The 268080-nt window shown below is 54.0% G+C and overlaps 5 protein-coding genes and 1 long non-coding RNA gene across 16 annotated transcripts; 3 read left to right on the top strand and 3 right to left on the bottom strand.

The window, feature by feature from the left end:
* Positions 1–27398: 27398 nt before the first annotated feature.
* CYP11A1 (cytochrome P450 family 11 subfamily A member 1) lies at positions 27399–45347 on the top strand. The gene is made up of 9 exons (XM_003944160.4): positions 27399–27667; positions 34683–34838; positions 38015–38214; positions 39236–39439; positions 40080–40240; positions 43409–43575; positions 43817–43895; positions 44365–44562; positions 45007–45347. The coding sequence occupies exons 1-9, from the start codon at positions 27399–27401 to the stop codon at positions 45136–45138; spliced, it is 1566 nt and encodes a 521-aa protein (XP_003944209.1). The 3' UTR covers positions 45139–45347.
* Positions 41995–165512, bottom strand: CCDC33 (coiled-coil domain containing 33). Of its 5 annotated transcripts, none has more exons than XM_074392676.1 (20): positions 163850–164142; positions 141162–141325; positions 123202–123335; positions 118938–119047; positions 117258–117374; positions 113359–113450; positions 111892–112012; positions 104641–104770; positions 103935–104068; positions 102563–102634; positions 87346–87540; positions 53055–53220; positions 52655–52743; positions 52322–52453; positions 52138–52231; positions 50641–50771; positions 50160–50261; positions 49550–49636; positions 47959–48072; positions 41995–42048 (listed from the first exon to the last, which is right to left on the bottom strand). In XM_074392676.1, exons 1-20 carry the CDS (start codon positions 164075–164077, stop codon positions 42034–42036), a joined length of 2427 nt encoding a protein of 808 aa, XP_074248777.1. In that variant the 5' UTR covers positions 164078–164142; the 3' UTR covers positions 41995–42033. The 5 variants fall into 5 exon arrangements, with proteins under 5 accessions (XP_074248777.1, XP_010330351.3, XP_074248775.1 ...); XM_010332049.3 differs by lacking the exons at positions 41995–42048; positions 50160–50261 and adding exons at positions 46925–47135; positions 165165–165512 and having other exon boundaries at positions 163850–164214; XM_074392674.1 differs by lacking the exon at positions 41995–42048 and adding an exon at positions 46925–47135 and having other exon boundaries at positions 53073–53220.
* LOC104650273 (uncharacterized) lies at positions 57291–60468 on the top strand. 3 transcript variants are annotated; one of them, XR_012515405.1, is made up of 4 exons: positions 57291–57538; positions 59394–59621; positions 59830–60006; positions 60381–60468. It is a non-coding gene; the product is annotated as an uncharacterized LOC104650273 (long non-coding RNA). The 3 variants fall into 3 exon arrangements; XR_012515404.1 differs by having other exon boundaries at positions 57291–57417; XR_743939.3 differs by having other exon boundaries at positions 57291–57417; positions 59912–60006.
* Positions 165513–173394: 7882 nt separating the features above from the next.
* Positions 173395–208467, top strand: STRA6 (signaling receptor and transporter of retinol STRA6). Of its 3 annotated transcripts, none has more exons than XM_010332039.3 (19): positions 173395–173484; positions 183268–183408; positions 188171–188237; positions 188563–188648; positions 190155–190294; positions 190632–190655; positions 191795–191961; positions 193673–193795; positions 196403–196467; positions 196650–196726; positions 196990–197051; positions 198866–199028; positions 202941–203016; positions 203985–204118; positions 205532–205649; positions 205733–205834; positions 206491–206654; positions 207009–207164; positions 207707–208467. In XM_010332039.3, the coding sequence occupies exons 2-19, from the start codon at positions 183296–183298 to the stop codon at positions 207868–207870; spliced, it is 2001 nt and encodes a 666-aa protein (XP_010330341.1). In that variant the 5' UTR covers positions 173395–173484; positions 183268–183295; the 3' UTR covers positions 207871–208467. The 3 variants fall into 3 exon arrangements, with proteins under 3 accessions (XP_010330341.1, XP_010330342.1, XP_010330340.1); XM_010332040.3 differs by lacking the exon at positions 173395–173484 and adding an exon at positions 182593–182650; XM_010332038.3 differs by lacking the exon at positions 173395–173484 and adding an exon at positions 182888–182938.
* A 3215-nt stretch (positions 208468–211682) lies between these two features.
* ISLR (immunoglobulin superfamily containing leucine rich repeat) lies at positions 211683–215283 on the bottom strand. 2 transcript variants are annotated; one of them, XM_003944154.3, is made up of 2 exons: positions 214974–215283; positions 211683–213821 (listed from the first exon to the last, which is right to left on the bottom strand). In XM_003944154.3, the coding sequence occupies exon 2, from the start codon at positions 213811–213813 to the stop codon at positions 212530–212532; it is 1284 nt and encodes a 427-aa protein (XP_003944203.1). In that variant the 5' UTR covers positions 213814–213821; positions 214974–215283; the 3' UTR covers positions 211683–212529. The 2 variants fall into 2 exon arrangements, with proteins under 2 accessions (XP_003944203.1, XP_010330339.1); XM_010332037.2 differs by lacking the exon at positions 214974–215283 and adding an exon at positions 214748–214864.
* Positions 215284–249570: 34287 nt separating this feature from the next.
* Positions 249571–256091, bottom strand: ISLR2 (immunoglobulin superfamily containing leucine rich repeat 2). 2 transcript variants are annotated; one of them, XM_003944153.4, is made up of 3 exons: positions 255818–256091; positions 255119–255228; positions 249571–253687 (listed from the first exon to the last, which is right to left on the bottom strand). In XM_003944153.4, exon 3 carries the CDS (start codon positions 253677–253679, stop codon positions 251442–251444), a length of 2238 nt encoding a protein of 745 aa, XP_003944202.2. In that variant the 5' UTR covers positions 253680–253687; positions 255119–255228; positions 255818–256091; the 3' UTR covers positions 249571–251441. The 2 variants fall into 2 exon arrangements, with proteins under 2 accessions (XP_003944202.2, XP_010330338.2); XM_010332036.3 differs by lacking the exon at positions 255818–256091 and adding an exon at positions 255774–255802.
* Between the last annotated feature and the right edge of the window lie 11989 nt (positions 256092–268080).

Genomic DNA, 268080 nt, shown 5'->3' on the forward strand with positions numbered 1-268080 from the left:
TGGGAACACCTGGGGGCAGGAGTGAAAAGGTGGGAGCAGGGAGACCAATTAGGAGGCTTCTGCAATGAGCCAGATGAGAAATGACGGGGGCCTGGCACAGGGTGGGGGCGGCAGTCAGACTCTGGGTCTCCACTGAGATACGAGCTGCAAGATGTGCCCATGGACAGGAGAGGGAGAGGGGTCTGGGATGCCTCCAAGGCTTTTGATCTGAGCAGCAGGAAGGAGAAAGCTGCCAGCCGGGGGTGGGGAGAGTGCGGTGGTGGGGGAAGTGGGTTGGGGTGCTGTGGGGAGCGGGAGCTGGAACGGCTGAGATGCTTGTTAGACATTCAAGTGGAGTGTTGTGTGGGCAGCCGGGGAGAGGGCTGGACAGGGAAGGGAGGACGACCGGGCATCTGTTTGGGTGTGGACAGTACAGACAGCAACTAATGCCTTGAGACCCGATGAGATCAGGAGGGGTGAAAGCTGATGCCTCTTTCAGCATCTGGGCTGAGGACAAGGGAGAGAGAAGGGAGGGCATCTTGAGGGACATTCTGGAGGTGGTGTCCAGCAGGTATGTGGATTATCTAGTTTGGACCTCAAGAGAGAAGCCAGAGGGTGGGGGGCTTGAGAATGCAGTAGGAGGGGCAGGCTAGGGGTAGGAGAGGTCTGTCTCTCCGGGTGGAGGCGAGGTGGGGGATAAAGGCCAAGGAGAGAGCCCTGGGCGGGGCTTGAGGGTGGCCTCAGAAGGAGGAAGTAGAACCTCAAAGGGGCCAGTGATGGAGTGGGCAGGGAGATGGGAGGAAATCTGGGTGGGCGTCTCAGGAGCCAGGAGCATGGGCACATGTTTCAAGAAGAGACACAGAGTTGGCCGGGTGAGGTGGCTCACGCCTGTAATCCCAGCATTTTGGGAGGCTGAGGCGGGTGGATCATGAGGTCAGGAGTTTGAGGTCATCCTGGCCAACATGGTGAAACCCCATCTCTACCAAAAATACAAAAAATTAGCCGGGCATGGAGGCGCGCGCCTGTGATCCCAGCTACTCCGGAGGCTGAGGCAGGGGAATTGCTTGAATTTAGGAGGCAGAGGTCGCAGTGAGCCGAGATCTCACTACTGCATTCTAGGTTGGCGACAGAGCAAAACTCTGTCTCAGAGAGAGAGAGAGAGAGAGAGAGAGAGAGAGAGAGAGAGAGAAGGGTCTATGCTTGGGAATGGCGTTGAGGAATCCAGGCAGGATGGCATTGAAGTGCCCCAGGCATAATCGCAAACAGGTGGTCAGTGGCCGTGGTGGGGTGTTGGGGCAGGAGTTAGATCCCAGGAGTTCAGGGGACAGGGAGGAGGGGGTTAATGAGGCAGTGAGTGGAGCCCGTGCTTTCCAGAGCTGAGGGCAGAGGCTGGAGTGCGGGGTGCAGGGCTGTGGAGAGAGGGGCCCTCTGGAATGGGAAATAGGCAACTGATTTGATGCCTAGAGGCAGCAGCCGGCAGTTGGGGGCAGGCTGAGAAGCCAGGGAGACCAGGCAGAATGTCAGCAGGTGCCCCACAGCCTCAATGGCTCCTGAGGAAGGAGAGCCAGGCTAAGGTGGTGATGGGAGGGGGCCACAGGCAGAGTCAAGGAGGGGCAGAGGCAGGGCAGAGGGAGCTCTAGCCACTCTTACAGATAACTGAGGCAGCCATGTGGTGAGAAGCCCAGAGAACACAGAGGCCTCCAGGCGGGGCAGCCCTGCAGGCACAGAGGCAGAAGCAGGAGTGTATGGGGCAGGTGGGGGGCCTTAGCAAAGCCACAGAGGCAAGGAAGCCTGTGGGGCTTTGGGAAACAGGACGGGAGGGACCCAGGGGAGAGACGCTGGAGCCTGAGAGTCGCTCATCAGGCCTTGGGTGCTGCTGGCATCTTGGCTGAGCCCTGCCTGATGGAAGAGGCCCACTGTCCCCCCACCCCGTCTACCTCCTGCTTGGGCTTGGGAGGGCCTCCTCCAGGCTCACGTCCTCTCCAGGCCTGGCCTTGAGGTCCCAGGAGGGGGCAGGTGTCCAGAGGCAGGCTTGGGCTGGATGAAAATTCCTGTGAGAGGACCTGGCTTTGGTAGCTTACGCCTGCTGGGCACACCTGGAAGTTACCTACTGAATCATCAGAGCCACTCTGCCTGGGAGTGGACCTGTTTCTGAAGGATCCACCCACTTCTCTTTTCTGAAAGTCGGAACTACCTTTCATCACCTCAGGGAAAAGGAACTCTTTGTTGTCTTTTCTGGCAAACCACCCCCTACACACACACACACACACACACACACACACACACACACACACACACACGAGCAGGTCATGATTTGCCTGGTGTGGTGCTCACGATGGCCTCAGGGGGAGGTCACTGATCCTCTCCATCTGACAGTTGGGAAGCTGAGGCTGGGCTGGTGCTGTGACCTACCCTGTGTCACACTGTGGACTGAGTCTGTGGCGGCTACAAACACGGCAGGGAGCGTGGGAGGCCTGGCCACAGTGTTATCTGGCTCCTGCACGTGGCTGCCAAGCAGCCTCTGTGGCCTGGTACATTCCTGATCTCTTCATCTCTCGTGGGTGCCTGTTTGGTTTCTTGAATGCCTGGGGTTCCTGTCACTCTCCCGGACATACGAGAGAGCTCCTCCGTCTCCTGTCACAGGCAGTTCGTGCAGGGCCCCACGCTGCCACCACTGGCTTCCTCATTCTAGCTTCGAAGGTCATGGCCTTCTCCCTCCTGGAGGCCCAGGAAGAGACCTGAGCCCTAATCCCCCTGGCTGGACCATCGGCTCCCTGAAGGCAGGGGCCACGTCCCAAAGCTTCATTCTCCATTTCTTTTCAGAGCTGACTCACTCCTGGTGCCTAGGGGCAGATGGTGGGGGTCATCCTAGGAGCCACTGGTCCTGGGAGAAAGGAAGTAGCACTAACTGAGAACTGTTTGTTTTTTTTTTTTTTTTTTTTTCTGAATCTTGCTCTGTTGCCCAGCCTGGAGTGCAGTGGCGCGATCTCAGCTCGCTGCAACCTCTGCTCCAGGGTGAAAGCGATTCTCCTTCCTCAGGCTCCTGAGTAGCTGGGATTACAGGTACATGCCACCATATCCAGCTAATGTTTTCTATTTTTAGTAGAGATAGGGTTCCACCTTGTTGGCCAGGCTGGTCTTGAGCTCCCGACCTCAGGCAGTCTGCCCACCTTGGCGTCCTAAAGTGCTGGGATTGCAGCGTAAGCCACCTTGCCCGGCCTTTACCGAGCACTCTGGGTGAGCCGGGCTCTAGCCCCATCTCCCCTATTCCTTCCAGGAACCCTCTGAGGATGATGTCACTGTCCCCATTGTACAGGTGAGAGAACGAAGGTGACATAGCTGGCTTCTAGCCCTCATCTCTGTACGCCGAGCATTCAGGCAGGCAGAGAGACGTCAGGGCCATTCCTGGCTGGGCATTTGTGGGGGGCTGGGACAAGCAGAGAGCAGGCCCCTGTGGGTCACGACAGGGGAGCCAGGTCAGCCCCGTCACGCAGGGGTCCTTTCCTTCTCCCCGACATGATGAAGGGTAGTTAGTTCCCCAGCACTGGCCAGCCCCCTCAGGGGCCCATCCCGGGTCCCCGCCCTCAGCAGCGGGTGCTCTGTGGTGCCCTGGTGACTGAGCGGGGGGCCTGTGAGGCAGCCCGTGACCCAAGTGTTCCCTGCACCCCCTATCTCAGGCCACTCACGGAAAAAGAAAGAAAATACCTTCTGGCCTTATCAGCCCCACACAGAGGCCCCACTGTGGTGTGGTAACAGGGTCAGATAACCATTTCTTAGAACCTGAAAGGCGCAGTTCTGAGCTCCCAGGCTCCAGAACATTCTTCCTCCACAAGCAGCACAACCTGTTCGTTTAGGGCCTCAGGGCGCATTCTCAGAGGGGCCCTCCCTGGACAGTCTTCTCCGCACTGGCCTCCCCACCGGCCGGTGGCCTCCAGCTTTGTCCTCCCCACCGGCCGGCCGCCTCCAGCTTTGTCCCCCTCCAGCTTTGTCCCCCTCCAGCTTTGTCCCCCTCCAGGGCCTCCCTCTCTTCCCGGAGCCTCTGGCCCCGGTTCCTGGCTGGCGTCGGGTTTTCCAGAATGAGGCCTCGGGTTCCTGGTGCTGCTCAGGAATGTCCACGGCCTGAGTGAGGCGGGGAAGGAGGTCTCATGCTCCTGGCATGGGGCCTGCCTGTGCGTGTATTTTATCTAACCCCTCTAACGACTTTATCAGGCAAAATTTGTTATCTTCATTTCATCCACGAAGAAGCTCAGAACATAGAGCAGCTTGTGGGAAATGGCAGAGCGCGTGGTAGTGGGACTTTGAACCAGGGGGGTCTGTGAGGCTCTGATGAGACGGGCGATGCCCCCTGAGCTGAAGGGGTGCGGCAGGAGACCCATCGTAGCCTGAGCTCAGCCGCAGCCTGGGTCTGGGACTGTTGGCCTCTGGCTTCTCTCTGTGGACCAGGGGCTGGGGTCGAGCTAAGATCCTGGCTCCAGCTGAAGAACGGTGATTTGCGGCGAGCAGGGCGAGGGGGCTTGGAGCCCCGGGGGAAGGAGCCAAGGCTGGGTAGGGAAGAAGGGGCAGGACCCTCCTGGGGAGCCGGCACGGGGAACCATGGGGGAAGGGCTTGGCCACAGGAATGAACTCAAAAAAGGGATGGAAGCACCCCAAGCTGGATGCACAGGAGGGTGGGCCGTGGAGGCAGGAGGGAGCTCCGCTGGGGGACGTCCAGGGGCGGGCACTGCAGCCCATCCAGGCTGTGCGTCCCTGTGCCACATGCTCAGCCTCTCTGTGACTTTCCCAGCTTCAGGCAGAAGCCCAACCCTAGGAGCAGCTCTGATCTCTGGGGTTCCCCTGCTCCCAGCCCCAAGGACCCGGCCTGCTGGGTCCCACCAGCTCTGGGGTTAGGCCCACAGCTGCATCGGACTCTACCCCCCGTTCACGTGTTCCTCATGCGGCAGGGGCGGGGGTGCCTCCTGTCCCCCACCTCTCTGGGACCCTGGTCTCCACCAGTCCGTGTGCTGAGCCTGGCCTGGCTCAGTGGACCGCTCCGAGCTGAGCCCTTCTGCCCCACGCCAGGGCTCTGCGGGCAGTGGGCAGCCCCCCCTCGCTTGTGTCTGGAAAGTGGGGTACCACCTCCACTTTAGCTAATGTTTCTCCTCACTCAGCTGAAAAGCCACCGCTTCCCCGAGGCCAGCCCTCAGCCCACCGGTGCTGGCAGCTCCTTCCCTGATGCTGTGTGACAGGCCCAACGTCAGGGCTCCCGCACCTGGCCAGCTGCCCTGCTTCTGGGTGCCTCCCCCACAGCCACAAGCCAATCAGGGCACTGCAGCCCCCGTGGACCGGAGCTGTCCGCCTTTGGGCCCAGCATGGCCCCTCCCACCCTGATGGGGAACATGGCAGAAAGGGTGGGGGTGGCGGGCGGACCCTGCTGTTGGGGTTGAAAGGTGGTCCAGAGGCCTTTGCTACCGGGAGAGCAGGGGGTGGGGCCCTGGGGAGAGGTGATAGAGATCTTTGTACGGAGCTGTGCCCGGAGGACCTTGACCAGCTTTGCCCTGAGTATCTTATCAGGAACATGCTGGACTGAATGCCTGGGGAGAGGCCGTCTTGTGCCTCCGCCCTGAGCCTGGAGCGCACGGTGCTGGCCGCCACCGCAGGAACGACTCCTACAGATGCGGCCCCTTCCCAGGTTTCTTTGTTCACAGCTGGCCTGGTTCTTGCTGTGTCAGCATCAGCACCATCCCCTGCCAGGCATGGCCGCAGTCCCGCGGCCAGCATGGCTCCCCAGGGAGGATAATGCTGGGTGGGAGGCTCCTGTTGTGGGGACCAGGTCTGGGCCTGGGCAAGGAGCGTGCCCATCTCATCCTGCCATATAACGAGTGGAGGGAGAGGCACCCACTGTCCCCCGGCAGCTGTGGGTTCCCCTGGACAGCCTCGTGCCTGCCACCCTGGGGAGGCCCCTCCTCCTCTTTCCTCATCGGGGTGGCCTGGCCTGTCTCCCTCCTCCTACGCCGCCCCTCCCTGCTGGCCTGTCAGGGTCCAGGAGCGTGAGCTATTGGGACATACCCAACTTAAGCCCAGATCTTCCCCTGCGAGCCAGCTGACGCCGGAGGGGAGACAGGCCAGGACGGTCACCTGAGGAGGATCGCTGGGCGCCTCCTCCGCTCCGCCCTTTGCACCTGCTGAGCAGATCTCAATGTCTTCCTCCCGTTTGCTGCCCTTGAGCTCCCCACAGCACCCCTCTCTGAGAAGCTCCCCTCACTGCAGAATTCCCCAGCCTGAGTCTGAATGAAGGACCCATCACCATAGGTCCCTCTCCTGGGAGTCAGGGCTCCTGGGAGCCGGCCCAGGTATCCTTTTGGCCTTAGCCTGACCCCCTCCTTGGCTCATCCTAGGCCCTTGGGCTCAGAACCTTTCACAAGGGGTGAGGGCTCGTGGTGGTCACAGCATGCTGGGTTATGGCTTGTGACTCAGTTGCCCATCTGGGAAATGGGGGCACTGTCATATCCTCTGCCAGCAATGATCTCCATCCCTTCCCGACTCCCCGATTTCCTTTATGAAGCACTTCAGCTGCTTCCCGTTTGGGAAGCACCCCGATCCTCTGGGAAGGGCTCAGGAAGCAATTGAGAGCTGACCTCATGTTCGCGTCCATCCGGCCCTGTCTGGTGCTGCCAGATGTCTGAGGAGCTTCTGTGGGGGAGCAGGAAGGGGTAGAAGATGGGGCTTCAGGACTAGGGGCTGGATCTGACCCCAGTCCCTCTTGGAATGAGGCTGTTGTCCCTTCTGATGGAGAACTGAGGTCCCAGGTGAGGGGAGCCCAGGCTGCAGAGCTGGCCACCCGTGCCTTCCTGCTCAGAGCTACCCCTGGCATGTGCTAAGGAATTTGCAGGAGAAAAAACACAGCTGGATGCCAGGCCTTGAGGCCACCTGTGGCCCACAGGCTGTGAGAAGGCAGGTTTGGGCTGGAGCTGGCACAGCAGCAGGGTTTGCCAGGGGCTGGGGGAGGCAGGAGGCTGACCTCAGCTTGGGGATGGGGTGGGAGGGCTGAGAGGACAGGAGGCTGGGGAGGCAGGGGCTGGTCTGAGTGCCCCGAGGAGGAGGCTGCCCAGATGCGAGACTGGCAGCCAGGTCATGAGGAGGGACCTCTGGGGCACTGCTTCCTTCTGGGAGGAACACCGAGCAGGGCGGGCAGGAAGAGTGGGCTTACTGCGTTTCAGGACCAGTCACTTCCTCTCTCTGACCACACCTTTCAGATGAGCTCGCCACCTACTTCAGTGCCCAGCCCACCTTGATGCTGCAGGAGCAAATAAGGTGATGAATACTCTGAAAAGCAGAAATGTGGTATTATTAGCAGAAGTCACATTTGACTTGCTAATTCACTTCCTAAAAATAGCCACATTTATTATACAATGGGGAGAACCCTATGCTGGAGCTGGCGCCCTGGATTCTTGGCGCGGCTCTGTGACAGCTATGCTGTGTGACCTTGGGCTCAGCCCCGACCATCTCTGGGCATCTGATTTCTAGATGGAGGCGGGATAGACCCTGAGATTGGAATGGCAGCCAGATGCAAAATCATCAAGGAGGATGTGAACTGGACGTGCGCTCTGGAGGACTGGCTTCCTCTGAGTCACTGGGTCCGAGCAATTGGTGTCACTGAGGCTACCCCTGTAACCTGTTGCAGGGGTATTGAGTCTTGCCTTGATCTTGAGGCCCCGGGGGCAGGTTGCCTGGTCCCCAGCACAGAGCCCAAACATTAGAAGGCTCTGAGGACTTCAGATGACAAGAGTCACAGAGAGGAGCTGGGGCCAGATAGATGGGGTGGGGTGGCAGGGACCATGGGACATCCAGTCGGCTGGGCTGGGGAACCTACTCATTCACAGCACATTTACTGAGGGCCTACTATGTGCCTAGCACTGGCTGTGCCACATGCTGCAGGGACAACGGAGGGCAAACTAGACCGGGCCCCAGTCCCTGCCCTCCTGGAGCTTCAGCTCTAGTACAGGAGGCAGGCACTCATCACTCACCACACAACTGAACTCTGCAAAGGGCTCAGAGAGGGATGCATGGTGCCAGGAGCACATGTAATGGGGGATCTGACTTAGGGGAGAGGTCAGGGAAGGCTCCCTGGAGGAGGTGACATGGGTTGAAACCCAAAGGATGAGTCAGTACCCACTAGGCAAAGCAGGGGTGGGAGAGGAATGCTAGGCATGAGAAGAGCAGGAGCACAGGTCAGGTGGTGAGAAGGGGGAGCAGAGGGCCCAAGGCAAAGCCAGAGTGGCTGCAGTGGACTCGGGGGCCCAGGAGTCCTACCTTTACCATCAGCGTGGTGAAAAGCCCCTGAAGAGGAGCTCTTCCGTCTGAAACAGCTGTTATGTGACTCTGATGGCGGTTGAACCCGGGTGTCGGGGTTTAGATGGGCCTGGGCCAGACTCAGATGTCAGCCTGAGGCAGCGGGAGGGCCCAGGTGGTGGTGTCTAGAGACGCTGACTCACAGAAACGCTGGCCCGGAAGTGCATCTGTCAGAGGACAAAGGTTACAGTGGGTGCCCCTCCTTCCTATGCTTTCCTGTCTGGTTTCAGCTCTTCTGTCAGCCCTGAGTCACCGGCTCCTCCAGGTGACACAGGCCCGGGACCTGCCAGGATGCTGCCCCCACCTCCTGCACGTGCCACGTCTCCATTTTCCTTGCCCTTCTGTCTCAGGTGCCTGCTGTGACTCCCCAACCCCCTGCCCACCCTGTGTGCTCTCTGTGCGCTGGAACCATCAGCTTGGGAGAACTGAAGGGTTAACTGTAGGACAGCTGGGCCTGACAGGGGCTTTCCAGTACACAGCGCCTGAACTTCGGTGCACGGTGCATTGATGGGAAACCGAGGGGCGTGCTGCTAAAAGGGGCTCCTTTGAGACCTTCCGTCCATGCTGCACAGGGCACAGTGGGCTTGGGGCTGAGGACCACAGTGAAGTCTAGTAGCACGAGATGGGAACCCCCAGCCCCCTGGGCATTTTAAATCTTGGGAGGGGCAGGTGTGTGGAGCCTTTCTGACCTGGGACCTCAAGAGCTCCTGCCTCCTAGATCTTGCAGTGCTGTGGGACTTTTGGCCTGAGAAGCTGGACTTCTGGGATTTGGAAGGGAGGCTTTGGGAGCGCTTATTACAGCAGGGCTTCCCACTGGGACCGGATCCAGAGGTTTGGTTAGGAATACAGGCCCTTCCCATTGGGAAGGGTCCCAGGGCTGATGGGGGTGACACAGAGCCCCCTGCACCCTGGCCATCTCTCCTGGGGGCCGGAGTGGCTCATCTTCTTGACCCCTGCGGCCCCCCTCACTCCCCCATGCCCCTGCTCTTCTTCGGCTGTCCTAGGAAAATTCTCCCTCATCCCACCTAAGGGGGACCCTGAAACAGCAATAGGACGTGTAGACTCTGTCTCCCCAGCACCACAGTTGGCCATCCTTTCTCCACCTTCTCCTAGAGCATGATTCTGGGAAAGGGACAATCCTGGAATCCACGGTGGATACTCCGTGTGGGGGCCTCTACAGCTTCCTCTTTAGGTCTAGCCTCCTTTGCAGGCCAACTTGCCGTGCAAGCCTGTGTTCTGGGACACAGTTTCTCTCCAGCCCCTTCCCCTCTCAAAAGAGCAGACTTTGGATGGAGTTGGTTGCGTTTCTAGAATGTTCTCTCAACTGGTGGATGTGCAAGGAGAAAGGAAGGGCTTATTCCCTCCCTCGCTCAGGTTAGAAGGACCTGGCATCAGAATGGGCCTGGGAGTCTCATGTTCAGTTCTGCGTGCTGCTCTTCCCACTCCTAGGAACCCTGCCCCCTACCTGTGCCTTCTGTGTCCCCAGTCCCAGTTCTGCTCTGGGACCTTGGGATGGGCCTGAGGGCAGTGGCTGGGAGCCCGGGAGCTGCCACTCCTGGAGCAGTACCACCCCCTGCTGGCCACCAGAGAGCCCCGGGGACTGGAAGTTCCATTCAGTGCCTGCTGAATTGGCCCCACGGGGCTGGTTCCTGGGTTCTCCAGGAACAGTCTGGGTTTGCTCTGGCACAGATCCTGGTTTGATCTCTGGCAGGCTGAGTGGCCTTAGATGAATTTCTGTTCCTGCCTGGGCCTCAATTTCCTGATCTGTACGATGAGTAGGGTGACCCATGGAGGTTCCTCCCAGGTCTCAAATGTGGAGCCTGCTCCTACGGCCTGCCTCTGCATTCCTACCCTGCTCTCCAGCCCTCAAGGCCTCCCAGCCCCTCCAGGTCTCTCTCTCTATTTGGCAGGTCCCCCTGCTGGCAGCCTCCAGCTGCCCTCCGCTTCCCTGGGCTCCCCTCCCTCCGTCACAGGCCGCCTCCCCTCCCACTTGGCCCCTCTCTCAGCGCCGGGCCTGGCTGGCTGAGGTGGGGGAAGGAGCACCCCCAGTCCTCCTCCCACTTAGGCATGAACCTCTGTGAGCGGGCTCCTGGCAGGGTAGGTAATGGGACCAGATATTATCCAGTTTGCCCACTGTAAAATGGGATAACACCCAACTCCCAGAGCTGTTATGAGGATTAAACAAAATAATGACACGTTTGCGAAAGAGCTTTGTAGATGTTGAGTCTGTGTCGGAGGAGGGGCCGAGAGTAACTCAGGCAGGCTGCCTCAATGGTCCCTGAGGCCGTGGCGGAAGCCTGGACTACCTAGACAAGCCCTCCTGGCCCCCACCCACTCTCCCGGGGTTGGAGGTCAGGTCAGACCCCTGGATTCAGTTCTGATCTCCAGTGGTGAGAGCTGGAATCTGGCTAGAGAACTCTGCCAGGCGTGGTTCCATGACTTACCGGTCCCAGCAGAGACACGGGGATGGCAGGGGAGCCAGAGACAGACCTCTCAGCACTCCTGGGGGAAGACGGGCTCTCAGTCTCTGCAGGAAAGAAAGCAAGACATTCTCTAGGCACCATCTAAGGCACAACACTGATCAGAGACTGAAGACTTTATCCTGAAGGCTCTCCACTCGTCTCAGGAGAAAGTTCCCAGGACTTAGTTGAGCACTGAAGGTCTAAGACAGGTGTCCCCAAACTACGGCCCGCGGGCTGCATGCGGCCCCCTGAGGCCATTTTTCCGGTCCCCCGCCGCACTTCAGGAAGGGGCACCTCTTTCATTGGTGGTCAGTGAGAGGAGCACAGTATGTGGCGGCCCTCCAACGGTCTGAGGGACAGTGAACTGGCTCCCTGTGTAAAAAGTTTGGGGACGCCTGGTTTAAGGACTTATGGATCTGGCTCCTGTGCCCTTTCTGTTTGGTTTTTTTTTTTGAGACGGAGTTTCGCTCTCGTTACCCAATCTGGAGTGCAATGGCGCAATCTCGGCTCACCGCAACCTCCGCCTCCTGGGTTCAGGCAATTCTCCTGCCTCAGCCTCCTGAGGAGCTGGGATTACAGGCACGCGCCACCATGCCCCGCTGATTTTTTGTATTTGTAGTAGAGACGGGGTTTCACCATGTTGACCAGGATGGTCTCGATCTCTTGACCTCGTGATCCACCCGCCTCGGCCTCCCAAAGTGCTGGGATTACAGGCTTGAGCCACCGCGCCCGGCCCTCTGTTTGGTTTGATCCCCTCCCTCCCATCCCCTGTCAGCCACTCTGAATTCCCTGGCAACCAGACTATTTACAGGCAAGTCTAGGAGAGAGGTACTCCTAAGACAACGAAGCACAGAGAGGTCGAGCAGCTTACTTAAGGCCACACAGCCAGCGAGGGGAGGAGCAGGGGGTGGAAGGCACTGGAGCGGTGTCCCTAATCTCCATGCTATGCTGCTTCTAGGACACACGGGAGGGGGCAGGTTCAGGTGGGGAGAGCAGGGAGGCGCCTTTGCAGAATTCTAGGGGACAGAGGATGGTGGCCTGATGTGGGGCAGGGCCCGGGGTCTGGGAAGAGAGGGATGGGGTTTGGAGACACTTGGAAGAAGGAGCAGAAGAGCAGGGGTTTGAAGCTTTGAAGACTGGATGAAAGCGGCCTGGGGTGAGAGGCAGGGGCAGAGGAAGCTGATGGGGTCAGATTTGGGCATGGTGTAGGCGTGGGCCTGGGACCACCCAGATGGCTGGGTTGTGGGAAGTAGGAAGCTGGGGCTCAGGAGTGCAGCCACTTGGGAGTGCCAGCTCTGTGCCTAGGACTGAGTGTGGGCATCTGGGGGTGGGGGTATGTACAGTGAGAAGCCCCAGGGAGCCTCCACATCAGGGCTCTCTCAGAAACTGGTGGGGCTAAGGAACCAGGCAAGGTTTGTGGGAGCCAAATGCCTGACTAGGAGAGGACCAGAAGTGGAGCAATATCCACTGGCACACCCAGGGCAGAGGGAGCAGTAGCCCCAAAGACTTGAGATGGGACCTGTGGGTAGAAATTGCACAGAGGAAGCTGAGTGTGGTGGCTCACACCTGTAATCCCAGCACTTTGGGAGGCTGAGGCGGGCGGTGGTGGCGGGGGGGTAGATCACCTGAGGTCAGGAGTTCGAGACCAGCCTGGCCAACATGGTGAAACCCTGTCTCTACTGAAAAAACAAAAATTAGCCGGGTGTGGTGGTGAGTGCCTGCAGCTACTCAGGAAACTGAGGTGGGAGAGTCTCTTGGACCTGGAAAGCAGAGGCTGAAGTGAGCCGAGATTGTGCCACTGCACTCCAGCCTGGGCGACAGAGCCAGACTCTGTCTCAAGAACCCAAACCAAACCAAAACAACAACAAAACCCTTGAAAAACAACAAAAAAGAAATTGCACAGAGTGAAGCTTATCTTGATGGGGGAAGAGCTTTCTCATTCATGGAGCACGCAAAGGTCACAGAGGCTTACTCTTGGGGTACTGACTCCCAATCACAGGAGGTGTCAGGGGCAAGGCTCGTGGGCTGCTCTGCGGGTAGGGGCTGTTGCTAAGGGGTCTTCAGTGGTGGTGATGGACATGAGGCCAGAGAACTTGTCTATAGTCGAAGGGTCATTGCTTTCTCAACTTAAACAGCGCCTTTCCTGGGGAACAAGCTCTAACTGATGCTGTGAAACCACCATCCCGGCATTCTAAGACTCTCCTGCTGTGTAGACGGAGGCCTTCTGCATGACCAGAAGGAACTCCTCACCCCTTCCCCATGTCTCAAGTTCATCATCTTGGGGGGCTTTTCTGCCCCTTTTCCTCCCACACCCACCCCAGGGCAGGCCTTTGAAGCAAGGTTTCCTTCCTGGTCTGGCACTACAGGAAGCCAGGAGGGAGGTATCAGCAGCAGCCGCAGGCACTCCCACTCCATTCTGGCCAGCCTAGGGGCTGCCGTTGCCAGGGTGGCCCCAGGGAGGGGTTCCTGAGATGTTTCCTTAGACATGTAATTGGAATTGCACAGCTTGGTAATTAGGAGAGGCAGCAAAGTGTTCTATAAATGACTGTAATTATGGCCAACATGGCGAAACTCCGTCTCTACTAAAACATGCAAAAAAATCAGCCAGGCAAAGTGGTGGCGCGGGGTCGGGGGTAGGGGATGCCTGTTATCTCAGCTACTTGGGAGGCTGTGTCGGGAGAAGAGCTTGAACCTGGGAGGTGGAGGTTGCAGTGAGCCAAGATCTCACCACTGCACTCCAGCCTGGGCAATAAGAGTGAAACTCCATCTCAGAAAAAAAAAAAAAAAAAAAATTAAATAAAGACTGTAATTATAGTTACTTTCTGTAGCCAAACCAGGAGTTTCAGGGATCACCTGGGGGAATGGGGTGAAGCGGGGAGGAGGAGGGAAGGGAAGATGTGGTTTTGCATGTCAGTTGTGGGCCAGATCCCCTCCATGAGCCACGTGCATATTCACAACGCCCCTCCGCGGACGCGGGGGGTTCTAGACCACTAGCAAGCCTGGAACCCATCTGGTTCAGGGCCCCGATTTGACAGAGGTGAGAAACCTGGAGTGTTTAACAGTGTTGTTAAACACTGTTCAGCTTGTCCCTGAATATGCCTCTGACGTTCTGGCCCTCACGTGGCACCCGGCAGCCCCGTCAGGTGCTCAGTGAGGGAAGGGCCACCGCTCAGGAGGAGAGAGGATGCAGGCTTTGCTGTGGGAGGAGGGACTGCCTGCTTCTGCCCCCGGTGCTAGCTCTGGCCTCTGCCCCATTTTCCGACCTGCACCCAGGGCATCTCACAGGGGTACAGGGAAGGCCTGTGGCAGGGGCCTGCATCTTGGATTTAGGTGAAGCCAATTTCCCAGGCCAGGGGTGAGGGTCCCCGGAGACTCAGACAGGTGTAGGCGGCCTTGGGCAGGGCTCACAGAGAGCTGAGCCTGGAGGGCTTCCTGCCTCTTCTAAACTGTCCATGGCAGCGTGCCACCTTCCTGCAACTTTCCCAGCCTGGCCACAGCAGGTGGGGTGGGTGGAAAGGCCGTGGGGCTGGGAGGCTTCAGAGAGGCATTTAGTGGGTTATGGCATTCCACAATGCACAGGGCAGGTTTTGAGCTAAGGACGTTTGCAGAAATGTGTTGGGGTTAAAGATCAGCACACCTGTAAAAACTGAAAATGGTCGATTACCATCAACGTCAAGCAGAAAAATTGTCCCTTTGTTGCTCTTTCACTATAGCAGAGTGCTGCTTCAAACAAACCTGATCCCACCTGCCTGATGACCCAATACGCAAATGCCAGCCCAGAGGTGTGTTCTATCTAATGGAGGGCTCTATCTGAGGATTGTCTGGCCCTAAGTATCAGTAGTGCTGGGGTGGAGAAACCCTGCCCTGGATAATTGGGTGTGTGGAGACACACACCCCAATTTCAGGGCACCTTTCAGTCCCAAGTAAAGAACCCCTGGTCTCTGCAACCTTTTCGTTTACAGAAGAGGAACTAACGAAGGGCTGAGGTGGGGGTGGTGAATAGTGCACTCAAGATCACCCAGCAAGTCCCCTTGTGCAATCGGCACAGTGCCTGCACACAGTAGCAGCTCAGTAAATGTTAAATTGAGAAGAGGATTAGGAAGGAGGCCGGGCGTGGTGGCTCATGCCTGTAATCCCAGCACTTTGGGAGGCCGAGGCAGGTGGATCACGAGGTCAAGAGATCGAGACCATCCTGGCCAACATGGTGAAACCCCGTCTCTACCAAAAAAAAAAAAAAAAAAAAAAGCTGCGTGTGGTGGCATGTGTCTGTAGTCTTAGCTACTGGAGAGGCTGAGGCAGAATTGCTTGAACCCGGGAGGCAGAGGATGCAGTGACCTGAGATTGCGCCATTGCCCTCCAGCCTGGCAACAGAGAGAGACTTTGTCTCAAAAAAAAAAAAAAAAAAAAAAAAAAAAAAAGCAAAGAAAGAAAATCAGGAAAGGATTAGGCTCTGGCCTGAAACTTCTCAAGGTTGCCCCGAAAAGGACCCCACCAGCATCCCCTCCATCCTGTCTGGACTCCAGCTTCTTGGCAGCAGTCGCTGCTGCTGAGTGGCCTCTTCTTGACTGCCATGAGGAGACCCGAGCCCGGCTGACGGTGGAGGCAGGCGATGCTGCCTAAAGGATAAGGAAGAGTGGGTCAAGGTCAATTTCACACATCTAAGCCAGAGAGGACACAGTGGTTACAAGGGTTAACCATGGTGGCAGGCACCCAGGGTACTGGAGAGCTGGGTCACCCATGGTGATGGGTGGGCTAGGCCAGGTTCCTGCAAGGTGTGTGGGGTGTATGTGAAGGTGAGCTCAGATTTTCTGACCCTACCTGCCTGATGACCCAAGGTCCTTAATTAGCTAGACGCCCTGTCTGGTGCCTGCTTCTGGAACTGGGCTTAAAGGGCCCACAAGGGTAATATCTGTGGGGGCCTCAGCTGTCACCTCTGCTCTCCATCCTTCCCTCCCTCTTCAGTGGAAGCAAAATTGCATAGCTTTACCAATGTCGGATTTACAGCTCTACTGTTAGGTTCATATTCCAGATTTGCTGCTTGCTGGCTGTGTGACCTTAGGCAAGTGATTCAACCCGAGTCTGTTCTCAGCTGTAGAATGGGGTTAACACAATTGTATCCACCTTGATAGGGTTAATGGGAGGATCAGATCAGTTAAATTTTTTTTTTTTGAGACAGAGTTTCACTCTTGTTGCCCAGGCTGGAGTGCAGCAGTGCGATCTTGGCTCACTGCAACCTCTGTGAGGTTCAAGCGATTCTCCTTCCTCAGTCTCCCAAGTTGCTGGGGTTACAGGTATGCACCACCATGCCTGGCTAATTCTGTATTTTTAGTAGAGATGGGGTTTCACCATGTTGGCCAGGCTGGTCTCAAACTCCTGACCTCAGGTGATCCACCAGCCTTGGCATCTTGAAGTGCTGGGAATACAGACATGAGCCACCACGATCGGTCCAAATTACTTAATTTTTTAGCAGATCAGTTGGAGGGATGGCTAGCCTAGAGTAACCAGTCAATAAATGTGAACAAATACCAGTGTGATTTTTACTGGGCCCCTCACACCCTCCAGGGATGGTGAGAACTAACTTAAGGCTCCTTTTCTCGTGAGGATTTCCATCTTTCTGCTGCCTTCTAGTGGAGCCCGGCTGTATGTTCTGAGAGGATGCAAGGTGAACTTGGTGTGTCGGGAAAGGTAATTCCCTGCTTCAGATTTCAAAGAAAGTGTGCCATTGAAGGAAACCGTGTGACTGGTTCTTGTACAGAGTCAAACAACTAGTTTCTCCCGCGTCCTCCCAAGCAGAATGCACCTGTGGTTGGCATTTGTGTACTGGTTTGTTTGAAGCAGCGCTCTACTGTAGTGAAAGGGCAACAAGGGCGATTTTTCTTGACGTTGATGATAATTGGCCATTTTCACTTTTTACAGGTGCAGTGACCTTTGACCCCAACACTTTTCCGTGAACTTCCTTACCCGAGCTCTTACAGCAACCAGGTGGGGCCACATGTTGTCCCAGCCTGGTCCCCCACTCCCATGGACCCTGCGAGAGGCGAAAGGATACCACAGAGAGTGGGGGCTCTGTGCTGGGCACTGGGTGTGCAAAGCTGTGTGTGATGTAACCGTGGACCCTGGAGAGAGATTTCGTTAAGGGAAAGATAAGGGTGGGGCAGGGCAGGGGGCGGGATAGGAAGGGGTCTGGATACCTACCTGGTTTGGCTGGCGGGAGGTCAGTGAGAGCAAGGGAAGGGGCAGGCTAGAGTCCTGGATTGGGATGGGCCCCGGGGCCCCAGCTGCGGAAAATGAGTTCTGGGAGGGACAAAGCTGTGCCGAAGGATGCACATCTGGCTACCTGAGGGACCCTGGAGCTTGGTCTCTCGCAGTACGCCTGTGTCTGGGGGCAACGCGGCCGATGGCCACCCGATATGCATCAATTCTGCAGCTCAGGCCCCTGCCTCAGAAGGCCCCGCAATACCTGTGCCAGGTCTCTGCGCCTTCCTCAAGCGTTCACGCTCCAGGACCTCGCGCCTCTCAGCCCCGCCCTTGGTCCCGCCCCCTCACGGCCAGCCAATCCGAGAACCCCAGCAACCCCCTCGTCCAATGCGGCTTCTCCGGGTCCGCGCCCGCCCCGCCCCCTCCACCGTAGCTGCGGGAGGTGGAGGCTTTTCGCCGCCCGGGTCGCCGGCGTTTGTTCCCCGAAGCCCGCATCCCAGCTGCGGCCCGCAACGGCAGCTGCTGGAGGAAACTGCGGCCCGGGCCCCGGAGCCAGTCGTAGGCTCCGGGGACAAGCGTGTCCCCGGGCCTCGCTCTCAGGATCGCCCTTTTGGAAGCCGCACATTCCTGTCGTGCGCCCTCCGCACGGGCAGGGTATGGATCCCGGAAGCAGTGCGGGGAAAGGAGCTGTGGACGGGGGCGCGGACTCTGGCTCCAGCCCTGTTGTGGCTCTTCTGGGTCCTTCTCAGGCTCTCAGCCTCGTCATGTGACAGATGGGTATTTGCGGCTGCCGGGGTTGGCTCTGGGACCATTTAGTCTTTAGAGCGAGTTCAGACGGAACAGACCATGTCAATCATGTAAGCCACTGTGGGCTGTGGCGGGCTCTCCCACTCCTTTTCTGCGCCCCCGGTAGGGCCCAGACTCAGCCCGGGGTCCCCTGCCTCGGGAGCCCACCTCCCTCCTGCACGCGGCTGGGTGTCCGATCCCGGCGCTGTTGCTGCGGGCTTTGGCTCCACCTAGTGGCACGAGGTTTGATCTGAGAGGCGCCGGCTGAGGCTCTGGAGTGACGGAAGCGGCAATCTGGAGCAAGGACAAAGTGGCATTCCGGCCTTAGCCTCTGCCACAGACCTGGCTGAGGGTGGCCTCAGGCCACCCCGCCCTCTGGTTCCGAGGGGAGGCTGGGGTACTGTGCACTTGCCTCTGCCCCTGTCAGCTTTTTCATGTTCTCCTTGTGGGGCGCTGTCCTTGTGCCAGGTGGAAGCATCTCATAGCCTGCTGGCCCCATGCCCACCTGCCTGGAACACCGAGGCTATAGTCCTCTAATAAGTTTGGGCCACTGCTCTGTGGCCGACTGTAAACCAGGCAGGTGGCCCTTCCCCTTCTGCCCCCAGTACCCACCGTCCCCAGGAGGGAAGAGGTGCCCATGCCAACCTCTGTGGCTCACTGATCTTGGGTCTCGGTGCCCTTAGCAGCCCCAGCCACTGGTTGCAGTAAGAAACTTCTTGCTTACATGGCATGGCATGGCATGGCTTCTGTGCCCTGGTCTGCCTGGCCTGGAACTGGACTCTGTCTCCATGTCCGGCCAAGATGGATGTTTTTCCTTATGTGCCTGTCTAAAGGGGTGTGAGGTGGGTCAGGCAGAGGACAGGGAAGAGCTGCTGACCTGGTTGCTTATATACTGCCCACTAGAGAAGCCCACAGCGGGGGCCTCCCAGGAGCCCATGTGAATATTTGACAGCTAAAGAAAAAACGATTAGCTCTGAAATAAGAACACTGTAAAATTGAAATCAATAAATTCTTAATCAGGTGTCCAACTGTAACGTTCTATCAGCCTCATTAATTGTTAAATTTAGTATTCATAAAAATTTCATTACATCTGAAAGAATGTGTGGGCTAGGTTTTTCTCATTTCACAAGAATTCCCAATTGTAATTTAAATCAGTTACTCCTAGCCAAATGGTTTCAAGAGCAAAATTATAAATATCCTTTCAAAAACTTTACAGCAGAATTTTAATATTTTAACATGTTTGCACTGAGAAAGTGAAGTGAAGCTGTCAAAAATAAAAATGAAGCTGGACGTGGTGGCACGTGCCTGTATTCCCAGCTACTCCGGAGGCTAAGCCAGGTGAATTGCTTGAGCCCAAAGGTTCAAGGACAGCCTGAGCAATGTGTAGAGAGGGACAGGGGGCTTCAGTGTGTCCTGCACCCAGGCAGGGAGTGCTCTGGGGGTACTCATTCACCCTTTAAGTTGGTGTGTGAGGGCTCCTCTGGACTTACAGGGCTGATAGGGTCTTAGTGGAGAAGGGAGAGGCAGCACTGGGGAGCTAAGTGAAGATTAGGGCTCAGGTTCGAGCTCACCATGTGGAGTAAGTTCCCATAGGACGGCTGCAATGGGTGGGCCCCGAGGACTAACCCTCAGATGCCCTTTGCAGGGGCCCCCAATCTGGCAACACTCCTCTGCTGAGGGATTTGGGCCTTTGACTTCTGGGTCCAGTCTTCTCTCCTCCTTCACTCCAATTACTCCTGTCCCTAAAGTTATGTCAACTCTGTCCCTTTTGGTTTTTTTTTTGAGAGAGTTTCACTCTTGTTGCTCAGGCTGGAATGCAATGGCGTGATCGTGGCTCACTCCAATCTCCACCTCCCAGGTTCAGGTGATTCTCTTGCCTCAGCCTCCTGAGTAGCTGGGATGACAGGCATGTGCCACCACTCTTGGCTCATTTTTTGTATTTTTAGTAAAGGTGGGGTTTTTCCATGTTGGTCAGGCTAGTCTCGAACTCCTGACCTCAGGTGATCCGCCTGCCTCGGCCTCCCAAAGTGCTGGGATTACAGGTGTGAGACACTGCACCCAGCAACTCTGTCCTGTATTTCCCTTCATTTCAGGATCCATAAAAGAAATCGTCCCCCAAAGCAGAGTCCCCTTTCCTCCAGGACACGGCACATTCAGTCTTCATAATCTCTGGCTACATAAGCCCTAGCCCGGGCAGGAACAATGTGTTTCATTTCTTCCTCTCTCTACCATATGGCCACAGGATACCTCCCGAGGCCAACAAAACAAAAAACCCCAAACAGCAAATGGAATCCATTTAATAATAAAATAGGTTTTAACAGCCACATCTGACACTTAAGATGAGAAATGCCACAACCTTGAGACCCTTGGCTGGTTTGTCTCCAAACATCTTAGGTCCTTGACCCCCCCTCCTCCCTTTACACGGTTAGAGTGGGCTGGCACAGAAGCAGATGAAGTGCCCTCAGAGGAAGGCATAGGGCAGAGTGGTGGGGGAGCATCTGACTTAGTGAAATACCCTGAGCCGTGCATGTGGCTGCCATGAGGACCACACGTTCTTCCATGCCACATCAGTTAGGGCTCCTTCTGAGGGAGGAATGTGGGGCTACACAGAACAACAGGATTGACTTTAAGTCAGAAATTTATACATGTTATCTCTGTGCTGGGATCGTTGGAGGAAAAGCCGGTCCTTGGAGGACCGGCTTTTCTTTGTGGAAGCTCATTGCCCTGCTGCTGCTCCTCACAAGACACTGCCTTCTCCAACTGATGTCATTCCAGGCTCAAGGTCATCGGTGAGGCAAAACAGGCTCTCTCCAAACTCTCTTTATCAGAAGGTCCCTGACTGATGAGGCAGTGGTCACTCCAGCAGGAAGAGCAACAAGCACTCTTGATAAGTGCTTTTTTTTTTTTTTTTTTTTTCCTACTAAAAACTGTGGCTCTAAATTTGTTGAAAGTGGTTGAACAGTACTGGAGTCTGGGGTCAAGTGGCTGTGTAAGGACAACTTTCACCATCATGGGTGATGTATGAGCTGACACATACAACAGAGGAGGCCAGGAGGATATCACTCGTGTGTATGTGTGTGTGTGTGTGTGTGTATCTGTGTGTTTGTTAACAGCTCTATTGAGATATAATTCACACACCACACCATACAATTCATCCATTTAAAGTATGCAGTTCAATGGCTTTTAGTGTATTCAGAGACTTGTACAATAATTACCAGCAGACACTTTAGAATATTTTCACTTTTGCCGTCCTAAGAATCCTACACCTTTACGTCTCATCCTTTAATCCCTCCATCCTCCCAGCTCTAAGCAACCACCAACCTATTTTCTGTCTCTTAGATGTGTGTTTTAAATGCCTTATTTGCCAGAAAATAAGATTATAGGGAAAAAAGGAGGGAAGTTGTACTCTCCAATGACAAGTATAAGGTATAGTGTAGACTGCTGTCGCGAAATGCTCTACCTGGCACGTGTGTGTTTTCTGACCGACACATTTTTACCAAGTGGGCTGTAGTTTTCTTGAAATGACTTGAAAACTCTACAGGTGACTGACCTTGTTGTTTAGGAAAGTGGTAGGTGCAGGTGATGGGGGGTGGGTGCAGGGGCTGACCTGGGCTGGGAGGATGAGTCTGGGGGTATGATATGATGGAGGGGGTATGGGAGCAGCTCTGAGAGGAAAGCAACACAGATCCAGTGTGTGGACAGGAAAGAGTTGACATCCTGAGTTCCATGGAGACCAGATTTGCCAAGGTCTTAGAGTGTGTCCAGAGTGGAGCCTGACCGCAGACCTCAGTTCAAGGGACCCAGAGGCCCTCTGAGTCAGCTGTGCTGAGTTACAGCCCCAGATCTGGGTCAGCTGGGGAGAGATGACGAAGATCAGGGTTCCAAGGTGAAATTCCTTTGCTTCTTCGTGTTTCTCCAAGGCCTGGGGGACAAAGACTTTCTTCTCCAGCCTTGCCCTCCACCATCAGCCAGGAACTTCCTCTGTAGAAATCTGCGGTGATTTTTGAGTTGGCCTCACACAGGGCAGGCTGTGGCGAACAGCCACTCTTGACTCGGGCCCGTGGGGCTGCTCTGAGGCTTGCCTCTGCCCTTGCCTCACTCTAGGAACCCACGGTAGGTCTCTGCCCCTCCCTGGACCTCAGTCTTCTCATCTGTACAACGGCAGCTCAGAGACAGGACCCCCTCAGGGCCCTTCCAGGTCTGTTGGCCTGTGAGACCTAGTGAGGGGCAGAGCAATCTGGGCATGGATCTGGGGATGGGTCTGCAGGACGCTGGGTGTTGGGTCACATTGCTCACTGCCCTGCACCTGTGCCCAGGTCTGCTTCTCAGCAGCATGGCCAGGGCCTGAGAGCCCAGGCCCAGGAGACGTGCAGCTCAAGTTTGAATTCCAGTCACAGTAAGGCAAGTGAAGATCTAGAAGATTCTTCCATAGAGGAGATGACCAGCCCTACTGATAAGTTGAGGCACTGAAATTGGCATCTATCTGAGTCCTCCCTGATCACCCTGCCCTGAAGCCACAGTTAGGTGAGCCCTGCCCACCTGTTCCAAACTCCAGCCAGTCACTTGGGTCCTGACTCTTTAAATTTGGAATCCAGGTAGGACTTTGAGTGGACTGCCAAAAATCATCAGACATTTAAGGGATCTTCTAATATGAAAGGCAAGGATCAAAACAAACAGAAAAAGGAATCCAGAGGAAACAGACTATGCAGAGAGTAAAAGAAAACTAAACAACAAACAAAAAACGGTGACTAATATCTTCAGAGAGTTAAGAGACGCTGTTACGTTCATACTGTGTCCACATCCAGACATAAGAAAGGGCTGTAGGAAATTAAAGAACAGATTGAGGAAATAAAAACTGCAGTGGAAAGGTTGGAAGTAGCCTGGTACGGTAGCCTATGCCTGTAATCCCAGCACTTTGGGAGGCTGAGGAGGGTAGATCTCCTGAGGTTAGAAGTTTGAGACCAGCCTGGCCAACATGGTGAATCCCCGTCTACTAAAAATACAGAAACTAGCTGGGCATGGTGGTACACACCTGTAGTCCCAGCTACTCAGGAGGCTGAGGCAGGAGAATAGCTTGAACCCAGGAGGCGGAGGCTGCAGTGAGCCGAAATTGTATGACTACACTCCAGTCTGGGCAACAGAGCGAGACTCCATCTGAAAAAAAAAAAAAAAAAAAAAAAAAAAGTAAGTTTGAAAGCTAAAGTAGAAAATTATTTGGTGGGACAAAGAACTGGAACATGGGAGAGAAAATAAAAAGATAAAATCAAGAGGTTCACATATGAATCATAGGAATTCCAGAAGTAGATAAGAAAGTAGAGGGGAGAGATAAATATAAATTATTTAAAAACATTTCTAGGGATTTGAGAACTTGCATTTCCAGACTGACTCACCAAGTCTCTTGCCCAAGGACTGATGTGGCCAAGGTGCATTGTGAGAAGATCCTGGGAGCTTCCAGATGGGATAAAAAGGACAAATGCAAGAATACAGGACTCAGAACAGCCTCGGACTTCCCAATGGCAGTTCTAGAAAGTGGAAGACAATAGTATACTTTCAAAAATTACTTTGAAAGATTTAACATTATTTCCAACTTAGAATTCTATATCTAGCTAAACTCTCTATCAAGTGTGAGGGCAGAATAAAGACACTGTCAGATAAGCAAAGGTTTCAAAACCAAGCCTTTTATGTACTCTTTCTAAGCAAGGTACTGAGAGATGCATTCAAGCAAAACAGGAGAGACATGGGATGTAGGAGCAGGGGCAAGACAAAGGAAATCTCCAAGACATGGTGAAGGAAGGTCCCTGGAGAAAAGCTGTGCACAGGCTTAGAGATAAGCAGCATGGATTGGGGGGATGATGGCTAGGAGATGCTTCTAAGAAGAAACAAATGGATGGGAACCTGATTAGTTGATTGTGTAGAAGAGATTTCCATTCCCCTCTGGGAACGGGCATCAGGAGTAGGGAGGGCTGGGATTGGAGCAGGGGGTTGCCCTCGTTCAAGTTTAGTAATCCTGTTGATGGTTTTATGTGCAGTTTTATGTATAGTCAGTAGCACTGACTGATAGTTTTATGTGCCAACTAGACTATGGCCCCCAGTTATTCAATCAAACACTAATCCAGGGGTTGCTGTGAAGGTATTTTGTAGATGTAATTAAAATCCAAAATCAGTTAACTTTAAGTAACAGAGCTTATCCTAAATGATCTGGGTCAGCCTGGTTCAATCAGTTGAAAGGCCTTCAGAGTGGGGCTGCAGCTTCCCTGAAGGAGAAGAAGTTCTGCCTGTGGCATGTGGCTTCAGCCCATCCCTGAGAGTCCCAGCCTGCCCTTCCTGATGGGCTGCCCTACAGATTTTGGACTTGCTTAGACAGTCTTATGATTTTATAAACCAATACATCTCTTGATACATACCTTCTATTGGTCTGCTTTTCTGGTAGAATCCAGACTGATACAAGAACTACCTGAATTTTTCAACCACCTACATGGATTATTTTGATAAAACTATACAATGAAGTAAAAATGAGTAAATATATATATATATATATATATATTTTGAGATGGAGTTTCACTCTTGTTGCCCAGGCTGGAGTGCAGTGGTGTGATCACGGTTCACTGCAACCTCCGCCTTCCGGGTTCAGCCGAACCTCCTGCTTCAGCCTCCTGAGTAGCTGGGATTACAGGGGCCCGCCACCATGCCTGGCTAATTTTGTTGTTGTTGTTGTTGTTGTATTTTGAGGAAAGATGGGGTTTTACCATGTTGGCCAGGCTGGTCTTGAAGTTCTGACTTTAGGTGATCCACTTGTTTCGGCCTTCCAAAGTGCTGGGATTACAGGTGTGAGCCATCATGCCCAGCCAGAGTAAATAAAATTTTAATCTCTTATAAAAAGAAGGAAAAAAAAAAGAATTAGAAAAAGGACTAGAAGGAACCATACCAAAATGTTTTTAACAGTTACCTAAGGGTGGTAAAACTACGGGGAATACAGTAGCAGTCCCCATAACAAACCTCTTGCTCTCCTTTCCCTCAAGTGACAGTTTGCCATGAGACTTTTTTACTTTGGTTCCCAGACTGTCCCCTTAATGAGTTAAAGCCTGTAAATAAATTACAAGTAGGATTATCTACAATATAAGCTTGGAATACAAGAGTATAACAAACTCAGCGATGTAGTTTGTTGTTGACTAGGGTATCGCTCACAGTTGTTGGTTGTTAACAGCAGAATTCACTCTAACCAACATGTAGTGGGAAAGGAATGTGTTGAGGGAGCTGTGTTACTCACCACATCTCTAGGAGGGTCAAGAAGCACTCCTGGATGCCAGGGTTTCAGGAGTATCACTCAACTCACACCCCACAGTGGCCCTGGTGGCCATCTGCTGAGCCCCACAGGGCTCAGATGCTGCAGCTGTCCCAGGGTGGAGGTTCCTGCCACCCCATTTATCAGACTAGGTTTCACACAGTACCTGCTTCATCATGTTGCTACCTTTTCAACCAAGATTTCATGAGGGTGCATCTAATTGGTGGAGCCCAAGTCATGTGCCTGCATTCCAGTTGCAAAGGACGCCGGGAAAGACAGTTTCTGGCTTTTTGCCTTGAGATGAGGTGTAGAGTCCTTAGCCAGAGATTGCCAAAAACTCTTTGGGAATTTGCGCCTGGACAACCCAGCCCCGATGCCCAGCTGTTTTGATAAAAGCCAGGACCACATTCATTGGCCTCATAACAAGAGAGAGTCCAATGGCCATCACCTGGGTCACCAGGACAACTGTTAGGTGTGGCGATGCTGCCACTCTTGCTGGGACCCACTGAGTGAACTGCTGCCCCTGCCTTGCCAGATGGCAGTAAGCGCAGAGCTTCTCAGGGCCACTGGCTTCCAGTACCTCTCTCCTTGTTCTCTTCAGGGTGTGACGTGTCAGAGTGGCCTGTGCTCTGCCTGCAGTGACAATTTGATCTCCTGTGAGCCAGGACCTTCTCCTTCCCACAGAATCAGAGGAGGAGGAAACCTGTCCCAAAGCTTATTTGGGTTTTTTTCCTACTCAGTGGATCAGTCATTGTTTTTAATACAGGAGAAAAGATGACCTAGGCAAAGATGCAGATTTTTTGTTTACATCTTTATTAACGTAACATTTAATAAAATGAAACAAATCACAAATGTATACTTCAGTGAATTTTTACATATGTAAACACTCAGCTTAAGAAAGAATATTTCCAACACTCCAGAAAATTCTGTTGTACCCCCTCCCAGTCATTACCCCACAAGAGAACCACTTTTAACACCATAAATTGATTTTGCCAATTCTTGAACTTCATCAAAACGGAATCCAACAGTGAGTGCTCTTTTGTGAGTACTCGAACATTAACGATGCACAGGATTTTAATGTTCTTGTTTGTCCTTTTCCTCAGCGTTCTAAAATGAACAAATACAACTGTAATTTTCAAAATAATAATAGCGGCTGGGCGCAGTGACTCATGCCTGTAATCCCAGCACTTCAGGAGGCTGAGGCAGGTGGATCACCCGAGGTCAGGAGTTTGAGAGCAGCCTGCACAACCTGGTGAAACCCTGTCTCTACTAAAAATAATGAAAATTAGCTGGGCATGGTGGCGGGCACCCGTAATCCCAGCGACTTGGGGGCTGAGGCAGGAGAATCGCTTAAATCCAGGACACAGAGGTTGAAGTGAGCTGAGATCACGCCATTGCACTCCAGTCAGGGCAACAAGAGTGAAACTCCATCTCAAAATAATAATAATAAAAAATAATAGCAACACTTGCCATTTACACAATATCTTCAGAAAATATATGGTATTTTAAAATCAGGGAACTATATAAAATAGTTTATAATCACATATATATATAATCATGTGGTGCTGTATAATGACATTTTGGTCAACAATGAAACACATATAAACTGTGGTCCCATAAGATTATAATACTGTATTTTTATGGTACCATTTCTGTGTTTAGCTATGTTTAAAAAAATACTTGTGTTTGTGTTATAATTGCCCACAGTATTCAGCACAGTACATGCTGTACAGGTTTGTAGCCTAGAAGTAATAGGCTATCCCGTGTAGCCTAGGTGTATGGTGGGCTGTGACATCCAGGCTTGTGTCAGTGAACTCTGTGATGTTCACACCGCAATGAAATAGCCGAAGGATGCATTTCTCAGAACGTATCCCAGTTGTTTAATGATGTGTGTCTATACAGTGGGGCCATAACTAAGATGTATGTTGCCCCAAGCTGGCAAGATGGCTCTGACCTTCTCTTGGGCCCCCCAAACACAGGTTGTCTGCAATCTTGACCAAAGGCTGCCAGGGCATGCACCCCGCTGCAGGGGCCAGTAGGAGGCCCCAGCTCAGGCAAAGGCACAGGCAGGTATTTCAGGAGTCTGCTAGGGCTGGCACTGAGGGCAGGGACAGAGGGGTTTCCCTGTCCTTTGGGGAGCTGCCCTGGCTGCAGAAATTCCAGACTGAACCTTCGTACTGAGTAAGGGAGGAGCTGTGTGTGGGCTGGAGCCTGCAGGATGAGGAAGGACGTGAATGTTTTATCAGCCTCTGGCGTGGCCTTGAGATGATAGTTATAATCTTGGCCCTGGTGCCCCAGGCCCACAGTCATCCTGGGAGTCCCCGTTAGAGTGGAGCAGGTACAGTCACAGCTGTGGGGACAGCATGCTGGCCAAAGGTCTTCCCCCACGCTCAGTCCTGGTCAAAGGCTGCCAGACCTTTCTGAGTGCCCCCAGGGAGGGGCTGGGGCGTCCCAGGGTGCCCGCCGGCCAGGGAGCTGGAATCTCCACTCGCAGTCCTCGCCCCTTCAATGAGATCCCCTCTCCTGGTGACAATGGCTGGCTAAACCTGTACCATTTCTGGAGAGAGTCGGGCACACACAAAATCCACCTTCACCAAGTCCAGAATTTCCAGAAGTATGGCCCCATTTACAGGTAAGTCTGGCAGAGGGTGGGAGTCGATGGGACAGGGAGGAGGAGGGGCCGGGCAGCTCCGCGGTGCTCCCCACTCCCCGAACAGGCTGTTCTCCGCTTCCAGACTCCTGTCCAACCTCGTCTTCTTTTTCTTCTTTTTGTAATTCAAATACAGAAATATATCGGGGATATTTCAATCTGTGAATGTCTTAATCACGTACCCTAAACCAGGCATCCACTTTTCAAACAACTGGTGGCAAGATCACCAGCCATCTGCAGGGAAGATCTTTAATGGGTCCAAACCCTAGATCTGGCACGGCGCGGTGGCTCACACCCGTAATCCCGGCACGTTGGGAGGCCGAGGCAGGCGGATCACTTGAGGTTAGGAGTTCGAGACCAGCCTGGCCAACGTGGCGAAACCCCGTCTTAATTAAAAATATAAAAATTAGCCGGGCGTGGTGGCGGACGCCTGTCATCCCAGCTACTCAGGAGGCTGAGGCAGGAGAATCGCTCGAACCCGGGAGGCGGAGGCTGCAGTGACCAAGACCGCGCCATTGCACTCCAGCCTGGGCGACAGAGGGAGGCCCCCGTCCCAAACAAAACCAAACCACACCTTGGTCTGAGGAAGGGCAACTGGGGCGAAGTTTCGAACTCCTGGCCCTGGAGGTGTCAGCCCAGGCAGCGAGTTTTAAAAACGGGGGGAGGGCGAGTGATTTGCAGTTCAGAGCACAGAGTGAAAAGGTCGCCGCGTGGTCCAGTGCGGCGCTAGCGACAACCCCAGCTTTCCTCCCAGCGCGCGCCGCCGCCGCCGCCGCCGCCGCCGCCGCCCGGGCCGCGCGCTTCCGGCCTCGGGTCCGCCCTGGCGGCGCCCCCCGCCCGCTCCCGCGCTCTGCGCTAGCCGCGCACCCCCGCCTCACCTCGGCGGCCGCCCCAGCCCATCCTCGCCCGGAAGGGCCAGCGTTGACCGCAGGGCGAGGTCGAGGCGCTCCGTCCCTGCCGGTTCCTAGGTCCCCGTCACTCTGCCGCCAAGTTCCCCTGCACGGACTCTGTGCGCTCTCAGGTGTTACGGGGGCGCTGGGACGCTAGCTCCGCGGGTCCTGCCAGGAGGCAGCGGCGAAGCAGGGAGCGTTTCTCCGCCCTGCGTGCGCGGGCGCTGCATCCCCGGCGCACCTCGGCTGGCTTCGGCGGGCCTCGGCCCTTGCTCGCGGCGCTCACTCGAGCTCATCCGAGCCTACCCGAGCTCACCCGAGCCCACTCGAGCTGACCCAAGCCCACCCGAGCTCACCCGATACCACTCGAGCTGACCCGAGCCCACTCGAGCTCACCCGAGCCTACCCGAGCTGACTCAAGCCCACCCGAGCTCACCCGAGCCTACCCGAGCTCACTCGAGCCCACTCGAGCTGACCCAAGCCCACCCGAGCTGACCCGAGCCCACCCGCGCCAACAGTGGGGCACTACGGTGACGACCGCGGCGGCCAGCCCTCTCCTGTCCAACTTCTGATCTTCCTTCTCAGGCCTGGGATGGTGGCGGGTAAAAGGGAAAGCGTCCCCGGTTCCCTGGCCTGAGGCAGGCCCGCTCCCTCTGAAACTCTGAGAGAGGTGGGTGCTGAGTGCCTGCCTGCATCCGTTATCCTCCGCACACCTTGCAAGCGTTTGTTATCCCCAAGGTCAGGGGAGACTGAGGCTCAGAGAGGTCACCCAGCGAGATTCCCGTCCTGCTGGGGAGCTGAGCTTGCCCTCGGCCCTGGGGCGCTGGAGCCCCTGAGTTTGTCCCTGCCCTTTCCCAAGAATCGGCCTGGCTTCCTGCTAGGAGGAAAGGCCTTTTTTTGGTCTTTGGGTCTCTAAGCCCCCAGGGCCTGTGGCGGTTTTGTTTTTTTTTTTTTTTTAATGGAGTCTTGCTGTGTTGCCCAGGCTGGGGTGCAGTGGCGCGATCTCGGCTCACAGCAACCTCCGCCTCCCGGGTTCAAGCGATTCTCCTGCCTCAGTCTCGTGACTAGCCGGGTCTACAGGCGAGCACCACCACGCCCAGCTAATTTTTTTTTTTTTTTTTTTTTTTTTTTTTTTTTGGTATTTTTAATAGAGACGGGGTTTCACCATGTTGGCCAGGCTGGTCTTGAACGCCTGACCTCCTGATCCACCCGCCTTGGCCTCCCAAAGTGCTGGGATTACAGGCGTGAGCCACTGCGCCCCGCCGGCCTGTGGCTTTTTCCTGGAAGAACTGCTAAAGCGGGTTTCCACGGTGGGGAGCCTTCCAGCCACCCCTGAGCTCTTTGCTAAGAGTCTGGTTGAGAGGGAAGGGAGGTGGTGCAGTGGGTGGTCTGGGGCTGGGAGGGGAGACCGGGAGGGACAGTATGTTTTCGTTTAAATGAAAGATCTTTACAACTCAGAGCATTCTAGTGGGTCAGTCACGAAGGGGACGGGGACGGGTATAATGAGTTGGCAGGTTGGATGGCTGGGTTGGGGGTGGGAGGGAGGACAGGCTAGTTTGTGCTGGGGCTTCAGCTGCTCCCTCCCTCCCTCTCTCATAACTCCTCTAAAGTCCAAACTGCCCCTTTTGATAGCTGGTTGGTGGCAAGGGCTTCCCTACCCCGCGCCCCACCTCATTCCGGGTGGAAGCGCTGGGTTTGGAAGGTTGCTCCCCTCCAGATCTCCCCTTCCTCCCGCTCTCCTAGGCCTGTTGGTGCCTCTGTCCGGTGCTCACTTCACATAGATCTCTAGCTACCCCTGCTTCCTCCTCTCTTCCCTTTGCACCATTTCCTAGACCCCCAGTAGCAACTCCTTCTTTTATGCAGCCCCTTCGTTACCGGTGGAGGGCGTCCAGGTTCTTGGCACCTTCAACAAAGAATTGGACAAAATGCACAAACAAAGCAAGGAAAGAATGAAGGGGTTTATTGAAAATAAAGTACAGTCCACAGCGTGAGGGGTGAGCCAAGCGCAGGGGCTCAAGGGTCCCATTAGAATTGTGGGGAATTTACCCCCTAGAGAATTCCACTGGTTGCTTCAGGTATGCCTTATGTAAATAGAGAGGATGAAGTATTCAAGTTACAAAATGATACGCCCTATGGAGAGGATGTTTCCTGTTAGAACTGGAGTGTGAATCGGCCTTATTATGTTCCCTGCCTCCAGACCCTATTTTCCTGCCTCACCTTTCTGTTTTCGGAGTCACTTCCATCTGACTCTTGTAACATGTCCCTGTAGTTGGTGTTATTACTTCCCCATTTTACAGATGGGGAAACTGAGGCCTAGTGAGAAAAAGGGTCTTGTCAATGTCACACAACTCATGAGAGCAAAGCCGGGGCGGGAACCGGAATTGTCTGACTTCCAACTCGAACTTACAGCTAATAAACAATAGACTTCGGAATAAATGTGAGGAATTTAAAATATAACTTTTGTGGGGTTTTTCCTAATACAAAAGCTGTTCTTGTTTTATATAGAGCAATTTAGAAAATTTAGAAAAATGAAAAATTGAAGTCAGGTACAATCAATTCCAATAACATTGAAGTATCATTAAAAATGTGAATATACGACCGGGCTCAGTGGGTCACGCCTGTAATCCCAGCACTTTGGGAGGCCGAGGTGGGTGGATCACCTGAGGTCGGGAGTTCAAGACCAGCCTGACGAACAGGGAGAAACCCCGTCTCTACTAAAAATACACAATTAGCTGGGCGTGGTGGCTCATGCCTGTTATCCCAGCTACTCGGGAGGCTGCGGCAGGAGAATTGCTTGAACTCGGGAGGCTGAGGTTTCGGTGAGCCGAGATCGTGCCATTGCGCTCCAGCCTGGGCGATAAGAGCAAAACTCTGTCTCAAAAAAAACAAAAAAAAAAAAAAAAGAAAAGAAAAGAATGTGAATATACTGTATATGCTACTTGCGTTGTCCCACAATAATATATCAAGGACTACTTTCCTCACTTCTCTCTCTAATATAAAATTATTTTTCTTAATTTAAGAGGAAGTGCTGTTTAGTGGTCCTCAGACTTTTCTGGGGCTAGATCCCATTTTGTTTGTTTGTATCTTCTTCCTTTTTCTTGATCTATCTTATTAATATTTATTTATTTTTTGAAACAAGGTCTTGCTCTGTCTCCCAGGCTGGAGTACAGCAGAGCCATCATGGCTCACTGTAGCCTTGAACTCCAGGGTTCAAACGATCCTCCCCCTCTTTTCTCAGCTTCCCAAAGCACTGGGATTGCAGGTGTGAGCCACTATGCCCGGCCTCTAATATAATTATAAAAGACAACATGGTAGTCCCAGTATAGATTTTTTTCCCCACCAGTTCTTTAAAGTGAATGTACAGCCTACTTTTGACTTTTTTTCTGTTAGACGTGATGCTACAATGGGCATCCTCATCCATCAGGCATCGTTGTTGATGTCAGATCATTGCCTTGGCCTAGATTCCCAGAAGTGGAAATTGATAATGATAATAGCAGTCAGTTCAAGGGCTTGGCTGAGCTGGGGTAGGGTTATGGAGCTAGTTAGTGCAAAGACACGTGGTAGCTGGAAAAACACTGAGGGGATTTTTTTTTTGGGAGGGCACAGAACAAGTGAAGGCCTGAGACTCATCAAAGCAGGTCCAGGCTTTCTGGCTCAGTGGTTAAGGCTGCACTACTGAGAGAAGAGAGAGAGAGAGAGAATGCGCGCACCCACGAGCGCCCTTGGCTTGTATCTGTATGTTTTTATACTTTGCCTAAAAATATATCTTAAATTAACTTTCTTAGACAGAAGGGAGAGGCAAGCAAGAAGTTATTGACAAGACCAGATCCCAATACATCGACGTGGGTTTAAGATCTCTCAAAGTGATTGAGTGGTCGGTGAGAAAGAAAGAGAGACAAGGAAAAAGTTTTCCTTATAGCCGGGCCCAGGGAAGATACCAGATAATGCTGCTCCATGGATGCCTGACATTCCCCTGAAAACCTCAGTTTTTAATTGTGCTCTTTCAATAGGGGAGGGGGAGCGAGGTTATGGAAAGTTTCAGTGATAATTATACAAAAAGAATACATCTGCAAAAACATGTGCACAAAAATCACAACGTGGTATCATAAAAGCAGAACAATGTAAAGATAACTTTCTGTGTGTCAGCACAGAAATCATATACCTTAGCAAGAATAGAGGTTAAACATAAACTTATGATTATCAGCAAGAACATATTGGGCTCACAGCTGCAGGGGAGCAGGATCTGACACAGGACAACCAGCCTGACCACAAAACTGCAAGAAGAGGGGCCTCCATGCAGGCCCGGAGGAGCAGTGGGCGAAGAAAGACTTTTACATCCTTATCTCCACCACAGAGACAGACGCCCCTCATGCATCCATTTATAGGCTCTCCATAAGGGTCGTATTCCCTTTCCAGGGCTATAATCAATATTCCTTTCCTGGGAAAGGAATCCAGGTAATAAGCCTCTGCATTACACGTCCGTTGATAGGCTCTCTGCTACGAGAAGCCCAGGACACGCCCTCGTCTCTCTCCGGCAGTCAAGCTACTTGCTTAGTCCCTTTCACAGAGTTCCTGTTTTTACCAGAACAGTTCAGCAGAGCCAAAGTCACAAGCTGCAGCTCAGCAGAGCCAAAGGTACAAGTCACATCTCAGCATTTCACATTGTCCTTCATTTTCTCAAATATAATTGATACAGCAAGTAACACAAAGCAAATAACTTATTTCGGGGAAACCAAATTCTAAGATAATTTACAGGTTAAAAATCACCAACAATTTATTCTTCTTATTTCAGAAAGCTTGGGTTTTGCCAATTCTTCCAGAAGCTTGGAGTTGCTCAGTCACCACAGAGGGGTTCAGAGTATTCCCAACAAGAAGTGAAATTTCCTGTTGTTTTGTGGTAGTTGTATTTTTATTTCTCATTTTTTGCTTAAACAATAGAATTAATTTCTGGCAGTTCTGGAAACTAGAAGTCAGAGATCAAGGTTTTGGGTGAGTTGCTTGCTCTCTTCCGAGGTCTCTCGCCTTGGAGTTAGATGCCGTCTTCTCCCCGTGTGTTGACGTGGTCTTTCCTCCGTGTGTATCCATCTCCTCTTCTCTTCATGTAAGAACACCAGTCATATCTAACAGCTGTATTTGGCCAGGCACGGTGGCTCACACCCGCTTTCCCAGCACTTTGGGAGGCTGAGGTGGGAGGATCTCTTGAGCCCAGGAGTTGGAGACCGGCCTGGGAAACATGGCAAAACCTCATCTCTACAAAAAATACAAAAATTAGCAAGGCATGCTGGTGGGTGCTTGTAGTCCCAGTTACTTGGGGGAGCTGAGGTGAGAGGATCGCTGGAGCCTGGGAGGTCAGGGCTGCAGTGAGCCGTGATCACACCACTGCACTCTCGCCTGGGTAACAGAGACTCTGCCTCAAAACAATAACAAAAACCCAGTTGTATTTAATAGAGACTGTCTGCAAAGCGATTTGCAAACCCTTCCTCCCTGCCTGTAGGCTGGGGCCTGATGTTTTACTGAAGTTTTATTTTAATAGAGACAAAGTGTGTTGTCGGGGGGCCTCTGACTCTTAGGGGCAGGGTGGCCACTCCCAGAATTTCCGTTGTAGAGTCTGGCAGGGATTTGGCCTGGAATATGACCTACCTTGCAAGCTATAGTGACTCACTCTAGCCGTGACACGAAAGTGTGCCGTGGTTCTGAGTTCTGTGGACCGGTGAGAAGCAGCGGCTGTTGTGGAATGAACACAGGAAGAGTGTGCGTGGAGCAGAGGACTCGCTGGGCCATGGAAGGCTCTGGGGTGGGCTTTGGGCTGGCCCTGGGGATGTTCTGTGGGACAGCAGCAACAGTGATCATAAAGCTGTCACTTGTAGAATGTTTCACAAAGGTCACATCCATATTCTTGCTATCATCTTGTCCTTCAGCAACGCTGTGAGACAGGTACTGTGTTTGTCTTTGTTTTACAGAAAAGGAAACTGAGACTCAGAGGGGTTAAGGGCCTTGACTCAGGTCCCACAGTCAGCAAGTTGTGGAACTGTGAGGCAGCTGTGCTGAGCCTGTATCCACAGCTCTGCTTGGATCCATCCATCACCCTCTCTCCCCCACCCCTCCAGGGAGAAGCTTGGCAATGTGGAGTCGGTTTACGTCATCGACCCTGAAGATGTGGCCCTTCTCTTTAAGTCGGAGGGCCCCAGCCCGGAACGATTCCTCATCCCACCCTGGGTCGCCTATCACCAGTATTACCAGAGACCAGTAGGAGTCCTGTTGAAGTGAGTCCTGGGCCATCTCCCAGGGTCTGGAGGGAGGTGGTAGGGAGCTGTGGAGACGACAGAGGCTAGGGGTGAGGGGCTGAGGCCAGTGCCTGTGCCTCCTAGCGGGGCCTCTAGGTGAATATCCGCCATTTACCTGCCTTCCTAAAACGATGATGACGATGATGATGATGATGAATTGCTCCGCCAGCCTTCAGGGAAATGGTCATACTGAAGGTCCTAAGAATAATTAAAGATCTGGCAGAGTTCTCAATGATTGGTTTGCTTACTGAGTCCCACCTTACTGAGCACCCTTGATGAGTCAGGACTTGTGCCACGAGCTGGGGATACAGTGACAAATAGAGCAGGGACCTGCCACTGTGAGTCCCATACAGGCTAAAGGGGCAGTGAGCCATTTGCCCTACATGGGGACAGATCAGTGTTTTTAAGTATAGCGGATACCGTTTTCTACCAAATTGTTCATCAATTTTTTTCTTTGTTTGAGACAGAGTTTCACTCTTGTTGCCCAGGCTAGAGTGCAATGATGCAATGTTGGCTCACTGCAACCTCCGCCTCCGGGGTTCAAGTGATTCTCCTGCCTCAGCCTCCCGAGTAGCTGGGATTACAGGCATGTGCCACTACGCCCGTCTAATTTTCTGTATTTTTAGTAGAGACAGGATTTCTCCATGTTGGTCAGGCTGGCCTTGAACTCTCGACCTTAGGTGATCCGCCTGCCTCGGCCTCCCTGGGAGTCCAGGCATGAGCCCCTGTGTCTGACCCATCAATTTATTTTTATTTTTTTATTTTGAGATGGGGCTCACTTGGTCACCCAGGCTAGAGTACAGTGGTTCAATCATGGCTCACTGCAGCCTCTGCCTCCCCGGCTCAGGTGATCCTCCCACCTCAGCCTCCTGAGTAGCTGGGATTACAGGTGCATCTCACCACACCCAGCCAGGTTTTACATTTTTAGTACAGATGGGATTTCGCCATTTGCCCAGGCTGGTCTTGAACTCCTGGGCTCAAGTGATCCTCCTACTTTGGCCTCCCAAAGCGCTAAGATTGTAGGCATGAGCCACCACAATCAGTCCATCAAAAATGTAAAATGTGGGTGGGCTGCAGTAACTCATGCCTGTAATCCCAGCACTTTGGGAGGCCAAGGAGGACAGATTACTTGAGCTCAGGAGTTCAAGACCACCCTGGGCCACACAGTAAGAGCCCATCTCTACAAAAAATAACAAATTAGCTGGGTGTGTTGGCATGTGCCTGTGGTCCCAGCTTTTGCGAGGCTGAGGCCAGAGACTTGCTGGAGCCCAGGAAGTGGAGGTTGCTGTAGGCAGAGATCACATCACTGCACTTTGACACCGATCCTGTCTCAAAAGAAAAAAGGTAAAATGCAGCCGTATCAAGTGTTGGTGAGGCTACAGAACACCTGGAGCTCTCATCTTCTGCTGGTGGGAGTGTAAACTGGAGCCACCACTTTGGAAAATGACTGGACATTTTCTCCTGAAATGGAGTATTTTCATACCCGTGACATAGCAGTTTGACTTCAGGGATATATTCCAAAGAATATCCCTGCTTTGGGGGATGTGTAGTAGAATGTTTGCAGTAGTACTGTTCATGATATCAAAAACCAGAAAGCTACTTAAATGCCCAGTCGGTTTGTGAGTGAATTGTAGTACACACCAGTCAAAATAAAGGGTCTCAGTGTCCCACAGCAATATGGATGATACTTAGAACGATACAACTAAGTGAAAAAAGCAAGTCTGAAAAAGCGTGACAGTTTTTTATTTTATTTATTTATTTAGTTTTGAGACGGAGTCTCGCTCTGTCAGGTGTGCTGGAGTGCAATGGCATGGTCTCAGCTCACTGCAACCTCCACCTCCCTGGTCCAAGTGATTCTCCTGGCTCAACCTCCTGAGTAGCTGGGATAACAGGTGCCCACCACCACACCCAGCTAAATTTTGTATTTTTTGTAGAGACAGCGTTTCATCAGGTTAGCCAGGCTGGTCTCAAACTCCTGACCTCAGGTGATCCACCTGCCTTGACCTCCCCAAGTCTGGGATTATAGGCGTGAGCCACTGTCCCTGGCCAACAGCTTTTTAAAAGAAGTTAAAAACAAGTATATATTTTATAATAGTACCTTTTAGGAATAAATAGAGATCAGATAAAATTAGATACAGACAAGAGTAAGGGATTATGGTGGGTGGTCTCCTTAGAAGCGAACCAAGAATGTGGAAGGACCAGTGTAAGTTACTGTCAAGCTCCTAGTTTCTGGGGTGAGTGGTAAGTTTACGATAACATTCTTACCAAGTCACGAAGAGGATTTTGCATGGATTGATTTTCAAGAGTGTGCCATGGCCTGGTGCGGTGGCTCATCCCTATAATCCCAGCACTTTGGGACGCCGAGGTGGGCAGATCACAAGGTGAGGAGATTGAGATCATCCTGGCTAACGTGGCGAAAGCCCGTCTCTACTAAAAATAAAAAATAAAAAATTAGCCAGGCATGTAGTCTCAGCTACTCGGGAGGCTGAGGCAGGAGAATCGCTTGAACCTGAAAGGTGGAGGTGGCACTGAGCTGAGATAACGTCACTGCACTCCGGCGACAGAGTGAGACTCTGTCTTAAAAAAAAAAAAAAAAAAAAAAAAAAAAAGGAATGTACCGTGAATTGAGGTTTATTAGGACCCACCCAGTTTTGGGCACCTGAGGTCCTCCAACAGAAGTGAATAATGGGATGTGGGTGGGGGGTGCAGAAGAGGAGAGGCTGGTCAATTTCGTTTGTGCAAGAGTCAAAAAATGTTATACAGAGGGGACCCGGAGTGTCAAAGGTGAGCGTCCAGGAGAAAGTGGGGGGTGGGAGGGTGGCATGAAAGGCGTGCCTGCAGCTGAGGCAAAGAGCCTGAAAGTTACGCAGAGAGTTCTGAGAATATCAGTTCCCGGCTCTCAGTAGAGCCGGTGGAGGGGAGTTGGGTTTTGTTCCCCTCACTTTATTTTTTCCTTTCTCTTCTCCCAGCCAGGCAGAGCAGGGAGGAGGTGAGAGGCAGAGGGCACTGGGAGAGGTGAGGGCAGGGGCCCTGGTGGGAATGCTGGCTGCTGTGAGCTGTGACTCAGCTTCCTGGGAAATCTGAGTCAGCCCCCTCTCTGTTTGCCAGGCCTGGGGTCTGTGACCATGAGGGCTTGCGGGCCCATGTTTTCTCAGGAAGTCGGCAGCCTGGAAGAGAGACCGACTGGCCCTGAACCAGGAGGTGATGGTTCCAGAGACCACCAAGAACTTTGTGCCCCTGTTGGATGCAGTGTCTCGGGACTTTGTTAGTGTCCTGCACAGACGCATCAAGAAGGCGGGCTCTGGAAATTTCTCGGGGGACATCAGTGATGACCTGTTCCGCTTTGCCTTTGAGTGTAAGGGGCTTGCACCTGGCTTGCAGTGGGCATGGGGATGGGTGTTCACTCTCTTACCTTCAGGTTCAGCACAGACCTTGTAGAGGCATTGAGATGGGCTTCTGGGATGAGCTTCTGATCATATCCTCCATTGCCAGCTATCCAGAGGCAATTTAAGATCACCCTCGGCAACAGAGTGAGACCCCTCGCTCTGGGGTTCCCTCACCTGGCATTCTCTCTCATCTGGCATTTGTGCTATAGGAGCAATGGTCCCCAACATACAAGTCGCTATTGCCACTATCCTCCAAATCCAGAGCTTGGCTTGGCCCTTCATTCTGCAAGTCTCCACCTCCCGGGACATAGACCTTTGAAGTCGGGTAGGGGAGAGTTCAGTGGTTCATCTGAGGTGGGCATTGAAGAATCTGTAGAAGTTATCTAGATGGGGTAAGGAAGTCAGGCAGTTGAGGTAGAGGGAACAGCACATGTAAAGGCCCCATGGCTTGATGAAGATCGTGTGGTCATAGCCAGAAACTGGGGGGCCCAGAGCTTTGTGTGAAAACAGTATTCAAATTCCTCACCTGATTGAGGCTGTTGTAACTTCTTAGATCCAGCCAGACTAGGTCCTGGATGGTTAATTGTCCAGGGACTTACGACTCTCAGCCTCCTTTCTGATCTGTTTCAGGAAGTATTTAGCCAATTCAGCCAATTACAGATGAGGAATTTCTCCTGGTGGAAGTATGGTCAGAGCACTTGCATCCTGGGCTAGGCCCTCTCCTAGCTGTGCCAGAGACCTTGCTTCCCACCTTTCATGTCATCCACATGCCCTTCTGCGGAACCTATGTGGTTTCCAGAGGCCAGCTTTCTCAGCCTGGCATCTTATCCCTTTGGGACTCAGGCCTCTGTTTCTTTACTGAAGGAGGCTAAGGGTAGGGGCAAGAGATGCTTCGTGCTGAGGGAGGTGAGGGTGGAGGAGTCCCTGGGGGCTGTGGCTTTCAGATGGCCCTGCTGGAAGTGGCTTCTCAGCCTCTGCTTCTCCCTGCAGCCATCACTAATGTCATTTTTGGGGAGCGCCAGGGCATGCTGGAGGAGGTAGTGGACCCTGAGGCCCAGCGGTTCATTGACGCCATCTACCAGATGTTCCACACCAGCGCCCCCATGCTCAACCTCCCCCCAGACCTGTTCCGTCTGTTCAGGACCAAGATCTGGAAGGACCATGTGGCCGCGTGGGACACGATTTTCAATAAAGGTGAGGGCTCCTCCAGCTGCATTCTCCTTCTGGGAGCCCCAGGCCTCAGGCAGCCCCTTTGTTCTAAGCTATGTCAATGAGCACTGACTTGACATGCAGGAAACGTACACTGTGGTGGGCAGGTGTGGGTGTCAGGAAGGCCCTGGGACCCCTGGAAATGGCAGGCGGAAGGCTGGCTAGCTGTTGGGGATTATTAGATTTTTCTGGAAAAAGAGGAGCAAAGACGGCTGTGATCTTCTTCAAAGGAGCTCATGCTCCCCAGAGGGTAAAGGGCCAGTGTTTGAGCCATGGCTGTGCTGGATGACAGGGACTTGGGGAAGGGTGGGTGGAGAAGGCTGGTCAGGATATGGCAGTCAGATCCCACCTCTGCCCTTTACGCCCACGTGACCTTGGGCAAGTGACTATCTCTCTGTGCCTCTGTTATCTGTCAAATGGGGATGATGTCACATACCCCAAGAATTCAACGACAAAACAGATATGAAGGGCTTAGTACAGAGTAAGTGCTCAGTAAAACGGCAGCCTAAGAAGCACAGAGCTCCAGACTCCCCAGGCCCCTGGTGCCACCTCTCACCACAGACTGCCCTCCTGCCTGCCCACCGGCGGGGACCCTCACTCTTTTTTCTTTCCTCCTGACCCACAGCTGAGACATACACCCAGAACTTCACCTGGGAATTGAGACAGAGAGGAAATGTTGACCACAATTACCGTGGCATCCTCTACAGACTCCTGGGAGATAGCAGGCTGCCCTTCGAGGACATCAAGGCCAACGTCACGGAGATGCTGGCAGGAGGTGTGGACACGGTGAGGTGGCTGTAGGGGCAGCACCTTGTTCCCCCCGTGCCCACGTGCCCCTCTTTGTCTAAAACCGTGTTGTCAAGGGGGCCCTACCCATGTAGAATATGTCTCCCTCCCCACTGCTATTTCTTAAGCGCTAATCTCCTAGGAAGGTGAGGTCAAAGTCAAGTCACCCTGGGCATGATTTGAAGCTGATCAGCCATTTTTCTTTGCCTGTGAGAGAGGAGGGGCCAGGCATGGTGGCAAGGCCCAGGCTCCAAGTGGTGTCTCAGATCCCCTCTGGATGCTCGCTCCGTCAGAGCTCTGCTGATGGAGGACAACGCCCCCAGCCCCTGGGGTGGGGACACGCTCACTCGGATCCGAGGAAGCAGGCAGGAGCCTGGAAACACGGGGGCCGGGGCATTTGTGTGGGCTCTGCCGTCCAGGCTCTGCCGTCCAGGGTCTGCTGTCCAGGCTCTGCCGTCCAGGCTCGTCTTTTGCTGTCCTCCCTCCTCCCCCTGCCAGCCCTCAGTACCCTACGCTGCCCCCAAGGCCCAGAGGCATTCCTTGTGCTCCCTCCATAGCAGCATGGCACCCCAGAAACTTCTTTTTCTGGATGTTAAGAACGTTTCGTCCTGTGTGATATCCCATTTTCCAATTTTTAAGTTTTTTATTATACTTTTAAGTTCTGGGGCACATGTGCAGAACGTGCAGGATTGTTACATAGGTACACACATGCCATGGTGGTTTGCTGCCTCCATCCCCCTGTCACCTACATTAGATATTTCTCCTAATGTCATCCCTCCCCAGTTCCCTCCCCAATCCTCCCACCTCCTGCTATCCCTCCCCTAGACCCCCACCCCCACCCCCATCCCCGACAGGCCTCGGTGTGTGATGTTCCCCTCCCTGTGTCCGTGTGTTCCCATTGTTCAACACCCACTTACGACATTTTTAAAACTTCCCCGTGCTCATGTGGTAGTGGAGTTGTTTAGTATTTACTGACTAGCTAAGGCTCAGGCACTGGGCTGTAAAAGGGAAGAATACAATGGACCTCAAACGTCCTCGCGGGGCTCAGAGGAGAGGGGTGTACCGGTTTGCTAGGGCCGCTGTCACCAAATCCCACCGACTGGGGGGCTTAAGCGACAGACATTTATTCTCTCACAGTTCTGGAGGCTGGATATCCAAGGTCGAGGTGTCGGTAGGGTTGGTGCATTCTAAGGCGCCTCTCCTTGGCTTATAGGTGGCCGGCTTCTCCCTCTCTCTTGCATGGGCTTCCCTCTGTGTCTGTCAGAATCATCTCAGCTCACGAAGACACTAGTCAGGATTGGATGAGGATCCTCCTCAAGGACTCCGTTTTACTTTAAAATCTTTAAGAGGTTCTCTCTCCAATACAGTCACATCCTGAGGTTCTGAGGTTAGGACTTCAACAGATGAATTTTGGGAGGGGCTATACAGTTCAGCTTGTGACAGGGAGGCCGCGATGCCAACGGAGGGATGGCACACTGCAATGACGGAGGCAAGTGCCCTCCACTGGCCAAGCCGAGATGTGGAGACTGACTCACGTAGCCCTGAAGGACGCAGAGCAGCCTCCACAGAGGGCCTAAAATTCTTGCAGGCTGCTGCCAGGAGGAGAGAGCAGAAAGAACGTTTCAGGAGCAGGGAGAAGCACATGTCAAGCCCCTGAGTGAATCACTTTCATCCCAGGTATTAGATGTGTGTAACACTCTGATAAAGGGGTTTTGGTCCCTGGGACAGGCTGCAGATGGAGCCTCTGAGCATACCTGAAACATAGTTCACTGTTTATTATGTAGAAGAGGTCTTCAAAAATCACTCACCTGCACCAAAGAAATGATTACTGTGAGGTAACATTTATTAAGCACATGCTGTACTGCAGGCAGGGTTCTAAGCTGTTTACATAGGCTACCTCATTTAATACTCACAGACAACCCTCTAAGGTATGTTACCATCACGCCCCTTTTTCAGATGAGGAAGCTGGAGCACAGAGAGGTTAAATAACTTGGTCAAGGTCACACGGCTAGTAACACAGCTGATTAAATTCCAAGTACCTCTCTACAGAAGGCCTTGGCAGTACTGAGATGAAAACACACATATGGTTGGAGTCTGGCGGAGGGAGCACATCCTTGCTTGTTAGGCGGGGAAGGGAATTCCAGGAAGAGGAGTGAGCATGGGGAAGACTTCAGGGCTTTGGGGGCTGTGTGCCACTCCATGTAGCTGGAGCATTAGGTGTGTGTTGGAGAGAAGTGGGGAGTGAGGGATGGGGGAGCAGAAGGCAGGTATTGAGGGGCCCTGTGGCTCAGGCCTGAGCCTCTGCATTTCATCTGGAGGCTCTGGGGAGCCAGGCAAGGATTTTAAGCTGAGAAAGAGCTGTGTGACAGCTTGTCCTTGTTGCCCCTGCCAGGAGGAGAGAGGAGGGTGTCTAAGTCCCTTGGACAAAATATGATCCTTGGTAAGATAATGTGTCAGCAACCCACGTCCTAGTCCCCAGGAGGGAGGGCTGCTCCAGGCTAGGGACCCAAATGGGCCTGGTTTGTCATCCTTGAGGAATTTGATGAGGGTCACTCAGATCTCTGGCGAAGGGCTAGTGGTCATAACCTCTGGCTTATATTGAGATTAGCTGATTAATTTCAACACACACCACACACCAGTTGCAACACTGATAGGAAACATCTGGTTGGTCCGGTTTCAGCATCTTTGAGCCTTACTTGAAGCCATGCTGCTATAGGCGAATGCTAAGGCCTTGAGAAGTTCTGTTGGAGAGAGGGGTGGCTGTTTGACAAGGCATTTCAAAAGGAATGACATTCATTCTGAAGTGCAATCATGACAGAAGGATTTGGCCTCTAAGGGCCTCTGGAATTCTTTGGAAGAAGGTGTTGGCTGTGTAGCTGACACTCTACTGGCTGGGGAGATGGGTGGGTTTTTGGCAACAGGAGGGATGAGGGCAGGGACAAGTGCTGCCCCAAACATTCCTGCCTGGCCAGCAAGAAAGGCTTTTTGGACATTTCTCGTTTAAACAATGGAATGTGTTTTGCTTTTGCAGAGGATGGTCTTGGAGACTGGAATGGGGTGGGGGAAAGAGAGGTTCCTGGAAATGAAAATTTAGCATGAGGTCAAGGACCTCAAGGAGCCCTGGAGTGACAGGCCCTCTGGTCTTCTGTATGCCCTACTCCCCACCAGACATCCATGACCCTGCAGTGGCACTTGTACGAGATGGCACGCAACCTGAAGGTGCAGGATATGCTACGGACAGAGGTTTTGGCCGCCCGGCGCCAGGCCCAGGGAGACACGGCCGCAATGCTGCAGCTGGTGCCACTCCTGAAAGCCAGCATCAAGGAGACTCTGAGGCAAGCCCACAACCACCCATGCCACCCCCAACTGCAGTCCCTGGGCAGGGCCGGGGATGTGACCGGGGCAAGGGTTAGGAAGATGAGCTGGTGGAGGAGGTTGGAAGCAGGAAGGGAAAAGTCTGGAGGAGAAAGGAAATAGAGCCAGGGCCCTGCTCTGGCATGAGTGCCATGCAGGGTGTGGGGCTCGGGGGCTGCGACCAGCCTTCGGGGCAATCAGCTTCTGAGTGCTCTCCTGCAGACTCCACCCCATCTCCGTGACCCTGCAGAGGTATCTTGTAAATGATCTGGTTCTTCGAGATTACATGATTCCTGCCAAGGTAGGTGCAGCCAGCAGGCTGCAGGCTCTGCCAGTCAGAGAGGGCTGGAGCAGGCTGCAATTGCAGACAGAGGGTGGCACTTGGGCCCTGGTGGGGCCCTTGATGGCAGCAGTCTCAGTCTGAGTGAAGGGCAGAGGTGGTGGGCGTGGTGGGCGGTGACCTCTAGGATGTTATTGGAAACCAGGGTTAAGAGGAAGACTTCACGGTTTGCCTGGGTCTGAGGAAAGGGTGGAACCATCACCCTAGCCTTATGTCTTCCGCCGTCCCCATTTGGTGGGTAAGGATCACAGAGGGACGGGGCCTTGTTCAGGGTTGCACAGTGGGCAGAATGTCCTGCCCTGGAGAGCCGGGCAGCCATTCTGGGGAGTGGGAGTGGTGGTGAGAGGGCAGGGGACTGGGGAAGGGGGGCGTTGTGCTCAGGGCTGTGGGGAGGCAGGGCTTACTCAGGCCTCTGATCACCTTGCCCCAGACGCTGGTGCAGGTGTCCCTCTATGCTCTGGGCCGAGAGCCCACCTTCTTCTTCCACCCGGAAAATTTTGACCCAACTCGATGGCTGAGCAAAGATAAGAACGTCACTCACTTCCGGAACTTGGGCTTTGGCTGGGGTGTGCGGCAGTGTCTGGGACGGCGGATCGCCGAGCTGGAGATGACCATCTTCCTCATCAATGTGAGTCAAGCCGGGGACATCTGGGCACCCTGGGCTGGCCCTGGCCCCAGTGACGGCACCAACCTTCCTGCTCCCATCTCTGTCCGGAGCCCAAGGAGGTCAGGGCTGGAGCACGTCTACCTCCAGTTAATGCTCTGACTCTCCCCTCATTCCCTGCTGCCCCTCTTTGAGGCTCAACCACTCAGCACCCACTGTTCCCCATGGTGGTGATGGGATGGGGCAGGGCTCAGGTGTGTAGAGGAGTTAAGGTCTAGGCCTAAATCGAGGGAACGGAGCACTAGGGTGCATTGTGAGGCACTGTGCAGGGCTGCACGAGGAGCCGGTGGTTAAGTCCTGGAGCCCCTCAGATCACACTTCACAGGCACTGTCTGCGGGTGAATGGGCCTGGCCAGGGAGACAGATCCTCCTCTGCCCTTCCCTAAACCTACCATCGGCCTTTCTCAGATGCTGGAGAACTTCAGAGTTGAAATCCAACATCTCAGTGATGTAGGCACCACATTCAACCTCATCCTGATGCCTGAAAAGCCCATCTCCCTCACCTTCCGGCCCCTTAACCAGGAAGCAACCCAGGAGTGATCAGAAAGGATGGCCTGCAGCCGTGTGGGAGGAAACCCCGGGGGTGGGGCCCACAGGTCTCAGCATCTTCAGTCCTCTGTCCCCAGCGCTGCTCCTTTCTGCCCAGCCTGCTGAGCAGGTAGGGTGGGATCTCAGTGGTCACCTTCCTCAGCTCAGTTGGGCCACTCCTCTTCACCCACCCCGTGGAGACAATAAACAGCTGAACCGTGTGGTGCTTTCGTTCCTTCAGACTCATTAGGTGCTCATCACTCCCGTGGAGGTGCTCCCTGGGTTAAAGCGGGATCTGGGGTGTGCTCAGGGGACCCAGGCAGCCACACTGGAAGCCACCTCTGCTGGTACCCTCTCACCCAGCAGGACCAACTCCAGGCTCCCCAGGGCAAGGGGTGAGGCGGAGTGAGGTGGAGGAGGGGAGGGACTGCCACTGTGCCAGGAGCTACAGAAGCATCAGGGAGAGGGATGAAGGAGAACTGGGGAGTTCTGTGGAGAGAACAGGGTGGCCCCAAGAGTTGTGGCCCAGTCCTGCCGTTTTAGGTGGACCTGCCCCGCAGGGGTAAGGCTGGCACAGGGCTCTGGTTGGGTGAACCCTGGGTGGGAGTTCCCTGTGGGGCATAAGGACTTCCTGCCAAGGCCCAGCCAGAGTCCTGGGCATGGCTAAGGCCGAGACCTGTGGGCGAGACCCCCTGCTACTGAAGGTCACTGACCGGGCACAAGAGACCAGCCTGCTTCCTCTGCCCGTCCTGGGCCTCCTCTGGGCTTGCTCCAGGCCTCATCTTCTTGCTCTGGGGGTTTGTGCCCCTTGTCCAGGGGCAGGAGTGGGAAGACGACTCTGCCCCAGATCCGTTGGTTGTTATTTGGACGGAATGACACTGGTCTGGATTTCCACCCCTTAATCACTCGGGGTCCCACAGCTTCTGACCTGACTCCTCTCAGCCCTCAGGTATCCAGGTCCAAGTCCTGCAGGCAGGTGGGGGAGCTCGTCCAGCGGAGGCCAGCGGTGCAGCTGGCCTGGCCTCTCCTGCCGGGAGCTGCAGCATCTGGGTCCGCCCTTGGAGCCCTTCTGCTTTCCCCACCACACAATCCTCTTCCCTGTTGTCTTTCTCTCTCCTTCCTGTGCCCCTTTTCTTCTACGGTTCCGAGTCAACTTTGACTCAGAAATATTACAGCCAAAGAGATCAAGCTCTGTATGGAACAGATGGGGACACTGAAGCCCAGAGAGGTTGCTTGGGTTCCTTGAGGTCACACAGTATGCTTGCTCCCAGAACCCAGGCCTCCTAATTCCCAGTGGGTACCTCCTTCCCCCGGCCCCATCAGCTCCCCTGCCCTGGCTACATTTGGACACATCATTGCCAGCTCAGCCTAGTGGCTAAATGGGGTATTTCACAATGATACGTAACTGCCACAGGAAGGCTTCAAGCCCTCAAGTCTTCCCCTTTCCAAGAGACAGACAAACCAAACTTGAAAGAAGGAACGTCAGACACGATAGATGTTTTGGAGCAGATGAAAAGCACAAGCCTCCCTCCTCTCTTCCAACAGAGCTGGTCTCTGGTGGCCTTGCAGCTTCTGGGGGTCGGGAAGAGGCCTGTCTCCCGGGCCCTGCTTTGGAAGGTCTCTTCTTCCCACCCTCCTGGGTCCACTGTGACCTTTGGTTTTCCAAAGATGCTGGCTCCGGGGCCAGGCAGGAGGATGTAAGGCTGCAGCCGAAGGCCCAGGCCCAGGGTGGGGGTCTAGAGGCAGGAAGCAGGGCCCCCAGGCTGCCCTGCTTCAGGAAAGACACAAATGCTCACAGAGCTACAGCGTTTAATCAGGTCATTTTTAGGGGGCGGGGATGAGACTCCCCAGCACACAGGGAAGGAGGGCTGCTCCGGGGCTCAGGTCTGCTGAGAGTCAGTGGTCTCCTCCTGGGGGTTTGAGGGCCTGTTGAGCTTAGTGTCTGAGCTGGGCAGCAGGGGCTCCAGCTTTGAGGGCTGCTTGAGGTCCTTGGAGTGGGTGGGGGCATTCTGCGGTGTGCAAAGTAGGGTGCATGAGTACCCCCCGTTCCCAGGGGGTGACCTGCTCAAGGGCATATTGCCGGACAAACCGGGTCTCAGAGGATCCAGAGCCCAGTGGGTCATGCCCGCAAAGTTTTCTAAACCCATTTCGCCATATTGACACCTAATTTCTCCAGGAGCCCCTGGGGCTCAGGTGAGTGTGTAAAGGTAGCCTTTGCTCCTTGCCTATTTCTTCGCCCTTTCCAGGCCTTTCCCAGGAGCCGCTGCTGAGCTCTGGCCATGGATAAAGCACAGCTGGCTCAAGAGCAGGAGAAGTCAGGGTCTTTGCTTTGCGGGGCTGGGCGGTCCTGGGGTTGAACTCGAGGGGCCCTTGTGAGCAGGCCTGTTTGTTCTTAGGAAGTCGGCAAAGTGGAGTCTACATGGTGGCCACCTAAGAAGGGTGTGCTAATTTCTGAGGCTCTATGGAGTCGGAGGTACGGCTGCAAGCTGCTCTGCCTGTGCGTGCAGCCAGTCCTAAAGCACATTCAGAGCCAGGGCATCCCAGAGATGCCCGCGTGGCCCCTCATCCACCGTCATCTCCTTGAGTTTCACAGCAGCCCACGGGGGAAGGGGTGGTCTTGGCAGGGGTTTTCTGTTCTACTCAGACAGGTGGGGGACTGGAGACCAAGCCTTTGGTTGGTAACAGAGCAGGAATAGGAGCCCAGGACTTCTGACTCCCAACCCCGGAGTTGGCCCCACAGTGGTTTTCTGAGGGCCCAGTGACTTTGGGGGTGGGGTGGCTTCCTGCTCCACCACCTGAACCCCCAGGAGCTCCTCCAGGGGCGTCACTCACAGGCTGTCCTATGAAGATGGAGTTCGAGGGATGCCTGAAACCGTTTTCTTGTTCCTGCAGCCGTGTGGCTAGATCCTGCTTCTCTCGTCCCCAACGTCGCGCTGAGTCCTCTAACTGCAGGCATAGAGAGGAATAATTGGAGGATCATGGGCAGCAGGGCTACTCCCTGATGGCCAGGACAACCAGGGCCTGAGCCTGCTGTCCAGGCAGAACGCAAAGCTCTGGGTCATGAGGGCTTGACACCTTCCCAAGAGACTTTGGGGTGGCAGGGGTAGGGGTGAGGGGGCCAGATAGTCAGGCAGCCTGACCAAGACACAGATGGACATTTCAACAACATACTGAGCCCTGATCCTGAGTCCACACTGATCCCTGATTTTGATCATAGACAGCCTGACCCTGGTCACACACTGAACCCTAACCCTGATCACACCCTGAGCCCTGACCCTGGACACACACTGAGCCCTGACCCTGATCACACACTGAGCCCTGACCCTGGTCACACACTCAGCCCTGACCCTCGTCACACACTCAGCCCTGACCCTCGTCACACACTCAGCCCTGATCCTGGACACACACTAACCCTGATCCTGGTCACACACTAACCCTGATCCTGGTCACACACTGAGCCCTGACCCTGGTCACACACTGAGTCCTGACCCTGGACACACACTGAGCCCTGACCCTGGTCACACACTGAGCCCTGACCCTGGTCACGCACTGGGTCCTGACCCTGGACAGACACTGAGCCCTGACCCTGATCACACACTGAGCCCTGACCCTCGTCACACACTCAGCCCTGACCCTCGTCACACACTCAGCCCTGATCCTGGACACACACTAACCCTGATCCTGGTCACACACTAACCCTGATCCTGGTCACACACTGAGTCCTGACCCTGGACACACACTGAGCCCTGACCCTCATCACACATTAACCCTGATCCTGGTCACACACTGAGTCCTGATCCTGGTCACACACTGAGCCCTGATCCTGGTCACACACTGGGTCCTGACCCTGGACACACACTGAGCCCTGACCCTGATCACACACTGAGCCTTGACCCTCGTCACACACTCAGCCCTGATCCTGGACACACACTCAGCCCTGATCCTGGACACACACTAACCCTGATCCTGGTCACACACTAACCCTGATCCTGGTCACACACTGAGCCCTGACCCTGGTCACAAACTGAGTCCTGACCCTGGACACACACTGAGCCCTGACCCTGGTCACACACTGAGCCCTGACCCTTATCACACATTAACCCTGATCCTGGTCACACCCTGAGCCCTGATCCTGGTCACACACTGAGCCCTGATCCTGGTCACACACTGAACCCTGACCCTGGTCACACACTGAGCCCTGATCCTGGTCACACACTGAGCCCGACCCTGGACGCACACTGAGCACTGACCCTGGTCACACACTAACCCTGACCCCATTGCACATTGAGCCCTGACCCTGCTCACACACTAAGCCTTGATCCTGGTCATAGACTGAGCTTAGACCCTGCTCACATACTGAGCCCTGGTCATAGGCTGTGTGGTGAGCCTCGTCCAGCCTCATCAACCCCTGCATCTCACCCACCTGGCTTTCCAGGGACAGGATCCGGCTCTGAGCTCGTTCCAGCTTGGCCAGGAGGTTGAACTTGTCTGAAGTATCAGAGAGGAGATCCTGTGGGCAAAGCAGAAACTCAAATTGGGCCCTGGCTGAGGGCTGCGGCTGGTGTGAGGTCGGGAAACTGTAAGGTATTGGAGGAGAAACCAGTCAGTTCTGAGTTCAGACTGAGCTCCCAAGGCAGAGCCTCAGACCTGGGCCAAACCCTCTTCTGGAAGTTCAGAGCAGGGTCTGGCATGTGCTTTTTTCACAGCTGTTTCCTGCACACATTTTGGGAATATGAAGTTTTGACACAACAATGTTTTAATGTAAAATGCATCTGGGTGAGGTGAAAAGCTGTGAAGCAGCTGACCTCATCCCTCACACTTTACCTGGATGTCCATATGGCAGGTGGGCTTTCACACAGAACTCACCTCCAGCGAGTCTTGGGATGGAGAGAAAATTCTCCTGTGCCCCTGCCCTGCTCAATCTTCTGTGATTCCAAATGTTCTGCCTTTGGGTTTATGTAAAGCAGGGGGCACCTGAGGCAGCCTTAGAGGTGGAGCAGGGCCTGGGCGTTTCTGGGCCCTGGGCCACCCACCTGTGCGGGCCGCGTCTGCGTGCACTTGGAGTGGCCTGGGCCATGCGTCTCTCGCAGCCTCTCTGCCAAGTCTCCTCCTGCTCCCAACTCCCCGGGGTCCACCTGGGATGGAAAAGGGCTCTCCAAGGCTGCACCAAGACCAGGGAATTTCTGCTCCAGAAGGGAGTTTTGAGAGGCTTGTGTAGGGCCCAGGTGGAGGCCAGCCGGGTGGCAAAGGGGTCAAGGTTCAGGGGCCAAGGGTCAACAATTGGCTTGCTTTATCCTGGGATGCTAGATGAGGGTCAAAGTGAAGAGTTCGGGTACACACATTTCTCAGAAGAAAAAGAGCAAGGCCCAAGAGCTGATTCCAGGAGCCTCCAGGCAGACTGGAGACCCTGGGAGACCCAGCTCCTGGTCTTGATCTTCAGCTTGGGTTGTACTGTGCGTGATTGCTGGGCACCCGGCGGCCAGCACCGGCAGGCCCAGGCCAAGGGCTTCTTACCGGCAGGGCCTGCTGCTGCAAAATGATGGGGGCTGGCTGGTGGCGGTTCTTATCCAGCTCCGCCCGCAGCTTCGCATTTTCTGCCAGCAGCGCGGAGTATATTTCAAGCGGCAGGTTCTCCCTCGTAGAACCTAGGGGCAGGCCAGAGGCTGAGAGCCCAGGGAAGCCTAGAGATACAGCCACAGATGTTGGGGAGATGGGCTCTCCTGCCTCCCACATCCCTGTGCTGATCTGCCTCAGCATTTTACTTCAATCTGCCACCCTTCCCCTCAGCCCCCAAGCCTTCAATGGCTCCCTACTGCCAGCTGGATCAGGTGCACACAGGCTTTAGACTCTGACCCCAGCCTTCTTGTTAACCCCTCATTTGTCTTTGGTGTGTTTCAGCTCCTCACTTCTCTCTTCCTCCCTTCTCTGTTCCCGGCATTCTTCTCACTCCATGGGCCTTTGATCTAGCTGTTTCCCCTCCCTAGGTTGCCTCCTCAGTTTCATCCAGACTCCTGGATGACCTCAGGTTTCCCAAAAGGCCAGCCCAACTTTCAAGGCTTTCTAGAGGTCCCTAGAAACACCCTCCCGCCCCTGAAACCCTCAGCAGTGAAGGCTAGGCACAGGGCTGGGCACACAGGGGCCCTGGTGAGGTTGCACAGGCAGGCTCAGGGAAATCCCTTGCTTTGGGCTGGCCTGATAGGTGTCACCTGGTCCTTTCTGCTCATCAGAGCCTGACTGGCACTTTTAGGTGGCTTTTGGTTAATATCAATGGGGGAGAAAACCCCCAAATCATTTATTTATTTATTTTGAGACAGAGTCTCTCTCTGTTACCCAGGCCGGAGTGCAGTGGTGCAGTCTTGGCTCACTGCAACCTCTGCCTCCCAGGCTCAAGCGATTCTCATGCCTCAGCCTCTCAAGTAGCTGAGACTACAGGCGCATACCATGCCCAGCTAATTTTTGCATTTTTAGTAGAGATGGGGATTCACCGTGTTGGTCAGGCTGGTCTCAAACTCCTGACCTCAAGTGATCCGCCCACCTCGGCCTCCCAAAGTGCTGGGATTATAGTTGTGAACCACTATGCCTGGCCCTGCTTGTTTGCTTTGCAGAGGCAGAATCTTTGGAGATAGGGGGAGATGAAATAATTAGACGGATTCTGCGGTTAGGAGCTGGGAAGTGCTGCCCCAGGTGGCCCTTCTGGGGAAGCCCCTCTCTGCTGTGCTGGTCTGCAGGGCCCTCCTCTGGAGGTCCAGCCTCCTTCTAGCCTGGCTCACACTGTATCCCAACTGTGTTCTGAGGGGCTTCTAGGGAAGGAGGGAGCTCAGGGGATCTCTGGATGAGGCTCCTGAATGAGGAGGGGAGCAGTGCAGTCCCGGGTCTCCCAGGCCCGCAGACGAAACTGAGTACAGGGACCCTCTTTGCAGGTTTTCCTGAAGCTGAGAGGCTCCAGGAAAGCAAAGCCTCCAGGGGTGGGGCAGAAGCTGGGGAGCCGATCACATCAGCGTGTGGACCCACCAGTGTTGGGCTTTCCCGCCTGCCTGTTTGGAGGAGGGGGCTTGCTCCTGTCCCGAAGCCTGTCTTCCAGCACCTGCTCCATCTTCTCGATCACCTGGAGGGCACAGCAGAGCCTGGGCTGGCCCGGAAGCTCCCCACCCTGCCGACATCGGTGGGCCTCAGGGACAGCCCCTCTGGCACCTGCCTTCTCCTGGTGCCGCACCGTCTCCTCCAGCGCCTTCATCTTCTGCAGCTTGCCCTGGTACTGCTTCAGCAGTGCGGCCTGTGGCTGCTGAGCCTGATACAGGAGGAGCAGCTCCTTCTCCTGATCATTTTTCTGTGAGATGGGGGAGGAGGGGAGGGGAGAGAATGGGTGCCTGGGAACCCAGCTTGGCCCCTCTGCTAAGTCCTCCATCGGGCTGGCCCCCCTTTCTTCTGTGCCTCCATTCCCTCTGTGCCTTCTCCTCCCAGACTCTTCTCATCCCGATGCCCCCCACCATAACTCCCTCCCCTCTGCCCCCCACAAGCCCTGGCTCACTCGAATCAGCTCATTCTGCAAATGCTGCACCCTGTCCCTCAGTTTCTTCATATCCAGCTCACTCAGCAGCAGTTTCTGCTTCACGGACACTGTTGGGTGAGTAGGGGAGCCAGCTCGGGGAGGAAGCAGCCTCTCCCAGCTCAAATCAGCATGGTCAGTAGCAGGAAGGCACATGGTCCTCAGGCCCAGGGCTTGGGACGGGACTGGATTCTGCGTTTGCCATCCCTGAGAGGACCCAGCTGGGCAGGAGCTGTGTGAGTGTCTGTGGGCGTGGGGCTCCTATTTGCCAGAGTCCAGTAGCATGCGTGTCTGGGAAAAGCACCCCACCTCCCTGTGGCACCGCCCGGAGTCTGCGCCCAAGCAGATGCCCCGGTGCCCGTGGTGGCCTGCACACCCTCACCCACGTGCCGGGCCTCACTGGCTTTTTCCCGCCCATCTTCCTCCTCCTGCTGGGCCAGGTGGCTCCTCAGTATGCGGTTCTCTCTTTCCAGGATGCTGGCCTGTCTCCGCAGCGAGAGGATGTCCTCTGCCATCTTCTGCATGGCCCGCCGGTAGTAGTCCATATCCTGTGGATCCCAGAGCCCAGAGCTGAGCCCACTGCCCCATAGCAACCCTGGTCCCACATCCACACCCACACTTGAAAGTCAGCAGGTCTCCACCAAGGCCAGTGGACAGCAGGAGCCCCACGCCACGGCCCTGTCTTAGCAACTCCCTGGAGGGGTGGTTATGACTTGATCCTCACCCATCCTGGCCATGTGAGGGCAGCCACATTAATGTTCTCTCCTGGGGCGGGGGGCACATCACGTCCTGTGATACCAACGCAGGGGGAAACCCCGGGTGTGGACACAGGGGAGGAAGCCGGTGGGCAACGGAAACTGGAGAAGATCCAGGGCCAGGTTTGCCGGGTCTGGCTCAATCATAGCCGTTTCTTCACCTTTTCCCTCCTCCCTCCCCACCTTCTTATTTATTTACTTATTTATTTATCGAGACTCTTGCTCTGTCACCCAGGCTGGAGTGCAGTGGCACGATCTCGGCTCACTGAACCTCTGTCCCCTGTTCAAGCAATTCTCCTGCCTCAGCCTCCTGAGTAGCTGGGATTGCAGGCACCCGCCATCACACCCAGCTAATTTTTTGTATTTTTAGTAGAGACAGGGTTTCATCATGTTGGCCAGACTGGTCTCGAACTCCTGGCCTCGTGATCCACCCTCCTCGGCCTCCCAAAGTGCTGGGATTACAAGCGTGAGCCACCGCGCCCGGCCCTCCATCCCCACCCTTCTAATTCCTCTCAGTCCTCACGTCACTGAGAAGCCAGGGAAGAACCTCTCAGAAATCCCACTGATGCCACTTGGAAAGTGACTGGGTGCCAGCTCCCCAACCAGCCCAGTAGACAGAAGATGACCCAAGGTCGCCTCAGGAGACCCAGGCTAGAACTCAGGGTGGAGGCTGGGATCCAGCTCCAGGATGTGGGGTATCAGGTGGGGAGAGGGGGACTGGAGTCAGCCACGAGGTCAGGAACAGCAGCAATCCTGAGGTCTGACGCTGACTGAGCGTTTGCTGTGTTCCGGGCTTTCTTCGAAGCATTTTATGCGCCCTCCCTCAGTCAGTCCTCTCATCAGCCCTGCAAGGATAGGTCCAATTATCCCTGTTCTACTAATGCAGAAACCAAGGCCCAGAGAGGCCTTGAGTCACTTGCTCAGTTATGAAACTGATGAGTGATGGAGCCAGGGTGTGAAACCCAGGCCTGCAGGGACTCAAGCCTGTGTTCTGAAGAGCCGTGCCATCCTGCCATAAGACCTCCAGACATGGACGCTTCACAATATGTTGAGAAGTGATAAAAGCAGGCTACGAACAGGAATTATCAGTACAATCCCCAAATGAGAGAAAAATTCATGCCTACCCGTGTATAAACATATAGGAAAATTAATAGGCTATATTTATATGCATTTGTTTGATAATCAGAAATTCCCTACTGTTATTTATGAAAAGTTTCGTAAAGGGAGTTTCTTTTTTTTGAGACAGAGTCTTGCTCTGTCACCCGGGCTGGAGTGTAGCTGCGTGATCTCAGCTCACTGCAGCCTTCACCTCCGGGTTTCAAGCAATTCTCTGCCTCAGCCTGCTGAGTAGCTGGGATTGCAGGCACCTGCCATCACGCCCAGCTAATTTTTGTATTTTTAGTAGAGACGGGGTTTCACCATGTTGGCCAAGCTGGTCTGGAACTCCTGACTTCAGGTGATCCGCCCGCCTCAGCCTCCCAAAGTGCTGGGATTACAGGCGTGAGCCACTGCACCCGGCCAAAGGCAGTTTCTTAAATCTGAACCATACAAAATAGAAAAGGAGGTCCCAAATGTGAAGCCAGATGGGCCTGGATGGAGGAGCAGCAGGCCGGAGCTGGGATGGGGGAGGAAATGGGCATGAGGAAGTGAGTTTGCTGAGGAGTTTGCTAAGCCCTGGTGGCTTGTAGACTTCCTGAAGCTGTGGTAGGCCGCGTACAAACGGGTGGGTGCTCACGCCTCCAGGAAGCAGGGCTCTGCCTCCAGCTCCCACCTGGGCCTCCTGCTGACTGCGGAGATGGCCCGCGTTCTCAGCCACTGCCTCCCACCTGCTGCATGGCAGGCCGTGGTTTCTAGAGCAGGGGCTCCCCCGGCAGCAGGGGCCCACCAGACACCACTTGTCACCTGCCCCTGTCCAGCCTCCTGGCTGGGCTCCCTCTAATTGCACCAGTGCCAGGTCCCTCTCCCCAGCACCTGCTCCTGTCGAATTCCAGGTCTTGGCTCCTCCAGATCTGCTCATCTGGTGTCCTCAGACAGCATTGTTAACGGAGAGACTCTGTCTAGAGACCACACACACACACACACACACACACACACACACAGCTTTGCAGTCAGCCCCATGTCAGCAGGCCAGCTTGGCCACTCACATGCAGTGTGAGCTCAGCCAGGCCCCTTCACCTTTCTGAGCCTGAGTCCTCGTACAGAGACACCTGGCATCGCTGTGAGGCTGAGTTGGTGCGTGAAGCCCCGGCCCAGGCAGGTATAATTTGGAGGACGCTGTTCTCCTGCACACCTGTTTCTAGTCTAATCACTGCCTTAATCAACAGATCGGACCCGTTCCTCTTCCTCCTTGCTGCCCCGTGAGCTCCTAGGCGCCTGCTTTGCTCTGCGTTGCTCTGCTCTAAATCTTCCATTTATGGCAGCCCATGACGGACGGGGGACCGACTGCAGGAAGCACATGATATTTTGGCAAAGGAAATTTGGCCCCTTCTTTCTTTGCCCAGCCTGGTTCAAGCTCTTAGCATGTCTGCCCTGGACAATTATAGCAGCATCCAAATGGGTTTTCTGGGGTTCCAGGGTTATCTCCTAGAGAAACACGCACACACACATCCAGGAAAACACGTGCAGGGATGCTCGCTTCCACACAGCTTGTGGCCTTCTACAAGGGCGTGCTCAGTCTCTGGGCCACAGGCTGTGGTCACAAAGGATGACCTAGATTTAATCGTACTGACACACGGAGATGGTCATGCTCTATTGTGAAAGGAACGTGCACGTGGCAGATGAATATGATCCTGTCTGTAACTGGGCTGTGTGCGTGCTCATGGAGGGAGTCCAGGGGGAAGGGGCTGCCAGCTCCTCAGCCCACCCCATGGGTCTGATCACCCCCTCTTCTCATTCAGAGGGTCATCTTTCTAAGACCTTCCTGTTCTCCAACTCAGCTGTTCTGAGGCATGAGCAGAGCTCTGTTATTTTTCTTGTTGTTTTGTGACGGAGTCTCACTCTGTCACCCAGGCTGGAGTGCAATGTCGTGATCTCAGCTCACTACAACCTTCGCTTTCCTGGTTCAAGCCATTCTCTGGCCTCAGCCTCCCAAGTAGCTGGGACTACAGATGTGCACTACAGTGCCCAGCTAATTTTTCTATTTTTAGTAGTGATGGGTTTTCACTATGTTGGTCAGGCTGGTTTTGAACTCCTGACCTCAGGTGATCCGCCCTCCTCAGCCTCCCAAAGTGCTGGGATTACAGGCGTGAGCCACCGCACCTGGCCCAGAGCTCTGTTCTTAACAACCTGCCTTGACTGACAAAGAAAGCTGGGGCCCAGAGTGAGGCAGGAGATGGAGGGAGAGCACAGCTTCGTCCCTGCCTCCGCCCGATGGTCCCTGCTGGACTCCACGCCTCGGACACTAGTCCTAGAGGCCTCCACAGGTGCCTATCCCCGTCCTCCATCCAGCCTAGCTGCTCTGAGAGTGAGGACTCCCCCAGGGCATGGAGAGGGCCCCCCCCCCCCCGGCCCTGGCTCACCGCTCAGTCTCTCTCCTCCCTCAGTGCTCTACATCTGTGGGAACCTGAAGGACATGCATTCCCTCCTCGGCTTCCCGAACCCACACAGCAGGGACCTTGGGCGGCTCAGCTGGGCTGGGAGGTTACTGACTGAAGCTGGGCAGCCCTGACCCTCCCCACGGCCTGGAGCTGGGCCTCGCCAGCCCCCAGGGCCATGCCTTGCATCACAACCCAGCCTTGAGAACACAAAGACACCATGGCCCAGATTCCTGCTGCAGTCTTGCTGCCTCCCCTCCTCCAGCCCCTCCCCACTTGCCAGGCGGCTGGGGGAGGGGCAGGCACCAGCCGCTTCCCTGTCCTGTCTCTGGGCTGAGCCTCCTCTAGAAGGGCTGACTCCAAAGCCATTGCGCCCGACCCTAGTGCCCACGGGATTCTCCTCACCCACCGACACTGCCCTTCCCCAGCTGAGACCCAGCGCTCAGAGCCTGCCCAGGTGGGAAATGTGAGGTGGCCCTGGGTCTGAACTGCCTAAGCTGGAGGGGGCTTGTGGCAAGACCCCTCTTGCTCCTCAAGATGGATGGGGAAATGAATGGAGGCCTAGAGCAGGGAGCCAGGTGAGACCCAAAGGGACCCTTGCTGCAGGCAGACCAGGGAGGACTCAGCATGGCAGAGTGAAGTGAGCAAGGAAGAGGGTCGGGGATGAGGAGGGTAGCCTGGGGTCTTCAGGGGGAAGAGGTGCAGGCCTGCAGCGGGGAGGAGGAGGTGGGGGAGGATTGGGAGAAGGAATGGGAGGGGCCTGGGACCTTTTGGTGGAGGTGCAGGCCTGGAGTGGGAAGGAGGAATGGGCGAGGTGGGGAGGAGGGGAGGAAGAGCCTGGGGTCTTTGCGTAGAGGCGGTGCAGGTCTGGAGTGGGAAGGAGGGGGAGCTGGGCTGTGGGGAGGATGGTATTAGGGGTCAGGTACATGCAGGGCCTCAGGTCAGGTGGCCAGCAGTGGCCGATGGTAATCTAACCTGGAGTGAACCCTGGCAGGAGACAGGGTGGGTGGCAGGACAGGCCTGGTTCCCCTGGAGCCTTGGGAAGGGAGAGATTTTCAGAGTCTGGGCAGTGTGGAGTGAGAAGGGGGTTCAAGGACAAGCGGTGGTAGGAGACGGGCTCTCCAGACTAGGGCAACTGCCAGAGAGGTAGGAGGAACAGCGGAGAGAGCAGGCTGGGAAGGCCAAGGCTGCAGAGGGCTTCAAAGGAAGGGCGACCCACTTCCGCCTGAGTCTTGCGGCTTGGGCAATGCAGGTGAACCTGCTGCTAGAGATGGTCTGAATGGGACACAAAGCCAAACTCACCTTCATGTGAACATTAAAGAGTTGGCGGGCGAGTGAAGAATTATGGGGCAGAGATAGGGGCAGGGGAAACTCATACAGCTCGGTACTTCAGAGCAATGAGAAGAAACCATGATGGGGGCAAGCCTCACATACCTCAAGGTGAGCAGAAGAACCATGTGCAAAGCAATGCATGTGGCGTGGCGCCCTCTCCACGAAGGTAAAAATAGAAAAATCAGGCCACAGTGATTCGAGAGGCATGCTCAGATAGCGACAGTATAAAGAAGCAAAGCTGGACGGTCGCCGTGGCTCACGCCTGTAATCCCAGCACTTTGGGAGGCCGAGGCGGGTGGATCACGAGGTCAAGAGATCGAGACCATCCTGGTCAACATGGTGAAACCCCGTCTCTACTAAAAATACAAAAATGAGCTGGGCATGGTGGCGCGTGCCTGTAATCCCAGCTACTCGGGAAGCTGAGGCAGGAGAATTGCTTGAACCCAGGAGATGGAGGTTGCGGTGAGTCGAGATCGCGCCATTGCACTCCAGCCGGGGTAACAAGAGTGAAACTCCGTCTCAGAAAAAAAAAAAAAAAAAAAAAAAAAAAAAAAAAAGAAAGGAAGCAAAGCAGGCCAGGCGCAGTGTCTCACACCTTTAATCCTAGCACTTTGGGAGGCCGGGGTGGGCAGCTCACTTGAGGTCAGAAGTTTGAGACCAGCCTGGCCAACGTGATGGAACCCTGTTTCTACACAAAACCCCCAAAATTAGCCGGGTGTGGTGGTACGTGCCTGTAATCCCAGCTACTTGGGAGCCTGAGACCTGAGAATCACTTGAACCTGGGAGTCAGAGGTTGCAGTGAGCCAAGATCATGCCACTGCATTCCAGTTTGGGCAACAGAGCGAGACTTTGTCTCAAAATAAATAAATGAATGAATGAAGATAAAGAAGCAAAGCGAGGGCAGAAAGCTGGTAGAGTGATCACATTCAGGAGCGGAGGGATGTGGCTGGGAGGGGCGTGGGGGCGTGCGGACGCTGATGATACTGACGATACTGTTTCCTGTCCCGGGGGGTGGTTTCACGGACATCTGCTACCTAACAATTTATAACAACGATATTCTATATGTTCAATGCAATTTTTCACACGGGTTACATTTCACAGTTTAAAAGATATTCGGAAAAAGGCGAGAAGGCTCAACAGCTTCCAGATCTACAGAGGGCGCCTCTAGGTGTGGCCTGGAGGAGGTGACCTTGGTCTCTGCTTTGAACGCCGGGTGCCGTGGACGAAGCCTGAGGGGACGGTGAGGTTGAGAAGGGTCAAAGGTAGCTCGGAACACAGGATCAAGGAGAGGCATGGGTGGAGAGAGAGGATTTCCTGGAGAATCCGAAGGTAAGAGGGAGGGGTGCATAGGGGAGGCCTGGGTTGGAGCAGGGGTAGGTGTGGGAAGGGGCTTCACTCTCCCACGGAAGGAGGCCTGAGACAGCTTGCTGGGTCTGAGGCAGTGTGGGTGGCAGTCTGACCAGTGTTGGAGTGGGTGCAGAAGATGGGTCTGCTGGACCAGGCGCACACTCTCTCCTTTGTCGCCTTCCCTGGGCAGCCACCCAATCTCAGGGTTACCTGGACCCTCAGGTTCCATAGCTGGCAGGCCGAGGCCACCTGCACGTGGTTTGCCTTTGCAGCCGGCAGAGGGCAGCAGCTGCCCACAGACGCGCAGCTTCAACCGGTGGTTGAAGGATGAGGACAGCCTGAGCCCCGGAGACTCATCGTGGGGAAGGTATGTTCGGGGCTGTCTCGCTCCCCAATTCCAGGAGCACATGCCCTTCCTCCGGGCGGTCTGGCCAGCCTTCCAAGACCTCTAGCCCTGGAGTCCCCATCTCAGAAGTTCTGATATTGGGGCCAGAGAGGTGCAGAGATTTGCCCGAAGGCACTCAGTGAATCTTGAACCTAGGCTGGGGCCTCTGTCCTGGGCCAGCTCCAGTGCTGGGGCTGAGACAGGGGCTGGGGACGAGACCCATCTTGCAGTAACCTCAATTATTCCCTGATAGCTGCTGATTTCTTGCTGCCCTGAGGCTGTGAGGAAGCCCAAACTAAGTGTATAGGAGAGATGGAGGCCCGCCCAGCCTCAGCTGCTCCTGCTCTTGCCCGTAGGTCGTCCCAGCTGAGGACTTGGACCTGCCGTGCGGTGGCTGAGTTCCTGACCCACAGAGCTCTGAGGCGTGATAATAAAACACTGCGTTTTAAACGATAGCATTTCAGGGTCGTTTGCTGTCACAGTGGGTAACTGCAACATCCTCCCTGGCTCCAGACCCCTCCAGTGGCTCCCACTGGCCCTCATGGTAAATTTTCAGCTTTGAATTTCCATCTCTCCCAGCACAGCTAGACCCCCTTTCAGAATTTAGCCATGGCCACTCCACACATGGACCCAGCCTCCTGGGCCCCTTTCTGTCTTCAAAGCCTTCTCTGCCTCTGCCCAGAAGCTGTCCCTGGCCCACATCAGCCTGGCACCCCCCGTCTGCTAAGGGCTACCCACATGCTCCTCCTTCAGCTCCCGAAGACCTTTATGGCAGGGAAGGGCCTTCTTGCCTCCCTGACTTACTTGGACAAATCCTTTGACCCAGACCCTGCTCCTGCCAGATTTGCCATCATTTGCCAGAACAGAAGTCCCGCGGGTTTCCTTGGAACGTCAGAGAGGCCTCTCTTGGCTAATCTAAATTTTCCAATACTTTTAAAGGGAATTAACCACATTTCTTGGCTGAGTGTGGTGGCTCGTGCCTGTAACCCCAGCACTTCGGGAGCTAAGGCCAGCAGATCACTTGGGGTCAGGAGTTCAAGACCAGGCTGGCTAACGTGATGAAACCCTCTCTGTGCTAAAAATACAAAGATTAGGCTGGGCATGATGGCTCATGCCTGTAATCCCAGCACTTTGGGGGGCCAAGACAGGCGGATTACCTGAGGTCAGGTGTTCAAGACCAGCCTGGCCAACATGGTGAAACCCTGTCTCTACTAAGAATGCAAAAATTAGCCGGGCATGGTGGTGGGTGCCTGTAGTCCCAGCTACTTGGGCGGATGAGGAGGGAGAATTGCTTGAACTGGGGAGGCAGAGGGGCAGAGGTTGCACTGAGCCAAGATCATGCCACTGCACTCCAGCCTGGGCAACACAGCAAGACTCCATCTCAAAAACAAATAAATAAATAAATAAAATAAAACAAAGGGAAATAACCACATTTCTTTAAAATACAGTGGAAAATTCAGCTTGCAAATTGGTGCTGGCCTCCTCCAGTTCCAGAGACCAGAGAGCAAGGGCCTAGTTCTGAGGAGCTGTCTCAGGGACGAGTCCGGGAGGATGGAGGTTGTATCTGCAAAGCTGCTGAAAGAGACTAGTGTTTTCCCGGGGGTCAGGGCTCACCATGGCGAAGGAGTCCCCTTACTTCTAGAAACACACGGGTCAATGCCCCTGGGTCCCTGGCCTCTCAGTTCTTTGCCACTGCCCACCCAGCCAAGCTCCCTTCCCGCCCACTGAGGGACCATAGAGCCCACTGGCCATGAGAAAAGCCTCTTTCTTACCCTCCATTCACTTTGGAACTTCACCACCAGAGGGCAGGCGAGGGAGGACTGAGCCTCATTGGCTGGGCGGGGATATCGAGGTGGCCAGGGTATAGCACAGCGGGAGAGGCTGAGCTCCCGAGACACAGAGGGCAGGGTTAGGGAGGCGGGGGCAGGGTGGTCTGTGCGATGGGGCATCGCTCTGTGGGAGGGAGCCTGGAGGAGGCAGTGGCCCTGTGGGTCCCCTTCTTCATCTGCCACCGCTCCAGGGTGGCCCCAGCTTCCCGAGCCCCATTCTGGGCTCTGTTTGGCATACATCTTCCTTCCACCTGCTCCCCAGCAGGGCCTGGCAGCTGCTGTTTGCACCCGTAAGCTCAGCTCTGTTGGGGGTGGGGAGACCCCTGCACTCAGAGAGTTCCCAGTGGGAGGGAGGCCTTGCGTGGGCCAAGGCTCACACCCTAGGAGTGCAAGTCAAGGCCAGGGATGGGGTTGGGGAGGGAGGGGATCCTGCGGGGGAGAGTAGAGCTGGGCCTTTGAGGTGCAGGTGACATTTGACCGGATTGGGTGGGATCTGAGGGGTGGGAACCACTGAGGGAAGGTGTGCAGGCCCATGTGGGCTGGGCTCTGTGGAGGCAGTCAAGTACCCAGGTCTGTCTGGCTAGAGAGCTAGAGCGGGCTCACCCGTTTGCGTCAGCCAGCCCCAGGAGCTCTGCTTCTGAACAGAGGGCAGTGGGGAGTCATGGAAGGTTCTAGAACCAGAGCCCTGCTCACCCAGGTTTCTGCTCCTGGTTCCCCTCGAATGTCATCTGGACCCCTCAACCACAACAAATCTGTGCAAAGTGCTGTTTAAAACAGATTCCCTGCTCCACGGAAGTTGCCCTCCGGGGGAGGGGAGGCGGTGGCTTCTTTGTTCAGGCCAAGGTTATAGCAAAGAAACAAAAGGAGGGAATTTTCCCTTTCTTCTGTTCTTTCTTTCACTTCCTGCTGCAGCAGAGATGGTGCCTAGAAAGCTTTTGTGCTTGGCTTGGGGAAGCTTGGAGGGGTGGCAGGGCCTCTGTGGGCAGCTGACCTCAGCCCCTGTCTAATTGGCCCCTGTAGGAGCCGGGTGCTAATTGGGCTTGGCCGGGACAATGGAGCCTGGCTAGGCTGGGGTGGGGGCGGGGCTTCCTGGAAGATGCTGGCTTCCCCTCCCAGGCTTTCCTGAACCCTGCCAGACCCTCCAGATTCCATTCTGGGCCCTCCTCCTCCAGGAAGACCCCCAGGCTATCCCAAGACAGGCCATCAATCACTACTCCTTGGGTACTGGGCCAGAGTCCAGCCTCTGCTGACGCCAGACTGAGGCCAGCCCTTGCTCTCAGCCCAGGGAGGTACAGGGCTGGGCATTCAGGGGGTGGTGAGGGGCAGACCCCAGCCCTGGCCTCACAGGCCCTGCTCACGCTTCCACAAAGAGCCCCTCCCCACTGGTCACCTCCTGCCAGAATCCTGCTTCTGAACAGAGGGCAGTGGTTAGGGCTTGGCTGCCTCAGAGTGGGGAGGGGAAAGGGCCCTGGCTGGAACCCAGACCTTGGGTTCTAATCCAGCCTCCATCCACAGCTGTTGAATGACCCGAAGCAAGGCCCCTGCCCACTCTGCGCCTGCTCATCTGTACCCTGCGGGGAATGATCCTTGCTGGGGTTGTCCTCTGGGATTCTTACCATAGGGGAAGAAGAAATGCTTTGGCAACTGGGTCCCAAGCCAGAAAGGTTAGCAGTCACCCAGGCGGCCCCAGCCCCCTGGCCTGGGCCTCTGCTTCCACTGCATGCCCATCTGCCACACCCACTCTTCCTCGCAGCCCTGCACTGTACATGTACTACCAGCAAGGCTTCCCAGGCTAGCCCAGGCTCAGCTACTTTCTAGGATCCGGGGCTGGACCTCCAAGACACCAGAGGTAGGCCCCGGGCTAGCAGGAGACAATGGTCACTTTAAGGCAGGGGTCCCCAAACTATGGCCTGCAGGCTGCATGCGGCTCCCTGAGGCCATTTATCCGGCCCCTGCTGCACTTCAGGAAGGGGCACCTCCTTCATTGGTGGTCAGTGAGAGGAGCACAGTATGTGGTGGCGCCGCAAAGCGTGACATCGCTCATGTACAGTACTACTTCCGGTGACGCGGGACGCACGCGTCTCGGCTCCGGAAGCGCGTCATATGACGCACATCCGGTCTGTGGCTGCGGCCCCCCACATCACCGGAAGCAGTGTGAAATAACAGCAGAAGTAGGAAGAAAGGCAAAGCACTAGAACCATTACTACACAGTACAATGGCCCCCATACTCCCCCAAATGTACAACAACATAATGGCCCCTATAACCTCCCTTTACTCAAAAGTCTCCCCCGACATTACTACACACTGTGTTTCCCCTATTATAAGACCCTGTCTTATATTAATTTTACCCCCAAAAGACGGGGGCTGTCTTATTTTTGGGAGGTGTCTTATAATAGGGGAAACATGCAGCAGTGGGCTTCCCACAGACGAGGCCCACCGCTGCTGCAGATGTCCAGGATGCTGCATACACAGCGTCACAGGCTGATCACCGCCATCCCTGTATACAGCACTGGAGGCGGTGCTGGGCCTGTGACACTGTATACCGCTGTCTGGGATAGTGGAGGCAGCAGCGCTGGCTGTGAAGGGTGTCACACCTTGCATAGTCCAGCCCTCCAACGGTCTGAGGGACAGTGAACTGGCTCCCGGTGTACAAAGTTTGGGGACCCCTGCTTTAAGGGATTTTCCCAAAAGCCCTTCTCTCCTCCGTCTCTGGGTGACTGTATGGGCTCAGGTGGCCTAGGCTGGAGCTGGGGGCCCTGCAAAAGATTCCTGTGACCATGGGCATCTAAGGGCCAATGCTCTGGTCCTCTCCGCCCTGCCTCTCACTTGTAGACGCTCTGGGAACACCTCTACTGGTTGCCGGGCAACACACCCCAACACACCTGCTGCTAGGGAGCCAACCCATCCTCCCAGAACCAGGGGCTGTGGGGGCGACTTACAGACAGGCTGTCACCGAGGCCTGCGGCAGCCGTTGGGGCTGGCGGCGGTGGGGGCCCGGGCTCCCCCATCTTTACTGCTCCAAGTCCTGTTCCCCAGGATGGGTCCCCAGGGACTGTTACTACAACAAATGCCTGCCGGGTGACGGAGCCCGGCCCTGAGTTGGAAGCAGGCAGGCCCATGGGGCCACTTCCCTTTGGTTCCGGGGAGGAGGGGTGCCTGGTAGGGGTAGCTGAAATCAGGCAAGTTTCACTCCTTGGCCGTAGAACTGTAGGGAGACAGCAGGGCCACGGAGGGCTGTGGGGCCCTTCAGGGCTCCAGCCTTCTGACTCCCGTGGCCCAGCCTCGGTACCCCTCCTCCCTCACCTGCCCTTGGCGACAGCTTGTTCCCTGCCTCCCCTTTCAACTCCCCCATCTCTCCACTTTCTCTGCCTCCTGGTTACTCCCATACCCTGTCTCTCCTTTTTCTCCCACTGAGCCCCACCCTCTGTCCCTGATCTCCTCCTCCCACTCCTGCTTACTCTCTCTGCCCCATGATTCCCCCTTGTCCCCTGAGGAGCGCCACCCCCTCCACACACACACTGAAGCAGCCCAGGTTGGGCTCTCTCTTGTCCCCGAAGCTGCAGTGTGGCTTAGGGCCCCACGCCTGGCCCCTGGGGCCTTCCCCTGTCTGCTTTCCTGATGCTCTGGACACATTCCTTTCTTTTTAGTTCAGCGGAGACATGGGTGGATGTTTTTGAAAGAAACTCACTGGGAAGCAAAGAAAAAACAAACCCAAACAAGCCCGCCCGCCACCTAGAAACGGCCTTGGTCACGAAGGCAGAACGTCTGAGAACTGGCTTCAGCCTGGGTTGCAGAGACACCCTCCTTGGGCATGGAGCGCCTGCCTGCCTTTCCCCAGCTGAACTGGGTTCAGCCTGTCTGTCCCAGACGAGCTTGGTCCCAAAGACTTTCACGATAGGGCCCTCCATCTGGACCTAGCAAGACGCTGACCAGCACTGGGACTTCATAAAAATTTGTTTACTTGTTTAATGGATGAATGAATGAATGAAAGTATTCTTTGGGGCCTCGGTGGTGGCAGCATAATAATCCCTGACTGGACAGGCCGAGACAGGCACCTCTACCCGTTTCAAGATCTCCACCCCTCCTGCTGGGCACCTAGCCCAGCACTCTGCACGGGGTGGGGGCCTCTGGCCTCTGTCAGTGCTGCAGGCCTCAAGTTTCATTTAATCCTCTTTTTCTGAATGGAGTCTCTTCCTCGGAACAATAGGGACAGCCAGGGGAGTTGTACAAGACAATCCCGTACTCCTATTAGTTCTTATTTCAGTGGGCCTGGTGAAGTGGAAAGACAGTGGGCTCTGTTACTAAGCAGCTGTGTGACTTTGGACAGGTCACTTAACCTCTCTGAGCCTGTTTCCTCCTCTGTAAAATGGAGTGCATCACTGTGCCCACCTCATCCCTGTTGGGGATTAAATGAGGTTGTGAGCGTACAGCTCCAAGCACAGTGCCTGGCATATAAGAGTGGCTCCAGAAATATTACCCCCTCCTCTGTGTGAATCTTATGAGGGGCTCTGGAGGGTCTAGCACCCCTCCAGGGAAATGAAAGGGAGGCTGGTGGCGGAGTCATCATGCTCCCTGGATGGCACCAGTCACCCACCGGCTGGCACCCAGATGTGGGCCTTAGATCTTCCCGCTCCTGCCCCTCAGCCTCCCCACCAGGGAAATGGGTGTGTGCCCCCGGCTATCCCAAAGATCCTGGGGCAAGAAGCCTCCCAGACCAGGCTTCACCACCCCTCCCTGCGAGGGGCCCCATCCTCCCCCGCCTGCTATGCACCGATCGATTGAGTCCGCTCCCATCCTCGGGCGTGCCATGAATTTTTCATCAAAGGCCTGTAGACTTTGGGAAACGTACAATTAGAAGCCCCATCAATAATGCACTATGCAGACGCAGGCACTGAGCTCAGCCAGGCCCCAGACATGGCCGTCTTCCAGCCCTGCTCTGGCGGGAGGCCGGAGGGGCGCCCCAGCAGACCCTCAGGGACCCATCACCGGACCCGGAACAAGTGTGGGCTGCTGAGAAGTAGGGGAGCTGAACCCTTGAGGGGCTTGAGCCTGCCCCTTGAAGCCAGACAGGCCCCAGGGTCTCCTGCCTGGCCTCAGGCATTTCATCTATAAAATGGGTGCTAAAGGGCCTCCACCTCCTGTCCCTTCCCGCTCCTTATCACTGGGTGAAACACACAAGACAATTACTATGTGAATTGTCTAATTACTAAGCTTCGAACTCTCCCCACCCGAGTTTGAAGCTCGCCTAGCCAGAAAATGCAGACGCCTCCCTGGTCCCCTGCAACGACCTCCATTGAGCCCACACCCCATCTCTGGCGTCCCACAGCTGCTCTGCTCCCCCTACCCCTGCGGGCTCCAGGTCTGGCTTATACATTCTGAGGCTAAGCAGGGCTCTTTGTGGGGCTAGGTGATGTCCTCCTTCAGGGGGTCCCAGGAAACAGGGCAAGCACCAGGCTGGGGTGGGGACGGAGGGGAGGCCAGTACCAAGATGCCTGGTGGCACCGGGGCTTTATCCGCACTTCCTTCAGCCAGCTTGGCAGTCAAGGTCCCTGCAGTCTTGCTCCCGTCCCCCTCCCCCTCCACACTTAATAGTGCGGCTCCCCAGCGACCAGACCAGTCGCTTCAGCCACTTCCTGCAGCCTCAGAACCTCTGGGGGAACAAACCGGTTGGGTGCATCTGGCCTCTGTGCCTTTGCTCACGCGGTGCCCCCACCTACAGGACGGGGCCGCCTTCCTCCGTCTCTGCAGATCCATTCTGCAAAGCCACCTCCTAACAAAAGGCTTTCCCGTCTTTCTGAATTCCTAGAGCCTGAACCAGGCAAGTAACAAGAGCTCACCACAGGCTGGGCACTGTTCTAACTGCCTTAAATAGATCGGTCTGACTTCACCTCCAGTCACTATGGAGTAGCTCCATTCCACAGAGGAGGCCAGGGAGGCACGTGGCGGCTAGGGAGGTTGTTGGAATGGGTGAGCTGCTTCCAAAATCTTTTTTTTTTTTTTTTTGAGATGGAGTTTCACTCTTGTTGCCCAGGCTGGAGTACAGTCACATGATCTCGGCTCACCGCAACTTCTGCTTCCTGGGTTCAAGCGATTCTCCTGCCTCATCCTCCAGAGTAACTGGGATTACAGGCATGAGCTACCACGCCCAGCTAATTTTGTATTTTTAGTAGAGACGGGGTTTCTCCATGTTGGTCAGGCTGGTCTTGAACTCCCGACTTAAGTGATCCGCCCGCCTCGGCCTCCTAAAGTGCTGAGATTACAGGTGTGAGCCACTGCGCCCGGCCAGTTCCAGGATCGTAACCACCACCCTGAACCCTGGGGATGGCTCTCCTGTCCTCAACTGGCCCTAGCCTCGGAGCCCACAAGTGCAGGGCTCATGCTTCATCACTCACCAGGGCTGGCACCTCCCCACTGCTGGGCCAGAGGCTCAGCTGAACTCAGGGTGGGGCACGCAGGATGCTGATAGCCAGGCTCAGCTGCTGGCAGGAGTGGCCTCCCCCCACCCGACTTTGAAGCTGGCCTAACCAGAAGGTGCAGATGCCTCCCTCGTCCCCTGCAACGACCTCCATTGAGCCCACACCTCATCTCCTGGAGCCCCACGGCTGCTCTGCTCGCCCCACCCCTGCGGGCTCCAGGTCTGGCTCCTACGTTCTGAGGCTGTCCTGAATGCCCTCACTCCCCGAGATAAGACAACTGCATCAGACACATGAGGGCGGGGAGGCTGGGGCTGGGGCTGGGGCTGGGGAGGGGAGGCTCCTGGGGCTGAGGTGGTTTTTGCCATTGCTTTGGCATGCTGACAGACTGCTCTGGGCCCTGCCTAGCTGTGGGCCTCTGCCACCGCCTAAGAGGAGGCCTGTGGGCACCTGGGGCTTTGTGCCCTGCACATGGGCCGAGTGAAGCCAGAGATACCAGCCCCCGGAGGTGGGACCTGTGCTGCGGGGACACAGCCCTCCATTTCCATTTCTAAAACTCTCTCCTGGCGGGAATGCCGCTGGGCCTGAAATACACGCGGAGCCTGGGAACTGTGCCCTTCCCACACCCCAAATCGCCAGGCCAGGTGCTCCACCACAGCTTGGAGCTGTGTGCAGGAAAGGACTCACCATGATGCCAGTGATGCCCACAGAGGGGCTCTGGGATGGGTCTGGGCTCTGGGATGGGTCTGGGCTCTGGGATGGGTCTGGGCTCTGGGATGGGTCTGGGCTCTGGGATGGGTGGGTGGGAAGCTTGGTTAAAGCCCCTCCTCCATGCCCTCCACACCCGCGGTGTGTGTTTGCATTTGGCTCTAACTGAATCCACTCTTTGCCTTAAGGTTGCCATGATCCTATTAGTGGGCAGCCAGGGTGGCAAGAGGAGTGTCTCCTCCCATCTATAGGGGACAAGTGAGCCCTGCCTCTCCCCCACCCAGGCCAGGGACCGAGGTCCTTCTGGTTCAGGAGACACTCTTTGGCAGGCCCACTTGGCCAGGCCCTGTGCTGGGCACTGGAGATACAGATGTGACCAAGGCTCGGGGTCTCTGTCTCCAAGGAGCCTGTATTCTGGTTGATGTGACAGCAGGCAGTGTGGCATAATAAATCAGTATGGCAAATGCAGCAGCGGGGGAGCCCCTCAGCTAGCCCCCTCCTCACCCCGGGATATAGGCAGGGGTGTACTGGAGATGGGTTTTGAAGGATGAGTAGGAGTTCATCAGGTGATACAGGCATAAGGAGGGGACACAGTCCCAGTAGAGGGAAGAGCAGGAGCACAGGTGTGGAGGGCACAGCAGCCTGGCACACTGTGGGGGTGCAGACAGTCAGGACATGTGGGGAGGAGGGGCTGGTAGGAGGTGAGACTCGAGCGGCTGCAGGGCTCAGTTATGGGACCTGGGATGCAAGTCTAAGGCCCAGCTGTTGAGCCTGTTATAGGCAGGCAAAATGGACCGGGCTGGGCCTGGATGCTGGCACCAGACATGCGTGTGAATTTCCAAAGACCCTCCCAGAATAAGGTCTGGTTGCCTTCTAAACAAATCCGACATGCTACGCAGGACCCAGGGCCCAGAGAGCGGAAGAAGTTGTCTAGGATTTCTGCAGCAGAGCCAGCTCAGCGCTCACAGCCCTCAGGGTTAGAAATCTGTGCTGGGCTGGAAGGGCTGAGAGAGCGTCTGGAGGAAAGAATGGCCCTGAGAAGAGAAGGCTGGGATGTTGGCTGCCCCGAACCGTGGGGTGAGGAGACAGCCGAGGGAAGGCAGCCACCTGCCCTGGCATCCTGGAGCCACTAGGCCATGACCCACCCCCACTCTAGGGGCTGTCCAAGCCTTGCCCCGTACCACCCTTGACCAATGCTGCTCAAGGGATACAGAGACTTCCAAGTGGCTTCTCAGCCCCTTCCCACCCTGTGACACAAAGGTGCCACTGCTGTCAGAGCAGGAACCTGCCCCAGCTCGGGCGATGGGAGTCGGAGCTGGGACCAGAACCAATGCCCTGCCTCCCAGCACCCAGAGGTAGCCAGCCTTCCAGGGCCTGGTTTGGTTTGGGGTCTGGAAGCTTCCTCTGGAGGGCTGAGGCCCTGCCTGGTGGAGTCGGACTCAGAAGGGTCGGTAAGGGTCCCAGGCCAAGCTTGGCTCAGCAGGGAGAGAGGCTGTGGGTGTTGGGTGGGGGAGATGAAGATGAAGGCTTGGCCTTGCCTTCAGGGGTCCTAGACTGAGGGGGGAGGCAGTGTCCCACCCTGAGGAGCCCCGTCTGAGAGGGGAGATGTGAGCCTGCCCAGGAAGCTCCTATATGACGAGGAGGGTTGCACTGTCACATCTGAGCAGGAGGCAGGACACACACACTCCCGATAAGGACACATGAAAAGAACAGATGGTGCCAACAAGTGCAAATTAATTGAGCGAAGCCTGTGTACATAGACGCCGTGAACAGGCAGGCCGGTGGCTGACGAGAGGCGGGGGCCGCAGGGTAGGGAGCAGGCAGACACTGTAACGAGCACTTATCCATGTCTCGCTGGATCTGCAGCCGGTAGCACAATTATTGACAAAGCCTGTCTATAAATCTCCCAGCCATGTCTTCAGAAACCTTAATTACGGGGCCTCATTACCCTTCACACCTCTAGGCACGGCACGGGGGACCCTCCTGGGCTGGGGAGGCTGCTGACGCTGCGCCTGGCCTGCCACGGGCGGGGTGAACCCCTGCAGGGAGATGTGCCCAGCTGGGATGTCCAGGGGACACAATTCAGGACCACAGGGCCCCGAGGAGCGTGCCGAGGCTCAGCCTCCAGGCAAGGGCAAGCGGGTGAAAGGGACTTTGGAGCCAGAGGGAACATGAACTGGGTTTCCATTCCAGTTTTGACAGTCGCTCTGGACTCTGATGAGCACCTTGCCTCTCAGAACCTCAGTTTCCTCATCTGTACAGTGAGGAGAGGGCTGGAGTGAAGATTCCGTAAGCAAAGTCTCTCCAGTGCTGCATCCGTCCCTTTCATCTCTTCTGAGTCACTGAAGCTCTCAAGAAAGAGAAGCTGCCCTTGGTGGCTGGGAGCTGGCGCCATGGCCCGGCCCTGGTGTCCTTATGTTGAACGAAGTTCACATCATACCAACCCACTCTGATCACTCCGTAACGTGCGTGAACACAGATAAAGCAGGGTCATGGTCCAAACCACAGAAATGCCCACACTGCCTTTCTTGGCTAATCTGAGTGACTGCTGCTGCTTTACTAGTGACCGTCATTCCCGCCTTCTAGATAAGAACTCCTATGCACTCTTAGAATGCTGATTCTTTTTTGTTTGTTTGTTTTTTGAGATGGAGTCTTGCTCTTGTCACCCAGGCTGGAGTGCAATGGTGCCATCTTGACTCACTGCAACCTCCACCTCCCAGGTTCAAGTGATTGTCTTGCCTCAGCCTCCCGAGTAGCGGGGACTGCAGCCGCCTGCCACCACACCCGGCTACTTTTTGTATTTTTAGTAGAGGTGGGGATTTCACCATGTGGGCCAGGCTGGTCTCGAGCTCCTGACCGCTGTTGATCTGCCTGCCTCGGCCTCCCAAAGTGCTGGGATTACGGGCGTGAGCCACCGCGCGTGGCCTAGAATGCTGACTCTAAGCCCGCCTCCTGACAGCATCTAACCCAGAGCAAAGCCCTGTTTCCTCAGTTAGGGGGAACACCAGCCCGAAGCTGCTAGGTCCGTTCCAGCACACTCTTTGAGGGATGCCTCACAACTCCCCGTGCTTGCAGCCCCTTACTACACCGAGTCAATAAACCCACAGTAACTGCAATTTTGTTAAACTGCGTGCGTGTTCCTGGTCATCTTCAGCTGGTGAGCTGAGATCCTGTCATTTGGAGCATCGTCTCTTTAGAGGACTGTGCTCTCCACGTCTGAATTCCAGGCGCTCGTTTTTACGTGTCTCCGCCTCATCATTCGTTTGTGAAGCGTGTGCCCACCGTGTCCCTATGGTTGTCCCACCTGGGCCAAGAGAGAGCACGCTGGGGTAGGGGTGTGGAGAGAGAGATACTGAGGGCACCTGCCAGGTCTCTGCCTCGGGGAAGGGGCCCTGTCTGGGCATCTGGGCCTCTTGGGGGATCCGAGGAGCCCTAGACCATCTTGAGCCTTGGGAGGAACCGTGGATGGCGGAAGGGATCAGGGTGAGGGGACCTCAGTGTCGCCAGGGAGCAGGAAGTGAGTGGGGCGAGACCGCCTGCCCTGCCTCCGGGCCTGTGCTACCGCCCGTGCGCCCTGCCCAGGCGGACCACAGTTCTGCCTCCAGCCCAGGCTACAGGCCTCCTCCCCAGCCTTGTGCTGTGGAAAACCACCTCGCTGCTGCCAGGCTCAAGCCATCAGGACCCCGGTAACCCCTGTGTTCAGCTTTGCGTCTTCAAGCTGGAGCCTCAAGGCAGTCGGTCCCCTCAGAGACCCCGCTTCCCCCACCTGTCACGCGGCCTTTTTTGTCCACGGCTCCTCTCATGCCTCACCCTCCTCACTCCTGAGAGTCCCCCATGGGAACCTTCTCCACAGCCTCCTCAGCCTTGCCCACTGCCCAGGTCATAGCAATCCAGGGCCCAGACCTCACAGACGCAGGTGGCAATGAAAGGAGGGACTTCCTGGGGGCGGCACGCCCCCTGCCTGCGGGCACCCTCCCACTGGGTCTCTCGGGATGCCTCCCTCAACGTCAGACATCTCAGAGTCAACCTCGGAATTAAAAAAAAAACATTTTTTTTTTTGAGATAGAGGCTTGCTCTGTCGATAGGGTGGAGCGCAGTGGTGCGATTTCAGCTCCCTGCAACCTCCGCCTCCCCAGTTCCGGCAATTCTCCTGCCTCTGCCTGCTGAGTAGCTGGGACTACAGGTGCACACCACCAGGTCCAGCTAATTTTTGTATTTTTAGTAGAGACGGGGTTTCACCATGTTGGCCAGGATGGTCTCGATCTGTTGACCTCGTGATCCACCCGCCTCGGCCTCCCAAAGGGCTGCGATTACAGGCTTGAGCCACCGCACGTGGTCTCAGAATTCAAATTCTGACTCGCCAGGCCTTCTGCACCAAGCCTGTTTCCAATTCCGCCTCCCAGAGTTGCTTTTGTTTTTATTTTGTTTGACTCAGGGTCTCACTCTGTCACCCAGGCTGGAGTGCAGTGGCGGCAACATGACTCACGGCAGCCTTGACCTCTTAGGCTCAAGCAAGTTTCCCGCCTCGGCCTCCTGAGTTGTTAGGATTACAGGCACACGCCACCATGCTCGGTTAATTTTTAAAAAATTTTCGTGGAGATGACGTCTCGCTATGTTACCTAGGCTGGTCTCAAGCTCCTGGTCTCAAGTGATCCTCCTGCCTCGGCCTCCCAAAGTGCTGGGTTTACAGAGGCAAGTCACTGTGCTGGCTTCTCCCAGAGTTTTTAAGTTCCCCTCATTCTTACGGTCCAGGCTGTCCTGCTGAGACGGCAGGTGGGGGACTTGGCGGGTCTGGAATGGAATGGGTGGAGCACAGAGCCCTCCACAGTGGATGAATAGATTCCCTGAGGGAATGGCCAATAGTGGTATATGATGAGGATCCTGGAGGGGCTGAGAGAGATGGAATCTGGTTCCCGGACCGTCTCCACTCTCCTATACCATGCTCTTTATCCCCCACTGTGAGCAGCAAGGCGCCAGAAGCTTTTCATGGCTCCCAGAGCCTCTGCAGGCACTGCGGGGTTTTCACAGCCAGCCTGGGGGTAAGGGCTAGCACTGTCCCCATTTCCCAGCTAAAGAGACTGAGGTTCCTGTAGGTGCTGGCTGGGAGCTGAGCACAAGGCAAACACCTCTGTGATCCAGACCACCCCTGGTCCACCAAGCTGCTCAGGAAGGGGCATTCTGTGCATTCAGTGGGCACACACTTACTGAGCACCCAGGGCGCGGCAGGCACCGGGGGATATGAGGTGGGGTGAGCCAGGAGCACGAGCCTGGAGCTAGGAGTAGGCACCACTGCCGTTGAGCATGAATAGAACATTCGGGGTTCAGGTAAAGGCTTGAGGCACAGGCTTCAGAGGCTCCAGGGCCCATCAGGCTGAGGAGGTCCTGCTGCAGGCGAGGGAACCATGCCCGGGTTCAAGGCGGGGGGCAGCATGTCTAGATTTGGGCTTGGGACAGGTCACCTGGTGGCTATGTCCTAGGAGGAGGGAGGCTGCGGTAGGCAGGAGGGTCCCATCTGGACAGTCAGCTCCCAGAGCCTGAGCCAGCTCCCCTAGCAAGCCCTCTGGCCCTCCGCAGGAGCCCCCCACCCACATACAGGAGAAGGTGGGAGGGAGGGGCCTTCATCTTGGCCTCCACGGGACCCTCTCTAGAAGCTTAAGGAGGAAGAGCGAGATGCCTCCAGCCTTCCAACCTAGCCCTCTGAGAGGGTCCAGCTGCCCTTGCCCTTCCTGGCCCTTCCAAATCCCTGAGCCCCTATGCAGACACCCCCAGGGTCTGCCCGGTGGAGGTGGATTTGCATATCTGAGAGTGAAAAAGATTCTGCTGCAGAGGCTCAGCACCACCAGAGCTGCTCAGCCCCCTTTTGTCTGTTTGAGTAAGAGCTGGCTAAAGGCTGAAGGATAATTAGTCCCCCGTGGGCAACGCTGTCCCCCCTCTTTGAAGATTTAAAGGCGCAGCCCACATGCTCAAGCCACTCGAGTCTCAGCCCCTTCCCCCACAGGGCCCCCCCACCTCTACTCCGCCCTAAGGAGGGCACGGCAGCCGCTGGCAGGAGCCGATGAATGAGCGTTTTATCTGATTAAACTGGGAGTGAACTGGCTGGTCTCTATTATCTGTGGACTTGATTGTATATTTAGCACCAAACGTGTGTGTGTGTGTGTGTGTGTGTGTGTGTGTCTGCGCACATGGATTGGGCTTTTCTAGTCCCTGTGTCTGGAGGAAATTGGATTGTACTGAAAAACATTTAATCTGAACTCAGGAGTGCACCCTGATAGAGTTGCCGAGCTAGGTGGGGAGGGACGGTTCTGCCTTTAGCCCTGGAAAAGAGGGGCTCCAGCCCTGGGCCGCGTGTGTTGGCGGGTCCTGCTCTGGCCCTCCTCCAGGCACAACCCTTCCCATGGGGTGAGGAGGTGGTGGTGCCAAGGGGACATGCCTACCCAGAGCATGTGCCAGCTTCAGACCTCGCCCTGGGTAACTGGGATCCTGGCACTCTCCTGCTTCCAGGACCTGTCCTCCTGAAGGTGGCGGTATGTCCTTGTGCACACGAAGCCTCATAGGTGGGGCTGAGACTGAGCTGGGCGAGAAGAAAAGGGGACAGGTGGGTTGTGGGGTGGGGGCCTGGGAGTGGTGTTCCCCACACTGCCAGGGGCCAATGCGGAATCTGAGAATTCTTTGAGGTTGTTGATAAGGTGTATTTATGGAGGTAGAGGAATGGAACATATTTAGGAGTTTGCTAGCTTCTGCTTGATTTATAACTTTCAATTACCTGGGATTTGGACATATGGTATGCAGGCCTTGCTTGTACTCTTAAATGTTCCAGGTGGGCCTCGGGCGTGGGGTGGGGGCGGGGCCCTGCAGTCACAGAGCTTGTCTTGGTGTTTACTAGGAAACTGAGGCAGCTCTTCCTCCCGGATGGGCTGGGAAGATGGCGAGTCAAGCTCACCAGGCTCCTGACTTCTGAGTCCCCAGGCTTGGCCAAGGCTGAGGCGCTGGGCTGGAGACCCCAGATGTGTTTGGCCAAGACTCCCCCTCAGTCTTGTCTGGTAGCCCTGGGAGGGTTATTGGGCGATCCCTAGCCTCCTCTCCTATAAATTGGGGATGATAATTGTATGCTCCTTTTCAGGCTGGAGCGGGGATTACATGAGATTATGGCTAAAGTTCTGGGTGCAGAGTAAGAGCTCAGTGAATCTCGACGGGAACACTTAGTGTGATTAAAATGAGTGCTGAGGTCGGGGTGGGTTTGCAGTGTGCAGAAGGGACCAGCCCCACCTCCCAAGTTAGCAACTCTTTCATTCCTGGTTCTACAGCTCACCTCACCCTCACCAATCGATGATTCAAGCCCTCAGCAATTTATGGCCTCATCATCTTGGCTTTAGTTACCGAGACCTCTCCACTCCTGCCTCAACCGCCCACCATTAATTAAGGATGGACAGCAAGACCCGGCAGCACAGGCCATCTCACTAAGGAGCAGTGCCAGGAGGCTGCCCTGCTTCCACCTGCCTTGTTTGCTGGGATGGGAGAGGAAATTGTCAAGACCAGGCTCCTCATTCCACGGAAGGGGAGACCGAGACCCAGGAGGAGCAGGGTCAGCCAGGCTGACTCCCCAAGTCAGAATTGACTCCAGGTCTCCTGATGCTCCTCCTGCCCAACACTCTTTCTGCTGTTAATTTCCTCTCTCCCTGGGTGGCCTCTGCCCGGAGTGACCTCATCCTCATCCCTCTGAGCCCGATCTTCTGGGTACGTAGGGTCAGGCCCTGATTTGACCAGTCCACTACTCCACCCATCCCATCCGTTCTTTCCTCCACACCGCTAAGGCTTTCTCATCCCTCACTGGAGGGAGGCATTCACTCCATTATACAGATAAGGAAACTGAGGTGCAGACAGGGAAGGGACTAGCCCTGGGGCCTCACAGTGCCTTTTGGGGAGACCCCAGGCCAGGCATGTAGAGAGACAGGCACACACAGACTAACTCGTAATTTCCACTCCACAGACCAGCAGATTCCTCTTGCACGAACAAGAGGAATTTCATTTCTCTTCCACCAACAAAGCAAAGATCTGCTATGGTTTCGTACTAACCCACGGTAGCGCCTGGCTGGCTTTTCTCTCTTACTTATCAGTGACATCTGCCGACTTACCCTGGGTACTTAGGGTCAGGCCCTGATTTGGCCAGTCTGTAGAGAGTGTGCTCTACCTGGGGCAGCGGTGGATGGGGGTAAGGATTAGGTCCACCCCACCCCCTCTGTGTCCCCACAATCTGAGTAGCCTGAGCCCCAGCCTTGACCATACTCTCCTCCACCCATTCCTGATGTGTCTCCTTGCTGAATTGGGACTTCTTGAGGACAGGGACCCTGGTAAGGAATTATCTTTATGTGACTGTCACACATCTTGTGGGTGAACTTCTGGAGAGGGGGTGAGGAGAGGCCTGGGTCAGCTGCCTCCCTTCACCCTCCTTAGTCTCAAGGGATCCCGGGAACACAATGACTATTAATCAGCCTCCTGCAAAGTGCCAAAGTGGACGGCCCTTTGCAGTTTCCAGTGCGTTCACCCACTCTGCTGTCAGTCCTCTCAAAAGCCTCAGGGGGCAGGGAGAATATTTCCTCCACTTAACAATGAAGGGACAGGATCAGAGAGGCAGAGTGATTTATTCAACGCCACACAGCTCTTGGGTGGTGGAAATGGGACTCATACCTGCTGGGGCTGCACAAATGAGTGGAGGAATCTGTGTGGTGGATAACCAGACTTGGCACAGAGTAGATGCTCAAAATACCTGGTCGAATGAATGCATGCATGAATGAATGAATGAATGACTAGGTGCGTATGCCAGACTACAAAGTCAGCAGGGAAGGGAGAGACAGCTGGGGATCTGAGAAGGTGGGGGGCCGCCAGACACTTGCTCCCTGTGCTCACGTGCCCCCTTCTTGGCTCCCGAAGTACTGCTCATCCTTGGGGTTTGAGTCCTTTCCTCTCAGCCCCTGGGGTGACGCTCTTTCCCTGCTGTCTCATTTCCCTTGGTCAACTGCCTCCCCGGGCTGTCACTTCTTTTGGCTTCTGCAGGCTTGTCCCCAGTTAGGCTGGGGGGCTGTCTCTATGGAAGCCTCCCCTCTCCAAGCCCACCCCTACGGTCTGTAGTGCCCAGTACAAGAGCAGAAATGGAGGCTCCTAGCATGTGCCCTCTGCAAACAGCCATTGCTCCTTGGGCCTCGGGGTGCACCCCCACAAAAGTATTCAACCCTTAGAAGTGTGGACTTCAGAAAGAAGCTTGCATGGCCCTCAAAAGCAGGTTCAGGTCCAGCGCGGTGGTTCACGCCTATAATCCCAGCACTGTGGGAGGCTGAGACCAGAGGATTACCTGAGGTCAGGAGTTTGAGACCAGCCTGGCCAACATGGTGAAACCCTATCTGTACTAAAAATACAAAAATTAGCCAGGTGCGGTGATGGGCGCCAGTAATCCCAGCTACTTGGGAGGCTGAGGCAGGAGAATCGCTGGAACCGGGGAGGCAGAGGGTGCGGTGAGCCGAGATCGCGCCACTGCACTCCAGCCTGGGTGACAGAGCAAGACTCTGCCAAAAAAAAAAAAAAAAAAAAAAAAAAGCAGGTTCAGGCCCATTTGGGCAGGGAGGGGTCTTGGGAACTGAGGGGGTGTTCTAGAAGGGTGGAGCTTGGGATCCAGGGCACATATACCAGGTGGGGAGAGACAAGGCGGGAGGAGGGTGAGTGGGCTCTCTAATCAGCTTAGGGACCTGGCCAGGTTGGTCAGGAAGACGGGACCACCGAGTGCCCTGTAGTTTTGCCTGGCAGGACAGCACCGGGCTCCCTACCAGCTCCAGGGCCGGGGGCTAGGAGTGGAAATCGAGGAGCCCACACATGTGTGGGGCATGTGGAGTGGGGGAGGGGACTGGCCGGCAGGGGGCCTTGCTCAGCCGCTTGCACACACCAAGAGACAATAAATCGACAAACACTTAATCTCGCTGCAAATTGAAACGGAGCCGTAAATATCTGCTGCATCCCAGCAGCTGAGTTATGAGTCCCGTTTATTAATCTCTTTAGTCTCAGGTGATGGATGGGGGCGGAGAATGGCCCGCTGAGACTGGGAGGCTTGGGGGCAGGAGGGAGGAGAAGTGGGTCAGGGGTCTGGGAACAGCCCTGCCGGAGAAAGGGTCTGAGGGAAAGACCCGGGGGAGTTTTGCTTCCTCTTTTTGTTCACAGTCTTGATGGCAGGGCCCCATGAACACAGTGACTATTAAGTCTTCTGCAAAGTGGACGGCCCTTCACAGTTTCCAACACACTGCCCCTCATTCTCTTGTTTCCAACACACTGCCCCTCAATCCTCCCCATAGTCTCAAGAGGTGGACAGGGTGACAGTATTCCCTCCACTTAACGAGGAGGAGACAGGATCAGAGAGGCGGGGTGATTCATCCAAGGCCACACAGCTCTGGAGTGGTGGAGACGGAACTCAAGCCTGCAAGAGCTACGCAGATGAGAGGAGGGGTCTGCAGAGGGAGCTGACGGAGGCCTGTGGGATGTGATCCTATTTCTTCCTCTCCACCCTCCCCCTCCCCCGCTCCCCCTCCCTCTCTTACTAAAATGCTCGGTAAGCGCTGTGTGCGATTGTGTTTAGGAACTGGAAGAATCAAAGGTCAGAGCTGGGGGAGGGAGAGGAAGGGGAGAAGAGGTGGAGTGTTCTCAGCCCTGGCTCAGGTCTGATGCCCCGTCTTTAGTATTTATTTGTCAGACCCCCTCCAGCCCCTGTCCACACGCGCACGGGGTGCTCCCAGCTCAGGGCCTGCAGGAAGGAGCCGCAGGGGAGGAGCTGAGGAGGGTGGGGCCCTGAGAAGCCTTCCTGCCTGTGGGGAGCTGGGCCTGGGAGCTCGTGGGTGTGTGCTGCATAGAACAGGGGTGCTTGGAGAGATGACTGAGAGAGAGGACAAACCCGGCAGGTGGGGCAGTCACACTGGGCAGCAGAGTCAGGGGCTACGGAGACTGAGGGGTGGCCAGCGTTTTGGGAATGTGTCTTGTGGCTGGCGTGGGATGGCCTGAAGAGCGCTGAGTTGGGGCATCTGTTTGGAGGCCCTGGCTGGGTCTGGTCTCTTGCAGTTCCTCTGCCTCTCTTGATTCCAACGGAGCTGGGGCCCTGGGTCCTCTTGGACTCCCAGGCCCTAGGTGACCCTGCTCCCAGGGTGGGCTTGGTGCCTGAACTAGTGGCCCTGGGAGGCCTGCTTATTCCTGCTCCTGGGGACCAATTCCAGACTCCTGGGGCTTTGCGATGCCACCACCCCGGGCTGATGTTCCTGCTGCTTGTTGCCACTGACGTGGGCAGTGTGCAGGGGTGCTCCAAGTCCCTTCCCTGGTGACTGCTGCTGGCAGCCTCAGAAGGCTCCTGCTCAGAGGGCACCTGCCAGCAGGTGGTGCTGAGGAGTGGAGGCTGGGTCAGACCTCTGCCAGCCTCACCAGGCTGCAGCCCCCATCCTGGGCGTGGGCGTGGGGGCAGAACCAAGCCTCCTGCCACAGTGCAGGAGCCACAGGGTACTTGGGAACATCTGCTCCCACCTCCTGAGCTGTCGAAGGCAGGAACTGGGGCCCAGAGAGGGGAAGGAATTTCAAGGTCACTTCCAGGAGCAGTGGTAGCAGTGTGAGTGCAAGGACAGCGTGGAGCTGGGCCAGGCTGCGCAGGTGGGGTGCACCCTCCAGTGGGGCAGACCTGGGGCAGGGGAGATTTCTGTGCCATGTAGGGTGGCGTCCATCCAGGTTTTCCTGAGACTGCCTTGGTTTAAGCACTGAACACCCCATAGCCTGGAAACCCCTCAGTTCTGGGCAGTAGGGATGGGTGGTCACCCCAGGGCCATGCCAGCTGGACAGAAAGGGCCAGGCTAGGGGGTGTCTTTGCTACATGGCCGGCCTCCCTTTCTGTGGGGTCTCACTCTCCCATCTGAGTCTGAGGGGCAGGTAGGGTAGGGTGAGCAACTCTCCCGTGCTATAGATGGAGACACCAGGGCACACGGACACCCGGCGTCCCCAGAGCACCTCTCCGCCTGTCTTCGAGGAAAGGGGTCCCTGTGCTGGAAGGCCTGCCTTCCTGAGGACCGAGCCCCCACCTCTGCCACTGCGGGACCTGGGAGAGGCCACAGCTGCTGTGGTCCTCCTTCTCGGCACTCACGATATGACACTGTCTCCGCTGAAGTCGACCGACGCCCTCAGAGGCAGGGTAAGTGGGGTGGGGGAAGCCGGGGAAGGGAGGTAGAGAAACTGAGAGATTAAGGCTGAATTGTTCTAGGGTCCAGCAGACTCAAGAAAGGAAGAGAAACAAAAGCGACATGCTTGGAGGGGGCGGGGATGTGAGGAGACCAGTGGAGGGAGGGAAAAGGCTTTCAAAGACAGAATGAAAAAAATGAGTTATTCCAGCGTGCGGAGGTTGGAAAAACTCCACTGAATCTTTTAACAACCCTTGTCAATTATTCATCTCCTGGTATGAGGGCCCTCTGGTCTGCCACACATCTCCTCTGAGCAAGGCAGAAGGAGGGAGGGAAACAGGAGACAGAGAGAGAGAGAGAAAAGGAGAGGGAGGGAGGAGGAGGAGGAGCAGGGAGAGAGAGAGAGAGAGGGAGAGAGAGAGAGAGAGAGGGAGAGAGAAAGGGCAGGAGAGGCAGGGAGAGGAGAGAGGCAACCCTGTGCTTGAATTTCTGCACTAGAAACAGCGCTAAATATACACTTCCTGCATAGCAAATGACCACATCTGCCTCTCTATCCAAAGCATAGCCTGCCTCCTCCAGGAAGCCTTCCTTGTCTGCCTCTCCCCCAGCTCCTCTCTCATTCACTGAGGACTCACTAGGTGTGTCCAGCAGTCCTGGGTAAGTGTGGCAGTTAAAAAGCTACATTGTCCCAACCACGCCTCTCCTTTGTCTGTTCATCCCCACCAAATATTTACTGTGTACCTACCCCACGCCACTAATCATCTCCCTGGGTATGGCTCGCTCCTGTCTGCTGGGGAATTCCCAGAGCTGGGGTCCTGGGCCTCTTTGTCCCCACGTCCCTGGCCAGCTGGACACAGGGCTGGACACATGGCCGGGTGGAGAGTTCTGATTTTCTGACTGGCTGGAGGAATGGGGAGCCCAGGCGCACGGCAGGAGTTTCAGAAGCCCTTTGTGGTGGAAGTCGGTCCATCTAGAGGTGACCTGGAGGCCCCTCGGCTTACCTGCCCCCCTCCTGGTGTTGGGAGACATGGCCTGGCCTCACGTGAGGTGGGCGCAGGGTGCCCAGAGAGTGGAAGGCGGATGCTTGCAGGTTGTTGACTGTTTGGAGAGTTGCCATGTTCAGGTTGAACCTGAACATCTCACTCTTCATGCTCACTTCAAGGCTCACCTCTTCCCAATGGCTTCCCGAGCTGCTCAGGAGGGGGAGAAGGTTTCCTCTGCCTCTGCCTCAGGCCCTACACTTGACCCAAGACCATACCCATGGGACCTTGACCTTCAGCGGGCCCGCCCGAGACCAGAGCTTTGTACCATGTTGACAAAACGGAACCCGAGAGGCCTGGGTCAAAGCCAAGTATTCCAAGGTGGGAAGTGGCTGGGCTGCAGCTGGGGAAGGAGGTGAATCAAGGGCACATCCAGGGGCAGGGAGCCGCCGTGGCCTCAGCAGGCTGTCGGGGTGCGATGGGCAGGCCCGAGGGCAGGAGGCAGCAACGCAGGGAGAGGCACAGACCTCCTCCTCTCCACCCCCTTCCGCTCCCAAGGTGCTTTTCTCTGCAGAAAGTGTGCAATTTCTTATTAAGCTGAAGTAGGATCTGAAGGGAATCAGAAATCAAATTGTTTTTCGGCCCCTGGGGAACGCACGATGAGACTGGATATAGACAAACGCACTTCAGACATTAGGGGATGCCAAGAGGCTCAGCCAGAGGCCACGGCCCAGCGGGAGGGAGGCGGTTCTTCTACACAGCCACTGCCATGTCGCGGGCGCCCGCTGCTCCAGCCCGGGGCCCTGCTACCGGCCACCGCATGTCCAGGAGCCACACACACTGTGAACGTGCCACTGCTTCTCAGTTGTGTCCCAGTGCTACCGAAGGATCCTCTACTGCTCTGTACCTCCGCCCACAGCTTCCACACTGCACTCGGGACTCATTCCTGTGATTGCGCCCTCCTGCAGTGCGGGGCTGTGTGACATGCTACGGCTTGGGTCTATTGCTATGCAACTCCACTCCACCACTCCACGGCCACCTTCGATTGCTTGTCACTGTGCCTCTTGGTCGCTGAGTTCATCCATTGCTATGTAATTTTGTTCGGTTGCTATGGAACAGTGACCCACTGCCACACAGCTGCGCTACCTGGGCTTGTCGCAGAGCTGTACGCTGTTGCTACCCACCCACGTTCTATTGCCTGTAACTGGGATCTACCAGCATGTGTGTGTTGGGGTCCTGTCGTGATCCCTCTGGGCTCTGGCCAGTGGGGAGGAGCTGGGGCTGGGGGCTGGGTCTCTAGGCTCCAACTAGGGCAAAGGGTCAGAGGTAGAAATAGCCAGCCTGGTAAAGCTGAGGAGAGTGAGAGAGAGCGAGGAGAGTGAGAGAGGGAGTGAGACAGAGAGATGATGAGTTGGGGAACCGAACCAGGGGTGAGAGGATAAACAAGGACGTAGTTAAGAGTCAGAAACAAGGAGGGACGAGGCGCCTGGAGCAGAGTGGGATGGGTAAGGGAGAGAAGCATGGCCGCTGCCCCTCCGTGAGTCTTTGGGGGACCCGATGGTGCCAGGTTGGCTGAGCAGGCAGGCCTCTGTACAGTCTAGTGTTTCCTTGGCTGGATGCAAGGCAGCATGAGACTGCCATGTCAGGAAGCCTTGGGCAGGCCCATTCCTGCCCATCCCTGGGCCATCTCACTGCCACCCTTTGCAAAATGAGAGGATCTAGTTACTTTCTGAGCTTCTTTCTGGTTCTCTTGCTGCCCAGCCAGGGGTGCTATTCCATTGCCCAATAAACATTTACCAACATCTGTCTTGGGCCAGGCCTGGGCAGGGCCCTGGAGCCCAGAGGCATGGAAGTCAGTGGGCTCTTTCGTTCAAGGGCTGGATGGTGGTGGCTGAGCGGCCCTAACCCGGGAGCAAACCAGGGCTAGCAGCCAGCCCTTAAGGCCTCACCAGGTGTCCAGCAAGACAGAGGGTAGAGGGACCAGGAGCACTCTTTCTGGGTGAATGAGCCACTGAAGGGAGTGCTGGGGGTGATGCCCAGGGTGGGCATGCTTGAGTGAGTTCTCCATCAGACCCAGCTCACAACACCTCTGCAGTATGTGGGTAAGGGGCAGCCCTGACCCTTTGTTATCACTCAGAACCTCCCAGAATCCCACCTTAGCGCTCCCAGGCCCCTTCTCCTCCCCTTCTCTGTCACTCACAATGGTTGCTATTGCTCAAAAACACTTCCTCCTGGCAGGGCGCGGTGGCTCACGCCTGTAGTCCCAGAGCTTTGAGAGACCAAGGCGGGCGGATCACCTGAGGTCAGGAGTTTGAGACCATACTGACCAACATGGAGAAACCCCGTCTCTACTAAAAATACAAAATTAACTGGCCATGGTGGTGGGCACCTATAATCCCAGCTACTCGGGGGCTGAGGCAGGAGAATTGCTTGTACTTGGGAGGCGGAGGTTGCGGTGAGCTGAGATTGTGCCATTGCACTCCAGCCTCGGCAACAAGAGCCAAACTCCATCTTAAAACAAACAAAACAACAACAACAACAAAAACAACAAAAAACACTTCCTCCTTATTGTTAACTTTGACTTCTCAAGCTGCAGTCTGATCCCATCTCTTCTGGTTTAATCCTTAAGAGAAAATCAAGACTGGCCACTGCACACGTTGTTCTAATATTCTTTCAGATGTTGAAACACTGTTTATATTGCCCCCCTCTCAGATCCATTCTATGTTTAAAGGCCATTTCTTCATACACTCCGTTTTTTCCTCTCTGCTCCTCCTCCTTCATCATCACCATCATCATCATCATCACCACCATCATCATCACCATCACCATCATCACCATTACCATCATCATCATTACCATCACCATCATGATCACCATCATCACCATCATCATCATCACCATCACCATCACCATCATCACATCACCATCATCATCATCACCATCACCATCATCACCATCAACATCATCATCATCATCACCATCACCATCATCATCACCATCATCATCACCACCATCATCATCACCATCATCAATCACCATCACCATCACCATCATCATCATCACCATCATCATCACCATCACCATCATCATCACCATCATCATCACCACCATCATCATCACCATCATCAATCACCATCATCACCATCATCACCATCATCACCATCATCATCATCATCATCATCACCACCATCGTCACCATCATCATCATCACCATCATCGTCGCATTTTGTAAGCACAGTGCAGACTCCAACCCAACCCGCTCCCGCCATTTGTGTCTCACTTCCCACAAAAAAAAATCCGTGGTATTAAAACATCTGTATCTGGTTTCTCTCAAATAATCCAGACTCTCAAACCTGTTGACCTCAGTTCAGACCTTGGATGCTTTACCCAGCAGACTCTGAATGAAGGAGTCCCTCCCATGCCCAATACCAGGAGTGGGGCTGGGTACTTCCCCCTCCTTGGTTGTGCTGTGTCAGTGCCCAGCTGGCTGATGTGAGAGGCTTGCCCAGCCAGGAGGTGCTTGAGGCTCCTGCTCCCAGAAGTAGTGTGATTCAGGGGCTGAGGTCGGCATCCTTGGGAGAAGGCATGGGCTTAACTTGGGAAGGGTGGAGGCTTGGCTGGTTGCCCCCCCCCGGGCAGCCGAGCAGGAGAGGTTGCTCTCAGCCCTCCGAAGAGCTGAGATCAGGGAGGGACGCCTTCATCTTTGTCCTCCCCTCCCATATTCCTTTCCCCGTGGTGGCACCTTCCCTTTTCTTTCTTTCCTGGCCTGTTTTTTCTTTTGTTTTGTTTTTCTCCTGAGACAGGGTCTTGTTCTGTCACTCAAACTGGAGTACAGGGGCGCAATCATAGCTCACTGCAACCTCGACTTCCCAAGTTCGAGTGATCTTCCTGCCTCAGGCTCCTAAGTAGCTGAGACTACACACATGCACCACCATGTCTGGCTAATTTTTTGAATTTTTTACAGAGACAGGATCTCTATGTTGCCAGGGCTGGTCTTGAACTTCTGGGCTCAAGTGATCCTCCCACCTCGGCCTGCCCAAGTGGTGAGATTACAGATGTGGGCATGTGCCGGGCCTCTCTTTCCTTTACTATCTCTGCTTAGAGGCACAAGAAGGGGGAACCACGTGGCCAGAATGTGGGGAGGGCAGAAGGAAGTGGGTTATTTATGCTGCCCCAAATTTCCAAAGACATGGTTTCTTTATTTCAATGCCGTTTATGGCTGAGCTGGATGTTGATCCCAAGGGCTGTTTCCCCAAGGGCCCGAGGTGAGAGGAGGAAATATAAAGATGGCCCGTGAGTGCTGTGGCACCTGACAGGGACAACTCTGCTCCAGGGTGGGCAGGGCTGCTCATGTGGAAGCACCTGGCCATGCCCAGCAACCAGCCAGCCTTCCTAGTTGTCTGATGGGACATGTTCCAGAAAGGTGCAGAAGTGCCAGGGGAAGATGAGGAGGCTGTCGGTGGAGGAGGTCAGGTCCTGGAAGGAGGATGCCTTGGGCTTCCCTATGGACTGGTGGCCTTGTCTGGGGCCTTTTCTCAAGATCCTCCAGAGCAGCGTTCCTCATGGGACCCGCTGTGGAAGATGGGAGGAAGCCACACAAGAATTCAGCCACGGTTACTGGCAGCACCTCCCTGGACTGTCTCTTTGGTGGCCCATTCTTTAGCACTCTGCAACAAGGGTTGAGACCCAGCACTGACCCCTCAGCAAATTAGGACGTCACTTTGGCCACCTCCACCAGCCCTTCCTGAGCATCTGCTCAACCGGCAACAGGAAGACACAGCAGCTCCCATGAAGGAGGACACAGACTCTGTCACCAAAATTGGTGTCCTCTTTCTGAGCTCCAATTTCTCCTGTTATAAGTTAAAACGAATCTCTTAAGGGTGCTTCCCACTACCCAGTGGTCATGTACCTCAGGAAGTTCTGAGTTGATGCCTACACACGTAAATGGAACCCTGGCTTACAAGCGTCACATGGGTTTGCTTTGAATGAAATAACACAAGAGTCTTCCACTCAAAAGGTGAAGGGACTCTGCAAATGAAGCCACAGCTCTCAGCAGTTTGACTTTGGGGTAACTCACATGCAGAGTGCCTAACGGGAGGTCTGCTGGCCACCTGAGGCATGAACCAGTCCTGCAGATGGCAGCCAAGTCCCCTTCCCATGGCCTCGTCCCTGCCCCGGCCCTTCCCACCTGGGGAGAGACACTCACTGTGTCACGGGACATCTCAGGCACCGGAGGCTCCTCCTCTACTTCCTGTGGAGTGGGAGTGCTCAAGTCCATTGTGGAGCTCACTGTGGCCTTGGACCAGGACTCTCGGATGGTTCCCAGCTTCTCATCTAGGATCTTGGGGTCCAAGGTAGGAAGAGCCTTGCTGTTGTTCGGTGTCAAGAAGTTTTCTGGTCTCTGAGAAGAGAAGGTACAGAGAAACTTCGGGACAGGCCCCTTCTCTGCGACCATCCACCATAAACACACCTTCTATACCTCAAGCCTCTTCTCCTCTTGGTTCAGGAGGCCCTGTATGTCTGGCTTGTGTACACCTCCTACCATCTGGCCCTTTGCCCACCGGGCCCCAACAACAAGTCTCTTGCTGTTCCTCCGCAAGCCAAGCTCTCTCCTGCCTCAGGGCCTTTGCATTTGCTGTCCTCCTCCCAGAGGTCCTCGGGATCTTTATGCGCTGTCTCCTTATCATGCAGGTCTCAGCCCGGAATTGGTCTTCTCAGAGGGTCCCTGCCTTTTGCGATAGAGGCCCACTCTGTCTAAAGTAATCCCATTTCCAATAAACTCTCTATTCACTTACCCCATTTTACTGTGTTCATAGCACTTACTCTATCAAAAAATTTGAAAATTCATCGACTTTTTCACTGCCTCCCTCCTGCAATGCCCATGCTAGGATGGGCGTCCCATTAAGCAAGAAACTTTGTCTGTCCCTAGTGTCTGGCTCACTGTAGGTGCTCAAGACATGTTTGGCGGAAGAATAAATGAACGATGCCATCTCTGACACCCACACCTGGTACAGTAACAACAGCTTCTACAATCCTAGATTTTGTTTACACCCTTTGCTATGCAGACCCATGTTGCATCTTATCTCCTCTATCACCCTTCGATAGTACTACCCGTTAAGCACAGAGTCTCTCCTCTCCGTATATTCTGATGAACCTTTGGCTCCTTCCGTGTTCCTTTTCCTGTTCTCCTCCTTCTCTCTTGGCGTGACCATCACTCTCATGCGTCTAAAATCTGACGCCACTCAAATACCGGCCTCCCTGCCCAAGGATGCCTTGATGTCTCAGCTCACACTGGCTTGTAGGTGTTCTGGGTTCTTCTGGTCTAGCAGTTGGCTGGCTGTGTTTTCACTGCTCTCTAATTCCAGACTTGCCTGCTATTCTTGTTTTTCTAATAAAACTTCAAGTTCCTTGGGCTTAGGGACATGTCTGTGCTTCCTTTGGGGAGGGGTTACTTTAAAGCTCTGTTGGAAATCCATGGCTATCTCTAAAACATACTCATTGTTCAAAGAATCATGCAGTCCTAGGGTTTGCAGGGACCTCAAAGGTGAGCCAGCTCCACCCTGCACCAGCTGTTGGAATCCTCTCTTGGCTGCATAGCAGACAAATTATTCCACTGTCTGGAGTCTTGTGCTAGAAATAAATAGAGCAGTAGGCACACTGCCAACCAGTACAGATGTGCTCAGAGTTAGAGGTGCCCGGGTGTTTGACCCTGAACAACCAGAGAGAGAATGAGTGCAGGTGGGCCTCTCTTTAAGTGGTTCCTCTAGGAAAGTCCATGCATACTAACTCAATGAATCGGGACAAGGACCCTTCACTTTACCACTGAAATTCTTTTAAGTAATTATGCCTTTGTGTCCCTTTCAAATAAAATTTGCTGTGCAGAAATTCATTAATGCGAAGCCTTTTCAGGCTGTGTTTATAGAGTAAGGGACAGTCACACAAGTACACAGGGGCATTTGGTTAAGTCTGGGCTCTGTATCCCCAACTCCCCATCAAATGGGTGCAAAATAGACAATGCCAAAGAGAAAGCAGCTATAACAAGACTCTTGGAATGGGAAGAGTGGGACACTGGGGGACCCCGAGGCTGACTTTGGCAGTCTGCCTACTGCACTTCACGACCAAGACTCCTGTGCCTGTTTTGTCTGTGGGCATCAGGCCTGGCTGTCTCTCCCACCTGGTCCTCCTGCTAGCTATCACTCACAGAAGGCAGGATTCACTTGGAGGCTCCCCACTGATATGAAGGCACCCAGGGTAGCATCTGAGTCAGATGGTTTAGGGTTTTCTGGCCATGTGTTTTAGATGGGGAAAAGTACCACATCTGTCTCCTTCTCAGAACAGTTGAACACTAGATTGGCAGCAGAGGGAGAGCTACAAAATGCATATTGGGTGGATGAATGAATGAGTGGGTGGATGAATGGATGGAAGGGCGGATGCAGGGGAGAATGAAGGAAAGCATAACTAGAAGGCAAAGACCACCTTCCCGTTGACCAGGTGGCCCCTGGGGCTGGGGTGAGATGCTAATTCAGGAACCTATAATGACATTTCTCCTCATTTCCAGGCAGAAAGCCAATCTCCATGCCCTGGATTTCATAGACTGCCATCTAATCCAGTTAGGGGAGGAAGTAGAAGTAATGAAATCAAGGGAGAGGTCTCCAGAGGTGCCCCCATCAGTACTGAAAGCAGAGACAATTGAAAGGGAGTTCCCTCCCCCACAGCCTGTCTCCCTGACATCTACTTGGTGTGGCCCTAACACCAGATGGGTCAATGCAATAACCGAGAGCTCACATTTACTGAGCCCTTGTTCAGAGCTGGGCACTCACCAGGTACTTTTATGTGGATTCTGAAATTTACTACGTGTAGTTCATTTGATTTCATCCCAAAGCTAAAATAAAGGTGAGACCAACCCCTCAGTCCAGACCAGTGCCTTTACTCCGTCAGTCTCTTATGGGGTGAGGTGGGAGTGGTGGTGGGTTCTGAGAAGGAAGGCAGGGAAGGCAGAGTACTTATGGACTTTTTTTTTTTTTTTTGAGACAGAGTTTCACTCTTGTGACCCAGGCTGGAGTGCAATGGCGCGATCTCGGCTCACCGCAACCTCCGCCTCCTGGGTTCAGGCAATTCTCCTGCCTCAGCCTCCTGAGTAGCTGGGATTACAGGCACACGCCACCATGCCCAGCTAATGTTTTGTATTTTTAGTAGAGACGGGGTTTCACCATGTTGACCAGGATGGTCTCGATCTCTCGACCTCGTGATCCACCCGCCTCGGCCTCCCAAAGTGCTGGGATTACAGGCTTGAGCCACCGCGCCCGGCCTACTTATGGACTTTAAATGCACCCTGCCCATCTCTGCTACAGCTACCTTTCCTGTAGTGCCTGCCAGACTCAGTGGTTCTGTCCTGTCCTATTCTGGGGCTGGCCCTGGCCAGGATCTGCTCCCATGGCTGTACCTCCCCACCCTGCAGGTTTCTGCCCACCTTCCCATTCTTCTGTCCCATTCAACTTTGCCAGGATCCATCCTGGCCTGGGTTTTGAAGGCAAAATGGAGAGGTGACTTTTACAGTGAAATCTTTAGACCTCTAAATGGCACAGATCTTGCAGAGCATATCCAAGGCGGTTGATTTTGTCATGTGAAGTGAGGGGCACCAAGAGGCCCATTGTGTCTAAATTCTCCCCAATAGTTCTCCTTCTTTAGGGTCAGCTTTGCCTCTCCAGACTCCAAAGCTTCAATCAGCTCACATTTGGGGGAGGAAATTATGCCCTTGGCCCTTTGCTTCTTAAGGAAGGGAGCTTGTCTGAGACCACAGAGAGGGCCAGGCTGCCTGAAACCATAGAGAAAGCTAACCCATTGGAGGTAGTGAGTCAGGGTGGAGGATGGGGAGGGCCTTGGAGACTAACTCCTCCCTATTCAAGCCCAGCCTTATCTCACTCTCCTCCTTTCCTCCAGGTAGAGTGGGGGCTGCTGGCCCACCCCCACGATCCTGCTTATTTGCCTCTGTATTTGACAAGCCTTGCCCCACCTGCTGGAGGAGCTTGGGGCTGACAAGTGGCCCCTGGCCCTGTGGCTTCGTGGCTGCAGCACATCCTGCTTCATTAAGGCTGTAATTGGAGATTGACTTTGAAAGCTCAAAGAGATGCATGGCCACGCACTAGCTCAGACCCAGGATTCAGCCCACTGCTCTCTGTGTTGTTGCAGCGGCCCACACCACATGTGAGTGCCAGGGTGGGGGAGAAGACACCCCTTCCTCACTTGTCCCAGCACTCACTGTTGCTAGCAGAATGGGGTCTGTTGAGACAGACCAGACCAATGGCATCACAGGCTTGAGGCTTCTTAGGTCACCTGTCTCCCCTCTCCCCACAACATCCTCTGCCTTCCTCCTACCCACTCCTTCCCCTAGATCCCCAATCATGCAAAATGTAACAGTTCCAGCCTGCCCGGCAATTACGGACTAGCCAGGCTGCAGCTGCTGTCCTTGGTGCTGAAAGTGCCCTCCTTCCGGCCTGCCTGCCTCTCGCCCCGCCCTGAGCCTTCTCGTTGGACCGCACAGGCTCTTAATTCAATTAGCTGGCCCTGAACACTCCCCAGGGAGCCTGGAGCGGAAACTGACAAATTCTGTTTAACAAAGACATTTGTCCCTCGCCCCGCCGGCTTTGGGCTCTGCCGGCCTGTATCCCGCTCATTAGGTATCTAACAAAGTGAGTCCCAAGAAATCTGCTTCCAATCGCTAGTAATTCAGGAGGCCTGATGCAATTTTCTCCCTGATAAGGGTGTCTCGCCCACTGGCAAGCGCCGTAATGAGCCCTGTGCAGCAGCTCCCTGATCAGTCACTGCTTTGTCATTTCCTGTGGCTGCAGTTGTAGATTCTTATCTCTTCAGCTGCAGGCGAGGCTCAGACAACAGGCCCCTCCAACAGGGCTTGCAGCGTCCCCTGCATACAGCTAGCCTCATTTATGGCATCCTACGTGCCCCTGCAGCTGCAGTGGGGTTTGAAGCTCTGTGTCTGTCTCCCAGCCAAGAAGGGTCCCAATGTTAATCCTTGGTGGGGCCATGATTTATTTGCCAGAAAATGGTGTCAGAGGGTTAATCCCAAAGCAACTTGTGAGGTCAAGGAAGGCAAACCACTGATTTTTTTTAAAAAATCTGTTGGAGATTTTAGTATGAAAGTCTGGCCTGTGGCTCAGTGGTTTGACTGCGGGCTCACTCTTGGTTGCCTGAAACCTGCTCTTACTGCATTTAATTTTTTCCCTTGAGTTTCTCCTATTTTCATGCAGAGACCTTTCCAACACAGATGAGATCACACCCTACTGCTGCTCCAAGACCCTTCTTAGTTTCCTACCACTTTATGAGAAAGCTCTCACCCTGCATCCCAGCACCCAGGTCTTCCACAGTCCAGACTCCCATCTTGCTTTCTAGTCTGTAATGGGTGGTGACCCATTATAGTTCCCATATGTCATGGGCTCCAGACACTGTCATGCCTCCATGCCTTTGCATATGGGGGTCCCTTTGCCTGAAGCATCCTTGCTTTGCCAATTTCTAACCCACTATTTGGCACAGAGCTCAAACCATGCCTTTCTGTGATGCTTCCCCTGACCTCTGTATGCTGAATGCACCAATGTCAACCAGGCCCCTTATTAGTAAGATGGGTGGTGGTGATCTGTTGGGGTGCTTTACCACTTGGCACAGGTTAGAAATCTAATAAGTGGTTAATGAATGAATGACCTTTGCTGGGCCAGAGGTACATCTGGTTTGGCTGAAGGGACTGCAGGGAGGTTTATGCTAAGGTGTTTGGGCTTTACAAAGCGGGGAATCCCAAGACCAACTCCCATTTTCTGAGAAGTTTTGTCTAGAAGCTTCTGCCATGTCTCTCTCTATTTCTTCCCTCCACCTTCAATCTACCAGTTATGCACTGGGCTCACATGGAGAGCGGAGCAAGGGAAGGGAGTGGCCAATGTCTAGTTTCATCAGTCATCTCTGCATCCTGACTTGGGACACTCCGTCTGCAGCTGGGAGTTGCAGGCTCACATTCTCAAGGCAACACAGGGTTATGTGTTTGGTGGGTCATTTTAAAAAATAAATAAATTGAGTCAGAGTCTTACTCTGTTGCCCAGGCTGGAGTGTAGTGGCACCATCTCAGCTCATTGCAGCCTCAACCTTCTAGATTTAAGTAATCCTCCTGCCTCAGCCCCCCAAGTAGCTATGACTACAGGTGTGCACCACCATGTCCGGCTAATTTTTGTATTTTTCGTGGAGATGGGGTTTTGCCATGTTGCCCAGGCTGGTTTCGAACTCCTGAACTTAAGTGATCTGCCGTCTTGGCCTCCCAAAGTGTTGGGTGGATTACAGGCGTGAGCCGCTACGCCCAGCCTGGTGAGGCATTTGAGATGAGCTAAAGCAGGTCTTCCGAATTATTAGCAATTGGAAGCAGTATGTCTCTCGGTCCAGCCCTTCCCACTCTGGCCTGGGAGCTTCTAGGCCCCACAGCCCCCAACTCAAGGCAGGGTACATTGAGGGCTTCAGCAAATCTGGCCTCTGGAGAGATGATTGTCTGTCTCTTCCCCCATTTCTTTATTCTTGGAAAATTGCAGCGAGACCAAATGTGGTGCTGGCGATGTTTATCTTCAGCACTTGACAAGGCCTCCTGATGTCCTTATGGATGCAAAGCTGGTGGAGCAGCTGTCATGAGGGGCGGGTGCCGAGTGATGGGTTTGCAGGCTCTACCATCTCCCCTCCCCCAGGAGACCTGTCCTCATCCCTGATGAGTTCAGCATGTTTGTCAGCAACTTGGGTGAATGACACTAAGAGATCCCTTTAGCAAGGATCTACAGGACACTGTGCTAGGCACTGGCACATGCTTCCTCATTCAATCTTCACTATGTTCCTGGCTGGTAGGGATTACAATTCACACCCCCCCACACACACTTTTTTAAGATGGAGTTGCACTCTTGTTGCCCAGGCTGGAGTGCAATGGTGCGATCTCAGCTCACTACAACCTCCATCTCCCGGGTTCAAGTGATTCTCCTGCCTCAGCCTCCCAAGTAGCTTGGGATTACAGGCATTTGCCACCACGCCTGGCTGATTTTGTATATTTAGTAGAGACAGGGTTTCTCATGTTGGTCAGTCTGGTCTTGAACTCCTGATCTCAGGTTATCCACCCACCTCAGTCTCCCAAAGTGCTGGAATTACAGGCGTGAGCCACCACGCCTGGCACAATCCCCTTTTAGGGAAGAGAAGTGAAATTCAGGATGTCTAAGATCAAATGGAAGATCCAGATTCAAGCCCATGTCTATGGGCTTACGAGGTGGACACTGCAGCACTTAAAGCATCCTGGCCACCTCCACAGGTGACCTGGAGCTTGGGGTTGTGGGTACAGGTGGGACTGTCATTGTATTGCATGATAAAACCAGGGTCCAGAGTGATCTGAAGCTTAGAAGATGGGCTGAGATGAAAAAGGTGAAATACCACAAGGGAGAGAAACCCTGTCTAAGTTCAGAATAGAACAGCAGGGAGGCAAAACGTTGGCAGGCTGCCTGCTGATGTACCAGAGTCGGACTCTGGCTCTAAACCGACCCTCACTGCTTTGATAAGTACTAAAACAGAGCCAGAGCTAGGCTTCAGCTGCACCAAAGGGGAGAAGGTATTCAGAGAGAGGGAGTGAGGGTCCTACTCTACCTCTAATGCTGATTGTCCCCCCCACAGTTTTGGAGGACACTTTAAGAGGAGTGTTTTCAAGAGAAGACAACCAGCAGGACGAGAATCAGAAACCAAGTGCTACAAAGAGGAAGAGGAAGGAGACTGGCTTCAGGCTGGAGATGCCATAAGTAGTTGCCAAATGTCAGCAGGGCTGACATGGTCCTGGGCCCTGTCTTCTCTGGAGCTGGCCTCTGGGAGGAAAAGGGAGGGCCAGAGGGAGGAAACTGAAGAGAAACAGAAGGATGTTTACAAGGGAGCCAGCAGAGAGGATGGAGAGGGCTTCCTGGGTGGTAATGAGCTCCCTGTCATGGGAAGTGACCAAGTAGAGTCTGTCAAATCCTCTGTGTGTGTTCTGGAGGGACTGTTCAGCTCCTTCTCTCTAAAGTGGGGAGCATGGGAGTCACATGATCGCCAAGGGAAAACAATATTGTCCCCAAGGCATGGAGCACTTTGGGGGCATTCGAGCATTGTGGAGAGCAGGTAGCCTTCTAAGGTGGGATGGCCAGCCCTGCCCCAAGACTGAGAGTCTGTGACCTTGGGGCCAGGTTGGTCTTGTGAAAGCCCAGACTCTCATGTCTCTCCCGCCCCATCCTAAGCTTCCTTTGCTTTTTTTTTTTTTTTTTTCCCTGAGACAGAGTCTCCCTCTGTCGCCCAGGCTGGAGTGCAGTGGCTCGATCTTGGCTCACTGCAAACTCCGCCTCTCAGTAGCTGGGATTATAGGCTCCCAAGACCATGCCCTGCTAATTTTTGTATTTTTTTTTTTGTAGAGACAGAGTTTTCTCCACGTTGGTCAGGCTAGTCTCAAACTCCTACCTTCAGGTGATTGGCCCACCTTGGCCTCTCAAACTGCTGGGATTATAGATGTGAGCCACCGCACCCAGGTCTAAGCTTCCTTTGGATGGGATGAGAAGAGCTGTATAGTGGACTTAGAATCTGAGCAGGTGAGGGAAAGCGCACCTGTGGGAAAGAGGTGGCTCTGTCTCCTCTACCTCCTGCAGCAGTCAGAGAACAAGCGGGCAGAGGCTCTGGGTCTGGGAGGGAGTGCAGTCAGGGATGGTGTGGCATGGTGGCAGGGAAAGGGTCTCTCTCTCTGCATCCATCCTTATGGTAGTGTTTTCAGAGATGGAGTCTTGGGGGTGGGAACAGAGGCTTCCAGAGGGCAGAACCAGTGGAGGAGACTGCTGTGCTGTCCTGGGCACTGGCCCATCCAGGCCACCGTGCTTGGGGAGGAAATAGAGGCAGGTTTGTGCTGGGGTTTCTCTAAGGACCAGCCCAGGGGTGTCATGTGTGGCTTACAAAAAAATCCATAAAAATTTTTCAAAAGCCAGCATGATGCTGCCTGTCCCCCTGCCTGCTCTTCTGTATTTGCTAAGTGGCCACTTGTCCCCACTCTGGGCTGGTCTCCAGAGAGATCTTTGTAACTGGTTTGAAAAGAAACCACCAGAGTAGGTGGCATCAAAGACTTGCCCCACCCCCTCCCTGTGAGGGGAAGAGGGAGGAGGAAGGTCAGATGGGACCATGGCAGCTGCCCCTGCCCTCAGTGATGGCAGCAGGTGCCACTGCCACCTCTCCTCAAATGCACCCTCTCTATAGTCCCAGGAATCCAGTGGGTTTCAGGACCTCCCAGCATCTCTGGGGGCTGTGGGCTGAGGAGGGTGTGGCCACCCATCTGGGAGGCCCTACTTCTGCCTGGTGCCCCATCTGGGCAAGGTGATGAATCCCAAATCTTAAACTCAAGAGGGGAGATGTTGCTGTGCACCCAGATGACGGTATGAACTTGTCCCACCTCGTGGGGAGGTGCATTTGCAGGCAGAGGTAGGAACTGATGCAATGAGCACCTACTGTGTGCACGCGAGGCTCCAATCCACACGATCAGCCTAGAAAATCTGCTCAGTGTGGGCCTCACTTCAAAGAGGCTGGCTGCAAACTGGAGGGCACCCAGGATGCAGTGGGATCTCGAAACTAGTTCATTAAGACAGCCAAGCTGCTTTGCCTGGGGAAGTGTAGGCTCCCCGGGGACCGCATTGCGCTCTTCAAAGAGAAGAGGCTGAGATCAGAGGGGCAATGGAGGAGGCCAAAGGTTTATGTGTCTGTGTATGCGGAGTAGCCATAGGCTTATGCATTTTTGTTTGTTTGTTTTGAGACGGAGTCTTGCTCTGTTGTCCAGGCTGGAGTGTAGTGGCTCACTGCAACCTCCACCTCCTGGGTTCAAGTGATTATCCTGCCTCAGCCTCCCAAGTAGCTGGGATTATGGGTGCCCTCCACTAGGCCCAGCTAATGTTTGTATTTTTTGGGAGAGACAGGTTTTCACCATGTTGGCCAGGCTGGTCTCAAACTCCTGACCTCGTGATCCACCTGCCTCGGCCTCCTAAAGTGTTGGGATTACAGGCTGGAGCCACCGTGCCCGGCCAGGCTCATGAATTTTTAGAGCCTAATGGACCTCAAAGGCTAACCCCCACTGAATGTGCAATAAAGGGAAGTTTTCTGTGTAGATGGTTTTGTATATGAGTGTACATGTTTTTCTCTAGTTTTTATGTAATCTGTGTGTGTGTTCATATATGTACTCACCTACATACACAAACCATCTTAAGGCAGACCACTCTGGGCAGCAAATGACTATAGAGAAGTCCCACCAGAGGGTAAAAAATGAACCCATCTGGCTGGGTGTGGTGGTGCACACCTGTAATCCCAGCAATTTGGGAGGCTGAGGTGGGCAGATCACCTGAGGTTGGGAGTTCAAGACCAACCTGACCAACATAGAGAAACCCCGTCTCTATTAAAAATACAAAATTAGCCAGGTATGGTGGCTTATGCCTGTAATCCCAGCTATTTGGGAGGCTGAGGCAGGAGAATCGCTTGAACCTAGGAGGCAGAGGTTGCGGTGAGCCGAGATCGCACCATTGCACTCCAGCCTGGGCAACAAGAGTGAAACTCTGTCTCAAAAAAAGAAAAAAAAAAAGTACCCATCACCAACAAACCATCTTCAAGTGCAATATCCCAAACCAGAGACCACCATCTCTTGCCATTCACTGAGACTGCAGGCTTTGTTATCTAGTCTGCCCACCGAAGTGCTGGTTGACTATGTGATCTATGTAGGAGGCTGGCTGGGGATGCCCTGCAGCCTCGGGGGCAGAGCCAGAAGCCTGGGGCAGAAGCAGGGCCCAAGGAGGCAGGCTGAGCTCAATGTAGGGTGGGCATTTCTATCAGTCAGCCATGGGAAGACCTGCTTCTGGAGCTAGCCAGCTCTCCGTCATGGCTGTGCAGGAGGAGAGGCTGGCATGACCACGTGCTGCCGAGGAGACTGCTGTCCAGGGTGGGTTGTTGAGAGAGACCTCTGCTGTCTCTGCCTGTTTGCAGATTTCTCCACTCTGGTTCTGAGAGCTCTGAGAATGGGTGATGTGGAAGTGGTGGGTGCTGGGAGGCTGTGTTCACCAAAATGTCCAATTATCCAGGACAGCCTGTGCCCGACACTCCAGGACATGGAGGCTCACGGCAAAGAGCCTGTGTCCTCAGGCTGGGGCTGTGCTCAAATAGGGCATGCACGTTCATTTCTCCTGAGGCATTTCTGCTCTGTGAGAGCACTGACCACGTCTGACCATGTGCAAGGAGCTGCCCCAGGGATGGAGTTGTTGACCACACGGACGAGGGGCCTGAGAGCCCCTATCACAAGCCTCTGCAGCTGGAGTGTCCACAGGACTCTAAGACCACCAGGTGTCAGGTGGTGGCTTCTGGACCCATTATGCAATATTTGATTTATTTTTTTTTTTTTTTTTTTTTTTTTTTTTTTTGAGACGGAGTTTCGCTCTTGTTACCCAGGCTGGAGTGCAATGGCGCGATCTCGGCTCACCGCAACCTCCGCCTCCTGGGTTCAAGCAATTCTCCTGCCTCAGCCTCCTGAGTAGCTGGGATTACAGGCACACGCCACCATGCCCAGCTAATTTTTTGTATTTTTAGTAGAGACGGGGTTTCACCATGTTGACCAGGATGGTCTCGATCTCTCGACCTCGTGATCCACCCGCCTCGGCCTCCCAAAGTGCTGGGATTACAGGCTTGAGCCACCGCGCCCGGCCGCAATATTTGATTTAAACAGTGGAGGAGTTGATGGCCCCAGCCCTGCTGCTGCCTTCCCAGAAGCTAGGACGCAGAGATGAACGCCAGGTGCCTTCCATGATGAAGTCACAGGCAACACCTTAGGTGAAAAATAAGGTGGCAGGAACCTGATCTCTGTTACAGCAGCTAGCTCATAACTGTACTCAGCTACCAGGCAGAGTCCAAACAGCCCCTCCAAGGACTCCCTATCATGTCACCTTGTTTGAGTGTCCTCGGGCCTCTTCTCATTAGCTGATGTCTGCTTATGAATTGTTTGTTTATTGTCTGTTCCCATACTCCCTGCTAAGAGTGCAAGCTTTATGAAGACAGGGCCATCGTAAAGATATTTTTGTTCTTTTTCTTCAATGTAAGATTCCTAAAATCCAGAACAGCAATTGCTTCATAGGGGGTGCTTCATAAACGTGTGCAGTTGCGTAGAGAACAATGATGGGATTGCAGTGAAGGTGGTGATGAGGGACGGAGAAGGGGATGGGCCCCTTTAGACTTAGCTACAACGCCATCTGACCTGTTCACGAATTCTCAACACTATCCTGCCATCCCTTAGGGAGAAGCTTGCCAAAAGGGCTCAGACACTAGAGAGCCATGTCCAAGCCCAATGAAGGTATGAGCGCAAAGCAGAATGAGGTCCATGGCTGCCCACCCCTCCTTCTCCCCCTTTCAATCCACAGTGGCTGCCAAAATTCTGCCTCTTGCCTTGTATAGTACCTGACCTGCGGTGACTCCGCATCAAATAAACATAGAATAAAAGAATAACTGCATGCGAGCTGTGGCTGCAAGCACTTCATGGTGATTCGGCCACATTAGCACTTTACACTCAGGCTCCTAAATTGGTCTTCAAGATTCTAGAATCAAAGGGAGTCAGTTATCGGCCAATTCTCTAAGAGTTCACCAAGAAATAGTTCCACTATAAGGAGATGGAGCTTCTGTGCATGCCACTGCGGGTGTGAACATGTCTGTGTCAGTTTGCATCGCATGTGTAAGAGCATGCATATATGCATTAAGTGTGTGCCTCCTTCTTGCCAAGGTATGAGCATCACATCTGTGTGTCTGTGACGGTGTGTGTGTAGATATTCACATGGGATTGGTGAGAGCGTATATGAAGAGAGAGAGAGAGAGAGAGAGAGAGAGAGAGAGAGAGAGAGAGAGAGAGTGTGTGAGAGAGAGAGAGAGAGAATTATTCTTGGCTGCAGAATCTGAATTTCTGCTCGTACTATTTTCCTGGTACACACCCAATCTGGATCCCCTTTCTTTTCCTTTCTTCTCAGAAATCCATTACTAAAAGGTTTTTTACCCGCCTCCAGGGGGAGGGGGTTGGGGGAAGGAGATGCTAAAGTCACAAGGCCCAGATCAAAACACTCAGTAGCTAAATGAATTCGGCAGCATTTTCCCGCATGACTTGGAGGGATAATTTAGTGAGGCCGCCAGCTGGAAGGGAAGGGATTAATTCTGCACTTAGCACAGCTCCCGTGAATAATTCATTACTGGAGACCTTTGTGCCCAGCCCCTGGGCAATTGGGGAACTGTCCTGCCCACCTGCCTGTTGCCTGCCTGGGCCCACTAGGCCGTCAGTCCCCTGACCAGGGGCACCTGACACTCCTTTTAGTCCTGGGATGCACATGGTGGTATTGCATCGAAGGTGGTGATGAGGGACGGAGAAGGGGACGAGCCTCTTTAGACTTAGCTGCAACGCCATCTGACCTGTTCACGAATTCTCAACACTATCCTGCCGTCCCTTAGGGAGAAGGTTGCCAAAAGGGCTCAGACACTAGAGAGCCATGTCCAAGCCCAATGAAGGTATGAGCGCAAAGCACAATGAAGTCCATGGCTGCCCACCCCTCCTTCTCCCCAGTGGAAGGGGCAGGAGGCAGAGGGAGGTGGGGAGGGGCTGGCAGTGGCCACAGGCAGATGCTAGACCCTGGGAAGAGGCCCTGGAGGGTTGGGCTTCAAACTGGGAAGTTTGTGACCTTTTTCTCCAAGATTCTGCTCCCTCTTTCTTGGGGTTTTTGGCTTCTACCCTTCAGAGCGCAATTCTGAACACCTACAGCAGGGAGTGCCAATGGGGGTCTCAGCCCCATTCCAGAGGCCTTGTAAGGACACTTTTGGCATGGTACTAGCCCAGGTAGACTCCTTATACCCCACACCGTAGGACTCCCTGTGTTCTTCATGAGTGAGGTCACAGAGCCAAGTCCTACCCCAGAGCCAGTGGATGTTTTTCCTGCATGGGAAGAAGGCAGGAGTGGGCTGGCGTGGACATTAGTCCTTGCAAGCATATTCTGGGTTCATAGTTCTAAAGCACCCACGTCCCAGCACCACTGAGAGGAAGGGGGAAAGTCCAGCGGGTGTCTGGCACGCGCTTTGCAGCCAGATGAGCAGAGCTGGGCTCAGAGACCAGGAGTAGCTAGCTAGAGGGATCGAGGCCCGTCCAGCAGGCAGGGCTCAGCCCTGGGTGTCTTCCCATTTGGACCAAGCCAGATGTGGTAAACAGAATTCCAAAAACTGGCCTCCAAGATTTCACAACCTCACTCTTGGAACCCGTGAATATGATGATCGATCACTCCTGGGATTATGTTTGTTATACGGCACGGTTGACTTTAAGATAGGGAGATGATTAGAGTGGGCGGACCTCATCACCCCAGCCCCTCTAAAAGCACCTCTAAAAGTTTTCTCTGGCTACTGACAGGAGAGGAAGTCAGAGCTTTGAAGCGTGGGTTGGGCATGGTAAATCCCAGCACTTTGGGAGCCTGAGGCAAGTGGATCACCTGAGGTCAGGAGTTCGAGACCAGCCTGACCAATATGGTGAAACCCCATCTCTACTAAAAATACACAAAATTAGCCTGGTGTGGTGGCAGGCGCTTGTAATCCCAACTACTCAGGAGGCTGAGGCAGGACAATCATTTGAACCCAGGAGGCGGAGGTTGTGGTGAGCTGAGATTGCAGCACTGTACTCCAGCTTGGTGAAAAGCGCAAAACCCTGTTTCAAAAAAAAAAAAAAAAAAAAGGGGGAGTTTTGAAGCATGAAGGGGACTGGACGTGCCTGCTGGCTTAAGATGAACAGCGCCATTGTGAAGGGGCATGTGGGCATCCTTCAGGAGCTGCCCAAGCTGATGGCCTGCAAGGACACCAGGATGGGAGCCCGGCACTGCAGGGAGCTGGATTATGGCAGCAACCTGAATGAACTTGGACGCAGATTCCTCCCCAGACCCCCAAGAAAGGAAGGCGACCCTGCCAACATCGTGATTCCAGCCACCTCGTGTCACGGGACCTACCTATAGACGTGTCAGCTAATAAATGGGCATTGCTTTAAGCGGCTTAGCTGCTTCTAAAGCAATAGAAAACGGATAGCCTAGTTCAGCAGGCTTGCAGAACCTTGATCCCAGTGAGCCAGACTTGGTTTGGACTGGGTCAGAGGCTGACTCCCCGGTCCGGGTGGCCCTCTGCTCACAACTCTCTTCTTCCTAATCTCAGCTCTGTGTCTTTCTGGAGTCTCAAATCACCCTAAGACGTTTCCATCCAAAGCAGTAGTCCCATTCTCCCTGAAGTCCCTGAACAAGGCCCGCAGTTGTGAAGGACCTTGGGCCTCACTGACATGTGTCTGCTGGCCCTGACCCTCCCCCGGCCCACAGCCTTACCTCGGAGGAAAACAGCTGGAAGGAAAGATCCACTGCGGGGGCCTCGCCACGGATAGTTTTCAGGCTGGTGTCCTGGGGAGAAGGGAGCACTCAGACCACGCTGCCTAGGACAGCTTCCACCTCTGTGCCACCTACTGTTCCGGATTTCTCCGGAAGGTGTCACCTGGGGGCTCACCCAGGAGGGTGAGAGGGAGGTGGGAGCTGGCCTCCTGCTTCTGCCCTCGCAAACCACCTCCACATCTCCCCTTCTAAACCCCTCTAGAGACCCGTTAGGCACCAGCAGGCACATCTGACAGAGAGATTCTCATTTGCTGAGGTCTATCATATCAGGATGGCCAGAGTATTTTAGGGGAAAAGGTGGCATAGGAGTAGACAGTGACGACGGTAACAATATATATCTATTTTTTTTTGTGACGGAGTTTCGCTCTTGTTACCCAGGCTGGAGTGCAATGGCGCGATCTCAGCTCACCGCAACCTCCGCCTCCCGGGTTCAGGCAATTCTCCTGCCTCGGCCTCCTGAGTAGCTGGGATTACAGGCACGCGCCACCATGCCCAGCTAATTTTTTGTATTTTTAGTAGAGACGGGGTTTCACCATGTTGACCAGGATGGTCTCTATCTCTTGACCTCGTGATCCACCGGCCTCGGCCTCCCAAAGTGCTGGGATTACAGGCTTGAGCCACTGCGCCCGGCGACGGTAACAATATTATTAACTCTTATTGAAAACTTATTCTAAGTGCTTTCCATCGGTTTTCTCACAAAATCTCACAGCAACCTTATGAGAGAAGTACTATTACCATGTACCCATTTTACAGGCAGGGAAACTGAGGCATTGAAACTTTAAGTAGTTTTCCCATGGCCATGTTAGCTGGTATGTGCCGGAACCAGAATTTGGGCCCAGACAGTCTGGCTCTAGAGCCTGAGCTCTGAACTCTCTTGTTATACACAGAGATTATGGAATTGGCATGCTGTTCCTGTTTTAGATGAGGACTCTGAGGTTCAGAGTGGTTAAGTTATGTGCCTGAATTTCCACAGTGAGGATGGGACCAAGACAGGATTTGAATGTGGGTCTGGCGGCTGGAAACCTGAACTCTTACACTGTCCCGCAGGGTGTCCCTGGACTTCTCTCTCAAGCTGCTCAGAGACAATCTCTCTGGCTTGGTTCATGACAGCCCCAGAGGCAAGACAAGACCGGCTTCTGGGGTTCCAGGGAGCTCCTCATTCCTAGACTGGGTGACTTCCCTGGTGGGTGCCTTGATAGAAACTTTTGGAGAAGCCAAAATCTCCTGTGGAGGTGTGGCGAGGTGGAGCCGGGTGAGGCGGGGTGGGGGCAGGTGGGCGTGCCGGGGGCCCAGTCCAGGGCAGGGAGCTCACCATGATGGGGAGCCGCTCCACGCGAAGCCCATCCATGCCTTTCCCTGTCAGCATCTTCCGGTACAGACGGCTTCTTAGCGGCAACACGGAGATACCCAGGGGCTGCGCGAGGGTCCACGGCTGGCTGCCTTTCACTGCGGGGGAGGGATCAGCTGGGGTTCCTGCCACAGCCCCCACCTGGGCCCCATCCTTTACTACCTGACATCCGGTCCTCCTGCCTCCCGCCACTGCTGCCGCCTGCTTTCCTGTCTCCTGGCCTTTCTCTGCACATACATCCTCTTCTCGTCTTCGGGGCTTTGTGAACTCAAAGCCAACTCTAAACATATTCTGCGTGTCTGGGAAGTTACATGCATCACCCTCGTCTCTGGCTTTTGGGGGCCTTAATCCCACAGTGCAGAAGACTGTGGATCAGCACGTCTCTGAATCCCATCTCCCTCACCCTTCTCTGTGAGTTCTGACAGCTCGACTGCCCCCATCCCGATGGCTGCAATAAAACAAAGCATGGGGCTAAGACCTAGGATGGGCCAGGCCCACGTGTCCTGGCCTGTGGACAGGTCATGTAGCCAGGCTCTGCTCTGCCTGCACTAAGAAGCTGCCTCGGCATCTGGGAACCATCCATCCCTGTGGGAGAGTGGTCTGAACACCCTTTCATAATACAAGTCTCCTGAGGCATGGCTGCCCTGGCAAGGCAGCAGGGGGCACATACTTGAAGCTGAGGGGTAGTACTCCAACACCAGGGCTGTGTCTTCTGAGAAGCTGGTAGCTCCATCTCGGCCTTGGAAGAGGAAGGACTGATTCCACAGGGGCTGCTCCGGGGGTCCCCCAGGCTTGGACAGCTGGAGGGAGAGGGCAAGAGCAGGTGGTGGGGCCACAGGTTCTCCCAAATCAAGACATAGTCAGATACTTGGTTGTGTGTATCTACATTTGTCACAAATGTTTCTCCCAGTTACAAAAGCAAGTTGTCTGGGCATGGTGGCTCATGCCTGTAATCCCAGCACTTTGGGAGGCCAAGGCAAGCAGATCAATTGAGGTCAGGAGTTCAAGACCAGTGGGGCCAACATGGTGAAACACCGTCTCTACTGAAAATACAAAAATTAGCAAGGCATGGTGGCACGCCCCTCTAGTTCCAGCTACTCAGGAGGTTGAGGCACAAGAATCACTTGAACCCAGGAGGCGGAGGCTGCAATGAGCCAAGATCATGCCACGGCGCTCCAGCCTGGGTGACAGAATGAGATCTGTCTCAATAAATAAATAAATAGGCTGGGCGCAGTGGCTCACTCCTGTAATCCTAGCACTTTGGGAGGCCAAGGTGGGTGGATCACCTGGGGTCAGGAGTTTGAGACCAGCCTGGCCAACACGGTGAAACCCCATCTCTACTAAAAATATATATAAATTAGCCAGGCGTGGTGGTGGGCTCCGGTAATTCCGTCTACTCAGGAGGTTGAGACAGGAGAATTGCTTGAACCCAGGGGGTGGAGTTTGCAGTGGGCTGAGATACCGCCACTACGCTCCAGCCTGCCTCTGTCTCTAAATAAATAAATAAAGGCAACACATACATAATAAATACATTTTGGAAAATACAGAAAAATAGAAAGAAGGAAAACAACTTCTGTGTTTCCATGATAAACACGACAATTCACAGAACCGTGTTTCTTCCTAGATGTTTTTGTGTATGTTTTGTACGTAATTGCCTCTCTTCATTTATTATTGGCAAACTGTTTGGACTCTGCCCGCCCCCCGCCCCCCCGTAGCTCATCGATTTCCAAGAGGATAGGAGACAGACACGCACACACGCACACACAGACACACGCATGCACACACACACGCACATGCACACACAGACACACAAGCACACGCATACACGCACACACATGCACACACACACACATACATACACGCGCGCACACACATATATGCACACACATACACACATGCAATACATGCAGCGTTGAGTCTAGCATCCTGCCTTTTTCATTCACCAGTAAAACCTAAGCATATCCAAAGTCACAAAAAACTCTCGTTACCCGTGACTTTAGTAACTTCAGAATATTCTGTCGGGTCCAAGTGCCCTGATTTCTCCCTTCCCATTTTCCCCTATAGTAACACTGAATTGAATGTTCTCTACTATGTATCTTCACATTGCAAGTTACTTTCTTACTGCAACTACCTACAATGGAATCCCTGAGTTCAAAGACGTGTATTTTAGGACACCTCATTCATTATTGGTGAACTGTTTTCCTAAAGAGTTGCGCCAATGTTCACACCCATGGCTGGTGGTGTCACCGATGCCAAATTAGACATGACCTCTGTCTGTGTCATGAGCCCCTCTCTGCCTCACACAGCTTCCCCAGCCCCTTGCAGAGGCCGAGACAGCTCTGCAGACTACAGAGCCTCCGTGTGCCCGCAGTGTGGACCAGAGGACACGTGGGAGAGAGACATGATGGCACCCCAGGCCAGCAGTTGGAGCACACACCTGGGTATGATTTAAACAATGAAACAAGACAGTATGAACTACAGCACTGCCCAAGAAGACAGCTATAGGAAATATTCCCGCGGGTGGTCAGAAAAGCCTCCTTGAAGGAAGCAGAACCAGAAAAAGGTTCTGAAGGAAGGTCTGGCCGGGGGAAGAGAGGGATAAAAGTCTTCAGCGTGGGAACACAGCACAAGGAAATATGTGGAGTGGCACTGAGCTCAGCCTGTGCAGAGGACGCCTGGAACGACAGACGCCGGGGGGAGGCCCAGCATCTGCCAAGGCCAGAAGGTGGGAGATGGGAGATGGCCATCAGCCTGTACCTCCCAGTGGGCAGCCCTGCGGGGTCCCAGCACAGGGCTGTGGCTCATTGGCACAGACGCACCAAGTGGCTGCCTTGCCTCTGTTCCCCAGCCAGGGGCTGTCAGCAACAGTAGCAGCCATTCCCACCTCCTGCTCCCCCACAGGATTCAGTCACTGCAAAAGGTCAGCACGAATGCACCGCGGCTCTAGGAGTTATTGATGAGGGATCATGAAATATCGGCATAGGTCCACTCTCCCCACAGTGGCAGGGGCCTGATGACGGTCACACTAATGGGCCTGGTTTGCCCAGGCCCAGCCCGAGGCTCAGCCGTGTCTGCCCCTGCCCGTGGAGAGATAGGTTGCAATCACTGCAGGGCTAGCGTGCCCTGGACACCTGAACACAGACTGCAGTGATGGGAGCGTCCCACTCCTGGTGGGAGCTTGGCCACCAGGTCCGGTGAGAGAAGTTGGCTCCGAATTCTGTGGGGCTTGGGAGTGATCTTTCAAGAGTGATCCCCAAACCACATCCCTCCCAGAGCCACCCCATTCTCCTGGGTGCAGGAGGGTCCCCATGGCTGCCACTGTCTGCCAGGCATTGGGGCATCTGCTGCCCATGCCTTGCTCCTATCCTGGAAGAGGGTTATTTAGTAGATGTAGCTGCCCTCTCTGGGATCTATTCATGTGTCTAAATGGAGCCTATAAACCCAGGGGTGGTGCCCAATAAGGAACAGCCCTTTCCCAGGGCAAGGCACCTAGGAAAGATCCCTTCAGACCTAGGACTGAGGAGGGAGGGTCAGCCTCTCTTGTGTATGTGCAGGCGGGAGTGGCGGGGACTGGAAGTCAGACCTGCGGAGTCTGACGCCAGAGCCCTGGTGAGGGCGCGGTGGCTGGTGTGTGTGCAGGGTGGGGGCTGGGAGAGGCAGGCACTGCCTGCAGATGCTAATGGGAAGGGCCACAGCCGCAGTGGAATTACGGAATGTCATTAACCCTCAGCTGTGATCTTCAGAAAAGCCATTAACCCCCAGCCATGGAGGCAGACCTGCTTCCCCTGGGGACAGAGCCTTCATTCCACGGCCCCCCCTCATTTCCCCTGGGCCCACCCACACCCACTTCTGCCCGCTCTGCCCAGGCGTAGTGGTCGCCATCTGGAGGAGTTGCTGCCGGGCAGCAGATGCTGGGCTGGGGTCTCCAGGGAGCTAGGACCCCTTGGCTCTGGGCCTGGGTCTGCCTTGACCTTGCCGTGTGACCTTCAACAAGTCCCTTCTCCTCTTCGGGACCTAGTTTTCCCATCATCCAGGGGGAATAGGCCTCAAACTCATTTTGAAAGCCTGTTGTGAGGTTAAAGGAGACAATGGATGTTTTGCTATTAAGATGAAAGTTCTACTGCACTAAGCAAATGTGGACCCTCCATACCAGAGGCCCACGGGGTGCCACTCGAGCCAGACTCTGCCCACCACCCTGTAGCTCACCATCTTCCAAGAGGATGGGGGACACGGACACACACACACACACACACACACACACACACACACACAATACATGTAGAGTCCTAAGCAGGCTGTGGTTGTGGGAGCTGGAGTGTGCGAGGAGAAATGATTTCTTACCCGACTGCTCAGGGAGGGCCTGAAGGAGAAGGGTGGCAGGTAGGGAGGAGGAAGGCCATTCCAGGCTGAATGCAGCAGAGACAGAGGCTGCAGGTGGGAGGGGGCAGCATGGCAAGCCGTCCGGAGGTGGAGGGGGCTGCAGAACGCCTCTATGAGCTGGAGCCGTAAGCCAGGAGGCTGGAGGGCACTGGGCCTCGTGAACCTGGCTGAGCGGGGCTTTGCCTTGTCGTGATAGGGACGAGGGGCCCAGGGGAAGGGCTAGGCAGGGGAGGCCCTAGCTGCTCCTCAGAGAATGAATGGCAGGGGCCTGAGGGGAGACCAGCACTAGGGCAGGGTCTGTGACGATGGAAGGGCCCCCAGGAGAGCTTGGGACAGACCAGCTGCGGGGCTGAGAGAGTAGGAGATGGTGGTGGGTACACATGACTTCCCGGAGCTCCACCCCGGCTCTGCAGGAGACAGGAACAACAGGAGCAGCTTGCTGGGCAATGGGCCCCTTCCAAGGCGTTGGTGTAGGAGTAACTTACACAGCCCACCCTGTGTTGGTTCCAGCAGGCTGGACCAGATGAAGTCTGACCGGCCACCTATCCCAGTTCAGGCTTTGCCATCATCACCACGCTCCACTGAGGGCCGCCTAGCCCACCACCATTCACCTCCCTGCCTCATCACCAGCAGATGGCCTTTGGGTTCAGGTGACCCATAACCTTCCACATTAATACCAGCAAGGCAGAACCACACCCCTCCTCAGTGATTGGCTCAGGGAGGTGCCTGTAACTCAATCCTGGCCAATGAGACAGGAAGGAAGTCTGCTGAGGGATGTCTGGGTGAGGTGGATTTCCAGTTGCTCCTTTTTTGTTGTTTGTTTTTTGAGACAGAGCTTTGCTCTTGTCACCCAGGCTGGAGTGCAGAGGCACGATCTCAGCTCACTGCCACCTCCGCCTACCAGGTTCAAGGGATTCTCCTGCCTCAGCCTCCTGAGTACCTGGGATTACAGGCACGCGCCACCACGCCCGGCTAATTTTTGTACTTTTAGTAGAGACGGGGTTTCATCATGTCGGCCAGGCTGGTCTCGAGCTCCTGACCTCAGGTGATCCACCCACCTCGGCCTTCTAAATTGCTGGGATTACAGGCATGAGCCACCGCACTCGACCTCCAGTTGCTCTTTAAAACCACCTGCAAAAAGAGAGGCTGTGGCCAGGTGCGGTGGCTCACGCTTGTAATCCCAGCACTTTGAGGCCAAGGCAGGTAGATCACTTGAGGTCGGGAGTTCGAGATCATCCTAGCTAACATGGTGAAACCCTGTCTCTACTAAATGTACAAAATTAGGTGGGTGTGGTGGTGCATACCTGCAATCCTAGCTACTTGGGAAGCTGAGGCAGGAGAATCCCTTGAACCCAGGAGACGCAGGTTGCAGTGAGCCAGGGTGGCACCACTGCACTCCAGCCTGGGTAACAGAGGGAGGCTTGGTCTCCACAAAAAAAAAAAAAAAAAAAAAAAAAAGACGAAGAAGAGGGGGAGAGGCTGCCTCTTTTCTGCTGGTCTTTCATTCTATTTGGGTGGGATGCTCCCATGAGCCATTAGCCAGCTGAAGATGGTAATTCATGGGTGTTGGAAAGATCCTGAGATGTCGAGGACACTTTTGAGCCTGAGCATCCATCAATTCTGGCAGCTTCCTATGTCATGATTTGATGTGGCGTGTGACAATAAATATCCTTAGTGTTTAAGCCGATCCAAGTTGGGGTTTCTGTTAACTGGAGCCAGATGAGAAAAGAGCAGTGATGAGGCTAGCCTCAAAGGGGGCACTGGCACCAGGGGAGGTACAGCTCTGAAAAGAGTGGAACCCATTTATCATGGACCCTGGGCCTGGGCACTTTGCAAAGATTATCCTTTGCATTCCCCTGACAGCCCGAGGAGATTGGAATCAATGGGTCTGGAGAAAGGAGCAGCTTACCAAAGGTCATGCAGCCAGTAAGTCACAGAGCTGGGGTCAAATCCAGGTCAAACAGTGCTTTTGCATGGTGACAGTTGGTGAGAAATCACAGCCCCCCAAGATGTCAGAGAGGGCAGGCCCTAGAAATTACCAAGTTCAATCTCACCCACTCAACTGTAGAGATAAGGGGACTGAAGGTCAAAGGGGACAGGGCGGGGGTCTGTGTGAGGTCTGAGTGTGGGCTGCTGACTGGTGCCCCTCCAGGTAGGGCTCTGCCCTGCTGTCAATCCCCGCCCCTCCTTCCCACAGCAGCCTGCCCCATTCTCTCACTGCTGCACCTGGGCACCTCTGTGCCAGCTGCCAGCAAATTCCCAACCTGGCCCAGCGGCCATGGGGTTGGGTGATGTTCAACAAGTGTCCTGCCATTGCTGGATCTCTGGCTCCGGGTCCCACACATGCAAAAGGCACTGGGGACAAGTCTCTGTAGCGAGGGGCGCCTTCCCCACCCAAACTAGTTTGGCAGCAAAGGCAGCCAGAGAGAGCCTGGGAGTGGGAGGGGGCGCACTCATTAAAGCAGGCAGCGCCTCCTACCCCTTGGGACAGCCTGCTGATTGGTTCTTAATTTTCTGGGCAAATGCAGAGCCATGTGTGAAGTAACTCTGGGGAAATCAGGCAAAGGATTGGTTTGGGTTTGAAGCTTCTGTCCCCAGGGTCCCCCTTTGTCCCACTCCTTCCCAACACCATCACTCCACCCCACGTCTGAGACTTCTTCAAATGTCTTTGCTTTTAAATGAAGGCTGGGCTCCAAAGGGGTGTCTTATTCTTTTTTTTTTGAGACGGAGTTTCGCTCTTGTTACCCAGGCTGGAGTGCAATGGCGCGATCTCGGCTCACCGTAACCTCCGTCTCCTGGGTTCAGGCAATTCTCCTGCCTCAGCCTCCTGAGTGGCTGGGATTACAGGCACGCGCTACCATGCCCAGCTAATTTTTGTATTTTTAGTAGAGACGGGGTTTCACCATGTTGACCAGGATGGTCTCGATCTCTTGACCTCATGATCCACCCACCTCGGCCTCCCAAAGTGCTGGGATTACAGGCTTGAGCCACCGCGCCTGGCCCATTGTAGCCATTTTTAAGTATATGATTCAGTGATGTTAAGTGCATTCATATTGTTGTATAACCATCCCCACTGTCTATTTCCAGGATGTTTCGTCACTCGAAACAGAAACTGCGTACCCGTGACCCGTAACTCCCCGTTCTCCTCTTTCCCCAGTCCCTGTAGCCATTATTCTACATTCTGACTCTGAATTTTCCTATTCTAGGTATCTCATATAAGTGGAATCATACATCTGTCCTTTTATATCTTCTCTCCTCTGATGTTATAGCCCTGACAGGCCCTCCTGGTTTGTTATTAGATTATCCATTATCTTGTCTTGATGTTCAAATTTTCACCCATGTGACTCCCATCCTCACCAGACCAAGAGTTCCGGGAGGGCATTTTCTCTGCAGCACAGGCGAGCGTAGCCCTGGGTATGCCTTGGGTCGCAGTCAACCCTTACTCAATAGTCAAGGGAACTGTTGCCTAACCCACTGAGTGAGTGACAGTGAATGTGTCGGGGAGTTACCGGAAGCTGGAACCAGTGGGGAGGAGACATACCTGAGGGCATCCGTTCTGGCTGACCCGAGGCACGTCAAAGTTCATCACAGACGGGATGGGGAAGGAGAGTGGGGTGATGGGCAGCCCCACGGAGGTCAGGTCCCTGTTGGCCTGGCTGACCCTGGGGAGGCAGAGAGACAGAATTAGTGCTCTGGGCTCTGCACCTGAGCCTGGCAGCCTGGGGCCCCCACTCTGACTCTGGGTTGATATGGGAGAAGGGAGTGCAGGGACCCCACCAAGTGTGGGCCTGGACCTCATGACAAGTGGGGACCACCGGGCTGGGTGTGCATCAGTCATCTTCCTTCCTCCAATAAGCAAGGGGGCTTCGTAGGTCCTAGAAACTCAAGGGGAGATAAGTCGGGGCATCAGGGTAAATTGGAAGTGACCGAGACAGACCCTGTCTCCCAAGAGATGGTGCTGTCACAGAGAGCGCACGCTCACTGGGAAACTTTCCCAGTGTGGCCAAGTATGAATCTCCTGAGGACTGACTCCAACAGACTCAAACAGAGGTCTCGGGGGGAGGGGACATGTTAAGGTCTCCAGGATGAGGAGGGAGGAGACACTGGCAGGGCTAAAGACTGTGAAGTTCCGGCTGGGCGCAGTGGTTCATGGCTGTAATCTCAGCACTTTGAGAGACCGAAGTGGGCGGATCACGAGGTCGGGAGTTCAAGACCAGCCTGGCCAACATGGTGAAACTCCATCTCTACTAAAAATACAAAAATTGGCCGGGTGCAGTGGCTCATGCCTGTAATCTCAGCAGTTAGGGAGGCCAAGGAGGGCGGATTACCTGAGGTCGAGAATTAGAGACCAGCCTGACCAACATGGAGAAACCCCGTCTCTACTAAAAATACAAAATTAGCCAGGCGTGGTGGCGCATGCCTATGATCCCAGCTACTCAGGAGGCTGAGGCTGAAGAATTGCTTGAACCCAGGAGGCAGAGGTTGCAGTGAGCCGAGATCATGCCATTGCACTCCAGCCTGAGCAACAAGAGCAAAACTCCTCAAAAACAACAAAAAAAGACTATGAAGTTCCAAGATGGCCTTTGGGGCCAACCACCGGCTGGAGCCTGTGGCCCTGAGCTGGAGTGGGACGGGGAGTGTGGAGGTGGTGGGTGTGAGGTAGGGAGGCAGGCTAGAGGGGCTGAGGCCCCTGGGCAGGGAATGAGGACCCTTCTTGTTCCCCTTCACACACTCTGTAGCTGTCAGGCCTGGTATCGGCACTCATCCCACCACCTCCCCTCCAGTCTTTCCAGGGGCCAGGGCTCTCCCTGGGGAAAGAGAGGCATGGTCTGGCCTGCTGCAGGAAGGATCCCTGCTACTAGGACCTCTGACCCAGTAAGGAGGCTTGAAGGGCCTTAGGGGAAAAGGGGTTTCCAGAGGTCCTGGAATCAGCCCTTAGTAGCAATGACAGCCTTACCCCCTTCTCTGCCCTCACCTCCTCACCCATGCCCACCTGGGCCCCACTCACTTAAATTCCTTGTAGTTGGGAACAACCCGGGCAATCACCACAATGGGGTTGGGGTTGTTGGCCAGGGGCTCGTTGAATCCCCGGAGAAAGATCTGGAGAGGAGAGGAGGCAGGTGAACCCCCATGTGCCCTTGGAACCTTCCAGAGGCAGCCAGCCAGCCTGCCCACCATCTTTCTCCCCAGCCATGGGCTCATGGCTGCCTCCACACTTGACAGCTGCCCTTCCCTGTTCTTTGCCTTCCTCAGTCCCGCCTGGCACCAGGCTGCCCTTCCTCGGGAAGCCTCTCTGCCTAGCTGAGGCAACTGCCCCTGCTCTCTGTCCTGGGATTTGCCAAAGGATCTCTTACACCAGTCCCTTTGGGGAGAAAGGGTGCAGTGAGAGTTGGGGCCTGGGAAGGGAGGTTGTATTCTAACCTCGGCCCCTCCACTGGCTCCTTCTCCGAACATGCTGAACTTCCTGAGGTCAGTGGTCACAGCCAGGCTCCCCTGGCCTCCCTGGCACCCATCACCCTGGTGCCTGCTCCCCACAAGTCTTCCCCAGCAAGTCCAGGTTTGAAACAGGATCGTGCCATCTGCATCTCCGGGCTCCTCTTTCTTCATCAGATCCCATTGCCACTCCCCTGACCGCCCGGTTACCTCCTCTGTCCTCTGCCACCTCCTAAGGGCTTGCCTGCCTCCCAGCCCTGACTGCTCTCTCCCCCACTCCAGGCTTCCACTGGTGCAGCTTTCAGAGAGGAGAGTGGGCCCCAGCAGGAGGCTACAAAGCAGGACTGGGCAGCGTCCCTTGCTCCAACCCTCACTGACCCCCTGCAGTCTGGGCCTGGGGAACACTGGAAGGCAGCCAGGGGAGACAGGGAGTCTGCCCCCATGCACCCCCACTGCCAGCCCGAGAGCCCCTGATCTCCCAGCCCTGACTCTTACCCCATATCCACCAACGGCCCTCCATCTCCCTCAGCCCCCCACCACCTCCCACTCGCTGTCATTCCTTTCGTTCCTCCCATTCCTCTGTCTCCTCACTGGCCTCTCCACTTCTGTTCCTTTCCCTAATCCATCCACTTTCCCAGGCAATTTGACGCATGATGGCGAAAGTGCTCTTGTTAAAAATGAACTGGGTCATGTCACTCCCTGCCTGACACCCCGCATGTCCCTCTGCCTCATCTCCCGACGTGGAGGGGTGCAGACCCCGTCTTCCTGCTCCAGACTCCTTTTCTCTCACTCCTGCCACACGGCCTTCTCGTTTCTGCCACAGGATCTTTGCACATGCTAATCCCTCAGCCCAGACTCCCCCTACCCCCAGCAGCCCATCATGGCCGGCTCCTCCTCATCCTGCAGCTTCAGCATCGCCACCTTTGAGAAACCTCCCGTGGTATTCTTAATAAAGTAGCCCACCCTATTCTCCAGATCTCAGTTGCTGGATTCCCTTTGCCGTAGCACTCATCATAGCTTATGTTCATTCTAATTTATCTCGTTTATTTTCTGTCTATTTGGCTATATCCCCAGCTCCACAAGAGCAGGGACCATGTCTGTCTCATTCACGGTTGTCATTCTCGGTTTAAACAAAAGTGCCTGGCATAGAAAAGAGCTCAGTATCTGTTTGTGGATAAATGAGGATCGTATGAATGAAGAAGAAGAGAGAAATGGTGGAGGGAAAAGTTTACCCTTCCTGTGTTTATGAGCAGGAAAGAAGGATAGATAGAGAAACAGAAAGACCCAAGAGAGAGAAGGCGAGAAGGCAGGCAGTGGTCTGGGTGAGGCTCTGCCTGGGCCCTGGGGGAAAGCGTGGGATCCTAGTTCTGTGGTGCTGATGGGAAGAGAAGCAGGAAGAGGAAGAGGCTCTGGACACGGTGACGGACTCTGCCCCAGGCACAGCCTGGGATGAGAAGAGGTCCTCACTGGTCTATTCCAGCTCAGCCACTCACTCCAGCTGGGTCACGTTGGCCAGTTCCTGCTCCACTCTGGACCTCAGTTTCCCAACTTGCGCACGGAAGGGTTGAACCATAATCCCCCCTGAGTTTCTAGCTCTGACCTTCAGTGGGAGGAGAGGGCCCAGGAGTGGGGCTTGTTCTGGATCCTCCCCCTTTTTCTCCCTCTGCACCCTCCTCTCAGGCCCCTCTGCCAGGACCCATGTCAGCTGGTTGCCCCGAACCCTAACCCCACACAGGTGTGAGCTGATGGGCACGTACAATAGTCCTCAGGGCCTTGCAGCTCTCACTGAGGGCTCTGGAGACCGAATCCCTTCACCACACTCAAAGGATTGACTCTCTGACGGTACATCTCACACTTTGGGTGGGTCTGGGGTCCGGGCCTGATGGATTTCACTGGAGGCTGGCAGGCCCTATTACTCACAGGCTGCCCAGCAGGTGTAAGCCTGAAAAGGGGGTAGTGGCGGCTCATTTGCACCTGTTCTGTGTGGACTCCGATCAGGTGTGAATGAGACAGCTGCCCATGTACACCTGCTCACGACAGCCCGGGAAGTGGCGGAAGTTTCAGCTCCTGCCGTGCGCTCACCATCAGGAGCAGGCAGCTACTCTGCAGCCATACCTGTCACACAGACGAAGAGGGCAACCGTGCTGGGAGAGGAGAGTGGGCAGGCTGCCGCAGGCCAGGGAAGACCCCCACTCTATCGCTCTACCAGGCAAGTCCGAGGGCTGAGTGTGGTGGGGCAGCTCCATAGCAGCCCCAGGGTTCTGCCTGGGTCTTGGGGATGTGGCCTCCTCCCTGTGGGGTGTGGCCTGGGGACAGCAAGTTCAGGCTGTTGTCCCTCTTCCTTGTTCTGTGTGTGTTTGAGCTGCTGGCTGTCCTCAGGAAAAAGGGCGTGATAGAAGGTGGGGGAGCAGAGGGCACCTGTAGGTGTGACATGATGGCATTGGAGGGATAGCTGTGGGGGAGTAGCAGTGTGGGTTAGGAGTTCTGGCTGCCATACCATACTCCCCTTGGGTCTCAGTGTCCCCAGCTGTGAAATAGGGCAAAAGAATGCTTCCTCCCCTGCCAGGCTCACGGTGCTGGTGGGAGGTAGGAGGGTGGGAAGGGAAGAAACAGATCAGCCATGTTTGGGTAGGTGGAAGCTCAGAGTTTGGGTCCTGTGGCTTCCACCCTGATCATACTCAGGCCATAGTTGAATTTAAATCTGTCACCTATGGGCAGTTTGAAAGCTGGGGGAAATGGGAAAGGGGCCGGGTCCCTGGATCTTGTCTGCTTTGAGCATCAAGAGTTCCTCTCGAAGCTGCTAACTGGCCTAGAGGGTGGATGGTATTGGGTCAAGGGGAGATGGCCACACCCAGGGTGGGCCCAGCCCTGTCCTGGCTAATGGAAGAGGCTCTGTAAACAGCTGCTGAATGAATAAATGAACGAATGAACTGAATACTTAATCAGCAGACCAGTCAAACCTCTTTAGCCACAGTACTGAAGGAAAAAGCTCAAGGAGGCCCCACTTCGGCTTGCGGGCCCAGGCACTATCCCAGGAGGGGAAAAATAGAACATTCTTCCCTGGGCTAGAGCCCCTGGGCTATGGGCTAAGAGGGAGCACGGGCACCTCCCCTGCCCCTAGCATAAGATTTGGGGAGACACAAGGCTCCGGGAGCTTCCGGTCCCCGCTGCAGCACAGAGACAGTACATGAGGAGCAGCGCTTTGGCTGAGCCCCTGCCCCCACCTCCAAGGCAGAGACGGAGGGAGAAGAGGCTGGAGCATCTCCATCCTCGTCATTCCTGCCAAAGGGCTTGTCTTCACAAACTCCTTTTGCTATTTTGTAAAGGCCTGGCTGCTTTTTTCATTCTTGACACCTCCGCTCCACACCCTCAGGCCAGCCAGAGGGGGCCAAGGGCAAGGTGTGGGGCCCGCTCAAAGCTTGGGCCCTTCCCACCCCATCCCACCCCCACCCCTGAGGGTCCCAGTCCTGGTACCTCCAGAGCTGCGTGGTTGCAGCCGACATAGCGGGGGATGAAGCTGCTCTTCCGAACGACTGTTGCGTACAACTGAGTCTTGGCAGTGGCTTCGTCAGCTTTCCCAGACTGGGTGGGCTGGAGACAGTGTGGGGGCAGAAGACACAGAGGAAGGAGAGCGTCTAAGGGGCAGATCACGGCCATAAATCCAGCCCACTGCAGACAATCACTGGGCATTGCTCCACTGGGGCTCCGAGCTGATAATTAAAGCTCATGGTCCCTGCGAGCCCTTCCAAGGAGATCAATATAATAAATCTTCCCTTTTCCATTTGAATATTTCATCACCCTCACAAGGACCACTGCCTGTCTGCTCACCAGTAAGGACGTGATAACAAGGCCTGGGCTGTAAGTAAACAGACAGCCAGGGGGCCTGGGTGATGCCCCCAGAATTACGGCTCAAGTGCCGAGTCTCTCAGGGTGAGTAACTCTCTCTTTTACTTCCCTGCCTGGCCCACCCTGAAGCCTTGGGATCGGGGTTCCCTGTGGGGCCTGAGGGAAGGTAAAACCCTAAGGGAAGGCAAAGGGAAGGTAAAAGCCCACAGGTGAAGAATGGCTTAGAAGAAAGTTCAGTGCCGGCCCAGAGGAGGCAGGGAGGGAGAAGGGGAACTGATCAAACTGAGCACCTATTCTGTGCCAGGAACCTTGCCTATCATTGCATGGGACCCTCAAAGTGACTGTGCCAGCTTTGCCGACGAGGATGGAGGCCTGGGGGTTAAGTGGCTTCCTTCCCACGGGTATCCAGCTAGGAGGCAGCAAGCCTGGGATAGAACCCTGACAATCTGGCTTTGCATTGTTCGTTACTGTCCGCCACTATCGGGGTCTGGAGTGCATAGTGGGGAGAGGAATATGATGCCTCTGCTCATCTCCTGGCACATAGTAGGTGCTTCATAAGGCTTTGGGCAATAAGAGAGTGAATTCTACCCCTTACCCCTCAGCACTAGGAGGGAGGACAGGCAAGGGTCTGGCCTGGGAGGTCCAACCTTGGAGTGAGGAGCCTCAGGCCCCTCAGTTCCTGGCTTGAACCCAGGGGTGCATTCCAGGAAATGCTTTATCCTGTGTACCCCCCAACTCTCCTGGGTCTTCTGACCAAGGCAGCGTGTGGAGGCAGCTCAGAAGGAACTGGCTTGGAAGACGGCAGGACCTGGGGTCACCCTCAGCTCTGCCGCTCACTCGCTCACTTGCTCTGTGACCCGGGGAGGAGGAGATTTTTCTCCTCAGGTCCCAGTCCCGTGTCTGCAAAATGTCATTTAGCTTGAGGATTAGAGGGGGGTGTGACGTGTCTAGCACAGGGCCTGGAAGCAGCAGGTACTCTGTAAATATTGTGTTTCTTCGATTTTTAGATCCTCTCTTCTTTTAACATGTATGAAATCAGAATATATCTTTAATTGGTGTATTCATTTAATGCGGCCGTTGTCCTATAATAATCAGCGGTTTCACAGAGATGAATTTGGGGAATTCTAAATTCCTGTAGACATCACTCTTGTGTATGTGGCAGGAGCTGTGTTTCTTGAACCCCACCTGGTCCTAGACTTGTCATGCTGTGGGTGAGTGTGATGCCCAGGGCTGCTCTGGGGCAAAAGCTGGGGGCATCAAGGTGGTTCCCACCTGATCTCCCTGCACTTCCTCAGGCCTCTGACTCACCTTCACCAGCTCAAAGTGGTAGGGGTGGAAGACACGCAGGTACTTGATGGGTATTTTGTAGGACAACAAGTCCTCTTTCTGTTTGTTGTCTACTACCTTGAGGATCACATCTGGAAAGAGAAGAAATGAGCACAGATTCAGTTTTAAATGGATCCCTTTCCCTCCCAGTAAGGAGAGACAGTGAGAGGTGAGAGACATCACCAAGAGTAGAGAGCAGGGGCCACACGGTAAATCAACATGCACGCACATGTGTGGATCACCCCTGTGCACACAAACCCGCAAGCACAGTCTGAGCCCCTGCACAGGGCGAGGCTCCATGCCAGCTGCTGTTAGGACCCCAACAGGCAATTTTCTCCTGTGGTCTAGAAACTCCCAGCCCAGAGATAGACACACACAGAACTGAGTCCAGACCCCTTTGACAACAGACACACATGTGCACACACTGAGTACACAGGCTAACAGGCATAGAGCCTCTCCAGGAATAAGACTCCTTCCCTTGGTCACGAACACTTGTGCTGGCTCTTGATGGCACAAGGATGGGGAGAGATTATCTCTCTCATGTTGCAGGTGGAGAAACTGAATTTCAGTGGGAAAAAGTGATTTGCTCAAGAAATCCTTTAATACAGCTATCAATAAAAGTCTACTACAAGTCAGAGAAAACTGGTCTAAATACTAAGACTAATGGACCACTCGGTAAACAACCTCCGAAGAGACTATATTGTCTCATAAAATGGCGCGAACGTTGGTATAAACTTTTTTTTTTTTGAGACAGAGTCTCACTTTGTCACCCAGGCTGGAGTGCGGTGGCATGATCTTGGCCCACTGCCACCTCCGCCTCCTTGGGTCAAGTGATTCTTCTGCTTCAGCCTCCTAAGTAGCTGGGATTACAGGCACTCGCCACCATGCTTAGCTAATTTTTGTATTTTCAGTAGAGACAAGGTTTTGCCATGTTGGCCAGGCTGGTCTCGAACTCCTGACTTCAGGTGATCCGTCCACCTCGGCCTCCCAAAGTGCTGGGATTACAGGCATGAGCCACCATGCCCGGCCAGGATAAATTTTAAGGAGAACACCAATGTCGTATAAATAATCGTGACAGTGCTGTTTAGTGGGCAGGACTGCCATGATTATTCAGTGAGCATCTACTATGTGCTGAGCATGGGGATGGGCACATCTCAGCCATGATTCCAAAAAATTCTCACCACAACCCCTCAGGTGGGTGGGTATCATCATCTCTCTTCTTAAAATATGAGCAGTGGGGCTCAGAGGGTTATATAAGTTGATCAACATCACACATCTAGAAAGTAGGTGATGGGAAGGGTTGGATTTGGTGACACTCAAGGCATCTTTCTATTCTAGAAACCTATGATTTGAGGAGGAAGAAGAGATGGGGAGAAAAGAAGAAGGCTACAGGAGGAATGGAGAAGGAATGAGAAAGATGGGGTAAGAAATGATACAAAACAGAGAAGAATAGGAAATGGAGGATGGGGCGGAGAGGTGTGCCTGAGGGAGATGGAGTCCCTTGCCCCGTGCCTCTCTTGAGACAAGAGATTTCAGCACCAGGGACAGCAGCTGGCCCTTGAGGGCTCTGCAGGTTCAGTGGGCTCAGCGGCTGGGTCATTTGGAGCTGGATGGGTCATTTTGAGAAGGAAGCTGAGGGCTTTGTTAAGTATTCTTCCTTTCTCTGTCTTCCCCACAGCTACCCTGAACACTTGCCAAGGTATCTCAAGAGCTGGCCACACGGGATCCATGCTCAAAGGAAAGAAGGGGAAAAGGGCACCGAAGGTGTTGAGGTAGGCTTGAAGAAAGGAGACTGAGGCAAGGATTTGAAGTCAGCAGACCTGAGTTCTAGTATCAAGACACTAACTTGCTCTGTGACTGTTAGCAAATCTTTTAGCCTCTCTGAGCTTTGTGTTCCTGCTCTTCGACATGTTAAGACTTTAATAAAGAAGCCGCGTCTCTCCCCTTGGATCGTGGTAGGGAGAAGACTTTGTTTTCAAGCTATAACATTCTGTGCAAGAGCTCCTCGTGGCTGTCACTATTTTCCCTCCTTGTTAACCATCTGCAGCTCTCCATACACAAACCCTGCTGTAGGCAGACCTGAGGAAACTCAGCTGGGGGATTCCAATGCTCCCAGCCAAAGCACTACCAGGAACTGTGCAGACTGAAGCCCCTTATGCCCACTCGCCATGGACCAAGAGTCCCCAGATCCAGTTGGGATTTGCCAGGGTTGAGCAAGAGGTGAGTGCTGTGCATTTCCCGCACCCTCTGTTTTTAGAGCTCTGTGTGGGCAGTCATCAGACGAGCTGGAATTGGGGGTAATGGCCAGCCACTCCTCCCTGCTCCTGTCTGCATGCTACAAACACGCTTCATCAGCTTCCTCTCTGGGCATTGTGCCCTTCCGGCCTCCCACCGCTCCCTTTGTGTGGCCAACAAGCTATTTCTGCCACCCGCCTGCTTTGGCCCTGACACAGGGTCTGAAACTCCCCTTTGCTTTTCATTAACACATCCTTGAGCTACCTCCCACCCTTCCCCCGCCTCTTGGCCTGGCCCCCATCTCTCCCACCCCCACCGCAGACATCACCACAGCAACCGATTCCAACAACCATCCAGCTACTTCAATCTGCAATGAGGCGCCTGCCAATATTCCCTGCCTGCCCAGGCGGCCTTCCCACTCTCTTGTCCCTCCTGCAGTTAGTCCTGCCCCTCTCTCTGCTGCACAATGGGCCCTGGGGTCACTGACCTCATTACATTTTTCCCTCTGTTACCCCAAGTGTGTAGAGCCCAGGGCAGGATCCCAGCTCAGGTCCACCTGCCACAACCTCTAACTTCCCACCAGCCACATAAATACATGCATGCATGCATACACACACAGGCACACACACAAACTACACATACTCAGGCACTGCAAGGCACACAGCACCGTCCAGATCCATCCACACACACACACACACACACCACACTGTTGCAGCCAGACACACCCATGCACACACACACACACACACCACACTGTTGCAACCAGACACACCCATGCACACACACACACACACACACATAAGACACACAGACACGCATGCCTACAGGTAGACACAACATGCATCACATTCACACACATGCACGAACCAGCATGCAGGCATTCACAAAGACATGCACACACAGGCACGCATGTGCCTCTGCATGAAATCTTAGGTCCATTTTTCCTCCTCCTCTTTTGCATCGTGTTAAAGCATCCCAGCAGCTCCACCTACCCCTTTACAGGCAGAAAAGAAAAATTATCTGGCTTGACCTAGACCGAGCTCCTTCCCCTTTTATGGAGGCTCCGGCCCCGTTTCTTTTCTCCCCTTCCACAGTCTTCAGCTGGCTTTCTGCTCTTTGTGAGGAGCACAAGGAGTTCTGTCTAGGTTCCTGGCAAGATTTCAAGGGAGAGAGGCAAAGCCCGTCCTGTCAGGGAGAGACCACCTGCAAGAAGCAAGTCTGAGGTTCCGGCTAGATAAGATCAGAGACATCGCCAGGCACCTCCGGTCTGTGCTGACAGTGCCCGATGCGATGCCGCACAGTCTGGGCATCAACCAAGTCAGCATTCCCACGTGCCCCGCCTGAGCTCCCCCAGGAGTTCAGACCCACAGTCCAACAGACCCACAGTGTGAAAGAAGATACCAGTGTGCACAGGCATGTGTATACGTGGCACCTGCTGGCTCAGGCTGAGACCTGGTGAGGACTAGGAAGGAATAGGGATCCATTCTAGGGACCTTTAGAATATTTTTTTTTAAATCAAATGGAAGCAGCAAGAACCGTGGAGCTGCAGTGAGAACATGCCATGCGGAGTCCTTGGTCCTCGGTCTTCAGCTTCAGCCAGTTAAATTCCCTGCACCTCAATGTTCTCTTAAGCAATGGGAGCAGCATTTCTCCCCCTGGGAGGTGGTGACTCCAGTGAGTGATGTGTGGGGACGTGCTGAGATGCTGTAATGTCCTGTTTCAGTGGGAGACGGCAGTAATAACAGCCATGAAAATAATAACAACCGTCATAAAAAAAGATAAGCTTGCATTGTCTGGAAAATTCATTTATGTGGAACAACTCATTTTTCGAGCAGGATGGGGAGATGAGGCATGACAGTATTATGATTTGTTCTAAGTGCTTTTAACGGAGCCCAGGGAAGTGTTCAGGTGGCTACCAGCTGCGCTGCGAGGGAGCCTGCTTCTGCCCTAAGTCCTTGGCCGTGTTCCCCCGCTGCCTGCACTCGCAGGTCCCGCCCAGCCCCCACCTCACCTTCTCGCCCTGCATCCTCAGCTGGGATCTCCACGTTCACCGTGTCCCCCCAGATAGGGGCTCTGGTGGGTTCTGAGGTCACAGATGTGACTGCCTTGGAGCTCTGCTTGTTCTTTTCCTCAGACGTGCTTTTCCTGGAGAGAACAGGGGCAGAGTGAGTCAGAGGGAGGGGTCCTGTCTGTTGCTTATCCCCCTTCCAGGCTCCCCTGTCCATAAATCTGAGTGAAAGGTGGACAGAACATGGAGAGCTCCTTCCCACACGCATGACCCTCATGTCATCCCAGGCCCAGGGGACTCCAGGCCTTTTGCCCGGCTCCCCCGCCAGCCCAAGTGACCACACTGTCTTGCCGGCCACTGCTGACACCTTCACTCCAACACAGGCCTCTCACTTAGGCTCAGGGCAGGGGTGGGGGTGGGGGTAGATGCCTTGTCCTCGCCAGGGAGGGCTCTCCAGCTGGTGCCCACGTGCATGGCCTCCCTCTTCTCTGGGTTCTGTTTGGTGGGAGGAAGCCTCTGGGCAGGGTGGCTGTGCGGTGCCCCGCCTGGCTGTCCTCTCTTCTTCACCTTATTTCCCTAAACTTCTGGCCCAGATTCTAGGCTCCACCCAGCAATCCCATTTCTAAATGCTTGCAGCGAAGCACGCACATGGTGCCTTCTGTGATGCCTGCTGGTGAAGAGCCGTGGGCTGGACCCCTGGAGCTGGGCCCCTGGAGCTGGGTCCAGGCCTGGGGGCAGGGGGTGGTGGCAGGAGCTTCCCAGCCCTGCAGCACTCAGATTGTTCAGCATCGGTCTGTCCAAGGTGGCGTGTGAGCTTGGGCCTTCTGCCTCCCAGTGCACCTCACAGGCATCTGAGACGCAGAGCCGTCAAACGGCTCAGGGGACAGCGAACACTTCTCCTGTAGAAGAGGTTACTAGACCGGGGCCATCCACAGTGCTGCTCCTTTAACTGCAGCAGTCACGGGCTGAGGAGTCATCCTGTAGCAGAGGGAGCCACACCGCACCCCTTGTAGGGGGGAGGCAAGGTGCACAAAAGGTACCCCAGGACAGAAGCAAAGATGTCATCCCCACCAGCCCTTGTTCCACCCTCAAGGCCCCCAAAGGGAGAGTGGGGCAGGCCAGTTAGCTGAGATCCCACCTGCTCTGTGCATTTGTGACACCAACGTGGTTCTCCCCAGCCCAGCTTGTTCCTCTCCTCCAGGAAGCCCTCTGGAGCCCCCCGGCCCTCACGCTCCCTCTGTCCTTTAGATTTAAGTGATGCTGTAACCTGGCTCCTTGCCTCCACTCCTCAGAGTCCTGCTCCTGTGGGTAACCATGCCCCGGTGGGTTCCATGCCCCAGCTCCAGGGGTCCACCGAGGACTTCCGTTCTGCTTCGACTGAGAGGCAGTGTGACACAGTGATTGTAACAGGGACCCTGCAGCCAGGTATTTTGGGTTCTAAATCCCAGCTCTACCCACTACCAGCTGTGTGACATTGGGCAAGGTACAGAATCTGTGGTGCCTTACTTTCTTCACCTAGAAAACGAGATGGTAACGGTGCCTGCAGGGCTGCAGTGGGAATGAAATGAATAAATGTGTGTAGTGCTTGGCACATTGCTAAGTACCAAGAAAGTGTTTATAATTCTTAGTATCTTAAACTATTAAAATATAAATATAATTCCTTGTTATGACCCCATAGCACTGGACAGCTTAGCGTCACTGACCCTCCTGCGACCAGCCCCTTTGCCCTGGCGTGATTTCTCCCCATCATGTCCCCAACTTTGGGACTACGATTGGGGGTGCCTGGCTGCTCTGGCCAAGGTGTGGAATCCTGGAAAGAGCGCAAGCTCGGGAGTGACTCCGAGCTGGATTTGGAGTCCGCGTTTATGCTGGTGGGATCACCCCTCCTGCATCTAAGTTCCTCCTTTTACAATAGTACCCTCCTCAGAGAGTGGTTATAAGGACCAGAAAGAAAGCATGTTCAGCTCCCAGCACCCAGGAAGCCCCAGTTTGTGTGATGCCCTTGTTTGTGATACAAAACGGCCTGGGCGTTTTCTTTTTTTCTCTTTTTTTTTTTTTTTTTTGAGACGGACTTTCGCTCTTATTACCCAGGTTGGAGTGCAGTGGCACAATCTTGGCTCACCGCAACCTCTGCCTCCTGGGTTCAAGCAATTCTCCTACCTCAGCCTCTCGGGTAGCTGGGACTACAGGCTGCGCTACCATGCAGCCTGGGCATTTTCTTAAGAGGACCTGCCTGATGGCAGCATGAAGGGGAAGGAGGTAGGTGCTGAGTACAAGCTGGAGTGAGAAGGTGCATCTCTCAGAGAGCCAGAGCCCTTCTCAGATGAGCGTCCATCCATACACATCACCTCCGCAGGCCCTGAAGAATTGCTCCTCACGCCTGCAGAGGAGCGCGTGGGAGGCTGCCAGGCTGGAGAAAGAGGTCAGAAGCCTGGCAGGGATGATCATCTTGCCCCCTCTACCCTTAGGTCCCTTTTTCCCTCCGGTTCTGTGATCAGACTTGACCGAGGGGTGCAATGTAAGCACCTCTGATGACACTCTGTGCCCCGGCTCCCGCTCCTGACAGCTGCCCCAGCAAAGTCAGAGACCTCAGGCTCTGAGCAGCCTCCCTGTGCTACCCAGCCACCCGATCTGCTACTTATAGATACACAGTTAGTGCACAATGAGGCCTCACAGCCTCCCTCTTCAGGGACCTGCACAGAAACACAGCAGGATGGCAGTGGCAAGGGTGTGTCAGGAGGAAGTCAGTCCTTCCGCATCCAAACCAAATGTCAACCCCAGAGCTGGACACGAAACCTGCGCCTGCACGGGCACATGCCTGGGGATTCCCAGGGATCTTCATGTGGCTCTGTGTGCACAGAGAAGACACAGCTGAAGATGTGAAGTCACAGGCAGCAGAGCGACAGGATTCAGGTTGTACCCCATGCCCCGTACTTGCCAGCCTGCCTCCTATCCTCGTATCCCACCAACCCCTGCAAGCTCCCGGGAGGCTGGCAGGAGGAATTCCCAGGTGCAAGGAGGTGGGGAAGGGCCATGGGGCAAGGCAAGGGGGCAGGTGCTGACTTCCCTCCGGCACAGAAACAGTTAAGCAACTGTTTTCCTCACCTCCCCACCCCATCTAATACGAGGAAGATCGTCAGGGCTAGGTGAGCACAGATAAAGCAACTGGGTGGGAGGGGGAGGCCCCAGGGGGACGGGGAGGCTTTTAGCAAGTGGAGGGGTGCTGTCAGGGTAATGGCTTTTCCTGGCACAGCTGACTCCTCCCGGCCCTGCTGCTATTCTAGAATCTGGTGAGCAAGAAGGGCTTCTGATTCTTCACAGAATAGGAGCAGGTGACCAGCTCTCTCCCTGCCCCCAGCCCCCATTCTGCAACCCGCAGATGGGCATGTGGCTGAGTCTGGGTCCCCAGGTTCCCTTGGGGCTCCCAATGCAGTCTGAGAGCCCAGGTGACCTCTCCAAGATCCGCCTCCCTAGACCTCTCCACAGGCTGTCTGCAAGGAGAAACCTCCTCCCTGTCCCCACAAAGACCTGCCCTGGTGGTTTGGACCTGCTAGCTCCAGACATCCAGGGCCAGGAGGAGCTAACGGATGATGTCTGCTGTCTCAGGGCCAGATTCAATCCAGCCACAGCCTGGGCAGCCGTGCCAGGATAGGACTGGAGTTGGGTTTAGAGGTGCAATGCAGCTGCCCTGAGACCAATCTGCAGGTAAATGTAAACCACCTTCAGCCTGGCCGACGCACCGGGTACCTTACTTTCTTCATCTATAAAAGGAGATGGTAACAGGCTACTGGAAGTGTGTGTGTGTCTTTGACAAACTCCAGTCCCTAGCCGGGCATATCTGGGGCTCCCAACCCAGCAGCGGGTGAGGGGGCCAGGCCCAATCACAGCTGTGAGTGGGAGGGAACAAGGACTTTGCTTTCCTTCTGCAAGGTCACGACGAAGGGAAAATGTGTCATCTGGTTCCTGGGGGCTGCAGCTGTGAGAGGAAAAAGTGAGCATGGGAAAGGCACGGGACTTGACGGAGAGAAAGCAAGAGTGCTCATGAGCCACCTTCTCCCTCATCCACACATGCACACACACACACGCACACACACGCACACAAGTGCATGCACATACACATGCATACACACATGTGTACATGCACAAAAGCTGCCCAGAGAGGTGTGAGTACCATACTGTACCCACCCTCTAACCTACCAGCCCTCAAGCTGCCTCCAGGGTCTTCTCTTCACACCTGAGCCCACCTGCCCCATCTGCCCTGCCCCTCCTCTTGGCCTCTGGCTCCCCTCAAAGCCTCCAAGCAGGAACACTAGTCAAGGCCTGGCCTCCTCCTGGGCAGAGCTTCAGAAGGCAGGGCACAGGTGGCCTGGCTTATTTTGAGTGCCAATCCCAAGACTGCCACCAGGAGAGCAAAGGAAAGAGGAGGGCCCCCACTCAGGTCTGCTGTGGCTGCCGGGGTCCTGGCTGGGCAGGCTCGTAAATCCTAAAAGACTAGAGGGATGTTCCCAGAGGCCCCTTGGGAGGGAAGCTGTCAGACAGGCACTGAGAAGGATGGATAAAGAGCAGGTCTTGGCCGGGCGTGGTGCCTCACGCCTTTGGAAGGCGGAGGCAGGTGGATCCACTGAGGTCGGGAGTTCAAGACTTGCCTGGTTAACAAGGTGAAACCCTGTTTCTACCAAAAATACAAAACGGTAGCTGGGCGTGGTGGCATGAGCTTGTAATCCCAGTTTCTCAGGAGGCTGAGGCAGGAGAATCGCTTGAACACAGGAGGCAGAGGTTGCAGTGAGCCAAGATGGTGGACTAGGAGGTCTTAAGCCCCTTTGACCTGGTCTATCACAGCCATTGCTGGCTCACCTGGGAAACCGAGAGGGAGGCGAGGGGACTGGCAGTCCTCCAGGTCAGCTGTCGGATGTCATGGTGGGGCCTCCGTCTTTCCTGAGAAGGTAGGGCAATTCCCCTCTACCTGCTTCCTCCGTGCCAGCTTCTGAGCCAGGGAGGCCTGCCTCCTCCTTCCTCCGTAAGTCCAAGAGGCAGCCAGACACCCAGGCCATAGGCTGGGCCTGCCTCCGTCCCTGGAAGGTGGAGGAGGTGAGGAGTTGGCTTCTGCAGAGACAGTCATCTGAATGGGGTGGCCAAAGGCTGGGTTCCTGTGTTTCTGACCCTAAACCTGGAGGAGGCAGGGCTTGAACAGATAGATGGAGGATCTTCCCACTTGGAGGAGAGAATGTGAAGCTTGAGAGGAGCTGTCTGGCTGATCCAAGTGCTGGCTTGGGAGCATGGGTCGGGGGAGTCAGGAGAGGGAGGCTGTGGCCCTCCCCCAAGTCCCTCTCAAGGCCCCTTTTGGCCACGGCCACAAGCAGTGTCCTCTGAGGCCAGGCAGGCAGGAGGCAAGAGCCCTGGTTCTCACAGCTCTGGCCTTGGCCGACCTGCCCTGGGATTGCTGGGCAGGGAGTTGTGCCCAGGGACTCCTCAAAGGAGGAGCTGAGATCTGAGCCAGGGAGTCAGTGCTGAAGCTCCCTTCTCTCCTCACCCCCGCTTCACCAGACAACAGCCTGTCAGTAAGACCCCCAGTCCATACTGCTGCCTCCTCCAGTCCCATGCTGAAGGCAGGGCATCAGGTCCTTGAGAGTTTTGAGCCCCAGGAGGCTGCCACTTACGGCATGAGCGGGGCTGTTATTCTCAGCAACTCGAGGGCCTCTCACCCTGGGTTTCATTTATTAATTGGACTCTAATGAAGCATCACTAATTGCTGATGGTGCTACAACACTGCAGGTGGGCCTCAGTTTACAGAATAACTGACTCTGGAGCAAGGAGGGCGTCAACTGGAGGCCAGGAGCTCCCGGTTCCATGAGAGCCCGGCTCCTTTCCTGCCCTTGCCTGCAGGGCGTGGGGGCTGCTCTGGGAAAAAGAAAGGCATCTCCCCAGAAACTCAGAGGAGCACTCTAGCAAAGGCAAAGATCTTCCTTCCAACGAGGATGCTGCCGTCCCACCCCACCCCTACTCACACTTCATCCGAAAGTGTGGGTATCAGGCCTCCAAGTCCAAGCCTGGCCATTATAGCCTTGGTGACCCACACATACACCTCTGGATGGTCCCCAGGAGCCAGAAAGTCTGAAGTAACCACAAGTAACCAGGTGGCCACAGAAAGAAGTGAAACAACTTGCTCCTGCCTCAACTGCTTGTTCTCCCCCTGCAACCTGCAACCATTGTTCCTGCTCAGCCTTGTAAAGCTTCCCTGCTGGACACTGGGTTTCTCAAGACCCCCCTCTGCCTCACCCTCCCCTCTGCTTACAACCGATAACCCCCACCCTTACGATCATAGCTGTTTACAATAAATGACCCCTATCCTTGTGACCATGCATCCAGTGATGCCCTTCCCCTCCCTAAAATAGATTAACACCTTTAACTGACCACTTGCCCCAACCTAGAAAACCAACTCCTGCCGGGGGTGGTAGCTCACGCCTGTAATCCCAGCACTTTGGGAGGCTGAGGTGGGTGGATCATCTGAGGTCAGCCTGACCAACATGGTGAAAACCCCGTCTCTACTAAAAATACATAATTAGTCAGGCATGGTGGCGCATGCCTGTAATCCCAGCTACTCAGGAGGCTGAGGCAGGAGAATCACTTGAACCCAGGAGGCGGAGGTTGCAGTGAGCTGAGATTGCACCACTGTACTCCAGCCTGGGTGACAAGAGCAAAACTCTATCTCAAAAAAACAAAAACAAAAACAAAAAACACCAACTCCTATCCCACTGCCCTCCACTGACTCTCTTTTCAGACTCAGCCTACTGGCACCCAGGTGAATAAACAGCCACGTTGCTCACACAAAGCCTGCCTGGTGGTCTCTTGACACGAGCGATGCGCCTAACAGTGGGCAAGCCTCATTTCCACCCATGGCAGACAAGGAAAAACCCACAGCCCACAGAGCTTTGTGATAGCGCAAAGTCAGGCTCAAGCCCCGGTGTGCTGGGCACTGTTGCACCTTCTACCCTCTCTGGGAAGGGGATTTCCTCATTTTTCAGAGATACATTTTTGCTCTTTTTGAGTCTGGAGGTGATGCAGGGCCAGGAAGGGCCACTGTCTGCACTGTCTGTCAGCCTTTGGAGTGGCTGTCCTGTGACCTGTCCTGTGGCCTGTCCCATGGCACAGCGTGTGAGGGGCCCTGGGAGCCATTTTCTTAGGCCATGGGAGGAGGGTGGACCTGCCAGTCAACATCACAGTCCTATGGGGATGCAATGACAGTCCCCTTGGAAGGTGTGGGCCTGGATGAGACAACCTGGCAGGCTTTGCCAGGACACAAGATCCTCTCAGTGGCTCAGTGGCTCTCAGTGGCTCACTGAACAGCCACTCTTCTGAGTAGCCTCTTTTCTCACGTACGCAGCCTTAGGGCAGGAGGAACGTGGGCCAGACATCAAGTCAAACTTCCTGACCCCACAGAAATCACTGGACTTGGCCAGGCATGGTGGCTTACGCCTGTAATCCCAATACTTTGGGAGGCCGAGGCTGGCGGATCACAAGGTCAGATGTTTGAGACCAGCCTGGCCAATATGGTGAATCCCTGTCTCTACTAAAAATACAAAAACCCTAGCCGGGTGTGGTTGTGGGCACCTGTAGTCCCAGCTGCTTCAGAGGCTGAGGCGGGAGAATTGCTTGAACCCAGGAGGCAGAGGTTGCAGTGAGCCGAGATTGTGCCACTGCACTCCAGCCTGAGAAACAGAGGAAGACTCCGTCTCAAAACACACACACACACACACACACACACACAAGAAATCACCAGACTCTTCTGATTCCCAAGTCATTCTGATTCTCATTCCCCTCCTAATTTGTGTGGTGTTCAGTCCAAGTTCTGAGGTCTGGGGCCGCTCCCTGTAATCTCAGCACTTTGTGAGGCCAAGGTGGGAGGATCACTTGAGGCCGGGGGTTTGAACCAGCCTGGGCAACGTAGTGAGACCCCATCTCTACACAGAAAAAAAAACCCAAATAATTAAAAATAAATAAAAATGGAGAAGGTTGACAACCCATGCCCTCGTTCTTCCATGGAGAGATCAGTGGGAGGGACTGGGGCTGCTCCTCTGAATGAGCCAGGTGCACTCCACTTTGCCACAGTCGCTTCACACGCCATGAACGTCAGATATGCATAATTGGCTTGGTCCTGAAGACACTGGCTTTGAGTCCTGGCTCCTGGCTCCACCGCTGCTGACTGTGGCATATCCCTTAAGCACCTCTGAGCTCAGCACCTCCCTGACAATGGTGCTTGGTATCTCACAGATTTCTGGATGGACAGTGGCGCCTCAGAGGAGAAGCAAGGATGAGGACATCAGTGGGATTCCAGGGCAGCTCCTTCTGCTGGAAACTTAGTGTGTACAGGGAGGGTTGACAGAATCAGGGAGTTCCTCTCCCTGAAGAGGAGGCGCTAAATTGGTGCCCAGAGCCCCAGCCCCTGCTCAATGGCCTGCCTCACTCCACTAGAAGCCAGACCATGTGATACGTGACCCTGGGACCCACAGGAGCCAGGCTAGGGCAGAGGGAAGCTGGACAAAGCCTGGAGGGAGCAGCAAGCCTCTTGGCTGCTCATGATGGCCAGGGAGCGAGGAGGAGTCCTGTCAGGAGCTCTGCCTGTGTTCAGGAGTAAGCAGAGGAGACAGCATTGCAGGACACAATCAGAACCCCGGGAAGGCCCCCTCTGGCCTGCCTCATGGCCCCAAATCTCCCCATGAATGCTTGCTTTTAAGCAAGCATTGCCCTCTGAGGCTGCTCTGTGGGCTTTGAAGAAGCTTGTCGGGGAGAACTCAGGCTTCTGGAGTCTGAATGAGGGCTTCAGGCATGAGAACACCTCAGGGGTCCCAGATGGCAGAGATGGGGGAACATCTGGAGAGAATCCTGTGGCTTCAGTCTGGCTGGGGGTGGGTCTCAGGCCAACCATCCTTCAACCACTGACACCAGCTGTGTTTATAACTCTAGGACATACAGAAGTTCTCACTGAACAAAAATTCCGAGGTTCTGAGTCTCCGGGAACTGATGTCATGGGTGGCAGGTGTGGGTGGAAAATCAAACCACGGTGCAGAGGCGGGGAAGATGTAGACCCCAGCTCCCAGGCCTGTCTCAGGGGCCCTGCGGGGAAGACGTAGACCCCGGCTCCCAGGCCTGCCTCACTCCGGGCCGGCTCCCCACCCTCGTCCCTTTTCCCATAAGCATCTGCTGGGATCGAAGGAGGCTTGGCCTCCGCAGGAGCCAGCGGCCAGATGGGAATCGTCACCTTCATCTGCTCCACCCCCACTGGCCAGCCACGTGACCTCAGACACATCCATGTTCTCCCCTGGGCCTTGGCCTCCTTCACTGTCACATGGGAACAATACAGCCTGTTTCCAGGGCTGCACTGTTAGAACCAGAGCGTGTAAACAGCTGAGCTCCCAGTGAGCTGCGAGTGGGCAAAATCAACAAGTGGCGGCTGCTTTATTCCTGGGACTGTGGTATGATCACTGTCACTGTGTTATTGTTATTTTTGCTGAGCCCAGCCCTCTGGCTGTTGAGACAAGCCATGGGTCACCTGTGAGTCATTCTGCGCCTCCGCCCAGATCCCTGCCTTCGGGGGTCCTTGGCCAAAGGCCCCCTAGCCAGACAGGGAGGAAGGAGAACTCCAGATCCCAGGAGGGGCCTCCTCACTAGTTACCACATCTTCTCTGGAAGTCTGGATTAGCGTCCTGTGCCAACAGCCCCTCTTCCAAGAGGGGCAACCGGCGCATGAGAGATCAAGGCAGAGAAAGGTGGAGGGAGGTTTTGGATTTTGAAATCCTGGAACCTGCATCCTCCCTTGGGTACTAACTACTTCTATGACCTTGGGCAAGTCATGGAAATGCTCTGAGCCTCAGGCACTTCATCTGTAAAATGAGGTATAATGATAATACTATACCTCGCTCATAGGACTGGACAGCAATTAAACTATGAAACACGCAACACACTCCTAGCTTATTTGCCAGGGACATGGTGGGTATTTGATAACTTCAACTTTCTCTAACCCCCCTCTTACCAGGATTCAAACAACTGTCCCACTTTTAACACCTTCTTCAGTGAGTCACCAGAGTCAGAGCTCAGTCTGTGACCAGGGTCAGGGCTGGGCTCAGTCCATGATTAAGATCAAGCTCAATCCAGGGCCAGGGTCAGGGCTCTCAGGCTTATCTAAGAAAACCAAGGATGCTCTGAGTAAGACTCTAGCTGGCCCTGATCTGTGCCTCCTCCCCCGTGCCACCCCAAGCCTGCCCCACATGCACAGAGGAAGCAGCGCCTTCGCCTTCGAGTCCTGGTTCTGTCCCCACTCATTAGCTCTGGGCAGCAGGCAGCCAAAGAAGCAGCTGCCAACGTTGGCAGCCCTGCCATGCAGACTTTGGCCAGGGGTCAGAACCCCACAGGCTGTCTTATGGCTGGCCCTTTTCCCACATCTCATCCTGCCCACTGGGGCACCCCCTGCCAGTCCGTGTCACTGCCTTCCTGGTTCCTGCTGAGCTCTGACTGGCAGGTCTCTCTGTGCCAGGCTGGGTGACAGGTGCCAGGCACTGTGCAAACCCCAGGGCACTGAGCCTGGGGACTGGCCCAATAGACCAGGGCATGGAATCTATCTCGGGTGGCAGAGCTGGGACTCTTGTTGCCTCTGAAGAACTGAGATTGTTTCTCAGGCCAGAATACAAGCCAGCCAGGCAGGCCTGCAGCAGCAGGGAGGCCAAAGCTTACATCCTGGTCATGAAAAGACCGAGGCTCAGAGAAGGCAAGGACTGGCCCGAGGTCACACAGGGAGTCAGGGGCAGTGGGCCTGACACTAGGTCTTCCTGAATCCAGCCTGGCTTCTTTCTTCTGTCCTGTGGCTTTCTTCTGATAGATCTCAAGTGCCACTGTAAGCCTGCTAGGGACTCCCCCTTCCCCCTGCAGAGTTTTAGACCTGCCGCATCTCACACTGGCACCAACATCTCTCTAGCCCTTTGAGACAGGTTCTCAGGTGAGGTTTTCAGGCATTGGAAGTAACAGGGCCAGGCATTCATACAAAGTATGAATGTTGTATGAATGTTTGCAGGTATTCATACAAGGTAACTGGGCCAGGTGCGGCAGCTCACACCTGTAATCCCAGCACTTTGGGAGGATGAGGTGGGTGGATCACCTGAGGTCGGGAGTTTGAGACCAGGCTGAGCAACATGGAGAAACCCTGTCTCTACTAAAAATACAAAAAATTAGTCAGGTGTGATGGCGCATGCCTGTAATCCCAGCTACTTGGGAGGCTGAGGCAGGAGAATCACTTGAACCCGGGAGGCGGAGGTTGCAGCGAGATGAGATTGTGCCATTGCACTCCAGCCTGGGCAACAAGAGCGAAACTGAAACCTCCATCTCAAGAAAAAAAAAAAAAAAAAAAAAAAAAAAAAAAAGACAAAGTAACGTTCCCACAGTCATACAGCAAGCTAGAAACAGAGCCAGATTCCTCAGACGATTATTCATTGACTGATTCTTATATTCCAGATACTGTGTTTCAAGAGAGAAATACAACGGTGAGCAAAGCAGACCTGGTGGTTGTCCATGGAACCAGTGGGGCACTATGAAGGCGGGAGGTGGGGGTATGACAGAGTAAACACATAATCACACGAAGTGCCTAAGCACATCTGCTGCTAGAGTCACATGGAAACATGCAATGAGGGAGGATTTGGCTTCATCTGGGAGATCAGTGAGACTTCCTGGAGGAGGTGACGACTGAGCTGAGATTGGAAGAGGGGAAGGGAGAATGTTTTTGGGGAGGGAGTGTGCAATTCACCCTAGGGTGGGAGGCAACAGGTTTGCTCAGAGAACTGGGAGGTGTCCAGTGTGGCTGGAGCAGAGAGGGAGGTGGATGTCCTGCTGTTGGGGAGCTGGAAGGGATCGGCAAAGACTCAGCTGTGCTGGTCCTGGAATCCTCTTAACTCTGGGAACAAGAGGAAGCTACTGGGTTTCTTTGGTTCGATGGCACCACAGTACCAAATGGATAACCTGCCTTTGAAGGGTCTTCAGGGAGCAAGAGCGGAGGAACCAAGAGCAGCTGGAGAAATAGCGCAGTAGGCCTAAGTCGGCGGTGGAGCTGGCTGAGAGAAGCCGCTGAAGCCGACAGATGGGTTACAGATCCGATGGGGGAGAGCGTGGCACCAGGATAGGGTGAGATCACATGGAGAGAGTACTGGCTAGAGAAAGAAGAGCCTCATAGGGCAGAAACCCGAGGCAGGTCAACATTTAAGGCCAGGCAGAAGAGATAAAGAGGTGTGGCCGCAGGGGAGAGTGGGAGAGGGGGGTAATGTGGAAGGGGAGAAAGGGCTTCAACCAGAGTGAGTGGTCACGAGGGGCTGATGGCCCTGCGTGAGAAACTTAACTCCCCTGTCCGAACCCAAAGAATGGACTCAAAGACCCAGAGAACAGCAAAAGTGAGATTTTTTTTTTTTTTTTTTTGGACAGAGTCTCATTCCGTCACAAAAGTGAGGTTTTTAATGACAGTCTCGCAAGATCGTGTGTCTGATAGGCAGGCACACCCAGCACAGTTTCAATAAGCAATTTCCCCTAGTGCACACGTCTCCCCCCGGTTCCTCATAGGCTGAGTACTGTGAGGTCCCAATTTTCCCGGATCGCTAGGTAGGGCTTTAAGTTTTTTGTTTTTTTGTTTTTTGCCTTGCTGCATTTTGTTGTAGCCCACAATGCATTGCAATCCTAGTTAGCTCAGGGGCTATTCAAGTTTTTGACTTATGACCTAAGTAGCTGGGCAGGCTGATAAGAACAGACAAAACGAGCTATTTTGCAGGCTAGTAAACTTTGATTTTAGACTAAACTTTGCTTCGGGTTAGGGCAACCAAGGCGGTGGGTGGGGCTGACAAGCAGGGGCTAGCGTATCCTTTTCTTCCGTAGCTTGCTGACCTAAGCCGATTTCAGGCACTTTGTCTTGGAAATAGACGACTGTTTACATTATTTCCTTCACCTGAGAGACCACAAAAGATGCGATGCCGTTGGATGCAGGATCAGACATGGTGGTCATGGTGAATAGAGAAGCTATTTTGGTGAAGAGGGGTCAGATTGGAAGCTGAACAGTAGCTTAGTGAAGAAACGCGGACCCACAAGGTGAGCCAAGTGGGCCTGATGGTTGGGAATAGTTTTGGCTGGAGGATGTGCCTATGACTAGATGGGCCCAAGCCTGATGCCTACATATGGATGGGGTGAAGTGACCATGCCCCAAACATGAGAAGCACCATCTTTGGGCCTGAACGCTCTTCAGCTCCTCACTACGGGGATGAATGAGTGAACAGCTCTGGGGCACTCTCAGGTGTGTGCTTCCCCCGCTCCGCCCCCACCCCCTGCAATTGTGGGCCTTCCTGCGGGGGATGCAACAAACCCAGACAGAAGATCAGGACCCAGGCTGAGACAGATTCTCAGGATCCCCATTGCCAACCTCAGGTGAGAGGAGATGGGATGGCAGAGGGCAGGAAAGCAAGCCAGGAGACTAAGCTCAGGGTACCAGAAAACTGACAGCGAAAGGATGAGAAAAAACGCTTGGAAAGAATGTAAAATTATATATATGGACTTCCTGCAGTGGTTGGCATGATCAAGTGAATTATCACATCCATCCCTTCACATAGTTAGTTACCTTTTGTGTATGTGGTGAAAACACTTAAAATCTACTCTTAGTACATTGCAAATATACAATATAGTATCTTTTTTTTTTTTTTTTTCAGACAGACTCTCACTCTGTTGCTCAGGCTAGAGTGCAGTGGCGCAATCTCGGCTCACTGCAAACTTCGACTCCCAGGTTCAAGTGATTCTCCTGCCTCAGCCTCCCAATTAGTTGGGGTTACAGGCACTCGCCACCACACCCGGCTAATTTCTCTATTTTTAGTACAGATGGGGTTTCACCATGGTGGCCAGGCTGCTCTCAAACTCCTGACCTCAGATGATCTGCCCACCTTGGCCTCCCAAAGTACTGGGATTACGGGCGTGAGCCACTGTGCCCAGCCACAATATAGTGTCATTAACTAAAGTCACCTGCTACATATTAGATCCCCAGAATTACTCATTCCAAAACCGAGAGTTCGTACCCTTGGAGCAATATTTCCTAAATTCTCTCATCCTCAGCTCCTGACAGCCACCATGCTACACTCTGCATCCATGGGTTCAACTTAGATTCCATTAGGTGAGATTATGTAGTATTTATCTTTCTGTGTCTGGCTTATTTCACTTAGCATAATGTCCTCCAGGCTTATCTGCGCTGTCGCAAATGGCAGGATATCCTCCCTTTTATGACTGAATAATACTCCATTGTGTATGTGTTGTATATATGTGGAGATATATATATATATATATATATATATATATATATATATATACAATATATAATTGTGTGTGTGTATATATGACATAAGTATATACGAATACATGTATAGGACGTGTGTGTGTGTGTGTGTATGACATTTTCTTTACCCATTCATTCATCAACAGACACTTAGGTTGATCCTATATCTTGGCTATTGTGAATAATTCTGCAATGAATATAGGGATACTCTTGACCTCAAGTGATCCGCCTGCCTCAGCCTCCCAAAGTGCTGAGATTACAGGCATAAGCCACTACGTCCGACCCAGATAGCCTTTCTTCTCCTTCCTTTCTCTTTCTTTCTTTCTTTCTTTCTTTTTTTTGTACAGAGTTTCCCTCTGTCACCCAGGCTGGAGTGCACTGGTGCAATCTTGGCTCACTGCAACCTCCCAGGTTCAAGTAATTCTCCTGCCTCAGCCTCCCAAGTAGCTGGGACTACAGGTGCCTGCCACCACGCCCAGCTAATTTTTGTATTCTGAGTACAGACAGGGTTTCACCATATTGGCCAGGCTGATCTCGAACTCCTGACCTTGTGATTCTCCCGGCTCAGCCTCCCAAAGTGCTGGGATTGCAGGCGTGAGCCACTGTGCCTGGCCAGATATCTTTTCAAGATACTGATTTGTTTCCTTTGGATATGTAACCAGTGGTGAGACTGCTGGATCACATGGTGGTTTTATTTTCAATTTTTTGAGGAACCTCCATACTGTTTTCCATAATGGCTGCACCATTTCACTGCACAGTCCCACCAGCAGTGTACAAGGGTGCCCTTTTCTCCACACCTTCACCAACACTTCTCTCCTGTGTTTTGAGAACCGCCATCCTAACAGGTGTCAGGTGGTATCTCATTGTGGCTTTGATTTGCATTTCCCTGATGATTAGTGATGTGCACCTTTTCACATGCCTGGTGATCATTTGTATTTCTTTGTTGGAAAAATGTCTATTCAGGTCTCTCTCTCTCTTCTTCTTCTTCTTCTTCTTTTTTTTTTTTTTTTTTTGAGGTGTTTGCTCTTGTTGCGAAGGCGGGATTGTAGTGGTGTGATCTTGGTTCACCGCAACCTCCGACTCCCAAGTTCAAGTGAGTCTCCTGCCTCAGTTTCCCAAGTTGCTGGGATTACAGGCATGCGCCATCACTCCCGGCTAATTTTGTATTTTCAGTAGAGATGGGGTTTCTCCATGTTGGTCAGGCTGGTCTCAAACTCCCGACCTCAGGTGATCCACCCAACTTGGCCTCCCAGAGTGTTGGGATTGAGCCACCACGCCCGGCCTTTTCCTCATTTCTAAATTGGGTTATTCGTGTTTTTTTCGCTATTGAGTTGTATGAATTCCTCACATATTAACTCCTATCAGATATATGGTTTGCAAATATTTTCTCCCATACCATAGGTTGCCTTTCATCTTGCGGATTATTCGCTTTGTAAACTTTCTAGTTTGATGCAGTCTCACTATTTTTGATTTTGCTGCCTGTACTTCCGGTGTCATAGCCGAAGATTAATTGCCAAGGTCAATGTAAAGGAGCATTTCCCCTGTGTTTCCTTGTACGGGTTTCACAGTTGCAGGTCTCACATTTAAGTCTTTACAAATAAATACATATTTTTTAAAAGCTTTGAAATATTCGTCATGAATAAAACAAAAACTTCAGTGAACTTTCTTATGCCTGTTTTATGCTTTGTTACTTGTGTATTTGGAATTAGATGTGCAGGGATAGAAAACTCTTTCCGGGGTCTGTGGTCTCAGAGGGTCTGGATCCTCCCTCTGGGGTTCCTTCTTGGGGCTGGGGGCGACCACCGAAAGCCCCCTTCAGGTCCCGACAGCTGGGCCTTCATTCTCAGAAGCCCTTCCTTCTCCTTTCATTTGCATCTCATTAGCACCACCTCGAGCTGGTGGCGGCTCCGCCTGTCTGGAGCCCTGGGAGGCAGGCTGCAGCCCGTCCCGGAGCTGCCCCCAGCTGGAGAGGGGTGTGGCGACCTGCTCTCCCCTCCCCCTTCACTGCGTTCTTCCGTCCCTACCCTCTCTCTCGCCCCACGTGCCGCAGCCACTGGGAAGGCGCAGGCGGACACGGGGTGTGCTCCGCTCTCTGCACCCCTACCCAGGCTCAGGTCGCCTAGGCGCCAGCCGCGCGTTCCTATGGCAACCGGGTGATGGCGCGGGTCGCGGTGCCTGCCTAGGAGCCACGCGGCCACCCAGCTCCCCGCCCCGCCGCCCAGACTGGATTGGTGACAGGCAGGGCCTCAATCTCCCGAGATGATCGGCGATAATTGGTTTATGGAAATAGTTGAGCGGAGAAGGCTGGCTCCCCCGCTAGAAACCAGCCTCCCTGCCAAGCCCGCTCCCTCCACCTGCCCTTCCCTCGCCAAGGAGATGGAGTTGGGGGAGGGAGGGCCAAGGAGCTGGGCTGGCACAAACGGGGCTTTTGAGGCAAGTGTTTCACCTGTTGGTCTCACCGTGGGGGACTGGAGGGAGTGGGATGTGTCGTAGCAACCAGGTGTTGGCATCAGTCACTCCTTTGCCCCTAAGTTCGGGCTCAGGCCTATGTTGGGTGCATTGTTGGGGGAAATGGAGGAGGAGATCCGTCCTCAGGGAGCTCCAGAGGAGCGCATTAGCCATATTGATATAAAGTGCTTCAAACCAGGGTCACCTCTGCTTGGAGCACCAGAGGAGGGAGAGCTCAACTCTGGTGGCTGCCTGGAGGAGGAGGCTTTCAAGGGAGGATTTCAGCAGGCATTGGTAAGAGGGCTGGGGCAGGCAGGCACTTCCATAAAAGAAATGTGAGCAACAGACTCTTGGCAGGAACTGAATGGTGCTGGCATTGGTGGGGTTGGGGAAGTATAGGGTGGCTTGGTGGGATGCCATCAGGGCTCCCACCATCTGTCTGTAGAGATCTAGGGGCCACATGCTCCTTGGAGTGTGTTTATAGTAAAGATTGAGCCGACGTCCAGTGACCCCAGTGAAGGTTGGCTGAATGGAGACTGTGTTGCCCTTGGTACCTTTCCGGAAGAAGTGAGACCCGTGAGGTGGGCATAGACGTGGCGTGTCAGGCCTTGGCACCAGGCTGGGGAAGTGTGTACCCTGACAGCAGCTGGCTGGAGGATGCATGTGGGGTGCATTAAAGGCCCAGAACTAAGTAAGGGAGTCCCCCGATAGAAGTGACTGGAGAAGGAGGGGAGGGGAGGGTGGTTATGAGGACCCTACCCCAGGGCTGGGCATGGTGGGGTGGGGCACCCAGAAGTCAGAAGAGGCCGGCCCCAAATCTTCCCCTTCCCCAATCTGACCATCACCCCCATGAGCCCAGCCCAGGCCTCTGCATGAGAGGGCCCTGCCCCACTGGAGCTGAGCTCTGGCCGATCCCTGCCCGGCTGGTGTGGGGTGGGGGGTGACACTCTGGATCCTTGGCACCCAGCCTTGCCCAGCCCCAGTGAGCAGCTTCCCATGCAGTGGCAGATATGCCAGGCAGTGCCCACAATGCCTCTGTGAGTCATACTTGGCTCTTCCTCTTTGGGTATGACAGTCCCTGTCCTGGGCCCTTGGGTGCTCATATTCCGAAGAGCTGTCCCCCTGTTTCTGCTCACAGCCCCAACCTATCCCCTGCCCCCACCCTCACCCAGCTACTTACACCACCACATAGGGCCACGGCTCCGAGCCATCCTTGCAGGCAGGCAGGTTGGTAGCCCCATGGAGGGTGACCATGATGGTCTCCTTGTTAGAGGGAGACAGGTGACCGATTTCCGGTTCCATGCTCTGGGAGGCGACCAGGGGCTCCTCTGGGCCTTCAGTGTTCTGTGAGGAGAGCCAAGGATAAGTGGCTTCTTTTTTTACTTTTACTTTTTTTTTTTTTTTTTTTTTTTTTTTTTAAACAGAGTCTCGCTCTGTCCCCCAGGCTGGAATGCAGTGGTGCCATTTCGGATCACTGCAGCCTCTGTCTCCCGAGTCCAAGCGATTGTCCTGCCTCAGTCTCTGCAGTAACTGAGATTACAGCCATGTGCCACCACGTCCTGCTAATATTTGTATTTTTAGTAGAGACAGGGTTTCACCATGTTGACCAGGCTGGTCTTGAACTCCTGACCTCAGGTGATCCCCCTGCCTTGGCCTCCCGAATTGCTGGGATCACAGGTGTGAGTCACTGCGCCTGGCCCTGAGTGGCCTCTTCTGCTGCAGCACTTCCCTTCACTGCCATCCTCTGACATCTAGCCACCTCACAGCTCCCGTCAAGTGTCTGCCTCCCTCTGTCACCCCTCCACCCACTCTGCAAGGCAGCCGCTTGGCCCCATTTCTCCCTACCTCTGTCCCCATCCCACATCTCTCAGTGCCTCTCAGCCTCTCCCCCAGGCCCGGATCCAGGATGAGACAGGCCGCCTCACCTTTCAAATCTGGTCCCACTTCTAAGCCTTGGCTTTCGCAAGTACCCTCGCCTGTAATTCCTAAATCCCACCTGCATTTTCAGTCCTAGCAGTGGGCCACCGTCTTCCGTCTGTCCCGTAACCTCGCCTCAGCCCACCCATCACCTCAGGTCCCTCCTGTGCACATCGCTTGACAGCTTACAAAGCTTCTCCACGCCTCGGGGGCACTCCGTGCATTACATGGAGGTGAATACATGTGTCCGTCTGTCTTCTACACAGGGAAATTTGCGGACTGGGGAGGAGGAGGTGCCTGCCCATGCGGGGGCCTCCTGCGCCAGTTGCCCCATGCGGGACACAGCAGCTCAGGAACTCGTGGCTCCACTGCCCAGAGGACCATTGTAATGAGTTGCTGAGGGGAGACAGAGCCCTGGCCGGCTGAGGCAGTCAGGGAAGGCGGCAGAGAGGAGGAGGCCTTAAAGGATTGGGAGAATCTGCCCAGGGAGGAGAGGCCAGGAGCAGAAACGAGTGAAGGAGCAAGCAGGAAGGGGCAGAGCTTTCCAAGGCCCAGAGGTGGCTCAGTTTGACTGGGGAAGCAGTAGGGACTTGGGGTAGATGGCAGCCCTGGAGACATAAACGCTGTGGGGTGGGCAGGCGTGTGGCCGTGGGGCTGCTGTGGCTCAGGGGCGTCCTCGTCCTCTCTGGCCCTGGTCCTCCGCTGGCCGGCCGGCTGACTCTCCACTCCCAGTTAATCTGACCCAGATTAATCCTTGCTAGGCCTCCTTCGGTAGGAGGTCTCGCTACCCTTTGTCCCTCCAGCTGATGTGAGGGGCCACAGAGGGGCATTCCTGGTCCTGGGAGATGAGCGGTGGACCTCCTCAGGGTGCTGGTAGAGCCCTGAGGGGCCACTGCGGGGCCGTCCCACGTCTCTGACAAGCTCAGCCTGTCAGACCCTGCATTCCAGGGCAGGCCTTGGTGGGCGGGGTTAACAACGTCCTATTACACAGAGGGGACATTGAGGCCCGGACGCAAGCAAGGACCTGGGCCCCGGTCGGACATTGGTTTTGATGGCAGCCCCGGCAGGCTGGGTCCCTGGCTCCGAACGGGCTAGCTCCTGAGGAGCCCTGATGGTCAGGAGAGCAGGTTTAAACCAGCTCTGCCTCTCACTACACCGGCTACCAAAGCCAGCCATGCTCTGAGAGTCAGTGTCGCCAGTGGGGAGATGAGGGCTTGGACCGGCCTATCTGGAACCTGCTCTGCTCCTACCTTGAGCCTGGGGGTCCTGGGCACCGTACCACCCCTGCTGGCTCCTGGAATCCTCAGGCAGAGGTCAGAAAAGGGGACAGTGCCTGAGGCTCTGCCCTGCCCTGAGGAGTTTTAGGGACATTATTTCATTCATTTCTCATGACAGTGTGGGGTGCCGACAAATCGGAGCCACACACCCCCTCAACAGCTCCCCTGGGGGTCCACTGGCCTCCCAAAGCTAACAAGCTCTTGCCCCCTCTTCAAACCCCTCTTCCTGCTGTCTGCCCCAACTCCTTAATGAGTTAATGACAATCTGTTGTTCTAGTTTTTCAAGCCCCACATCTTGGACTCCTTCCTGATTCTTCGCTCTCTCCCTCTTCCATCCCTTATGCAGATCCTCAGCAGATCCTGTCAGCTCCGCCTTCAAACCATTTCTGGACTCTGACCCCTTCTTAGCATCCTCGGGTCAGCACTCAGGTCCCTCCCAGACACCCGCACTCCCGACTCGCCTCTGACGGCTTTCTCCGTTTCCTCTCCGGCTCTCCCTCCACCCCTCCACCCCATCCGATCTCACCCAGCGGCAAGAGTGAGCCTTTACAGATTGGTCTGGACCCTTTCTCTCCTCTGCTGAGAACCCCGGAGTAGCCTGCTGCTTCTCTCAGAGCCTTGCAATGGCCGTGGGGCCCTCCGAGAGCCCAGAAAACTGTCCTCATGGTGTCCCCTAGAGCCCTGTGGGTCACTCTGCTCCAGCCACACTGGCCTCCGGGCTGTCTTTTGTACCCACCAAGCTCCCTCCTCCCTCCCAGCCTCTGCCCCAGCTGTTCTCTCAGCCTGGACCACTCCTCCCTGGGTGTCACCCCAGAGCTGTCATCCCTCAGCCTGCCTGCTACAGACTGTGGTCCTTGCCTAGCAAGATGTCTAATTAGGAGGTGGGAATACATGCCCCCCAGATCAGAAGTGCCAGCCCTGCAGAGAGACCCCCTGCTCCTTCCTCTGACTGAGGACGCCACCCCTGCCCTCCTCCAGGACCCAGCAGAGCCTGTCACCATCTGCAGAGGTGTTGATGAAGGTTGCCCCTCCTCCTTCCCCTCCTCCCAGGAGAGGGGAAGATGCCCCTGCCTGGAGGTGAGGGATGGGGCGCAGCCAGAGTGCCGCTCCTTGCCCTCCTGGGTAGGCAGCTTCCTCCCATATCCACCCTCACTGCCCACCACCATGACCCCCCACCCCCGCAAAGTCTTGATGTCCTGATTTTGTGGCACAGGAGCAAGGCTGGCAGCCCCGGGGCAAAAGACCTAGGTTTCAGCTCGGCTGCGCGTGGTGGGCTCATGCCTGTAATCCCAGCACTTTGGGAGGCCAAGGCAGGTGGATCGCTTGAGGCAGGGAGTTCGAGACCAGCCTGGCCAAGATGGTGAAACCCCGTCTCTACTAAAAAAACAAAAGTAAACCAAGTGTGGTGGCACGAGCTTGTAATCCCAGCTACTCGGGAGGCTGAGGCAGAAGAATCACTTGAATCAGGGAGGCAGAGGTTGCAGTGAGCTGAGATTGCACTCCAGCCTGAGTGATAGACTGAGACTCCATCAAACAAACAAAAAAAGAAGAAAGGAAGGATGGAAGGAAGAAAAGGAAGAAGGAAAGGAGAAAGAAAAGACCCAGGTTTCAGCCCAGCTCGGGCCCCACCTCTCCGAGCCTTGATTTTCCCACCTGGCCAATGGGAACGCCTGGAATAGTTTGTGATTCAGCCTTTCCGTGGTTACTGTGCCTGAAGTTCCTGCAGTGAGCTGGGAAGGGTATTAATGTTCCTCCATGGATTCCCCCTTTTGCTATGAGGGTACAGGCCCTGTCACAGGGCCTAGGAGTCACGAGCTCCCTAGGGTCACACAAGTGAGGGCCCATGACCATGGTCCAAGGCTCTCACGGACTCCCTGGCAGCCCCAGAGCCCAACTAGGCACCTGCAGACCCGGCCAGGAGTCGCACTGGCTCCTCCTCTACCTTCTCTGTGCCTCCCCCTCGGGGACAGCCTTCCCTTCTGGGAAAAATGCTTGCAGGAAGTTTGGCAAGAAACTGCTCATGCTTCAGTTCTGGGCATGAGGCCAGCTGCTAGGCTGGCGCCTCCTGGTGAGGCCTGCAGGCATGTGCCCGCTGGGTAGGCTGGGCCCAGGGCCGGGGAGGCTTGGGGCCAAGGGTGATGCCAGGACAGGGATGGTGGGCCAGGGCAGCCAACCCTCCCACGTCTGGATGGGAATCTGCCCACTTCCCTCAGAGGTGTCTTGCATTAGAACCAACGTCCCCAAGCCATCTCTTACCCCAGCCTGCCCTGGAGGATTTACGAGAGAACAAAAATGCACATACTGGGTTACACAAGGGGGAGTGAACTGGGGGTGATGGGGAAATCCCCCTGTAAGTCTCAGGCAGCACAAACCCACCTGTAGGGGCATGGTGAGCTCTGGGGAGGAAACTCATGTCTCCTCTTGGCGGGGAGCAGAGCTGGATGCTGACCGTCAGCTTCCCAGGCTCACTCTCGGTTAACCGACCCAACAGTGCTAGGGTGCAGAGATCAGCAGGCAGCTTTTCCAGGCAGGGGTTTGGCCAGTTTAGCTGCCCAAGGCCACACAGCCAGTGGATGAGAGGCTGGGCTGTGGGCACCGAAGCCTGCCTGATTCCAAAGCTCAGCAGTCTCAGCTACTCCACTGGGCCTGGTAATGTTCCTGTGGGGCCCTCCAGGAGCTGACCCAGAAAGCTGACCACATCTTGTCCCGTGCGGCCCTATGGGTCACTCCGCTCCAGCCACACTGGCCTCCTGGCTGTTTCTCGCACCCGCCAAGCTCCCTCCTCCTTCCCTGCCTCTGCCCCAGCTGTTCTCTTTGCCTGGACCGCTAATCCCTGGGTCTCACTCCAGAACCGTCATCCCGTGCCTTGCTGCCTCCCTTCCCTCGGCTTGCCTGGGGCAGGCTGTGGTCCTTGCCTAGCAAGCTGACTAATTAGAAGGTGAGAATATACATCCCCCAGATCAGAAGCTGTTGACTCCAGTGCCCTTACCCAACCAGACAGGTGGCCTTGCCCTCAGTAGGCCAGGATTAGCCAGCAGGTGTTCCGGGGGAACCAGGACTGCCCATCACTTAGGGCATTTTTGAATCTGAGTGCTGGGGGGAGGGGCAGGGGTGGGAGGAGGAGGCAGAAACAATAGGAAGGAGTTAATGGCCCCTGAATTCAGCTCTCGAGGGTGGGGTGGGGGCTTAACTTAGTTCTGGCAGCGATAGAGATGGAAGGAGACCAACTCTTCCACCACGCCTCCCTTGCCACCCCCTCCTCCAGCAGTCTGGGAGGCCTGAGGAGCGAAGCCCAGTTCCACCCTCTAGAAGGGCCCTGCGTCTGAAAACCCACACCAGCTGGAGAGGGGCTGGGCTGGGAGGCAGGGTGCCTGGCTGCCCGGATCTGTCACGTGGGCAAGTTATTTGACTGCAGTGGGGCTATTTCCCAGCAGTTTCACAGGACTTTCAATTAAAACTGGTACCCCAGGTTCCTTTCAGTTTCAGCATCTAAACTTTCCTGGGAGTTCCCGTGGCCAGAGGAAAGCTGTTTTACAGGTGAGGAAGCACACTCGGAGAAAGCAAACCCTCTGCCCGAAAGCACACAGCTTAGCTCCTGGGGCCAGGGCTGGAACTGGAAGCAGGGTTGGTGTGACCCACACTCCCGCCGTCTCTGCGGTGCTCTAACCATGCCTCCTCGGATGTGGCCGCCTTCTCTGCTCCACAGTGGATACCCCTGGAACTCATAACCTGAGCATCCACTGGTGGCAGCAGGAGAAATTGTGTTATTTGGAGCAGAGAAGTTTTCCAGAAGATGACAGAAAAGTCAGAAATCATTTTAAAAAAGGGTGGGCTTGATTACGTTTTTAAAAAAATCTATACCAGCTTCTATAATGGTCCAAAGTGCCCTGCAATACAAAGAAAAGAAAAAAAGGAGAAAATGTTTGCTGTATATATATATAAAAGGATTAATATCACCAGTACGTATACAAAGAGCACTGAAACCTACAAACATCACCTCAATTCAGAAAACATGAACTGGGGATTCACAAACGAAACATGAATATATATTATATATACATGATGAACACCTTTTTTTTTTTTTTTTTGAGACAGAGTCTCACTCTGTTGCCCAGGCTGGAGAGCAGTGGTGCGATCTCAGCTCACTGCAACCTCCACCTCCCGGGTTCAAGCGATTCCTCTGCCTCAGCCTCCCGAGAAACTGGGATTACAGCTGTGTGCCACCACACCCTGCTAATTTTTGTATTTGTAGTAGAGACAGGGTTTCACTGTGTTGGCCAGGCTGGTCTCAAACTCCTGCCTTGGAATCCCCACAGTGCTGGGATTACACGAGTGAGCCACCACGCCCGCCCGTGATGGGCAACCTTACAGGCGATTCCGCCCGGCTGTCAAAGTGCTTCTCAAAGCTCCCAATCAAAGCAACCTTGGCTCCTCCTCAGGACTCCCACGCAACTCCCTGGATCCCAAATCCAGCTCCATAGGTCATGTGAGGACCAGCTGGCACTCAGGGTGCCAGGTCAACCTGGTGCCTGGTCCTGAGTGTGTGGCATTACAGAAAGAAGCTTAATAGGGAGGGTGGAGTCTGAGGAGGGGCCAGCTGTGGGCAGAGAACGTCAGAAGCCAGAGACATCAAACTCCAGAGCAATAAAGTGAAAATCACACTATGGCCTGGGCACCCCCACCTCCAGCAGTCTGGAGGCTTATTCAACATGAGTGTAACCACAAAGAGGGTTTTCCCGGTTTGCAAGTACCTGTGTGCCTTTAGTCTCAGCTCCTTCTGCCATCCCTGTGGGTGAGTGACACCATCTAGGGCAGGGGCTCAGCCTTGCCAGTGAGGAAGGTAAGGGCTCTCTTGCGTTGAAGTGTTTGCATCTCATCACACTGAGATGATAGTCCCTTCCTGGCAGAACCCTGCTGCTGGGCCACAGCTTTTTTTTTTTTTTTTTTTTTGAGACGGAGTTTCACTCTTGTTACCCAGGCTGGAGTGCAATGGCACCATCTCGGCTCACTGCAACCTCCGCCTCCTGGGTTCAGGCAATTCTCCTGCCTCAGCCTCCTGAGTAGCTGGGATTACAGGCACGCACCACCATGCCCAGCTAATTTTTTGTATTTTTAGTAGAGACAGGGTTTCACCATGTTGACCAGGATGGTCTCGATCTCTTGACCTCGTGATCCACCCGCCTCGGGCTCCCAAAGTGCTGGGATTACAAGCTTGAGCCACCGTGCCCGGCCTGGGCCACAGCTTTTTATTAAGCACCCACTATGTGCCAGGCACTGTGCTGAGTGCTGGGGATACAGCAATGAACAAAACACACAAAAATCCCTTCTCTCCAGAGACCCAAGCATCTGTGTTCCAGGGCAGGGGTCTAGGCCCCAGAAAATCAAGGCCAGGGCTAGGAAGCATGCGGGCAGCAGGGGCATCAGGGCTGCGAAGACAGCAGCCTGGAAATCTCCTGGAAGCGAGTGGACAGGGGTAATGAACCATCTCAGTGGGCTCTCAGACACCATGTGAGCCCAGCAAGAGGAGGGCAGGAACCACCGGGTACGGGTGGTCAGCATGGACAACATCTGTGAGCACCCTGCATTCCAGCTCCCCCGTGGCGCGAGCGCATAGGGCAGCTAACCTGGGACAACCACAGGGACCATTTCACAGCTGTGAAAACTGAGACCCAGAGAAGGGAAGCGTTTGTCAGAATTACGGCCCACACACAACTTTGAAGGAGGGCCTTGGGAGGAGGGACAGATTCACAAAGGTGCATGGCCCACGTCCTTGGCCTCAACTTTCCGTTTTTCCCCTCCTATCCTCTTGAGGGCAGGGATGTCTGGCCTTGTTTAACAATCTTGGGACCATACCTGGTATCAGTGGCTGATCAGGCATCAGTCCTGCCCAGACAGCTGGCCTGGGTGTCTTGGAGTCTTTATGGGTAGCAGACAGTATGGAAGTCACTGTGGTCTCGGGGTGCCACACATCAGCCCTGGAGTCTGAATGGTGGGGAGGGGGAAAGCGGGCAGGTGGGACAGGTCCTCGATCTCTCAGCAGCAAGATGGTCTGTGGGTGGAGGGGCCGTGGGGGTTGCGGGCCATGGCCAGCTGGGCGGGGTCAGCAACGAGGCAGTCGGCCCTTGGCACCCCCAGGACGGTGGAGAGACGGGGGGCCCTCTTTCTGCCCAGGCCTGGAAAAGCAGTGAGCTTTCCCACCTAGCTGGGTCACCTGGGCAACATTGTGTGATGTCACAGGGCAGGGTTGAAGTCACGCCTGCCAGGTGCAGTGAGCTAGAACCAGAAGCCCTTTTCCCTATTTCTGGAGCCATGTTGTGCCTCCCGTCGGGCACTCAGGCCTCACCTTTCCTGCTCTTGGTGCAGTTCTGGGAGGGGCAAGCCCCTGAGGCTGGATCTGGGGCTGGCTCTTGGGGACGGAGGGATCTTGCTGGCTGGACAGCAAGAAGAATCTGGGCAGACAGAGGTGGCTCATAGGCAGCCCTGCTTCCTCATGCCATGTCTGGGGCCTGGAGGCTGGGGAGGCAGCCCATGAGGACAAACTACCCACGCAGTGAGACTCAGAGGAGTGTGTCTGTGTCCCGGAGCTCCCCAGCCCCCAACGTGACCTTTCCTTCCCTCTGAGTCCTGTCCCACCCCCACATTTGGGCAGCTGAGTTGGATGAGGTGGGAAATGTGGGCAGTGTGATTTTGTGGCAAATGGCACCTCAGAGCTGTGTGATCTTGGGCAAAATGTTAACCCTTTTTGAGCTTTGGTTCCCGTCCTTATCCGGTGCGGGGATCAGGGCTGCTCTGTGCGCTGAATGGGACCGTGCAGGTAAAGTTCTTCACACTGACAGGCATGCTCTCTTCTCCCTGCTTACCAGTCTTGGGCTCGGTAAGTTCTCTCTAGAACAGCTCTGGCTGCAGTGACGTCAGTTTAAACCCAGCCCAGCACCTTCAGGGAGGGGTAGGGGGATGAACCGGCCTCAAGAGGCCCAGTTGGAGCCATCATGGAAGCACAAGGCGAAGCCAGCCCCCCAGATCTCTCTGCAAAACTCTTGAGGCTGAGCCTCGTAATTGAGCTGAGATCAGAGCAGCTCCTGAAGGTCCTGGCCAGCAGGCAGTGGATTTGGAGTGGGTCACCCTCTCAGAGTCTTCCGCCCTTTAGCCAACAAGAGAGGGCCTGCTGCCTACGCCACAGCGGCCGAGGGTGCGGGACAGGCAGGGCACAGAGACCCTCCTCTAAGGAAAATGCTTTAGTTGACAGCTGTCAAAATAAAAACCAAGGGAGGGGCAGGGACTCACCCTGGTCCCACGCCCCTGCCTCACGTTTCTTAATTCCAGAAGCAGCGCAAACACAGGAGGCGTTGCTGAGGACCACGAGGACCGCACACGCTCAGAGCAGGAGAGGAAGGGGTCGTGGAAGGCCTCCGGGATGGAAGGCCTTGAGCAGGACCCAGAGAGCACATTGCATTTAAGTAGGAAAGAAGGGGACATTTCTGGTGAAGGGCTACCTGAGGAAGGTGTCGCCATGGGGGTGGGCCTGGACGCCTGGAACAGAGCGGGGCAGGAGAAGAGGGGAGGCAGGCCTGGGGTGATGTCTGGGTGGGTGTGAAGGCTCCAGCTCTGGTGGAGACACGGAGATTCACCCCACGGCCATTTCTCACTTCTCTGGCCCATTTCAGCGGGGGAGAACTCACCAAGTCCATGGTTGGTTAGCAGGGAAAAGAGCAAGCACATCTGGGGGACGTCACCGTCCGTGTTAGACCTTTATCTGAATGGTCTCATTCAGCCCTCAGAGCGGTCCTGATTCTCCCGCTGGATAAGAACGGCAAGCAAAGCTCAGAGAGGGTTAACATTTTGCCCAAGATCACACAGCTTTGAGCTGCCATTTGCTGTAAAATCACACTGCCTACGGTTCCCACCTCATCCAGCTCCGCTGCCCAAAAGCAATGGAGAAAGAGTGCTGGGGGAACACGGGAGAAGGGGCAAGAGTCAGGAAGAAAGAAGGCCAAGCGTGGGGAATCTGGGAGAGGCTCGCTTTCCGGGACTGCCGCTCTGCTCGTGGTCACCTCCCACCGTACAGGTGCCTCTCAGGTTATGGTCATTGTCCCCTCTTGTCTCTTCAAACCTAGGAGCAGGGAAGGCTTCTCATGGGCTCCAACCCCAAGGACACTCGGGGTCTCCCTCTTGCTTCCCTAAACCCCACCCTCAGTATTGGAAATAGTCCCTTTCTTAAACTCCCCTCAAGCTCCTGAATTGGAATGCCTTCTTTTTCCTAGCAGGATCCTGGCTGATATAGTTGCTGTGTGAACCCCTCTCCATGGCCCCATCTCTCACCCGATGTCCTGGTATCACTGCTGTCATCATCACCATCAACCCCTTCACATTCCCATGTTTTTTTTTTGGAGACCGAGTTTTCTTCTCGTTGCCCAGAGTGGAGCGCAATGGTATAATCTTGGCTCACTGCAACCTCAGCCTCCCAGGTTCAAGTGATGCGATTCTCCTGCTTCAACCTCCTGAGTAGCTGGGATTACAGGCACCCCCCACCACTCCCTGCTAATTTTATATTTTTAGTAGAGACAAGGTTTCTCCATATTGGTCAGGCTGGTATCAAACTCCCAACCTCAGGTGATCCGCCCTCCTCGCCCTTCCAAAGTGCTGGGATTACAGGCATGAGCCGCTGTGCCCAGCCATTGTGAGTCCATTTTTAAGGTGAGGACACAAATGCTCTGAAGGAATGGACTTGCCTAAGGTCACACAGCTTTGGGACAGCAGAGCTGCAATCTGACTCCAGGCCTGCTGGCTCCAAAGTCTGTGGTCATAAGCACCAAACCATGCTGCCTTTTCCTTTCATTCTGGGGAAAGGAGTTGCAGCTCTTTTGCCCTCTCTCCTGAAACTGGGGCAACATGAAAAATTCAAGACCAGAGATGAAAACACCTGGCCTTTTGAATGAGGCCAGACGGGCCGGTCTGTGGCAGTGCAGCCCAGACACTGGTTTCAAAGGAGATTGAGGTGGTGCGTCCCAGAGGCTCAGCTGGGCATGGCTGGTCAGGCCCCCGTAAGAGAGGGCAGAGCCCAGGGCCTGGAGGACACCACTTCTATCCAGCATGGAGGGGCTGCAAGGCTGTTTGATCATGAGGGCTGGTGGGCCATAACACCCCAGGCTGTGACTCTGTCCCTAATGGTAGCTCGCTCCCATTTCCAGCTAAGCCTTTAGAGGCAGGCTGCTGTCTTCAGGGTCCGCTGGCTGAGTGGGCCAGGGTGGGGTCCTGGAGGCTCTGGGGCCCTGTCCTTCTCATCTTCCCCTGGTTCCTTACTGTGCAGAGGTGAATTTTATCAGCTCAGTAAATGGCTACTGGACTAAACCCATGAGTGTCCGTGTTTTGTCGCAGAGCAGACTCTGTGATCGTCCTGACCCTGTCTTGCTGCACGTAGTCTTGTGATCTCTGGACACCAGCAGAAAGATTTGGCAGGAAACAAGATAGCATGATGACTTGGGATCTGTCAGGCCTGGCTTGATCCCTGGTTCTGCCAGGCACCGCAGCGCGCGTCTGGGCAAGCCTCCTGACCCCCGGAGCCTCCTGTTCCTCGTCTGTAGAGAGGATCTGCCAGCAGGCTCCTTGCAGGGCCGCGGCGAGGATTAGACACGGCAGACAGCCCCACGAGGGGCTTTCCCTCACGCTTACACCGATTTAGGCCAAGATGGAGTGCCTATGGCCCTGCTTTGGCAACGGGAGACCTGGGGGTGATGGGCGGAGTGCAGCGTTCTCGTTGTTGGATAACACGGCTTCCGTTTGTTCAGCAGGCACGTTTACCGATGGCCACGTTGAAGGATTCCTCTCAGCGTTTGGCAACCAGAGCTCCCATTTGGGGCAGCCCAGCTCTCCCTCCGTCATGTCGTAAATCACTTTGCTAAAGATGCAACATGGCTTTTGGGCATTTTTTCTTTTGAAAAATCAATAACTCGTTTAACAAGGGACTGCATAAAGGAGTGAGCAGTGAAGCCGCCTGCCATTTCCTTCCAGCGGGAGGGGCAGAAGCAGTGCCCTGCCAAGGTTGGGTGGCGGCTCTACTCAGAGGGCAGAGAGGCCTTGGGGGTGGGGACAGTAGGCTTCACTCATTTCCAGCAAACCTGTCCCCTCACCCCAATTCTTCCAACCTCCAAACCTGACCAACGCCCTCCTCTGCCTCAAAAAAAATCCCTTAGTAGGACCCCCACTGCTGCAGGGGAACCCCGAGAGCCTCCTCCTTGTCTGCCCACAGCACTCTCCTTTGTGAGAGTCTTAATCACAGCACTCTCCTTTGTGAGTTGCTTGTGGGCAGCCTGGGGGTGGGGGTGACAGCCCCGGGCACCTCACCCACTGGGCAGGGCTTCAGGGTTGGCTCTGCAGCCAGGATGTGCCAGCAGGTCTGAGGGGCTCCAGTTACAGGAAACTGCTCACTCAGGCCAAGTCCGCCCGGGCTCCCTCCCTCTTAGATTCCCTGCTCAGCACCCGACACCCTTCGCTCACACCGCCTGCCATCTCTACCAGAGAGCAGAGCCTCTGGCCCTAATCTCATTTGAGGCCATGAAATCGCATTTGCAGCGTATTAATGCAGCGTGGAGCTGGCCCGGCCCCTGCCTGTCTCCTGGAAGAGAGGAGCCTGGAAAGCAATCCCACGGGGAGGCATCTCCAGGAACACCCGCGGACAAAAAGCAATTATGCTTTAAGAGGAAGATTAAAATAATGTCGACATCCTCCCCGCTCCCATGCCCATCCGTGAGCTCCACTGGCCCCACAGCAGAGACTCAAGACCAGGCTTCCAGCCCGGGTGAGGAGTCGGGGCGCCGCGGTCCAGCCCCTCACCTGCCCCCACAATCACTGGCTCCTCAGAGAGCTTCCAAGTTCCCTAAAGAAGCCACAAAAAATTAGCTGGGCATGGTGGCGCACGCCTGTAGTCCCAGCTACTCGGGAGGCTGAGGCAGGAGAATTGCTTGAACCCAGGAGGCGGAGGTTGCGGTGAGCCGAGATTGTGCCACTGCACTCCAGCCTGGGTAACAAGAGCGAAACGCCGTCTCAAAAAAAAAAAAAAAAAAGAGGCCACACTCTCTCCAGCCCTTGGGTCTTTACTCAAGCTTTTCCGTCCAACCCTTGCCTACCTGGCAAGCGGCCATTCACCCGGCGTCACGAGAATGGCCAGCGTTTCGTGAGCATTGGCTGTATTCCTTAAATTTACTACACACTGAATTCAGCAGTCCCGCTGCCGAGTGTCGTTATCATCCTCATTTTACAGATGAGGAAAGGAGGTGCGGGGAAGTGCAGTCCCACAGCTGGAGTGGGCAGAGCAGGATGGAAACCAGACCTCATCACTCTTCTCCTCTCCTCACTGCCTTTCTACCTTGATGAAATACTTCCCACACCTTCACTGTGCCTTCAGCCTCCACAAGGTGGGTCCAGCGGCTTCCCCTCCCGTACCCCGTGACTTCAGCCAGCTCCCCACGGGGCTCCTGTCTTTCCAAGAGCTCCGAGAGGCCAATCCTGCCATAGAATCAGGGTTCCACACATGCTTCCTGCTCGGAGGAATTAGTCACACCTCTCTGCAGAGGTAGTGGGGTAGAGACGAGGCTCATCCACCCAACCACTCCCCCGACCTCCAAGGCTGTGAATCAGAGTGGCTTCCAGGCCGCCTGTGTTCTGGAAGGCTTTGGAACTTCCTCTCCTCTGAGAAGGCCTCCTGGACTGCAGTGAGGCTAGAATATTATTTGATTGCCACAGTCACATTGCCAAGTGGGCATCATTATCCGCCTTTTACAGAGGAGAAAACAGAGAAGTAAAATGACTTGCTCAGGAATACCTACTGCAAGGCAAACCAGGAACCTGAACTCCAGCCTGAGCCCAAAGTTTTTCTACTGAAACTTCTTGGCTGTAACTCACTGTCACTTCTCAGATAGGGTGGGAAGGGCTTAGGTATGCAACCCTCTCTCCCTCCTTCCCTTTTTCCCTCCTTCCTTCCCTCCCTCCCTCCCACTCTCCCTCCCTTCCTCCCTCTTGCTTGCTTGCTTGCTTTCCCTTGCTCTTGGCCAGGCTGGAGGGCAGTGGTGCGATCTCAGCTCACCGCAACCTCCACCTCCCAGGTTCAAGCGATTCTCCTGCCTCAGCCTCCTGAGTAGCTGGGATTACAGGTGCATGCCACCACATCTGGCTAATTTTTGTATTTTTAGTATAGACGGGGTTTCACCATGTTGGTCAGGCTGGTTTCAAACTCCTGACCTTGTGATCCATCCGCCTCAGCCTCCCAAAGTGCTGGGATTACAGGCATGAGCCACTGTACCTGGCCTGGAACACGTTTTTCTAAGTGTCATCAGCCAACGGCAGTGGTTCAGGGAGTTTGCTCTGGGGCTCTGAGCCACTGACAGCCCCAACTCCATCTCCAGCCTTGCTCCCAAACCACCCAGTGCAATAAATGAGCATCGCTGTTGGCTACCAAGTAACCTGTCTTGGCAGGACTCGGTGTGATATGGGGCCACCAGGAAGAAATCTCCTCCCTCAAACTGCTTCCCCGTGATCCCATCACGTGCCCAGAAAGCCCAGCATTAGTGTGGCATGGGCTAGGAACAGCTTGCAAATGGGCTAAGGAACAGCTTGCAAAGTGTAAGTCTCCCTGGGAAAGGATGCTGTTAGTCATTCCCACCTGTGTGGTGATTACTGGCTCGGAAAGACCAAAATACATGGTGGAGATCTAGATTCCAGCTTGACCTTGCTACTGACTGCCTTGGGCAAGCTGTTCATCTGCCACAGGGGCTCAGTTTCTTGCTCCAGAAAATAGGCTCTATCAAGGTTACCCTGCTCACCTCCCAAGACCAATGTGATGCTCCCATGGGCTCTGCAGGCTGCCAAGCATGATAGAACTTCCATCTCTGCCAGGCTGGCCCAGAGCAGCCTCCACTACAGAGGGAATAGCGGAGAGCTGGAAGCACTCAGAGATGGCGCCTCCGGTGCATTCCCTCGGCATCCCTGCAATTCCCCACCACCCCCGTCCCACAGACTGGCTCTCTCCACCTCCTGCTTTCCCCCTGCTTGCTTGTCCCTTGAGGACCTCCACACCTTTGCTCACACTGTCCGCCCTTGAAAACCATTCTCCCCACCCTCTGCTGGAATCCTACCCCACCACGGAGACAGGGTTCAACTGCCCCCTGACATTTGTGGGGTGGGTTCAAGCACCATGCAATTTCCTAACCTCTTCCTCACTTGAGCCTCATGACTTCTCGGTTAGTAGGTAGACTCGGTCCGTCGTACAGATAAGGCATTCGAGGCCCAGGGAGGTAAGGGACTTGCTCCAAGCCATAACTGTTCATATGCAACTGGGAAATGAGGTTCCAGACAAAACCTGCTGACTGCCAGCAGAACTGTCTTCCTCAACAGACTGAGTCCTTGACGACCACCCAGCTCGTGCCCACCACTTCCTCCACAATCTGCTTGGAAAGTGATGATTCCCCAACTCCTCCTATTTCCTGTCCCTGCCCAGCCTGGCAGCTCCCTGAGGGCTGGACATACAGCAACCCAGTTTACTGCTTGGGAAAGTGAATGAATGAATGAATGAGTCACTCTAGGCTGAGGAGGTTGGACCTTTGGAGCCCGGGGCAGGCTGTCAGGTCCAGGTGGAGGAGGGCCATCCCACTTGCATCCTCCATCTACCCCGGCAAGGGGGCTGGTACCTGCCGGCCTCAGATGTTCCTGACTCCAGGACTCTGCAGAACCAGCCTAGGACCCAGCCTGGGGGTGACTGGGCTGGCCCAACAGCCCCACCCCTCACCAGGGCCAGGGTGGGCACACTGGGTGCTGTCAGCCTTCCTGCCTGGCTGCCCCCACCCTAATCGGCTGTTAGAGGTATATTAATGATGGGTTTCACACAGGGTTTTAATCTCACCTCATATATCACGTATGCCATGGCCCCAAGCCTCTGTCTCATCTGTGCTGTGCTTGGGGGTGTTGTGCAGAGATAGATCAGGGGAGGGGCGGGGAGGGCAGGGCTGTGGTGTGGGAGGACCCGCCCTTCCCAGGCATGCCTACTGGGGACTGTGTTAATCTGTCATTGTGATGGGTGCAGGGGTGGGCGGGGGGGGGTCTCTGCATGTGGATGCTGGAGGTCTGTGTACACTCCTGTATGTGTGCATGCATGTGTGTCCCTGTGTGTCTCAACATGCCTGAGTGTGGATGGAGTTGGGGTGGGTGGAGGACATTCAGGAGTTGAGGGGCACGTCCACTTTCCATGGGTGTGATCGTCCCTAGGCCTTCCTGCACCTTCCTGCTTCCTTCACTGTGAAGAGAATTTCTGGAGATGAGAAGGCCATCGCATTCCCTGCCCTCCTGGAGCCCGTCAGCTGCTCACTGGGGCTGGGGCTGGTCTGGCTGGGAAGACATCAGAGGCAGGCACCCCCCTCCCCATCTACCCCCACATCTCTCTCTCTCTCTTTCACACACACACACACACACACACACACAAACACGCCTCCAGAAGGTGTGAGTCAGCGGCAGCCCCTGGCTGGGGTGGGGAAAGGCAGAGATGAGGGAGGACAGCAGGGCCATCTGTTGTGTTCGGTTACAACAATCTGCGAACGCAGCCTCTTCCCAGACTAGCACCCCGGCTGGGCTGCCTTCTCCACCCTGCAACCTGGTAATTGGGCCCAGACAAAGTGAGACTCACAAGTTCCTAACACCCCTCTCTTGGGGTACTGTCTGGGCAAGAAGGAGCAACCCTGTTTTCTAGGTGCAGAAACCGACACCCAGACCCATCCTCACATCCCAACTCATGACTAGAACAGCCGGAATTTATTTAATCACTTGCTGCAGGGCGAGGCCGATTGTACACTAGCTCATTTCGTCTTGCCAGCAGTCAAGGGCGCAGGAATTGCTTTCTCCCATTTTACAGATGTGGAAGTGGAGGCTGGGGGAAGTTATATAACCTGCACAAGGTCAAAGGCGACATAATCAATGCCAGAGCCCAGTCAGCATCCAGGTCCTCCTGACTTCCATACACCTGCCTCTCACCCTAAGCTGGCTGAATCCCAGATCGCTCCCATCCCCCACCCTGCTGAGTTCCCAGCACGGACCCTGTCAGTACCCCAGAAGCATATGTGGATGATGTGGAAATCTGGAAGCTTGGGCAAGGACACAAATATAGGACTCCCCCAAACTGCTTTTTTGAGTCTCATCCATGCTGCCCAGGACCTCTGGGCTCTCTTTCAGGGACCCCATCAGCGGAGAGTGTTTCAGTGCACCGGGAGGAGGAAAGGGAGCCAGCAGGCTGCCTGCAGGGTGATTGTCATGTATTTAGCCCCTGGCCTCTCTCCCTGACAGGGAGAGTGGTGGGGGTGCAGGGGTGATGTGGGACAGGAAGTGCCCCCAACTCCACCCTCCCCAGGGCCAGCACCTGCCTGCCCCACCTCCTCTCCACCGTGATGCCGGTCTGCGCTCCTCCCTGCGTGGGTGACAGCACTCTCTGAGAATGCCGTGACAGTGCCTTTGTTCCCTTGAAATAAAAGAAAATCGAGCTACAAAGGGAAGCCTCAGGTAGCTTTTAACGGGGCTCAGCTGCCTGGGGCAGAGTGTGTTTAAGCTGGAGGCAGTTGTCAAAGGAGCAGAAAGGGGAGCTGCCTGTAGTCCCCCTCCCGCTCCCTACTCAAGGGGGAGCCCCCATGATCACGTTTACTCAAGGAAAAGGCTCTTCCACATAGTGGCAGAGGAGAAAAATCAATGGAAATTGATGGAGAAATGTAAAGCAGCTGTCTGCTGTGTGTGTGTGCGTGTGTGTGTGTGTGTCTGTGTGTGTTTGTGTTCATGTGTGTATGTGTGTTCCTGTGTGTGTGTATATGTGTGTGTGTGTGTTCCTGTGAGTGTGTGTATGTGTGTGTATGCTGGCAGTGTGTATGTTCTGCAGTGGGCACAGTGTGTGTGTGTGTGTGTGTATGCTGGCAGTGTGTATGTTCTGCAGTGGGCACAGCCTCAGCAGAAACACACTCCCTGGACAGGGCTGACCTGCTGGGGGGCGCTGAGGCCCAGACGGTGGGGGCTGGGAGTCAATCTCTGGCACGTGCCTGTGTAAGGGCGCTGGTGGCTGGGGGAGGGGCGGCAGCAGAGTCTCTAACTCGAGTTAGAGAGAGATTAATATATTCAATCCGCTCCAGGGTAATTGAGGGAACAATTGGAGTGTTTTTCTAAAGCCCATAAAACTGCCTCATTTGCAAGGAGGAGCTGACCGGCCTCCAGCCCTCTACGTTTGGTGAAGCGCAGCAGAGGAGGAGGGGGAAGCTGGGGTCCCAGTGCCCAAGGGGGACGACCTCAGTCTGGGAGAGGGCTGGCAGTCCTGATCTAACCTGTTCTCACCTTCTAACCTGTTCTCACCTTCCCCGCCTCCCACCACTTTGTTGCTAGCAGCCCAAGCTTCGCCTTCTAGAGCCTCTCTTTGCCCACCTGTGAGATGGCCCAGTGACAATTCCTCTCCCCAGGAGGGCAGAGGGAGAGGCAGAAGGGGGAGCTGCACAAGACGAGGGAAGCCAGCTAACCCCAGGGTCCGGCACTGAGCGGACGGGGCATGCACGAAGAGGTGCCCAGTACCCCAGCCAGGCGGCCCCCACTCACGCCCCTGCGCCGCACCCCTGGGATTGAACGGGCAGTGAAGAGTAAAGTTAATGAAATCCACATCGTGCGTCTCTCCCTGCTTGAACCATTCCGGTCTCCAGGGCAATAGAAATAGTGTACGCAATCGCGAGCAATAAAAGGCATAATGAATTTAAAAGCAGGGCACCGGGCGGGGGATGTCGGGGAAAGCGAAGACAGAGTGCCTGGGCCTTGAAGGCAAGAGGATGCCTGGGGCTGGGAGAGCACCCGCCTGGAGCTCCAACCGGAATTGGGACCAGAGACACACAGGCGGAGGGGGGCAGGGTAGGAGGGGGCGGGGTGGCAGAGGGGACGCTGGGCAAGCCGTTCACAACAGCTCCATGGCTGCTCTCCTTTCCCCTCTTCTCCTTAATGAAAGCCCCCCAGCCAGTGGTGCCAAATTCACAATCAGAATCCACAGGCTTAGAGCCAGGTGCTCGGCATTTGGTGATTGCTTTATTAGCTTTTCTTCTCCTTTCTCCCCTCCAGGGGGGAAAAAAACGTGTTTTAAAGGGAAGGAATTTTTTTAAAAAAAACCTTGAAAGCGTCATTTAAAAGGCTCCTGGGAAACGAAATCGTTTCTATGAAACAAAACTGCGATTGTTGGGGAGAGGTAAATGCAGGGGGAGGGAGCCCACCGCAGCCCTCCCCCTCCTCCCAGAGCTCAGAGCTGGGTAGGAGAGAGCTACAGGCCGTCTAGTGAGGAAGCCCGCAGGATGGTTCCCAGAGCTACAAGCAAGGGACCTTAAAATTCGCGTTTCCAGAAATTTCACCCCTGGGAATTTCCAAAGTTTCCCTCTTGAACAGCTCTGCCTGTGGGAAGTTGTCAGTCGACTTTCAGGGATCTCTTGGAGCGGGTAGTGAGGTACCAGGAGGGTGGTGGCTCCTGAGAGCCCTACTCCAGGCCCACAGCTGTGTGGTCACCCTGCCCTCCCTAGTCCCGCCAAGAGGCATCACTTTCCCCTAAAAATGTCCAGCCGAGTCACACCTGATGGCTTTTCTGCCGGCTTTGGGCAAGACCTTCCTGCTTTCCTCACCCCAGGGTGCTCTGCCCAGCACCAAACAGGCCACCCTCATTCTGGTCTGATAAACTCCCCCTTACCCAGGGGAAGGAGAGGCTCAGGGAGCTCAAAGCTGCCAAGAAGTGACAGGAGGCAGCATGGGGAGGGGGGTGATAAGTCTAGTAGACCTTTACCCAGAAAGGAAGCACCATGCATGTCCGTCTCCAGAGGGCTGCTGCTCTGGCAGGAACCTGGAGCCAGTTACCCCTCCAGGTGGGTAAACTCCCTCTGCAGCTCCTGCCTGCAAGCTCCCAGCACCCCCGTTCTTGGGTCAAGGGCTCAGGGAGTGACCTCTATCTTGGAGCCTGTGACTGTGCTGCTGGAAATATTCGTGGAGTATATACTCCCTCCTGCCAGCAGCTCCCCACCCACCCAGAGGAGGAAGCCTGGGGACTGCAGAAGGAAACATGTTCACTGTCTGTAATTTTATTGCTCAGGGGAATTGATTGTTTTAGTGTCCAAGTCTCCAGGACTAGGGAATGCTGTGACCAGCATTGGCATGGCCATTTAGGGCTGTGTGACCCGTGGGCCGTGGCTGAGAAGCGAAGTGATGCTGACTCAAAGCCAGTAGTGGAAGTCTGCACGGAGCCCTGACCCTGGTCTCACTCTGAGCCTTGCCTTCTGCTCCCTCCTCATTCCAGATCATCTTGATCATTGCATTCCTACGCTCCCTGCTCTCCAGCCCCTGCTCCACTGCCCCACTGTGACCATCATCAGTGACCATCAGAGGAAAAAACAGTGACACACGCTATACAAACTGGAGAACAGCTTGTGAGCCGACGACCAAATTCTGAATGAAAGAGATTCGATTGTTAAAATGTCTGATAAGAGGACTGAGAATAACTTGGGAGGGTTAAAAACCAAAGCTGGGAAGGCTTCCTGGAAGAGGTAACCTTGAGCCTAGACATTTGCATCTGGAGCCAGAAATCCATCCCTAGCTTTGATGTGAATATTGCTCGCTGACAGCCTGGTCTTGCTGCTGTCCATCCAGCTGTGCCTTTGAGCCTCCACGTAGCACCACCAGAAAGGTGCCTGACTTCCTTAGCCTGAACCGCTGGAGAGAGTCCTCCGGAGCTGAAATAGCCCCCACATTCTCTGAAGGACCCGTCTCCATTGTCTGCTTCCTCCTGCTTCCTGGCCCTGTCGCCAGGGTTATGATTGCCGACTCTCTCCCCCCTCCCCCAGGGAAGCGATTTTCCTCTCCCTTAAAAGCCATTTTCTTGTCTTGGTAGAAGCAGACATCTGACACTTTAAGAGGGAGCATGGTGGGGAGATGATGGCTTTAAATAACAGGAATTAGAGCTGCCGAGTTCGACTCAACCATCTCGCCAGTCTCCGTTCCCCTCCCTCGCAACGCATTCAGAACTGCAGCCTGAGGAGCACCGTCCACGTGGCCTGTGGCTCGGGTGGCCAGGGCATCCTGGGACCTGGAGAGCAGGAGACAGCTTCTCCTGAGTGCACAGCTCCTGTCTAGTCCTGTGATAAACCGTAGGACACCAGGCTCTGAAGTCAGGGAGCTTGCAGTCTAAGGGAACAGAATGTCACCTAGGAATGCAGGTGACATGCATCTCATTTTACAAGCTCAGCATCCAGCACAGAGCTGGGCGTGCAGGAAGTGGTCAAAAGTATGTGTTGATTGACTGATGGATGAATTAATGGACGGAGGCCACAGTGGGCCGTGTCAACAGGCTGAGTGACTGGGAAAGAGAAGCTGACCCCTGGTCATCCTTATAGTTATCCTGGTACACGCTGCCCTATCGCTTGGCCTACACCATAGCTCAGATCTGGCCTTTCTCCAGCACAAACCCCTCTGGTGTTCCCCACCACTTCCTGAAATGAACACCCACCTCTGCTCTTCTGCTCTGGTGCCCTCGACCCCATCCACTTTCTCCCATCCCCAGGGAGAAAGGCTCCACAGGTGGGCCAGGTGCCTCTGCGTGTCAGCTGCAGGCTCCAACCTCAGCTCATCCTCTGCTGCCAGCCGAACCTCCCCCTTTTCCTTACCCAGTGCACTGTGGTCCCTCCTCCTGGAACACCCTCCCCAGAGCCCAGGATTGCTGTCCCTAAATCTTATCCTCGTAGCATGCAGTCGGCAGAGTTGGCATTTAACAAATGTTTGATGGATGAATCAATGAATTAAAGGGTGAATGAATGAATGAATGAATGGGAAGATTCACCTCAAATGACCCCTCTTCCAAGAAGCCATTCCTAGGCACCAAAATCCGACATGCACACTCCCTCACCAGACCTCTCCTGCCAGCCTTGCCCTACAGGACCATGGATGATGCCCTCACTATACCCAAGTGTCTTCAAGCCAGGCGACTCCCTGAGCTTAGGGGCTGATCAGTTTTGCGTCCTGTGCACTATTATGCACTGAGGTCTCCAGGAAATGCTGACATTAAATGGAGTCAAGCGTACCTTGGGACTGTTTCTCCACCTGTCAAGTGGGCAACTACTCGCTCTACCAGCTGTTATCTGCGCTGGCCGTGAGGCCTATTAGACATGCTCTCTGGTCACAGAGCATGGCCACAGGGGAGAAGCCTCCTATATTTCGGATAAGGACTAGACTCTCTCACCTGGGTCCTGGGTTGGGCCCGAGCCCCTCCTGGGCAGGGTGGATGCTGGATGGGCTTGAGGATGGGCACACAGAGGAGACTTGTGTTCCCTGGTCACTTGGGGCCTTCCGCAAAATCTGGTGAGAACAAGGTTGGGAACTGAAGGGCCTCAGGGACCACTAACCCCCAGGGCAAAAGAAACCCCACTTAGCTGGCAACCTGATTTGCGGGGCCTTTGCCCGTTTTCTGTCTGTCCCTTCAAACTGGGACTCCTGTGTCCATTCGCAGACTGCATGTTCCCCAGACTGAATGTGGCAGCCTTGCGAGCTCCTCTGCTGCTCTGCTCAGCTCGGGACAGGGGCCAGCCTGGCTTATCAGAGAGGCTGAGTCTTGTGCCCAGTGAGCCCAAATCTGAACTAGGACACGGGAAGCACCCACCTGCAGCCTGGGGAGCCGTGGCTCTGGGCGTGGCGACATCAGTTCTGGCTGGCCAGCCTCCGGAGGGCTGTCCGAGATTGGGGGCTGAGAGTCCCGGTGCGCGTGGAAGGCCACCCTGTAGGCCAGGCCCCCACAGTGGCGGGCTGCGGGGTCCGCACTGGCCCGGAGCAGAGCCAGGTTGCCACAGTAGTGGTACAGGTCCTCATGGTCCCGAGCCTCCGGGTTCATGCGGGGTTGGTCCGGCCTCGGGTAGATAGGGAAGATGGCCTCACCCACCCGCTGGGTCGTCCGTCCTGGGGGTTCGTCCAGCCTCAGTGCCTCCACACGCAGCTGAGCGTCATGCTGCCCGTCATTTTTGCAGAAACCTGGATGAGGGGACACGGGGCTCAGAGATGGTCTCAGGTTTCTCTGCATCTGCTGGGGGACTAGGAGGACAGGCAGGGCCCTGGGGAAACCTGGGCTGCCCAGCCTTTGAGTGGAAGCCAAGCAGTCTTGGCTAAGATTTCCCTGGTGGGCAACTCCCTCCTAGGCCCCCAGCAGATGCAGAAAAACCCTCCCTGGGGTCCCTCCCTTTGCTGATACCCAATCCAAGCCCACCCAGCCGGGGTGAGGAAGGGAGGGCTTAGCCTGTGGGATGATCCCGGGTCCTGCCACCACCCGAGACTCCTAGACTGGGGAAGAGTTCAGCCTGCCCCTGATTCATGGCCACTTAAAGTCTGCAACCTGGTTTTCCCATTCCCCAACATCCCTCCTCCTCCAGGCAGCCTGCTGGGGTGGCCTCACAGTCTAGGTATAGATCTCCTTCTCATTCCAGCTCACTTTACTTTTCTCTGCTTGGAGTTCCTGCCCCTTCCCCTGCTCTGGAAGTTCCGGAAGGCAGGGCCCAGGCGTCCTGGGCCCTGGGTCTGCTTATTTCTGTCCACCCTACCATACCCACAATCAAGTGGGGCTCAGGGCCAGGCACTCAGGGGGCTGAGTCTAACATTACTCAGTGTGATGTCCACTGCCGAGGACTGGCCCCCAAACCCACTGTGTGATCAGCACTCTTACATTTACAAAGCCATCTCTCATCCGCGCTTCTATTTCCTTCTCACCTGACCTCGCGTGACGGGCATCAGTGTCCCCATGCCACACCGAAGGAGGCAGGGGTCACAGAGGCCCAGAATTTGCCCGAAGTCACACCAGCAGAGCTTTGGGATGCAGTCTGGAGCCCCACCCCTCCCAGTTCTCCTGAGGCTCTCTGGGGTCCCAGAGTGGGGCTGAGGCAGGGGTTCCAGGGTCTTTCTCTCCCCTAAGCCCCACCCCCACTTCATACCTTTGGGCAAAGTAAAGATAAACTTGTTCCTGGTGAGGGCGACGCTCTGGCCAGGTTCCTGCTGCTCAATGACATCAGTGACAACAGAGCAGGCATAGAGGGGATCCCCATCATTCACCTTCAACTGCACCCCAGCCCCAGAGCCTGCCTGCAGGGGGTTCTCAGCTGACAGTCTCAGGGCATATCTACCCCCCTCATTAAACCCCACACTCAAAACTTCGAACTCTAGATCCAGGGTCTTCTCCTCCACCTTCAGTCTCTGGCTCAGCAGGGATGCTGAGACCCAGGGTTCTGGCCCCCTGAATGCCATGGCTATGGGGAGATCGACTGCCAGGCTGAGCACTGCGCTCTCTCACCCACAGCCCAGCCTCAACCCAGTCTGAAAGCCTGTGGGCTGGGTGCTCAGGGCCACTCCCCACCCACCTCTGTTTGTTTGAGGAGAAACCAGGTAACAAGGCAGGAAGCTGGGCCTGACCCAGGAAACTTTACTTCCATCAATCCCTTCCCTTTAGTATTTGTTCCTTCAGTACATATTTCTTGAGCACCTACTGCTTGCCAGACACTATTTTAGGCATTTGGAATCCAGCAGTGAACCAAACAGTAACTCCAGCCCTCTGAAGTTTATCTTCTAGTGGGAGAGGTGGGTAGAGACAGACAAAAATAAACACTAAACATAGAACATAAGAAAATAATGTATGCTAGAAGATGCTAATTGTTTTGTTTTGTTTTGTTTTGTTTTGTTTTGGAGGTGGAGTTTTGCTTTTGTCTTACAGGCAGGCTGGAGCGCAATGGCAGTGATCTCGGCTCACTGCAAATTCTACCTCCTGGTCCCAGTGATTCCTGCCTCAGCCTCCTGAGTAGCTGGGATTACAGGCATTAGCCGCCATGCCTGGTTAATTTTTTTGGTATTTTTAGTAGAGACAGGGTTTTGCCATGTTGGCCAGGCTAGTCTCGAACGCCGGACCTCAGGCGAGCTGCCCACCTCAGCCTTGAAAAGTGCTGGAATTACAGGTGCTGGCTACTACGCCTGGCCAAAAGATGCTAAATTCTATGGAAAAACTGAAAGCAGGTCAAGGATGAAGATTCTGGTATGGGGAGCACATGGGTATGTGATATCCAGAACTTCTCATTCTGGGAAAGCCTGTCTCTATATGCCTATTCATTCTCATTGACTTGGGGTGCGGGGGAGTCTCAAGGGAAGGGAGTCCGTATCTATTTTCAGGGAGCAAGCCCTTGGTTTACTTTCTTCTTCTTCCTTCTTTTTCTTCTTCTTCTTCTTCTTTTTTTTTTTTTTTGCAGAGTCTTGCTCTGTCACCCAGGCTGGAGGGCAGTGGCAGGATCTCAGCTTACTGCAACCTCTGCCTCCCAGGTTCAAGCCATTCTGCATCAGCCTCCCAAGTAGCTGAGACTGCAGGTGTGCGCCACCACACCCAGCCAATTTTTGTATTTTTAGTAGAGACAGGATTTCACTATGTTGGCCAGGATGGTCCCTAACTCCTGACTTCAAGTGATCCACCCACTTTGGTCTCCCAAAGTGCTGGGATTACAGGCATGAGCCTCCACACCCGGCCGTGTTTACCTTTTTAATTAAGACTTATAATGGGAGGCACAGCTTTACTTTGCAGACAGCCCAGACCCTCTTATACCAAAGAGTTGTCAAGCCGGAATCCATTTTTCCTGACCCTGGGTCTTGGTGTTATCCAATGGGAGATGAGAGATTCAGGACTCCCCTCGTTAAGAACTATCTTACCATCACCACCACTACCATCACCACCATCACCACTACCACTACTGCCACCACAACCACCACCATCACCATCATCACCATCACCACAGTCACCACCACCATCACCGTCATCATCACAGTCACCACCACCATCACCATCACCAGTCACCACCACCATCACCATCACCACCACAGTCACCACGACCATCATCATCATCACCACAGTCACCACCACCATCACCGTCATCATCACAGTCACCACCACCATCACCACCATCACAGTCACCACCACCGTCACCACCATCACCACAGTCACCACCACCATCACCGTCATTATCACAGTCACCACCACCATCACCATCATCATCACAGTCACCACCACCATCACCATCATCATCACAGTCACCACCACCATCACCATCATCACCATCACCACAGTCACCACCACCATCACCATCATCATCATCACAGTCACCACCACCATCACCATCATCACCATCACCAGTCACCACCACCACCACCATCATCACCACAGTCACCACCATCACCATTATCGCCATCACCACAGTCACCACCACCATCACCATCACCATAGTCACCACCACCGTCACTGTCATCACCATCATCACCACAGTCACCACCACCATCACCATCACCACAGTCACCACCACCGTCACTGTCATCACCACAGTCAGCACCACCATCACTGTCATCACCATCACTGCAGTCACCACCACCATCACCATCATCACCACAGTCAGCACCACCATCACTGTCATCACCATCACTGCAGTCACCACCACCATCACCATCATCACCACAGTCAGCACCACCATCACTGTCATCACCATCACTGCAGTCACCACCATCATTATCATCACCACCACAGTCACCACTACCACCACCATCACCACTGTCACCACCACCATCACCATCACCACAGTCACCACCATCATCACCATCATCACCAGTCACCACCACCACCACCGTCACCACCAGCACCATAGTCACCACCACCATCACAGTCATCACCATCATCACCACCACCATCATCACAGTCACCATCACCACCATCACCTTCACCACTACCAGCAGCAGCAGCAGCAGCAGCATCACCAACATCACCATTACTACCTCTATCACCGTCATCATTATCCAGTATCATTATCATCAGCCTCATTATTAATGGCACTGTTCGTTGAGCAGCCACTGGATATCAGGCACTCTCCATGGCTCTGTGAGGAGATGTAATTATTACAGATGAAGAATCCAAGACTGAGAGAACGTCAGCAAAGTCACCCAAGATCACATGGTTAGTGAGTAAATGTTGAGATCTGAACCTCAGAATTCTATCCACACTTTCCCCTCGTAAACATGTCCTGGGACTGGCTCAGAGATTAAATGCATTATATTAGGGAACTAGGGAGTTCTGTACCCTAAAACTGTAGTACAGTTCTGAGTCTACAGAGAGCATTTATAGACAGCGTAGGTTTCATTCAAAAAAGCTCACTTGAAGTTACATTGAATGGAATGCATCATTTTCGTAAAATAAAAGATACCAGGTCTGAAAGTGGTATTAGCCAGCCCAGCTTCAGGTCCCAATGTATATAGCAGGCTTCCTCTGCAATGATTAAAATTCAGTTTCTTGCCGGGCGCGGTGGCTCAAGCCTGTAATCCCAGCACTTTGGGAGGCCGAGGCGGGTGGATCACGAGGTCGAGAGATCGAGACCATCCCGGTCAACATAGTGAAACCCCGTCTCTACTAAAAATACAAAAAAAAAAAAAAAAAAAATTAGCTGGGCATAGTGGCACGTGCCTGTAATCCCAGCTACTCGGGAGGCTGAGGCAGGAGAATTGCCTGAACCCAGGAGGCGGAGGTTGCGATGAGCCGAGATCGCGCCATTGCACTCCAGCCTGGGTAACAAGAGCGAAACTCTGTCTCAAAAAAAAAAAAAAAAAAAAAAAAAAATTCAGTTTCTTCAGCTCCCCCAAGGAGAAGCTGAGGCAAAGAGTTCTAGCCACCTGCCTTGTAAGTGAAACTCAGCAAATCCCTTCGGTTTGGGTGTCAGTGTGCCCGTGTGTGTGATTAGGGTAGTGGGGCGGATAAGTCACCTCCCAGCTATCATAGTCTGCAACTCTGTCATTCATGTTAGGAAAGACCACAGTATGGCCATTTTGAGGAGAGGATGGGTGGCAGAGGCCACCTGGAAACCTTTGCCTCAGTGGCTGGTTATGGCCAACTGGCGTGGGTCTGGAGGCGGTGGTTTGCTTCTGCCAGGTCTGAGGTCTTGGAGCTTAATGACTCAGTAAAAGCAGCTCGCTTCCCTGACATATTTGAAGCAATGATACAAGATAGGAGTCCAGTTGCTTCTGCCCTAGGGCCAGCCTTGATGCACGCATCCCAGCCCCATCCCCCGCAAGTAGGGTCTATGCTCAGAATCACGTCTTCCTGGTCTGTGTATCCCGAGTCCCTTCAATACTTCCCTCACACCCCTCTTCCTCCCTTCTTTCCCTCCCTCTGACTTTCTACAAAGAATCCGAGGTGGCTCTGTTGGCCTTCGCAAGCTTTTAGTATCCTCCACCACCTAATGTCCCCACCCACTCCTATTTCTTGCGTCCCTTCCCCCATTCTCTCCTGGGAAGGCTTACTTTTTTTGGTGTGTGTGCCTGGTTACTTTTTAAAAAAAAATTGTAGTCAAATACACATAACATAAAATTTACCATCCAAACCACTCTGAAATGTGAAGCTCCGTGGTGTTAAATACATTTACATTGTTGTGCAAACAATCTCCAGGATGCTTTTCATCTTGCAAAACTGAAACTCTACACCGATTAAACAACAACTTCCTCTTCCACCTTCCCCCAGCTCCTGGCAACCACCACTCGACTTTCCGTCTCTGTGAATTTGACTACTCTTCAGGGCTTCACAGAACTGGAACCCTAGAGTATCTGTCTTTTCACAAGTGGCTTAGTTCACTTAACATACCGTCCTGGGGAAGGTTCCCGGGCCAGGTCTGTCCTTTCTCACCTCCGTACCCTTGCTGGTTTGATTTCCTCCGCCCAGACTGTCCGGCTCCTCCCCACGCTGCCCTGCTCATCCTGCAGACTGGCTAAAAGCTTCTTCCCCCGCAACCCGGGCTCATGACTCCTTCCTCCACCCCATTTTGTATTTTCCTCTCCCGTCTCAAATGATGACTTGCCCAAACAGGTATCCTTCGTTGCCCTTAAGGTTGTTTCGGGAATCACGTTTGTGTGCCCAGGCTGGGCAAGGGATAGGTGCCTGGGAAATGGTTAAAGCATGATGGATGGATGGATGGATGGATGGATGGATGGATGGATGGATGGATGAATGGATGAATGGATGGATGGATGAATGGATGGATGGATGGATGGATGGATGGAGGGAGGGATGGAGGGAGGGAGAAATCCAACCCAGCTTCTACTTATGCAGAAAGGAGTAAGAAAGAATTCTTTTGGCTATTTCATCTGGATTCCATCTGTGATAAGCAAAGACCATTTTGGGCTCTTGAGTCAAACTTGGACTCAGAGATGCATCCTGGTGCTTCAGTGGGCAAGCAGGTGGTGAGGAGGGAAGGCAGCAGTGCTGGAGGGCAGGAGGCAGCAACCCCTGATGCTCAGGAGTCTCTGGGTCTGGCCTCAGTTCTATGCAGAAATCTGGAAACTTCAATAAATTTCTGCCAGTCAGGGCTACGCGGCATGCCCATTTTACACACAGAGAAACCGAGCCCTCCTCCTCTCCCAAGGTTCTCTCTACTCCTAGCTGCCTCCCTGATTCAGCCTCCCATGGTTTTCAAAGAGTTTAAACTCCAGGGGAGGCTGTCTCTGGGGGGCAGGGCCTGGTTCCCCAGAGGAGGTCAAGAAGCGGGAGGGGATGTGGACTGGGGCGAGGGGAGGGAGGCAGGAAGGGAGCAGCCTTGGAAGGTGAACTTCCTAGCCACCTTCCAAAGCCACAGTGTGAGAGACCTTAATCGGGCCCTCCAGTCTTCCTCCTTTCCCCAAAAGAATGGCCATTCAGAGGTCTCTGGCTTTGTTTGGACAAGCGAGGGTCTATAATTAGCCCACCCCAGAGGGCCCCCTTCCTGCTTCCTACAATGGCTCCTTTCAACCTTCCCTGCTGACACATCCCGGTGGCCCCTGAGGTCTCTGAGACCCCTATCTTCAAGGACCCACCTCCAACTCCCACCCCCATCGTACTTCCTTCCTCCAGGCAGAGCTGAGTTCTGGCAAGCAGGGAGCCCGAGAGTTCTCTGGAGCCAGGGACCTGGGGCTGGGACTCATCCCCTTCCACAGGCGCAGAATCCGAGGTGCTGAGAGAGCAGGTGGGTAATGAAGGGATACAGCTCGGTCTCCTGGGCCGGTGCGATCATGCGATCATCACTGCTCCACCCTGGACCTTCTGCCGTCAGCCCCCTGCAGCAGCCTCCCCTCCCCTCAGGGGGACATCTTTCCAGGCCCACTTCCCACTCCCTTCAAGTCCACAGTGCCAGAGGCCCACATGGTGACAGGCAAAGGGAAGGTCGGCACCCAGTCTCCCTCCATCACACAGATGGGAAAACTGAGCTCAGGGCTACGGGGCAGCAGCAGATCCCGCCTCCCTTCCCAGGGTTCCCTCTACTCCTGGCTCCCTCCCTGATTCAGCCTCCCACGGTTCTCAAAAAGTGTAAACTCCAGGTAAGGCTGTCTCTGGGGGACAGGTCCTGGCTCCCCAGAGGGGGTCAAGAAGGGGGAGGGGATGTGGGCTGGGGTAAGGGAAGGGAGGCAGGAAGGGAACAGCCTTGGAAGACCTTAATGGGGCCCTCCAGTCTTCTTTCTTTCCCAAAAGAATGGCCCCTCAGAGGCCGGCTTTGTTTGGCCAGCAGGTGGGTGGTGAAGGGGCAGACCTCGGGGCTCCTGACTCCTGGGCCAGTGCGGTCACGCCGGCATCACTGCTTCACCCTGGGCCTTCGGCAAGGAGGGGCCTGAAGGGACCAGGGGAAACCTTCCCCACCGCCCTCTGAAGCCTGCCCAGCAATCACCAACAAGAGGCAGGAGACTAGCAGAAAAGGGGCACACCTTTATTAGCGCGTACACGGGAGCCTTCGGAATGAGGACCCAGAGATACGGGGAAAATTGTCCATTTTTATGCTGAGTTTCAAGGACATATGGACAGCTGTGTAGCAATATGATTGGACAAAAGGCAATGATCTAATGCAAATAGACCGAGTGGGGACATCCAGCAAGGCCTGTCTGTCTGGATTTCTTCTTGGTCCCTCTGAACATGCATTTCTTCCTTCTGAGTGCGGACATGGGGCAGGGCTCTCTGGAATGGGGTCTTCTGACCTACAATCAAAGAAGGTAGGCCTGAGAATGAATTTTCTTTCTTTCTTTCTTTCTTTCTTTCTTTCTTTCTTTTTCTTTCTTTCTTTCTTTCTTTCTTTCTTTTTCTTTCTTTCTTCCCTCTCTGTCTCCCTCTCTCCCTCCCTTCCTCCTTCCTTCCTTCCTTCTTTTTCTTTCTTCAGAAAGAAAGAAAGAAAAAGGGTCTCACTCTCTTGCCCAGACTAGAGTGCAGTGGTATGATCTCAGCTCACTGGAACCTCCACCCCACACCCCCAAGCTCAAGTGATTCTCCTGCCTCAGCCTCCCAAGTAGCTGGGATTACAACCAACACAACACCTGGCTAATTTTTTTTTTTTTTTTTAGTAGAGACAGGGTTTCACCATGTTGGCCAGGCTGGTCTTGAAATCCTGACCTCAAATGATCCACCTGCCTCCACCTCTCAGAGTGCTGGAATTACAGGCATGCACCACGGTGCCCTGCCTAGGCCTGAGAATTTCTTTGTGGCCAATTTTTCCACCGAAATCAGGGGGAAAGTGAGCGTTTGTAGGCTTTATGGCTGGCTTTGGGGGAAAGGGGCTTTGGTTTCGATGAGCTGCCTTGCGGAGGAGGGATTCTCGTGTCTCCGTCCATCCCTGGCGGGGGAGAACCAGCCTGAGAGACAGGAGGGCAGGAGACGTCTACGCCGTCACTTTTTTTTTCAGTTTGGGGTGCTGTTTTCTGAGTTCCAACAGGCCGCATTTGAAGTCACTCAGCTAGTAAGTAGTAAAGACAAAATTAGAAGCCTGGTCTCTTCCTTCCACCGAGGGGCCTGGCTGCCTTGAAGCTCTCTGCCATGAGTAGTAGCTGTGATCCCGTCCGCCCTGCCAGTGCCATCGGATGGCACACCTTTCCTCCCTTGGCCTCCTGCTCCGGGATCCAGCACTGAGCACTGTCAGGAGAGTCTTGGGCCATCCCTCAAGTCCTTTCGCCCTGAGCAGGAGCTGGAGGAGGGGAGCTGAGGCAGCACCCGTGATCCCTGGGCTTGCTCTGACTGCTCCCCTCTGCCAGCCTTGCCTTGGAGGGGCTAAAGTTCCTGGTGTGGCAGGAGGGAGAGGGTAGCCTTACTGGCCAACAGCACTGACCTTTGCCTTCATGTGCCCAGTCGCTTGGCTGCTCCACTAGGCTCTGAGGACACAAACCCCTGAGACGGTGTCCAAGCCCAGGGCCTGTAGACTCTGTGGATCCCGAGACCAGCAGCAGTGGGGACAGACAGAGCAGGTAAGGAGGGAAAGAAGGCAGGAGCGGGCAGGGGCAGCACAGAGTCACCACAAGACAAGGTCCAAGATCAGAGATTTAGACACGACCAGGGCTAGCTTAGAACAGGTACTGCCGGCCGGGCGGTGGCTCACGCCTGTAATCCCAGCACTTTGAGAGACTGAGGTGGGTGGATCACGAAGTCGGGAGCTCAAGACCAGCCTGGACAACATGGTGAAAACCTGTCTCTACTAAAAACACAAAAATTAGCCAGGCGTGGTGGTGGGCACCTGTAATTCCAGCTACTTGGGAGGTTGAGGCAGGAGAATCGCTTGAACCTGAGAGGCAGAGATTACAGTGAGCTGAGACCGCACCACTGCACTCCAGCCTGGGCAACAGAGCAAGACTCCATCTCAAAAAAGAGAAAGAAAGAAAGAAAAGAAAAGGTGCTCCCTAAAACCTTGAAGAGGAGAGACACATACTTCACAGCCAGACAGGGGAGTGGGGAGTAAAACGAAGAGCAGGAGAGAGGAACAAAAAGGAAACGATTGAGAGAGTGATAGAAACAGTTAGACGGAGAAAGAGCGGACAGAAGGAACTAAGAGAGAGGGTGAAACAGAGCGTGGCATGTGAGGGACAGGCAGAGACTGAGGGACTGGGGCAGAAAGGCAGACGGGGGACAACCAGACAGAGAGAGAGAAAGAAGCCAGGAGCAGATGTTGACAGACAGACCCAGCAGTGGGCGGGGCTTCCGCTGAGTTCTTCTCGGATGGGATGTTGAGAGGTGTGTCCCAGCCATAGAGTGAAGCGCAGGCCGAGCTCTAGGAAGGAATGTTCCCGGAGGAAAAGCAGTGAGCTCTGTGTGTGTGTGGGAGGGGGGTGTGCATGTGGTGGTGCTGGTGGTGGGGAATCCGTGTGTGTGTCTGGGGTGGGGGGCAGTAGTGGTGGTGGGGAATCTCTGGCAAAACTCCCCCTAGGTCAGTCACTGACCCTGGTACGCCATGTGGCCTCTCTGGGGTTCAGTTTCCTGTGGATATGATGGAGTCTTGGGTACAGCAGGAATCTCCTTCAGCCTTACACTCTGGCCTTAGCTAAGGCTCTGTCTTTGCCACTAACTTACTGCTCTATTTTACTTAACGCACGACTTCTACCTCATAGTCCAAGATGGCTGCCTGAGACCCAGCTATCACAGCTGCTTTTCAGCCAGCTAGAAGGAGGAAGGGGTAAAGAAAACACCTCTCTTTTTAAGAGCACATCCTGGGAGTCATGCTCAGCACTCGTTTTCCAAGTCACTGGCCAATACCTAGTCTAAGGGCTGCACCTAGCTTCAAGGGAGACTGGGAAATGTGCAATACTGGGCTGGGGCCGGAATCAATTTCACACAGCTCAGTGATGCCTTCACAGCTCCTTACTCACAGCAGCTTATTTAAAAAGAATTACACATGCAATATGAGTTTTAAAATATCCATTTCAAACAAGTGAAAAATCCTCCTTCATTCTCCACCATCCATCCCTCCCCCAAGTGTAACCGCTGTGAACGGTTTGCTCTGCGTCTGCCAGATTCGCTTTTTCTGTATACACACATACATACACATATGTCTACCTAGTTCAAGCAGCATAAAACGAGATCACGATTTGTGTATTGTTCAGCAACTTACTTTCTTGGTCACCGCTACTTGGCAGTATGTGTTGGAGATTCTGTCACGTCGGTCCACAGGGGATTACCTCATCCTTTTTATCAGCAAAATGGTGCTTCAGCGTGCCGACTTCTCAGCATTTATGGATGGATACTGGGCTTGCTGCCACTTATTTTTGCCATTGCAAATGGCCGTGGGAATTTCGTCTCTATATATGTATACACGCAGGCATTCCTTGGGAATGGATTCCTAAAAGTGTGCCAAAGGTTAATTTTCTCTTTATGTGGCTTTAACCCTTTCCAACTAGAAATCCTTTTCTCCGCGGGCAACGTGGTGGTCAGATCCAAGCTGCCTGGCTGCTTCCCTGTCTCGGCTTGAGCTGCTCTCTCTCTGCCTGTCTTCCCCTGGGCAGGCCTGGCTCTGGCCTCGTCCCCCTCATTACTCCTTTCTTCCGGGGTCTTTCACTATCAGTGGAAGCCAATCTCACATACAAAAAGCCTGTGGTCTCTGTGTGACTCCACCTTTTTATAGATGGCACTCCCTTTCTCCTTCAGGGAAGAAGAGATTGCCTCTCCAGGGCCCTTCTTCTGAGAATTTAGGGCCCCGCTTCTTGCCTCAGCCTTTATCTACTCCCTCCCCGCCCAGCTTGCCGCAGCACTTAGCTGGAGCGTCCTCTGAGCGTCCATCCATTTCCTTCACCAGTCTTGTCTGTATCCGGCAGGACGCCCCGTCTAGGAAGGGGAGGGAGGAGCAGGGTGAGTCTCTGCTCAGGGGAGGGGGGGATGCAGCCGACCGTCCTGCAGCCTTGGGGCAAAGAGCAGGACCCCAGAACCCCAGCCTGTCTATGAGGAGTGAGAGAAAGCGCCGAGGGGACCTTTTTCACTCGCCCCACCCCAGAATACATCATACCTGGAATCCTAGCCCCAAAGCCCCGTGATGAGTACCCTTAGCTGTGTTCAGGGCCCTCAGCCCAGCTGGGCAGCAGCAGGATGCGGATTCGGTGATTAAAATCCGAGCTGGTGGTTCCAGCGGCCCCCTGGGAGTGATGGATGGTGACAAATGGGGGTAAGAAGGGAGTTCCTGAGCTTCTCTAAGGCCACAGCTGGGGAAACTCAGCCATCAAAGCCCTGCTCAGGCTCCTCCACAGAGGTGACTCTGAGGGCCAAGGCGATCAAGTTTCGGGCAAATGGTTTGGGGGTGTGGACGGGCTCTAGTGTTGGAGACAAGCCTCCCTGTGTGTTGTGTGGGGCCCCAGCCCCTGCTCTGGGCCTGAGCTGGAGATGGGGGTGGGGGTGGGCTCCTCTGATCCTGGAATCACAGGCAGGAGGTCTGTGAGGGCAGGAGGAGGGGCAGAGCCAGACTTGGGAAGGAGCGAGCTGCCTGCCTTCCGGGAGGGGAGGAGCAGATCAAACACCTTTTAAAGCAGGTGCTGGGGTCCCTGCTCAAGGCCAACTGCCGGAGACCACACAACCAGCCACCCCTCTAGGATCGCAGCCCAGCTGCTGCGGGGCTCAGAGGAGGAGGCCCCGTGTTGGGAGCACTCTCCTGGCCTGGAGGGACAAGTTTCCCCAGAGTGATCAATAAAGGAAAAGAAAGACACGGAAGGGAGTGGTCGGGAGAGTGCCCGGTTGGTGGTAGGCTGGAGCCAAGCCTGGGAGGCCAGGTAGGATTGGAGCAGGTTGGGGGACAGGGAGAAGGCACACGGGGTTGGGGTGGGGGCGGGGGGTGGGAAATAAGCAGGAATCAGGGCTTAGGGGCAGGAAGTGAGCCCAGGGATGGACTGGAGCAATTCTGAGGAATAAGGTTGGAGACCTGGGGAAGGCTGCCCTCAGGGGACACTGGGGGGCTGGTGGGAGCTTCAAAGTCTGGGAGACTTCAGCAGAGTCCTGTCTGAGCTGTGTCTGACGGCCTGTGGGCAAGAGGTTGGTGGAGAGCCCTGTCCTGCGGTCAGCAGGGGAACAAGGAGAGAGAAGTCAGGGGATCTGCCCAGCAGTCAGTGTCCTCAGTGAGGAAGGAGGGCAGCATAAAGCCTACATCTCAAGGCTACACCATGGTGACACCACCCCAGGGAGGCACGTGCTGGGAAGGGAGAATGTGGGGCTCTGATAGCTGGAGAATCTTCATGGCCTTTTGTCCAGTCCTCCTCGGAAGGCAGGAAGCCCTCTATTGTATCTTGATGTTGACAGCCTCTTCTTGATTGCCTCCCTTGATGGGGGCCTCACTACTCTGTTAGAGTAAGAAGGCTACCTTTGTCCTGAGCAGACGTCTGCCTTCCCTCCTCCAGGTCAGTACTAGCCTAGCCCTCTGCGACGGAAAGAACACGCTGCTCCCCTGGAACAGCCAGCTCCCCTCCTCCTCCTCACTAGTGTCCACCCTCATACCAGAGCAGCCTGGGTCTAAATCCTTTCTGTGATGATGATGCTGTTGGTGAGCGGGGCATGAGAATTGCAGGAAGGGCCCATCAGATGGTGCTTCTGACCCTCCCACATGGCAGGGGAGGGGGGAGGTGGGAGGTGGACAGGCGACAGGAGGCGAACAGCCATCCGCACTCTTCCTGCCGTGAGCACGGCAGCCAGCGACACTGCTTTCCAGCCCACTGTGTGGAGTCAGACTTGGTCCGGTGGCAGAATTAAGCACGTGCGTGTGCGAGGGGCAGTTGGATGGGTGTATCAGTGTGCTTCGTCGCTGAGGGCACTCCCCGAGCTCACAGGCCTGCAGGAGTTTCACTCTCTCAGCTGCTCATTCATGGGATCTCGAGAGGACTGGGCCGCACAGGTGGGCACAGTGGCTGTCCCCCCACTCCCGGACGGAAGTCCCTCTCTTGGGCGTTCTCTGCCGTGCCGGGGGAGTTGAGGTTGTTCCTGAGGTCTGAGTGTTGTAGAACTATTGGGTTTGCTGCTGAGACGGGAGGGTGGGGAGCAACGGGATCTCTGGGCTTTCTTTAAAAGTTCACAGGCTTTTGACCATCTTGCTCCCATCTGTGCTTGATTTCCCAGCATCCAAGGGCCCTGAGGTGCTGTAGTGGTTCTGATGTGTTACTGAAGGTCTGGCGGTTCTTGGGGGCAATATTGAGGTTGCAGGGGTTCATAGGGCATTGCCGAAACTCAGGAATGTTGCTGAGATTCTGGAGGTGCTCCGGGAGATCTGGTAGTCTTTGGGGGGACGTTTCTGAGGTGCTGGGGGTGCTGCCGGCCTTCTGCCTTTCTTCTGGCCTGCTGTTAGCTTCTTCTAAGCTGAGCACTTTGCCCTTTGAGGATCTGATCATCACGGGCTGCCGAAGGCGTGCTCGGGGGCCTCTGTTCCTGGGTGCAAAAATTCCTCAGGTTTAATCAACTCGAACAAAAACATGAGAGGAAGGAAGTCCTGTCCCAAGGCCTTCATGGGCCAGCTCCATCCGAGGGGCATAGCAGCTCTGTGCCAAGCCCAAATGGCAGATGGCTTTCATTGGCTCCGAGTCCAGAAGCTTTTAGGACCTCCTCCCATAGTGAGCAGGGCTCAGCCACCCGCCATTCTGTGCCCAGTCGGGAGCCCTGCTGGCTTGAGCTGCTCCTTGGATATTGGCATCAGCCTCATCTGAGTGCCTACGTGAGCTCATGCCAGCCACAGCGAGGCAGCCGTGCCCTGACCCCTACGCTGCTCTCTCCTCGCCTCTCAGACTTCCTTTCTTGGCACTCCTGAGACATGGGTAAATTCCTTCTTGCTTCCATTCCAGATCTTCCATGGCTTCAGGGCCCCGCTCCAGGCCCCCTCCTCCTCCAGGGAGCCTCTAAGACTGCCCAGGCCATTTCCTCCTTCCCCTCCCCACTCCTCAGGCTTTTGCTCTCCAGCTCTTCCTCTCCTGAGGGCAGGACTGGACCTTCCTGGGTATCAGTGCCCCTTTATTTTATTTTTTATTTCTTGAGACAGAGTCACACTCTGTTGTCCAGGCTGGAGTGCAATGGCACGATCTCGGTTCATTGCAACCTCTGCTTCCTGGGTTCAAGCAATTATCCCGCCTCAGCCTCCCGAGTAGCTGGGACTACAGGTGCCCGCCACCATGCCCGGCTAATTTTTGCATTTTTAGTAGAGACAGGGTTTCACCATATTGGCCAGGCTGGTCTTGAACTCCTGACCTTGTGATCTACCCACCTTGGCCTTCCAAAGTGCTGGAATTACAGGTGTGAGCCACCATGCCCAGCCTCAGTGCCCCTTTAAAGCCAGCTCCAGAGGGCAGGCCCTCGACTCTGCTGCCCAGGCCTTTGGAGAAATTCTTCAGGGGCACATTACCATCCTTCTCTTCCTGACACCTCTTGCCTCCTGCCTTCTGGCCAGGTGGCATCTTCCCTAACAGCTCTGAGCCAAGTGTCCCATCTTGCAGATAGGAGCTCCAAGCGATTCTAGCCCCAAGCTGAGGAGGTACCTTGGGTTCAAGAAGCGGGCTCAGACTTGCAGCTTGAGCCACGTGGCCACCCACTATCCATAGATCTTCAACCCAGCCTGCCCCCCTGCCCCTCTGCCCCCCTGCCCCCACCAGACTGGGCAGGGGGGCAGGAGGCAAGGAGGGGGTAGGTGGGAGGCAATGGGGGCACCTAGGAAATCACAGCCACTCTCTGTGGCTTTGACCTTCTGGTTACAATTGGTGACTGGTGTTGGGGTGGGGGGCGGTGCCATGGTGGGAGAATCTCCAGGCCGGATTTGACACAGGCGGGTGAGGCCGCAGAGGGGAAAAGACTCACTCGAGGCCACACAACCAGTCCCAGGGCTCAAATCCAGCTAGATGGCCTCCCCAGCCAGGCATTCTCCACGCCCATGCAGAAACCTGGCCCTTACCTCTGGACCTTCCAGCCCTGCCCTGGCCAAATCACTGGGCACAAGGCTGCCCTCCGCTTGTTAGGCCACACCAGGGAAAAGGACGAAGCTCCCCATTTCCTCTCCTCTACGTTGGGCCTCCCTTGGTGGCCTCTGCGTCTCCCAAAGAGGAGGGAGGTGGTATTGTTGGCACTGGGCTCTCCCGGCGCGGGGGGGTGGGGGGTGGCGGGGAAGGGATGGTGCCTGGGCAGGGTGGGTTCCTGTTCTGCCAGCCTGGCTGCAGCCCCCGGTCAGATGAAGGCTCCTTCAGGCCACCTGATCGCCTTTCCTCAGTGCCTGATACGGTTTGGATGTGTGTCGCCCCCAAACCTCATGCTGAAATGTGCCCCCGGTGTTGGAAGTTGGTGTGTGGTGTTTGCGTCATTGCGGTGAATCCCTCCTGAATGGCTTGGTGCCCTCCCCGCGGTAATGAGTGAGTTCTCGCTCCATCAGTTCATGCGAGAGCTGGCTGTTCGGAAGCGCCTGGCATCTCTCCTGCTCCCTCACTCGCCACGTGTCCTGTCTGACCCCCCTTCACCTCCCATCGCGATCACAGGTTTCCTGAGGCCCTCCCCAGAAGCAAATGCTGGTGCCATGCGGCTTCCTGCATAGCCTGCAGAGCTGTGAGCCACAGAAACCCCTTTTCCTTATAAGTTACCCGGAGTCACATTTTCCTCTAGAGCAATGCAGAACAGTGGAACATGGCACCCGGGTACCTCCCTCTCTCCCCTCAGGTATCAGTGACATATCACCCTCGGGGAAGTGAGGCCTTCCCTGACCTCCCCGTCTCTCTTCTCTTCCCCACTTCACACCCCTCTCGTGTCATCTCCCCCAGCCCTACCACACATCAGGTTCCGTGGCGTGCGGGGCTTGACCCATCTTGCTTGCTGCCCAACCAGCCTGGGGAAGGCAGAGCTAGGCTTCCTTCAAGGAAGAGCCTGGTTTCTGTTGGCAAGGCTGTCTAATCCCGGACGCCGCTGCCTTGCAGAGGGAGTGGGCTCCCTGTCTGGAACTGGACTCCGATGGTTGGAGGTGGATTTAAAATCAGATGGGAGTTGGTCGCTCCCCAGGGTAAGGGTCTGAGACCCCTTGCTGGGCTCTGGTGTGGGCGCAGGGGCTCTGGGAAGCCCAGCTGGTGAACCCCAGGGCACAGCAGCAGCCTGTATAGGCCAGGCCCACGGACAACCACTGGCCGCCAGAACAAGCAATGGCTTTGCCAAGTTCAATTTCTACAGTCCGTCTTACCCGAGGGTCAGGCACTGTGCATCAGGGGCAGGCAGGAGGAGGGGCGGGAGGGGCAGAGTCTTGCCCTCCTGGAGCTCACACCCGGGACTGGAAGCCAAGCTTCCTGCATCCCTGGGATCAGAAGGGCCAGTGTGGACTCCTGCATGACATCAAATAAAGCTCGGGGTCAGCTCTGAGTCAGCAGACGCTGATGTCTCTGTATGGTGCACAGCTACAGAGCTCTCTTCCTGCCAGAAGAGCCATTTGGGAAGAAGGGAGAGGAATTCAGGCTATCGGGGAGCTCAGGCCCTCATCCTGCCCTCTGGGCTTGGGAATTTGAATGAGAGCCTCCAGGATTTCAAGCCCTGTCTACTCTCGAGACTTCACCCTTGCTGTTCCCTCTGTTGGGAACACCCCACCGCCATCCCCATCCTGAGCCTGCCACCCTCTGCTCAGCTGACTTTCTCCTGCCCTCCGGTTCACCACGAAAAGGTTATTCTCTTTAGGAGTCTCCCGCTACCCCCAAATACTCTTGGACTAAATTCGGTTTCCCATGGTACAGACCAGCTCACCTCTGCTTCCCTTTGCAACCCTCAGGCTTTAGAGGGGATTTACTTACCTGACCCTGGCCTCCCTGAACTGTAATCTCTCATGACCCAGGGCTCAGAACAGTGCTGGCCCGTAGTAGGTCTTCAATAAATTTAAGTTAAAAGACTGACTGACTGACTGAATGAATGAATGAATAGATGAATGTCTTTTTTAAAAAAGCTACTGAGGCCAGATGCAGTGGCTCACGCCTGTAATGCCAGCATTTTGGGAGGCCAAGCTGGTGATCACCTGAGGTCAGGAGTTTGAGACCAGCCTGGCCAACATGGCGAAACCCAGTCTTTATTTAAAAAAAAAAAAAAAAAAAAGGGCTTTTGAATGACTGTCTTAGGTGGTAGGGCCACAGCCCAAGCCCCTTGTAGGGTATCAGAAGGACAGAGACCCTCACAGTTTCAGGGGCCTGCACCTCCACCAGGGACGGAGGCCTGAGAACTGCCTTCTACCTTCTCCTGTGTCTCACCCCCACCTCCAGTTTGGGGCAGGGGTCCTGCTCCTAGGGAGGGAGGATGGGGAGCAGTCCTCTACCCTAACCCAGACCTTGCCTTGCTCACCCTCAACTTCACCCGGGAGGAGCGGGAGGCGGGCGGGGCTCCTCTTGCCTAGCGTGGTTCTGGTTTGTTTAAAGAGCTGCTTTCTGCCTTGTGGGGGTGAGTTATCTCCTTGTGAAATCAAGTTGTAGGAACAAAAAGGGTTTACCGATGAGACACATGTTGCCTCGTTCATGGAAACCCTAGGAGAAGGAACAGACAGACTCCCCCTCCCTGCCTCTGCCCCAGCCCAGCCCCAGCCATTGGTCTCCCGCGGTGGTGGCTGTCCTGCTGGACTCCTGTCGGCGTGGGGCACTGCAGAGGTGGCGGGCAGAGGCGTGGGAGCTCTGGGGCAGGCGCTGAAGGCAGGTACGTGTGCCAAGTCAGGTGCGGGGGTGGGGGCGGCTCCTGGCCACACCCTTGCAGGGCTCAGGCCGCCAATGGTGCTGGGGCCTCCTCCCCCAGGACGGGGGCTTTGTCAGGGATTATGGTGTGTTTCCATCGCCCAGGCCCAAAGGGGCCAGAAAGGGGAGGCTGAGGCTGGGGGAGGGGCTCAAGGGAGTCCAGCTGGGACGGCTCAGGCCCGCGGTGCGGAACGGCCCGTGGCCTGCCTACCGGTTCATCTCTGCAACTCCTTCCTCCCTGGGCCGCTGTCTGGTGTGTCTGTGGGTCTAGCTAGGTGGGCTTGGGGAGGGGGAAGGAAGAGGTGTCTCTGCAGGCAGCTCAGACTGGGCAAGCCTTCTTTGAAAATGGTCCCTGGGGCCCCAAGGGGACAACTATCTCTGCAGGGCCGGTGCGATGGGCGGGAAGGGAGGAGGGGACACGAGCTTACTCAGGCAGAGGGGCTTTTCCCAGAGAGCTAAAAGTAAGAAAGTAACCTTTCAGATTAAAGAGAAATGTTTCTTTGTTTGGGTTTTCGGTCTTCCCCCCACCCCCCACCTCTTTTAAGCCTCTTTTCACATCTGTAGTGGCTTTTTTTCCTCTAGTCTGGGGTCAAAAGAGAAGGGCCGGAGAATGTCGTCCCAGCCAACAGGAAACCAGACCTCCCCCGGGGCCACGGAAGATGACTCCTATGGCAGCTGGTACATTGATGAGCCCCAGGGGGGCGAGGAGCTCCAGCCAGAGGGGTAAGTGTGGGACCCCCCCCACCTCACTCTGTCAGCTGGCAGAACGGGGTGTGGCAGAGGTTGCAAACTGGCCAGGGAGCAGCTCCTGGGCAGCAGCCGCTAGGACTGGCTCTGTCACTCATTTGCTGTGTGACCCTGGGCAAGTCAGAGCCTCTCTGGGGCCCATTCAGTCTCTGCATCTGTTACAGGAAAACAGCATCCCTCACCCTGCTGTTAAGATACTTAAGGCGGTGGCTCACGCTTGTAATCCTAGCACTTTGGGAGTCCAAGGCCAGGAGTTCAAGACCAGCCTGGCCAACACAGTGAAATCCCGTCTCTACTAAAAATTAGCTGGGTGTGGTGGCAGGCACCTGTAATCGCAGCTACTTGTGAAGGCGAGGCAAGAGAATCACTTGAACCTGGGAGGTGGAGGTTGTAGGGACCTGAGATCACACGACTGCACTCCAGCCTGGGCAACAGAGATAGACTCCGTCTCCAAAAAAAAAAAAAAAAAAAAAAAAAAGATACTTAAGGCTGATTGATCACCTAAAAAGCACCTGTGTGATGTGTTAAAAACACAGATTCCTGGGCCCCATCCTTGTGGCTTCAGATCCCTCAGATCCACAGGGATGGCTCCCTGGGTGATTCTGGCCCATAGCCAGCTTCTGGGAGCAGTTAAGGCAAGCAGAACTGCCTTCGAGGGGTTACTGGTCACTGCCGTGAGCATTTGGGTGTGGTGTGGCCCAGTGTCGGGTTCTCTGGACAGGCTGGGGGACTGTGGGGAGGCAGAGAACCAAAGTGAGAAAGGCTGGGGAGAAGTCACTGAGGAAACGTGCACCCTTGTCTTTGGATGGTCTCAGAGGATCAGGAGAGCCTATTCCCTTTAGCAGGAGTGCTCAGGCCAGCCCAGGGACCGGGGAGGCGGCCTGCCCCAGGGTGGCCTGAGGACCCAGCCACCACTGCTTTGCCCAGATCCATTCTATCGGGGTTTAGTCTGAGTACCTTCGTGGAGGAGCTGGGCCTTCTGTGCCCCCCACGTCCTGCCAGGATGTCTTGCCTGTGGGGGACCTAGAGCCAGTTCTCCCCTGTTGTTCCCGGGCCCAGCCCATCCCCTGCCTCCCTGCTCTGTCTTAGGGTTTGGAGAAGTGGAAAGGTGAGGCTGGGGGTTGCCGAGCCAGATATGTGCACATCTGTTCTCCATCAAAACCTGAAACTTGAGAAGGAAAAATCCTTGTATGCCTCCCCAGGGGCTGGGGCTGTGGCCTGGCTGGGCTTGGGTCACCCAGCAGGGACAGAGCTCCACCCAGACCTGGGGGAAGAAGCTGTTGTTCGCAGGACTCAGGGTTCCGCCCACCTGGAAGCTAGCCTGCACTCAACCCCACCGCGGGCTCCGCATGTCCTGCTGTGTTTGTGCGGGCTGCGAGGGACCAGACTGGGGAGAGGCCCAGGAACCCATGAGGATGGCCTCTGACCTAGGTGAAGGCTCTAATCTGAAGCTGTGTCCTGGGGAGCCTCAGGGCCCGGACACTGGCCAGGGACCAGGTGCCTGCAGCCAGCTCTGTAGCTATAGTCTCAGAATAAAGTTATGTGTATGTCAGGCACTGGGTGATGAGGAGTCCCGTCCCTAATGTGCGTAACGTCTAGAAGATTCAGCTCCTTTCTTCCACTGCAGGGCATGGCACCCATAAGAACAAAGAGATTCGTTTGAATCTACTTACTCAGCCAAACCAAGCTGAGCTGCCTACCACCCTCCTGCCCCCAAAGGTGGGAACAGAAAATTGGGAGCTCAGGGAAATCCCAAGGAGAGGAACTTGGGTTCACCTCTGTCTGTGTGAGTCAGATGCCCGGGGCACATGGTGCATCAGAGCTTTGAAGAGCTCTGGAGTGCCCCGGCACTCTGAGGCTGGAGTTGGGGGGGATGAGCCGCGGAGTCAGCCACAGAAAGTTCCTAAAATCCGGAACAGGTGATCAGAACCGTCATGGCTCAGACGCCCTCAGTGGCTTTCCAGGGCCTCTCATGCTTGCTGTAACCCCATCTCACCTGACCTCTGGGCTGCAATCAAACTGGAAGGCTTGCCCGGCCCCGTCCACGCTGCCTGTCACCTGCCCCTCTGTTTCCTCACGCTGTTCCCTCCACCTGGAGCCGCTGTTCCCCTTCTTTCCCTAAAGAGATGCTAACCATCTCTTATTTATTTATTTTTTGAGATCGGGTCTCGCTCATGCTGCCCAGGCTGGAGGGCAGTGGCGCGATCTCAGCTCACTGCAACCTCCGCCTCCCAGGTTCAAGCGCTTCTCCTGCCTCAGCCTCTTGAGTAGCTGCGATTACAGGCGCCCGCCATGATGCCTGGCTAATTTTTTTTGAATTTTTGTTGTGGTTGTTGTTTTGAGACAGAGTCTTGCTTTGTCACCAGGCTGGAGTGCAGTGGCATGATCTTGGCACACTGCGACCTCCACTTCCCGGGTTCAAGAGATTCTCCTGCCTCAGCCTCCCGAGTAGCTGGCATTACAGGCATGCGCCCCCACCCCCGGCTAATTTTGTATTTTCAGTAGAGATGGGCTTTCTCCATGTTGGTCAGGCTGGTCCTGAACTCCCAACCTCAGGTGATCTGCTCGCCTCGGCCTCACAAAGTGCTGGGATTACAGGCGTGAGCCACTGCGCCCAGCCACTAACCATCTTTTAAACTCCAATCAGATACCACCTCCTCTCGCCCAAAGTCCTTCTTCCTCTGCATCCTTCAGCGCCTGTTTGTGTCTGTCCCAGGATCCAGCTCACCCCCATCCCTGAGGTCTTTGTATCTGTGCCATCCTGCCTGTCCAATGGCACAAAACATGGGCCCACAAGCCACCAGCCCAACGTTTGCTCATTACTGTGCCACCTGACGTCCCATCTGACCTCTCGCACTGAGCTGAGGGATCGGTTGGGGACCTCAGGTGGTACAGAAAGGGCCAGAAGCTCCCCCAGGCAGGGCCCTGGAGGGCATTTGTGGTGGTGGGGGTAGTTTGGGGTGGGGTTCCTAAGAAAATGGTCAAACTACTCCAGGGGCGGTTTTCCAAGTCCCTGCTGGGCCCAGGTGTCCAGGGTGGAGCAGGACCCAGGCAGGCAGGGAGATGATGCAGGCTGCGAGGGAGGGCTGCCCTGCACACCGGAGTGAGAGGCCTCGGAGCGGGAGGTGGGAAGCCCGAGACTGGAGTGCCCACAGTGGGAACCTGCCCCCTGTGTGGCAGCTGCTCCCGAGCCCAGTCACACTTCGGGAAGAGACTGATTTCCTGGCCAAGAAGCTGCCCAGAGCTGACTTATTCTGCCTCTCCACCAAGTGACTGATTTCTTTCCCACCACTCACGGACCGAGCTGACCCATTGGAGGGTCCCAGGGCTCTGAGCTCCCCTGGATAATACAGCCTTGATGCCTCCCTTCACACAGTGGAGGGCGAGCCGGCGGGGGGCTGAGCCCTCAGGGGGCTGAGCCCTCTGGGCAGCCAGGGACTGGCTGCAGCCCAGACTCTGTCTCAGGCCCTCGACCACCAGACCCCACCAGCCTCACTCACGCTGCTATCCTCCCTTCCGGCTCTCCCAGGCCCAAGCTGGGAAAACCCGGAGCCCCACCGCTCCCCAGGGACCCAGTTCTGCCTGCTGTCCCAGGGCTAGGGCTCAGAACTCCCTTTCTCTGCCACAGGATTCTGCCAGGGAAGTGGAGGGTTTCGCCGTCCACAGTGACCCCTGTCTCCACCGTGGGCCTACCTCTGTGCTCAGCCAGGGTGTGCGCAGGGCCTCTGCCAGGCCATAGGGAGCCTCTGTGGAACTGGAAAACGGGATCCTCACTTAGGTGCATTCAGCCCAGCAGGTGCTGGGTTTGGTGAGCCGCGTGGCCTGGATCTCAGACCACACTCGACCCCTTGGCTGAGCATCTTTGTGTGGTGGGCGACCTGGATGGCTGTCCACGGAGGCTGTCAATGAGAGGGCAGCGGGAAAAGGGGGACCACGGGAGATCATTTTAGTCACAGGCCAGTCTCCGATGGCAGCGGGTAGAGGGCAAAGCAGAGGGCCAAACCCTTGACTGCTTGACCCAGGTCGTGTGCTCAACCGCAGTTCTGAGAAGAGGTCTGTGAGGCCAGGAGCAGTCAGTGGGGCTTCCTGGAGAGGGCAGGCTTTGAAGGACAGGAAGCATCTAGGTGAGCAAGAATACGTGCTCAGCTGGGCACAGTGGCTCACACCTGTAATCCCAGCACTTTGGGAGGCCGAGGTGTGAGGATTGCTTGAGCTCAGGAATGCAGGAACATGGTGAGGCCCTGCCTCTACTAAAAATACAGGAAAAAAAAAATGTCAGACATGGTGGTGCACACCTGTGGTCCCAACTACTCAGGAGGCTGAGGCGGGAGGATCATTTGAGCCCAGGAGGCTGAGGCTGCAGTGAGCTGAGATTGAACCACTGCACCCCAGCCTGGGTGACAAGCAAGACCTTGTCTCAAAAAAAAAAAAAAAAAAAAAAAAAGAGAGAAAGAAAGAAGTGATCAGACTAAGCCAGTCCACTCGGCTTCCCCCGGGAGCCTCCTGTCTCCTTAGTCTTATAACTCCAGAGCTTGGCATGGGGCCGCACATCACAGGGACACCAGGGCCCCAGAATGACCCTGAGAAGGTGGGACTGGGAAGGCTTGTGTAGGAGGCATCAGAGGGTTGAGGGAGGTAGTGGGTAAAGCCTCAGTGTGGACAGTCTTGAATCCCAGACCCATCTGCACACCCACGGGGGCCTGACGCAGGCCTGAGCCAGCCTTCATTTGCTCTGCAGGGAAGTGCCCTCCTGCCACACCAGCGTACCACCCGGCCTGTACCACGCCTGCCTGGCCTCGCTGTCAGTGAGTCCCACCCAAGTTGAACCTGGCTTGCAAGCTGCTGCCAGCCTGGGCAGTGGGACCTGGGTTCCCCGCTGGGGCTGGTGAAGGGGGGCCCTGGGAGATCTTGGGTTGGGGGAGCTATCTGGGAGTTCTCCCAGCTTGGGGGCCCAAACCAGGAAGCAAGTCCTACCTCCCAGGTGTCTGTCACCTCTTGACCAGTCCCCAAGGTGCCACATGAATGTGCACTGGGCAGATAGAGGATGTCCTGGGGCCTGAGTCCGGGCCCTCACACTCCCCTCGGGGGAGGCCCGGGCACGGCAGGCTCTCCTCTGTGCTCTCCTTTCAGATCCTCGTGCTGCTGCTCCTGGCCATGCTGGTGAGGCGCCGCCAGCTCTGGCCCGACTGTGTGCGTGGCCGGCCCCGCTTGCCCAGGTTGGTGCCATGGCCTGGGCACCCCTACTTAGGGGGCCCAGCTGACAGGGTCACTCTGGGAGGGTGGGTGCTTTGTTAGGTACCTAAAAGGCAGTTCTGGCTTCAATGACACCCCTCCCTGCCTCCGCCTGGGGCTTTCATCATCCCCACCCAGGTATCCGAGTGTAGTCAGGACCCCCGGAGGAAGCGGGGAGGGACTTGCTCAAGCACACCTGGGAGAAGGGGCCCCAACCCAGGCCCTAGGGAAACAAGCCTGACAGGACCCAGCTTCAGAGTGTACCTGCTCAGGCAGCCGGCCCTTCGTGTGTGGACCGACCGTGACCATCCCAATGCCATCTTGACCCTCATCTTCCCTGAGAGTATCACCTGGACCTTAATGCTTGAAGGCAGATTTATGGGGACTGACCTCTATCCCCTATAGCTGGAACTTTCTTTCTTTCTTTTTTATTTTTTGAGATGGAGTCTTGCACTGTTGCCTGGGCTGGAGTGGTTCGATCTCGGCTCACGGCAACCTCCGCCTTCTGGGTTCAAGCAATTCTCCTGCCTCAGCCTCCTGAGTAGCTGGGATTAGCGCCCACCACCATGCCCAGCTAATTTTTTTGTATTTTTAGGAGAGACGCAGTTTCACTATGTTGGCCAGGCTGGTATCGAACTCTTGACTTTGTGATTCACCTGCCTCAGCCTCCCGTAGTGCTGGGATTACAGGCATGAGCCACCGCGCCTGGCATAGCTGGAACTTTCTTCTCCTATCTTCTTCAGCCCTGGGACCCCAGAGCCTGGGACGGGCATGATCCTGAAGAGATGGGGCTGGGCAGGCTGGTCACGAGAGACCAGAGGGTTGGGGCAGGTGATGGGTGTCTCCCTGGTGTAGATAGCTTCGCATCCCAGACCCAGACTGCATCGAGGTGGGTCTTGCTGTGCTGGTTTTGTGGGGAACCAGCCTGGGGTCTCCAGGTGGCCCTGGAAAGAGCTTGCCCTGGCTGGGGGCAGGGGCGGTGCTTGAGGGAGAATGAAGCTCTTGGATCATGGTGCAAGCTGCAGTGAAAAAGCCGAGGGTCTGAGTGGCTTGCCCTGAGCCCAGAGGGGTGATGCCTGGGACAGCTGTGCCCGCTGTCTGCCCTCTGCCCCGGCTCCACACCCAGCCCAGGGCGGTGGCCATCGTACAAGGATGTTATGACTCGCTGAGTTCCCTGAAGATTTGCCAGCCCAGACAGACAGACCAGTTAATGTGGAGGTGGCTGCTCCCTGGAGCTTCCAGGGTGGGCGGAGAGAGCAGTCCCAGGGCTTGTTCCCACTGTGTGTGTATCCCAAGTCCCTTCGGCAAAGGGCTTGGAACTTGATAAGAGGCACTCCGCAAATATCTATGGAATGAATGAATGAAGGGGCCTCCCCCATCTGAAAAGTGGGACTGACTCCGCCTCCTTGGTTTATGGAACACAGCCTGGAGGTAAGAGGGGTGCAGGGGCTGAGCAACTCCCTCCTGCCCTGTCCCTGCCTCTGTGCTAGCCCTGTGGATTTCTTGGCTGGGGACAGGCCCCAGGCAGTGCCTGCTGCTGTCTTCATGGTCCTCTTCAGCTCCCTGTGTTTGCTGCTCCCCGACGAGGACCCGTTGCCCTTCCTGACCCTCGCCTCACCACCCAGCCCAGGTACTCACTGCCCTCGAGGTCTTGGAGTTGGTGTGGTGGGATGGAGATAGGGTGGGGTCTTGGAGTTTTAAGCTTGGCTCAAGGAGATGAGGGTGACAGGAACAGCTGTCAATGAGATGGGCTGCTCTCCTGAGACGTGACCTCTTCAGATCATCCAGTCTTTATGGCGACGCCACAAGGTATCCATGTTAGCCCCGTTTTGCAGTGGAGGAACTGAGGGCCAGGGAAATAGTATCTTAAATGGAATATTGACTCAGGTACCATGCTGAGCCTCATATATACACCTTCTCCTTTTGCCTGTACTAATATACTGTGATTTTTTTTTTCCATTTTACAGATGGGAAAACTGAGGCTCCAAGAGGTAAGTTGACCAAGGTCACAGAGTTGTGTAGGGTCCTAAAGTGTTCTTTGAGCCCCTCCCTGCTGGTGCAGAGATGAGAAACTGTAGAAATAAAAGACATAGACACAGAGATAGAGAAAAGAGAGTTGGTCTCGGGGGTCCACTGCAAACCAAAGCGCGGGGAACTGCAGTGGCCCCGAGTGCCTGGACACTCTGATTTTTATTGAGTACAAAGCAGTGGACATGGAAGGCAGGGTGAGGTCGTGGTGGTCGGTGATAGGGTCAGGCAAATCATATGTCTTGAAGACGGGGTCCCAAGACTTTCAAGTAGCCGAGGCAAGGAAAAAAGCTAATGCGTCATCTCTCTTTGCATATTTGTCAAAAATATCAAGGACACTAAGATTATGTTACTGTTATTCCTATCTTCTGAGAAAAAGGGAAACCAGATGCAGAAGCAGGGTGGGAGAGTGGACATGGAACGTGACCGCTGAAGCCTAGCATCACATAGAGATGGTTAAGCCCCCGATGTCTGTGGGCCTCCCTGCCAGCCGTCAGGCCTTGCTCCACAAGAGCCTGGAGGAGCGGAGTTTTCTCCTAACTTCCCCAGGAAGGAGATGTCTCGGCCATTTTGGATGTCTTCTTCCCTAGCTGGCTAAACAGCGGGCGCTTTCCCAGCGCTGCCGCTGCCGCACAGCCGAGGCGCCCTCCAGCAGCCCTTATGCGGGCGTGACAGAGGGCTCAGAGCAGCTTGCCTTAGGGTCACTTTGTTCACAGTGTCACCTCAGTTCCATGCTTCATACCCCGATAGTCACTAGTAAAATCAAAGGTTATATTGAGTATATATCTTTATGATTGTAAGTAACTGTAAGATTATATATGATTATATAAAGGAATAACTATGTGCCTACATTTCTAATTCTCTTCTAAATCAATGTTTATACGAGAACAGGCTGAGGCTTCAGACCCTTGCCACGGCACTTGTGGGGTTTCCCCTCTTCAGCTTGGAGAGTAGTCAGAGCCTAGATTTGAACCGACGGCTCTTGCCCACTGAACATACTGAAAGTCTTGGGAGCTGGAGACAGGAGAGAGTCCTGGGTGGGCTCACGGCAGGCCCCATGTCTGCCCCTCCAGCATGGGTCTCTGCTTGTTTCACCCTCCAGGATCCTGGAAGATGCTGGGCCTGCTCTATTACGCTGCCCTCTACTACCCACTGGCCGCCTGTGCCACGGCTGGTCACAGAGCTGCACACCTGCTTGGCAGCACGCTGTCCTGGGCCCACCTCGGGGTCCAGGTCTGGCAGAGGGCAGAGTGTCCCCAGACTCCCAAGGTAAGGGCTGATCACAATGGCCTAGAGCAGAGGGGTGCACAGAACAGCCTGCTCAAACCAGGGGGCTCCTTGGAGCGCTGATTCTGACGGCTGCCCTGCAGCTGCCACTGCGTGTGGGATTCCACACCTTCAAACACGTGCGCCTTCCAAGCTGGGCTGCTCTGCGGGAGAGGCAGGGAACAAGGTGGCTGGGCCCAGCCCTCAGGAGCTTTCAGTCTAGGAGGGGGCAGAGAAGGGGAAGAGGGCAGAGTAGGAGGAAGAGAAATCCTGAAATGCCCCCACCCCACTCCTGTGTGAGTGATTCCTCAGCCTCCCTTGGATCAGGCTGGAGAGGGAATGGACGCGAAGCAAGATGGAGTCAGGGATGGTCTCAGAGGGCTCAGAACCCTGTTCACTGGCTGCTGGCTGGGGCTGTGAAACTGTCCAGTCTAGAACCCGAAGAGTGATGGATGGTACGGGCTTCAGAGCCAGACATCCTGAGTGCGAATCCAGCTTCACCACTTCATTCACTCACTCACCCATTCGTTCAACAACATATCTGAGGCACCTACTCTGCACCAGGGACATTTCCAGGCACAGGACTATAGCTGTGAACGAGACAAACACAGTCCGTAGCCTCCCAAGAGCTGTCATTTCAGAAGGAGAGACACAATACACAGACAAAATGATGCCAGGTGGTACCAAGTGCCCTGGGGAAACAGTGCCACCTTTCTTAGACTGTTTCTTCATCCATCCGTGGAGCGGGTAACGCCAATCCCTCAGGGTGGAGGTAAAGACTTGGAGGTTGCTTTGATAGGGCGCACTTGGTAGCTGGGTGCAGTGGCTCATGCTTGTAATCCCAGCACTTTGGGAGGCCGAGGAGGGCACATCAAGAGGTCAAGAGTTCGAGACCAGCCTGGCCAGCATGATGAAACCCCATCTCTACTAAAAATACAAAAATTAGCCAGGCATGGTGGCTCGTGCCTGTAATCCCAGCTACTAGGGAGGCTGAGGCAGGAGAATCGCTTGAACCCGGAAGGCAGAGGCTGCAGTGAGTCAAGACCATGCCATTGCACTCCAGCCTGGGCAACAGAGCAAGACTCTGCCTCATTAAAAAAAAAAAAAAAAAAAAGAGTGGGGACCTGGTGGCTCTTTTTCACCATCTAGAATAGAACCTGGCACATACTAAGTTCTCAATAAAACTATATTGAACCAAAAGATACATAAATGAGTATACAAAAGGCCCACTCCCAGGAAGGCCTCAACCCTGGGAAGTAGGGCATAGCCTTTCCTGATGCCCAGTGAAAACTGTATGTAGGCACAGGCGGGCATTGGTGTGATTTTCAGAACTGTTCCTAATGTTCTGGGAACACAGAAACAGAAAGTGGGGTCCCTTCCAGGCCTTATTCCAGCCTTGGTCAGGGAGGCATGGGGTGGGGGGTGCTGGAGAGAATCAGAGGATCAAGTGACCTCCTCCTCTTGGCTGCTCTGAGGCCTGCGTGGGTCCGGGAGCCTGGGGGAGGGATGAGCATCTGTGCAGAGCTCAGGAAGGGGAAGTGGGCAGGTTTGCGCTGGGTAGCAGGTTGGGAACCATAGTGCTGAAGCCCTATCCCCACCCCCGCCCCGCCCAGACCATCCTCAGGGCCTAGTGCGAGGTGGGAAGGGCATTGGGTTCTGGTTCTTGCCTGGGGCAAGAAAGTGAAGGTAGTCTTCTGTGTGTCTGTCTGTCCAGATCTACAAGTACTACTCCCTGCTGGCCTCCCTGCCTCTCCTGCTGGGCCTCGGATTCCTGAGCCTTTGGTACCCAGTGCAGCTGGTGAGAAGCTTCGGCCGCAGGACAGGAGCAGACTCCGAGGTAAAGGGGCAGGCCTGGGATGAGCTCTTACTCAGTACCCAAGACAGCCCGACGCCCCCGTTTCTGTGGTCCCAGATACGTGGCTGTGCTTGGTGTAAGGCCCAGCACAGAACAGATGCTCAGAAGATGTTTGCTAAGTGATTGCTTAGCCCTCCCTCCCCAGGCAAAGGCTTGGCCGGGCCCTAGACTGGCACCCAGGATACCTATGGCACTGAGCTGTGTGAATAATAGGGACTCCACAAAGCAGAATTGAGTCAGAAGACAGGAGAGTCATAGCTCTGTCTGTGAAACGCTGAGATCTGGCCGGAGAGACAGCCTGGAGCCTTATGTGTAATCCCAGTTCTGCACATTCTGAGATGATTCAGGAAGTGCCCAGGGCAGAACTGCATTATGAATCAACTCTAGGTTGGGTGTGGTTGAAGAATTTCATATAAAAGGGAGAGCTGGGAGGGCTTCCTAGAGGAGGTAGACTTTAGCAAGGGCCTGAATGACGGAGAATCCAGAGTAAGGAGAGAATAAGGAGAAGGCACAGGAAAGAGCATGGGTAAAGGGGAAGAGATGGTTCTGTGTCTGTTTTGTTCATTATATTTGCAGCACTGGATGGGTCTTAGCCCTTAATAGATACTCAGCAAATATTTCTGAATTTTTGGATGAATGGATGGATGGATGAATGGATGGATGAATGGATGAATCGAAGGAAACATGTATGGAAGGAAGGATGGGTGGATGAATGCATCATGGTAAGAGAGGATTTTTTTTTTTTTTTTTTTTTTTTTTTTTTTTTTTGAGCTGGAATGTGGCTCTATGGCCCAGGCTGGAGTGCAGTGGCTCAGTCTTGGCTCACTGCAACCTCCGCCTCCTGAGTTCAAGAGATTGTCCTGCCTTAGCCTCCTGAGTAGCTGGGACTATAGGCACACGCCACCACACCCGGCTAATTTTTGTATTTTTAGAAAACGGGGTTTCACATGTTGGTCAGGCTGGTCTCGAACTGCTGGTCTCAGGATGCATCCGCCTTGGCCTCCCAAAGTGCTGGGATTACAGGCGTGAGCCCCCGCTCCCAGTAGGAAGAGAGAATTCTTAGAAGATACTTTGATCTTACTAAAACGCCTTCTAAGCACCTACCACGCATCAGGCCCTGGGCTCGATGCTGTGGACTTGCAGCTGGTGGACTCGTGTCTGACCTCCAGAAGTTCCCCGCGTGGAGGGGGCACAGAGGCAGCACCAAATACCTACAGTGCAGTGTGAGACGTGCAGGGGGGTTGGGACTGCTGGTGCGGGGCGGGAGTCCGGGACTTCTTTCTGGTGGGAGCGGAGGAGGAGGAAATCTCTGCAGAGGCCCTCACAGGGGAAGGAAGGACAGACTCAGGAAAAAAGGCGGCTCCTGTTCAGACAGGGCAGGAGAATGAAAGGCTTGATGGAGGCATGTGGGCAGCCAGCACTAGGTGGTGGTGCCAGCTGCTGGGCCAGGGAAGATGGAGGAGTAACAGGTGCTCCTGGGGCGATGCTTGGTCCTAGGCGTGTGCCGCTCAAAGTCTGGAGCTCAGCAGAGGGGCTGGGACTGGGTGTTAACTCGGCAAGGTCAGACTGAATCCAGAGAATGAGTGAGATCCCGAGGCAGGTTGGAGAGCCCTGGGTCCCCCTCGGGCTACTCTGGTCTGAGAAGGCCCAAGGACTCGGGGCTCGGCTCCCGCTTGGCAGGCAAGGAGGTCTGAGCCCTTGCCGCTCCGGCCCTCCTATGCTCACACTCCTCGAGGAAGCCCGAGTCTCCCCCTTTCTTACAGCTGGCTCTGAAGATGGAGCGGTATCCCCCCACCCCCCAGGGCATGTTCCTTTACCTCCTCTTCCAGGCTTTCCACCGCCCCACTCCTCTCTCCATTACCAGCCTTTCCTCCCTAGGCTGGGGAGGTGTAAAATCCTCTTTGGACTTTGGTCAAAGAGGTTTAAGTCTCAAAGGACCCCCGTCAAGCTTCGAGCTGACCCACTCCTGCCCTGGATCCCAGGGTTGTCATGGCAACAGGTGACAATTGCCTGCGTTTTCCCAGTGATTCAGGGCAGGGGTGCTCACTCCATCTTCCCATGAGCCTCTGCCACTTCACAGGCAGCTTAAGGCCTGGAATGTGGCTTAGACAAATCTGGTCACCCTTGTGATCTCCCTTGCGTAGTGGCAGGAGGAGAAGCCTGAGGGGGTCTGACCTGGAATGACCCCCCACCCCCCACCGGCGTCCTGGAATGTGCCCGTGGGACACAAGCTTCCCTCTGCCGCAGTTTCAGCCAGCAGAGGCCAGAGGGCTGGGGGTGGGAAGAATCGGTGATGAGATGTGACTGAGTAAAGCGGGTGAGAGTTGGAGACAGATCTTAGGAAGAACTTCCTGGTATTGATGGCTCTTTGATAGGAGACTGGCCTTGTATTTGGGAGAGAAAAAAGACGCTTTGGAGTGCATGGACCTCATCCCCACAACTCAGCCCCCTCTGCACTCACCACCACCGCCATGGCCAAGAGATTTTTATGGAGCACCTGCTGAGTGAACACTCTGGTTCCCTGAGTCAAGGCCCCACGGATGGCTCCAGGCAGTTCTCATCTGCTCGTCTAATTGTCTGTCTCCACAGGGGCTGCAGAACCACTCTCAGGAATATCTGAGGAACCTACTTTGCAGGAAGAAGCTGGGAAGCAGGTGGGGTCTCTTGCACACGCTCTGTGGGCTGGTGGATGGGGGCTGGTTAACAGCTGTGCTTGGGAAGCTAGCACTGGACAGCGCAGCAGGGGCAGAGGGGCGGAATGACCAGCTGCTGGGGGCTGGGTCTCCGGGAAGGGACTTTCCCTGAGGACCCTGCACCTGCCTGGGTCTTTCTGCAGCTCCCACACCTCCAAGCATGGCTTCCTGTCCTGGGCCCGGGTCCGCTTGAGACACTGCGTCTACACTCCACAGCCAGGTATGGGGTTGGGAGCTGAGGCCAAGCGTGACAGGGGACGTTACCCTCCCTTGCACAGAACGGCTGCAGTGGAGGACTGGCTCCTGCTCCCGGAATCCTTGCCATCCAGAGGGACAACTGCCAGCTCAGGACAGGGGGAAGACCCTGGCCCGGCCTTGGTCATCCAGGGTCCTGCTGGCTCTTTTCCTGGGCCTCTTGGGAGGGAGGAGGACTCTCTGGCCTCAGTGGTGCTATTCTCACACTTCTTCTTTTGAGGACTGCAGGATTCCGTCTCCCCCTGAAGCTGGTGCTTTCAGCCACCCTGACAGGGACAGCCATATACCAGGTGTGTTCCGCACCCTCTACTACCATCTGCCTCTGGAGCCCTGCCCTCTACCCCAAGCCCGGAGCAGCTCCGGCCCAACTCAGCTCTCCAGGTGCCCCATCCAGAATCCTGGCCAGCTGCTGCCAGCCATCTTGGGAATTCTGGCTTCCCCATAAGGGCAGGGGTGTTCACTCCTGGACTCACACAGTGACCCAGTGCATTCATTTTGGAGGCCATGTAAACGCGAATTGAAATCCTAGCTCCGGCCGGGCGCGGTGGCTCAAGCCTGTAATCCCAGCACTTTGGGAGGCCGAGGCGGGTGGATCACGAGGTCGAAAGATCGAGACCATCCTGGTCAACATGGTGAAACCCCGTGTCTACTAAAAATACAAAAAAACTAGCTGGGCGTGGTGGTGCATGCCTGTAATCCCAGCTACTTAGGAGGCTGAGGCAGGAGAATTGCCTGAGCCCAGGAGGCGGAGGTTGCGGTGAGCCGAGATCACGCCATTGCACTCCAGCCTGGGTAACAAGAGCGAAACTCCGTCTCAAAAAAAAAAAAAAAAAGAAATCCTAGCTCCATTATTTACCTCCTGTGTGACCTTGGGCAAGTTATTTAACCTCTCTGAACCTGTTAGCTCATCTGCAAAAAGGAGGAAATAGAATCACTTTCCTCTTTGAGTAGTTGGGAAGATTTAGTGAGATAACGTGTTTGATAAACTCTGCCTCACCACCTCCAAGAAAAACAACAACAATTAAAATCCTGGGAGGTAGGTATGGTTTGCCCCACTTTACAGACGGGGAGAAGGGAAGCTCAGCGAGGTGAATTTGACTTGGCCACCTTTCTGCACAGCTAATATCTCAGCGGAGCCAAAGTTGGAATCCAACGCCGTCTAGCTTTAATGCCTGTGCCCATTTACATTCAGCAGCATAGAGAAACCGGAAATTTTACATTCCGAAGTTTAGATAGATAGGTGATGAGGAAATAAAGGTACAGACACAGCCGTCCTTCAGCATCAGAGGTGGATTTCCAGGACACCCCTCCATATCAAAATACGAAGCCTCCAATTTCTGATGTGCGGTGGTGTAGTATTTGCAAATAGCCTACACGCATGCTCCAACATACCTCGCTATCTCTAGATTACTTGTAATACCTAACAAAGGTGCTATGTAAATAGTTGTCCCACTGTATTATTTGTGCTATTTGTATTACATTGTTTTTTGGGGGGTTTTGAGACGAAGTTTTGCTGTTGTTGCCCAGGCTGGAGCGTAATGGTGCGATCTCGGCTCACCGCAACCTCCGCCTCCCGGGTTCAAGCGATTCTCCTGCCTCGGCCTCCCAAGTAGCTGAGATTACAGGCACGCGCCACCACACGTGGCTAACTTTGTATTTTTAGTAGAGACGGGTTTCTCCATGTTGGTCAGGCTGGTCTCGAACTCCGGACCTCAGGTGATCAGCCCACCTCGGCCTCCCAAAGTGCTGGGATTACAGACGTGATACAGTGTTATTTTTTACTGTGGGGTTTTTCCCCAAATATTTTTGATCTGTGCTTGATTGAATTGGTTGGTTGTGGATGTGGAGCCCACAGACCCGCAGGGCCGACTGTACGCAGTTATGGCGCTTGAAGGTGTGCCTGTGGCCTGTTAAGCTATAATTGCTCCTGTGTAATGTCCTCATTTAGCGGCATGAGGACCTGCTGTACGGGCCGATGAGAACACTGATGGGCGGTGGCACGTGGCTGCAGCCTGTGTGCTGCCGGTTTCTTCCCGCAAGTCTCCCCTGTTAGCACAGAAAACGCTTTTCCTGGGATGGCGCCCTCACCGCGGGGCTCTTCCAGGTGGCTCTGCTGCTGCTGGTGGGCGTGGTCCCCACCATCCAGAAGGTGAGGGCAGGAGTCACCACGGATGTCTCCTACCTGCTGGCCGGCTTTGGGATCGTGCTCTCCCAGGACAAGCAGGAGGTGGTGGAGCTGGTGAAGCACCATCTGTGGGCTCTGGAAGGTGAGGCCTCCAGGGAGCCCCTGAGGGCTGCGGTGGGGAATGAAAGCTGGGAGATGCAAGGTCTGCGTGCTAGTCAGCCATGGACACACTGGGCGCCCTTGGACACGCACCTCTGCCCAGCCCCCATCCTTCCCCTCCCTGGGTCTCGGTCGCCTCATCTCCAAATTGGGGCAGTTGGCGCTTCTAGTTCTGAGCTTCCGTGAAACCTGGAGGGACATCTCAGCAGCTCCTGCCCCTTGCCTGCTTCTGTGGCATCTCCCCACGCCGCCCCAGTGTCTCAGACCAACTCTCTGGGCATGGAAATGAGGAAGGATGGGTGAGCTGAGGGTGGGGAAGGAGGAAGAAGATGGTGACGGGGACGCTGAGGATTCCTGAGCGAATCCTCATGGCAGGGGGCTGGCGCTGGGCAGGGGGCTGGCGCTGGGCAGGAGGCATGCTTTCTCTTCCCTACTCCCTGTCTTCTGGAGCCATCTCCTTTCGCCTTTCCTCTGACAATGAGCTCCTGAACCAGGGAACCATCCCGGCCTCCCCTCCTGTGGTCTGATGCATCCTGCAGCTACCTACCTACTCTGCCTCCTGGGCGCTCCCAACAGCCCTGTGGAGGGGACTGAGAAGTGGCCCCACTTGACGCACATGGAGGACCTTGCCTGAGGCCAGCCAACAGGGCAGAGTGCAGCCAAGAGAACGCAGGGCTCCTGCAGCCTGATGGGGGCTCTCTCCATCTGCAAACTTAGAGAGTAAAAGCTGCTCTATTTGAGACAAAGCCTGGTGGTCACGACTTGTGAGGCAAGCACCCTCAACTGACTTGGGGGCCCCGGGCTGGGACAGACAGGCCTCCGGCTTCTGAGGAGTAACATGCGATGGTCAGAGCGAGGGCTGTCAGTGTTGCAGGTGGAGGTGTGGCTGCTCCGCAGCTGTGCCTGGCCATTAACGTCATCCTCATCCCACAGACCTGGGTGTGCTGGCCATGGTGGGGGCAGGGAGTAGGGGGTGGGCAGAGGTGCATGCAGTGACCGCTTCCTTCCCTGACCACCTCCACCATCTCCCTGAGCACCTCAGTTCCCGTACTAGAGGCTGCCCTGGACCTGTCGCTGGGACCCACAAACTGGACAGGTGACAAATTCCGGGCGAGCTGAAAACGACCTCTCCAGGGGTCATTTTCAGCTGGGTCATAGGCAACCTGGGTCATAGGCAGGTGCAGACACAGTCCAGGTCAGCCCACAGCCAACCTCAGACCCTTGATCACAGTGACCCTGTAGCATCATTGATCCCAGCTCACAGAGCAAGCAACTGAGGCTCAGAAGCAAGAAGAGACACGTCCAGAGCGAAGGGCTGACTCTGCTTCTGCTCATCACGCCTTATGTTTATAATTGCATGTTGCAGTTTCCAAGCTCAAAGGCTCCCACTTGGGATCTTCTTGTGCCAAATAGAGCAGCATTTACCCTCTCAGTTTGCAGATGAGGAATACTGAAGCCCAGGAGGATTCAAGATGTAGCCAAAGCCACCCCGCCACATGGGCTCGAGTATCCCTTGGTCTGTCCTTCGCCTAAGGAGCTAATGTCTTCTGAGCTCAGAGCTTCTCTTGGGACTGCCACGCAGCACTTGGACCATAGCCTCGTTCACAGAGAGCTCAGACGGGGAGTCAGGCAAACCAGATGAGAGTCTCTGCTCCATCACTTACAAGCTGAGTGACCTTGGGCAAAGCGCTTTACCTCTCCTGAGCTCAGTTTCCCCACCTGCAAAATGAGCACTGGCAGGAAAAAGGAACGCTTGGCCTTGCGGCCCTCAGTCACATGAGGGAAGACAGATCCATCCCCAAAGGAGGATCCCAGAGGTGGAAAATAGCAGGAAGATTGTGTAGGTGCTGGGGTTTGGGGGGCCCAAGTTGGGAACCCGTGGAGGGAGAGAGAGGTAGGAGGTAGATGGCTGGAGATCAGAGGCTGGGCCCATGGCCAAGGGGCCTGCTAACCCTTCAGCCTGTGTTAGCCTATGCACCACCAGGCCAGCCTCTGCAAGAGGGCTGCTCCCTTCCTGGCAGCAGACTGTCTAGAATGTGCCCTCACTGCAGCCCAGCTGGCCCCAGCAGGGGCACTGTGGAGGCTGGAGCAGTGCATGCCCATGGCTTTCTCCCAACCTCGCTTCTGAGAACAGTGTCCCGTGAGGGTCCTGGAGGCAGGAACAAGGGACTGGCCGAAGAGCCTGGGTTTCTGTAGCATCATTCTCAGCCCTGGCTGAATCTGGGAACTATCTGGTGACTTTAACATTCCCCAGGCTCAGGCCCCATGCCAGACCTACTGAATTGGAAGCTCTCAGAGTGGGGCCAGCCTCCATGATGGAACAGCTCTCCCAGTGAATTTTTTCTTTTTTCCTTTTTTTTTTTTTTTTTTGACAGTCTCATTCTGTCACCTGGATGGAGTGCAGTGGCACCATCTCGGCTCACTGCAACCTCCACCTCCCAGGTTCAAGCAATTCTCTTGTCTTAGCCTCCCGAGTAGCTGGGATAGCAGGTGCCTGCCACCACGCCCAGCTAATTTTTGTATGTTTAGTAGAGACGAGATTTCACCATATTGGTCAGGCTGGTCTCGAACTTCTGACCTCAGGTGATCCACCAGCCTCAGCCTCCCAAAGTGCTGGGATTACAGTCCCAGTGGTTGTGATGCAAGTGAGGTTTGAGAGACACTGTAGTAAGCACCCAAGAAATGTAAGTTGATTGACTGATTTCAGTTTGTTGCTGATGAGTATACATCATGAAGGCTCTGCCTTCGGAAAGCCCCCAGAGCAGTGGCTGTCAGCTCTGACTGCACACTGAATCATCAGTGTTGCCTTCACGGCTGAGGCTAAGTCCCACCCACAGAAATCCTGATTGAACTGGTTTGGGTGCAGCCTGGGCCATGGGCAGGTTTTAGCAGCTCCAGGAGATCCTAATGCACCGGCAGTGATGAGACCCACCGCTCTAAGCCCCGCGGCTATGTAGAACTAGCATTCGCCTTTTCTGTGTTTGCCGTCCCTGCACTTGAGATTCTGGTGATAACACGAGCACCAGGAACACTTTCCTGGGTTAACTGATGAGACCAGGGTGCAGGCATCCCGGACTTATTCTGGATCTGCTTGGAAACGGTGGCACACCTCACTCTCTCATTCCTAGCAGCGTGGCTGGCTGGGCAAAAGCCCTCTCTCTGCGCCTGTTTCTTCTTCAGCCCAGTGGGAACAGTCCTTCTGTCTAACCTCGTGGGGTTACTGTGGCAGTCTGCTGTCACAGATCAGGTTGGATGTCAGGTGGGAGAGTTGCAGCCTGCACCCCTGAATTTCTTAAACGCCCGGGCTTGTTCACGACACACCGTCATGCATACACTCATTGCGTGCATGGCCAGGGAGGGGGCTGGGCGACAGCGGCTGCCTCCCTTATTCCGATGGACTCAGGCCACACTGGTGTGGACTCAGACCCTCTATGCTCTGAATGAGGGCCGTTAGTGCAGACCTGGATGGGACTTACGGCTCACGTGATCCTGGGAGCCGGGCAGCACAACAGCGCGCCGGGCAGGATGTTCACAAGCCAGTGGGAGCCTGGGGAGATGGAGTGCCCTCCTGAAGGCCACATGGCCAAGGAGCGGTGGAGCTGGAGGCAGATGCCAGGTTGGATGGGGGTCCCACAGCCATGGAGGCAGCAACGGCAGGGTGGGGACCAGGTCTGCAGGCTCAGAGCTGCTTTCACCTCTTGGCCACTGCGTATCACTGGGAAGAATGGGTGGCCGAAGTCATTGGCTTACACTGGATCTGAGAGTCGGGATGGGCCCAAGAGACCTCCACTCAGAGTGTGGTGTGGGGCAGGCAGCACCCTGGCAGGGGTTCAGAGGCCCCGAGGAGACCCCCCCAGGCCCTGACCGCTCCCTGCGCTCCCTCTCTGTCCACCAGTTTGCTACGTCTCGGCCTTGGTCTTGTCCTGCTCACTGACCTTCCTGGTCCTGATGCGCTCGCTGGTGACACACAGGTGAGTGGCAGGCTCCGGCTCACCCAGCGCAGCGGTGGGGAAGGAGTGGGGTCCTGTGGGCCTGCGGGGAGGGACGGGCTCTGCCGGCCCAGGCTGTCACCGAGCCCACCTGAGTGTGGCCGCCTCCGGTGGAGGGAGAAGGTGGGGCTGGGGCCACCCCTGGACCTTCCTGTCTCGTTGGGGAAACGTCTGTGAGTATGCAGGACACAGGGTACTACCAACTCAGGGCGGCGCGTGGAGCTTGCCCTCGGAGTAGGGCCCACCGGGTGGGCTGGATGAGAGGGAAGGCGGCCTGGGGAGGCTGCACGTGCCTGGAAATGGAAGAAGAGGTAGGAGGTGAGGACTGTGGAGGTGACAGCAGAGGCTGGGGTGGCCCTGCCGTGTGAGAGTGTGGGTGACAGCTGGCCTGGAGGCACAGGGCACTGGAGAGGCAGTGCGGGTCTCACCATGCCGCCTCGCTTGCCCTGCAGCAGTGAGTGGTGAGGGAAGGGGCAGCCCGGGCACTAACCCACGTCAGAGAACCGGCCCGAGCGTCCTGTGCACGTGCCAGGCCTCAGAGCTCCTCCCAGGAATCCTTTTCCACAGACCATCACCTCCTTCTCCTGGCATTCAAGGCTCCCCAGCCAGTGCCCGCCTCACCTCGATCGCTGGTGGCTGCGCTGTGTGTCACTTCCATTCTCACTGTTGTTTCTCACTTTTCTGACTTGGCTCAAGTTGAGCCTTCTGCCTGGTTTTGTCTTCCTCGTTCACCCTTTAAGTCTGCCCAGATATCACCTCTTCCAGGAAGCCCTCCCTGACTTCCCGGGTCGGGTTACTGGCCTCCTCCCAGCTCCCGCAGTTGTGGGCTTACCTGCTGATGGCTGTGGGTTGAAATTCTATTGGAAGTTTGGCCAGTTGCTGGCCCAGAGGAGGATTTAGGGAGAGCGTGTTTCTCTCTGAGGTCTCTGCCTCCCTGGTTCCAACCCCAGGACCAATCTTCAAGCTCTGCACCGAGGCGCTGCCCTGGACCTGAGTCCCCTGCACCGGAGTCCCCATCCCTCCCGCCAAGCCATATTCTGTTGGATGAGCTTCAGTGCCTACCAGACAGCCTTTATCTGCTTTGGTAAGTCCCCTGTGCCCGCCACAGCCAGCCTTGGACTGGGCCCCACCTCGGACCCTGGCCCCAGTGGAGAAGCGTGCTTATAAGCACTGCCCTCAGAGTTTGTACTTGCTCTGGGGCAAAGCAAGAGGAGGGACCCCCCTGTCTTCCCTGCCCTTAGGAAGCTTACTCAGGATGGGGGTACAGGAGCCCTCAGGAAATTGAATGAGTTCCCTCCTGGGGGTGGACCCAGGTCTGGAGGTGTCAAATTCAAGATAGTACATTCCTGCTTAAAAAAGGGCTGTAGCGGTCCGGGCGCGGTGGCTCACGCCTGTAATCCCAGCACTTTGGGAGGCCGAGGCAGGCAGATCACGAGGTCAGGAGATCGAGATCATCCTGGCTAACACAGTGAACCCCCGTCCCTACTAGAAATACAAAGAATTAGACAGGTGTGGTGGCCTGCACCTGAAGTCCCAGCTACTCAGAAGGCTGAGGCAGGAGAATCGCTTGAACCCTGGAGGCAGAGGTTGCAGTGAGCCGAGATTGAGCCACTGCACTCCAGCCTGGTGACAGAGCGAGACTCCATACAAAAAAAAAAAAAAAAAAAAAAAAGAAAAAGAAAAAAGAAGGAACTGTGCCACAATAGGCTACCTACAGAGGTAATGAGATCCCTGTCACTGGAGGTATGCAAGCAGGGTTCCATGGATATTGTTGGAGTCTGCAAAGGGGGTCCTGCCCTGAGAGAGTTGGACCAGATAACCTTCCAGGACCCCTCCCAGTCCCGGGTTTCTGACTCTCCCCTTGGGTACTGCAGTGAGAGGGGCACTCTGCAGGGCGAGGGGCTGTGACCAGCATTGCACATCCAAGGGCCTTGTCTCTCTCCCTCCAGTTCCTTCCGTTCTCACCTCCTAGTGGGAGGAGAAGGACGGTAAAGGAGCAGAGGAATTACAAGGACGGAGGTCGCAGTGTCTGTTCTTGGTGGCCCTTAGGCTCCAGGCATCGTCCTCTCATCAACTGGCCAGATTATTCCCATAGACAGTCCTCGGGCACCTACCGTATGCCAGGTTCTGGCTTGAAGGATTGCAAACATCCGTTTAAAATGTAGTCTTATCCCGCAGTAACACAAACTCAGGAGAGGCTGGAGGGAAATAACATTTGCACAGTACTTGGTGATTTTAAGAGTTTCCACAGATGTTATCTCATCGGATCCTTATAACCGCCTCTGAGGTAGGGACTATTATCCCCATTTTACAGAGGAAGAAACTAAGGCTCCGAGAGGAAAAGTGACTTGTTCAAGGCAGGATAGCTATGCAGTGGCAGAGCAGAGATCTAAGACCAGGCTGCCCAATTCCAAAGCCCCTGGTTCTGGGGGTGGCGGAGATGGCCAACTTTCATAGAACCTGTCGTCTGTCCCCGTGCCACTCCTGCCCCGGGCAGGGCTCCTGGTACAGCAGATCATCTTCTTCCTGGGAACCACGGCCCTGGCCTTCCTGGTGTTCATGCCTGTGCTCCACGGCAGGAACCTCCTGCTCTTCCGCTCCCTGGAGTCCTCGTGGTGAGTGACGCAGGACCTGGAGGGCTCGGGGACTCCTTCTTGGAGGTCCGCTAGCGGTGACCACCTCTCCTTCCCATTGGCAGGCCCTTCTGGCTGACTCTGGCCCTGGCTGTGACCCTGCAGAATATGGCAGCCCATTGGGTCTTCCTGGAGACTCGTGATGGTCACCCACAGCTGACCAACCGGTGAGGAGGCACCTGGGCTTGTGGCTCCCTCAGGCCCTCAGCCTCTTCTTCAGCGTCGTTCTCTTTTTGTGTCCTTCTCCCTCCACTGCCATCTCTCCCCTCTCCCTATCAAGGAGCCCAGAAGGTAGTAGAAAGAGCTCACGTTACCCATAGGGAAAAGGGACAATGTCTATTTCTGGCATGGGGCCAGAGGTACCTCCATGAGCCTTTGTTGCTTTGGGAATCAGTCAGCACTGCTGTCACCTGGGTCCTCTGCTTCCTCAAAACCATGCCCCTCCCCACTTTGTAGCAAGGAAGATCCATGTCAGGTGACGAGGCTGTGAGAGAGCCTTGGCTCCCGGGGGAACTTGGAATTAGCACACAGGGGACCCAGAAGCCATCAGGGTCATAGAAAGACCCAGACGGACCTGGACTTAAAGCCCAGCTCTACCACTGAATAGCTGACAGCCTTGGCTAAGTTACCTAATCTCCCTGGGCCTCAGTTTCCCGTCTCCCAGGGTGGTGGGTTGAAAGAGAGAAGGCCTTGCCCAGGGTGGGTTGCACAGAAGACACAGCAGTAAATGGTGGGCGCACCGTTCTGGGCATCCAGGTCTGAGCCTGACCCTGGGGAGGGGCTCTGGGGGAGGGGCTGCCTCAGCTTTCTTCTCCCGCCCCAGGAGAGTGCTCTATGCAGCCACCTTCCTTCTCTTCCCCCTCAATGTGCTGGTCGGGGCCGTAATGGCCACGTGGCGAGTGCTCCTCTCTGCCGTCTACAACACCATCCACCTCGGCCAGATGGACCTCAGCCTGCTGCCACCCAGAGCCGCCACTCTTGACCCTGGTAAGGTCATGGGTCGGGCTGGAGGGTTGCTGAGGCCACCCAGGCAGTGAGGAAGGCGTCCACCCTGCCCCAGGCCCATGCCAGATGGTCAGTTCTCCCGATGTCTGCTGCTGCATGTGCCACCTGAGTGCCCCTGCGCTGTGCCTCGCGTGGTTCTGCAGCATGCGCGCTGGGCGTGGGGTGTTCTAGCAGGTCCACTGTGCCCAGGCGGCGTGTCTACAAGCTTGGATGCGGGCTGTGCACGTGCACTGTGTGTGTGTGTGTGTGTGTGTGTGTGTGTGTGTTAGAGGATGTCTGGGTGCCTCTAGTCTGGCCCCTGCTCCCCCAGCACTGCCATCCGCCACCCCACCCCAGGCTACTACACCTACCGAAACTTCTTGAAGATTGAGGTCAGCCAGTCGCATCCAGCCATGACAGCTTTCTGCTCCCTGCTCCTGCAATCACGGAGCCTCCCACCCAGGACCACGGCAGCCCCCAAGGACAGCCTCAGACCCGGGGAAGAAGACGAAGGTGCGGCCTCCCGCTGGGATGGGGGGAATAGAGCCTACCCAGCTTCTCCCAGGAAGGATGTGTGCCCCTCCCCAGCACTCAGAGTAGGCGCCAGGAAGTTTTTCACTTCCTCTCTCCCTTGGCTGCCCCTGGTCGCCCCTCCTGGTCTGATCTCAGGGTAATTTTTTCCGTGGTGTGAACACACACATACACACACCCTGAGTGTGCACACGGAGGGAATGAAACCGCTGCCTTGCTTAGGGGCTCCGTCATTGCCCCCACTTCTCCCTCGGGGCAGGGACTATGACCTCCTCCTTTCCTTCTGCCCAGAAGTGTGTAGTAGGGAGGGGACACGAAGCCAGCTCCAGGCCCTTGTCCCACCCCGCTTCCAGTCTACCCACAGACGTCACTCCCCACTTCCATGCGCTGCCTGCAGGGGCCATCCTAAGCCTCACCACCTGCTCTACGCCTGGGATTTTCAGGCTCTCTGCTCAGGTCCGAGGGCCAGGGGAGACTTGGCTGGGTGTTTGTTGAGTGACTCACAGAAAGTCCGTCTCTCTCAGGGATGCAGCTGCTGCAGACAAAGGACTCCACGGCCAAGGGAGCAGGGCCCAGGGCCGGCCGCGGCAGGGCTCGCTGGGGTCTGGCCTACACGCTGCTGCACAACCCAACCCTGCAGGCCTTCCGGAAGACGGCCCTGTTGGGTGCCAATGGTGCCCAGCCCTGAGCGCAGGGAAGGCCAACCCACCTGCCTGTCTGTGTTGAGGCGCGTTCCCACCCACCATCCTCCTCCCTCCCCGGCTCTCGCAGCATCACCTGGGCCATGCAGCCTGGATCACCGTGGTTGTATGGAGGTCTGTCTGCACTGGGAGCCTCAGGAGGCCTCTGCTCCACCCACTTGGCCACAGGAGAGCCAGCAGGGCTTTCGAAGAAACTGGTGGGTTAGGGCCTTGCTCCAGGAACCAGTCGAGCCGGGACGGCCACATCCAGGCCTCTCCCCACCCTGGCTCTGCCACCAGCCTTGAAGGGCCTCGATGAAGCCCTTTGCTGGAATCATTCCCGCTCAGCCCCCGCCTCAGCCTTGGCCTTCATGCTGTGGAAGCGGCCAAGGCGCTTCCTCGCCCGTTCCGTTCCGCGGCCGTCTCTGGGGAGTGGCTGGAAGGCTCCCTGGCCTCTGGCTGCAGGGCAGCCCAAGTCACGACTCAGACCAGGTCCCACACCGAGCCGCCCGCACTCGAGAGCCAGATATTTTTGTAGTTTTTATGCCTTTGGCGATTATGAAAGAGGTTAGTGTGTTCCCTGCAATAAACTTGTTCCTGAGAAACTGTCCTCATAGCGGGAGGGGTATGGAGGGAAAGCCCGCCCACACTCAGTACATCGGCACTGTGCCTCGATGGGGATAGGGCTTGGGTGGGCCCGGGGTGTCCTGGTCACATGCTGGGCCAGACACTGGGTAGAAGGCAGAGAGAACCTGTAGCTGCATCCCTGTGGGTGACAAAGACAGTGGAGACCCTTTAATGCCACCCTGAGCCATGTGGATGCTGGCTATGGAAGTAGGACTTATTCTGGGTCTTAAAGAAGGCGCAGGACTGGGGCGGCGGTGGGTGGGAGGGACAAGTGACTTTAGGAATGCTGGGGAAGCAGTGTGACCCCAGGTGTGGAGGTAGGAAGGGGCATGTGACATGTGGGGACACAGCGGGGGCTGTTCTGATGGGAGCAGAGTGAGGATATGGAGGGGAAGGAGGGTGGAGACAGACTGGAGTCTTTTCCCTGCTGGAGGCTTACTGGAGGTTGGGGGATGTGTGAATAAGGAAGATCCCCTGGGCCCACTGAGGGGCGGGGGGCCACAGAGGGTGGGAAGGTGTGGTCACCTGCAGATCTAGGTGAGCAGAGCCTTGAGAACCGCCTACGCAGGCAGTGGAGACCAGCAGTCCCCTGCCCGGGTTCCTGCTATGGCCTCAAACACCTATAAAGGCAGGGACAGAGGCAGGGACGTCAAACCCATTTTCAAGGCGGCCCCGAGGAGATCAAAGAGGGCATGCTCTGATCCCACTGCTGCCCATTGAACAAGGCTTCCTGCCCTTGTTTCAGCAACCGACAGTCTCAGGGGAGGAGAATCCAGGTTCCCAGAGAAAGGGGCCCTGTTCACACCGGGGGCAGGGGAACATCCAGGAAGGCTTTCTGGGGGTGGTGATGCCAGAGACGACTCTCAAAGACTGACTTAGCCAAATGAAGAACGGGGAAAGGGTGCCCAGGTGGACGGAACAGTATAAACAAAGGTGCAGAGGATGGCACACCACGGAGCATTAAGGGAACAAGGAATTCACTGTTCCAAGAAGAGGTAGAAAGGGTGGGCTCATTGGAGGAGCAGGTCAGAGAGGCTCTAAGTGGGGAATTGAGGCTTTACCCGGAGGGCAGTGGGGACCACGGAAGACAGTGAAGCAGGGGAGTAGCTAGTCCCCTCAAGCCGCGGCCCCGACCCAGGCATTAGACCCAGGTCCTGCTCCAGGAAGCCAAGCCCGCTCAGCTGGGAATGGCGCCAGGGCTGTCCCAGTCAGCCTGGGAATACCAAGCTTAGGCCATCAGAGTCCATCGCACCCTGAAGCAGCACCCTGCCCCACCTCGTCATTTGATTTCTAAGGCAACCGAAGAAGCCCAGACGTGGGCAATGACTTACCCAAGGTGGCCCAGCACATGGGATTTGGCTCCCTCCTGCTGTTCTCCACCAGACGTGAGTCATTTTTTGTTCGACTTTTATTTTAGATTAAGAGTCATTCTTGATACACGCTGCTGGTGGTATCAGCTCGGCAGGAGCTGCAAGTCGATGAGGGGAGAGAGTGGGCATGGGGAGGGGCTGTATGTGGACCAGGAGGGAGGGAAGGGGGCTGGCCGGCAGCCAAGGCTCACAGCTGCTACCCCAGACTCTTTGGCCTCCTGCCTCCACTTTGCTGAGCTAGCAGTTCTGGGAGCTCTGGACAGAGGCCACAGAGCCTCCTCCTGGGCCATTGTCTCTGCAGGCAGCAGCCTCAATCTTGAAAGGGGTGGGATAGAGGCAGTAGGAAGACATTTCTCTGACCTGGCTCAGATAGGAGGTTGTGTGGGGTCTCCAGCTTAGGACCTCATCCTTATGCTTCCCATCTGGAGAGGCTGAAGGTTGCTGTACACACACACGCACACACACACACACACACACACACAGAGCAGGCTTGAAGGTTGCTATATGTACACACACACACACACGCACACACACACACAGAGCAGGCTTGAAGAAGGTTGCTATACGTACACACAGGCTGAAGGTTGCTGTACACACACACACACACACGCACACACACACACAGAGCAGGCTTGAAGGTTGCTATATGTACACACACACACACATGCACACACACACACAGAGCAGGCTTGAAGAAGGTTGCTATACGTACACACAGGCTGAAGGTTGCTGTATACACACACATACACACACACACACACACAGAGCAGGCTTGAAGGTTGCTATATGTACACACACACACACACGCACACACACACAGAGCAGGCTTGAAGGTTGCTATATGTACACACACACACGCACACACACACACAGAGCAGGCTTGAAGAAGGTTGCTATACGTACACACAGGCTGAAGGTTGCTGTATACACACACACACGCACACACACACAGAGCAGGCTTGAAGGTTGCTATATGTACACACACACACACGCACACACACACACAGAGCAGGCTTGAAGGTTGCTATATGTACACACACACACACACAGAGCAGGCTTGAAGGTTGCTATATGTACACACACACACGCACACACACACACAGAGCAGGCTTGAAGGTTGCTGTATGTACACACACACACACGCACACACACAGAGCAGGCTTGAAGGTTGCTATATGCACACACACACACACACGCACACACACACACAGAGCAGGCTTGAAGAAGGTTGCTATACGTACACACAGGCTGAAGGTTGCTGTATACACACACACACACACACACACACACACACACACACACACACACACACACACAGCCCAGGCCAGTTACTGATCCACTTGCTCCATGGGGAAAGATTCCTACGGGAATCTGCAGTCCTCATTTGGACTTTCCTTTTGGAATACCATTTCCTGGGGGCGGGTAAGTACGATCTGTCCCCCCAGCTTCTCCCTCAAGCGTGCTTTTGTTCCGTCTCTCCGGGGCTTTCTCCTCCTCTGTCCTGCGTCGCCTTCTCATGTGTCTCCTCCATCTTGCCCCACCTATCCCCTTTCCTCTTCGTTCCTAACATCTCTTCCAGGAGCAGGACGGGGAAGAGGAGCTGCCAGTCAGGCACTTCCACTTCCGTGTGCCTCTCCGAAATGCCTCTTGAAGCCACTGCTGACATCAGGCCCTGCTCAGGGTGCCCAGCCACTGCCAGCTCCTGCCCCCTGTCCTGTGGGACGGTTTGGAGGAAGGGAACATCTGCAGCTCAGCTCACTGCCAGCCCCAGCCCCTGGCACAACACAGGCCAGCCCGTACAGGCTGCTGGGGTCTCAGGGGCCCCTGTCACTGTGGGCAGGTAGGCTGGCGGCCCCGACTCTTCAGCTCCTGATCCTGTCTCCACATAGGGGCTCCTAGATGCAGACAAAACTCCAGGCAGACACAGAAGGGCATCCGAAGTGCTGTTTATTTCTCTGTTGCTCCCAGGCTGGCTGGCCTTTGCAGAGGAGCAGGCGGCAGATGGGTAGTTGGGGAGAAAGGCAGGACAGGTTCCAGGATAGAGGGTGCGGGCTGAGGGAGGAAGGGTAAGAGGAAGGGAGGCCCTTCCTGGATCCCCCCATGACAGTCTCAGATAAGGACAAAGGGACTCCCAAGCCCCCAAGTCATCAGAAAGCACCAAGGAGCAGCAGGAGCTTGAGCAGGCCTGGGAGAGCCTCAGAGCCACGCCCGCCACTGTCTTTACATCCCAGCCTCCTCTCGTGCCCTGTCTGCTTCAGACCCCCTCCTGGCCAAGCCCCAACTCTGTTCCCCCACACCTGGCCCTGGCCAGCTCCACAGTCACAGCGCCTGGAATTCACCACTGAGGCTTCTCCCAGTTGGGTGAGGGCATCGCCCTGTTAGCATGCTGCCCCTGAAAGGAGAGCATGGGCAACGCTGTTAGCAGCAACGAGCACCGCAGACGGTGAGTTAAGGGATCAAACTCTATCCTAGTCACTAGTGTGCAGCAGGTCTAGGAGTCGGCAGCAGGGACATGAGAAGGGGAGGTGGGAAAACGTGAAGTCGCCCATGCAGGCCTCGGGAGTTGCGAACCCCAGACCCCTGCAGCACTTAGAAGAAGCCCTGGCAGGGGAAGGGGAAGAGTTAGGGAAACGCAGGGGTTGCTTCGGCCCAGTCCCCGTCGGGGTGGGGCTAGAAAGAGGTGAGGAAGAAGAGGAGGCTTTGGCCCAGCAGGAGCAGGCCTGGGGGCAGCTGTCTAGGGACCCCATCTCCTGCGACTGCAGTCTCGGGGTTCCCAGCACGGCTGAGGTAGATGATGACCACGTTGTCCTCCGGCCCCGAAGGCTGTACCTCGTTGTCAACTGTATAGCAGCCCTTTCCCTCGGCCGCTTTGCCGTGGAACCTGCGCCCCGGTGTGTTCTCGCCACCCTCGCCCGGTGTAGCCAGCGCCACGTTCACTGAACTCTCCGCACTGCCCAGCTCGTTGGTGGCCAGGCAGCTGTAGGTCCCTTCCTCCAGCTTGCCAAATTCAGGGACGAGCAGGCTGCCGTTGGCAAAGGCCTGGAAGCGCGGCTGGCTGCTGGCCGAAGCGGTGCCGGGCAGGGCCCGCCCGTCAGTGTCCACGTTGGGGCTGGTGATCTCCACAGTGCCACTGGGTATCTGGATGTGCCAGTGAAGCTGGGGGGCCGGCTGCCCGTCCACATCGCAGTGCAGCGCCAGCACGAAGCCAGGCCGCAGCTCGGCACCATCCTGGTTGGACTGGTAGCTGAGCCGCACGGAGGGCGCCGAGCAAGGCAGCGGTGGCAGGCGTCTCAGCGGCGTGCCCTTGAGCACGTGGGGGGAGGTGCAGGCGATGTTGTCCTGCTCCGGGATGGACACAGCCGTGGCCAGGGTCCACGTCTTGAACCACACGATGCCACAGGTGCAGTGGAAGGGGTTGTCGTTGATCTGCAGGTGGGACAGGGCGGTAAGCGGGGTGAAGGTGCCCTCAGCCAGTGTGTGCAAGCGGTTGTGGTTGATCTGCAGCGAGCGCAGAGCACCGAGGCTGCGGAAGGCGTCCCGGGGGATGGAAGTCAGCTCGTTGCTGTCCATCTTGAGCAACTGGAGGGCACTGAGATTGTGCAGGTCGCTCCAAGCAAAGTCAGAGATGAGATTGTGGCTGAGGTCCAGGCTCTTGAGATGGCCCAGAGAGGCCAGGGAGCCGGCGGCCACCGTGCGGATCTCATTGTGTGCCAGCCACAGCGACTGCAGCAGGGGCACCTCCCTGAAGGCACCCTCTGGCAAGCCTGGCAGCCGGTTGGCTGACAGGCTCAGGGTAGTCACGTTGGCTGGGAAGCCCAGTGGCATGGCCTCTAGGTCGCGGTAGGCACAGTCGACGATCTGGAAGCTATACTTCTCCCCACAGTCACAGGGCTCTGGGCAGGCCTGCGCCAGGCCCAGGAGAACCACCCACCAGAGCAGACGCAGCTCCTGCATGGTGCCTCCTGCAGAGAAGGAGAAGGGCCTGTCACCCAGGGGATCCCGAGGACCTGCCGGAAGGACTCTCCTCCTACAACCCCAGCCAGAGCTCTTTCTTTTTTTTTTTCTTTTTTTTTTTTTTTTTTTTGAGACAGAGTTTCACTCTTGTTACCCAGGCTGGAGTGCAATGACGCGATCTCGGCTCACCGCAACCTCCTCCTCCTGGGTTCAGGCAATTCTCCTGCCTCAGCCTCCTGAGTAGCTGGGATCACAGGCACGCACCACCATGCCCAGCTAATTTTTTTGTATTTTTAGTAGAGACGGGGTTTCACCATGTTGACCAGGATGGTCTCGATCTCTTGACCTCGTGATCCACCCGCCTCGGCCTCCCAAAGTGCTGGGATTACAGGCTGAGCCACCGCGCCCGGCCGGCCGAGCTCTTTCTCATCAGGCGGTCCTGCCCCACATGACCCAGCTAAAGCCCAGCACCACCTAGCCCACTACCCCCAGCCTACACAAGGAGAAACTGAGGCCTAGAGCAGGGCCGGGACTTGCTCCAGGTCACGCAGCCAGGCAGGGTGAAGACAGGATGAAAGAGCACCCCAGCTCCTCCTCCGAGTGGAGCGTTCTCCCTGCCTCGGCCTGTTCCTACTTGACTTTAGGACTCGAAATCTGTTTTCCAGCCGTCCCTCCTCTGGCACAGAACCTCCCCCTGCCCTCCCACATCCTGGCCGCAGCCCCTCCCACTGGAGCCCCCCCCATAGGTATGCTTTGCCCTGGCCCAGACGAGGCCCCCTGTGCAGTGCTCACCACCCTCATCCGCTCCCCCCGCCCCCTCCCGCTCCCCCGGCCCTGACGGCAGCAGACACCAGGACTTTTCGGCGGAATCACACTCCTGGCCTGCTCTGTTCAACTTAGCCAGGCAGCTGCCTAAATCACCCCCTGCCAGGACCTCTTCGCTGACTTGGGTGAGGCCAGGGGCTCAGCCCAAATGCAGATGGGATTTCCGGGGCCTCAGTTGTGGGTTGTCGAACAAGCAGATGTCCCCTGGACGGCTCCAAGTTAGGGACTGTCCCACGCAGACCAGCCGGGGCGGGCCTAGAGGGAACCAGCCCCCACGTCCAACGGGCCTCCCCCTCCCGCCGCTGGCCCTGGAGCCCTCCTCCCCACCAGCTTACCTTCAGACTACTCTTAGTCAAGCGGAGCCTCTTCTAAGGTGGAAGCAAAAAGCAACGAAGGACCACGTTAGCCCCGACAGTCTTCAGGGCCAAGGGCACCCAAAGGCCTTGGATGCTGGAGCGAGGGGCAGCCTGGTCCCGCCCCACCTTCAGTGTGCAGGCCTGTGCCCTCCCTCCCAGGGACAGGGTGCCTGGGACCATCCACCGAGGCGACGCTGTGGGGAGGAGCCCTGGGCAGCCCGCGCACTCCTTCCTTCCAGCAAAACAACTGCTTCTCTGCAGCAACAAAGACCTGTGTTTCCTAAGTGACACCAGAAACTTGAGGGGGGAAGAGATGCCAAATTTTTGAGGGGTTGTGTTTTCTCTCTCTCTCTCCCTCTCACTCACTTTTAGCAGCTTCAGTTTCCTTAAAGACACAGCACTGTCTGGAAAGCACCCAAGAAATGACGGGGCCAGGGGGATGTCAGCGGGGCGAGGGCGAGAAAGGGAATCTCACGGTGGGGGAGACGTCCACTTCAAACGAGAAAAAAGGGGAAGCCTTTGCCCAAGCCAGGGCTGTCTGTGTGTTTGTGGACAAGTTTGTGGGTGTGAGGGTGCATTTTGCCATGTGTGTGTGTGTGTGGATGTGTATGAAACCAAGTATGTGAATTTCTGTGTTCGAGTGTGTGTGTGGGTACATCTTGGTGTGAGTTTGTGTGTGGAAGTGAGTGTGCATCCGTGTGTGTGTGTGTGTGTGTGTTTCGGGAAAAAAGCCAAGAAGGCCAAAGCGTACAAAGCAGACACCAACCCCTCCGCGAAAGCCGAGACGTCAGGCGTGTTTTTCTAAGAAAACATACCCCATTGGCTCCGAGACTGAGCTGAAGCTCCAAGACTCCAGGCCCCGCCGCTGACTGCACCCCCCCTGGCTGGGGAGGAGACCAGGAGGCCGGGCTCAGAAAACTCAGGGCGGGCACTTCTTGGCCTTCAGGGTTCCTGGCTGGGATTCTGAGACACCCAGACCCACAGAGGGGTTCCATCCCCCAGGACTGCCCACCGGGCACCCAGAAGGGAGGCCACGGGGCCGCACTCCTGGAGGGTTCTCTCTGTGCCCCCAGCAGGGCCCCAGATCCCACTGTTGGTGCTGGACACCCAGGTGGTCGCCGCTGGCCTCTCTGAGCTCCACTGTTCCAACACCAGCTGTGTGGAAGGGGCAGACACCTCCAGGGTGAGGATATTTGAACCCTTTTCCCAAATGGGAAGGCCCGGGGGAGTGGGCACGGGGAAACGAAAAACAGGTTCTAAACAAGGGAGCTGGAAGAGAAATTAAAGACGAAGGAGCCCCAGAAAAGAACTTTGTGGACTGAAGAATTTCGCCCTCCGCAGAGCAAGCCTGCTGTACCCCTCAGGAGCCCTCCACCAGCTCCCTTCGCCTTCCATCAGATAACCGGCTGAACTCTGCTCGTGACTCAACTCACCCTCTCAGCAGGGCCAAAGGTGGACAGGGATCGTCTGGCTGAAAGCACCCCCAGGAAGCCTGGTCCAGCTCATCACGCCCCATTCCCTCCAGCACACTGCCTGCAAAACACCCCAGTCTGATGCTGAGGATATTACTATGGTCTAAAGCAGAGCGCCCTCTCCTTCCTCTGCAGAGGAAGCCCTCTCCTGCAACATCCTGACTGTGCTGGAGAATTTCTATGAAAGTCCTGAATTTGGTGGGTCAACCAGAGACTGTAAACCAGAGGGGAGATTCAGTGATCTCAGTGTCAGTCAGGGAGGGCTTCCTGGTGGAGGGGGCTTCACTCTGTTCTGCACAGCCCATACGCATACCCTCACCTGCACAAAGTCTATGCCACCAGCTTCACCTCCAGGGTGCTCTGAGAAGCTCAGAGTTCCCACCTCACCTCCCTCCTTCCAAGCACACCAGGGTCAGAGCACGGGTGCCTCTGCAGCCCTCAGTTCCCAGTGACCATTCTCTCTGACATTCCTGACTTTTCTTCCTAGCGCTTCCTATAAGCTGTGATCATTTATTCACGCATGTTTAATGTGTGACCCCTGACTAGAGAGGAAGCCCACTGAGGGCAGAGGCCTTACCTTCCCAGGCGCTATTGATCCCCGGCACTGGCAAGACACTCAGTAGGCGCCCTTCACTGCTTGCTGGACAAGGTGGGGTGCTCATCAGAGCGAAGCAGTTTAGAGCTCGCCCACGTCACCTCCTCGTCATCTTATAGACCAGGCCTTTGGGCCCAGGCTGGGGAAGGGGCGTGCCCAAGACACTTCAGATAATATTTCTTTTTAGAGAATATTTCATGCAATGTAGGAGACCCACGCTCTGTTGGCTGGGTGAGTGTGTTAGCGGCCTTCTGGGGGCAGGGAGTCTGTCCCCCATTCCCTACGGAAGACCTTGGTGACAGCCAGACCCTAAGCTCAAACTCCTACGTCAGAATAGCCGTGGGGGACGAGGGCGGGAACAGTGAGAGGCCCACCTGGGCAGAGAGGGCACGGCGCGTGCCTGCCAGTCAGGACGGATCTTCCCGGCCTGTTCCGGTCCCACCACTGCCTGCAAGGTGCAGGCCTCCGAGGAAGCGGCTTGTGACCTTGCAGATCGGCCTCTGCTCTACCCTTGCCGCCACGGCTCAAGTTCTTTCTGTAAAGCCCACCCCACAGGAGATGACGCCAGCAGGCAGGGAGGCAAGCTAGAAGGGGGGCTCCCTCGACTTTTCAGCCTGGGAGCCTTCTGTGGGCTGTCTGGGCCGCCATCGCCCCTCTCCTGGCCTGCTCTGAATTGGGCTCAGGCCTGAGATGGGGACCCTTGGTGAGTATGTGGGGCCCTGACTGTCCCCAGGACTAGGAGGCTGAGCTTGGGAGCCCCTCCTGTGAGCCCTGGCCCTGTCTCCTGGGGGTCTCTGGCAGCCTGGAAGATGATCAGCCAACCGTCCTGGTTCACCTGGACTGATGGGTTTTCTGGGACACGGGGCTTTCCATGCTAAAATCCAGACAGTCTCAGCAAACCAGGACAGTTGGTCACCCTGGCAGGGGAGGGGGCCCCCTTCATCCTCCAGTTTCTCTTTCCCCTGCACCCCTTCCTGCTCGCAGAGGCCCAGCCCTCTCTCCTCCCATTCCGCTGCCTCCCACCCGCGGGCCAGCCCCACCCCGGCTGCGGCTGCTCCACCGGGACTCCCGCACCCCAGAAGGCCTCACTGCCGCTGACCGGGGCGCCACGTCAGCTTTTCCTGGAAGGCAAAAAAAAAAGATCCAGATGAGAAAATGGAGAGAGACGGACAAGCCCAGCAGAGACAGAGAACTAGAGAGAAACAGAAATGAGAGAGACACCAGCAGAAAGAGAGGAAGAACCGAGAATCACAGCCTCCTTTCCGGAGGTAGAGAAAGACCCAGAAAGAGAGACGGAGGAAGGAGGTCGATGGACCGGGAATCAGGCTCCCGGGGGGAGAGAGGCAGCTCGGGGCTGCTGCGAGGCGTGGGCGGCTGTGGGTGTGGGCTGCTGCCGCCCCACCAGGAGGGGCAGAGTCTGTCTGGGGCCTTACACCGCATGGCCCCGCCAGCAGCCCGCCGGATTAGCTGGGAGGAAGCTGGGCACGCTCCTGGTGGGACTTGGTTAAGCCTGTGGGCGTCCTGGGAGCGAGAGGCTGTCCTAGTCCTTGAGAAGATAGGGTTAGGAGAAGGTTTGGCCAGCTGGTGGGACTGTGTGCACTCGTGTGCGTGTGCATGTGCGTGTGCGTGTGCATGTGTGCGTGTGTGCGTGTGTGTGTGCGTGTGCGTGTGTGCGTGTGTGCGTGCACATGCACAAGGGGACATGGAGCGATCTGCCTAGGTCACCAAATCATAAGGCTCCCTTTGTCTAGGCCTTAGTGCCTCTGTCATACAGCAGAGTTGGTCTAAAGCCCTTCGGCCCCTGTGTTCGGCCTGTCTAGAATTCTCGGAAATAGCGGCTGACAGGAAGGGCCCATGTGCACACGTGTTCACGCACCATTTCCACGTGCGTGCGTGCGACAGCTGAGCCTGTGCCCGCTTTCCACGTGTGTTGGTTGTTCATGCACGAGCGTGGGGATGTGGGGTGCAGTGAGCAGAACCTCGTGGCATGAGCGCCCAGGCTGTGGATGGGGGAGGCCCTGCAGGCCCCATCTTCTCTCTCCCATCACCTTAGCCCAGAGGTCACAGCCGACCTTCCTTGGGGTGGCCTCACTCCCGTTTCCTCCCCATCCTCCTCCACCCCTTCCCACCACTCTGGCATGATGGCGCCCCTCCTCTCGGGCTCTCTGACCTAGGAACCCAAGGAGCCTCAGTATCAGCCTGGCCGCCTCTCCGGCCTCACTCGCTTGGCTCTGGCCCTGCTCACCACACGCAGCCCCTCGCGTCCCCTGCTCCCAAACTGGGGCTGCAGCTCCTGCTATTTCCTCTAACTAGACAAAGTCCCGCCATACCTGCAGGGCTCCCTTCCTCTTGTCTTTTGAGGTTTGTTCAAATGTCAGCTCCCCAGAGAGGCCTTCCCAGGCCACCCTCTATAACAGTCTTTGTCCCTCTCTGTCCCCTCGCCTTGCCTGATTTGCCCTTCTTCCCCGCCTTCCCTGACATCTCTGTTAGTGGGTTTCCTGTCTGTCTCCGGAGTCTGAATGTGAGTTCCACATAGGCAGGGACTTGCCTCTGTCCACTGCTATCCCCCCAAAGCCCGGCAAGGGGCCTGCCACTTAGTAGGTGCTCAATAAATAGCTGCTGAACAAAGGAATGAATGAACAATGACCTTGGCTTTCCAGCTGGAGCCTTTGCCCCCCCTCTCTCCCGCCCTCCTCCATCTGCCCAGGGCAGAGCCCTTCCTGCTGTCACTGCCCTTCTACTCAGGACCGTCTCCAGCCACGTTTCTGGCCCCCTCTCCTGATGCCATTCCCACTGCCCTCTCCTGAACTTCCTCTCGGTCTTCAGGGACTGTTTCCAGCAGCAGCACCAATGGAAACATATTTCATAGGAATTATTTTTGTTCTTCCCCAAACCAGCCCCACAGTTTCCAGGAATGCAGACCTTGGCCACACTCCCAGGGCACACCACAGACCTCGAGTTCTCAGCCCCAGCCTTTCCCACAGGGTAAGGGTGGGATTGGGGAGTGCTATGAATGGCCGTGATTGTTCAGATCAAGGTTCTAGATTGGAGCCAGTGCTACAGGGTCAGGATCACGTCCCTCTGCTAGCTGTAGGGGGACTGGGAATGGGCCAAGGGCCATTTGGTACAAGCGAGCATGAAGGGCCTGGATTAGATGCGGGTGCAGGTGGAGTGGGTGGGGCAGGGGTAGTTTAACCTGAGGATGAAGCAGGATCGGGGGGCTGGAATGGGGGAGTCGCAATCATCCTCTGCTCCATGAGAAGACGGAATTGAGGGCGAAGGGCTTGGAGGGTAATGCAGAGAGAGAAAAAAGGAGAAGCAGGGGGACCCAGCAGAAAGCGAGGGCGCGGGAAAGGGGAGGGAGGGAGACTGAGACATCAAGAGGTCAGTGGTGGCAAAGGCCTGCGCCAGTCAGGAGGAGGGCGCAGCCTCTCGCTGACAGCAGAAAGCCATCTGTCGTAGCAGACACCTGCTTCTCAGGAAAAGGTGAGGCTGCAGCACTGTGTCATCCAACGCCTCCCCGCCGGCCCCCAGCCACCAGAGACTGCAGAGCCTGGACTTCTCCCAACCCTGAGGGGCCACTGGGCGGTGCAGGTGGGAGCACCAGACTAGAGATGGAGGGAGGAGAGAAGCTCCAGCAGAGAACGCTGACCAGGAGGAGGCCGGGCGAGCAGGCTGTGCTGACGTCAGCCCAGGGAACCTCTCGGGGGAAGGCAAGAACACAGGTGGCCGGTGCACCTGGGGAGGTGGCATTGTCTGCAGGGGCCTCTTGGAGAGCAGGCCAGGCAGGACAGAAGGTGGCACAGCCGTGGAGGGTTGTAGAAGCTCCGAGAAGGGAGGTGAGAGCTGGGGATCAGGAAGACTCGAGGGACGAGGTGAGAACTTGGATAACTTTTCTAAGTTTTATTGAGGTGAATCATGCAAATGGCAAAACAGAGCATCGCATTGGCAGAGACGCCGCTAACGAAACACTGCGACCCTCCTTCTCCCACCCTTGACTTCTCCTTTGCACTCTCCAGACCGACAACTGATGGTTTCTGGTCCTTCCGCCGCCGTGGTTACACATGTCAGGTCTTCGCAGGGCCCGTGACAGGGTGTAATTGGAGGCCCATATACCATATTTGTAAATATTTTATCTATTTATTTATTTTTGAGACGGAGGCTCTCTCTTGTCTTGCAATAACAAAATACCTGAGAGTGGGTCTTGCGGCCCAGGCTGGAGCGCAGTGGCACCGTCTCGGCTTGTTGCAACCTCTGCCTCCTGGGTTAGAGTGATTCTCCTGCCTCAGCCTCCTGAGTAGCTGGGATTACAGGCACGCACCGCCACACCCTGCTAATTTTTGTATTTTTGTAGAGACGGGGTTTCACCATGTTGGCCAGGCTGGTCTTGAACTCCTGACCTCAGGTGATGTGTCTGCCTCGGCCTCCCGAAGTGCTGGGATTGCAGGCGTGAGCCACCACACCCGGCCATATGTATAAATATTTTAAAGTTATAAATTCTACAAACGATTTAGTATGTTCTATTCTCCTATCATGACACATGTGTCTTGATAACAACTTGGAAGGCCAAATGAAACATTTAGAATTCTTGGTGTCTTAAAGAATTAAATAAAGAGGGGAAATTTGGATACGGAAGGAAGGCAAGATGAAGACACAGGAAGAACATAAAATGAAAATGAAAGCAACTGGTGGAGCTGTGTATCTGCTAGCCGAGAAGCATCAGAGAGCTCCAGCAAGTCAACAGATCGGAGGGGAGAGGTCTGGAACAGATCCTCCCCCACAGAAACCAGCCCTGCTGACACCTTAACTGTGAGACCGTAACTTCTCGTTGTTGAGTCACACTGTTTTTGTTTTTGTTTTTGTTTTAGATGAAGTCTTGTTCTATCACCCTGGCTGGAGTGCAATGGTGTGATCTCAGCTCACTGCAACCTCCGCCTCCCAGGTCCAAGTGATTCTCCCGCCTCAGCCTCCTGTGTAGCTGGCAATAAAGGCAGCTGCCACCACGCTGGGCTAATTTTTGTATTTTTAGTGGAGACGGGGTTTCACCACATTGACCAGGCTGGTCTTGAACTCCTGACCTCAGGTGATTTGCCCACCTCTGTCTCCCAAAATGCTGGGATTCCAGGCGTGAGCCACGTGCAGGGCCAAGTCACACTAACAAAGTATGGATATTAACAAAGTATCAGTACTTTGTTATGGCAGTCCTAGGAAACTCATTCACTCTCCTATGAAAAACAAGGTTTTAGTTCAAGTGTATGGCTCCCTCTCATCCCTCTTTATCCTCCTGGTTTTTGCAAATTAAAATATTCTTGGTCCTTCTACTGGTTACCTTCAAGCTGTAACTAATAGGCCTTACTTCCCACTCCACAGAGTGAAAATACAATCTAATGACTTCCCACTATGTAAAACGAGAAACCGACTTCTATCTTTTCTCTACCTTTCAAGTCTTTTATAGTCTTACTTTTACATTTTAAATGATGATAACATTTAGATACTATTCTGAAGTCATAATTGTTACAGCCGCATTTTGTCCAGAAATTGACTGTATAAATTTTTTAAAAGATCAATAAACCAATCTTACATTCTCATGCCTGTGTGAGTACAGTTCACTGCCACTGCTGAGCCAAGGGATATCCAAGAATTACATTTCCTTCCCTTCGGATCCAATGTCCTGGTGCCCAGGCCGCTCAGAAGTGGTGCTTAGCATCAAGGTCAAGGCTCTTCCGTTTTACGTTCCACCGACTGCTCGGAGACATGCTGCATTTCATTTGCTTTACATTTGGACCACAGCTTTTCTTGCACGGCTTTTCATTTTCGTGGAGTTTCTAATTGCTTTCTTTATTCTAATTGTCAAAAGAATAATGTGCCTTCACCCAGTACTAAAAATAACCCAGCTTTGTACACATATTCTCCTGCTATTACCCAGTCTTAAAAGTACCTGCTTTCTTAATGACTTGCCTTACTGACATAGGAGCTTTTTTCTCGTTATTTTTGCTTTTCAAGCAATTGGAAGCCCTTCAATACCCCAAAACGTCTTCAGCTGCAGAACCCAGAACGAGGCTGGGCTTTAGAGGGCATCTAATCAGAGCCCATTTGAAGCTTCACTCTCTTCCCTGATGCATGATCATAATGTTCCTTCTAGAATCTCACTGATGTTTGGGAGCTTTCTACTCCAAGGAGACCCATCTGCTTTGGAGAAGATTTTAAGGGTCTTCTTCTTGGAAAAACTCTGTCTTAGTTCATTTTTGTGGCTATAACAAAATACCTGAGATTGGGTCATTTATAAAAAAGAGAAATTTATTTTCTCGCAGTTCTGGAGGCTGGATAGTCCAAGACCAAGTCACCAGCAGGTTTGTTTGTCTGCCACGGGCTGTTCCCTCCTTCCAAGATGGTGCTTTGCTGCTGCGTCCTCCAGTGGGGAGGAACGCCGTGGTCTCGAGTGGCAGAAGGGATGGAAGGGCTGTAAAAGGGTAAATCCATCTGTCACATCTTTTTATAAGAGGCCTAACCCCATCAGTTTATGAGGATGGCGCCCTCATGACTCAATCGCTTCCTCAAGGCCACGCTTCTTAATACTGTTACACGGCGGATTCTGTTTCAACATGAATTTCAGAGGAGACACTATTTTTTTTTTTTTTTGAGACGGAGTTTCGCTCTTGTTACCCAGGCTGGAGTGCAATGGCACGATCTCGGCTCACCGCAACCTCCGCCTCCTGGGTTCAGGCAATTCTCCTGCCTCAGCCTCCTTAGTAGCTGAGATTACAGGCACGCGCCACCATGCCCAGCTAATGTTTTGTATTTTTAGTAGAGACAGTTTCACCATGTTGACCAGGATGGTCTCGATCTCTCGACCTCGTGATCCACCCGCCTCGGCCTCCCAAAGTGCTGGGATTACAGGCTTGAGCCACCACACCCAGCCCAGGAGACACTATTATACAAACCATAGCAAACTCCAGTCCTCATCAGGCTCGCGACTCAGCACCCAGTCAGACGGACCGATTCTTTTGCCTTTGTCTTCCTCCTTCGTGACGCTCACGTAGGAGATGGCCCCAAATGTCTGAGGAAAAAGGATAAAAAACTTCTTCCTCACGCCTGTGTTCTCTATTGTGTCTGGTTGCTGTTTGCCTGTTTTCTCCTTGGTTTGGTTTTGAGATGGAGTCTCGCTCTGTCACCAGGCTGGAGTGTGCTGGTGCAATCTCAGCTCACTGCAACCTCCACCTCCCGGGTTCAAGTGATTCTCCTGCCTTGGCCTCCGGAGTAGCTGGGATTACAGGCGGGCACCACCACGCCCAGCTAATTTTTGTATTTTTAGTAGAGATGGGGTTTCACCGTGTTGGCCAGGCTGGTCTCCATCCTTGACCTCATGATCCGCCCACCTTGGCCTCCCGAAGTTCCAAGATTACAGGCGTGAGCCACCGTGCCCGGCCCTGCTTGGTCTTTTAACCCCATGAGGCCTCTCTCCCAAGGTAGAGAGGAGTTGAGGGGAGCATCGTGACTGACCAGCTTATCTTTAGGGCATGGGACCTATTAGGCTGGGGCAGCAGCACCCATATTTGAAATCCAATCTCTACCCAGATAGTTCCCTCCCTAGGGAAGCAACCTCCAGTGCTTTGGCCGGGAAAGAATTAGAAAACAATTAATTAGTTATACCCCTATTTTTAGGCTTTTTTTCTTTAGGCAAGAATTATCAAAAATCATACCTACCCTTCTTTAAATTCCTACATTCTCAGTCTATCCCAAGCCCCCTTTATACATGCCATCTCCTTACAGAAACACAGGGTAGACACTTTTTTTGTTTTGTTTTGTTTTGTTTTAGCGATGAAGTCTCACTTTGTCACTCAGGTTGGAGCATAGCAGTGCTTCATAGTTTACTGCAGCCTCGACCTGCTGGACCCAAAGGATCCTCCTGCCTCAGCCTCCCAAGTAAGGGTAGGTACTTTTATTGCCCATTCTAGAGAAGAGAGCACTAAGACTCAGGTTTAGGAATTTTTCAACAGCCCTTAGGAAATAGGGGGCTAGCGTTTGAACTCACGTCTTTCTGATCCTGAAGCCCTGTTTCTTTCGTTCTGTGGAGAGCCCATGCAGACCAGATCGGTTTGGTTTCAGCAGGAAAGGGCAGTTTTAAAAACATGAAGGTGGCCAGGTACAGCGGCTCACACCAGTAATCCCAGCACTTTGGGAGGCCGAGGCGGGCAGATCACGAGAGCAGGAGTTCCAGACCAGCCTGGCCAACATGGTGAAACCCCACCTCTACTAAAGATACAAAAAATTAGCTGGGCATGGTGGTGCATGCCTGTAATCCCAGCTACTTGGGAGGCTGAGGTAGCAGAATCACCTAAACCGGGAGGTGGAGGTTGCAGTGAGCCGAAATCGTGCCATTGCACTCCAGCCTGGGCGACAGGGCAAGACTCTGTCTCAAAAAATCAACTAACCAACCAAAAGCGTGAAAGTAGACTTTCACCATAATCAAGAGCCCTCCAGAGAGCCAGTGGGAGCTGGGATGCAGGAAGGAAGCTGGGACAGTTTCCCGTTGGCTCTTCTCTTGTGGACATCAGGAGTCAGTATGGGCCTTGGATATGACAGCTCAGCATAAGAGCAAGGCTTGTGAACGCAACACCTGGCAAAGATAAGACAGATTAGAAACTGGGAAGAACAGAGGACTGGGGGAGGCCCTGAGAGCTGTCAGGAGGCTGCGTCAACAGCCCAGAAGAGGAGCAGTGGTGAGGGAGGGGTAGTAAAGTGAACAGGTGTGAGAGGTGGCCAAGAAATGACCAGATGGGCCATAAGCTGGACCTAGGGTGAGCAAAGGGGACTTTCCCCAGACTGGCAGAAAGAGGGCAGTCAGTGTTCTGTGTGATGTTCACTAAAGCAGCTTCAGCAATCTGGAGATACTCATTGCTCCATCCACTCCATTAGTACCTCTTGGGCTCCAACCATGAGGCAGGCAGTGAGCCAGGTGTGGGGACAGAGCAGAGGACAAGAGGGACAAGGGGTTGTTTTCATGGAGCTCACAGCATGGTGACATGGACACTGCCCATCAAAAATAAACTTTCTGGGTCAGGTGTGGTGGCTCACGTCTGTAAACCCAGCACTGAGGCAAGAGGATCGCTTGAGCCTAGGAGTTCAAGGTTGGTCTAGGCAACATGGCAAAAGCCCATTTCTACAAAAAATAAAAAAGTAGCTGCGTGCGGTGGCACATTCTTGTAGTCCCAGCTATTTAGGAGGCTGAGGTGGGAGGATCGATTGAGCCAGGGAGTTTCAGGCTGCAGGGAGTCATGATCGTGCCTCTGCACTCCAGCCTGGGCAGCAGAGTGAGACCGTGTGTCAAAAATAAATAAATATAAATAAATAAACTTTCTGAGGAAGAGTTTTGCCCTTCTCCCACCCCAACTCCTTCTTTCCTCTCGAGACACAAAGACCTGAGGACTCTCAGAGCTGTGGGTCTGAGCTCCGCAAGAAGAGGCAGTCTGGTTGATACACCCCCCACCTCCCCAGGGCACTCTTCCTCAGCCAAAGCTGATTTTTTACCCAGAATATGCTCAATGTCACACTCATTCCCTGGACCCTTTCCCCACCTGTTCCCATTCTTCCGTTCCACAGCCAGACTTTTCTTTCTTTGTTTTCTTTTTGTCTCGGCTCCCTCTGAGGCGGTTGTGAATGCCAATCAAAATGACTGCTGTGAAATTTTAAAATAGGGAAATACCACGACACATCTATTAGAATAGCTGAAAAGTTTTAGAAATGTAGCTGAAATTATCAAGCACTACCTAGCATGCCGAGCAGCTCATACAGTGCTGGTGGGAATGCAAAAATGGTTCAGCAACTTGGGAAGAACGTCTGGGAGCTCCTCACATAGTAAAACATACACTCATCCTATAACCTGTGAATTCCACACTTAGGCAGTTACCCAAGAAAAATAAACATATGCACACAAGAACCTCTATGCACATGTTTATAATCACTAAGAACTGGAAACAACCCAAATATCTATCAGTCAGTGAATGGATAAAACATCACCGCCACCACCAGCGGTGCATCGTATCCGACAATGGAACACCACTCAGCAGTCAAAAGGATTGAGCTACTGATTTGCACACAGCCACGTCGATGAACCATAGAAACATGACACCAGGCCGGGTGCAGTGACTCATACCTGTAATCCCAGCACTTTGGGAGGCTGAGGTGGGTGGGTCAGCTGAGGCCAGGAGTTCGAGACCATCCTGGCGAACATGACAAAACTCCATCTCTACTAAAAATACAAAAATTATCTTGGAATAATGGTAGGTGCCAGTAATCCCAGCTACTCCAGAGGCTGAGGCAGGAGAATCGCTTCAACCTGGAAGGCGGAAGTTGCAGTCAGCTGAGATAGTACCATTGCACTCCAGCCTGGACAACAGAGAAAAACTCCAACTCAAAAAAAAAAAAAAAAAAAAAAAGAAAGAAAGAAAAGAAAAGAAAAAAGAAACGTGATGCCAAGTGACAGACAGGATCACCAATGGTTTAGGAAGACAACCCAGGACACAGCCATGCCATGCCAGGCCAGATCAATACAAAAGCCATAATAATCCCATATACAATAAATAATTATAGGCGTATGTGCTGTTGCTTTTAAAACATTACTATAAAATATGGAGGATAGGTGCTTATTTGAAACTATATATTCTCTGTATTACTTACATTTTTGTTATATAAAAGTTATTTAAACCAAACAATAGGACTAATTAATAGCAACTAATGATAATAAATAGTAAGACTATATGGGGAGAAATGCCAGCTATAGGTGATGGGAAGGAAGGCAGCAAATCACACTGCCATGTGTGTACCTATGCAACAATCTTGCATGTTCTTCACACGTACCCCAAAACCTAAAATGCAATTAAAAAAAATAGTAAGACTAATTAAATATGTGTGGAAAAATAAAACTATTTTTATATTGTTTTTATCCTTAGATATGGCAATTTGTTTTTAGCTTTTTAAAAGTCCTTATTGAATATTTAAAGTTTATGGGCTATTTATTTTCTATTGTTAAGATATGTAAACATAAGACTTCTAAAAAGAAAAACATAACTATTCACAATAACAAAGACATGGAATCAACCTAAATACTCATCAATGATAGACTGGATCGAGAAAATAAATGTAGCACATGGCCGGACGCAGTGGCTCATGCCTGTAATCCCAGCACTTTGGGAGGCCAAGGTGGGCAGACCACGAGGTCAAGAGTTCGAGACCAGCCTGGCCAACATGGAGAAACCCCGACTCTACTAAAAATACAAAAATTAGCTGGGTGTGGTGGCAGATGCCTGTAGTCCCAGCTACTCGGGAGGCTGAGGCAGGAGAATCTCTTGAACCTGGGAGGCAGTGGTTCAAGTGAGCCAAGTCCATGCCATTGCACTCCAGCCTGGGCGACAGAGCAAGACTCCGTCTCAAAAAAAAAAAAGGAAGAAAGAAAGAAAAGAAAATGTAGCACATATAGACCATGGAACACTATGCAGCCATAAAAAGGAACAAGATCATGTCCTTTGCTGGGACACTGATCGTGTTGGAAGCCATTATCCTCAGCAAACTAACACAGGAACAGAAAAGCAAACACTGCATGTTCCCACTTATAAGTGGGAGCTGATTGATGGGAACACATCTAAACATCGCGGGGAATGACACACAGTGGGGCCTGTTGGGAGGCGGGGAGACGGGAGGAAGGAGACCATCAGGAAGAACAGCTAACAGACGCTGGGCTTAATACCGAGATGATGGGATGATCCGTGTAGCAAATTACCGTGACACATGCTCACCTGTGTAACAGACCTGCACATCCCGCACGTGAATCCCTGAACTTAATAAAAGTTGAAAAATATTTTCAAAAAAGGGAGCCAAAAAAAATAAAAAATAAAAAGGAAAATGTAAATACATTAGGATGGACGAAACAGGGATTTCATATACTTGATTTAAACAATCCAACGTCATGGTTCCTTCTGCCCCATGCTACGGCACGACACCTTTTTACTTTCAGCATCCTTTCCTAATGGTATTTCTCTGAATTGCCTGAGGCTTTAGGACATCCATCTTTTCTTTCGTGCAATGATAAAACTGAATCGAGACAAGTTTAGCATTCACCTTGGCCTGCCCCTTTGCTCTTCTCAAGCCCACATCACGTTGATTCCTGGTATCAGTCTGATGCCTTGACACAGGACAAAATATCTTCTCAACAACACTGTGAGGGTGTGGAATACTTAGGCTTTTATTTGCTAGCAACAGCAGGTTTTTAGACTTGCAGGAATTCATTTCCATGTCTCCGTAAATGTCCATCCACTGAATCTACAGGCTTGTTTTGGTAGGCCAGCCGTAAGTCGAGATCACGCCACTGCACTCCAGCCTGGGTGAGAGAGTGAGACTCCGTCTCAAAAAAAAAAAAAAAAAATCTATCAATTCTTTTGCATCCATAAATTCATCATACAGGCTATCCATGTGTAAAATGTCCGTCATTCTAAAACACTTCAAAGCACATTGGGTGTCACCATAAGGTAAGCCTCTTTTCTCCGGAAAAATGGTTTTAAAGCAGGGAGGTAGTTTGAACTTGTGAAATTGAAGCTGGATTCCAAATAAGTTAGTTTTAGTAAAGAAATTGAGAAAATCTTGTTTAACTTGGCTGTCCTTTGCTAGTGATAATTTTTTAAGTTTCAAAGCAGTCTTATTTCCAAGAAATGAGTCATTTGTTCACTAGATGAGTTTTTGTCACAACCTACACCTAAATGGAACGAGTTAGATGCACTTAGTTCATCCTTCTCTGTAGCTTTTTTAAAGATTATGAAACGGTTTTGGAGAAAAGGCATATACATTTCCATTTTACAGTAATCCTGTCCTCCGTTCTCATCCTCAATGTATTTCCAAAGCAGTGAAGGACATTCTCCTCATCCTACACTTCGAAAATATGATTTTATAGTAGGTCAACATGCTAACATAAGGTGCTTCTGCATGCTTTGAGGAAACTGAAAAGTAACCAAAAATGTCATTATGGAAGTGGCAATGTCACAGGTAGGCAAATCACACCTCTTTTTGTCAGTGTTATGTAAAAGGTACGCAGGAGTCAGGACATTTAGCAGGAAATTTAAAAAATTTCCTTCGGTAAGTTTATAGACTGAATGGAATTTTCCAGAATTTACATTTGCACCATTTGCCAAATATGCAGATAGAAGAGCAGTCTAGTTTGCATTTGGATACAATATCAACAATATTTGTTTTATGTATTCTGTGATTTCATCACAGTCTTCATAGAAGTCAGGAAAACAGCTTGAAACTCCATTTTCCAAATAAAAAATACCTAAGAGCCAGGGAGAACCATGTTTTTGTTGCCATGACTCCACACATTGCTTAATAGAGTTTCAAATGCATGCTTGCTGGAGTAGTTCTCAGAATCTGCTTTATAGCCATAAAGGGTCAACTCGTCTGTTATCAAAATTTCCCCTTTTGTTCTCACTTGGGCCATTTCAGTTGCAACTTCTGAATCAGGAAATGTAACTTCACTCAGTTTCACACAGTACCAAGGTAAAAATAGGATAGGGAGAATTTGTTTGTGTGACATGCCCAGGCTGATTCAGTGGCTGCTATTTTCAACTGTGCATTAGTGTCTTTTTGGAAGATGAGAAAACTTGGAAGATCGATCGATTGATTGATAAGTACCTGTCTCCTCCCAGAGTGGTGAGATTCAGATCTATATTGGTGAGCAGCTCTCTCCCTCCTCAGGTAGGGCTGCAGCACACAGCCTGGGAGGTACTCCCCGCACTTCAAGGACAGCAGAAGAACATCTCTGGGGACAAAGCAAGAGCATGTCACCTCCCCAAACTAGAGCCAGTGTTCAGGGTGACTTTTCTAGACTAATGCACAGCTGTTCAAACCGTGTAGAGGGAAAGGTGGGAGGTGATGCTGTAATCATTGCAACTGCTTCTGGGCCTGACACATGAAGGAAAGAAGTGGGGGAGTGTTCTGCGCTGTGAGTGATGTGAGGGTTTCACTCACATAACATCCTCAATCCTCTGCCTTGGGCAGGGAGGCAAGTGCAGGTCGTCGGTGCAGCCGCATTGATGGAAGAGGGAGCCTGCCGTGTGTGCAGGTTGGATGCACGTTTGCCATCAGTTATCCGGCGGTGGGGGGGGGAGGGAGGACAGTGCTCCATTCGCCACCCAGGAACAAGCAGGTGCTCTGTCAAACTAAGAAGGACCAGGTAGAGGTCAACGGATTGAAAGAGATTCACAGGAAATACAGAGAGGCTAGCAGGTCACGGGCAAGCCAGCAATAAGGGTAGTGGGAGGAGATAAGTGACCCTCGGCCTGGAGCCTGAGCACCAAGGAACGCACAAAGTGGAGGGAAAATGTCTTTTCTTGTTGGATAATGACCTTGTTTCTAGCTCGTTGCTATTACAAACAGGAGAAAAAAAAAAAAAAAGGAATAATCATCTGAAAATGGATTTAAATGATATTTTTAAGTAAAGAGAAAAAGAAAAATCCATCAAAATGAAGAAAATCAGACCATTAAAATGCTTAAAGATGCGTAAATGTTTGCAGAACCTCTCTATGGGAAATCAATTACTCAGATGGGGGAAACTTGTGATTGGGGATGCTCCGTGCTGGGGACATTTGTGTGTGCCCAGATTGCTTTGGATGAGTCTATTTTTTGCCACAGTGAGATGTTGGTTCTGCTGGGCAATGTCGTTTTCCCATGTCTCTCAGAGTGACAGATTCCAGAAAGCTGGCAGAGAGGCAGGGTTTGTCAGAGGACAGACATGAGATCCAGAAATAGGCCAGAGCCAGTCAAGAGTGATGAAAAGATAAACAAGGCCCAGCAAAGCTGCGGGGGACGGGGACCGATCTCAGCAGCCGTGTCGTGGAAAGGGTGAACAGATTTTAGTAGAGTCCGCTTCCTCAAGAGCAGCTGCGACCTACAGATCGACTTCCTGCCTCAGTCGATAGGGTGGGCCAGGCTGCTGAAGAGACACATCTATACATCCAGTTGCAAGCTGGAGAAAGTAAATATGGAAAGAGCCAGGCAAGGGCTAGTAGAGAGCTCAAGCAGTCATGTGTGCATTTCCAACCAGTTATTTGAGCTTCACGTGACGCTGTCACAGGTAACCGTGTGAACGCAATTACTGCCACCCAGTCACCAACTCCGGCAGGAGCAAGGACTTTTAGAGATTGACTTCTACATGATGTAACTCTCTTGGAAAAGTAACTTAACTCTTCCCCCTCTGTGACTGCGTTCATTTCCATGGCAGCAGGATGTGTTTCCAGAATCCCTGGCAGCTGTAGCTGTGAACAGGGAGAACACAGCTCCTGGAGCAAGCCGAGGCCAGGCACCGGCTCTCTCAGTTTCTCTGTCTCCTGAGTTCCGCATCCGTTTGTTCATTCGTTCATTCTTCATTCATTCATAAAACACATGTTTAAGTACCTACGATGCCTCAAGCACAGTCTAAGTTCTACGAAAGAGAGGTGAACAAGCTCTATTTCTGACTGCAGACAGGTTTCTGGTATTGACTAAGTTTTCATCCCCGGAAGATGGTGACTATATCTTGTCAAATAAAAACAAATCCAGAATTAGAGAGGGAGGAAGAGACTTTAATTAGAAAGACGATTGCAATATGGAGAACGCTCCCATCTCAGAAATCTGTGAGTGTCTCAAAATCAAACAGAAATAAGGTTTCTTTTACAGGGTAAAGGGAGGACACGCAGAAGTAAGCAAACGATTGGAAGGGGAGCTGGGCACACAAGGGGTGAGGTCTGGCAGGAATCTGCCTTGGAAAGACAGAGGGTCAGCCAGTCAGCCGGTCTCCCAGGAGGAGCTGATAAGAGGTCACAATCCACTTTCTTTTTTTTTGAGATGGAGTCTCACACTGTCACACAGGCTGGAGTCCAGGGGAGTGATCTCGGCTCACTGAAACCTCTGCCTCCTGGGTTCAAGCGATTCTCCTGCCTCAGCCTCTTGAGCAGCTGGGATTACAGGCATCTGTCACCGTGCCCGGCTAAATTGTTTTTATTTTCAGTTGAGAAGGGGTTTCACCACGTTGGCCAGGCTGGTCTTGAACTCCTGACCTCACGATTTGCCCTCCTTGGCCTCCCAAAGTACTGGGACAATCCACTTTCTGTTGCGCTTGCTCAGGCTTGGAGGGAAAGCAGACCTCAGAAGCCTGGACGAAAAAGAGAAGCCGCCTAAACCCTGGTCAAGCCAAAGCAGAGGAGGCCACTGTGGACACCCGGTCAATCTCCAGCAACGGATGCTTTGGATGAGTGTCAGATGGGCGGCTGATGAGCACCAGGCCTCAGCTGATGAGCGGCATTCCTCAACCATTTTCCAATAACCATCCGCTCACACGTCCACACACAGGCAGACCCACAGGGCTCCTTTCCTGTGGTGATTTTGATTGCCTTACTCTATATTTTATCATTTTCTAGGCCACACACAGTAGCTTCCTTCTGATGGGTAAAATTCAACCTAATTAAACTTGAAGCACACCCAATTGCCAAAGAAAGGTGAAGAAACAGATATATTCCTTTGTTTCTTGAATAGAAAAGCCAGAAGAATGGAAATAGGATTTATAACTTCCTGGCTATGAGAGGAAAAAATACCATAAATAAAATCTGATCTAACAAAAGGCACAAAAGGGAGCGGGAGGCAAAAAAGTATGGCAGAAAACTCAAAGTGTTAGGAAGCATATCATTAATTGTAAGAAATTGTGAATAAGTTGTTATCAATTTAAGGAAAGACATTCAGATTGGGTTGTTGAAAATCCAGTTAGATGATTTACAAGTGTTCAGTTATGTATTTCTACATGACAAACTACTCTAAAACTTAGTGGTTTAATGGCTGGGTGCAGTAGCTTACGCCTGTAATCCCATCACTTTGGGAGGCGGAGATGGGTGGATCATGAGGTCAGGAGTTCAAGACTAGCCTGGTCAAGATGGTGAAACTCCATCTCTATTAAAAATACAAAAAGTAGTAGCCTGTAATTTCAGCTACTCGGAAGGCTGAGGCAAAGAACTGCTTGGACCTGGGAGGCAGAGGTTGCAGTGAGTCGAGATGGTGCCACTGTACTCTAGCCTGGGTGACAGAGCGAGACCCTGCCTTAAAAAATAAAAAATCTTAGTGGTTTAAGGCAATAAATTTTTCACAATCCTGTAGTCTGGCGATCTGTGCTGTTCTTCTGCTGATCTTGCTGGAATCACTCATGTGGCTGCTGTCAGCTGACAGCTCAGTCAGAGCTGGAGACTCCATGATGTCCCCTGTACACATCTGGGGGTTGGTAAATGGTTTGGACTGGGAGGCCTCAGTTCCCTTCCATTCGGTAGTTGTCCTATTGTAAAAATGACAGGAATACTCCCACTGCCCACTGGGCTGACCCACAGGCATTGGGACATGAAAGGTCAGGGTCACATGTTGTATCGCAATATGAACTTGGGCTGGGCATGGTGGCTGACATCTGTAATCCCAGCACTTTGGGATGCCGAGGTGGGAGGATCACTTGAGGCCAGGAGTTAGAGACCATCCTGGACAAGATAGTAAGACCCTATCTCTACAAAAAAATACACAAATTAGCTAGGCACGGTGCCCTGCGCCTGTAGTCCTAGCTACCTGGAAGGCTGAGGCGAGAGGATTGCTTGACACTGGAAGGTTGGGGCTGTAGTCAGCTGTGTTCACCCCACTGCACTCCAGCCAGGGCAACAGAGCAAGAAGTTGTCTCACAAACAAAACAAAACAAAAATGAACTTGTTCTAAGGCATTTGGCAGTGAAGCAGCTGCTAGTAGAGAAAAAACAAGGTTTGAGATGTATAGAGCCAAAAAGCTTGCCTGGGGAAAGCTCTTCCCTTCAGATACAGAAATTTGTAAGGAGAGTACTCAGTTCTCATTAAAGCTTGGTCAAAGCAAGCAGCCTCTCCTGCCAAGTATATATTCAACATTGCAAAATAGACCAATACCTTCAAAATTCTAAGGGAAAATAATTTCAAACCTAGAATTCTATACCCAGCAAAACTATTAATTAATTGTCAGGGTACTTTTTAAAAAAATTTCTTGAGTGAGAATCCTATGCAACCGAATTTATCAGAGTCCCTACGTCTGTGGGACACAAAACTGTGATAGTATTATAACTTCAAGACCACTTGTATAAAGTCATGTTTTATGAATTTCAACTATCAATAATAAAAAACAAATTTTGATCACACATGCAGAAGAAAAGACAGAATTGTCTTTTTATTTGCTCTCTGGAAAATATTACAAAACCATTACCATTAAAAAGTGCACTGGCTTTGTACTATGATAACTTGACTAGGCTGAACTTTTTCAGAATTCCTTTTCTGGAATGTTTCCAGGTAGGCTGGTCACAAGATTTTTTTTCTTTTCTTTTTTCTTTCTTTTTGAGATGAAGTCTTATCCTGTCATTCAGGCTGGAGTGCAGGGTGTGATCTTGGCTCACTGCAACCTCCGCCTTCCAAGTTCAAGCAATTCTCATGCTTCAATCTCTTGAGCAGCTGGTACTACAGGTGTGTACCACCACACCGGCTAATTTTTGTAGTTTTAGCAGAGACTGGATTTTGTTATGTTGGCCAGGCTGGTCTCAAACTCCTGACCTCAGGTGATTCACCCGCCTTGGCCTCCTAAAGTGCGGCAATTACAGGCATGAGCCACTGCACCCAGCCACAAGAGACATTTTTTTTTTTTTTTTAAGACAGAGTTTCACTCTTGTTGCCCAGGCTGGAGTGCAATGGCACAGTCTCAGCTCACTGCAACTTCCCCTCCCAGGTTAAACCAATTCTCCTGCTTCAGCCTCCCAAGAAGCTGGGATTGCAGGCATGCACCACCATGCATGGCTAATTTTTTGGTTTTGGTTTTGGTTTTTAAGTAGAGATGGGGTTTCACCATGTTGGCCAGGCTGGTTTCAAACTCCTGACCTCGGGTGATCCACCTGCTTTGGCCTCCCAAAATGCCAGGATTACAGGTGTGAGCCACCTCGCCCAGCCCACAAGAGGCATTTTTGAAAGTGATTTGGAGGGTGGAAGAGGCAGCAGCCATTTGGTTACTCACTTCTCCTGATCCTCCTTCAGTTGAATATTAGACTAATTTCCGGGATTTTGTGGTTTGTGGTAATTGTCACCATTTTCAAAAACTGCAATTTGTTGTGATTTCTTTTCTCACATTTCTGTGGTGTCTAATTTTCCATTTATGATTACATTTAATTGCATCCATTTGAGGCCTCATAAGATCAGGATCCTCTCCTGCTCCTTTAGAGAAGGTGCTCCATCAAAAAGAGCGAATAAACCAAGAAGAGGAAGACAGAGGATCCAGAAACAGGGATGATGGTGCAGGGGAATCCCAAGATGACAGCTACACATCAGCCCTTCAGCAGCCAGGATGGAAGCAGAAGGATGGGGGGCTCCGGGAGTGTCTCCCAGAAAGAAAAGGAAACTGGTCGAATATCTAATTTTTAAAATATATTGAGAGGAAATTTATACTTCTGCAATAAAATCAGGATATTGTAATAGAAACTAAGAAAATAAGCAAATGAAAAACAAAAGTAATTATCAATCCCAGGAAGAACAAAAGGTTGTACAAGAAAAGAAATAAAAACATAATTCAGTACTTGTTAAGATTCCCAAGTTGAAAAGTCAACTTGGGAATCTTAACAGAAAAAAAGAGAGGAGACATAAATAACAACATTAGGAGTGATAATGAGGACATGAACACATGAATAAGTAAAAATAAGGATTGGCTATAAAAATAATATTTAAAACATCTAATGGGGTATGGTGCTTCTCACTTGTACTCCCAGCACGTTGGGATGCCAAAGTGGGAGGATCACTGGAGCCCAGGAGTTTGACACCAGCCTGGGCAACATAATGGGACTCTGTATCTATTAAAATAAAATAAATAAAATAATTCTACCTAGAAAATCCCAAGAAAAATACTAAAAATTCTTACAACCAATAGTTCAGCAAGGTTGCAGGATATAAGATCAACACAAAAATCGTCACTTTTTATATACTAATGATGAACACCCCCCCAATAAATTGAGACAGTTATGTACAAACATAACAAAATTTGTACAGGATTTGCAAGCTGAAAATTACAAAACGCTGATTTAAAAAGTAAAAGACAAGCCAGGAGAGGTGGCTCATGCCTATAATCCCAGCACTTTGGGAAGTTGAGGCAGGCGGATCATGAGGTCAGGAGTTCGAGACCAGCCTGGTCAACATAGTGAAACCCCCGTCTCTACTAAAAATACAAAAATTAGCTGGGGATAGTGGCTCATGCCTGTAGTCCCAGCTACTTGGGAGCCTGAGGCAGGAGAATCACTTGAACCTGGGAGGTGGAGGTTGTGGCGAGCTGAGATCGCACCACTGCACTCCAGCCTGGGCGACACAGCAAGATTTTGCCTCAAAAAAAAAAAAAAAAAAAAAAAAAAAAGCACAAAAAGCCAAGTCAAAGACCACCTAAAGAAATAGAGAGACAGTATTATATGTTCATGGATTAAAAGGTTCAGTATTGTAAAGATATTTATGGGTTTAATGCAGTTTCTATCAAAATTCCAACAATGTCTTTCTTTTGTAAACATAGACTTGCTCATTCTAAAATTTATATGGAAAGGTGTAGCCCCTAGAATAAGTAAAACAATCTTACAAAAAATAAATAAATAAAGTGGGTGGAACCACTGTATCTAATAGTAAGTCCTACTATGTGGTTACAATAATCAACACAGTGTATTATTGGTAGAGGCACAGGCGCAAAAATCAATGGAATTGAATAGAGATCCTAGTAATAGACCCACTCAAATATGCCCAACTGATTTTTTTTTTTTTTTTTGAGACGGAGTTCAGCTCTTGTTACCCAGGCTGGAGTGCAATGGTGTGAGCTCAGCTCACCACAACCTCCGCCTCCTGGGTTCAAGCAATTCTCCTGCCTCAGCCTTCTGAGTAGCTGGGACTACAGGCGTGTGCTACCATGCCCAGCTAAATTTTGTATTTTTAGTTGAGACGAAGTTTCACCATGTTGACCAGGATGGTCTCGATCTCTCTCTCTTTTTTTTTTTTTCTTTTTGAGACGGAGTTTCGCTCTTGTTACCCAGGCTGGAGTGCAATGGTGCAATGGCGCGACTTCGACTCATCGCAACCTCTGCCTCCTGGGTTCAGGCAATTCTCCTGCCTCAGCCTTCCGAGTAGCTGGGATTACAGGCGTGCACCACCATGCCCAGCTAATTTTTTGTATTTTTAGTAGAGACGGAGTTTCGCCATGTTGACCAGGATGGTCTCGATCTCGTGACCTTGTGATCCACCCGCCTCTGCCTCCCAAAGTGCTGGGATTATAGGCTTGAGCTACCGTGCCCAGCCGATTTTTTAGTGAAGGTGCAATAGCAATTCAACAAAGGAAGGATAGTCTTCAACAAATGGTGCTGGAATGACTGGATGTCCACAGACAACGGATTCTCCACCTAAACCTCACACCTTATACAAAAACTAACTGAAAATGTATAAACTATAAAACTTTTAGATAAACACACAGGGGAAATTTTTCAGGCTCTAGGGCTAGGCAAAGAGTTCTTGGACTTGACATCAAATGTATGATCCATAAAAGGAAAACTTGATAAATTTGACCTCATCAAACTTTTTTAAAAAGTCTTTCTCTATGAAAGACCTCACTAAGAGGATGAAAATACAGGCTACAGAATGGAAGAAAATATTTGCAAATCACATATCCAGCAAAGGATTAGTATCTAGAATATGTAAAGAGCTCTCTAGTATCTAGAATATATAAAGAACTCTCAAAAATCAGCAGTAAAAAAAAAAAAAAAAATCCCCCAAACCTGAGAATATGTTAGGCTACATGCCAAAAGGGAATTCAGGCTTCAGACAGAATTAAAGTTGTTATTCAGCTGGCTTTAAAATGGGGAAATTATCCTGGCTTATCTGGGTGGGCTCAGTGTGATTACCAGGATCCTTAAAAGTGGGAGAGAGACACAGCAAAGAGTCAGACCAAGAGATGTGATGACAGAAGCTGAGCCCAAGAGTACAAGGAGAAAACCCACATGTACATATACGGTCCCCTCACTGATGACAAAGGTGCTAAGGTCTTATTTATAGTGAGGGAAAAGATAATCTTTTCGATAAAAGGTGTTAGGTCAACTGGATAATTCACATGGGAAAAATAAATAAATCTTGACCCCTACCTCACTCCTTCCTTATACAAGAGTAACTTCCACATGTATTGTAGATCTAAATATACAAGGTAAAATAATAATGCTTTTACAAGAAATCACAGGAGAATATTTTCATCATCTCAGGGTGGGCAAAGTATTCTTAAATATGGTACCAAAGAGTTCTAACCATAAAAAAAAAATTGGTAAATCAGAACACATTAAAACTAAAAACAGCTCTTCATAAAAAGACACTACAAAAAGTGTGAAAGAGAAGCTGAAGAGAGAGGGAAGATATTCTGTACAGAAAGCTCATGCCGGGAATATATGAAGAATTCCTACAAATCAATAAGAAAAAGACAATCCAATGAAAAAAAAAGAAACACAGTTTATATAAGAGGATTTTTAAATGTACAGGAAACAACAGTGTTTAACTTAATTATTTGTCAGGGTAATGCCAATTAGAAACACAATGCAATACACTATGCACCCAACAGAACGTCTAAAACCAAAAACAGACAATACTGAGTTTGATAAGGACTCACGGCTGGTGCAAGTGTAAATTGGTACATATTGAAAAACTGTTTGGCAGTATCTACCAAAGCTGAGCATATGACAAAACCATTTGTGGAAAAATGAAATTAAAAGATAAAAATAAAAAATATAAACTTTATTTCTTAACATAAGCTCCATGAAGTTCAAGACACTTTTGTAAGGGATGATATCAGCTATTTAGTCCATCATTGCTTTGATTGCGCTTTGTCTCCAGGATGGTACTGGTAAAGCCATGTTTCATCTCCTGTTGCAATACTTTGAAGAAATGCAACAGGGATCTTAATCCCACTTGTTGAAAATTTCCATTGAAAGCTCTGCTCTTGTCTGGAGCTGATCTAGGAGCAATGCTTTCAGCACCCATTGAGTGGAAAGTTTGCTCAACTTTAATTTTTCAGTAAGAAGTGTACAGGCTGAATCAACTGACATGTCTGTGACACTGGTTATTTTTTTGTACTATTGTCAGTCCTCTTCAATTAGGGAACAAACAAGATTAATTTTTGGCCAGCACAGTGACTCATGCCTGTAATTCCAGCACCTTGGGAGGCTGAGACAGATGGATTGCTTGAGCCCAAGAAGTCGAGACTGACCTGGGCAACATGGTGCAATCCCACCTCTACTAAAAATACAAAAAATTAGCCAGGCATGGTGGTGTGTACCTGCAGTCCCAGCTACTTGGAGGCTAAGGTGGGAGGATCACCTGAGCTCAGGAAGTCAAGGGAGCAGTGAGCTGAGATCGCCTCGTTGCACTCCAGCCTAGACAATAGGAGTGAGATGCTGTCTCAAAAAAATTTTTTTTTCTTCCAAAATGTATATGAATGGTCTGCTGCATCTTCATCTTATTTCTTCTTAAGACAAGGTATCATTTGTAAACTGTTGATTTCCTTGGGTGCATTGTCTTCATAAGCTTTTCCTAAGGCATCAGTGATTGCATCATTCTTCCACCCAAGCTTCACCATAAATTTGATTTCGTTCTTGCTTCAATTTTAGCAGAACTCACATTGCTCTAATGGAGGCTCCTTTCAAACTCGTACCTTATCCTTCTTAGAGCCTCACACTAGATCCTGTTCAGATATGTTGTAACAAGTTAGCACGAGTTTATTTTGGTGTGAAAAAATTTTGAAATCACGCACAGCTTTTTCATACTATGATTTTTTTCATGTACATTTTGAAGACTCCTGGAATATATGAGGTTCAAATATAGACAAAACTAATCTATGATATTAGAAGTCAGAATAGCGGAGTTGGAGCGGTGACTCCGAGGGAGCATGAAGACGCTGCTGGTATGTAATTTTCTTTTCTTGATATGGGAGCTGGTCATAACAGGCATTTTCTCTTTATGAAAGTACTTTCTTGAATGTATGTTAGACTTCAACAATAATTTAACCAAAAATGTATACACCTTATGGCAAGGCCTCAAAAAATATACAATGCAATATAAGCAGTATTACAAGAAATAATTGACAAGTCTAAAATCATGGGCAATTTCTAACATGCCTCTCTCAGGAATTAATAAAAACAAGCAAACAAAAATTTAAGTGAGGAAATAGAGAATATGTATCAATAAAATTAACAAGCCTGATCTAATGAAAATATAAAAACCATAACCCAATAATTCAAGAATAAACATTCTTTTCAAACTTATATAGACATTTACAAAAATTGACTACATACGATTCCTCCAAGCAAGTGTTAATAATTACCAAATAATCAGCATTGCCTAGTCCGTATTCTGATGATATAATGCAAGTGGTATCAAAAACAAAAGTGTCAGAAAAAAAGAACAAATACGTTTGAAAATGTAAAAGCCCATGTCTAAATAATTCACGAGTCAAAGAACAAATCTCACGGAAATAAAATATTTAAAACTAAATGGCAATGTAAACACTACCTATCAAAACTTGGGGAATGCTGTTAGAGCAGCGCTTAGGAGGACATTAATAGCTGTAAATGCATACATCAAAATGAAGAAAGTTTAAAAATTCATGAATTCAGAACTGAACCCAGAAGGTAAACACTGAGAAGTGTATTGGCTGAGTCAGATGGAGCCTGTGCCTATGCCACTGTAGTGACAGCAGAGACAAAATGATGATGGGCACAAAAGAGTTCCATGCTCTGGCCAGGCACGGTGGCTCATGCCTGTAATTCCAGCACTTTGGGAGGCCAAGGCGGGTGGATCATGAGGTCAGAAGATCAAGACCATCCTAACACGGTGAAACCCTGTCTCTCACAGTGAAACCCCAAAAATACAAAAATTAGCTGGGCGTCACAGCACAGGCCTGTAGTCCCAGCTACTTGGGAGGCTGAGGCAGGAGAATTGCTTGAACCTGGGAGGTAGAGGTTGCAGTGAGCCGAGATTGTGCCACTGCATTTCATTGGGGGGTAGTGACAGAGCAAGACTCCATCCCAAAAAAAAGGGGTTCCATGCTTCAGTGTGGTGTTCATGAAAGCAGCAAAGGACCTCTGTGAGAGGACCCAGTGGGAGCTGAGGCATGTCTGCAGACCTAGACTCTACCCTAGCAAGCACCACCTTCAGGCTGGAGAGCTGGGCCATAGGCCAGCTCTCCATACACTGTGCAGTGATGGTGCCACTGGATTTACCGTTACACCTTGCCCTGGGAACACCCAGCAAGAGTGGTACTGCCAGGTCTGCAGTGAGACTGTACCAAGTGCCCATCTGACTTGCCCCAGGTGACGTCCCCTTTCACAATATCCCAGGGCTACAGTGGCTCGAGATGAGCAGGAAGAGAGTCCTAGACACCCAGTGGAACGTGGATGGTGGGAATAACACCCTTCCTGTGCACCTGCGGAGACGGAACTGAACCAGGTGGAAGCTCCTTGAGTCAGGGTGATGTTAACGGCATTGCTGTCTATTTCCATGCAGAGACTTGCATGCTTATAAATACATGCAGAAAATGGTCTGAAAAGATACACGGTACCCTGGTAAGAGTGGTTACCGCTGGGGAGGGCTCTAGGATTGCACGCGCTGGTCAAAGAGAGTTTCTGTTTATCAATATTTAATTATCTTAAGAATTCATTCATATGTTACTCTTGTAATTTAGTAAAAATTATTTTAGAGAGAAACTAGAAGTTAACATAAAATGTTACTACCGTATTTGTTAGATGAGGGAATTATAAATAATAAATCATTTTTCTAAACACTTCTGTATTTTTCAATTTCCTCTAACAAAACTAGCAATAGAACTTTCCATTGGGATGGAAATTTTCTGTAGCTCTGCAAATAAACAGTTGCTGTTAGGAATGTGTGGCTATCAAGTACTTAAAATGTGGCTAATGGGATTGAGGAATGAGTTTTAAATTTTATTTCACCTTAATTAAAATTAAAATGTAAATAACCACATATGGCTAGTGGCTAGTACTGGACAGTGCTGTTGAATAAGGAGCACGTATTACTTTGGTGCCTTCTTTTCAAGGGTTAGTTTTTTATTTTTAAAAATTAAGGTATAGGCCAGGCGCGATGGCTTACTCCTGTAATTCCAGCACTTTGGGAGGCCAAGGCGCGTGGATCACGAGGTCAGGAGTTCGAGACCAGCCTGACCAACATAGGGAAACTCCGTCTCTACTAAAAAACTAAAAATACAAAAATTACCTGGGCGTGGTGGCATGCACCTGTAGTCCCAGCTACTCGGGAGGCTGAGGCAGGAGAATCTCCTGAACCTGGGAGGCAGAGGTTGCAGTGAGCTAAGACCATGCCATTGCACTCCAGTCTGGGTGACAGAGTGACACTCTGTATCAAAAAAATTTTAAAATGAGGTATAACAAGGGCTGGACACAGTGGCTCACGCCTGTAATCCTAGCACTTTGAGAGGCCAAGGTAGGCTGATCACCTGAGGTCAGGAGTTTGACCAGCCTGGCTAACATGGTGAAACCCCATTTCTACTAAACATACAAAAATTAGCTGAGCGTGTTGGCTCATGCCTGTAATCCCAGCTACTCGGGAGGCTGAGGCAGGAGAATCGCTTAAACCGGAGAGGTGGAGGTTGCAGTGAGCTGAGATCTCGCCGTTGCACTCCAGCCTGGGCGACATGGGCGACAAGAGCAAAATTCCATCACACACACACACACACACACACACACACACACACACACACAATGAGGTATAACAAACACAATAAAGTACACAACTCAAGTGTGTAGTTGATGGATTTCTACATATGCCATATGCATACACCCATGGAGCCACCACCCAGATTAAGATATAGAACAGTGCTGGCATCTCAGAAGGCTCCTTTGAGCCCTCTCCTAATCTGTTAGTACCTTCCAACTTTTTCCACCAAAAATTAGTCTTGTCTGTGTTTGAACTTCCTGGAAATTAAATCACTCATTCAATAATCTTGTGTGTCTTCTTTCGCTCCCCATGAAGACATCCACGTTGTATGTAGCTGCAGTTTGTTCTTCATTGTTCTGTAGTATTCGAGGGTATGAATATATTACAGGTTACTTCCTCTATTCTACTGCTGGATATTCCGGTTGTTTCCAATTTGGGGCTATTACAAATAAAACTGCCATGAACATCCTTGCACTCGCATCCACCAAAGGACGATTCTGTCTTTTGATGGATGTAAACATCCATTTCTATTGGGTGTCTACCCAAAAGTGAGATTGCTGAGTCAGAGGTGTGTGTGCCTTTAACATTTAGATTGCCAAATATTTCCCCAAAGTGGCTATCCCCATTTACATTCCAAAAAGCAACAAAAGACAATTCTAGTTGAAGCATGACTTAGTTTTCTTTCTCTTTCTCTTTCTTTCTTTCTTTCTCTTTCCTTCTTTCCTTCTCTCTCTCTCTCTCTCTCTCTCGCTCTCTCTCTCTCTCTCTTTTCTTTCTCTCTTTGAGACAGAGTCTCATTCTGTTGCCCACGCTGGAATGCAGTGGTGTGATCTCAGTTCACTGAAACCTTTGATTCTCAGGTTCAAGTGATTGTCCTGCCTCAACCTCCGGAGTAGCTGGGATTACAGGCACATGCCACCACATCTGCTTAATTTTTTTGTATTTTTAGTAGAGACAGGGTTTCACCATGTTGGTCAAGCTGGTTCCAAACTCCTGATCACAAGTGATCTGCCCGCCTTGGCCTCCGAAAGTGCTGCGATTATAGGCACAAGCCACCACGCCCAGCCTGCATTACTTTTATAATCTGAAAAAAAAAAAAAAAATGCTATTTTGAGAAGAGAAACAGCAAGAGAAATCCTTTTTCTAGACAAACTCTATAATTAGCAGCAAATTTAACAATATAGAAAATATATTATTCTACACTTAATTGATTTATAGAGATATCAGGAGGACGTTTGGCTTGGTGGCTAAGAGCTCTGGCACTGGGTCAGACAACCAAAGGTCAAACTTCAACCCTGCAAATGCCAGCTGTGTGATCTTCAACAAACTACTAAGTCTCCGTGCTCTTTCGTTTCTTTGTCTATAATTAGAATAACATTACCTCACCGGATCACTATAAGGAATGATAAGATAATGCTTGTAAGATTCATAATACGTGCCTGAAATATGGCAAGAGTTCAATAAATGTTAGCTACTACTGGTATTATTGGTATTCATACTAATATTAGGTGGTGACTATTAGCATTCTTAATCTGGATGTGTGATGAGCCTCTATTACTAAGAAGCATTTCATAATTAATTCTCCATTCCCATTCTCTCCCCATTTGACGCTGATCAATTCTTATGAAGTACCTCAGTCATTTATATAATCGTAGAAATTTTTCTCTCAAATGGTTGGATGCCTTGAATGGCTTTTAGACTCAATTTAAGAAACAGTTTGCGAGTGTTGCTGGGGGAAAATGCATTTAATCTGGCAAAACCAAATTAACTCCTAGTACACAAGGGAATACATGTAAGCAGTAAACAGCTGATAAAAAGATAAACACTTTTGTCTCCTTGTTCCATGTGGGCTTCAACTTAATTATTAAACTTACATTCACATGTCCAGACAAAGCACACACAATTAGCACAATTTTCAAAGTCATACTGTCTTCAAATCACACAAATTACTTATTCAACCATGGAATGATGCAAAGTCTTTCCAACTAATTTAACCCAACAAGTTGGTTTTATTTTTGGGCTCATCATGGGGTCTTTGGACGGCTTTTGAAAAAAGTCCGTATCAAGTCTCATTAAGAACACTGGTCATATTTCGAACAAAATGCTAATATTACAAAACATTTTAAAATTTAATCTCTTCTATACGCCAGTCACAGCAGATCTTTCATTTTCAATAGAATGTTATTCTCTATTGAGTCCTAAGGCAAAGTCTTATCATTGAACAGATACGTGTGAGTGGCTACATTTCAAATGCAATCAATTCATTGACACATCACAATGGAAATGCCTCCACTTGCTTCCTCCCCGCTGCTTAGCAGAATTTCTCTTGTTGATATCTTTGTGTTGGAAATGTGTAAGGTAAAAGTATCTGAGAGGTCAGACTTGGCAACTTATGGCCTCCACAAGGGGCCTTTCTTATGTCCCGGTAGTAGGGCTTGGCTTTCTGCAGAGAAATGAAATCCCCCAGTTTTCCTTGCTCTGTGCTTACACAGTCACGGTCCTTTCTCTGCAGGCAATGCCTCCTCTTGTGCACACAGCAGACCCCTTTTTCCCTATAGAGTGTCTCATAATTGGGGCTCTGTTAACAACTGTGGGGCAGGGTAGGCATAGTAAGACACCACTGCCTTCCCTCTACCTAACAAAATTCATTCCCCTGAGATCAGGAGGAAAAAAATAAAATAACCACCAGGAAGCCACAGGCCGTACACGTACTGACAACAATCTCTGGAGATGTTAGCTTTAGTCGTGGTTGTTATTTGGATGTCATGAGTGGAGGCTTGCACTCCAGACACAAGATCTGGGACTAGCGGACCCTACCCCAGCTGCTTCTTTCTCAAAGAAGCCCTGCCTTCCTTTGTTCTTTTATATTAATGGCCTTTAATGATCTGCAAGACAGTTCTCATTTCAGCTGATCTTTAGGAAACATTTGCAGGGAGGAGGCACTCCTTTCAAATCACCTTTCTTTAGACAGGTTTCTGATCCGATGATTCAAGGCCACATCCTGGCCATGTGGTTTCTGTAACTCAGAGAATTACCGCTCCTGATAAATTGCTCTGAGTTCTGAGGCTACTGCTGTCATATTGCATTTTCTGACCATTTTCCAGGTCTCTCAAGACGCGCGCGCGCACACACACACACACACACACACACTCCTCAAGCCATTAGACTCCATTCCCATGTAGTATCCAAATAAGTTTTTACAGCAAAACACACTAGAGAGAGTGAAGCTAGCACAGAACAAGAAGCATACAGGAAAGGGTCAAACAAGTTGCATTGAATGGAAAGCTTTGGAGCCAGTGAGAGAGGGGCGGAGCTGGAGATTACACCTCACCTGGAGGGTTCTCCCAGAGCACTTGCCAGGGGCCGTCAGGTCTGAGGGGTGGAACCCAGGCAGAGACACATTTTAAACTGCTAAACAACGGGTTCCCTGGAATGAAGGAGTGGAGCCTGAGCTCCCCATCTCTGGATAAGTACAAGCCAAAGTCGTACAACCACCTGATGGGGACACTGTGAAAAAAAATTCAACCTCAAATTGGTGGTTGAGGCCCAGCGCAGTGGCTCATGTCTGTAATCCCAGCACTTTGGGAGGCTGAGGTGGGCGGATCGCGAGGCCAGGAGATTGAGATCATCCTGGCCAACATGGTGAAACCCCATCTCTACTAAAAATACAAAAAAAATTAGCTGGGCCTGGTGGCATGCACCTGTAGTCCCAGCTACTCGGGAGGCTGAGGCAGGAGAATGCCTCGAACCCAGGAGGTGGAGGTTGCATTGAGCCGAGATCGAGCTACTGCATCCCAACCCGGTGACAGAGCAAGACTCTGTCTAAAAAAAAAAAAAAAAAAAAAAAAAAATGGCTGTTGAATTGGAACAACTCAAAAAAGAAGAGAAAGAGGGATGAGGGAGAGGAAATGAAAGGAAGATATTTTATTTTAATGTCATTAAATAAGTTAAATTAATAAAATTTAAAAAGAGGTAGCAAGAAGGCCAGAGGCTGGGAACAATTCTGTGCATGTGCTAACCTTTTGGACAGAAACTAGCGTGTCCCTGAGAGGGCTGGGATCTTAGTGTGCAGTTGGCAGAGTGTGCCAACACCCTGGTCCTTGGCCGCCAACACCTAATCCTTTCTGCCTGTGGGTGGAGCCTTTGGGCCTGGCCACGCCCAGAAATCACAAGATCTAGCTAAGCCGTGTTTGCTCATCCATTAGGAAGCGTGGCCCTGGACAAACAGGGGCAGAGCTTTCAGCTCCTCTCATCTGCCCTAGTGGCACTCGGGATCTAGAGGGTCTCGAGGAGGGTCCCCAATCCTTAGGACAGGGAGGGAAAGGAAGGGGCCTGTCTTCCCACAAGAGACTCATAACCAGAGGACTGAGTTGCATCAAAACCGCGGGGCACTCACTGGCCCAGCCAGGCCTGTTCGCAGAGAAGCAATCATATGGGTGGATTCCTAAACAGGCCCTAGGAATTGGGCCAGTCCTTGCCCCCTGCTCCGAGGTAGGATTTGCCGGCAGAACAAAGCAGCCGTCTTCCTAAAAGAAAATATACCTGAGTTGGGTCCCAGCCAGTGGGGTGGACTGCAGTGTTGGGCTGTGACCAGGGGCAGGGCTCAGTCTGTGGCCCTCAGAAGGGAATTTTCCTCCAAAACAGCTTTGCTGGTCTGGGAAGGGAACTTGGGCTCAGGCCCCAGGAAGTGTCACCCCCTATGCCAGAAGACAGAGCTGAGGCTGGGGCAGGACGCTGAGCACCCCAGCTTGGGCCTGTTTCCCAGCCTGGACGGGTCCAATTAGGAAGACACACAAAGAGGAGGAGCAACTGGAAGCAGGAAGAAGGGAGAGGAGAGATGGAATCTTTATCTTCCCGTTTCTGTCGCTTAAGCTTCCCGTTTCTGTCACTTTCCTCTTCCACCCCTCTTCCCCACCTCTTCCCGTCTTAGTGGGATTCAGCTGAAACGCACAGCAGCCCTGTGCTTTAGGCTGGGCAGGAGCGCAGCCTCCCTTCTTGATCCCCCATCTTTCCTGTTCCCCACCCCAGAAGCCCCCTTTCTAGGACTATGAAATCAGTGTTTTCAACCCTGGTTCCACAGGTGTGCCCCCTTAGCACAGCCTGACGGTGGCCCATGCAGCATTCACTGAGCGCTCCCCACCCACCTACACAACACACACACTTGAATCAGCCTGGCCGTGTTCTCCCCCTTTCCTGCTTTACATCATTCACCGGCTCGGAACTTGGTGTTATTTGTGACTTTCTTGTGCAAACCCCAGCAGTTTAGTTCCTATGAATCCCATCCCTTCCCACCAGCTTCTCAGGGAACTCAAGGGCTGATGTGGATACAGAAATTGGGCAATGTGACACCACACACAACCACACCCCACTACACCAACAGTCTCTAGCGAAGAGGGTGCTGAGCCCTCGAGTGCAAATGTGCGTGTACACACACTCAGACTCCGTGTTTAGGGTCTGCAGGCACCCACCCTCCTCTTGCGACCTCCCCCCACTCACTTCCAGCCTGCCCTCGTTTTCTGTCACCCCACCCTGGAGTTGGAGGCACCAAAGAGCAAGGCTGGTGGCAAATACCTGGCAAAAAATCACGGGATGCTCACACAAACACAGAATCACACAAAGGATCCCAACGGGAGGTTTTAGGGACGCCCTCCGTCCGTGGTTTGCTCCTTCATCGCCCAGGCCTCCTCCCTCCGTCCCCTGACAAAAAGTCACGAGCCCAGTTCAAATCGATTGTTTTATTGACTGTTTAGATACAGACGCGTTTAGAAAAGGGCACGGGCTCCGGGGGGGCTACTCCGCCCCAGGCCCGCGCTTGTGCTGCGCTGCGCCGAGAGGGCTGGTCCCGAGGACTGAAACTCCCCCCACCCTAACCCCCCACGCTTTCTTTCAAAATGGAAAAAGTACCTCGCCCCAAGTTGCCGCGCCGCGCCCCTCCCCTTCCCTCCCTCCCCGCCCATCTGCCCCACCGCCCGCCCCCCTTACACGACACGGTCACACTTTACAGAACACAGACTTTGCTCCTACAGGGCACGCTTGTCTAGGACTACACGCCGGGCAAATACGATTCCCGCCGAAGCAGGGGAGGGTGGGGCGGGGCGGGGCGAGGACCGAGACGCGAGGACGCAGGGGCTGGGCTCCATCCGGATCCAACTGCAGAGTCACGCGCAGGCTTTGTGCGAACTAGGGCGCGAGCTACCCCGCCGCCCCCACCCACGACAGCGGCGGCCCGGGAGGCCACAGTCAGCTTCCCCCACCCCCGGCGCTTTCCAGCTAGGGTCTGGGCCGGGTGGAGCCGCGGGAGGCGCGCTGTCTGGCGCTCGGACCTCCGGAAAGCCCAACACACGGACAACGAAATTGGCCCGGGACCAAGTCCGCGCGCTCCGCCGCCAAAGGGCGCGCAGTCCTGCGGCGCTTGAAGTCAGGAGAGAGACGGCCAAAAACGCATTCCCTCCCCACCCCGCGACACACACACCGGATTTTCCCAAAGGCTGGGAAGGGGGTGTTAGCACCAGACCCGAAATGTCGCTGTCTTTGAAAACAACGAATATAGGAAAATCTGAGCGCGGAGCTGAACGGCGCCCCAGGCACCGGGCTGGACTCCCAACAGGCCAGAAGTGGGGTGGCGGTGGGAGGACCGAGGTTTTGATTCCCCGCGGGGAGGAGTATTTGGAACTAAAAACTGGGGGTTGCGGCGAATCCTGGCTTCTGGGAGTAGGGATTGAAAGGGAGGAGGGGCCGGGCGCCGAGGCTCACGTTTGTAATCCCAGCACTTTGAGAGGCCGAGGCGGGCAGATCACGAGGTCAAGAGATCCAGACCATCCTGGCCAACATGGCGAAATCCTGTCTCTACTAAAAATACCAAAAATTAGCTGGGCATGGTGGCGGGCGCCTGTAATCTCAGCTACTCAGGAGGCTGAGGCAGGAGAATCGCATGAACCCAGGAGGCGGGGGTTGCGGTGAGCCGAGATCGCGCCATTGCACTCCAGCCTTCCGTCAAAATGAAAGAAAGAAGAAAGAAAGTGGGGGGAGGGAGGGAGGGAGAGACAGACAGAGAGAGAGAGAGAGAGAGAGAGAAAGGGAGGGAGGAAAGGAGGGAGGGAGGGAGGGAGAGAGGAAAGGAGGGAGGGAGGGAGGGAGTCCAGGCGGGACCCCACAGCACTCCACTGGCCCCGGCTGGCCTCAGAACCACGGCGTTACCACGAGGTTTCCAACGTCTTCGCTCGTTTTCTCTGGCTCCAGAGCCTGTGATGGCTGCGGGGCGGATTTCGCAGATAATCGCGATGGGAATGGAGGGGCATAGATATCGCCCCATCGTCTGCGGGTGGTGTCTTACATGGGGGAAGAGGGACACTGTGCTTGGTGGGGAAGGGGATCCAGCCCGCGGGGAGAATGGCAGCCGTGGGTAGCAGAGACTGGTGAAATCGGCCCAATCCCTGCTAGAAGTCCCTGGTAGTTCAAGGTTGGGGAGTAGAAAGGGGGAGGAGTAGGTGAAGGCTGAGGGCGGGGGACAGAAATCCTGCCAAGCCCTAGACTGCTGCTCCCAGGCACCCTAGGTGGAGGTCGGGAATGGGCGGGCCCGGTGGGCCAAAGTTCAGCCTGCCGTCTGCCTGTAGTTGCCATTAATCTCCTGGGCGATGTTGACCGCCTCGGCGCCCAGGGGCAGCCGATCGCTGTACTCAGAGCCCGCCTCGAACTCCTCTTGGTTGGTCTTGGACTGGGACTCCACCAGTGAGCAGGCCGCCAGGCTCTCCTCTCTCTGCAGGTCTCCACTCGGGTCTCCCTGCTCCGCATCTTCCTCAGGGCCCTCCCCCTGCGCGTCCTCTGGCTCCTCGACGCCCGCCTCTCCGCCTGCCGGGTAGCTTTTCTCGGACTCGAGGTAGGAGGCACGCGGATCGAAGTCCGCGGCGATGCGCTTCTCCATGGGGTCAGGGGCCTGAGGCCGCAGGATCAGACGGTAGGGCTTGCCCGGGTGTTTAGCCAGCAGATGGCAGCAGGCGGCGCCCAGAAGGGGAACCGTGGCCAGCACCAGGAGGAATACGCTCACTGCCACGATGACCAGCAGCGAGGGCAGCTCCTTCTTGGTGGAAAACACCACTTGCACGTGGCAGGCTTCGCCCGCCAGCGCCAGGCACACGGAGTAGTTGGTACCGGGCCGCAGGCCGCGGAACCAGTAGGCGTTGACGCCTTCCTCCACGCGGGACCACTGCACTGCCGCGCCGCCCCCGGCTGGACACAGATAGAGTAGGCGCAGGGGTCGCCGCCCGGGTCGCCGGGCTCCGCCAGCCCCGCCGGGCCCGGGGCCCCAGCGCGCAGCCAGCGGCGTCAGCTGCACCCGCGCCTCGCGCTCCGCCACATCCAGCGCGATGACGCCCAGCTCGAAGACGTGCGGCTTGAGCTCTGCGCTCTGGTTGAACGCGTGGTTAGAAACGTACCGAGAGGGGTCCCCGTTGCCACAGCGCTGCTCCTCCGCCGGGTCCGCGAGGATCTGGTCTTCGGTCTCCTCTCCCTCACCTGTGTCCTCCTCCTGCTCTGGCTCAGTCTCCCCGAGAACGCTGACCTTCGCCAAGCCTTGGCCTTTGATTTTGCCCTCGGGTTTGGAAGGCAGGACGCTGTTGCCCCGGGCCTTGGCTGTGGACTTGCGCTCAGAGGTTGGGGCCTGCCCATCAGGTTCTCCCCCGGCGCCAGGCGCGTGTTTTGGAGGTCCGGTTGCTGCCACCGCCACGCGTACTGACGTAGAGTTAGTGCCCAGCTCATTGTGTGCACGGCAAGTGTAGACGCCCGCCTCCTTGGCACTCAGGAGGGGCACCAACAGGGAGCCGTTTGCGAGGGCCAGGAAGCGCGGGGTGGCTGGGGGCGCTGGCCAAGCGGGTGCCGATGTCGGGGTTGGGGCTTGGGTCTGCGTCAGCACGTCCCCATCTCCTTCTCCCTCTCCTTCCTCCACCCCAACCCCGTCGTCCTCCTCGCTCTGAACCGGCGGCTCTAAGACTACGGTGCCACCGGGGATCTGAAGTTGCCATTGCAGGCGGGGTGTGGGGTGGCCGTCGGCGGTGCAGTGTAACAAGAACGCCAGTCCCGCTCGCAGTGGGGTGCCGGGTGCCTCAAGCGGCGGCTCAGCACTCAGACGCACGCTGGGCGGTGCACAGGGCAGGGCGGGCAGGCGGTGCACCGGCACCCCCTGCAGCGCGGGAGGCGAGGCACAAGCAATGGAGTCGGGCTCGGGTAAGGACACCCGGGTGCTCGCGGCCCAGGCCTGCAGCCACACCAGGCCGCAGCCGCAGTGGAAAGGATTGTGATAGAGTTGCAGGTGTGACAGCGCGCTGAGAGCGTCGAAGGTGCCCGGCGCCAGCGTACGCAGCCGGTTGTTGTTGATGCGCAGGGAACGCAGGTCGGGAAGCGCACCGAGTGCGTCCCGGGGCAGAGAGCCCAGGCGATTGTGGTTCATTTTGAGCAGCTGCAGCGCGCTCAGGTTGCGCAAGTCGCTCCACGGAAAGCTGGATATGAAGTTGTGGCTCAGGTCGAGGTTCTTGAGCTGACTCAGCACGGCCAGTGCGCCGGGCTCCACGGTGCGCACCTCATTGTGCGCCAGCCACAGCGACGTGACCTGCGTGACGTCCGCAAAGACCCCGCGCCGTAGCACCGAGATCTTGTTGGCAGACAGACTAAGCGTGGTCACGTTGGCAGGCAGTCCTTCGGGCACCTCGCGCAACTCCTTGTAAGCGCAGTCCGCGAACTGGTGAGAGTACTTGTCCACGCAGGCGCACGGCTCCGGGCATGCTCCAGCCATTCCTAGAAGCGCCCAGACCAACCACAGGGCCAGAAGGGGGAACATCGCGGCTCCTGCAGATAGGGAAGCCAGGGGAAGAGGAAAGAAGGTGACTCACCGAACCCCAGCCTACCTCGCCTGTCGAGCTCTGCCTCCGCAAACCTGTCCAGCGCAAGTGCCAGGGCTCCGGCAACCGCCTCTTGGCCAGAAGTGGAGGTCAATAAAAATCTCGGGGTTCAACAGATGCTGCCTCTCAGGGCCCTAATTTCCTTTTCCAGAGGCCGGGCACATCGCTCTTTTTCCCCTTCCTACTCCTTCCTTCACGATGGCGCTGTCGTCTCTGTAGGCTCCGCAGCTCGCCCGTCTCCAGCGGGCTTCGCCCAGACACCTCTTTTGGTTTCCTAGCCTTCATTTAACCCGATGAAATGGATACCCAGGAAGGACATTTTTGTCCGTGACGAGCTGTCCTCCTTGGAACCTTTGTCCCACGCACAGCACTCACACACACGCCCATGCAGGCGCACAACAATACAAACAGATGCTGGGGATTCATCATCAAACCGGCAACTTCCGCAGGGGTTTAGAGGACCCGACGCTCTATTGGGAGCCTCACAACACATTTCCTAAACTCACAAACGCGTCTGCACCCAGACATGGACACAATAGATCCTGGAGACCTCATGGTTCTCTTAACTGAACCGGCGTTTGTACAGAGTTTTCCACTACCATACAAAGCACTTTCCTGTCCATTGTGAGAACTGACAGACACAAGGACACAAGTCCTCACACAAACCGACCCACCCGCAGAAACACAGGCAGGCGCCTGTGTGTGCACACAGCCCCCCACTGGGACCAAAACCCAGCGGAGAAGCAATAGGAGAACCTGCCCTGCCTGACTTGAGTCGTGGGATCTGGGGAAGGCCACCCCCATGCCCTCCTGCGGCCAAGGCCAAAGTCACCTGCCCCGGGCTGCAGCTCTTGTGAGCGGAGAAGAAGGGCTGCTCTGCCAACCTTCCTTATGGGGAAGGAAGCCCTCCCCCATGCTTGGACCAGGTGTGTTGGGGGAGCGGTCGCTAGAGGTTCCCTTAGGTCCCCCAGATAGCTCCCGGCGGCAGAAGCGTCCTCAGCCAGCAGGTCGTGGGGCTGCCACTCGCTAATGAAGCTGGAGAAGGTGAAAGATTCTGCACCTTTCTCCACAGCTCTGCGGTGCCTAAGGACCCCCTCCCCATAACACCTTAAGCCCGGTCACACAATCGAACTTGCACGGACTCCCTGCCCACCTCTGGAGGGCCTGTCAGGTTTGGCAGAGCCCCTCCCACACCCTGTCTGTGGGAACCTATTCCTTCACTCTGCCTTTGCTTCTCTGGGAGGATCCGTCCCCTCCCTTCCCGGTTCCTCCCAGACAGCACCTCCCCACCCCACCCCCACCCCGCCCCCCGTCAGGTGCCCAAGGCCGGACCTTTTCCCACCTGGGTCAAGGTTGGGGGGTGGCCCCCATTGCTTACCTGATATTCGCCGACTTCCAGTAAATGCCCTGGAGCTGAAACCTCTTCTCCAGACCCGGCGTAGTGGATGAGGAACCACTGCCCCAGGAAGGCACCCGCGTGTACTGTGGCTGTGGGGAAAACGGGGGGGAAGAAGGCGGCAAAGAAAGGGACAGGTGAGTTCGGGGAATCGGTGGCCCCGAAGTACCACTTCAGTTTTTCCCTTTGCGCCGGCTCCCCCCACCTCTCTGGCTGCAGGCTGGAGAAAGTCCTTGCGCGCTCCCGGGCCTGGCGGGGACGCGCACAGCCTCTCCCACCTCCTGCTTCCTCTACTTTTGTTAAAGCGACGGAGACCCTCCCCAAGGCCAAGACACGTCGGTCATAAGGGGCGTCCCTCGCCCACCGTCCTGGGTGGGCTCTTCGCAGCCTACTGCACCCTCATAACCCACGTTCCCTCACATTTACACACCCGCTGACATTGTTACTGTCCCTCATCACATCGCTCCCCACCCCACGTTCAAACACATTCGCGCACACACAGTCTCTCACACCCTCCCCATAGTCGACCTTCACACGTTACAGTCATCCAGGATCAGGTAATAATCGCATCAATACGTTGAGCTCCCGCTTCATTCACACGCATTTTCACCGGCACACCTGCACCCGGGACACTTACCGTTCTCCTCTCGCACACACAGACACACATTCGCGCGAACTCACCCTCACGCGCCCGTCCCGCCAGCGCCCGCGAGCATCGCTGCTAATTGAATGCAAGCCGCTTTCACGCCCTGCAACACGTGAGACAAACCATCTTTGAGGAATTTGGGGGAAGGAAAGGCGCGCGGCTGAAGTAGGGGGGAAGGCGTGTCTTTGCCTTTAAACTCTTTTTGCAAATGCAGGCGGTGGCACCGAGAGACCTCGAGCGGGACCCGCTGAGCTGCGCGCAGCCGAGCTCGCGCGGACCCATCCTTCCCGCACCCCCCGCTGCTAGCCGCCTCCTCCCCGAAGCCACGTTCAACACAATGCATAATTGATAATGTTAGCAGAGCGCCTCGCCCTCCCTGCCATTTTTGCCTGGATCTGGGCTGATATAAGCCCTAGTCTCCCCCGCCGCCCCCTCCCCACCCTGCCTGCCAGTCTAACCCGAGACCAGAACGCACAGCCCTGCAGGGCCTGCTGGGAAGGGACGCCCCCCTCCCCAGTCCACCGCAGCCCTGCCCAGCCTCCTAAGCCGGAACTCTTTACATCTAGTCTTTTGTGGCTAAACCAGCGCTTGAAGCCCACTGCCCCACGCGTTAGCCTGCGCGCACCACGGGACAGGTGGAGCAGGGAGAAGCTCTTCCGAGTGCACCCAAGCACCTCACTTTCAGGTCTTGCCTGCTCCAGGAGAATGGGCACAGAAGCTGCAGCAGACAGTAGCACAGAAAAGGATGGTGGCAAAACGTCCGCTACTCTTGAGCCTTGAGCGTGTTGGGCTGAGGACTTCAGGCCGGAGCATTTCTCCCATCCTCGCCCCCCATGTCTTCACAGCCTCTCAAGCAGACACACGGTCAACCCCACACGCACTATTCCCCCAAGCCGCGGTGGCCCCCCACCGCCCCGCCGTCTCACACCCTCACACAACAGCCGGCTTCAACAGACTCGCTGTTCCCGACTCTCGCTCCCTAGCTCTGATGAAACCCCGACATTTCTTTCAGTGACGAGGAGGCGGAGGCGCAGGGATGTCGAGGCATTTGGCTAAAACCCGGTTTCCGCCCCCTGCGCAGCCCACGTTAGCCCTGGAGACAGCTACGGGCCAGAACCGGGAAAGGGGTTCAGGCTACGGGAGACACACAGAATCCCCGCCCATTCTGTAGCTACCCAGCTCTCCGGGCGCACCAAACCCCCCAGCCATCAACCCGGGCCTTGGGGGTCTCTCGCGGTGGGTCGATGGCGTGGGTTTGGGGCTTCTGTGGAGATCAATACCCCGATTTGAGTGTTGAGCATCTTAATGAGCTAGGGGAGGGGGTGGGGAAGAGAGACAGGCTAAGAGCACAGCATCTAAAGAGACCACCCGGCCCCGGGGTTCCGAGGCTGCTTTGTAAATTAAATATGAACAGACTGGTGCGCTCACACTCCGAGTCCCTCCCTCTCTCCTACTCCTGCGGTCGCTACAGGCGGCCCAGCGGGCTGGGACCGTCGCATCTCGCTCAGTCCAGTTCAGAACACAGAACTTCACACCGCCTGCTCGGGCCTGGGGTATCCCCAGCCGACCCACGGAGAGGGCGCGGGGCGCCTTTCGGGGAAAGCGTCTTCGGGAAGGGTCGAGGGGTGACAGGACTGTGGCCCGTCCCTGCCGGGGACCCTGTGGTGGGACAGACAGGATTGGGTCCCTAGCCTGGGAGTGAGTCCCTGAGGTTTCTAGGCCTTGTGGGGTCGGGAGAGTGACGCAGACGGCTGGACCGGCACCGCCTTCTTTGTCTCCCGAACATGGTGGCGGTGGGGGCGGGGAGCGGCGTCCTGGGCAGTTGTCCGGGTCTTGGGAACCCTGAGGGGGCGGTCTTGGGAGCCCGTGCCAGGGAAGGATCTTAGGAGGCAGGGCCCAGCAGCTGCAGCTGAGTCCGGTCTGGGATGGCGTGTCCAGGGGACTTTTCGGGACTGAGTGAGGGGTGCCAGGCCGGGAGGCTCAAGGCCCCTGGGCCCTCCCCCGGTTTTCACCTATTTTCTTTCTTTTTGCCTTCGGCAGGGAGGCAGATTCTGGGTAGTGGACGGGACAATGGGCTGGCTATCTGCCCAGAGCTTCCCGGGACTTCAGGAACCCGTCCTAGAAGCAATCCCGTAACCTCGGGGTCCGAGGACCAGGGAACACCCCCTTTCCTTGCTCTCTTGGCAGGATTGCAGAAGCCAAGGAGTTCGGCAGGGAGACGGGGCTCTCGGGCCTGGAGGGTGGCTAAGGATGCGGTGACCATCCCTGCGCGGGCGCTGACTCCCGCGGGCCGCAGAGGCTCCAGCTCACTCTGCAGCGAATGCTTTTGTTCCCGGAGGCTGCCCTGGGGAAAAGACGCCCCTTACCCCTGCCTGGACCCTGGAGAGCCCAGTGCCTGCCCGGGCAGGGCTGGAGCCGAGTCGCCCCAGGCAGAGTCCGTCGAGGCCTGGAATGGGAGCCTGGACTTCTGGATCTGTCTCCGAGCTCAGTCAGAAGACTGCGCGCACCTCGTCCGGTGCCGCCCGGCGCGCAGAAGCGGGTCTAATGTTTATAACGTTAATAATGACACAGTTACGGGAGGGCTGGGGAGCCGGGAACCGAGACATCACCCCGCCGCCGCCCACGTCTTTGATCGTTAAAGAAACAGACAGCTAATCAGGTGTGTGGAAGTAGGGGTGGGGAGGGGTGGGTGACAAGATTCCAAACCGCGATCGCAGAGGGCCCCAGATTCAGAATCTGGGGAATCCAGACTAAGGCTCCTCATCAGGCTGGGACCGATCCCAGGCAGACCCAGGAATGGAGAGCTGGAGCGCCTGGCCGTTTTTGGCGGATCGACCCCTGACTTCAAAGTCTCGAACCCGGAGGGTCCGGAGGGCGGGGAGGGTTGAAACCCGCTGGATCTGGGGACTTGCTCCCGTGACTGCGCCCGCGCGGTCCCAGGGCCCAGGCCTGGTCCGCGCGCGCCCCCTGCTGGACGCCGCCTGCCGGGCGCAGAGGCCGGTCATTGGCGGAGGATGCTGGCTGAACCCCTGCAGTCCCGCGGCGCAACATGCCAGTGGGGCGCGCTTAACTAAAGTTCCCAGGATTTACTTCCCATACCCACCCAGTCTATGTCCGAGGCTTTACTTCCCATGCCCACCCACTCTATGTCCCAGGTATCTGCCACCTCTGGTCCCCTACACAGCACAGGCGCGGTCCCTGCTTCGCGCTGCGGAGTGTTTCTAGTGCCCAGGGCGTCTCCTAATTCTCGAGCTACTAGTCCCTGGCACGAAAGCTTTCTATACGCCTCTCCCACTCTCCCTTCTCTCTGAGGCTTATGACTTTGTCAGGGGCCTATTAAAATAAATGTGTGAGATCTGCAAAAGAAAGTCTGTCGGCGCCAAGAGGGGCAAAGAAAACTGCAAAATTGGAAGTAATCGATGTTTGAGCGAATGTTTAGGGCATGCAATATTGTGCAAACAATTCTGTTGCAACTGCGCTCAGAGTCGTACATGCCCTTGTATTTTAATGTGGCACGTGGAGGATTTAATGGACTTGCCTAAGGATGTGGAAAAGACCTCTGAGAATAAGAAAGCTGGGACCCAGATGGGCATCAAACATCGCAGCATAGCAGCTGGCTAAGGCTGCTGAGACCTTCCCCACAGCTGCCCTCCAGCCAGAAGCCCCTGAACATTCACTGCTTCCCATCTTTCAGCTTCTGCGCATGCACACAAACACACACACACACACACACACACACACACACACACACAAACACAAACACACACACAAACACACCCCAGTTCTCTTCAGCCCCTCACCTCCAAGAAACTGCTTTCCTTTTCCAATTTCCAGTCAAAAAATGACTCCTCAGGGAAGCCAGGCCCTGTCTATACTCCCGCCACGGGCCTTTCCTTGTACAGGCAGGCTCTATGCAGTCATCAGGAGGGCAGGTTCTAGCATCAGACTCCATCATGTACTGGCTGTGTGTCCTTAGCCCAACTATTTCACCTGTGCATGCCTCAAGAAGAAAAGGCATAAATAAGAGTATCACCCAGGCATGGTGGCTCATGCCTGTAATCCCAGCACTTTGGGAGGCCGAGGCATGAGATCAGGAAGGAGTTCCAGACCAGGCTAACCAATATGGTGAAACCCCATCTCTACTAAAAATACAAAAATTAGCTGGTCCTGGTGGCACATGCCTATAATCCTCAGAATGCCAAGGCAGGAGAATCGCTTGAACCCAGGAGGCAGAGGTTGCAGTGAGCCAAGATCATGCCCCTGCACTCCAGCCTGGGCAACAGAGTGAGATACCGTCTCAAAAAAAAAAAAAAAGAAGAAGAAAAGAAAAGAAAAAGCAGGGCATGGTGGCTCATGCTTGTAATCTCAACACTTTGGGAGGCCGAGGCAGGCAGATCACTGGGTCAGGAGATCAAGTCCATCCTGGCCAACAGGATGAAATGCCATCTCTACTAAAATACAAAACAATTAGCCAGGCGTGGTGGTGTGTGCCTGTAGTCCCAGCTACTCAGGAGGCTGAGGCAGGGGAATCGCTTGAACCCAGGCGGCAAAACACGCCACGAGCCGAGATTGCACCACTGCACTACAGCCTGGGCGACAGAGCAAGGCTTCATCTAAAAATAAAAAATAAAAATGGAAAAAAAGAATACCTATGCTTCACTTGAGGATTAAATGATTGAGTCAGTGTATGCAAAGCACTTAGTACCTGGCACTTAGTGCTAAGTACATGAGCTGCTTTTTTTCTACAATGGCTGAATTAGCCATTATAATTGCCTTTCAGAGTTGGACACAGGTATGAGAAAATGTTCTGCTGCACACACCCCTACGCACTTGTGTCCTGCCTTGGCTCTGCCTTAGACCTTGCTCTTCACCACCATCACCCCCTCTGCACACATACACCATGGGTATTGGTGGCAACCAGAATTACTATTATTATCTGCTAAGGTTTGTAGTTTCAGATACTCAGACTCAGACTCTGATGCTAGTGGTTGTTGCCAGCATGCCTGTTTGCGAAGAGAGACCTGTAACTGCAGAATTGGTGGAGGGATTTTAATTAAAACTACATTCTGTTTAAGTATTTATTGGGCTTTGTGACTTTAATTATTTTCTAGGGAAAAACAAAAAATCCGCATTTGCCTATGAGAAGACCGTTGATTTTAGAGGAAAGTTGCAGCCTGTGGCAGTTTGCTGGAGGTAACTGAGAGGAATTTTCTGAATGGTTCAAATGAAGCTCGACATTATTAATAATCTGGGATCCAGCCCATGACCCTCCTCCCAGCACTTTCATGAAATTAGCTTAACGGACTTTTATTGCCATCAAAATTAACAACAGCTCTTCCAGTGGCAGCTCATGTAATTATCTGGGTCTGTGCTTGTCCCGCTGAATAAGAGGAACTCCTGCCTGGACGAGGCAATACTCCTGCATTCAAGGGGCAACATGGCGGAGCAAGGCGGCTCATGCCTGTAATCCCAGCACTTTGGGGTGCCAAGGTGGGAGGAGTATCTGAGCCCAGGAGTTCAAGACCAGACTTCATCTCTACATTTTTTTTTTTTAAAATAGCTGGGTGTGGTGGCACACGTCTGTGCTCCCAGCTACTCTGGAGGGAGGCTGAGACCAGATGATCGTGTGAGCCTAGGAGGCTGAGGCAGCCGTGAGCCATGATCACACCACTGCACTGTAGCCTGGGCAACAGAGTGAGACCCTGCCTCAAAAAAAACCAAAAACCAAAAAGCAAAAGGTGTGGGGTGCAACACATGTAGCAATCTCACTATAGTTCAGGCAGGACTGGCTTCCCCAAGAGGCGTTCTGAGGCAGCCAGCCCTCCATGGCAGGACTTGCCATCGTAAAGGCTAGGGCCAGGTGAGGCAGGGGAGTAGGGGCTGGGGATGGCGTGTAATATTTCCATCAGCAAATAACGAGATTCCCACCTCCAAGGATGGAACCTATTAAGTGTATCGTCTCACAAAGCAGGAAGCAAGGCTGGCTTCCCGGCTGTTAATTCTGCAGCTCAGTGATATCAGCAGTCACAAGTTCTTTCATCTCTCCACTCTGCCACCCTTAATAGGGCTTCCAGCCCGGGGACTGGGTCCCTTGGTGCCTTGGTGTCACTGGAGGGCTTCTGCAGCCACCAAGGAAACAAACCTATTGTGGGTTTTTTTTTTTTTTTTTTTTTGAAATGGAGTCTCTGTCACCCAGGCTGAAGTGCAGTGGCATGATCTCAGCTCACCGCAACCTCCGCCTCCCGGTTCAAGAGATTCTCCTGCCTCGGCCTCCTGAGTAGCTGGGACTACAGGTACATGTCACCACGTCCAGCTCATTTTTTTATTTTTTAGTAGAGATGGCGTTTCACCATGTTGGCTTAAAGTGATCCATCCATGTCAGCCTCCCAAAGTGCTGAAATTACAGGTCTGAGCCACCGTGCCCGTCTACAAACGTAATGTTAACAGACTAGTGGGTTAAAAAGGAAGCCTTCTCTTTTCTGAAGCCACAGCCTCTCCCTTGGGTCTCAACACCTATTGGCATGGGACTATTCAGCTCCAAACCAGTCACTGGTGAAGGAGAGGAAATTGGCTCAGAGTAATCACAGCCCTGCTATGGCTATGGAGGAGTCAATCCCAAGACTGACTTACTACAAGCAAGAAATCCCTTTTAAATAGAAGTCTTGGGGAATTGCATGTTCAGAGTAGCCTAATATCATGTCAAAATGAATTGAAATGAGAATGACCAGGATTATAATGGGCCATACTAGATACTTCCTTATCTGGAGTTTAGATTAATCTGCATCCGCAGTCTGAGATCATAGTCAGGCTCAGGGTGGTGTGTGTGACCAGGTTCGGGAAATTCTGGTAGGCATACAAACCAGAGGATTCTCTGCTTTCATGGAATTCTTGGATTGATTATTTTTATATTAACTTTTTATTTACTTATTATTTATTTATTTGGGCTGAGGATCTCACTGTGTTGTCCAGTCGATCTCAAATCTTGGGCTCAAGCGATCCTCCTGTCTCATCTTCCCAAGTAGCTGGGCACACATTGCACCCAGCTCTTTCACGGAATTCTTGAAAGGATAAAAATCTGTTCTTGGAAATGCCTGTGCTGGGATCCAAAGCTATTTTGGGAGCAGTGGAAGCTTCAGTCTTTAGTCGGATATTTATGAACAGGAGATGTTTATGAACTCAAAGATGTCCCTATCTGACTTCACATCCTGAACATGGCTCCCAGTCCCAAGGCCAAGAAGAGAGACACTTTGACTGTCGAGGTAGAAAATAGGAGGAAGACGTCTACCTTGGTCTTAGGAAAAATGTGGGGCAGGGGCTTGGAGCTCCGCCACCTGAAACCCCACTCCAGCTTCACCAACTCTCTGAGTGGTCTTAAGTAACTCCTTGCCCTCTCTCCTAAGTTTCCATCCACGCAATGGCAGGGGGATGGGCTACACGTGTCCTGAGGCCCCTGGGGTGCTGCGACTTTAGAAGAAGCCAGTTTGCAGGTTGAGCTGGGGCCTCTGAGCAGCAGGCTGCCATCTGAAGGGGCTTCCTGCAGGAAGACACCTCCTTGGGAGTCTGGGGTTGTGGCTTCCCCTCTTCCTTATGGCCCTTGGCGATTTCTATGTCTGCCCTCCCACTACACTGCAACCCACCTCATCTCTTGAGGCCCACTTGGGCCCCAGGACTGCCCCCCACCCCAAAACTGCTGTGCACTACTCTGTGGGCAGAGGGAGTCTTTCTGCTTCAAAACGCTTCCCAAAGGGCCTTTCCGTAGCAGGATTCAGAAGCAGTTGCGGAACTGTTATTTGAAGCTAAAATCTGATCACCGAGTGTTTCAGGAGACTGGTAATTGACCAGGGAAGAACAAGGCTGCCACCCCTCCCTGCTCTGCAACCCATCTTCAGTCCTCCCTTCCCTGGGGCCGTCACAGGACAGAGAGGCCACGATAAACACACATTCAGAGACCCCCCAACTTTGCCACCACCTCCTTTGGCTTCCTGTGGACGGCAGGAGGGCCAGACCCAGAGTCGTCTCCTCCTCCTCTTCCTCCTCCTCCTCCTCCTCCTCCTCCTCCTCCTCCTCCATCTCCCAGACTCAAAGCTCCCGGGGTGGGGGTGGGGTGGTTGCCCAGGGCGTTCTCCTCCACTGTCCTCATCAAAGCCCAGAACAACATAGAAAGGGCACACAGGGAGATGAAATAAAACTAACTTCTCCCTCGGAGACCTTCAGTCTCTTACCGTCAATAGGCTCTTTTCATTTGCTCTTGGAAATGGCTTCCCAGAAGCAGACTGGGACAAGGTTTTGTGTGCAGGTGGTTGTTTTAAAAACTGCCCAAGCAAAAAACAACCAGAAGAGAGAAGGGGAAGCAGGAGAGGAAGAAGACGCAGCCAAGCAAGGGTGTGATTTCAGGGACAGTCTCAGCCTTGGATGGATCCCAGGAAGCTCCAGAGTGAACTTGAATCCTGTTTGTCCCATCGCGAGGCAGGGAAGCTTACTGGCACAGAGGCACAGCTGTTGGGCAGTGGTTAAGCGCTGCCCCCGGGCAGTGGGACTCCCAGGTACTTCCCCTTCTCTGAGCCGGTAGGCAATCAGCTGGAAGGACTCTGTGAAGCCTGCACCCACTGTAGGGAGATGCAATGACAGCCTTAAAGGATCACAGAGTCACCCAGCATCAGAGCTTGGGGCCCAGAGGTCCTCTGTCCCTTTCACTTCACTGGGAGGGAGACAGAGACCAAAAGAGAGGTCACAGAGCAGGCGGGGATGGGAAATGTCCCCAGCATGTGGTTGTCTGAGCTGCCTCCCCCGGGGCAGTCTGGGTTAAGGATGTGCCGAGCCTGGTGGCTGTGGGTGAGCTTGCTGACTAGGAGGCCCTTAAGGCTCTTGGGCAGATGTGGCCTTGACAGTGGCAAGGGCAGCCGTCTCTGGGGTGGACGGGACAGGCGCCCCCACTTCAGGCCTCTTGTGTTATTACCCCCCCCCATTGCCCACGGGCGCTAGAACAGAATCCCATCCACGTGTGGCAGAGACTGAGGTTGTATCCTCGAGTTATCTATAACAGGATGCTGACCCCAAATCAGGCCCCACAGAGAGAGCATCTCATCAGGCAGCCGGCTGGGGCAGCGCTGTGGAGGGAGGAGAACCCTCCCAGAGGTGGATCCTGGCATGTTGCAGAGATACCTGCGATGCTAGGCAAGGCCAGTGTGAATGGCCACATCTTGGGGAAGCCAGGCATGATTCAGTGTAAGGGGGTCTAGGGCAGGAGATCAGGGGTTAGGAGGCTGTATCTACTCTTCACTGACTTCCTGTGAGACTTTGGAAGTCTCTCTCCCTTCTGGGCCTCAGTTTTCCCTCCTGTGATGGGAGGCTCAATGTTCTTCCTGCCTGCCTCATCTTGGGGTTGAGTCTGCCACATTCGCACTCCTCAGGCCCCCACAAGACTTTCCCGGGGAAGCCAGAGGAATCAGGCTGTGAAGAAGGACCCGTGCAGCGCAGCATCTGTGAACCCTGCAGCCCCATCTCCCTGCATCCTTATCTCCAGACCCAGCTGGGAACTTGATGTATTTATTTGCCTCTCCCAGGGCCCCCCTGTATCCAACCCACATAACTGCCGGCTGTCTGGTAGCCCCGTGCAGGCAAGGAGGGAGGGGATTGCTATAAATCCCTCCAGCCTGCAGCTGGCAGGGTGACCCTGTCAGGTACAGGAGGCAATCAAGGTGGCTTGGAGAGATGGGAATAAAGGCACCAGGAGAAGAAGCTTGGGATAGAGTCACCTAGATACTAAGTGGGCTGGAATCAGGGGACAGGAGAATGAGAGAGGAAGGGGAAGGGAAGAGGGATAGGAGAGGGCAGGGAGGAGAGAAAAAGGGAGAGAACAGAGGAGGAGGGGAGGGGAGGGGAGGGGAAGGGAGGGGAGGGGAGGGAAGGGGAGGGGAGGGAAGGGGAGGGGAGGGAAGGGGAGGGGAGGGAAGGGGAGGGGAGGGGAGAGGAAGGCCAGAAAGGAAGAAGCAGACAGTGCTTTCTTGTGCATTCTGGGAGTCAGCACAATGCCTTCTCGTCTAGGGTGTTGGGTGTATAGAGTTATTTTTTATTTTTGCCAGTCTGCTAAGTTTAGTACTTTCTATATGTTATCTCATTCCATCCTCACAATTTGTGAAGTATGCATTATCACCCCCATCTGCATATGAGATCACAGAGGGTAAGCAGGTTGTCCAAGGTCACACAGCAAAGCTGGGATTTAAAGCCAGGTCCCTCTAAAGTCTGTCTTTTAACTTCCACACACACTGTGTAAGCGCACTGCTCCCAAGCTGACTGTGTAAGTGCACCTCTGTGAGCCCGGCCACGCCCACCCTCGCCCACCCTCGCCCACCCTCTGCTTCCCCCTTGGTTGGTCTTTTTTTTTTTTTTTTTTTTTTTCAGATGTTGTCTCTCGCTGTTGCGCAGGCTGGAGTGCAGTGGCTTGATCTCAACTCATTGCAACCTCCGCCTCCCAGGTTCAAGTGATCCTCCCACCTCAGCCTCTGGAGTAGCTGGGATTACAGGCACACACCATCATACCGGGCTAATATTTGTATTTCTAGTAAGAGATGGGGTTTCACGACGAAGTTAGGCTGTTCTCAAACTCCTGACCTCAGGTGATCCACTTGCCTCGGCCTCCCAAAGTGCTGGGATTACAGGCGTGAGCCACTGCGCCCAGCTGGTTGGTCTGACTTACTGTGCAATCAATCCACCCCGGGGTCAGCCAGGGCTTTAAGGCTCTCAAACTGCAGGAGACAGTCAGCTCCTCGATTCCACCCCCAGGCCCTCTGCACTCAGTCTGAGACGAATGGTTTCAGGAAATCAGACAAGCAACACAGGATTTCACAATATCTCCTACTCGTCTGACTGGCTAGCTTCTTGGAAAATGTCTGTGGTTAGCTAGCTAGCTTTTGTAATCTGCTTGGCTATCAAGTTTGGGATATTTATAATATTTATAAACTGATTTTAGCATCGCCCAGGCAGCTGGTCTTAGTTTACAGAAGTTTCTTGAGCCAAGAATGAAGGCATTTTCCCCGCACTTGACAGCAAATGCATTCTGTAAGGGTGGACAGCGACTTCCAGACTTCCTGTTTTTTGCTTGTGTTTGTTTGGTTTTATTTTGTTTTTGTTTGTTTGCTTTTAGTATGGGGAGAATCTGTTGAAATTCTAGACTCTTCTCTCAACAGAGTCTCCACAGGTATTTGCTTTAATCAGGTCCAGTGGGTCTGGAGCTGCTGACATCTGGATTCAGAGACAAAAATAAATAATGGCACTGGCCCCATTCCTCTCCCAGCCCCAGGCTCAGCCTGTGCCTGTGCCTGGGACCAGGACCCAGACCACTGCCGGGGAGCGTGTCCTCAGAGACCTCGACCCCCATTGCCTTTCATCTCCCTCCGCCTGGCCCACCTACTCTCCACCCACATATCGGTGCACCCCCATCCCACCCACCCTTCCCGTGATCACTCGTTACCTGCATTATAACTGGGGGCAGGGCCTTACACTAAATTGTGCATTCTCAACAGAGGCATTATCACCCCACAGGGCATGAAAAGGCGGGGAAGGGCAGTTGACCATCTTAGCTATTACCGTGGTTTCCGACCCTCCAAAGGCACACACTCCACACCAACGTCCATGTAAGGAAAAAGTAAAACCATCTCTGTCTGCAGAGGATATGATCTTGTATCTAGACAACCCTGTGGCATGTACAGTGTATCTATGGTATTAACATTTCACAGAGGGAGACATAATTGGGAAAAAATGCTAAAAATGGTTCTTTAGAGGACTAATAATAATAATAAAAAGGTTCAGAAACACCTGCCCTAAAAGAAACAATTAGAATTAAAGTTCAGCCAGGCATGGCGTCTCATGCCTATAACACTAGCACTTTGGGAGGCCTGAGGTCGGGAGTTCGAGACAAGCCTGACTAACATGGAGAAACCCCATCTCTACCAAAAATACAAAATTAGGGCATGATGGCGCATGCCTGTACTTGGGAGGCTGAGGCAGGAGAATCACTTGAACCTGGGAGGCGGAGGTTGCGGTGAGCCAAGATCACGCCATTGCACTCCAGCCTGGGCAACAAGAGCGAAGCTCCGTCTCAAAATAAATAAAATAAAATAAAATAAAATAATAAAGTTCAAGCACAGGGACTAGAAGGTGGAGGTAGCTTTCAAGGACCTGCCTTGTGTATCACCTGAGACTGACAGCTCCAAAGGGCACGGGAAGGAGAGACCAGGGAGACTGTCCCCCAACACGTGGCCATGCGCCCCATGGTGTGGGCCACAGATGGTGCCAGTCT

The sequence above is a fragment of the Saimiri boliviensis genome, chromosome 2 (genome assembly GCF_048565385.1).
Source record: "Saimiri boliviensis isolate mSaiBol1 chromosome 2, mSaiBol1.pri, whole genome shotgun sequence".
NCBI classification, from domain to species: Eukaryota; Metazoa; Chordata; class Mammalia; order Primates; family Cebidae; genus Saimiri; species Saimiri boliviensis.

What these genes read in the sequence shown, in the direction of transcription:
- CYP11A1 (XM_003944160.4), top strand. Translation starts at nt 27,399, where the DNA reads ATGCTGGCCAAAGGTCTTCCCCCACGCTCAGTCCTGGTCAAAGGCTGC. An exon ending in AAGTATGGCCCCATTTACAG is followed by an intron (nt 27,668 to 34,682) that starts GTAAGTCTGGCA and finishes CCACCCCTCCAG; the next exon opens with GGAGAAGCTTGGCAATGTGG. An exon ending in AGCATCAAGGAGACTCTGAG is followed by an intron (nt 43,576 to 43,816) that starts GCAAGCCCACAA and finishes GCTCTCCTGCAG; the next exon opens with ACTCCACCCCATCTCCGTGA.
- CCDC33 (XM_010332049.3), bottom strand. Translation starts at nt 165,474, where the DNA reads ATGGCATTCAGGGGGCCAGAACCCTGGGTCTCAGCATCCCTGCTGAGC. An exon ending in CCCAACTACAAGGAATTTAA is followed by an intron (nt 112,013 to 113,358) that starts GTGAGTGGGGCC and finishes CTGCCTCCCCAG; the next exon opens with GGTCAGCCAGGCCAACAGGG. An exon ending in TGCAGAATGAGCTGATTCGA is followed by an intron (nt 52,454 to 52,654) that starts GTGAGCCAGGGC and finishes CCCATCTCACAG; the next exon opens with AAAAATGATCAGGAGAAGGA.
- STRA6 (XM_010332039.3), top strand. Translation starts at nt 183,296, where the DNA reads ATGTCGTCCCAGCCAACAGGAAACCAGACCTCCCCCGGGGCCACGGAA. An exon ending in CAGGGACAGCCATATACCAG is followed by an intron (nt 197,052 to 198,865) that starts GTGTGTTCCGCA and finishes GGGCTCTTCCAG; the next exon opens with GTGGCTCTGCTGCTGCTGGT. An exon ending in CGCTCGCTGGTGACACACAG is followed by an intron (nt 203,017 to 203,984) that starts GTGAGTGGCAGG and finishes TTCCAACCCCAG; the next exon opens with GACCAATCTTCAAGCTCTGC.
- ISLR (XM_003944154.3), bottom strand. Translation starts at nt 213,813, where the DNA reads ATGCAGGAGCTGCGTCTGCTCTGGTGGGTGGTTCTCCTGGGCCTGGCG.
- ISLR2 (XM_003944153.4), bottom strand. Translation starts at nt 253,679, where the DNA reads ATGTTCCCCCTTCTGGCCCTGTGGTTGGTCTGGGCGCTTCTAGGAATG.